At 46.9% G+C, this 288,358-nt stretch overlaps 4 protein-coding genes across 12 annotated transcripts; 1 reads left to right on the forward strand and 3 right to left on the reverse strand.

Moving 5' to 3' along the window:
• Nucleotides 1-47,721: 47,721 nt before the first annotated feature.
• Nucleotides 47,722-115,186, reverse strand: LOC148501671 (estrogen-related receptor gamma-like). 3 transcript variants are annotated; one of them, XM_088450144.1, is made up of 7 exons: nt 112,197-115,186; nt 81,717-82,090; nt 69,108-69,224; nt 67,721-67,840; nt 67,444-67,605; nt 61,935-62,204; nt 47,722-48,786 (listed from the first exon to the last, which is right to left on the reverse strand). In XM_088450144.1, the coding sequence occupies exons 1-7, from the start codon at nt 112,238-112,240 to the stop codon at nt 48,542-48,544; spliced, it is 1,332 nt and encodes a 443-aa protein (XP_088306270.1). In that variant the 5' UTR covers nt 112,241-115,186; the 3' UTR covers nt 47,722-48,541. The 3 variants fall into 3 exon arrangements, with proteins under 3 accessions (XP_088306270.1, XP_088306271.1, XP_088306272.1); XM_088450145.1 differs by lacking the exon at nt 112,197-115,186 and adding an exon at nt 82,733-82,755; XM_088450146.1 differs by lacking the exon at nt 112,197-115,186 and adding an exon at nt 82,235-82,368.
• A 95-nt stretch (nt 115,187-115,281) lies between these two features.
• On the reverse strand, nt 115,282-129,398 carry CUNH19orf47 (chromosome unknown C19orf47 homolog). 2 transcript variants are annotated; one of them, XM_088450148.1, is made up of 9 exons: nt 129,269-129,398; nt 126,766-126,808; nt 126,569-126,656; nt 119,476-119,590; nt 119,060-119,135; nt 117,910-118,041; nt 117,631-117,777; nt 117,457-117,527; nt 115,282-116,068 (listed from the first exon to the last, which is right to left on the reverse strand). In XM_088450148.1, the coding sequence occupies exons 2-9, from the start codon at nt 126,782-126,784 to the stop codon at nt 115,529-115,531; spliced, it is 1,188 nt and encodes a 395-aa protein (XP_088306274.1). In that variant the 5' UTR covers nt 126,785-126,808; nt 129,269-129,398; the 3' UTR covers nt 115,282-115,528. The 2 variants fall into 2 exon arrangements, with proteins under 2 accessions (XP_088306274.1, XP_088306273.1); XM_088450147.1 differs by having other exon boundaries at nt 117,910-118,044; nt 129,269-129,395.
• Nucleotides 129,399-129,473: 75 nt separating this feature from the next.
• PLD3 (phospholipase D family member 3) lies at nt 129,474-180,705 on the forward strand. 6 transcript variants are annotated; one of them, XM_088450138.1, is made up of 13 exons: nt 129,474-129,669; nt 142,439-142,563; nt 162,888-162,951; nt 163,457-163,525; nt 165,437-165,591; nt 167,508-167,691; nt 168,759-168,879; nt 175,034-175,161; nt 176,095-176,295; nt 177,392-177,531; nt 178,168-178,333; nt 178,484-178,583; nt 179,143-180,705. In XM_088450138.1, exons 3-13 carry the CDS (start codon nt 162,925-162,927, stop codon nt 179,334-179,336), a joined length of 1,485 nt encoding a protein of 494 aa, XP_088306264.1. In that variant the 5' UTR covers nt 129,474-129,669; nt 142,439-142,563; nt 162,888-162,924; the 3' UTR covers nt 179,337-180,705. The 6 variants fall into 6 exon arrangements, with proteins under 6 accessions (XP_088306264.1, XP_088306265.1, XP_088306267.1 ...); XM_088450139.1 differs by having other exon boundaries at nt 129,474-129,604; XM_088450141.1 differs by lacking the exon at nt 142,439-142,563 and having other exon boundaries at nt 162,847-162,951.
• A 28,458-nt stretch (nt 180,706-209,163) lies between these two features.
• Nucleotides 209,164-210,645, reverse strand: HIPK4 (homeodomain interacting protein kinase 4). Its single transcript, XM_088450172.1, has one exon. It carries the CDS (start codon nt 210,643-210,645, stop codon nt 209,164-209,166), a length of 1,482 nt encoding a protein of 493 aa, XP_088306298.1.
• Between the last annotated feature and the right edge of the window lie 77,713 nt (nt 210,646-288,358).

Consider the following 288,358-nt stretch of genomic DNA (forward strand, 5'->3'; position numbering starts at 1 on the left):
CCAGAGTATTGTGTCCCTCCTGGAGAGGGTCATGTTGGGAGGTATGCATAGTGTCTGCCCAGCATAAGTAATGCGAATTGATGACCTAATCATAGCTGAGATGCTAATGATTAAGGGGTCTATTTACTATGCCTTGGATGGAGATAAAGTGAACGGAGATAAAGTACCAGCCAATCAGCTCCTACCTGCCATGTCAAAGGCCATGTTTGAAAAATGCCAGTTAGGAGCTGGTTGGCTGGTACTTTATCTCCATCCAAGGCTTAGTACAATAGACGCCTAAAGCTCTATCAGCTGGAGAGCTTAGTATACAATCAGCCAATCAGAAGTGACCAGCTGCTGCTGGTTGTCACCAGCATTGTGTATGGTTGCACCAGCACTCCAGCGATCACAGGAGATACATCTCCAGGCAGGTGTACAGTATTTGCCTTCAGGTCTGCTTCAGTCATAGTAATGAGAACACACCCCCTGTCCTTCCCTTCCTCATGCCACTGCTCCAAGTCCTAAGAAATCGTAAGTGTAGGAGGCACCAATATTTGAATATGGAGGTATATGCACTTTTTATGGTATGTAGATGCAGTATGAAAATGCAATCGATGTATGTCCAACAATACATGAGCCTCCCTCTGTATATGTTTCCACTGATGCATAGTATGGACCTGAATGTATCACAGACACACACAGTGCACAGATAATACCCATCACTGCTGTTTATAATGATTACATTCTGCTCATCCCAATTAGGTGTTTTTATTTACTGACATGTAGTCATCACATTGTATTTACTATTAACCCCCAATGCCCTGCCTGAGATACATAGCAGTGCCCCCTGCCAGGGCACCTAGTGATGTCATAGTGGCAGCTGATGATGTCACTATTGGAGGTGTGATGGGTATAACAAGGCAGCTGGATGCTTCCTGTGTTATATCTGATATTGCTGGACTAGTGACAGTACAGATATTTTTCTTCTCATTTCTGAGTGGATACAATGATTTTGCGATGAAGAAGACAGGAAATAACCATCCTAAAGACCATCACATGACTGTAAGTATCTCTTGTAGAGCCATAAACTCACTGTATTACTGATGGGTAATGATAATAGGTCACTGTTATATGATTTCATATAAGTTCAGGGTAGAGTTAGATACATTAGTTTTAAATACTCCCATTTCTCTGTATTTATACTATTTACTATGGCTTATTTGTGTTTTGCGTAATAGCTTTCCAGACTTCCTAATAATTATGTTGAGGTTGTGAAAATATTTAAAATAACAGGCAAAAATATTGTGAAATGCTGTTATACAAGGGGAAGTGCATCTATATCTCTGTTTAGTTTGCTTTATATTAGTGGGTTTTGTTTTTGCCACTATAGTGAGGCTTCAATTAGAATTTGAGTGTTAAAAAAAAATCGGCCAATTCAATATACAGGCTATAAGGGACATTACAGGGTGATGAGCCGGTTAAGTTAATACACATGAACGTTTTATCGCCTGTAATTGGTTCCCCCTATGACTTTATTCCTGCAGCCAGTTATCCTTCCTGCTAATTTTCCAATGCTGCCATATTCCTGAGATACTAACTCATCTCGCTGACTGGGATTTTACAACTGGCTCCAACTGTAAAATAGTCCTTTATTTATTACACATAACCAAGTCAGACCAAGACAATTGTCCTTTCTCTCGGCACAGAATAGGCCAGGTTGGGAGATTACCTTGGCATTAAAAATCCTTCATTGTTGTTATGTCTGTTTCATTATTTCACAGGTCGCTCTGCGCATCCGTCCATTTAATAGGACAGAAGCTAAGAGCAGCGCCCGATGCATTATACACCAGCTCGGGCAGCAGGTAAGAAAATGCTAATAACATTATTTTAGTTTAAATAATTGAATTAGTTTAATATTTAACACAGTTCATTTTAAAATAGTTTTTTTTATCAATACACTATTATTAGATTTATTTGTTGTTTAAAGGACATTATTTTATGTTACAGGCAGCACATTTGCTTTGATTTTTCACATTGTATATACAGTATATTTGTGTTTATAAATAAATATGATAAAAACTAAATATTTTGCTTTGTGTATCAGAGGTGGATCGCTATCCAAGGTCCCCATATACCCATAAGCAAATTAGAGTAATGACCTGCTGCTCAGATAGTGCCAGGTTTTGTCTCTCTGTGCACAAGAAATGGGGAAATCATGGACCATTGCTGGACTATGCAAATGTTGGGCCTGCAGCAAAACACCATTGCAGGGCTCCTAAGCTGCTCCTCCCTCTTACTAACCATCTGATTATATTGTCAGAGAGGGGTGTGACCTCCCAGACCAGTAGGAATTGGTGAGCTCTCTGCTTGTGGCTTCCTATTGGTCTGCATGATCACACACCCCTAGGCTGCACATGCAGCACTATACCAGCTATTGCTATATCCTATAAAGATAGTGATAGGAGATGTATCTATGTTTATACTGCAGAGAAGCCGGACAACATCTGCCCAATCCAGGGCTCTCGGTTCAGTAGGGATAAAAGATGTCAAGCACATATTTTATGGACAGTAACATATGGCATTTCCCTCTAATAAGGAGGGTATGCTGAGACTTGTAGTTCCACAATAGGTAGCAAAACACTTGAGCCACAATCCAATAAATTATTATAATATGTCTCACTTACAATTGGACGGACCCCCAGGTTTATGAGGTAGACCATCCTGTGTCTTAAGGGCCTAAGAACCAGTGACTAATAGAGCTTTTATAGATATCAGCAAAATGTTTCTGGAAGCTGTGCTGAAATGCTGACAAATATCACTTTCTACTCCCAGATTACGTTCCTATGTGTGACTTCGCCGTCATCCATTAATATAAACTAGACTTAAGATGTTCTGCTCCAGCCGCAGTGGTGCTTGTAGGACCTGGTGACATCTACTGAACATGTGTCTTCTCTTTCCTTACAGACAGTACTACTGCAGGACCCTGGCGAGGATCCCGATGACGTCCTGCGTTGCTGCAGGACCAGAGAGAGAACGTTTACCTTTAATGAGGTATTTGATCAAGCAGCTACCCAGGTAATAATAATCCTAAGATCAGTGTCATCACAAGGGGGGTGTGGTCTGCACCCAGTTGTAACCCGCTGAGAGGTAACACCAAGGTGCAGACTCCACCTCACTGTCAGGAGCCGGGTGCTGCACTGTAGCATTAAGTGCAGCAATCAGCTCCTAACACTGAAGGAGCAGGCCAGCACTGCACACAGGTACCTCCTACACCCCCCACTCCCCCCCAAGTAATAGGCATGGGGGTTCGGGCTGCTAGGCCATGCCCCCTGTCCACATGGCCACACCCTCTGCCAACGAGGCAATGCTTCTGTCTGTATGGCCACGCCCCCTTTTTGGCAGCACGCGCACATCATCCCTCTCCGCCCTGGGTGACATCATGGGGAGGGATGCCACTGTCTGAGATATTTACAATGAATAATAAAAGTTAATAGTATATATAATACAGTACTCAGGGACATCTTATGAGAGGAGGGTTCTGTGTGCAGTCTCTGAAAGGGTCCCCTACAAACCATTGTATGCGAGGTGTAGTCTCTGGTACTGTGCCAGAGCCTATTGCATGCTTATATCTCCAGGAAAATGGTGCCACAAGGTAGATTTCTTTTGAGGCGACTGCATGGTAAGTACATGTAATGGGTGTATGGAGTGCGGTGTGGGCCTCCCTGGACTCAGCTGCTCATGCTGCATCTTGTAAGGGAGTAAAATAGCGCATGAAAACAATTTATCATCACATGTGACTGTAGCATCAGACATTAATTCCTGTACAGCTGTCATTACTCCTTATTCAGTATAGAGCATGTTTTAAAAAATGTTTCCATGATTGCTTATGTAACATCAATAAACGTCTCATTTCAGGAGCATGTTTATCAGTCCACAATGAAGAACCTAGTGGATGGTATCATTTCGGGGTACAATGCTGCCATATTTGCGTACGGCCCAACAGGTAAACTTAATGTTATTAAATCATAAGTATAATTATTTATATTGTATATGTAAAAGTAGTGAGCTGGTGAAATGAGTGGTGGTAATAACATGTGGACCATCTGTATTGTTAGTAATTGTGAGCTAGTAGTTTCCTTACGGGCTGTGCAATTATCCATGTGGTTCCAGATAGTGAGGCGTTAGGTGCATGGCAGCTTGTGAATGGCACTGCTTCTAACTCTCACTGACCAGGGAATAGGTGCACCCAACACCAAACGTGATAGGCAGCATTTTATGGACAGAACAAATATACAATAGTGCACAGCCTATCCATTCACTAACAAGCGGTGACATCCCTGAGAGTGAACTGATGAGCAGCATCCTGATGAATATTGGTTTAGTCACATGATGTCTGTCACTGTTCATTACTGACATGATACATGGTATAATTACATATCTGCCATTCTTCTTGTAACGTCAGTGAGTATATGCTTAATACCTTTGCATTTATCACAGGCACCGGGAAGACCTTTACCATGATGGGCAATGGTCATGAGCCCGGAGTGATATTTCGCACTTTGAAAGATCTATATAACACCATCGAGGTGCAGAGAGGGCAGAATAAATTATCTGTTTCATTGTCCTATGCTGAGGTAAATATGTGAGGAATATGTGCTTGGTTTATATTCTATATGTCTTATTTGGAGTTGGATGGAACTCTGGGGTTTCTGCATAAGATATGTATTTACATACTGCACAGGCACAGGCAGCGGCAAACATGCGGAGGCCAAGTATATTGCAGCACAATTAGACATGATGCATAGGTAGACTTTGTGATGTGTATCTATTGCCGGTGCTGTAGGGCCGGATGCAACTACACATGATGTAAATGACCCCTCTACATGTGCAATCAGGGGCATAACTAGCATTCACCAGGCCCCCTAGCAAAGTTTGAGGGGGACCCCTACTCTGCTTTTTTGAGAATTCATGGGGACTGGTGCAGAACTGAAAGCTCAGATGGGACGTACTGGCCCCGAAAACCTTGATATACAGCATCTGGAGAACCACAAGTAACCCAAGTCCTTTCTAGAGAGTATGGGCCAAATGTAATAGGGTGAGAGTTTAGAAAAGTGAGAGTTTCTGACACTTTTTAAACTTTGCCAATGTAATAAAGTCCAACAACAAAGTAACAGAGCAAACTTGCATGTTTTTTTAGACTTAGAAAACTGTCACGATTCAAAATCTCATTCAGATGTTTTCCCATTTTGAAGATAAAACTCAACCAATGTGAGAGTTTACTGCTAAACTCTCACATTTCATAAACTCTCACCCTATTACATTTGGCCCTAAATGTGGATTACACTCTTGTCGTGCTTGTATTGCAGAGAGTGATTATTCCTTCATTACATTTTCAGGTCTACAATGAAACCATTCGGGATCTGCTAAGACCGTCCTCTGGACATTTGACCCTCAGAGAGGATCCCTACGGCAACACCAGGATAGAAGGGATCGCTGAGTTCTTCCCCAGCAGCCCTGAAGAGGTGACTATCATTAGTCTGTGCTACCCTTATGCAGCGTCCATGCTCCACCACTAGTCATCCCTGTCTATATTATTATTATCACCTTTTATTTATAAGGCACCCTAAGGGTACTGCAGCACTGAACAAGGGGGGTACAAATAACACTGTTATATAAGTACAGACTAATACAAACAGGTTTGCTGTCTGCAAATAACCTATTAATGTGTGAATTAATAAGAGGGCCCATGATTATGTGATCGCTGGTGTAGTGACCCCATTGTAGCTATAACACATGGGTGTAACATTATGAGTTGTTTTGTATAACCACAAGAGTGTTGGTGCATCTATATTACTTTCTTTTTCAGGCCATCGCATTACTGATGAAAGGGAATAAGCGCCGCTCTAAGGCAGCCACAGCTGCCAATAAGAACTCATCCCGCTCCCATGCTGTGTTACAAGTCACCGTAAAGCAGACGAGCAATGATGGAGTGTGCACCAGCAAGCTTTACATGGTAGACCTGGCAGGATCAGAGCGAGCATGCCAGGTATCACTTGTGATTTACATATTATCATTTCTTTGTATTTCCCCTTGCAATGCCAAAGAGGTAGGGGCATTTTAAGAAAGGAAGGGGCCCATGTACAGCCTCCGTTTGGGCCCCCTCCTCTCTACTGTGCATGCGTGGGTCTCCGGGAAAATGGCACCCGTGCCTTATTCCGAGGGACAGCTTTTCTGCACATTCACGAGTCACCAGGAAAATGATCACCGCCATTTTCCCTGTGAGTTTTGCAGTACTCTAAAGACTGTGGAAAGGTGAGCATTAACTAAATATTTGTGCAGGGTGTGCGGTGTGGGCCCCCCTGGACTCAGGGGCCTGTGTGCACCGCACACCTTGCATCCGTTATAAATACGGCCCTGCAAATAGGTGAATATCATTAGTTTTCTGTCCTGTTGCAGTGATCATGCTTTACCACTAGCCGTCACTGTCTACTCTACAGAAAGAATATTTGTCATTCACATCGGTTCCTGGCCCATTGCAGCTTACTGTCAAAATTCTCTAGCACGCATACACACACTCCCATACAGGGGGCCATTTTTTGGTCAGCTGCCAGTTCACCTGCCAATATGATTTTGGAGGAAATCAGAGCACCCATAGAGAACCCATGGAATCACAGAGAGGAACATGCAATGTATTTTCAGGAATATAGAAGGTTACTAAAACTGCACTATGCTAAATACTTTGGTTTTGGACCAGTGAGCACAGATAGTCCACCCAGGGCATGTCTGGGTGTGTGCCTGGTATCTGCTCTAAGGGAACGCCTCTGCAAACTAGAGAACAATCTCCAGATGTGCACTGTGCAAGATTTTGTCCCAGTTCTGCTCTGTATGACAAGGAGCTGTGATGTGCCAACACCATACATATTAGGCTAGGCAGCTAGGGACACCTTCACTCCTCCTAACTCCTCCCCTTTGCCTTTATATTCTTCTGCTCCTCCGCAGATGCAGCGACCTTGCTTGGTAAAGTTAAACCCTGATGAAATTCTAGGTGCACTTTCACACAAAGACATAACAGGGCATAATTGCACCTTGTCCCAGCCCCTGTCCCCTGAGCGCACCATGTCATGATGTTGAACAAATAAGATAACTGCGCTAATATACAGACATAATGAATAGTTTATTAAATAGAATATATAAAAAATAAAATATAGAACACCAAGGGTAAATATATAGTTGTCAAAAAATTATACCTATATGGAAATGGATGGTGGATGGACTTGGTGAACCACTAAAATTAACCACAAGAGTATCTGAGAATTATAATGAATAAATATCAACAGTATTACAAAACACATATAAAGATGGCATATATTGAACAATAAAGCACGTAATGCACAATGAGTGTATCTATATTAAATAGATTCACTAATAATTATAAATGATGCAAATTTTACTGTATTGAAAGTTATGGAGCAACAACCATTGTGTAAAAAAAAGTTCAGTAGTATCAGAAAAAGGTGTTTAACTTGATTGTTGATAACTTATTGTTGCACACTGTAACCGCAAGCCTGCAATAAGGGTATCCTTTTTAGGTGTCCACAATAATACGCTGTCTGTGATTTAGAACGTAGAGAGGTGGTTGGTGAATAGTAAAAGTCAAGATGTCACCCCGTCGGGCGCATAATATAAAAATAAACTTTGAACACTGACCAACCTCAAAGTCACAGATGACAGCCAGAATCAAAGGCCATTGGGTGGTACTAGTGGCCCATAGCTACCTACGGCCCTGCTCGCACAAAGTGAGGAGGCCAATGCTGCTCTTGCATGGTGCAACATAAATTATATTCATTATGTGTATAATTATCAGAGAGCTAAGTGGTCCTAGGGTAGTTCTTGTTCTGTATTCTGAGGTGGCATGAAAAAGTACTATAAGCTCTTTTCTTTGATTAAAGCTCTTGTGAACATTGTAGTTTGTTTTTGAATCTTTTTGTAGTGAAATTAGCTCCTTTTTGGTGGGTTATACCAGTGCCATTCATGTTTATAACCCTATTTTCTTGTGTTTGTAGTCCTCCCTAAGTGAAGTCTTTCTTCCTATAGAGCAGTGATTCCCAATCTGTTACAGGCCACCGCCCCCTTGGTTACATTCATTTATTTCAGTGCCCCCCACCCACTTACTCATAGCAAATTCTATTAAATTTTTATTCAAGTTATTCTTTTCATTAATAACATAAACCAATATCAAATCAGTGATGATAATGCAAATATATATTTTTTTAGCAGCTTGGGGTAAATTACATGCAGTAAGAAAAACATTTTGGCCAATATCACATAACAAAAAAAAAAAAAAAGTGAATGGGATTCACTGTCTTGGGACACAATTGAAGTAAATAGTTTAATCATAGTTTATGGGGCAGATTCAATTAGCTGCAGGGTTCTTCCTGTGACTAATTGCCATCCAAAATCCCTGCAGCACGGGGAAAAGCTATTCAATTAAATAACCTTTTTCCTGCACCATAAAATCGGGACTCACGCATAAACACATTGATTACGTGTAAACTGTGGAATCAATGTGTTTTTTCCCCGCACGCGAGGCCGATTTGGTTGTTTTAACGTGGATTTTACCTCGTACCTCCATGAGTTGCGAGGTAAAGTCTGACTGCGGGGACTCGCGTGCGGGGCTCAGGAGGAATCCCCGGCAATTGAATTGGTCCAGCGCGGCAATTAGCCGTAGGGAAAACCCAGCGGCTAATTGAATCTGCCCTTATGTGTTTGTACTACCTCCACACTGAGACTGAAACCAGATGTGTTCTCATACTCTTTTCTGTTTCTATATTAGACCAAGAACACTGGCCAAACCCTGAAAGAAAGTGGCTATATAAACCGCTCCCTGCTGGCCCTAAGGAATTGCATCACGGCGCTACGCAAGAGACCAGGCAGCCATATCAACTATCGGGACAGCAAATTGACCTGGCTGCTAAGGGTATGTTATTACTATGAGATTTCCTACACACATATGATGTCAGGGACAGTGATAAGAGAGAAGGGCCCCTTGTGCAGTTTCCATGCAAGCCTACCCCTTCTCCTGCAGGCACATGTGCTAATTAGGCTCTGGCACTGCACCCATGTCCATATTCCCAGGGACTACATTGGTGATTACAGCAGCATTGACAGTGTGTTACATATAGGTTATTGGTGCAGGGTGTATGGTGTGAGACCACTGGACATGTGCACCACATACCCTGCACCCATTATAGAGACGGGATATAGTTAAAATGCTGGCGGACGGGATGCGGGCCACCGATATACCGATGCCGGAATCCCGACCGACGGCAAAATGCAGAACGTCCAGACAGAGGTAAGTAACACACTGTCCCCGGAGATGAAGGGGTTAGGTTTAGGCACCCCTGGGGGGAGATTAGGGTTAGGAACCCCCCAGGCAGGTTAGGCTTAGGCTGCGGAGAGGGGGGTTAGGGTTAGGCACTACTGGGGGGAGGTTAGGGTTTGGCACCCCCCTCAGGAGGCTTAGAATGTGGGAAGGGGAGGTTAGAGTTAGGCACTAGGGGGGAGGTTAGGGTTAGGCACCACTAAGGGAGGGTTAGGGGGGGAGAGGGTTAGGAATAGGAGACTTACCACCTTTGTCGGATCTTGACTGTGCAGGGTTCTGGCATCGGGATTTGAACCGTGGGCTATTGAGCCATCTGTACTTTATAATCATCCCATAGATACACCCAGGACTGATGAATAAGTAGCATTAGTCACTTAGATTTTTGGGATACAAGCATTTAGGATTGTGAATGGGAGTTTTCAAACAGGGCCATTAAGAGACTTTGGGCCTGATTCAGACCCACTCGCGAGCGGCTGTCCGCTCGCAAGTGGGTCGATGTTATGGACTGAGCATGCGCACGACGGAGGGAGCTCCGTCGTGCGCATGCGCCAGACGCGACGAGCGAAGGAAAGTCCTTCGCTCGTTGTGTCCGATCAAAGGGGGCGTGCTGTCAATGTTGATTGACAGCACGCCCCCTTTGGTAGGCATTCCGGGGGCGTGCCTCCCTGACGGGGGCGTTCCCACGGGAACGCCTCCCGTCAAAAGCCGGCCCACTGACATCACTAGTGGGAGTGATGTCACTAGTGATGTCAGTGGGAGTGATTTTGGCTCTGATAGAGCCAAAATCACTCCAGAGCGTGCGGTTGAAAACCTCAACCGCAGGCTCCGGCTCGCAATTTCGATGGTCGCGATGGTCACGACCATCGCGGCCATCAAAATGCACGCTCGTATAGCCTGTGGGTGGTGACCCACAGCTATACGAGCGTCCAGGAGGACGCTCCATTTTCATGGAGCCCGGCCCTCATTCAGAGCATGCGCTCTGCTCAGAGCGTACGGCTCTGAATGAGGGCCATTATGCCCTGGTACTAAAGGGGTGTGTGGTCCCCTTTGAAAATGCTAAGGCCCTGGGTAAAAGGAAAGTGGCTATAGCATCCATGCCAGAACCTCAGTCATCAGGAATATTGCTCCTAACACATTGTTGTGGTGTTTTTTCTCACACAATGGCTGCAATCAATCATGATATTGTACAATTAGTGCAATCATTTGTTTCTCACAGTATAAAATAATAGTAGATCTTTAAACTGCTCATTACACTGTGTAAGGATTCCTCAGTGATCTCCCCTCTAACCAGAGCTTTATCTATCACAGGGTGCACTGAGTGGCAGGAGCAGAATGGTGATGATCACACACATCAGCCCTGCGGATGCTGCCTATGAAGACTCTCGCAGCACACTCACCTACGGGAGCAAGGCCAAGCACATCAAAACACTGGTGAGCAGCCCCCAAGGGGTAACGGCATATTTATCTATGTTACTGGGTATAACTATGGTGAAACAAGGGATTTATTATTAAATATAATAAACTATTAGGAACATTCAAAATCAGTTTTATTAGAAGATTGGTTGGGATGTGATCTTTTACCTTCTATTAGAAATTCAGCTGCCAATTAAAATATGTTAAAAAGATATACTACAGGCTCAATCAGTGATAAAAGCTACATCTGTGGTATTACATGTCTGTGTGAGGACACGTAGGTTACCCATCCATAATCTCTTGTCTCCCTGCTTTCTTTGAGTATGCCAGTGCCCAGTAACTAACTCTCTACTGTTTACCCTTCCTCCTGCAGGTGGAGAGGAACCGTGTTTGTGACCCCAACAAAATCCCTGAGGCTGCAAGAAAAGACAAAGTGCAGCTGGAAGACCCTCGTCCTCCAGGTATTCTTGTTTTTTTAATGAAAAGATTGAGGGTTCTGTTTATCATTTAATGAAAAGATCGAGGGGTCTATTTATCATAGTTGTGCTCTAACAATCTGCATCACCTCTTATCTCAGCAATACAAATTGTAGTTGTGCCACAATTTACAGTGCTGGGATGGTTGGGAGATATGTACATATGCTGGTCTTTACAGTTACAGATTAGGCAAAGGAAGCGACTGACTCAGTTTCAATAGGAACAAATAGGGGTTTACACTTCTAAACTATAATCCATTGACTAACTGAAGCAAAACATATACCAGACATAGTTGTAACTGTACTATTTCTGTATTCGTTTCCATAGAGCCAGCCCATAAGGACCATAAGGACAAAGCCTCCAGCTCCAGTAACACTGGTCCTAAGAGACGCTCTGTGTACGTACTTTATGCAGATATTACATGAACAATATGTAACAATGTGATTTATGGATATAAATGTAAAATAATGAAATTTAATGTCATTTATAGATAAGAATAGATTATTATGAAGTATTTTTTTAGCTATCATTATTCAAATGTTAACCATATTACACACCATAATGTCTAGCGATGGGTACATTATTATATTGTATTAACCTTATCTATTGTTACATTCTCATGGAGTCCTTTAGGTGCAAATGTGTCTGTTTTCTCTTTTTAGGGCTTCGCTGCATAAATTGTCCCCCGTGGTCCCTATGCCAAGAGTACACCTGGCAGTACCTGAGGTTGTGGTCCCTATGCCAAGAGAATACCTGGCAGTCCTGGAGGATGTGGTCCCTATGCCAAGAGAACACCTGGCAGTACCGGAGGTCATGGTCCCTATGCCAAGAGAACACCTGGTAGTACCTGAGGTCATGGTCCCTATGCCAAGAGAACACCTGGCAGTACCGGAGGTCATGGTCTCTATGCCAATAAAACACCTGGCAGTACCTGAGGCCGTGGTCCAGATGCAAAGAAAACACCTGGCAGTACCTGAGGCCAAGGTCCCTATGACAAGAAAACACCTGGCAGTACCTGAGGCCAAGGTCCCTATGACAAGAAAACACCTGGAAGTACCTGAGGCCGTGGTCTCTATGCCAAGAAAACACCTGGCAGTACCTGAGGCCGTGGTCCCTATGCCAATAAAAAACCTGGCAGTACCTGAGGCCGTGGTCCATAAGCCAAGAAAGCACCTGGCAGTACCTGAGGTAAGTGCTTTCAGTGTTATTGTGGCTACTTACACTTTCCTTATGTCCTAGTATTTATAGATCTCTTTGTCATACAATGTAATGCTTATTACACTGACATTTGCATCTTATATTACTCCTCAAGTGTCACAATTTCTACACAATATGGAGAAAGGAAAATAGGTTTCTTGTAGTACAAATGGCCTTGCAGAAACATAGTCCATTATAATTGTAAATGAAATAAAGATAATTGGTAGGGGACAGGTCCATAAGACAAGCTGCATATATATATAACTAAGAAATGTGAACAAAGGCATGAAAAAACCTCCAGATAAAACTAGTAAAACAGATATATTTCAATTATATATATATATATATATATATATATATATATCATATCTAGTCATTTACTGTAGTATTTTAGAATAAAGCTATTCTTGTAATAAAATATCACCATTTATTTATTTTTAATCTATACTGCCCTTGAGGATATGAGAGTAGTTACCCTTCCCACCTTCTCCCCATATTCTTACCATCTTCATGCCAGACATACAGTAGGGGGAGATGTATCAAACCTTGGAGACATAATTAGGAGAGAGATAAAGTACCAACCAATCTAAAAATTGCAAACATAACCTGTAACATGACAGTTAGAAGCTCATTGGTTGGTACTTTATCTCTCTCCGAGGCTTGATACCTCCCTTCTTAAACATTCTCAGCATATACATTTTAATAACATTTCCAAGAAAAATATTTGTACTAGGGATTGGGGAGTTTTTTTTAAATAAAAAATAAATTTATATATATAATATTATGGTTTTACATAAATAAATATAAAAATTTGATTGTGTAAGCTTTATCATTATATACTCTTTGCTCCACCTCTTTGGGGAATACTCCACCATTGTTGTATCCTGGTCACTCTTGTTACTACTCAATATTCTCTGGTCTCTCTGAGTACTCTAAGGGTGCCAGTGTCAGTGACTCTATGCTGTCCACCCTTCTTCCTGCAGGTGATGGCGCACCATGTGAGTCTGGCCCACAAGATCCCTGAGGACACCAGGAAAATCAATGTTCAGCTGAGTCTCCTGGCAGTACCTGAGGTTGTGGTCCCTAAGCCAAGAATACACCTGGCAGTACCCGAGGCCATGGTTCCTATGCCTAGAAAACACCAGGCAGTACATGAGGTAAGTGCTTTCAGAATGGGCTTTTTTAGAGAGAAGGGGGCCTGTGTGTAATCTCTGTCTGGGCCCCCTCCTCGCTCTCCAGTGGCCAGCAGTGTTGAGTGCTGCATCTGTAGACCCTGGGCACTAGAGTGTGCACAGGTCACCAGAAAAACATTGTGCCCGCCATTTTCTCATTGATTCCCCTAGTGCGTATATGTAAAATGCCAGAAAAATAGCCATTGTGACCATTTTTCCGGTGTTTTGTCCAGAACTACAGCCTGATGCGAGACTTTGGAGGGATAAGTATTAAAGCATATGGGTGCAGGGTGTGAAACTGTGATTATTTATCATTATATACTCTTTGTTCCATCTTTTTGGGGAATACTCCACCACTGTATCCTGGTCATTCTTGTTACTATTATTTTTAATATTATTATTATTATTATCCTTTATTTATATGGTGCCACAAGTGTTCTGCAGCGCCTTACATAGTACATAAAACTAATAAGTGAACAAAAAAAAAAAAAACAAGTAAATTACAGTACAGTGAAGGACATTATATACATTGCTGCAATAGTGATTAAAATACAATAAGCAGCAGGGAGTTGGCAGAGACGTGTTAGGTGCCCTTATGAGGAGTAAGGAGTAGAAGAAAGTGTAAGGAGAAGCACATGAGGGAAGAGGTCCCTGCTCATGAGAGCTTACATTCTAAAGGGGAGGGGCAGACAGACAGGCATGACACAGAAGGGGAAGATAATGAGGAGAGAGTATTATGTTGGTTAGGATGAGAGCTGGAAGGCCTTGATGAAGTAGTGGGTCTTGAGAGCCCATTTGAAGATATGCAGTGAGGTGGAGAGTCTGATAGGGAGAGGGAGAGAGTTCCAAAGGTAGGGAGCAGCACTACTGTGTAGTCTCTTGTCTCCCTGTGTGCCAGTGTCAGTGACTCTCTGCTGTCCACCCTTCTTCCTGCAGGTGAAGGCGCACCATCTGAGTCTGGCCCACAAGATCCCTGAGGGCGCCAGAAAAATCAATGTTCAGCTGAGACTCCTGGCAGTTCCTGAGGTTGTGGTCCCTAAGCCAAGAAAACACCTGGCAGTACCTGAGACCGTGGTTCCTATGCCAAGAAAACACCTGGTAGTACCTGAGGCCGTGGCTCCTATGCCTAGAAAATACCTGGCAGTACCTGAGGCCGTGGTTCCTATGCCTAGAAAACACCTGGCAGTACCTGAGGTAAGTGCTTTCAGCAGGGGCATTGCTAGAGAGGAGGGGGCCCATGTGTGGTCTCTGTCCGGGCCCCCTCCTCTCTCTCCGGCGGCCAGCAGCACTCAGTGCTCCACCTGCCTACTCCGGGCACTAGAATGTGCGCAGGCCACCGGTAAAATTTTGCGTCCGTGATTCCCCTAATGTGCATGCATAAAATACCAGAGAGAGAGAGGAGGGGGTGTTTTGTCCAGCACTACAGCCTGACGTGGGACTTAGGAGGGGTAAGTATTAAAGCATATGGGTGCAGGGTGTGAAACTGTGATTGCTTAAACTTTATCATTATATACTCTTTGTTCCACCTCTGGGGAATACTCCACCATTGTATCCTGGTCATTCTTGTTACCACTCCATATTCTCCTATCTCCCTGTGTACTCTGAGTGTGCCAGTGTCAGTGACTCTCTGCTGTCCACCCTTCCTCCTGCAGGTGATGGCGCACCATCTGAGTCTGGCCCACAAGATCCCTGGGGGCGGAAGAAAAATCAATGCTCAGCTGAGACTCGTCCTCCAGGTATTCTTGCACCATGCAATTAAAAGTTAGAGGGTTCTGTTTATCATAGTCGTGGACTAACAATCTGCAACACGGCTTATCGCAGCCATACAAATTGTAGTTGCGCCAAAAGTTACCATGCTTGGATGGTTGGGAGGTGTGTATATATGCTGGTTTTTACAGTTGTCCAATATTTTATCTATGGTACATTTTATGACCATAAAAATAAAAACCTTCAGTGGTTAAGTGGTTAATAGAAAATATATTTTCAAAAAAGTAAAAAAAAAAAAAGTCTGCCTTGGGGTATGCTGTAATGGAATAGTGTCTGTTGCACAGGACTAGATTGCAGATTAGGCAAAGGAAGTGACTGACCTGGGAACAAAAGGAACTAATAGTAGTTTATATTTAAAAACTATAATCCATTCAATAATTGAAGCAAAACATATACCAGACACAATAATAACTATACTATTTCTGTATTCTTTTCCATAGGACCGGACTGGAAGGACAACAGGCTTAGTTCCAGGGACATTGTGCTTATGAGATGCATGTACGTACTTTGTGCAGATATCACATGAACAATATGTAACAATGTGATTTCTGGATAGAAATTTAACATAATGACAAATAGTGTAATTTATAGATATGAATAGAATATTTTAGCTACTGCTATTTAAATGTTAATCATATACCATTATATATAGTTATGGATCCCATTCATATACTAATCTTACCTATTTTTGCATCTCAGTAACATATAGCATATTAAATTTTACTTAAAATGTCACTGTCGTATTTTTTTTTCTGTATAATAATATAGAATAACTGATGAGTATAAAATGATAAGGACAATGTACCACTGAAGTGAATCAGCCTAGGAAGGTTATATAATTGATGTTCTCATGGAGTCATTTAGGTACAATGGTGTCTGTTTTCTCTTTTTAGGGGTGCGCTGTATAAATTGCCCCCCGTGGTCCCTATGCCAAGAGAACACCTGGCAGTACCTGAGGTAAGTGCTTTCAGTGTTATTGTGGCTACTTATTTTTTCCTAATGTCCTAGTATTTATATATCCCTTTGCCATAACAATGTCATTTATTTTTTTTTAATTGTAGTCTTTATTGGTTTTTCAGAAAAAAGAACATGGGTATAAAAAAAGGGGAAAAGGTAAACAATAAGGGTGGGGGGTACAGGCACAAGATAGAATGATATAAACAACAAGTGCCATTAGTCACAACCAGCATAAAAATAAATAATTGAAAAAAAAAAGACGGCTTGGCATTATTACCATACAGGGCAATCAAAAGGCGAGGAATTAAGGACAGGGGAGCTCGACAGCTCTAACATCCTTGAGGTCAGGAACCCTCTATAGAACACACAATTTGGAGAAAGGAAAAAAGTTTCTTGTAATGGAAATGACCTTGCAGGAACATAGGGCCTGATTCAGAGGCTCACGCTATTTGCGTGCACTCGCTCTGAATCAGGGCGTCCATATTTTTTAACATTCCAGCCTCCAGGCCGCTCGCACAGCTCGTGCAAACGGCCTGGCGATGGTCGCGATTATTGCGACCATCGGCATTGCGAAGAGACCCTTGTGGTAGGGTCTCAGCACTCGCAATGCCAAGTGGACTTCCAGCTCTAATAGAGCCGGAAGTTCACTACTGACATCATGAGTGATGTCAGTAGGGCCACCCACAAACGGCAGGCGTTCCTTCGGGAATGGAATGCCTCCGTTTGTTCAGCCACCCCCCCCCACCTGCCTACAAAACGGGGCGATCAACATCGACAGCCGCCCCGTTATGCTGCCGCGCATGCGCACTGGGCCACCATCGACCCACTTGCGAGCGCTATGCGCTCGCGAGAGGGTCTGAATCAGGCCCATAGTTCATTATAATTGTAAATTAAATAAAAATAATAAAACTAAGAAATGTGAACATAAGCATAAAGATCCTCCAGATAAATCTGTAAAAATGGATACATTCCAATAATATATAATATATCTAGTCATTCAGAATTAAGCCATCCTTGTAGTAAAATATGCTAATTTATTTCTATATAATTAATACTGCCCTTGTTACCCTTCCTACCTACTCCCTATATACTTACCCTCCTTCATGTCACCTCCTTGTGCCACCACTTAAATTTTTCCTTTTTGAATATAAGCTTTCACGAGCAGGACCCTCTTTCTTTTTGACTAATTTACTAAAAATAATTAATTCTGGTGAATACTAGGCAGGATGGAATCCTTTCTGGTAAAAGAAAAAAAACAGACCTACGATATAAAAAAAGTAAAATAAATATAGATTTCAGGTCCACTCCCAAACAGTTAAGTCTCCCACATGCCTCACTGATAAAACTCTCTGCAGCGAGAGTTGAAGGGAGGCCCCACGCCCCTCACAGCTCTCACTGGCTGCATGATGCCCAGACACGGCCCTTTAATTTAAAAAATTTCAGTCACATATATATATATTTCGGATCTTAACTTCTCCATAACTCTAACTACATTAGCATGTGTATTGCATATATATATATAATTTCCTCATTGCCCGCACTCACTTAAAGATACCCATCCTGCTGGGGTGCTACACAAGACATTGGTGTAGGAAAAAAATCCATATTCCAAAGCTGTATAGTAAAATGTAGGGGTGCACTCACCAGGCTTTCAATCAAGGAAGTTTCAAAGGTTATTTATTCCATCACATCAAAAATATGTTCACCGACATTTTTGTACTCACAGGACCTTTGTCAAGATACCTTGACAAAGGTCCTGTGAGGACCGAAACGTCGGTGAACATATTTTTGATGTGATGGAATAAATAACCCTTGATACTTCCTTGATTGAAAGCCTGGTGAGTGCACCCCTACATTTTAATAATAAAATATGTGTGTGTGTATATAAATAGGAGTATATACATACAGTATATATTTGTGTGTATATATATATATATATATATATATATAAATAAAGGGAGATCTTAGTGTATGAATAAAAATTCTTCAGTACATGCAGGTGTAGTTATATATTATGTAAATGAGTATCCACATTGGGGTTTAAGAGACAGTTTTATAGAGCAAGGTCTATTAGGGATAGTGGACCTCATTCAGAGTCGGTCATGGCGGCCGCTCGGTCGTAAGGGAAAAGGGGCCAGATATGAAAATGAAGCGCTCGCAAGTTGCGTCGTTAAGATGGGATCATTAGCTGGACGAGCAAGGGGAGGATGCGGCCATAAGACTAAAAACACGCCCCCTTCTCGTTCGCAATACACGTCATCTCTGGGCATATAAGGATTAATCGAGACCATCGGGAACCATCGGAGCTGGTCGTAGAGCTTACGGTTGACCATACTCTTAAGCACTACAATCAAGTCAGTGTAAAAACCTCCTATGTCACATGTGCCATGACACTACTTAGTTAATTATGCACTCCCATAAAACGCCGTTTGCATAGTCAGGCACGCCTGTGTTCGGATATCCATTCCCCCGTTCACAAGCACCTTCCACTGTTACCACCCACAAACGGCTCAATCTGTCACTCAAACTAACGACCTGGCTGTGTTCAAGGAGAGAGCAATTTCTGATCGTAACAGCTAGTTTGCGCATGCACATTGCGAATTTTACGCATGCGCAGTTTAGCGAACATCAGTTGCGTACGACCGAGCGGCCGCAACGACAGACTCTGAATGAGGTCCAGTGTCCCAAACACTCATGAGAATCTGCAGATGTAGTGTTGAGCTCACTAGTCCTCAGTCCTGTTCTCTTGTCATCTCAGCAAAGCAAAAAATATGTTCTCAATTTGGAAAAAAAAATCCTGTGTTCAAACAAGTTATCCCAAGGTGGAGATGATCTGCAGGTATAAGGAATACAATCTGGTGACCTATATACTAAGCAACCCCAATCTGTTGGCTAGCATATATAAAGCAGATACATAATTGAGTATCTGTTGTACAAAGCAGTTCCATAATCTGATGGCTAGTGTGTAGCCATCATTAGTGTATAGTGGCTAGTGTATAGCCATCATTTGTGTCTAGTGGCTAGTGTAGGATTGGATGACAAATTAAAAAAATATTTTCCTGTGGATTCCTTATACTGTATAACACCATCCCATTGGATTACAATTTAAGAGTTGGGGTTAAAAAACAACAACAAATAAAACACTTTTTTTTACTAAGCAGTGTTAAGGGGGGTATCCACTAGACGATAAAGTTGAACGATTGAACGATAATTATAAAATCATTCGATAATCGTTCAAACATCGTTCGAACATCGTTTGCAAATCGTGCAGTAATTGTTTCTAACGATGTACGATGCGCGCTCCCGCTGGTCGTTTGATCGTCTCCTCCATCGACTGAACGTGCAGGTCAATTTCACTTGATTGCTTACAAATCGTTTACACATCGTTTACACATCGTTTTCACATCGTTCATGCTGAACGATCAAGCGATGAACCACTGTCTGCCCACTATAGCTGAAAGCTCTCAATCACAGATTAAAACAACATAGTTTATTGTTAGATCTTTTGCAAATCTTTTGCAAATCCTTTGCAAATTGTTCAGAGTGGAAGATCATATTTCAAGGGAAACTTCAAGGGAAAATCGTTAAGAGGTTGGACAGGGATAAAATCGTCTAGTGGATAGACCCCATTAGGAGACAGAGTGAAAAGTGATAAATCAGCTCCCAACTGCCATCTCACAGGCTGTTTGAAAAATGACAGTTGGGAGCTGATTGGCTGGCACCTTATCACAGACATCACTTTTCACTCTGTCTCCTAACACTGCTTAGTAAATAGACCCCTATAACTCTGATTGCTTAAAGTTTGTAATTCAATTTTTTTTCCCGTAAGAATCTTTGGGGAATTGTGTTCTGGGTACAATTTCCCTGTCATTGCTGTTATTTTTAGCGTATTCTCACTATTGTTAAAACATAAATGATTAATTCTTCCTATGAATTGATGATCTGAAACTTTAATTGAACTCCCTTTAGATCAAGACTACAGCTCGTTGTAGCGCACGTTCTGTCGTCCATCTGGAATGTGCCCCTAGAAGGTGATGAAAAGATCCGCTTGGGCCGAGGCTGTCACCTTGCTGCATTGTCCGCTAACATCATCGGCCACCTATTAAATAAACATCTTACCAATTACATAAACATCATCTGTGATTTTACTGGTTTCAATTCATTACATTTCACAATTGAATTTTAGTATATCCTTATTTTACTGTGTTCTTTTCATAAGGTTTATGTTAGGTCAGCACAAGTAGAGAGATGACAAGACCTTTGGAACTTGAGGTCTTCACCCTTAGCAAGATGCCTTTCCCTTAAGCAAGACGTGCTTAAGCCCTGGGGATCGTACGGTCTACATTTCCCACCCAACAAACACACTAATATATAGTAGGTTTTTGGACTGTGGGAGGAAGACGAGGCACCTGGAGGAAACTACACAAACATACGGAGAACATATAAACCACACACACATACACATATAGAGCCCGCTGTGAGGCAGTAGAGCTAACTACTGTGTATTCATGAGAAGACAGTTAATTTACCAGTAACAAGTAACATCAAAGAGGTACTGTTTCCTGGTAACTACTAGGGATGTGCGCCGGACCATTTTTGCCGGATTTGGATTTGGTTCTAATTCGTCGTCCAATTTTGGATTTGGATTTGCCAAACTGCGGTGACTGGCTTTGGATTTGGATTTTTTTACAAAAATTGACAAAAAAAGCTAAAATCACTTAAATTGGTCTTTTTTTTCTTCCTATTAACCTCAATAACATTAATTTCCAGTCAATTTAGACCATATCACAGCTTATAATATTGTTTTCAACATTATTGGCCAAAGGTTGCAGTGAGCTGACTGGTTACTAAGGGCTCTATTTACTACAATCCGCATATTGAATGCAGATTGTAGTGTGATATTACCGAGTGAATTCGCATTGCGAATTCAGGCAATATCACAGGGATTTACTATAAATCCCTTGCAGGGACAGAGCTTGCGATAAAGCTCTTTCCCTGCGGATCCCATCCGCACTCTGGTCGCGGTACTTTTGGAAAAAATACCGCGACTAAGAGCCCGCGCATGCGCCGACCGACCACCGCTACTACCCCCCCACCGACGCTAAGCCCTGCCCCCCAGCACTAAGCCCCGCCCCCGTGATCGCGGACCCCCGCGACCCCCCCTCCCCCCCCTGTGACCCCCCCTCCCTTCATTACACTTGCCTGCACCTCCTGGCCTCCGGTGATCTTCTCCGGGCTTCCCGATCAGGTGATCTCCCATACTGCACTAGGGCCTGATCACCTGATGACCGGGCCCCAGTGTACTATGGGAGACCAGCTGACCGGATAGGAGCCATCACCGGAGGCCCGATCACCGGTCCCTGGATTCAGGTAAGTAAAAAAAAAATGTTTAATTTTTTTTTTCTTTTTTTTACAGCAATCAGCTTGCGGTCTGCTTAGACCACATAGCTGATTACTGGTACCGGCTCCCGGCTCTGCTCTCCCCGTTAGAGCAGAGTGGGAGACCGGTAACCGGGGGAGACCCTGAATAACGCCACCTCCAGGTGGCGTTATTATCACAGGGCTTCCCCCGGTATTTTTTTACAATTTATTTTTAGTAACTCTGGTCGGATCACATTTCCCATTACAATTATGAGAAATGCGATCTGCTTTACTAAAAATAAGTGATACTAGGGGTTGGAGTAGAATTTTACTAATTATACTCCAATTGCCCTGTAATAACTACAGGTGATACTAAAATAATGTGAAAAGGGTGTGAAAACACCCTTTTTCACTTTATTTTAGTAAAAATAATGTTAATAAATAGAGCCCTAAGCGACAAAGCAGCGGCACAACGACACAGACACCACAGTATAAAGCACATCTATGACACATTGCCACACAGCAGTGGCAGAAATGAAAAGTAGTGCACCCACCCAGTGGGTAGGCCAGCAGAGTCACAGTACTTGTTTACATAGTGGGCTACGGCCCAAGGAGTCACAGTGCACTGCACATAGGGCCTGATTCACATTACACCATACAGTAGTGTCTCTTATTTATGTTACGACACACAGTAGTGCCCCTTTTACACAATGCCCACAGTAGTGCCCCTTTTACACAATGCCCACAGTAGCGGTGTCCCTTACACAATGCCCCCAGCAGTGGTGCCCCCTATGCAGTCCCCTTAGTAGTAGGGTCCCCTATGCAGTGCCCCCAGTAGAATGCCCCCAAGTAGTATGCCCCCCATTAGCAGGCCCCCCCAGTAGTATTCCCCCCATTAGCATGCCACCCAGTAGTATGCCCCCAATTAGCAGGCCCCCCCAGTAGCATGCCACCCAGTAGTATGCCCCCCATTAGCAGGCCCCCCCAGTAGTATGCCCCCCAGTAGTATGGCCCCCCCAGTAGTAGGCTGCCCCAGTAGCAGGCCCCCCCCAGTAGTAGGCTGTCCCAGTATTAGCCCCCCCTGTAGTATGGCCCCCCATGTAGTAGTAAGCCCCCCCCAGTAGTATGCCACCCACAGTAGTAGTAAGCACCCCCAGTAGTATGCCCCCCCAATATGGCCCCCCCAGTAGTATGGCCCCTCAGTAGTATGGCCCCCCAGTAGCAGACCCCCCCAGTAGCAGACCACCCCCCAGTAGTAAGCCCCCCCAGTAGTATAGCCCCCCAGTAGTATAGCCCCTCAGTAGTATGGACCCATAGTAGCAGACCCCCCTAGTAGCAGACCCCCCCAGTAGTCTACCCCCTGCCAGAACCCCCAGTAGTATAGCCCCCCCCATTAGCTGGCCCCCCCAGTAGTATGGACCCCCAGTAGCAGACCCCCCCCAGTAGCAGACCCCCCCCCCAGTAGCACCCCCGGCCCTTGCACAAGTAAAAGAAAAACTTCCCTGTATCCCCGCTCGCGCGCCGTCCGCTCTGCTGTCACACGCTGAGGAGTGAGCCGGAAGACGGAGCTCATGTGTGAGCTCCAGCCGGCTCCCTCCGTGCAGCAGCCAATGAGAGTCTGTGTGACTCTCATTGGCTGCTGTAACAAACACACAGCTGCCGCCCTACACAATAGGAGCCCTGATGTCGGATTCTCTAGTGAGAATCCGACATCAGGCGGCCGCCGTTCTGCCCCGAACGAGGATCAGAGTCAGGCGGGGAACACCCGAACAGGGTTCGGGTGGACTCGGATCCCCAATGTTCGGAGCGGTTCGGATTCCACAGAATCCGAACCGCTCATCTCTAGTAACTACACAGACTGAATTAGCATTAATATGGACGATGTACAGGGCCAGCACTACCATTAGGCAGCTGCCTAGGGCGCCAGCACCTGAGGGGGTGGCACTAAGGCTACCAGCACAATAATAAGGATGTCACTGTTGTCTTTATTTTACTGAACACTGGTGGCAGCCACAGTTTGCATAAGCCATGGCCAACACCCCTGTACTTGTCACCGGTCCCCTTTCCTCAGTCTCGGCATGATGGCTGCTTCCTCCCCTGGAACCAACATCCATCGATATACTGTTATCTTTTTCTCCCTTCTCCTTCCCCTCTTAAGGCTTTGCCCCCTCCCTCTAAGACTCTACCCAGTTCAGCTCCTGTGCCTCGCTGATTACTCCACAGGGGGGTGCCGTGGGGGTGTCAGAGCAAATCCCGGTGATTTTTCCTTAAATCATCGATTTTAGGAAAAATCACGCTTGCTCAGGAGGTGCGTGAAAAAAAACCTCCCAGCGTGTGTTTTTTAAAAAACCACGCACCTAATAGAATAGCAAAAAACCCGCACCTGCAGGAAAAACCTTGCAGGTATGGTTTTTTTGCTATTCTCGCACACAATTGAATATGCCCCGAAGACTCCATGAAAGCATTGGAAGCTGGCACACCATGCACCATGCAGAAGGCACAGTGGTTAGTCCTAGATGGACCCATGTGCACCCATGACCGATACGCCACTTGAGGTCCCCCTGTTTTAAGTGTCTTAACCCAGCTCTGGTCAGCCCCATGTGTGGGTTGTAGCCACTCCACTGATAGGGCGTAGATACAATAGTTTGTTATGGGCAACAGAACAACCCTCTTCTCTATGCATGGAATAAACTCTTTAGTATCTGTTCTCAAATTATGTTTGAGCTTTTGGCCACTCCCCAGTTTATTAATTACATGAGGGATATAGTTCGCCTTTTGTGGATTTTCCAAGGATAAACCTGTTTATTTAGATTTAGATCATCTGTTAAAGTGACTCTGGGCCTGATTTAGCAGTCACGCTAAATGCAGATTCGCGATTATCTGGAATTTGCACGTGCGCAGAACCCATTCTGCAAGTTTTCATAATGGATCCTGCTAAGATGCACGTAAGCCCTTGACTGCCTCTGCCTGATTGACAGGCAGAGGCATTTAAGGGGCGGTGCGGGAGCAGAAATGGGGCTTGTCTGCCCCATTTTCCGGGAGTGGTCAGCCCAGGGACTGCGTGAACATACACAGTCTGCTGGGCTCGCAAGCTGGCAAGCCTGAGTAAGCTGAGGCTTACTCAGCTGGCCGTCCACCCGGCACCGTCCACCATCGGGGCCAGTCTGCAACCTCCGTCACAGTCCTGGGATCGCAATGCAGCAGCGGGTGTCAAACACCTCCAGTTGCATTTGCATAATAGCAAGGATCACAATTGCAAAGCTGCCTGCGTGTGTATATGATATATCTATAGCCTGCGTGTAGGTTTGCAATTGCGATTCTTGCTGAATCAGGCCCTCTATCGGCTCTATTTTTTTTTTACTAAAATAATGTGAAATAAGGTGTTTTCACACCCTTTTGACATTATTTAGTTTAATTGAACTGTATTAAAGAGCAATTAGAGTAGCTTTTGTTAAAAACTATTCCAAGTCCTTTCTTTCTTGTTTATTTAGCAAGCAAATCGCATTCCCCATACTTGCAATGGGAAATGCAATCTACCTGAAAATTTACTAAGAGGGAATTGTGAAAAAATACCGGGTTGGAGATCTGCTATAACATTGCCATCTGGCGTTAAGCTGGGTTCCCCCTGGTTCCCTCTGACAGGCACAAACAGAGCCGGGGGCCGGCCCCCTGTGATCAGCTTTCTGGTATAAATAGACCACAAGCTGATTACTGTTAAAAATAATAGTGTTGAAAAAAATACCTCAGACACTTACCTGCAGCCGGGGGTCCTCTGATCTATGAGCTCTCTCCTCTGGTCAGCTGGTCACCGGGGCTCCTGCACTGTGACCTGGTCAGCTGTGCTATAAACCGGCATCTTAGTTTACAGCACAGCTGACCAGGGTCACAGACTAGGAGCCCAGGTGACCAGCTGACTGGAGGAGAGAGCTCACTGATCACCCAGGTAAGTGTCAGTTGGAGGAGAGGGGGGGGTGGCCAAGTTGGGTCTCGGGGGTGGCACCCACTTGGTTTGAGGAGGGGCGGGCACAGTTTGTAGCATGCGCAGAGGCACTGTCACTATATTTTGTGTGAAAACAACAGTGAACAGTGGGCCTGATTCAGCAAGCAATGCAATGCTGCGTTCACACGCACTCGGCCGATGTTTGCGCTCTGCGCATGCATATAAGACAGTGCATGTGCGCGAACCAGGTTCTTCGAAAGGCAATGCGAGCACAGACAGGCTGTTGACCTATCACCCAGTGATTGACAGGTAGTACTATTTGTGGGTGGTGACGGGGTGTGGTCGTGCGAACGCAGGTGTGTCAGTGCATTTCAACGCCGTTGAAGAGACATGCATAAATTAGGCATTGAGAAACTCTATGCAGCCTGAGCTGTCACTGCGTGCAGGAGATGTAACAAAGTCTGCGGGAGGGTTAGGTCAACCAATATTGTGCATCTGATTTTGATGGTTGTCGATGCATACACACAATTAAGTAGCAGGTGCATTGCATTGAGTGATTGCACAGTCCAGTATAAATGTGTATATATTCGCTCAATGCAATTTTGTTTCTGAGGCATGAATGCAATGACATTTAACTGTAGTGTAAAGTGTTTCATAGGGCCCTATTTACTACAATACGCATTTAAAATGCGGTTGTAGTGTGATATTACCCACAGAATTCGCATTGCGAATTCAGGCAATATCTCAGGGATTTATTCAAAATCCCTTGCAGCAGCTGATCGGGTCACAGTGCAGGATGGGAGACCAGCTGACCGGGTCACAGTGCAGGATGGGAGACCAGCTGACCGGGTCACAGTGCAGGATGGGAGACCAGCTGACCGGGGCACAGTGCAGGATGGGAGACCAGCTGACCGGGTCACAGTGCAGGATGGGAGACCAGCTGACCGGGTCACAGTGCAGGATGGGAGACCAGCTGACCCGGTCACAGTGCAGGATGGGAGACCAGCTGACTGGGTCACAGTGCAGGATGGGAGACCAGCTTACCGGGTCACAGTGCAGGATGGGAGACCAGCTGACCGGGTCACAGTGCAGGATGGGAGACCAGCTGACCGGAGCCCAGGAGGACATCACCGGAGCTACGCTCTCCGGTCCCTGGAGAACAGGCAGAGCAGAGCAGCAGTCTGGTAACCCTGGATAACGACACCTCTAGGTGGCGTTATTATCACAGAGCCTCATCCGGTATTTTTTCACAATATATTTTTAGTAAATCCCAGGCAGATCACTTTTCCCATTACAATTATATGGGAAATGCGACCTGATTACTAAAAATATCTGATAATTAGGGTTTGGAGTATAATTTTACGAATTCTACTGCAATTACCCTTTAGTAAATATAGGTGATACTAAAATAATGTGAAAAGGGTGTCAAAACACCCTTTTTCACTTTATTTTAGTAAAAATAATGTTAATAAATAGAGCCCACAATGTGATGTGTTTACATTTTGCCAATAAATATCAGTGCCCTAAAAGTTTACATCATGTTCCTTGTATAAAAACAACACAATTGGGCAATAGAAGAGTGTAACTGAAAACTCAGGAATAGTTGTATGAAACAAATGTGTTTGTCTTATTGTGCTCCCCTCCTGCTGCTGTGGAACTGCACATCCCAGCATGCTGTTACACAGTAATTACATCCCTTAATAGCAATACTGTGGCAGGCCATGCTTGGATGTGTAGTTCCACAGCAGTTGTAGGGCCAGTCTTAATAAATACACTATTCAATTTGTCAAAATTGTTAGTAAAGCATATTTGTTTTTTTTTGTTTGTTTGTTTGTTTGTTTTTTTGGGGGGGGTTAAAATAACAATCACAGATATATCATTTTTTTCTTAAGTTAGGAACTATTTCTTATCACTAAGAACCAAAAATAATATAAACAAATTAAGAGTTCACAAACAAACGCAATAAATGATAATGATAATACAGGAGAAAAAAAAGGGACAATTTCAGATACACGATATTTTGGAATGGGTGCACACTTGCAGATCTGTGACAACTGTGGCACCGCCCAATGTCCTTACATCACTTCCTCCATAAACAAAATCACCTCCAAATGTGTCTGCCACAACTTAAACACACAAATCATATAATGGCAAGTTCTAAGTATTAGCAGGAAGAATATGCATTGCAGAGACAATAACCAGATTTAATAAGTCACCCATTGTTTGAATCTTACATTATGCTAATTAACTCACTTAGGGGCCTATTCATTAAACCTAAAAATTCTCTAGAGATAATTAGGTGTAGAACTCTCATGGAGTTCTACCTAATTATAGGTGGAATTCATCGTTCCACCTCTCCATAAGTATCTATTCCGAAAAGCTGTAATTTTTGCAATGACAGCTTTTCGGGAAATAGATACTTTTCCCTGCCTACACTACCTTATCGCGTCTGGAAACAGTGCTGCCCATGCGCTGTTACATCTGTAAAACCAGCGCATGCGCAGCACTGCCTACAGATGCGTTGAGTTTGTGTACCCCCCCGACCCCCCCCTCCCGACTTACCTGTCCGCGCAGCAGCCTCCGGCTCCGTCCTGCTGGTCTGTCATGTGGTTTCCCAGCAGACCACATGACAGATTAGAAAAAAAAACCTTTTTTTTTTCTAAACTTTCTTGTGCTCTGCTGGGGAGCACACATGTCCGACCAGCCTTCGGAGCCTGAGGACGGAGCAGAGCACCGGAGGGACTCGTCGGGGGACCTGCACACGCGGATACAGGTAAGTCGATTCTGCTATTCGCCACCTCACAGTGGCGAATAGTAACTGCATCAAATTCCGAAAATTCATAATTTTTGGAATTTGATGAATACCACAATTTCCACATCCCCATACTAATGTATGGGGAGTGTGGAAATTAACGCAGGGGAACTTAGCAAGGAGATATCTGTGATATCTCCTGTGCTAAGTCTGTTCACGAATACCAAAATAACGTTATTTAAGGAAAATGTCCTTAAAAATGTTATTTTAGTGTTGATGAATAGGCCCCTTAAACTACTAACTAGAAATAACCACAGTGAAACCTATGTGGAATTAAAAGAGGACACAGCCAATATTTATTAATCAATTTGAAATTAGAAAGATTGTGGCAGTAAAATAACAGTGCTCCAAGGCCACAGCCCGAGAAATATATTTACTAAATAAGAAGAGGCGGATCCTCGCCCGGCGCAAACTGGCCTGAGGCAGGACCATTCTCCCTTAATTGGCACAGCCATGACCCCTCCCTAAGATGATGGCCCGGTCCACCCCTAAGGAGAATGACCAACTTGCCACTATCAAAAGGAAAATACTACCCAGGCACTCTTATGCTATAATAGGCCGCCCAGGAGCACTGCCTCCCACCACAGATCAGCTCCAAGAGCCGAATGCCATCACCCATCAGGAGATAAATCGCACTTCAAAGAAGACTGCAAAGATTCAAATAGAACTCTCCAGACCTGCGCCCATGAGGTGTACCCCACTTGGCCTATAACAACTCCTTTTCTTGTAATGCAATCGAAGGTGCCATATAACACGTCCGCCCATTAGTGACCCGACTGGATATTACCGCCAGACTACCCAACTGCTGGCCATCTGTAGTAGACTATTTGCAGGTCCCTCCTAATAGCAAGTTAAAGTTCAATGCATTCGCAAGTACCCAGATCATTGCCCCCCAAATGTACGACCAATCAGGGTCCCTAATCTGGCTTCTGCTGTCCATAAAACATCTAATAAAGGCCACCCCAGCGCATGCCCCTAAAATCGAACCACTAATCTTATTAGTACCTAATAAACACGGGGCCTGAAATGCTAAAGGATGCTTATTAGCCCAATAGATAAATGAGTGTCCCACGAACCACACCCAACAATTAGCATTCCTGTAATCCTGCAAAAAGGGGTTAATCACGTCCGGATAGGCTTTACAATTTATTGAAAAACAGCCTAGCCAAGGGAAGGAAAACAATAGTTGGGTGACCCATCTCAAGGTGAAAAACAGAAAACCTCTGTGAGGGCAAAACTGAAAAGCCCCTCAAACTCCAAAATAGCAGTAGGCATAAGGCCCCTGGGTTTCCCAACAAACTCGCAAGAAGCGCTGCTAACTACGCAACTATCCCCCACAACTACATTCTTGCAGGCTGATGACTTCCATCGACCTAAATGTTTTAAGGCGTCAACGGAAGCACCTGCAGCTTCCATGCAGATTGCTGCCCCTGAATATGTGTACCAATTGTTCTAGCGGCAAATGTAAAGCAATCAAATAGTGGTGAAAAACCCTTGTAAAGTGAAACCTGGATAATCGTGTCTGAGTGGCATGGAGGAGCCAACATGCGGTGCCTGGGGGCCATAACCTATTAAACATACGGCAAAGCCACTGGATCGATGAAAGTGTGTGCGTGAGCTGGGATAGAGGTCCATCGCCCTTTATCAAGCTGATCAGATTTTAATCTATGTACACAACATAATTACAGGTTATACTGAAAAAAAAATGTATTCTCAAACAACAACCATTTATGTCGAACTCATTATTTTAGGATAACTCGCCAATTATAGAAGTCCCTAAATAAGCTAACTAAAATGGTAAAATAAAGAGTTGTGCGTCTTAATTATCCGATGTGATCCCCGAATTGATAGATCAATAGGTCTTTGCGGAATCACCCATAATGAGGTGCTACACCCCTAAACTCTCATTACTGTAGCTAATAAAACCATTCGGTCATGACCGACATACCAGGAAACTTTAAAAAATAAGAAATGCTAGACAGCTGCTGACATGGCCACTTTGGAAAGACTTCGATCACGCCATTTCCAAACTATTCTAATCTATAGGCATGGAAAGGTGTACCCCCTTGTAAGCTAAGAAACCTTGCGAATCATCACAAGCCATTGAATGAATCCTCAGCGTATGTGGCGCCAACAACATTAATACAAACTGCTCAAATGCCGGCTCGACAATCAGTCGATATGTACAGGACAGGTTAAGCCGTGTGTATCAGCAAAAGAGGGAGGCCAGAACCCAAAACCTATCCCATTGACAACAAGACAAGGACATCTGTTATCCCATTCACCACGCCCGGAATGTGACGAGTCCTAAGATCTATGCTCCTGCGCAAACACACAAACGGGTGAAGAACGCCTCAACAACTGCAAAGCCGAAAGGGACTCGGTACCGGAAAGCATGAACTATGCCCAAAAATTCTCGGCAGATCACCATCCCCCTGTCGTTGAGTTTGTTAGCCCAGATCTTGACTGTAACCATGATTGGAAACAACTTAAAAAAACAGCACACTGGCAAGTAGATCTTGCCGCCTCCAAGAATCTTCTTCGCACAATTCGCCCTCCAAGAACGCCCTGAAATCTACGTAACTAGACACGTCCTTAAACAACTGAAGTTCATAATTGTCCACCGGAGCTGGTAGCCAATTCTAAAACCCATTGAACTCCAAAAAAATTACCCAACCAAATGTGCAGGTCCTCCCACGAATCCTGAGAGAAGCGAAAACATTCTGAGACTTTGTGATCCTTGCTGTGATGTGTCCCAAACGGCTACAAAATTTCCTACCCATGGGTAATACTCTACAATCAAACTTCAAAAGGCCTAGAAACGATTTAAATTGCTTTTAGTGACACCTCCCCAAATATTTTCTACAATTCACTAACTTTACACAAAAGCAATCGTCAAAGACCTAGCAAAGTGTCTATATCTATCCCCATATAGGACAAACACGTAAAAGCGGGGCCCCTGGTCCTGCCGCCCCCCCAAAAAATGGTATACCTAGAAATCTATAAAAGCGGCTGTAATGAAAAGCAAATCCCCGCACGAAAAAACGCTGACTGGCCTCAGTAACAATTAAATCATCCCAATAGTGAACCACCCCCCCTTGGCATGTACAGTAAACACAACAACCCATTGGAAAGCACTTATCTACAGAATAAGCCTCAGCAACTGTACATCCCATATACAGGAAAGATACGGGGAAAATGGCATTAATCGGAAAGTGGATCAGATATCCACTTTAGCATGGGGTGCTTGCCCGCCAAAACTTGTACCCTCCCCAATGCTTGCTCGAAGGATTGATAAACCTCTCAAGCAAACTGCCAGATCGAACGCATCGCTGACAGATCAGCCTTCTGGGTAGGAAAGATGCTGGACCAATCTAAATTCGCTTGTAACTCTCTTATGTACAAAACCCAAATACAAGATGCATAACCCCCTCAAAGGAAAGAAAAGAAAGGGCAACACATGCACCCCAATCTAACCTCCGCTATCAATCCACAATGAACGACTTCCGGGTGATCGCGTATGGACTGAAGATTCCGTTCTATTACGTCATATACAGTATATTGTGAGTTTAAAGCAAGCACCAACCCAAATAAAAACCCTCCAACAAAACAGACCACTTCCTCCAAAGGGGATAGCGATCAAACACTCACACGGTTCACTCGCATTAATAGGCAGGGTGCCTGATTTAATGCCCCCTTGCTGCTCATTTTGTTATCCCCTCGACATGCTTCTGCACGCCCAAAAATGTCTACATTGCTGGCTGATGGCCGTTACCACACCGCATGTAATTACTCCTGTACTTACGCCCGACTCCCTGTTGTATTGGGCATTATTGAAACTCAGGTAGGGGAAAACTGGGGCCAAGGCATATTGCAGAGGTGTGATGGCAAAAGGAGAGGGGTAGGGGGATTATGGAACTCTTGCAAAGTTTAATACATTATAATTAATTAATTAATTTTTATTTTTTAAATATGGAATGGCAAGTGCCAATTCCTACTCTTTCATGAGCCAACTGAAAACTTTTCTTGGCAGATGAGACTGCTGTGGAAATTTTAAAACACACTTTTTTTTAATGTTGCTTGTACATTGGTGTACAAGGTGGCTGCTGCTGGGTGGGGCTAAAATGGGTGCCGGGATATCGGGGGCAGGGCCCGCCATTGGAGAGGAACGCGGTGATGCCTGGGTAGGGGGGTGTGAGTGTGCAGGCAGGTGGGAGGTCCTGTGAGCTTGCGGAGACCCCCGTGATGTAGGTGGCGAGTGGGGAGAGGACAGAGGGTTGGCGCTGGGAGCGTTGTTGATTAGAATTCTTACCTTTTCCGCAGGTATGTTGTTGTATAATCCTGGAAGTGCTCAGAATTTATTTTGTTGCAAATTTCAAGCCAGATCTGTCAATGAGCTATAAGTGGAACATTGGTCCCACTATAAAATCTGGTAATTGCCTCTTATATAAACATATTAGTTACCATACCACTAACACTTAGATCTTGTATCTTGTCATCTGATGATGCTGAATCATCATCTGACATTGTGGCAGACCTATTTGGAGGTGATGTGTTTGGAGGAGGTGGAGGAGGAACATCTGATGTAGCCACAGCCACAGTATCTCCAAGTGTGTCCACAAGCAGATTTTCATCTGACACTTCCCCTCCAAAAATTGTGTATCACTGAATAGCAGTCATCCATAGAGTAACACTCTCCCTCCATGACTGGCAAGTTCTAAAACAAGCTAAGGCTATTTATTGGCATAAGCAAATGCATGGAAGAGCACCTGCTTACATACACAATCAATATGCGTATATCCGAAATTAACATATGCCTATAAAACCATCCTTCCAAGTTATACCCACTTTCCATCGGATCTCCATTATGCCGCACATGCGTATGACTGCTCTGGCACTGGGTACGACATCTTCTGTGTGGTGATTGTAATTACATTTGGAGTTATCTGTAACTAGAATAAAACAATAACTACTGTCTTGTCAGGCACTGGGTAAGACACCTGCTGTGTGGTGATTGTAATTACTTATGGAGTTATCTGTAAAATGGTATGTAGTTATGTGACCGGCGGCCATGCCGGCGGCCATGCCGACGGCAGAATGCCGGCTAGGGATACATGATAGGTGTCGAGATACCATCGCCTATCATAATCCTGACACCGGAATCCAGGATGAAATGGGCCTGAACTAGGTAAGTCCTGGCCGTCCATCCTCTTAGCCATCGGTGGGAGGGTTAGGTTTATTGCACCCCAGGGGGACTTAGGGTTGGGAACCCCCCAAGGAGGTTTAGGGTTAGGCTAGGGGAAGGGGGGGTAAGGCGCCACAGGGTGGAGGTTAGGCACCCCCTCGGGAGGGTTAGGTTTAGGGTGCAGGGAGGGGGGGTAGATTTAGGCCCCCCTGAGGGGAGGTTAGGTTTATGTACCCCTAAGGGAGGGTTAGGGGGGGAGAGGGGAGGGTTAGGTTATTTATCTGCTGCTGTCGGGATTTCCTCCCTTTGGCCAGACACTGTCGGGTTTTGAAACAGCCGTCGGCATTTAAATCCCATTCCGAATAAAACAATAACTGCTGTCTTGTCATAAGCAGCCATTTTTATGGGGACAGCCAATCAGATATCACCAGAGTTTATGTAACGTATGCACACTGTATTATTTGCCTTTGCCATCATGAGAGCTGCAAGCTTCAGCCGCAGGGAGCTGTGTATTCTAGTGCAGGTCATGGACCGGTAGTAGAGGAAACTAGAAAACTGTAAGACAGTACACCGTCATTGTATGCAAAAATAGGTTTTCATAGCAATATATTTTTTAAAAAATTAGAACAATCCAATATGTCGCAAAAATAGATCCGTTCACATAACGTGCAGAAGCAGCAGTGGCTCCTATCCTCTTAGATGAGGGGGGCTGCTGCTGCCACCGATAGAGGGTACAGCATAAGAAAAAATACTCACCCGACATGGCCGGTTCCCAGCACCTGCGCAATCAATCTGACAGGCGATGGGACCAGCGCATGTGCACTAACGGCGGGGATCGGCGCTAGTGCGCATGCGCCGGCTACCAAAGGGTTGCATTGTCTGCAGCCCCTAGGAGTCAGTTAGAGCTGGTGGTAAGCAGAGTAGTGGCTTCCTCCTGGAAACCGCTCTCTGCTAATAGCAGCCTGGACTGGCAGTCCCAAGGGGGAGACACCTTCCCCTGAGACTACCTGTTGTTTATGTGACTGGCAGGTGGTGCTTCCAATAGGAAGCCACTTCCAGTCACAGTGTAGCCACTGCAGTCAAGTCCGTTTTTTCACTCTTTGGCACCAGTACTTGGTCGGCTGTGGCTGCGGCCTGGGTAGCTAAGGCTTTCAGAGGATGGACGGATGCATTAGAGGATAGCATGCCATCAGATGCAAATAACCTACATCTCATCTTATTTGGGAGAAGAGGCGTTGGATACAGGATACATTGTTTCAAAGGTGTCGGCAACCTTGGCTAGTCACCCGACATGTCCTTTGGCTATGATCCTGGAAAGTGGACTCGGAATCAAATCCTTGCCTTTCGCTGGAAACAGATTGCAGATTTGGCAGCGCTCTCCTGTCGCTCCCCCTTCTTGATCTTTCATCCGGACAGAGCTGTGCTACAGACCCAGGCTGGATAACTCCCTAGTGGTAACCTGGTTCCATTTGAATAGAGAGATTGTGGTTCCGGCCTTCAAGTCCTCGGACCTTTCTGCCGATAAAGCCTCCCTGCTCTGCGGATCTACATGGATCGTACCAAATCCATTAGGAAATCGGATTCTCTCTTTGTGTTGTACGGCTTTCACAAGTGAGGCTGGCCCGCTAACAGACTTTGGCTCTGCATGACAATATCTCAGGCTACATGCAAGCTGATCTTCCTGTTCGGTATGTGGGACCTTCATGGGTGGTTCGTAGTGGCACTTTTACTGAACAATTATGCAAATTGGCCATGTGGTCTTCAGTCCACACCTTCCTCAGATTCTACGCCTCTACGCCTTCCATACCTTTGCCTCTCAGTATGCTCCCTTTCGGGTGCCGGATTCTACTTTCTGCTCAGGAGCATCTCCACCCTTAGGGGAAACTGCTTTACGACATCCCCCTGGTATCCCTGTGGATCCCTATGGACACTGAAGAAGAAAAAAAGAGTTATGGTAGACTTATGTTTATTAACTCTTTTTCTTCAAAGTCCATAGGGTCCACACGGCGTCCACCATGACACACCTTGCTTCAAGAGGTATTTTCCTCTTGGTCACTAATTCCCTCATCTGTTGTGAGAGTGTTTCTGGTGTCTATTAATCATCATTCTCCTCTCTCCCTGTTCAAGCCTTGGACTTGTTCACACAATTGTGTGCCTGTGCCTGTGCCTGGAGGTGGGGTATATGTGGATGAGGACCACTGCATCCTGGGAGCTAAAGCTTTGTTTTATTCGGTGCGCAGTCGACTCCAACCACCTATACCCCATGGTATCCCTGTGAACCCTATGGACTTTCAAGAAAAAGAGTTAACAAAGGTAAGTCTACCATAACTCTTATTTTTGCATATGATGATGTCGTACATAGTGTATATATACTATACATACATACGCTGAAGTAAACAATTACACATAACATGGCAGATGGGGGAGCTGCTAATGGCGCCGACTACAGCTTGCCTAAGGCCCACCCCCCAGCAACAAGCCGCAAAACTGAAACGTTGAAAAGATTAAGCAGGTCTTGGGCCCTCTGTATTAGATGTGATATTATGTCGGAGTGCCACTTCCCGGTTAATTGTCCAGAATAGAGTGATAATTAGCCAGAAAAAAATATCCCTGTGATGGTCAAGATATGCCCTAAATATCCAGCTACCACTAACCTTCTAGATGCATTACAGTAAACTGTTGGGTGTACTGATTTACACTAGATTACCATCACAATAAGCCCCCATACTCCTTTTAGCTGCTTAAAAACATACTAAATACAAAACGTGATTAAGAGAAACTGTAGAATTGTGAAGTGATGAACATAGATATACTGGTCGAAGACTGTTGCTTGGACCAGTAGCATCATCCATCCTTTCTTTCACAGGAGTGAAGAATGGGGGTTCTCCCCCATCATGGTATAATCTATAATACTGGTTGTCTGTAAACACATTTTAAAATGACAGCAGTTTAGAATATGAAAACATAAAATACAAATGTTCATTTTGATGCAAATACTACATAACAGGCAATTAGACTGACCTCCTGTAATCTCTAAAATGAGCTACTTGCCAACATAAAACTAATTTTAGAGAAAAGAAATACTCATATTATAGTAAGATATTTCTTCCTACCCAGCTGTAGATGTGTTGTATATCAGATAAGACTCATGGACTCAGGAGTGCAACATAACACGTTTTACTAGAACAATATCAGTAACTGAACTGAGAACTAACAGGAACTCCCTCCCAGCATGCATAGCCCCATGGAAAGTCTCATCCTGCTGGGTACATATCTACATCCCTCCCTTCATAAAGATGATAGAGTAGAGGTAACACAATAAATAGGGAATAACGAAAGGAGAGAGAATGGGTGTGGCAGGTTATGTGACATAATCCCGGAATCGGGAATTGGGCCTGCATACGCGTCCTGACTTGGCGGGATGGGAGCCTGGTCATTGCAAGGGATATCTGTTGGTGCTGTTGAGTCAGATGACTGGTCATTATCAATTGAGGAAGCCACAGGTTCTGACAACCTCGGGCTTGGTGTGATGTGAGAGGAGTTTGTGCCATCCACTGTTACATTGGGCGCAGTAATAGTCTCTTCAAGTACACTCAGGAGTTGGTGACGATTACGCCAGGCTTGCCTACCCTCCCGTTTTGGTCGGGAACCTCCTGAATATCGGGTGCCGCTCCCAACCCCCAGGAAATGCAGGAAACCCTCCCTGCTGCTGTCTGACCCCCCCCAGCTACTACAAGAAACCACTACAGTGGGGGGCCCAATGACGTGATTCATGCTGAATCGCGTCATCGTGGCTCTGCCCCCTGTTTCACGGTGCCAATATTTTCATCGTGGGGGCGGAGCCACGATGATGCAATCGCGTGGCTCCGCCCCTAAAACTGCGTCATCACCCGGCCATGCCCCCCGCTGTGCACAGACATACAGCTCCCTCCCGAAAGGAGGGAGCTGAATGTCGGCATGTATGGATTACGCTCATACACAGCTCCATCTGCTTGAACAACCTAGCTGTTGTGCCAGGCGGCTTCCTATAGAACAGTAGCAAGTTTTGTCATACGGTATCTTCGAGCGGTCTGTAGTCGGACAGCTTGTCCTGGGACTAACTGAGGGAGAGCGTGTGCTCTATGGTCATAATTCCTTTTATTAGACATGCGCTTAGGAGCCAGCACTGCCTGCACTGTAATTGAGGCTGTAATTGCTGTTTGGTAATTGGGATTTGGGTTCTGGTGTGACGTGGTAACAACTGTTGGGCAGGGGATGGTAATCCATCTTGCGGTATGTTACGTAAGTTAAGGAGTGCCAGATAAACATTGGTCTGGTCTCTTGCACATTTCTCTAACAGATGCTTGGCAGAACGAACAGCTCTTTCTGCGAGTCCATTGGATTGGGGATATAGTGAACTGCTGGTGATCTGTGTGAAATCCCAAGTACAAACGAACAGCTTGAACTCATTGCTCGTGAACTGTGTGGCAGTCTGTAATGAGTTTCTGAGGTATTCCATGAGTGGCAAAGTGCTGTTTGAGCCTGGTGGTGCTGGTAACAGTGGTTAATTGATCAATTTCAAATCATCCTGAGTAAGAGTCTACGAGAACCAGGTACTCCTTACCCCTCCATACAAAAACATTAGCAGCAGTGACAGACCAGGGAAGATCTGGTATGTCATGCGGATGCAGTGGCTCTTTAGGTTGGTGTACATGAAGGGCCGCAAACAGAGACCTCCTTCTCTAGATCATGAAACATGGTAGACCAATAGAGCAGTTCCCTGTCCCTGCACTTCGTGGCCTCCAGACCAGGGTGGCCTTGGTGCAGTTGCTTGGTGTAGTACTTTTGCAATGTATAGGGTATAACAAATCTCTGACCTCGCAAAACAATCCCATATGATAGTGATAACTCATCTCGCATGGCAAAGAATGGGCGTAAAACTTGGGGTAGCTCCCTGGAAGACTGTGGCCAGCCTCGCAGGATAACCTGAGAGAGGCATTGACATAACTCATCCGCCAAAGATTCTGTACGCAGCTCCTCCATTCGGGCAGAGGACAGGAATTGCACAGTCATTACATCATAGTCATCATCAACCTGCAGCGGAGCAGAATGAGGTAGGAATGCTCTGGAGAGGGCATCAGCCACGAACATTTCTTTGCCACGCTTATAGACGCCATCTAAATGGTACCTCTGTAATTTGAGCATGATCCTTTGAATACTGGAAGATGCATTGTGCAGGGGCTTTTGCAGGATGGTAATGAGCGGTTGGTGGCCTGTTTTGACGGTGACCGGCCGCCCGTAGATGAAATCATGGAATTTGTGGCAAGCAAACACCAATGCCAACAGCTCAAATTGCACCCAACCCGTGCTGTGAGGCGTCAGCTGACATCACAACCGGTATGTGTAGATTGAAGTATTGCAGAATAGGAGGGCTGGTGAGTATGCATGTAAGTTTTGAAACCGCGGCCTGGTGCTGTTCCAACACCACTCCGTATCTTGGTGCAGAAGATGCCGTAGTTGTGCAGTTATCTCACTGTAAGTGGGGATGAATTTTGACAAGTAGTTACTAGTTAGTCATCCCTAATAAGCATTGGAGGCTAAGTTTGTCCACAGGCAAAGGCATGTCCTGGATGGCTGCCAATTTGTCAGGGTTGGGTTTAACACCATGATTAGTGAGGAGGTGACCCACATATGGGACTTCAGCCACTCTGAATCTGCACTTATCTGGGTTGAGCTTTAAGTTGATAGCACATATTCTGTCCAATACCTGGCGTAGATGCTTGTCATACTTTTGCATAGTACGGTCCCAGACGAGGATGTCGTCGACTATAATCTCACAGAGGTATATATGGCATGCGTAGAAAGGCATATCTCCCAGCTGGTGTCATACAAGCAGTGATGAGTGACGATTCTTTGTCTAATGGGATTTGCCAAAACCCACATTTCGCATCTAACGTGCTGAAGACCTTGGCTTCTGACATGTCAGCAATGACTTGTTCTACTGTCCTCAATGGGTGACGGGGTCTTAGCAGCACTTTATTGAGGTGTATGTATGTAAATCCTGACAGTCCCATCTTTTTTTATAACAGCAACCATTGCAGATAGCCACTGGGTCTCTTCTTCAATAGGCAGTCATGTGGTCTAACTCAGCTAGGACCTTATCCTTCATGGTGATTGGAACCCTCCGGGGTGCACACACTGTAGGGATTACAGATTAATCTAAACGCATGTGGTATATGACGGGTAGTTTGCCGATGGTGTTGCATGTGAATACATCCTTGAAGTCGCGGAACTCTGGGGTGTCTTGTTGTATCATGTGTACTTCAGGCCCCAAATGTATCAACTCAAGGTACATGTTGTCAGGCAGTCCAACCAATGGCCTAATGTCACTATCTACTATGTGGAATAGCAGCAGTGAACATGTATATTTGATGGTGGTGGTGCCCACAGTCTTGATGATATGACCCTCATATGCCACTAAGTTTACAGTGTCTGTGTGATCTATTGTTGCTTGCGGGCTGGTTGTATGCAGCAGAGTCTTGGACATCACGTTGCATTTGGCACCAGTGTCAATTTTAATCTTCAATGTATTACCACTCTTTTTATCACATAAGTTAGTGAAAATCTCTCCTTGGTTTGCAATTAGATCAACACTTTCACAATATACTGTCTCATCGGTGTGCGCTGTTGACTCCGTGCCAACTGGTTGATTTTATGCATCTGTCTGTCTACCTGTGTTACTTGTGGTTCACTGTGTCACGGTTTGTCTGGATATGCAATACTTTGCAAAGTGGTTAAGCTTATTGCAGCAGTTCCAGCGTTTGTTAAAGGCAGGACACATCTCCCACGCAAATGCATGGCGTCCTGCACAGTTGTAACATGGCCTGTATTGCGTTCGTGTGCGCTGTACACTGCAGATTTCAGTCTCCCTCCATAACTCTTTAGTGCCCTGTTCTGATTTCTCGTGCAGATGTGAATGGCGGAGTTTAAGGTTAGATCCTTTTCTCATAGTAAGTGTGCACGTACTGTGTCACTACGGGTACCACATATGATACGTTCTCTGATCAGCTCGTCAGTTATTGCTCCAGTTACATTTGTTTGCCAATAGTTTCAGGGTGGACACGTATGACTGTATATTTTCCCCAGTGTTCTGGTTTGTGGAGTTGAATGTCTGTCTGTCCATTATGACATTTTTTACAGGCATACAAATCTCATCAAACTTTGTGATTAATACATCAGGGTCTTCTTTGTTTTCCCCCACTGCATATGTGAATGTGTCTGCTTTAGTGACTGCCCCTGCACCAGGCAGATTAAGCAATGTGTATGCTTGTACCTGCTTTGATTTTTCGGACAGTCCAGCCATGCGGTACACAACCCATTCTCTCCTGAACTGCACCCAGCTGTCAGCGATAGTTTCATCAAACACGAGGGGGCCGATGTGGCGGAGTCCTTGAGCCATGGTATCCTGCTTCTGTCACCATGTAGATGTGTTGTGTATCAGATAAGACTCAGGAGTGCAACATAAAATGTTTACTTAGAGCAACATCAGTAACTGAACTGAGCACAAACAGGAACCAACTCCCTCCCAGCATGCATAGACCCATGGAAAGTCTCATCCTGCTGGGTCCTAGCAGGATACATATCTACACCAGCCAAGTTCTGTCTGTGTTCCCTTACTGAATAAAACAGGCTATGTAGGGACATTTTACACACAGTGCTTAAAGTTTCTTGTGGGGACCATTTTGTCTACATTTTCACACACAATTTGTTCTCAACCACTGACTGAAGATATTTTGTGGGGACGCCGTATCAGTCTATTCTGCACACTCATGATGTCCCCACAAAATACCTTCAGTCAGTGTTTGAGAACAATTGTGTGTGAAAATGTAGGCAAAATTGGTCCCCACAAGGAACTGTAACCACTTGTGTGAATTGTCCCCACAAAGCCTGTTTTGTTCAATGTGTGAACACAGGCAGACATCGTGACTCACGTCGTGAGTGACCAGAATAGAGGGATACAACGTCCCCACAAAACACCTTCTGTCAGTGTTTGAGAATAAATTGTGTATGAAAATGTAGACATAATTGGTCCCCACAAGGAGTCTCCTCCCTCTGGGACTGCCTGTCCGGTCTGCGATTAGCAGAGAGCGGCTTTCAGTGGATGCGGCTGCTCTGCCTTTCGGGCAGCCCTATAGGACTACTCAGGGCTGCAACCAATGTAGCCCCGAGAAGCTGGTATTATGCGCATACACAGTGCCAAAGCCACTCATGTGCAGGCGCTGTTCCTGACGCCTGCCAGATTAATTGAGCAACCACTGGGACCCAGGCCAGCAGCAGCGGCACCTCCTCAGGTAAGAGGGCAAGAGCCGCTGCTGGATGCATGTCATTTGTCATTAGTAACACACTTGTTGCAAGGTCCCCACTAATCAAAGGGGAATTGTGGTGAGCTATGGAAATTAAATGTAAATGAGGTCCCCATCAGCCATGTTCACTTGAGTTTTCACAGGTCCCCATTTAGCGTGGTCAGAACATTACTTCATCAGTTCAGATAATTGAAGTTGTGGATAAGCTAACAAAGCTATGGTTAGAGCAGGGGCTGGCTGACAACTTTTAGCCTGGGGGGCAAATGCATGCAGGCGGTCCTGGCAGAGGGGTAGCGTGTAGCCAGGGTGCCCGAAGAACATGCGTGCTACGGCGCCCACCCCCCTCAAGTGTTCCAGGAAGGAGGCGGGTCCATATGGGATTAATGTAAAGTAAAAATAAAGATTAGGAACAGCCCCATCATGGTGCCCATATGCAGTGCCCCCCTGTGCCCCAGGAGAGGATCCCCTTATGCAGGCCTCCAGTTGTGCCCCCAGTAGTGATCCCCCCTATGCAGTGCCCCTTATACAGTGCCCCCAGTAGTGGTCCCCCCTGTGCAGTGTTCCTTGTGCCCCCAGTAGTTAGCCTCTTATATAGTGCCCCCATTAGTGGTACCTCCTATGCAGTGCTCCTTATATAGTGCCCCCAGTAGCAGTCCACACCCCATGCAGTGCCCCCAATAGTGGTAACTCTTATGCAGTGCCCCTTAAATAATGGCCCCAGTTGTAGTCTCCCCCCTATGCAGTACCAGTATTGCCCTTTTTATAGAGCCCCCAGCAGTGGTCCCTCGATGCAGTGCCCCCAGTGGTAGTCCCCTCCCCCCTATGTAGTGCCCCTAGTAGTAGTCCCCTCCCCCCTATGCAGTGCCCCTAGTAGTTGTCCCCTCCCCTTGTAGTGCTCCTAGTAGTAGTAGTAGTCCCCCCTTGTAATAGTAGTCTCCCCCTTGTAGAGCCCCCAGTAGTAGTCCCCCCCCTTGAAGTGCCCCCAGTTATAATCCCCAGTAGTGCTCCCTCCTCTGTAGTGCCCCCAGTAGTGATCTCCAGTGGCGGGCTGGGCCGGGGGGCAGGGTGCCATGTGCCCCCCGGGCCGCAGCATCATGCGGGCCGCGGTGCAGACTGTGTCACTGTGACACAGCTGCACCGCGCGTGTAACGCTGACCGGACGGAGTTCGGTCAGCGCTACACAAGTGACAAACACACAGCCGCCGGCTCCGGCAGCTGTGTGTTTGTTGTAAGCAGCAGCCAATGAGAGTCTGTCAGACTCTCATTAGCTGCTGCTGCGCCCACTGTAGGAGCCGCTCCATCTTCCGGCTCCCGCAGTGGGTAATGGGAGAGGCGTCATAACGTCATATGACATCTCTCCCATAATGCCCGGGAAGGACAGACGGAGGAGCGGATGGCGATGGCGGGAGCGGGGATTCAGGTAAGTGTTTTTGTTTTTTTTACTACGTGTGTCTACTGGGGGGGAGGCTGGCACTACAAGGGGGAGACCACTACTGGGGGCACCACAAGGGGGGAACCACTGCAAGGGGGGACTACTACTAATGGGGGCAATACAAGGGGGGGACTACTACTACTGGTGGCACTACAAAGGGGGAACCACTACTGGACTGGGGGCACTACAAGAGGGAGGGACTACTACTGGGGGCACTACAAGAGGGAGACCACTACTGGGGGTACTACAAGGGGGAGATCACTACTGGGGGCACTACAGAGGGGGACCACTACTGGGAATTATAACTGGGAGCACTTCAAGGGGGGGACTACAACTGGGGGGACTACTACTGGGGGCACTACAAGGGGGGGGACTACTATTACAAGGGGGGACTACAACTACTAGGAGCACTACAAGGGGAGGGGACAACTACTAGGGGCACTGCATAGGGAGGAGGGGACTACTACTAGGGGCACTGCATAGGGGGAGGGGACTACTACTAGGGGCACTGTATCGAGGGACCACTGCTGGGGGCTCTATAAAAAGGGCAATACTGGGGGTACTGCATAGGGGGGAGACTACAACTGGGGCCACTATTTAAGGGGCACTGTATAAGAGTTACCACTATTGGGGGCACTGCATGGGGTGTGGACTGCTACTGGGGGCACTATATAAGGAGCACTGCATAGGGGGTACCACGAATGGGGGCACTATATAAGGGGCTTACTACTGGGGGCACAAGGAACACTGCACAGGGGGGACCACTACTGGGGGCATTGTATAAGGGGCACTGCATAGGGGGATCACTACTGGAGGCCTGCATAAGGGGATCCTCTCCTGGGGCACAGGGGGGCACTGCATATGGGCACCACGACAGGGCTGTTCCTAATCTTTATTTTTACTTTACATTAATCCCATATGGACCCGCCTCCTCCCTGGAACACTTGAGGGGGGCGGGCGCCATAGCACGCATGTTCTTCGGGCACCCTGGCTACACGCTATCCCTCTGCCAGGGCCGCCTGCATACATTTGCCCCCCAGGCTAAAAGTTGCCAGCCAGCCCCTGGTGATCTCCCCCTTGTAGTACCCCCAGTAGTGGTCTCCCTCTTGTAGTGCTCCCAGTCCAGTAGTGGTTCCCCCTTTGTAGTGCCACCAGTAGTCCCCCCCCCCTTGTAGTGCCCCCAGTAGTAGTAGTCCCCCCCTTGCAGTGGTTCCCCCCCTTGTGGTGCCCCCAGTAGTGGTCTCCCCCTTGTAGTGCCAGCCTCCCCCCCAGTAGACACACATAGTAAAAAACAAACAAAAACAAAACACTTACCTGAATCCCCGCTCCCGCCGTCGCCATCCGCTCCTCCGTCTGTCCTTCCCGGGTATATGACGTTATGACGCCTCTCCCATTACCCACTGCGGGAGCCGGAAGATGGAGCGGCTCCTGCAGTGGGCGCAGCAGCAGCAGCTAATGAGAGTCTGACAGACTCTCATTGGCTGCTGCTTACAACAAACACACAGCTGCCGGAGCCAGCGGCTGTGTGTTTGTCACTTGTGTAGCACTGACCGAACTCCATCTGGTCAGCGCTACACACGCGGTGCAGCTGTGTCACAGTGACACAGTCTGCACCGCGGCCCGCATGACGCTGCGGCCCGGGGGGCACATGGGACCCTGCCCCCCGGCCCAGCCCGCCCCCGGGTTAGAGTGCCTGTTTTTTTTCATACCACTAGAACCTTTAGAAGGGGCGGTCCCGGCAGGTGATGATCAGAAAGTTGTCCCAATCCAACATGGAAACCAGTATGTGGGTCTGTCTGTCTGGATTAGAGGGGGCGGATCTCCCTGGCTTAAGTGCCCGGGCCCCCCACAGGCTTAACCCATCCCTGTGTGTGACTCTTGGTGTGAGGGTTGTATAGATAGTGGCTGTTGAATATCACTAAGGTTTAATCAGCATTCAGATGTATTCAGTAACTCTCAGCCCCTCTGCTGCTCTATAATGGAAAATACACTTTTATTATGCACCTCCACTCACGCCAAAGAACCCGATGCTTGCCAGATCCAGTAATGATTAGCGCCAGGCACTAACGATCTCTACTAATTAACAAACACATCATCTTAATTTGGGGGCTTCGATTTTCTATCAGTTTTCACACTGATTCTTAACCGTTTGCTGCTCTCCCTGAGTTACAGTTTTCGTATACAGTGCACTCAGAAAAAAAGGATTAATAAACATATATATATATATAAGGTTATTTTTAAAATAGGCTTTCCAATAAAATGTCAATACAATTGATCGTATCCTCAGAGAGAAAATAATTGTTATACTTTAATATTGGTATTATTTTTTTTTCCACTCTGTAAAGAAGCTCTGACACGAGGAGCAGTCTTGAATGTACATTAAAGTAATCTATTTTTGCTATAGAAATAAAATGGTATTAATAAACATGAAAATGTGTGTCACTTCATCATTACTTTCTGTATAGTGTAGGGATTTTTTACCGCCATTTTGGATAATGTTTTTCAGCCGGTGAAGTCAGGTCAGGTGAGGGCAGTCCAGTCTAGTACCTGTGACAACTGTGAGATAAGGTGCCCATACACTGTGCGATATAGCAGCCGATCCGACGGATTGGTAAGATATTGCTGCTATATTGTACCGTGTATGGGCATGATATCGGACAGAGGACCTCATTCAGAGCCGCTCGCAATATGTGAGCGCTCGCTCTGAATGAGGGCGGCCGCATCTAAAAAATGATCCAGCCTCCTGGCCGCTCGCTAGGCTGTGGGTTACCACCCACAGCTTTAACGAGCGGCCAGGATGATGGTCGCGATGATGGTCAAGACCATCGCGACCATCGGGGCTTGCGACGAGACCCTTGTGGTAGGGTCTCATCTGCTGCAAGCCTCAGAGAGCTTTCGGCTCTAACATCTACGTGCGTGGTCCCTTTTCCTTGGCCATGCACGTAGATGTGCTCCTTCTCTAGCACGTAGGACGTAGATGTGCTCCTTCTCTAGGTACAGTGCCCTACCCGACGCCGGACCTAGAGTGAACACTACCATCTGATATTCTGCAGGACGCGGTGCTGTTACATAAAGCATGTAATGATACAACATGCCATCGTATGCCGGATCATACAGTGTGTACGGCGCGCACAATGTATCATTACAATGCTTTGCACCATCGCTGGGTCCACACATCCAGGGGCGTAACTAGAACTTTTTGGGCCCCATAGCCCCCCTAAGGTCTTACACAATGCCCACAGTAGTTCCCCATAAACATTAAATGCCCACTGTAATGGTGCCCCTTACGCAGTGCCTCCAGTAGTAATAATGCCCCTAAAAGTAATTCCCCCTGTAGTAGTGGTCCCAGTAGTAATGCCCTCTGCAGTGCCACCAGTAGTAAGGGCCCTTGTAGTGCCCCCAGTAGTAATACTTCCTGCAGCACCCCAGTAGTAATGCCGCTTGAAGTGCCCCCAGTAGTAAGGGCCCCTGTAGTGCCCCCAGTTGTAATGCTCCCAATAGTGGCCCCTGCAGAGCCCCCATATGATGCCCCCAGTAGTAAGGCCTCTGTAGTCCCCACATGATGCCTCCAGTAGTAAGGCCCCTGTAGTGCTCCCAAATATGCCCCCAGTAGTAAGGCAGGCCCCTGTAATGCCCCCATATTATGCCCCCAGTGGAATAATCCGGACAGCGGCAGAGCGACAGAGGAGGAAATCCTGATCGTTCTTAAGGTGAGTATAAACTAACCTAATTCTACTCCCTAACCTTAACCCTCACCTCCCCCCCAAGTGCCTAACCCTAACCCCCCTCTAAGTGCCTAAACCTAACCCCCCCCCGTTCCACGCAGCCTAACCCTAAGTCCCCCCCTAACCTAAACCCCCCCCTGCGGCTGTCCGCGCCAGGTGTCGGGCTCCCAGCATAGGTCTAATGTCATTTGTACCTTGCCGGGATTAAGCAGTTGGGAAGCCAGCGGTCAGCATTGCGACTTCCCGACTGCTTCCCTTCCCCAGTAGTAAGGCAGCTCCCTGTAATGCCCCCCCGCTGCACACACACAAAAAAAAAACAATACTTACCTTAAACCCTGCTCCAGTGCCTGCTGCCATCCGTCCCCGGCGCCTGCTCCTCGTAACTATGGGAGTGACGTCATGACACAATTTCAGCGGGCGCCCGGCCAATGGAGGGTGCAGGGGGTGCGATCGCTGGGCCGGCGGGCTCCATTAGTGGCCGGACCCTATAGCAACCGCACCCCCTGCACCCTCTGTAGTTACGCTATTGCACACAACGTATAATGTGTACTCAGCAATACTTTCAAATATTCCAATTGTATCAAATTACTCTTAACTGCCGATATCCTAGGGACAGAGTGACAGTATATTAACAAATCACTCCTGCATTTTACCTCAGGGCCATCTTTACCTTTTTTTTCAAGTCATTGAATGTTATTTATTTGTTCCATGATCCACTCCATGTATAACACTGTGTAATAATATTGCGCGTTATAAATAATAATAATGGTTGCAGGCTTGCTACTGGCCCTCTTCCCACCCTTATCTGAGGAATAGCTGAAGCCCCTAATTCATGTACTGTATTTTGTAGTACAGTTTTAAACAAAAACCTCTGCCCACACCTGAGAGACATGCCCTGGGCTTCTACAAGGACAAAACATTTTCTAGATAAGTTGTATGAACTGTTATTTGTTATTGCTTTCACAAACAATGAGCAATATCTACAAGTGCAGACACAAACAATGGCAGTTTTCTTGATTGTTATATTTGGGTGGTACCACCTGAAATCCATCCGTCCTAAGACCAGAGCCGTTTTCTGAAGGTTGACAGCGCTAGTGTTTGTACCCTACACTTCAAATCTATACATAGATGAAAGGAACTGTTTGTGAAATTCTGTCCTTCTGCGCAATATCCAATCCTCCAATGTGCCAGCCAGTCGAGCGTACAGTCTGACTACAGTTAAAAGTTAAACCCAAATGGCCATTTTAGTCTACCCATAGTTTGCAAATATTGAGCGACAACATCTGTGTGATTTATGTTTTTTAAACTGATTTAGTTTAAATGGAAGCTGCTGTGGGAAGTCCATTCATCCAAGGTCATGGCTCAATCCAATGTGGCTACTTCCTCGTGGTAGCGGAATAGTCACATCTTGGCCTCCAGCATTTCCAGAAAGAGTTTGTGCATTGGGATTCTCCCTTCCAGCCGAATCTGGCAGAAGGTACGGACAGCTTCGTTTGCTGTCTGGCGGAGCAGGGGCAAGGTCATGAGAAGTTTGCCGGAGCGGTGGGGGTCTTCATCGTGGTGCTCCCTCTCATAGTCCTGCAGGCCCTCGTGAAGACGGTCTTGGAGGCTCAGAATAGACTCTGCATTCTCAATGCTACCGGAGTCTGTGACAGAGAAGCAAGATAGATTAGAAATCAGCCTGGACAAAACGTTTCACATTATGTTTCCTATTATATTGGAACGGTCCTCTTCAGCTGGTTACACACTTACCCGATGAAGCGGCCGATTTAGCAAGCTATGCACACTTACCAATCGGCCACTCGATATGTCTGGCCAGATATCACAACTCGGCGGGTACTTTTGCCCACCCAGTTGGGATGCCAGTGTCGCCCGTACACACAGCCAGACGTACCGATATATCTTCAAGATATATCTGCATCAGCTCTACTGCAGGGCTGACCTGATATGCCTGTGAACGATGTGTATACATATTGGGTGTATACACATGTTGATCCGCTACCAGTATATCTAGTAGTATGTAACCAGCGCATTAGTCAGTGTTTTCCAAACTTGGTCCCTATTGCCCACTCACAGTCCAGGGACTGAGAATATCCATACATGAGCACAGGTGGCTTTAATTATTACCGCAGTCAGTCTGATTTACCCACCTGTGCTGAAGCAGGGACATCTATAATGTCTGGACTTTGGGCCTGATTCATTAAGTATTGCAACTGCAACAACGTACCGCACATGTGTCTGCATCGCAGTGCACGAAGGAGCCGTTGTGATCGTACAGCGATCACACAGACCACGTAGAGCCATCGCAGAGTGATTGACAGGCAGTGCGCATTTCGGGTGGTCTGCGAAACGCAGGTGTGTCTGTCCGTTTGAGCGCCATTGCATGGGCGTGCATAAATTGTCATTGCACGCGCAGCTTGAGTACTTACTGCGTGCAAGGTTAGCAATTTCTAAGTAAGGCCAGGGCTGCTGTAATTCTGCGTGAGGTGCCGATGGTACTCTATGTTACCGATTTTTATGTAGGTTTACAAGGTATTAGTATGTAGCGGTAGTGGGAGGCAGTGGGTGTCTCTATGCTGGCAGAGCAACGGCATTGTGATTGCAATCGTTAGCATATTTTCACAGCAGACCTGCATGCGATTACAGATCTGCGATTGCAATAGCGATTCTTAATGAATCAGGGCCTAATTCAGACCCGCTCGCGAGCGCTGAGCGCTCGCAAGCGGGTCGATGGTGCCGTAATGCGCACGACGGAGGGAGCTCCATGGTGTGCATGCGCGAGACCCGCATAGCGACAGCCAAGCTGTCGCTATGGGTCTCGCACCAAAGGGGGCGTGCTGTCGATGGTTGCTGCCCAGACGGAGGCGTTCCCATGGGAACGCCTACCATCTGGGTCCGGCCCCACTGACATCACTAGTGATGTCAGTGGGAGTGCTTTTGGCTCTGATAGAGCCAAAAGCACTCCTGGGCTTGCGGCAGCGAGACCCTACCGCAGGGTCTCGTCGCAAGCCCGATGGTCGCGATGGTCTTGACCATCGCGACCATCTTTTTGGCCGCTCGCTATAGCTGTGGGTGGTCACCCACAGCTATGCGAGCGGCCAGGAGGCCGCTCCAAATTTAGGTAGGAGGGCCCTGATTCAGAGCGAGCGCTCTGGTCAGAGCGTCCGGCTCTGAATCAGGCCCTGTAAGTGGACCGTGTGTGGTAAACACTGCTCTTAGAGATAGAGGCCCTTATTCAGAGCCAGACGCTCTGACAGAGCGCTCGCTCTGAATCAGGGCCGTCCCTCCTCCTTTTTGGAGCGGCCTCCTGGCCGCTCGCATAGCTATGGGTGACCACCCACAGCTATAGCGAACGGCCAAAATGATGGTCGCGATGGTCAAGACCATCGGGCTTGCGACGAGACCCTTGCGGTAGGGTCTCACTTCCGCAAGCCCTGGAGTGCTTTTGGCTCTATCAGAGCCAAAAGCACTCCCACTGACATTACTAGTGATGTCAGTGGGGCCGGCCCCAGACGGTAGGCGTTCCCATGGGAACGCCTCCGTCTGGGCACCCACGCCCCCGGCAGGCCCACCAAAGAGGGCGTGCAGTCAATCACCATCGACAGCACGCCCCCTGTGGTGCGAGTCCCTCTCGCGCATGCGCATATCCCTGTTATTTGTTTTATTCCACTGCTATTAATCTTATGTTTTTTATAAATACGGAAATTGTACAAATCAGCTTTCAAATAAGACACATTCTCCTGTCCCTACATTAGCCACAGGGATCGCAAATCTGTAATGTCTGATAAAGGCTCTACAGCATACTGTATGAAGTAATAAGAGAATTAAAGACCATTGTAGGACATCTTGGATTAAAGGTTCTTTTTATAGACACCTCTTGTTTAATTATCAGTATTTTCTTCAAAATGAATCATCAGTAAATGATAGATCTTAAGATGTGCACACACTGTCGATATATCGTTCGTACAGTCGACAAACAATATATTATCCCGACCGTCAGCCGGTGTGTACACACAACATATCTGTGAATGACGTTGTTCACAGTTATATAGCGTCGGCCGTGCAACAAGAAAGATATATCATTCACATTGCCTGTATGTGCAGGCAACCGGCCGAACGCCCCATATGCTGGCCGCAGGGACAAGTGACAATGATGTAACAACTGGTTCTTGTAACACGACTGGCTGATTATTAAGTCTGTATGCACAGTCGCATACTTACCAAATCGGCCGGTCGGTCGGCCAGCCGGGACGATCTGTCGGCAAAGTGTGTACCCCAGATTGAACAAAATATAATGCATTGTCCATCCTACAGAGGGGGTCATTCAGACCCGCTCGCGAGCAAAGGACGCTCGCAAGCGGGTCGATGTTGTGCGCATGCGCGAGACCCGGCGACCGACGAGGAATACGTCGCTCGGGGTCTCGCACCAAAGGGGGCGTGCTGTCGATGGTGAGTGACAGCACGCCCCCTTTGGTGGGTGTGCCTGCCAGACGGAGGCGTCCCCATGGGAACGCCTACCATCTGAAGCCGGCCCCAATGACATCAGTAATGATGTCAGTGGGAGTGATTTTGGCTCTGATAGAGCCAAAATCACTCCTGGGCTTGCGGCAGCGAGACCCTACCGCAGGGTCTCGTCGCAAGCCCGATGGTCGCGATGGTCTTGACCATCGCGACCATCTTTTTGGCCGCTCGCATATGCTGTGGGTGGTCACCTACAGCTATGCGAGCGGCCAGGAGGCCGCTCCATTTTCAGGGAGGAGGGCACTGATTCAGAGTGAGCGCTCTGGTCAGAGCGTTCGGCTCTGAATCAGGCCCTGAATCTCCATATGAAACTACTGTTCAGTGTAACCCTGCCTAATGGATAACATAATAAATTCCAGTTTCTCTTATCTCACTTCCAGCATTAACCAATTAAACAAAAACATATTTATACTTTTTAAATATTGTACTTCTCCGTCCTTCCCACTGTGACATCAGTTAATCCCGGATAATGTTAAAACCATATATCTAATGCTTTTCATCTAATTTTTTACTCTGACTTCTAGCATGTAGGAGGGGGCTGATTTAAATAGCAACCAATTAGGAATTCACTAATCAATACAACTGATGGGATATTTAATTATAAAATGATCAGCCTTGTGCTTGTAGTCTCAGTAATCACTTCTGCAGTGAGACACAATCTCAACATAGGAAATGACCACAAAGCTCTCCCCATGTTTCCTAACAACCATACAGCCCAAGAAGATATTATTGTGTCATTTATATTTATAAATTAAAACTGCAGAGAGCTACCAGTATGCTAGATTGTCAATATAACGGTCTATAATTATATTCCAATGTGATAAACTTGGATATAGTGAGTGCTTATACCACCTAAATTCCATCTAGTAAGTGGATGCCATTTTTGGTCTTATCCCTTGCACCTAGTATAGGGTAAGTGTAAGGATTGATACTAGTGATGACAGCTACACTCGCAGACAGAGGGCTGTACAATAGCAGAGATACGGGCACGGACAGATAATCACAGTAGATTGCGACTCCACTGCATGCGATCCAGAATCGAGCGCATGATGTCAGGGAGGATACTACATTATTTGTTAAGGTGCTTACACACGTAACGATTTTTTGAACGATTTAACTATAATGACGTCGTTATCGTTCAATCGTTGAAAAGATCGTTCAGTTTCTGAGTTATAACTATGAACGATTGTCGTTGATGCGCGTTCCCGTTTGTAGTTTATTCTGACTGGCCAACTGAACGATTTTCATTAAGGGAAGTTACAAAAATAGTTTGTAGTTCAAAAAATCGTTCATTACACTTTAAAAAAACTGGCAGATAATCGTTCAGAAAATCGTTGGTAACAAAATCGTTGTGTGTGTATGCAGCCTTAGTGATTTTTGGCTGCGTGTAATATCACTTTAAGCAATCCAGGTTTATGCTTCAGTGTTGTGCTAGTTGGCAAAATATGCGCTCACTGTGACGATAATATTGCTTTTTTAGATTTAGGTTTTTTTTATTAAGTAGTTTTTATTACATTTTCAAATAACACATTTTTTTTTTGTTAAACAATACGCAATGTACAGGCATGTCGCTAAGTGGTGAGAATATGAACATGAGATACAATGATATACAGTGACAATCTCTGGACTGATTATACAGAACCAGCATCACAAACAGAAAATACTTCATGGTTTCAAAGAAAGGGAAAATAGATAAATACAATGGGATATGTAAATTAAACAGGTAATACTGTAACAACACAGTTCCATGTACAGTATATCTACACGCAGCGAGCGAAAGTACTATAGGCCAGGCCCAGGCTTTTTTTTTAGATTTTTACATGAAAAAGGATTAGATCACTTGTATATTCCAATAGTCAAAGAGAGGGATACAGTGCTTATGTATTTATAAAAGGTTTTTTATTACAAACTGAAAATCAAAAGTTACAAGGAAAGTGTTTGTGGCCAAATAAAGCACTGACACAAATCTAAATTAAGCAAATCCATTTGGTGAATGGATCGCTCGAGGCTTCAAAGCATTTGCTTACTCCGCGAGGATAGCACTCCCCCCCTCCCACCCCTCTCCCTTTCTCTTTTGTTCCGATACATCCCACACAAAAAAAAAACACCTCAGGACATTATTGATCGGCCAATGCCAGACTCCAAGAGACGGCCATCAATAACACACGACCGTCTATTTGTAAAGCCTGTGACAGCTGTCAGTGGGAACATCTCATGGCTCAAACCTCACAGGAGCAAAAAGGGATTGGATTGTGAAGACTAAAGTAGTAAAGGAACTAGGAAGCCATATTAGTGGGCGGGGGACCTCTTCAGAGGCCAATCTACCAATCATTGCACCCACCAACGAAGGACGATTTATAACTACCTTATAAGTTCTTAGCCATGCACACTAATGGAGGAATCATATGGGACAATATTTTTATAGATGGTCCTGAAGGCACACGTGTATCCATAGCTAGATCATCTATTATCAACTAATGCTCCGGCAGTGAGCCCAGTGTGCACTCAGAGACCCAGATTATTTTTGTTTTTTATGTTTTGTTCTTTTTGACAAAAGGAGAGGGGTCCAAACAGGGATGGTCTGGGGCTAAAACTGGAATCGGTATTATGATATGCCGGCGGCTATTCAGCTGAATATCCGACAGTGGAAGGCCGCATGGTACAGAATGCTGACAGCGGTAGGTAAGTACTCTAACCTACCCCTTCTCCCCCTTAACCCTCCCTTAGGGGTGCCTAACCCTAATCTCCCCCATAGTGCCTTATCCTAACCTCCCCCCGGGGTGCCTAATCCTAACCCCCCTCCCCGCACCCTAAACCTAACCCTCCCAGGGGGTGCCTAACCCTAACCTCCCCCCTAGTGCCTTATCCTAACCTCCCCCCCGGGGTGCCTAATCCTAACCCCCCTTCCCCTAGACTAAGCCTCCCCGGGGGGTGCCTAACCCTAATCTCTCCCCGGGGTGGCTAAACCTATCCCCCCCTCCCCGGGGAAACAGCCGTTACTTTCCCGTCCGGATGATCGGGATTGCAGCGCTTCGAGATGCTGACGTCTGTATCCTGTTCACTTTCAGGATATCGGCGTTGGCATATTGGCGAGCAGCAGTATTTCAACACCCGGCATTCTGTCCGCCAGCAATATGACTGCATCCCCTAAAAATCGGGCACGGCATCTACTCTGCACGCGGCTTCTAATCTCGGGAGTGTGGCCTCACATTACACCCACCTTTCAGTGGCTACCCTAGAATGCCCCTGCGCAACGTGACACCATGATGTCACAGCGTGCTTGTGAATTAGAGAAAGTGTGCCGGTCAAGCAGTGTCGAGAAGCAGAACTCCAGATGGCCTGACTGGCATATCAGGCCGTCAGCCCTTCTGGCATTTGCCAGAATTGCCAGGTGGCCAAATTCGGCTCTTGGTCCAAATTGGTATGTTGCCTAGGCCCCATGGAGTTTTAATGTGACTCCATACAGTGTATATTTTGCACTGCAAATAATTACTGCTATTTATCTCACAGAATTATCCGTAAAAATCACCATCCAGTTACATGGAACAAACACAAAATTAAAATGTGCTATGTAAAACAGATATTGAGTCCTGAAAATCTTTTCAGATGGCTTAGTAATGAATCTATATTTGGCATATTTGTTTTCTTTGAATTACTCAGCAGACTTGTTTAATGTAAGGTTTGTAAGATGCGGTCATGTATCTTGTTTAAGACATGATTAGTAGGGGTGTGCACCGGCCACTTTTCGTGTTTTGTGTTTTGGTTTTGGATCTGGATCTTTCTTCGTGTTTTGGATCTGGATTGGTTTTGCCAAAACCACCCTTCCGTGTTTTGGGTTCTGGGTTTTGTGTTTTGGATCTGTATTTTTTTGAAAAAAAGCATAAAAACAGCTAAAATCACAGAATTTGTAGGTTTTTCTGCTCCTATGCTATTATTAACCTCAATAACCTTAATTTCCACTCATTTCCAGTCTATTCTGAACACCTCACACCTCACAATAGTGTTTTTATGTCCAAAAGGTTGCACCGAGGTAGCTGGATGACTATGCTAAGCGACACGAGTGGGCGGCACAAACACGTGACCCATCTAGGCGTGATACTGCAGTGGCAGACAGGATGGCAGTTTGAAAAACTAGGCCCCAAACTGTACATAATGCAAAGAAAAAAAAGAGGTGCAAGATGGAATTGTCCTTGGGCCCTCCCACCCACCCTTATGTTGTATAAACAGGACATGCACACTTTAACAAACCAATCATTTCAGCGCCAGGGTCTGCCACACAACTGTGGCTGAAATGATTGGTTCGTTTGGGCCCCACAAAACAAGCTGGCAATTAATCTGTCCCTGCACAAACTGGCTCTACGGAGGCAAGATGTCATCCTCATCCTCCTCATCCACCGATTCCTCACCCTCTTCAGTGTGTACATCCTCATCCTCACAGAGTATTAATTCGTCCCTGCTGGAACCACAGGTCCCTCTGTACGTTCTGGAGGCTGGTCTCCCTGGAAGAGTTGATAATTCATTTTATGAACATCATCTTCTCCACATTTTGTGGAAGCAACCTCCTACGCCTTTCGCTGACAAGGTTCCCGGCTGCACTAAACACTCTTTCGGAGTACACACTGGAGGGGGGGCAACTCAGGTAAAATAGAGCCAGTTTGTACAGGGACCTCCAAATTGCTTCTTTTTCCTGCCAGTACAGGTACGGACTGTCTGACATGCCTACTTGGATGCTGTCACCGATGTAATCCTTTAACAGATAGACGCACGCTTGTCGCTGCTGCTTTAAGGATGCAGGTGCAGCTACAGCCCTCGCAATTCACAAAGACAGAAAAAAGAAGAATATTTTTATTGTTTGTGTAGCACACTTTGAGGGTGTCACCACCCTTTAACAGACAGACGCACGCTTGTCGCTGCTGCTTTGAGGATGCAAGTGCGGCTACATGGCACACAAGTCACAAACACATTAAAAAAAATTTTTTATTTTTTGGAGCACTTTGAGAGTTACAACACCCTTTAACAGACAGACGCACGCTTGTCGCTACTGCTTTGAGGATGCAAGTGCGGCTACAGCCCACACAATTCACAAAGACAGAAAAAAAAAGAACAATATTTTAATTGTTTGTGTAGCACACTTTGAGGGTGTCACCACCCTTTAACAGACAGACGCACGCTTGTCGCTGCTGCTTTAAGGATGCAGGTGCGGCTACAGCCCACACATTTCACAAAGACAGAAAAAAAAAGAACAATATTTTAATTGTTTGTGTAGCACACTTTGAGGGTGTCACCACCCTTTAACAGACAGACGCACGCTTGTCGCTGCTGCTTTGAGGATGCTGGTGGAATCTAGACGGGATTTGGAACCGAGGACACACTACCTCCATCAATTGTCTAAATCCCACTGCACTAATGGCGGATACCGGACGCACGTCTAACACCAACATAGCAGTCAAGGCCTCAGTTATACGTTTTGCTTCAGGATGACTGCTGTCGTACTTCATCCTCATCGCTAGGGACTGTTGGAGGGTCAATTGTTTAGTAAAAGTAGTGATGTTCCTACTTCCTCTCTGGGATGATGAACAACTCCCAGCAGCAGCAACAGCACTAGGAGGAAGTGGTTCTTGATCTTTCCCTATTTTATTTTTATCGGAGAAAGTTTGGTCCTCCATTTATGTTATATTAATATATACGTGCGGCTAAAGCGCACACAAACACAGAAAATATTTTTTTATTTTTGCTGGAGAGTAGTGCACTTTGTGGGTTACACCACCCTTTAAGAAATGAGCCAGCCGGCTCTTTACTTATGGGACACAGGCACACGCTTGGCGCAGCTCCTTTGTTGATGCACGTGCAGCCACAGTGCACACAAGTCACAAACACAGAAAATATATATTTTTTTGTTTTGGAGTGTACTTTGGGGGTTACAGCACCCTTTAACGGTCAAGCCAGCCGACCCTTTACTTATGACACAGGCGCACGCTTGGCACTACTTTGTTGATGCACGTGCAGCTACTGCGCACACAATTCACAAACACAGAAAATAATTTTTTTTTTGGTTTGGACTGGAGTGTACTTTCGGGGGTTACAGCACCCTTTAACGGTCAAGCCAGCCGGCCCTTTACTTATGACACAGGCGCACGCTTGGCACTACTTTGTTGATGCACGTGCGGCTACTGCGCACACAATTCACAAACACAGAAAATAATTTTTTTTTTGGTTTGGACTGGAGTGTACTTTGGGGGTTACAGCACCCTTTAACGGTCAAGCCAGCCGGCCCTTTACTTATGACACAGACGCACGCTTGGCACTACTTTGTTGATGCACGTGCGGCTACTGCGCACACAATTCACAAACACAGAAAATAATTTTTTTTTTGGTTTGGACTGGAGTGTACTTTTGGGGGTTAAAGCACCCTTAACGGTCAAGCCAGCCGGCCCTTTACTTATGACACAGGCGCACGCTTGGCACTACTTTGTTGATGCACGTGCGGCTACTGCGCACACAATTCACAAACACAGAAAATAATTTTTTTTTTGGTTTGGACTGGAGTGTACTTTCGGGGGTTACAGCACCCTTAACGGTCAAGCCAGCCGGCCCTTTACTTATGACACAGGCGCACGCTTGGCACTACTTTGTTGATGCACGTGCGGCTACTGCGCACACAATTCACAAACACAGAAAATATATAATTTTTTTAGCACTTGGGGGGAGCACCCCTGATGGACAGAGCACCCCCTGGACAACACTACAGCACCCCTTTAGGACTGGGACACTGCACAGGACTTTGGAGTGGACACAGCCCCTATGGAGAACTGACTGCACAACACAGTCCAACCAGCCCCTATGGACTTTGAAGTAGTGGACACAGCCCCTATTAACAACAGCAGCACAGCACAACACAGCCAGCCCCTATGGACTTTGAAGTAGTGGACAACAGCAGCACTACACTACACTACACTACACTACACAGCCCTAACTCCCACCCTCCCTCTTCACTGTCCACAGCCGAGTGAGAAAATGGCGCCGACGCGGGTACCTTATATAGGATCCAAAACCCGCGAGACTCGGAAGGCGGGATGATGACGTTTTGCCTCGATTTCAGATCCGAGTCAGGCGGGAAAAGTCGAGCCTGACTCGGATCGGACTCGGATCGGGGGGCTCGGGGGGGTTCGGATTTCAGAAATCCGAACCCGCTCACCCCTAATGATTAGAGACAAACACACGTTATATATTTAGATGTAATTTGCAGGAGAGTTTAGGAAGGATCATAGATGGCGGTCTCTGTATGATTCAGATCGAGCTCAGGGTGGCAGAATTGAATGCACAGCACTATTCTCACTTTACAATTTAGTTTATTATTGTATTCATTCATAAGTACTTATTATATTAATATGTAGCAGTTGATTCTGATAAGGCTGAGTTATTTTCATGTAATTAAGTTATACAGATAGGAAGCAATAGAGGGTGGAACTCTTTATTTCTACAGAAATAGAAGCAGCAAGGAGAAGCACAGGAAAAGTGGCCTGCATGGTACAACATTTGAACAGGCAATTGCTATGTCCTCTTTTGGTGGACTGTCGTGATTTATTTACTGTAAAATTTTATCTGTATTATGTGGCAGTCACAATAATGCTCTCTGAATTGTATGACAGACATTAAGATGCTCTCTGTATTGTATAATGGTCACTAGGATGCTCTCTGTATTGTATGGGTGTTATATGGATGTTCTCTCCATTGTATAACAGTCACTAGGAAGCTCTCTGTATTGTGTGGAGGTTACTAGGATGCACTCTGCATTGTATGACAGGCACTAAGATGCTCTCTATTGTATTTAGTCACTAGGATTCACTCTGTATTGTGTAGAGGTTACTAGGATACTATCTATTTTATATTGGGGTAATTACAATGCTTTATGTATTGCGTGACATAATGTGTGGTGATGGGAGAATTTACACAGTACACAGTACTTTCTAATAACGTTGCCAAGTTTATTGGTAGGGGCCCCCACAATTGAGTTGCCCTGTGGTCCCCACAAACCTTAATCTGACTGTAACCCTCTATGAAGTCGACCAAATGGCAGACATTTAATTAAATCCTATAAAGTCATTTATGTAAATCCTACAGCTCGGCAACAATACTTCTGGATACTGGTAATTGACACAAAATCCAGATACCAATATACAGTCTAATAATAGAGCTTTGGGCCACCACGCACAGCCTGTCTGAATGTGACTGAGGTGCCTTTTCATCATAAGTAAAAATTCTCTGGAGGTAATTAGGTTTAGAACTGGCATGGAGTTCTACCTAATTACCGGAGGAAATCATCATTCCTCCTCTCCATAAGTATCTATTCCGAAAAGCTGTCATTTTTGCGATGACAGCTTTTCGGGAAATAGATACTTTTCCCTATCTGCTCTAACTTACCGCAGCTGTAATCAGTGCTGCGCATGCGCCGTTACATCCGTAAAAGCAGCGCATGCGCAGCACTGCCTACAGCTGCGGTAATTGTGTCCCCCCCCAACCCTTCCTTCCTCCCCCCTCTACTCACCTCCCCCCTGTCCCCCACTTACCTGGCCGCTGCAGCCGCCTCAGGCTCCGTCTGCTGTGCTGACACTGTGTTCTCCCGGCAGAACACAGTAAAGTTTAGAAAACAGTGTCAGCAAAGCAGACGGAGCCTGGGAAGCGACCAGAGTGACGAAGAGAGCCGGCGGAGGACCTGCCCAGCTGACAGCAGGTAAGTGTAACCCGCTATACGCCACTTGACAGTGGCGTATGGTAACACCATCAAATTCCGAAAATACATAATTTTCGGAATTTGATGAATAGCATAATTTCCATATCCCCATACTAATGCATGGGGAGTGTGGAAATTAACGCAGGCGGACTTAACCAGAAGATATAAGTGATATCTCCTTTGTTAAGTGTCTTCATGAATACTAAAATAACGGTAATTAAGGAAAATGTCCTTAAAACCGTTATTTTAGTGTTGATGAATAGGCCCCACAGTCTGCCTAAGTGTGGAATTGCACATCAGGAATGCAGCAGCAGTCTTCTCCAAGAAAGTTACTAAATTGACTCCTGGTTAATGATGATGGAACACATTGTGTCTGGCATAAACACTCCATTGGGTTCAGATCTGGTGACCCTGAAGTCCTAAGTATCATGCTCTTTTGTTAACGGGCTAGCAATGTTCACATGTTGTGGATGTGAACATTGTCATTTTGGAAGATACAGTCCTGTCTTAAAATAAATGCTGCAACATAGGGTGAAGATGATCATTCAGCACCGGAATATCTGCACCCAACCCTGGCAGGGATATGTGCCCTGCAACAGTATGTAACCATTTTTTTATTTTTGTTTCACTGGTTGAAATTTGCAGTCATATCAACTTCATGAATGGATATCATAATCCAGGAGTGTGTGCTCCACCATTTGTTGTCATTTGCTGGTGATATTTACTTCCAGGCTGATGTCCACTTAGACTCAATTAGTTAGACATCATCAAGTTGAGCTGTCATGGTCCCTGAAACTCCTGCAAAAAGTGCTCCAGCAGTCACCCACCTTCATAGTCGCTAAGGTCTCTTCTTGCAACCATGACATCCATAATTAGTCAATCACCACCATTTTTATACATAACCCTAATTAAACTGGGATATTATGTGCTTAATGAACGCATGAGTGTGTGTAAGGCCTGGCTTTCAATATGCTTAGCGTCCCTTATTGAACCATGTGTTTCCAATTTTTCACCCACTCCCTCAAATTATAATATTACAGAGTACAAAAAGCTCCTTATGAGATAATCCTTGTACATGTAGATCTCAGGTCCTGCACTAAGGGTCATAGTAAAAGAAATTGCAGAACCGTCCTTGCTACTCTAATAGTGGAATGATAAAATAAGTCATACTTAATCAGTCAGGCCGGCACTACGGGGGCGTAGAGCAGCTGAAGTGGGTGGTGCCATGTTTATCGGCATTGTAATGCGGGGGCGGGGCCAAGATGACGCCATTCACAGGCAATCTCGTCATTGGCTGCCTGTACCGCCCACTTCACTTGCGAAGTGGGTTTCCATGGCCGGGGTAGCAGCCGGCACCGGGAGACTTGGCTTTTTTCTCGGGCAGCTGGGAGCTCCACCCGACTTTCGGGAGCCTCTCGCCCGTGCCGGCAGATTAGGCATGTATAAGATAAGTGGACAACTAGAATGTGAATTCAATTAATGTTATTATTAAAACAATGTTTCTGTTGGGTAAGAGGCAGAACCAGAAGTGATGCCCAGTACCTGAGTTGGCGAGAGCCATGGCTTTCAGAGTGACAAATTCCTCTTTGTCCAACTTTGTCTTTCGATATTTCCTGACCAGCTGTAGGAGGACAGAATGAAGGTTCAGGAGGCCAGAGCTGCGGCACTGCTCCCTGCCCAAGAGGAAGTTTTCTGCCACTGCCAGCTCATCGTTCATCTGTAAGGAACGATAGACGATGCCCAGGACCAAGACTTCCATCCATGCGCTTTGCAGAAGAGCCATCTGGTCCACCAGTGACAGGACGGAGAAACCTAATTAAGAGGCACATGAAGAAGACAACTTAGATATTTGTCCCCTGAAGAACATAAACAGGGAGGTGTTTTATAGAGTAATAGAAGGCGCTACTGGGAAATATTTAATAGTAGGAGGATTTTAGGAAGTGGTTAAATAGAATAATAGGAAGAAGTTATAACGGGAAATAGTACAGAGTTATAAGAAAGTATTGTATTGAGTAATAGGTAGTTATAGGTAGGAGATATACAATAATAATAATAATATATAGGAAGTGTAATAGGAAGATTATACGAAGAGATTATATGAAGTTATAAAAGGGAGGGGTTAAGTACAGTAATATTATAATAGAATAATAGGAAACGTTCTAGTGTTGTTCTTTTATTGAGTGATAGTAGGAGATATAGGTGCTAATTCTAAATTGGAAACGAGGCAAAAAAAAACAACAACAACATTGCACCTTGGTAAAACCATGCTGTACTGCAGGTGGAGCAGATTGTGACATGTGCGGGTAGATTTACAGTTGAGAGAGACGTGTACAAACTCAAATAGAAATAGCAGTGTAAAAAAATATAATAAAGCCGTCCAGTATTTGTGGGCTACATGCAAAAGCAGCCGTAACGGATCCAAGAGGGGGGCGATCCTAACCAAGGACGATCTTTTTCTTCCACACGGCCGACTAAAGAGACTGAAAAGCAGTCAGTATTTACCCTGCATACATAGAAAATATATAATGTACTGTATTTGCATTGTAACATAGGACCTGATTCAGACCCTCTCACTAAGGCACGTTTGCTCGCTGCCGGGCGATTTTTGCTCAGTGCGCATGCGTATAATTCGCAGTGTGCGTGCACAACCCAGTCTTTGCAATCTGTTTTTGGTTGCTCGTAAGCCACTATCAGGTCGCTACTTTGAGTGACAGATAGTGCCGTTTGTGGGTGGTAACTGGGGAAGGTGTTTGTAAACGGGGGAGTGGTGTTGCGGACGCAGGCATGTCAGGCCGCCAAAACGCTGTTTAAAGGGCGTGCATAATTAGCAAAGTAGCATCGTTGTACACGTCACCTGCATGTATTTCAGGCAGCACTGATCGCTGTGCTTGCAGCAGGTTAAGGCAACCTCAAGGGCTGCGAGAAGCTCCGATGGCTCTCGATGGTCCAGATTAATCCTACATTTTCTGGAGATGACATGTGTTGCAAGTGGCAAGGGGGCAGCTATATACACTTGCGAGCGCACTTTGCCATACCTCGCTAAAACATAGTTGGTGTCCTTACGTGACGCACGGCGAACACTTAATTTAAATATCCGGCCCCTTTTTGCCAGAGAGCAGCCGCAATTTGCAAGCGGGTCTGAATGAGCTCCATAGTTTGTTCCAGATAAAAAGTTACTTGTTTTTTTGCTTTGCTCCCAACCCAGGCTCAGCCCCACAAGGAGAGGTTATATATAATAGGATTAGCTATAGAGAGGAGTGATGTAGGAGGACGTTATAAAGTATTATATGGAGTAAAAGGAGGTGTTATAGGAATGGGATACTTATATGAACTTATAATAGTGGATATAGAAAGAGATTTTTATAGCTGTATGTTAAGTTATAGGGATGTCCAGTTGAACATGCACCAGTTTGCGGATTGTAAAATAACTCGTCTGTAATAGGTAGTTTCGCATAGGCAAAATTCAATGAGGACGTGTCATCGGAACTGCGGGCTATGCAGAGTTGAATGTATGTGTAGATACTACTGTTTGGAGGTGTCTTTTGCATCTAGTGTTGGGCTGTTGCACATGTGCACTTTGTAGGTGTGTCTTTTGCAAGTAGTATTGGGTTGGTGCACGTGTGCACTTTGGAGGCATCTTTTGTTTTAAAATTGGGCTAGTACACATTTGCATGTCTTTTGCATCCAGTGTTGGGCTGGTGCAAGTGTGTGCTTTGGAGATGTGTCTTTTGCATTCAGTGTTGGGTTGGTGCACATTTGCACTTTGTAGGTGTGTCTTTTGCACCTAGTATTGGGTTGGTGCACATTTGCACTTTGGAGGAATCTAATTATGAGCTGGTGCAAGTGCACACTGATGATGATGATGATGATGGCTAGTATCACACAAAGGTCACACATCGGGGGCGTCAGCACTGCAATATATGTACAGCTCTGCATTTGGCGAATATGCGCATTGTTTACATGTACTCACATATGGCTATAATTTCAGTCCCACGCCGCATCATGTCCATAGTGTGGGCAGGGGCGTTTTAAGAGAGGAGGAAGCCTGTGTGCATTCTCCGTGCAGGGCGCCCTCCTCTCTGCCCGGCGTCCGGCAGCCGACTGACGCAGCTGGCTGGCCACCGCAGAAGCAGTAGACTCTACTAGATTGTGCCCGGAGTCAACTGCGCATACGCAGAACGCCGGGAAAATGACAGCGGCGGCCATTTTCCGGTGTTTTGTGCAGCGCTGACACCCGACGTGGGACCACGGACAGGTGAGTTTTAAATTATATGGGTGCAGGGTGTGCGGTGTGGGGCCCATGTGCCCCGCACACCCTGCACCCATTATAGATACGCCCCTGAGTGTGGGGTTAAGTAGTGTAATAGGAGGAATTACAAGGTGTTATAATGAGTAATAGGAGTTAATGTCAAAGTTTACATAGAATATTATGAGCTGTCATAGGGAGATGTTATATGGCATAATAAAAGGAGTTATAAATATCATTATGGAGATATTAGAAACAGGTAGTATACAGGCGGAATAATAGGAATACTAAAGGAAGAAACTATGAGGTATATTTACTATAGTGCAGGTTTTTAAAATTGGAGATGTTGCTCATAGCAACCAATCAGATTTTAGCTATTATCTTCTAGAAGGTGCGAGATAAATGTTAAGTAGAATCTGTTTGGTTACTATGGGCAACATCTCCACTTCTAAAAACCTGCACTTTAGTAAATATACCCCTATGTGTAGTTATGTAATGGGAATAATTAAAACAAGGAATTAAACACAAAATAAGAGTTTTATGAGGTAATACGAGGAGGACTAACACAAAGGTATAAGAAGAAGATGTATAAATTATAACAACAAGCCACATAATGAAATATTTGCAGAAACATATTATACTATTTATATTTAATGAACATACTTAGTGTATAGTTAGGTAGATATCTCTGATCAGCGGCAAATTCCACCTTCATCAGTAACCTTCACTGCAATCTGGGCGAGTGTTGTTGTGAATGTCAGCATGAACCGGGTGCCCTGTCACGTACCTCCATTTCTTTCAATTAGCTCCTCTTTGTGGTGTCAGCCTCCATTACCTGTCTCTCTCACACCAGGGCCGTACAATTGTTTCTTTATATATTGAGTGCTCCATTTAATTGGGAAATATTGGAGATTGCTATCACAGGAGGAGGGGACTGTGTGGTGTCACAAATGGTGAAGGGACCCTGAATACTATTCATTTGGAGATGATAATCTGTGTCCTTCTTGAAGCCACTCAACAGATGTGAGAGTTGATAGTACAGATGCCGACTCGGAGGGGAATCAGCGGCCACCGCAAGATGTCTTGTTAACGCGACGCTCGGAAAGATTCATCACAGGGAATTATTCATCCCACCCTGCAGTATTACTGCCCAAACAGAGTTTTTTTTTTTTTAACTTTAATTCAGGAACCAGCAAAAATCTGGAATTTTATCACTGTATAAATGTTTTATTTTTTTGCAATCTCCCATTGACCGGGATGTACTAAAGGAAAAATGCGGTAAAAACCCCGTTTTCTGGGGTTTTACCGCATTTCCATATGTACTAAGACCCGGCCGCACTTTTTTCGGTGCAGAGGGTAACGCCAGAAAAACCTGGCGTCACCCTATAGAAGCCTATGGGCTTCTTACCGCACCCAGCTCCCGACGATTCGCTGCCACCCCGCCGTCGCCCAGCGCTGGCCCCCACTCACCTGCTGTCCATGGTCACCGTCCCGCGCTCCTCCTGGGTCCTCCGTCTCCTCCTCCTAATCTTCCGGGTGCAGGGAGGATGAGGAGGAGCCCGGGATTTCCTGCACAGGTGACCAGCAGGAAACTCCCGGGGCTCCGAGTCCCACGGAGACCCCGTCACCTGGCGTCGGCTGCTTTGCAAAGGGCAGCTCTTATTGCAAGAGCTGTCCTTTGCGATACTAATCTCATATGTTAGTACATATGCGATTAGTAAGGTTGCGGTGACTGGCGGAATGGTCACCGCAACCTTAGTACATCCCGGCCATTGTCACATCTTTCATATCTGTCTTTTCATTTCTGACACCTTCATTTCCCTTTTCTCCTTCTAGGACTCAGTGGTCTATTCATCATTGCATAATTATCAATAGTCAGAATTGTTTTAAACTCACTACAAATTTAAGCAACCTCTCGGAGGCATTCGTCATGCCTCATTGCCTAAAGTATCACTTTCGAAAAGCTGTTTTTTTTAGAATTGTGATACTTTTCCCCTGCATCTGGGGTGACCATAAGGACTTCCTCACACTGCGCATGTGTCTTTAAAATTTATTACACCGCCGGCGTCTCCCCCTATGCTGACACCGGCGCTGTATGTAACCACAAACCCCTGTTCACAATTGCGAACTCCTGCGTACCCCATTGGTAAACAACAGAATGTATACGTAGTACGTCTCTAATGCCATTAGCAGAGGGCTGTGTCCCCCCTGGTCAATACATTTGTACATGCACCCCTTACATTTTTGGGAACTGCCTAGGGATAGGGATGGCCATTGAATGGTTAACCATCAATAGAGCCATCAGTGCTTTGTTTCAGGGGGGAAACACCATTAGTGGTCAACACTGCTTGGGGACCAGGAGGGTGGCGGGATAATCAGGGAAGATGGGGCAGTGAATAAGTGCCACGTTGTGGGGGGGGGGGCAGACCTATGCTTAGTTCCCACTGGTCTAGAGGTACAAATAAACCCTTTGCCACACTCCCCAGGAAAATCGCCACTTCCCCCATAACACCTCTCTACTGCTCGACACCACTGTTGGTTGCTAGCTATCAATGGTTGATGACCATCCTTAGAAATGCCCAGTAACAATGCATGACCATGAGCGGGAGGCCCACAAAGATGTAGTCACAGGGTCAAAAAATAAAAAAACTTACAGTATATCAAATTCAACCATCTATCACTTTAATGGGCATTGATTTTGCTAGAAAAGTATTTTATGTTTAAAAAGATATTTAGAATTTTGCTTCATACAGGTTTAATCAGATGACTAATGTATGACATTTATAGGAAGTATAAGGGCTGTACCTGGGACGTGTTTGGCCCAGCCAATGGTGACGAGCAGCTCGCGGTTCATGAGCTCACACAGAGTGGTCAATGTGCATAGGTTGCTATCTGGAAGATCAAGTTCAGGGCTGGCAAATACCTCCCCAGGCTCAACCAATATCAAATGCGACACCACTTTGTTTGCTGTAAGAGACCAAAAAGAATAGCGGGGCAACAGTGAGCATCTCCTGCCCTTGTGTATGTCACATTGTTCTACTGCGTCAACAGACTAATCTCTCTTATGTCCCCCAAAACCTACTTGTCTTCTTCCCGGGGAACGAATGATGGGCTGTGAGATAAGAGCAGGGATCTGGAGCCTCGACCTCCAGTGGACGTCTATACTTCTGTCTCCCACCTCGCACCCGATCCAGTCTTACACCTAGGAACAGGAGATATAAGTATGTCAACATAAACCATCTAAAGTGGCGACACTTCATGTTCAATGCTTTTAGGTTAAACGGCATAATGGGATTTGGGGCACTACGATGTGGCATACTATGAACTGTGGGCACTGTGTGATTTAGGACAGGATGTATCAATTTTCACATGAAAATCCTGATACATCCCATCCCCTGTGGTTGTGGGTATGCATGTCCACTTACCTGCCAGGACAGCTCTTCCATATGAGCTGTCCCATAGAAGAAAATACTTTAGCGTTTATGACCCGGGAGTCCTATTGCACATGTGCGGCCATCTGCTTGTGCATGCACAATCATGGGGCCTTTTTGTGTAAGGAAGTTTTGCTTTCCGGGGCTTGCTGCATACTGCCACGTCGCAGCCTCCTATAATTCTATGGGGCTTACTGCGCTGCAGGTCCGCAGCGGATATCTCCGATTTCTGCTGTGGATCCTTTTTAATACATATGGTGAGCATTTTTAACTTTGATACATCCCAGGTGAGGTGGGCGCACTTCAGTGTAGCTTAATATTAACTGGGTGTACTATGTGACATAATTTAAAACTAGGGCACTGCTACGGGGCATAAAATAAAATAGGTGTACTACTATGGGGCATAAAATGAAGTAGGGCACTACTATGGGGCATACAATGAATTAGGGCACTGCTATGGCGGATAAAATTAGGGTACAACTATGGGGCATAAAAATGAATTAGGGCACTGCTATGGGGCATAAAATGAAGTAGGCACTGCTATGGGGCATAAAATGAATTCAAACACTATTATAGGGCATAAAATAAATTAGGACACTGCTATGGGGCATACCATGGACAACTGCTGTGGAGAGAGGTGTCTCTACAAGCACTGGGGCCCCTTCAAAATGATGCCATGGGGCCCACAAAGTTATAACTACGCCCATGCCCCAAGGGCATGTCAGGTATAGTTCACCCATAATAATACAGAAATGGCACGTTTGCTGAAACCTCACTTGATATCCCCATCTGCATTAATTCCAGGTACATGAAAAGCCAATCCCAAGTCAGATATCTTTTCACTTAACCTGCAACAGCCTTTCAGAATTTGGATGCCTTTTAAAATCCAACGTACTCATTGTGATAGCAATCAATGCAGTCAATACTGCTGAAAAGTGTTTCAATAGGGTAAAGAATCAGGGGAATTGTCAGCATTAGAACCTATCCCCTTAAACCATTCCAAAGTGATATAATTGTACATGGCTCCCGAGCACGTACCTTCCTTCATCATCCCAACTTTCAGGCACTTATGGAAGCGACAGGCTTGGCAGGACTTCCTTCGCCTTTTAGTGATTTCACAGTCATTCACCACAGGACAGCTGTACTCGATGTTACCTGAGAAACAGACAGGTACAAAGCTAAAGGAGGGGTCACATGTAGTAATAGCAGGAATTATGGGAAGGTATATAGGATTAACCACATTTTCTGTCTGTGTTACCTGCATTGTACTGAATGTTGGTCCCACTGTATCAGTAGATTAGAAGTAGCGTGGAAGGTTCCCTTCACCCTCCATGGCTCCTTCATCATAATCTGATATAAGAGGAGGCAAGGAATGACCTAGTCAGTCACTGACCTGTAACTGACCACCTTGTGCATCTCATGCTCACAGGGTGTGATAGCCAACTGGGAGTAGGCTGTGAGCGAACGGGAGAGCTGATTACAGGCTGAGTAACATGGATGCACTGCATGTACCTCTGAAACAGGCCCAAAGTGTGGAAGGCCATTGACCATCGATGGTTTTGCCATTGATGGTGGGCATTAGATGGTTCTCCGCCGATGGTTAAACAGCAAGGTTACCAACGATGGTGACCATTTATGGTTAACCCACCAATGGGCATCGCTAATATAAAGGGGTTGCCACCTCCCTGTCCTAGGTGCTTATCCAAAGTAGAGAAGGCCATCGACCATAGATGATTACCAACCATCGATGTGTAACCACCGATGGTCGATGGTTCAGAGCCCTGCAATGTTTTTCTTTTCTTCCCTGGTTCTAGGACACGAATCATAGCTCTGCCCGCGGCGCGACCCACAAAGCCTTGCCCCCAAATCTGAGTGTCCAACTGAACAGCAGGCTATACTAGAGCAGGGTGGACCATCGGTGGGCAAAACCATTAATGGTTTCCTGCCGATGGTGACACACCATCGAGGTTAACCACTAATGGTACCATTGATGGTGACCATCGATGACTAACCCACCAATGGCCATCCCTAGTCCAAAGACAGTTAATTCTACTAGTATTACGTTTTCTATTAGCTCCCAAATTCCTATTCTTTTCTAGATAGTTGAATAACATTTTGCTCTAGTTTTGACACATATTATATTATGAAACTAAGGAATCTACGTATTAGTGTTATTGGGAGGTGGCTGGCAACAAGCCTAGGAGTCCTCCATGTTTAATGTGTACTGCTTATGCCAGAAGGTATTCACATAGCTCATTTATAATATCCAATTCTGCTTTGGTAGAAGAGATGGCTGCAGCATTGGCCGGACATGCAGCACTGACTACAAGTAGAAGTGTTATATCTTACTCATCTTCACCCAAACCTAAATTATAATAGAATACTTTCAAACACAGCTGCGATCGATGGTGTGTGAAATGTATTGGAAATGTGCTGGGCGATGACTGGGAGGGGACTATTTAGACGCACAGAGATGCACCATCTCATGGGCATGTTATGGGCGTGTGGTGTGGTGGGCACGACGCTGAACTGGATGCAAACTGAGCGCCTGATTCAGGGACGGACGCTAACGCCATCTCCGATACATCTGTGTACGCAAGGGATGCAGAAGAACATGCAAATGTCGCAAAAGCCTAGATTTGTATTGCGTCTGAGTACAAAGACGCAGCACCGGTCGCAGATCCTTTTTGACAATCGGCTCTCTGAGCAACCATATGGTCGTGCAGAGTGGCCGTGGGAACTGAGATGATAGAGCCATGTTTTCTGCGTACGGGGTCGCAGTCGACGAAACACACACCAATAACGGTAGCGACACGCCTGCAGTTTTGCCACCACTCACCGTTTACCTCCCCCAAATGCTCCCTTACTGTCAATCAAACTGCAAGAAAATAATCACTGCGACCGCCGACGGTAATGCAACTTGCATCCGCAGCACAACTCAGATGCATGTTGCGTCCATCTCTGAATCAGGCCCTAAAACTCTTCATCGCTCACAATGGAGGCCATGCTGTGATGGAGATTCTGCACCTACAGTAGCATGGGGCAAGTACAAGTTTCGATGGCGCGACCGATGCTTGCATCCAAAATTGCACCAAGCAGGATGTCGGACACACAAAATGGGCGCCCCAGTCCTTGCATCGTCAGTCGCACACTTGTGCACCAGGGGAAGGGCTGATACTAGCATTAGCATACGTAATTATGGCAAAAGACCCTATAGCATTTGCAGCAGCATGCAACTGTATCAGCCCCATCATTTCCCACAGGGACTATTGCAATTCCTTTCTTACTGGTCTTCTCTTAACCAGACTGTCTGTCACCCTTACAGTCTATTGTGATAGCTGCCGATTTTCCTCGTCAAATGTTCCTCTCCTACTGCTGCTCCGCTCTACCAGTCCCTACAGTGATTCATGTACTTTTATAAATCCAATATTTTATTTATTTATTACCAGTTATTTATATAGCGCACACATATTCCGCAGCGCTTTACAGAGAATAGTTGGCCATTCACATCAGTCCCTGCCCCAGTGGAGCTTACAATCTATGGACCTCATTCAGAGTCAGTCGTTGCGGCCACACGGTCGTACGCCACCGATGTTCGCTATACTGCGCATGCGTAAAGTTCGCAATGCGCGTGCGCAAACTAGCCGCTACGATCAGAAATTTCTCTCTCCTTGAACACAGCCAGGTCGGTAGTTTGAGTGACAGATGGAGGCGTTTGTGGGTGGTAACAGGGGAAGGTGCTTGAAAACGGGGGAGTGGAGATCCGAACGCAGGCGTGCCTGATTATGCGAATGGCGTTTTATGGGAGTGCATAATTAACAAAGTAGCGTCATGGCACATGTGACAAGGGAGGTTTTTACACTGACATGATCGTAGAGCTTAAGAGAGGGTATGGTCAACCTTAAACTCTACGACCAGTTCCGATGGTTCCCGATGGTCTCGATTAATCCTTATATGCCCGGAGATGACGTGCAATGCGTACGAGAAGGGGGCGTATTTATTTGTCATCCGACCGCTTCCTCCCCTTGGTCGGCCAACTACCGATCCGAACTTAGAGACGCAACTTGCGAGGGAATCATTTGCATATCCAGCCCCTTTTTCCGTACGACCGTGCAGCCGCTTCGATCGACTCTGAATGAGGTCCTATGTTCCCTATCACATGCTCACACACATACACATTAGGGTTAATTTTTATGTTTTGGAGCCAATTAACCTAGCAGTATATTTTTGGAATGTGGGAGGAAACCGGAGTACCCGGAGGAAACCCACGCAAGCACAGGGAGAATATACAAACTCCACACAGTTAGGGCCGTGGTGGGAATCGAACCCATGACCTCAGTGCTGTGAGGCAGTAACGCTAACAATTACACCATCTGTGCTGCCCTATATAAATTTCTTCTACTGCGATACAAAGTCATTACCAAAGCTGTACCAGCATCTCTTCCCTTAACCACTTAACTGATGGACATTTTTACATTTCATTAAGTTAAAAACATATTTAAATTTTTAGTGGAAAAAAAAAAAATATTACCTGTTGGTGTCCACCCCCCCACCACTGTCAATATGTCCCCATTGTTGTAACACTAATTCCCACTCAGTGGCATTACCACCTACCTACACCTGGTAATGGATCTCCCCATCCCATGCAACTGCACCAGATATGTGGTTAAAATTCAAAATATCTCCCAACTCATTCCCTTTGCTCTACCCAATATCTGTACCTCTAATCCACAACCTTTACCATTTACAGAACTTAATTTTACTTTGTTAAAAACATTAATAAAAAATCTTGTTATAATATAAAATCGTAGGTGCAGAAGTATACAAAAAAACGCAGAGAGAATCAATAAAAGTATTAAAAATGGTGCATTATTAATTTTAATAAACATAAAAAAAACTAGTGATACAACCAGTGTTATGGAGAACATATAGCTCATATAAAATGAGTATACCCATAAATTGACATATAAAATACACATTGCTTCATTGATGGTAATAGACAGATTTGTGGGGTCCGTGTTACTTCCTGGATTCCTGAGTTCTGGGATTCAGTTATTTAATAATGCACAAAGCACCCTGACCCCTCTCACCACTGGCTGGGTCACACTATGTGCAAAAACTCAATGTATAGGCGTAAAGGGCCCCAACGGGGAGATTCATAATGCTGTATACACACATATCTTCCATAGTGACAGTAAGAGGAAGACAGATGTAAACATGATATTGATGCTCATCTCCCCCCAAACCCCCCTTCCTCGTTCCTTTGGGGTATCTGCAGCTTATTTAATTACAAATGAGAATAAACAGAGAGAGAAAGTGGAGGAGAGGCAGCGCCTTGTGTATAACAGCGGCGTTTTCCCCCAAGGGGGCCGTGTTGGGATGTGGAGGGCCGCTCTGCCACTCAAAGGCTACACACACTAATGAATATTGACTGCTCTCTTTTGCCTGACGGATTCCTCTCCGGGCCCATGTATGAGGATGGAGGGGAGACCATCCCTGTGGAAACTTGCCCTAACCTCCCATCAATACTTCAATTAGCAGTTGTAGCCTCAATGGCAGCGCGAAAATTAAGGAGTTAAGCCCCAAATTATTCTTAATGAATGAAGTCGGGCCACGGTTGTTATTGCTAAGAAATAGGATGCATGACGGGTCAGGTGCAAAAGTAGAGATGCGCAATTCCATGGGATTTTTTAGGACAACATGCGCAAATGCACCTGCTCTTATGGGGGATGTAGTCAAAAGGTCGACAGTAACAATATCGATACCACAATGTCGATAGTTATGATGACATTGTTAAAAATATCAACAGGCAACTGGTCGGCATTCTCAGGATATTTAGGGATAGTGGAGAAATACTTACCTGCACGCCGGAGGATCTGAGGCCCTGATTCAGAGCCGGACGCTCTGACCAGAGCGCTCGCTCTGAATCAGGGCCGTCCTATTTAAATTTGGAGCGGCCTTTTGGACGCTCGCATAGCTGTGGGTTACCACCCACAGCTTATGCGAGCGTCCATGATGATGGTCGCGATGGTCAAGACCATCGCGACCATCGGGCTTGCGACGAGACCCTGCGGTAGGGTCACGCTGCCGCAAGCCCTGGAGTGATTTTGGCTCTATCAGTGATGTCAGTGGGGCCGGACCCAGACGGTAGGCGTTCCCATGGGAACGCCTCCGTCTGGCAGCCACGCACCTGGCACGCCCACCAAAGGGGGCGTGCTGTCAGTCATCATCAACAGCACGCCCCTTTTGGTGCGAGACCCAGAGTGACAGCTTGGCTGTCGCTATCCGGGTCTCGCGCATGCGCACGACGGAGCTCCCTCCATCGTGCGCATGCGCATTGGGGTAACATCGACCCGCTTGCGAGCGTACTGCGCTCGCGAGCGGGTCTGAATGAGACCCTGAGTTCTGACCCAGAGGTGACAGTCACATGACTGCCAGGACACAGAGACGCTGCTGCAGCTGCCAGGAGAGGGTAAGTCACTGCTGAACTACCAGGACGAAATGTCGACATTCTAACATGTCATCTACGAGGGGAAGGTTAGAGTTAGGCACAAGAGGGAGGGTTATGGCAAGAGATTAGGGGAGAAATATTCACAGGAACATCGGCGTTCTCAGTCACATGACCGCCGGGACCCAGAAGACGATATGTTGACACTCTAATATGTCGACATTTAGTACCTCATTCAGAGTTGGTCGTTGCGGCCGCACGGTCCTACGCCACCGATGTTCGCTAAACTGCGCATGCGTAAAATTCGCAATGCAGCTGCGCAAACTAGCTATTACGATCAGAAATTTCTCTCTCCTTCAACTTGGCCAGGTCGTTCGTTTGAGTGACAGGATGAAGCGTTTGTGGGTGGTAACAGGGGAAGGTGCTTGTGAACGGGGGAGTGGAGATCCGAACGCAGGCGTGCCTGACTATGCAAACGGCGTTTTATGGAAGTGCATAATTAACTAAGTAGTGTCATGGCACATGTGACATGGGAGGTTTTTACACTGACTTGATCGTAGTGCTTAAGAGAGGGTATGGTCAACCTTAAGCTCTACGACCAGCTCCGATGGTCTCGATTATTCCTTATATGCCCGGAGATGACGTGTAATGCGAATGAGAAGGGGGCGTATTTTTAGTCTTACGGCCGCATCCTCCCCTCGCTCGTCCAGCTAACGATCTCATCTTAACGACGCAACTTGCGGGCACTTCATTTGCATATCCGGCCCCTTTTACCTTACGACCGTGCGGCTGCAACGACCGACTCTGAATGAGGTCCTTAATCTCTATCTGAAAATGTCGACATTCTCACGTCGACATATCATAACCAACCTGATTTTACTGGGGTGTTTCCAAATACAATAAAGTGGGATGCTAATGCACTAAGCGGACAGCAAAACATCCTTGTGCACATGAAGGAGTATTACAGGTCAGCACTTTTTGCAGTTTAAAAATGAGCCAAATTTTTGTTTTACATTTTTAACCTTTTATTTATTATTGCATTTTCCCTTCATGTTATTGTTTCAGTAATAGTTGATATATTTAAAGGAGGATTCCAATGTGGACAACACTCCAGCATCCAGATCTTTTACTTGCAGCAGGAATCTCAGACAATCCGAAATGCAGCCCTTCAGCAAGCGCAGTGTTCTGTTTTAAACTGTTAACTAACCAACCTTAGAAAGCTCTCTCAGCTGAATGTATGAAGTCACTCTCTGACACAGCTGTTGGCTGATCCACATCACTTACTGAGCCTGAATGCATATATTTCATATACATCTCCCTGAAGATTAGTGTACCTCTGTGGCAGAGTCTTAACACATATATATATATAATTAATACCTCTTAAGAACAAAATATTTACTGACCAATTAACTTGATCTTCTCCCCAGTCATCCGCAAGATTCTATCACCAAAAATGTTCACAGTATTTCACTGGTTAACCACTGATTGACAAGATGACACAGAAGCCGTCTAATGCCTTTTTACTTTCACTAGCCATATTGAGCTTTCACACGCAGATCAATGAGATTATTCGACCAATTTAAGGCCTTGGCTGACTCACAATATAAAGATCCATAACCTTCTAAGGGGGAAAAAAGTGAAAATTGGACAGTTTCCAATATGTGATTAGAGAATACATTGTGTGTCCACCTATATCTATCACCTACATATCTAATCATCCACTGTATCTATCACATCAGCCTCACACCAGCCTTTTCTACCTGCATCTATCACCTTACACCAGTCTTCTCCACCTGTATCTATTACCTTCCACCAGACTATTGTACCTGTATTTATCATTTCACACAGACTCTTCCACCTGTATCTATTACCTCACACCAGTCTCCTCCACCTGTATCTATCAACTCACACCAGTCTCCTCCACCTGTATCTATCACCTCACACCAGACTCTTCCACCTGTATCTATCACCTCACACCAGTCTCCTCCACCTGTACCTAGCACCTCACACCAGTCTCCTCCACCTGTATCTATCACCTCACACCAGACTCTTCCATCTGTATCTATCACCTCACACCAGTCTCCTCCACCTGTATCTAACAACTCACACCAGTCTCCTCCACCTGTATCTATTACCTCACACCAGTCTCCTCCACCTGTATCTATCAACTCACACCAGTCTCCTCCACTTGTATCTATCACCTCACACCAGACTCTTCCATCTGTATCTATCACCTCACACCAGTCTCCTCCACCTGTATCTATCACCTCACACCAGACTCTTCCATCTGCATCTATCACCTCACACAAGACTCTCTTACACCTGTGTCTATCACCTCTCACAGACTCTTCCAGCTGTATCTATCACCTCTCACCGGTGCGTAACAGGGCTTTAATGCGCCTTGTACTGCCCCCTTTGCGCATGATGTGATGATGTCACACATAGGGGGCTGGGTCAGCCAGCCCCCGGAAGTTCTGCAGTGCACGGAGCGTCTAGAAGAGCTCTGTGCAACTGTATACACAGCAGAGTGTCTGTCTGTAGCCTCCAAAGGATGCTATGGGCGGCACTGTCGCAGCATTACTGGATACAGCGTGCTAGCCAGAAGCAAGGGCCATGGGGCAGCAATGGTGCCACCCACAGAGCCCTCTCTCTGTGTGTCGGCACTGGTCGCACACACCTAGTTACTGACCTGCCTCTTACAGATTCTTCCATCATCACATCTCTCCTCATACCTCTTACTCTCCATCGCTCAGACATACACCCAACCTGTCCTATTGTATATCGCTCTCCTACATCTTCCACCTCTTTCTTCTCTCAGTAGTCTATTACACATGGTTCTCGCTGTCCCCCCCAAATTCCTGTGACCGGATACCCATATCCCCCTCTATCTTCTCCGCCAGTAGTGACAGGGTTAATGCTGGGACTCCTGACAGTGGTGTGATCAAGGGATTTCTCTTCACCTATTTAGTTATGAGATTAATCAATAAAGATTTAATTATGTTGTTATAACCTCTGGCCTCGTCCATCAGGGAGATGTCAAATAGTATTGTGTCTGTCTAGATGTGGAGAGGGCAAAATGGCAGCAGGATCAGTGTAGAGTTACCGCTATAGACAGGCTGCCATGTTATTCAATGCAGTATTAATATTCATGACAATTCCCCATACACTTACTCTCAGCATCAAAAGTGTATTCGATATGACCAACATCTACTGATGAGAGGGTCTTATGTATTTTGGGCCTGATTAGGCTTGGATCGTAGTCTCCAATACGCATGCAATCGGGTGATTGCTGCATTCTGTGCATGCGTACGCATTGCCGTGCGTGAGATGGCCACCGCGATCGGCACTGCAATCGCAGCGACTACGCAGACCCATCGCAGAGTGATTGACAGTAAGTGCCATTTTTGCATGGTGACAGGGGGGGGGGGGTGGTCGGCCGAACGCAGGTATGCCACAGCGTTCACATGTCGTATCAAGGTCGTGCATAAATTAGCCACTGTAAAGCCATACGCAGCGTGAGGTCTCATAGCGTGCGTGGTCGTTAGCAATTTCTGAGTAAGGTCAGGGCTTGTGCAAGTGTGCGTATGGGTCCAATGGTACTCGATTGTACCGATGGTTTCGCTATTCTGCTAAACATTACGGATGTGCGTATGGTAAAGTGGTAGCCCTTATGAGGTGCAGAGTTTGCACTGCGATCGAAGTGGTTTGGCTTGCTATTGCAGTTTAACTGCGTGCGTACGCCATATTGCGATCCGTAGTGGACCAGGCCTGGGTCAGTACCTACTGGGACCATTTGGTCTAATAAAGAGATGAACGGTACAGCAGCAGTCGCTGTGTCTTCGTATGCAGTATCTGTGCTGAAATATGCAAAAGCCGGTTACTTAGGATGTCTGGCAAAATCACACTGCCGAGACCAGTGAAACTGTATCCAAGGACGCAGCCACTGGTTTTGTGACGCCAGGAAACAAGGCCGTCGTGCCTGTTTTCTGGAACACTCCCCATCGCCACCCCAAATGCCAGCAGCATGTCAATCATGCTGCAGCTTTTAGGGCACTGCAACCGAGATTGCAGAACCTGATTGGCACATGCGCAGATTAAAAAAAAAAAACATTGGAGATTTACGGAAATATCAAATTTGGGCCACTCCATGAAATGTCCCGTACGTGACACTGTAACGAAAAAGATATATAGCTGTGTATCTTTTCAGTTTGCGACATAGGTTGAAAAGTAAAATTATTGCTATTTCTCATAGGTTTTCTTAAAAATAATAACATAGGCTTCTAATATAAACAAAGAGTTGAGCTGAATTATCAAGTAAGTCCTTCCTAGTACCACAGTGTTGTAATGACAGAAACATGCTTAATGGGTCAGTCCTTCCTAGGACCATGGTGTATTAATGACAGAAACCTGCTTAATGATGGGTCAGTACTTCCTAGGACCACAGTATATTAATGACAGAAACCTGCTTAATGGGTCAGTACTTCCTAGGACCACAATATATTAATGACAGAAACCTACTTAATGGGTCAGTCCTTCCTAGGACCATGGTGTATTAATGACAGAAACCTGCTTAATGATGGGTCAGTCCTTCCTAGGACCACAGTATATTAATGACAGAAACCTGCTTAATGGGTCAGTACTTCCTAGGACCACAGTATATTAATGACAACCATGCCATAAGCCAGTGGTTCCAAAACATTCTTGAATCACAGCGCCCTAGAATATCAACATTTTTTTTAATAGCAGCCCAAGGCCAAAAGTTTCCTATTGAGAAGTTCTGCAATGAGTAATACATTAAGTAAATTGCGCCTACCTGCCATCCTTAGGGGCAGTTATGAGGGGGTGGTGGACAGGGATGTGCCTCTGTTTGTCCACATATTTTACGATTGGCTGCCAGCAGCACTGATTTGTCTACCACATTGACCATAAATAATTTGATTTGGTACTGGACCACCAATGGGTGGAACCGTAGCAAGTGCCCTGCAGCACCCCAAGGTGCCATAGCACCCTGTTTGGGAACCACTGTGATAATGTAATAATAATACTGACATGTTAAATGGACAGAGTATTATAATGGGAGTAATATGTTTAATGAGTGTGTAATTTCTAAGAGCAGATAGTAACACAGTGAAGCACATATGCAGTCAGGTGCATAAATATTGGGACATTGACAGAATTTTCATATTTTGGCCTCTATTCACCACCACAATGGCTTTGAAATGAAACAAACAAGATGTGCTTTACCTGCAGACTTTCAGATTTAATTTGAGGGTAATTACATCCAAATCAGGTGAACAGTGTAGGAATTACAACGGTTTCTATATGTGTCTCCCGCTTTTTAAGGGGCCAAAAGTAATGGGACAAACTAAACAATCCTAAATCTAACTTTCACTTTTTAATACTTTGTAGCAAATCCTTTGCAGGCAATTACAGCCCGAAGTCTGGAACGCATAGACATCACCAGACGCTGGGTTTCATCCCTGGTGATGCTCGGCCAGGCCTCTACTGCAAATGTCTTCAGTTCCTGCTTGTTCTTGGGGCATTTTCCCTTCAGTTTTGTCTTCATCAAGTGAAATGCATGCTCAGTCGGATTCAGGTCAGGGGATTGACTTGGCCATTGCATAACATTCCACTTTTTAGCCTTAAAAAAACTCTTTGGTTGCTTTTGCAGTATGCTTTGGGTCATTGTCCATTTTCACTGTGAAGCGCCGTCCAATGAGTTCTGAAGCATTTGACTGAATATGAGCATATAGTATTGCCCGAAACACTTCAGAATTCATTCTGCTGCTTTTGTCAGCAGTCACATCATCAATAAATACAAGGGAACCAGTTCCATTGGCAGTCATACATGCCCACGCCATGACACTACCACCACCATGCTTCACTGATGAGGTGGTATGTTTTGGATCATGAGCAGTTCCTTTCCTTCTCCATACTCTCCTCTTCCCATCACTCTGGTACAAGTTGATCTTTGTCTCGTCTGTCCATAGGATGTTGTTCCAGAACTGTAATGGCTTTTTTAGATGTTGTTTGGCAAACTCTAATCTGGTCTTCCTGTTTTTGTGGCTCACCAATGGTTTACATCTTGTGGTGAACCCTCTATATTCACTCTTGTGAAGTCTTCTCTTGATTGTTGACTTTGACACATATACACCTACCTACCTTCATGATTTGGCCAACTGTTGTGAAGGGATTTTTCTTCACGAGGGAAATAATTCTTCTGTCATCCACCACAGTTGTTTTCCGTGGTCTTCCGGGTCTTTTGGTGTTGCTGAGCTCTCCAGTGCGTTCTTTCTTTTTAAGAATGTTCCAAACAGTTGATTTGGCCACACCTAATGTTTTTGCTATCTCTCTGATGGGTTTGTTTTGATTTTTCAGCCTAATGATGGCTTGCTTCACTGATAGTGACAGCTCTTTGGATCTCATATTGAGAGTCGACAGCAACTGATTCCAAATGCAAATGTCACACCTAGAATCAACTCCAGACCTTTTACCTGCTTAATTGATAATCAAATAACGAGGGAATAGCCCACACCTGTCCATGAAATAGCTTTTGAGTTGATAGTCCCATTACTTTTGGCCCCTTAAAAAGTGGGAGGCACATATAGAAACCGTTGTAATTCCTACACCGTTCACCTGATTTGGATGTAATTACCCTCAAATTAAATCTGAAAGTCTGCAGTTAAAGCACATCTTGTTTGTTTCATTTCAAAGCCATTGAGGTGGTGAATAGAGGCCAAAATATGAAAATTCTGTCAATGTCCCGATATTTATGCACCTGACTGTATGTTATGTATAAGTGCTGCACTAGCATAAACCTCAAGCTATATAGTACAATAAATCTGTATTTGAATTGAGGGGATCTGCATAATGTATTTATACTTTCTGAGCCTGTACTGTCTGTACGTACAATAGTGCTTGCTCAGGGGGATTCCAGACACCTGTAATGCTCCTAATCATACACCTGCTAGTGACACTACATTCTTAATGGATGTTTTCCAGGATTCCTTTCATACATGATGTTGCATACAGTACATTACAGAATAATGAATATATTGTTATTTATTTTTCTGTTTGTCATTTACTAAACATGCTATCTGTATAAAAGCATGCACTCTATGGAGGAAAACCACAAACAGACATGTTGAATGATTAATATTATAAACTGTCACTATAGACCTTTGTCACCCGAATCTTACCTTGTATTGTCCGTTTAAAAAATGCTTTACAAGCCTCACAAGATGCAACTCCATAATGATATCCCGAAGCTGTGTCCCCGCATACCAGGCACAGTCGCTTGGGGACAGACCGTAGAACACACTGGATGGTGGAGTCATCTTCAAGTGATGGGGGACTATCTGCAAACAGCTTCTCCCCATTATCAGAAAATGCAAGCAATGCAGTAGGAGAGTCCAGACCCTGAGACTGTCCACCAACAGATAGGCCGTAACTACTGCTAGTGTCAGACATTCCTCCTGGGCTAAAATACCCTCCTGTGTCCATCTGTAACCTGGGGCTGGTCGGCTCTGCTTTGACCTGAAGGTTCAGATTGTGCGATATTCCACACAGAAACCTAAAAGACAAACCATAAAGATGTAAGGAAATGTTTAGGCCCTTACAGCCAACTATGGGCTTAATTCAGAGCTATACGATATTCTGAGGTTTAGCGATTATCAGTAAACTGTGCATGTGTCTTAAGTCGCAAAGCATCCATTACCGTAGTTGTGGGCAGCAACTATTTACTCTCAGTCAAGAAGCGTTTGGGTGAGGTAACAGGGAGTGACGGCACAGAACGCAGGCATGTCGTGACCATTTCGGGGGTGCGTCACACTCTGCGACTGCGAGCCCATATGCAAGGAAAATGGCGCCGTTGTCTCAATGCATCTCCTGGTGGCTACACATTTGCATATTTTCGCATAACAGCGGCGCACAAATTTGCAGCTGGAACGGCATTAGCGTACAACTCTGAATCGGGTCCTATGGTCATTTACAAACAGTGCATTTAGATACCAAATTTCATTTGAACCACAACAACCAATCAGCAATTCACTTTTATCTGTCTAATGCAAGATAGACAATGAAAGTAAATATCCGATTGGTCGGTATGGTTCAATGCAAATTTTTCTCTAAAGCAATGTTAAGTGAGCTCTATGTGTACAAAACAAAATCCTGCGGTTTATACAGAGCACAAGTTCTCAAACTTGGTCCTCAGGACCTCAAACAGTGCATGTTTTCCAGGTATCCTCACAGAATCGCAAGTGAAATAATTAGCTCCACCTGTGGATCTTTTAAAATGTGTCAGTGAGTAATGAATACACCTGTGCACCTGCTGGGTCACCTGAAAATGTGAACTGTGTGGGGTCCTGAGGACCAAGTTTGAGAACCACTGATATAGAGAATTACTGATATACTATTATATTATACATCGCTGGTTATATTAGGGCTTCATTTATCAACGAGTTTTATCATTCACAACTAGTGATTAAACTCGTTGAGTATGATAAGGGAGCTCCAGCCAATCAGTTCCCAACTGTCATCTGTTTGAAAAATGTTGTGAATGATAAAACTTGCTGATAAATGAGGCCCTTAGTATAAAACTCCATGCAAGTAGCAGCAGTGGATACTAAAAATCCACAGCAATTCAACATTTCTCTGATGCGGAGACAGCTGATCCGAAAATCAGCTGTGACCGCGATTTTTTAATCACTGCTACTTCCGTTGTTTGACTCGGAAGTGTTAGTGAGCATGTGTGAACTGGGGTTCATGTATGCGCACAAAGCTCCGATGCCCTGCGGAAGGAGCTGAACAGGGTCAGAGGGACCTGAAAGGATCCAATTCACAGCCTGGACCTCCTTCCAATAGGAAAGAGTGGGGGTCTGTGAATCAATACCATCTGCAGTTGGCGCAGGTCCCCAGTGTTGGAGCTTGATGAATTTAGTTCCCCATATATTAGTGCAATGCTAATCCCGTCATCAGGGCCCGCTCCCCTATTCCGCAGTGCAGAGAATCGCAGCACTGTGCTGATGGTGTGGTTCATGATTATCAATTTGCAGAGAATCACATCTTCTCACCCCTGCTGACCAAGCTGACCAGCTTTTCTTTGAGTATTCCAGATATTCTGGAAGAATAATTATGTATGCATAAGGGTCTTAATAAATAGACCTGAAAATAATATTTTCTATCGCTGCTTATCGCGTGAGACCCGGAAAGCGTCGGGCAATCCGTCGCTCCGGGTCTCGCACCAAAGGGGGCGTGCTGTCGATGTTGAGTGACAGCACGCCCCCTTTGGTGGGCGGGCCAGGGGGATGGCTGCCCAGAAGGAGGCGTTCCCATGAGAACGCCTACCGTCTGGGGGCGGCCCCACTGACATCACAAGTGTCGTGATGTCAGTGGGAAAGCTTTCGGCTCTGTTTGAGCCGGAAGCTCTCTGGAGCTTGCGGCCACGAGAGCCTACCACAAGGGTCTCGTCGCAAGCCCAATGGTCGCGATGGTCTTGACCATTGCGACCATCAACCTGGCCGCTCGCTATAGCTGTGGGTGGTCACCCACAGCTATGCGAGCGGCCAGGAGGCCGCTAAAAAAAAACCCAACAAAAAACGCCCTGATTCAGAGCGAGCGCTCATTCAGAGCGTCCGGCTCTGAATCAGGGCCATAGTGTATTGTTCTAATCTACACCATAGATTTCCTGACCCAGAGGTGATGTACTTATACATAGCAAGTATGGTGGCATACATGTGCTTTATGAGAACATATTGTATAGCCCTGGGAGATAGGTGCGTACACTGCATCCTATATAGGGTGAGACACACATAGTGCAGGGACGTGTCTAGTTCATTCATTAAAGCACTAATAGACCCAGAACTGGGAGTTTATAGTACATGCCGTATTAATGCAGACTGGTGGATGTACTGTAATATCATTTACTATATCACATATCCTGTTAAAGAATCATGTACATGACAATCACCTCTCTACACATATCGCTCCATTCCCAATAAGAGTATCTGAGACCCAAAAAAACCTCCTGATTGTCTGTACTGAGCAGACCCCACTCTAATGAGACCCTGCATGGAGAGGGAGTGAGGATCATACTGATAGGAGAGAGAGAAGTCAGACCCTATTATAAAAACTGACTTGAAAGAAGAACCTGTCTCAAGCCTTCTTCCCCTGACATTCTGATCAATACGCTCGATGGCCTTTGAAAGAGATGCTTAACATAGATTCTGTCCATTTGGACGTCACCCCCTGGAGAATTTGGTAGGCAGGGGCAGGAACCTCCTAGTCTTTCAGAACATCACATCCCCTATTTTATTTATTTTAGCATGCTATCGTTTCTCAGCCGCACTGACATGCACTCAGGAGCAGAAGGGAGTGGACCTCAGTGTCCCAACACCACAGGGATTCTGCATGTATTCTGCCACTGTGGTTCATGTGCCCCCTCCAACTCACAATGAGCACTCCTCACCTTATATGTCCATCATCTCCTAGGAAACTTTCAGAGGGATTCTGGTGGCTTCATCTTGTTACTTTCTATGCTTGTGTATAGGACAAATGACTCAGGTGCCTTCCACATTTAATGCTCTCTACAGATATCCACTCTGCTATGTAATCACATCTAGAGAGCCACTCTACAGTCAACTTCACTTTTACACTACAATTAGCATGCATATGTCCTCTATACACTAGCTTTCTCTGTATTCACCACTGCAATCACTGCACCCCTCAGATGCCCCCCACATTCTATCAGTGCACAGACAATGCTCCCCTCTGCATTCACTGCACCCATCAGATATATCCCACATGCTATCAGTGCACAGACAATGCTCCACTCTGCATTCACTGCACCTCTCAGATATATCCCGCATGCTATCAGTGCACAGACAATGCTCCTCTCTGCATTTAGCCATTTACTCCACCCCTCAGATGTCTCCTACATGCTATCAGTGCACAGACAATGCTCCCCTCTGCATTCACTGCACCTCTCAGATGCCCCCAAATCCTATCAGTGCACAGACAATGCTCCTCTCTGCATTCACTGCACCCCTCAGATATATCCCACATCCTATCAGTGCACAGACAATGCTCCACTCTGCATTCACTGCACCTCTCAGATATATCCCACATGCTATCAGTGCACAGACAATGCTCCCCTCTGCATTCACTGCACCCCTGAGATGCCCCCACCTGCTATTAGTGCACAGACAATGCTCCCCTCTGCATTCACTGCACCTCTCAGATGCCCCTCACATCCTATCAGTGCACAGACAATGCTCCCCTCTGCATTCACTGCACCCCTCAGATATATCCCACATGCTATGAGTGCACAGACAATGCTGCCCAGTGCACAGACAATGCAATCATGGCACCCCTCATATGCTCCCGCATGCTATCAGTGCACAGACAATGCTCCCCTCTGCAATCATTGCACCCCTCAGATGCCCCCAAATCCTATCAGTGCACAGACAATGCTCCTCTCTGCATTCACTGCACCCATCAGATATATCCCACATGCTATCAGTGCACAGACAATGCTCCACTCTGCATTCATTGTACCCCTGAGATGCCCCCACCTGCTATTAGTGCACAGACAATGCTCCCCTCTGCATTCACTGCACCTCTCAGATGCCGCCCATATCCTATCAGTGCACAGACAATGCTCCCCTCTGCAATCACTGCACCCCTCAGATATATCCCACATGCTATCAGTGCACAGACAATGCTCCACTCTGCAATCACTGCACCCCTCAGATATATCCCACATGCTATCAGTGCACAGACAATGCTCCCCTCTGTAGTCACTGCACCCCTCACATACTCCCACATTCTGTCAGTGCACAGATGATGCTCCCCACAGTGGGGACAATGCTCCCCACTGCAATAACTGCACCCCTCAGATGCCCCTTCATCCTATCAGTGCACAGACAATCTGCAATCATTGGTCCCCTAAGATGCCGCACATATGCTATCAGCGCACAGACAATACTCCCATTGCATTCACTGTACTCCTCAGATGCCCCACATACTATCAGTGCACAGACAATGCTTCCCTCTGCATTCGCTGCACCCCTCAAATGTCCCCAAATGCTCTCAGTGTACAGACATTGCTCCTCTCTGCATCCGCTGCACCCCTCAGATGCTCCCCTCTGCAATCACTGCACCCCTCAGATGCTCCCACATGCTATCAGTGTACAGACAATACTACCATTGCATTCACTGTACCCCTAAAATGCCCCCCCCCCACATGCTATCAGTGCACAGACAATGATCCCCTCTGCAATCATTGGTCCCCCAAAATGCTGCACACATGCTATCAGTGCACAGACAATGCTTCCCTCTGCATTCGCTGCACCCCTCAAATGTCCCCAAATGCTCTCAGTGTACAGACATTGCTCCTCTCTGCATCCGCTGCACCCCTCAGATGCTCCCCTCTGCAATCACTGCACCCCTCAGATGCTCGCACATGCTATCAGTGTACAGACAATACTACCATTGCATTCACTGTACCCCTAAAATGCCCCCCCCCACATGCTATCAGTGCACAGACAATGATCCCCTCTACAATCACTGCACCTCTCAGATGCCCTACATGCTATCAGTGCACACACAATGCTCCCCTCTGCAGTCATTCGTCCCCTAAGATGCTGCACACATGCTATCAGTGCACACACAATGCTCCCCTCTGCAGTCATTCGTCCCCTAAGATGCTGCACACATGCTATCAGGGCACAGACAATGCTCCCCACTGCATTCACTGCACCCTTGAAATGCCTCCAATTTGCATGTGTCATAAGTGGACCCCCTCATATTTAATGTCTCTGCAGACACTTGGCAGATGTCTTACCCCCTGCAATCAGTGCTCTAGCTCCGATGGCGCCTCTGAAATTAGTGCACCGTGCGTACACCCTGCGATTAGATGCTTTAATGTCTTTACAAAATAGTAAATGTTTACATTTTAAAACGTGATATGATCTCTCCATACAGAACTAAGGGCCATGCTGAGCACAACGGGGTCCACAGAAGCCAGAATTTAACAGGTCTGGCAGAGATGCCAATGTAGAGTTTATTAGATAAACGCTGCCTATTTCTGCATCACACTTCGGGGTATATTTTTTAAAGTGCAGGTTTTTAGAAGTGCCCATAGCAACCAATTAGATTCTACTTATAATTTTCTAGCCCCTTCTACCCACTACCGACATTCTGGCAAATATGACATACAAAGTCTGTACCTAAACACAGATCATATGTCCTACTATACCAGTGTCTTACAGAGTATCCTCCACCAACTCATAGTGGTGCCATTATTTATTTATAAGACCGAAGCCTATCAATTCACTGGGAATTAGTGGCAGCACTGATACATGCTTCATGCTTGAGTGACTGCTGAATAGAGAGTCTGAATATTGTTTTTCAACCCAATAAATGGCCGCCAATCCTGTGTGTAAGCGACTAACACAATTTAAGCCAGAGGTTCCCAAACGCGGTCCTCAACGCACCCCAACAGTTTAGGTTTTAGAGATATCCATGGTTGAGCACAGGTGGTAAAAATCAAATTGACAGAAGTACTGATTAATTCACCTGTGGTCAAGCATGGATATCCTTAAAACCTGGACTGTTACAGTGCCTTGAGGACTGAAAAACACCCATTTTTGGAAGGTACCTGCAGTTTCTACGGAGGATATCACCGCTATATGCTGCGGTCCCCCTTTGTCGATAGCAAAATTAGCCCCCATAGAAACCTTTGGAGGCTGCTTAATTTCTGAATGTGCAGCATACCGGAGCATGGTTGTGGTAGCGGCATTAGCCATTGTAGCCTATGGGCTACTTACTGTAAAAGGTTCTAGAGAGGGATCCGTGAGATCCCTCCCTAGCACTCTCCACTCGCACTTTTGGTCAGCAGAACGTGCATACATAGGACAGCTCCCAAAAGAGGAGGAGCGTGTTCGCATTAGTGATGACTTAACTTCTAACACACTGTAGGGACGGGATACTTTCAGAGCTGCTATCACTGCGAGTGCTTTTTAATGCATTCACACAATACCTCATTTCGGGTGTAGTAGGTATTACCGCCGGATGCATGTCCGGCGGTTCAAATCCCAATAGCGGCAGCCCGGCAAGGGTGAAAATCCCAATCATCCCTAAGGTAAGTATCGCTACCCTAATTCCCACCCTAACCCTCCCTTAGGGGTGCCTAACCTAACCTCCCCCCAAGTGCCTAACCCTAATCCCACATCTAAGTGCCTAAACCTAACCCCCCTTCCCCGCCGCCTAAACCTAAGTCCCCCGGGGGGGTGCCTAACCCTAACCTCCCCTTCTCCTAGCCTAAGCCTAACCTCCTTGGGGGGTGCCTAACCCTAAATCCCCCCCGGGAGCCCTAAACCTAACCTTCCCCCCCCCCCCCCGCGGCTGTCCGCGCCCGGCATCACTTCGATCGGGATGCCGGGCGTCGGTCTTCCGGCATCTGGTTAATGACAGGTGTCTAGATTTAGACGCCTGTCATTAGTACCACGCCAGGATTAGAACGTCTGGAAGCCAGCGGTCGGGATTTAGACCGTCGGCTTCCAAACTACATCCCCTCATTTCTTATTGTGGTGAATAGCAGCAATAAGAAATTATAATTTTTGGGACTAGAAGAACCCAATAATTAATAAATATATTGCCATTAGTATGACAATAGCCACAAAAATTGGGTGCCACAGTCTTAGATTCAGCTTTTTCCTCTAGAGTATTACCTCTTCTGCCCAAAAATGTGAATACATTTAAGTCCCAGACAAACTAAGTAATGAATGTTTGTTTTACATTGTTGCCCTGTGCATCTATGAACATTTATGTACATGTATAAATGTACAGTATATCGTCACTGCATATGATAAGACAAGGAAAACAGGCAATGTCATAACTGGATGATCAGAAGATGTAATACGTACTGAAGGAATGTTGCCCTATTGAGTTTGTCAGCAAGGTCCATGCACCCTCACTGTTCTCTGTCACAGTTACATCTTCACTCATTTGATCCTGTTTCACTAAACTTTACTATTTTTACTTTTAATTATTGGTCTATGGGGAGACCCCCCAGAAAACACTCTCAGGTTTTATTCGGGCTATACATAAGTGGGATCTCAATACAATACTGGCACGGTCCAATTTCTGACATGGTCCATCCCCACACAAATTATAATATGTTTATAGAAAGGTATTGAAAACATATTGGTCATTTAAAATATTAGTGCAAGCTCCAGCTATTGATATAGTTATATTTCCAACATCATAGTTTCTAAACATAATCTACGTATTTACAATCAATTAATAACATGTACTGGAAGTCCATTTTATGAGCGTACTTTCCTTACAATATAAAATATTTAATTCTATGTTATTATTAAGAGAAATGATACAGGTTTGTCAGACAAAAAATATAATTGTACGGTACTACTAGACAAGCTGTATAAACCTGTGGCTCGCCAGCATTTGTGGAACTACAAGTCCCAGCGTGTCCTGTCGGAATACTGGTACATCTCTCTTTCCACAACAGCTGGAGCACCACAGGTTGCCTAGGCCTGCATTAGACTAAAAATTACAGTATGTGTCTCTCATTTAACCGGTAACTATACTCAAATAACATCATTTACAGACAAACCCACATTTACACAGCAATATCCTCACACCTCATTCCTAACAGAACAGTATTATGTCAAGTCAGTAGCTGTAGCTGTTTGTAATGACCTCAGTATATTATTTTACCAATCATTTTAATATGCAAAACTCACTTCTCTCAGAACATGAGCATATTTGCCCCCAAATAAACTGACTTGAAGTAAAGAAAAATTTGATTAATTCAGCCATATATTTTTTTTTCTTGCAAAGAGTGGGGGATCCCCAGCACAGCCTCCCTGCAGAGGTGGTAATATACAGAACAGGCCAGTTTACTTACGAAGGCGACGGATACTTCTCTTGCTGGCTCACTGGCATATCGAGCCAGGATAATTCTAAGTAATCCATGTGAAGGGGAGCTGCAGAATCCTTTCTGGACAGACAAGACCCCAAGCTGTGAAGTGTCTCCTGCACACTGAGATGGGAGAGCCGGACCACTCACACCCCCTCCCTTCTCTCTGGATTTGCATAGAGAGAATGCTGTAAATGGGAGATGGGACACATAATTGCAGACACACACACACAAGTCTATAGGGATATATTAACCTGTTTAATAGTAATAATAATTAGAGTGTACAAATTAGCATGGTGGATCCATCCCCCAGCGTACACGCTGTATGAATTGTTTATTTCAGAATTTACTGTCACTTAGAATCTCATCATTTACACTCAGCAAGGGAAGACACTGGTGGGCTATACACTGCAATATCATGGGCATTAGGAAGGGGACAGGCACAGTTAGGGGTATACAACTGGCATAATTTGCCACTATGGACCGAGGGGTAAATTTACTAAGAATCTTATTTGACTTCTAAAAGAAATCGCTGGACATCGACAGCAGTTTAGAAAGTGTAAATCCCTGATTTACTAAGCATCGTTATTGAGTGTCTATTGAATTTTGATGGTGAAACTGAAACCCATCGGTTTCTTCCGTCTAAAACCATGTCGGATTGCCCCCTTTTCAATATCCTCAGCTGTCAAATGGAAGTATGAATCCGCTGTCAATGTGTGACAGATTCAAAGCACTGCACAGTATAATCAGTGCAGGCTTTGTTGTGTTAATCCAGTGGTTCCCAAACTGGGTGCCGTGACACCATGGGGTGCTGCAGGGCACTTGCAGAGGTGCCATAGGTTAGTAGTCCAGGACCAAATCAAATTATTTATAGTCAATGTGATAGATAAAACCAGTGCTAATGGCTGCCAATTATAAAATATATGACAAAAAAGTAGCACAACCCTGTCCATCACCACATAACTGAGCCTAAGGATGACAGGTAGGCACAATTTACTTAATTTAATATTTTTCTGAACCATTCAATAAGAAACTTTTTTTCGGCTAGGGGTGCCATGAAAAAAAATGCTGATATCCTAGGGCGCTGTGATTCAAGAAAGTTTGGGAATTACTGTGTTAAAAAGTAATTATTAATGTAAAAAAAAAATATGTGGGGTCCTTCCTCCCAAAACCATAACCAGCCCCGGACTTCTCAGCCAAGTCTGGTTCTAGAAAAATCAGGATAAAAAACCTGCATGGGGTCCCACGATATTCCAATGACCAGCACTGAGCTGAACCAGTCGGGGCGCTTACGCTATTGCAAGAGACAAACTGCGATAAGTCCCCCTGCTATAATATCATACCAGCCGGAATCTGGTCAGCCCAGGGCTGGAAATCCTCAGAAAGTCAGGGACCCCAAAAATAAGATGGGGTACTCCATCTCGAGGATCAAGCACACCCCTGGTAACGGTGGATGCGGGGTTAACGGTGTAAATAATAGATAAAAATTATTGTTCTATACAATGGGACTACAGGTTCCAGCAAGCCTGCCCCAGCATGCCGACACTTGTGGAACAAGTGCCAGCAAGCCCGGGTATTAAGTTCCCACAGTCACCTGTACATCTCACGTAAAGATAATATGAAAGTAGTTCCGTATTCGGTGTTCGCGTCGTGTCACTATTGGTTTTAACTAAAGATGAGTGAATCGGTTTTGCTGAAAATCGAACAAACCTGAACTTTCGGGTTCCAGGTCGAGCTGTGGGCCTGATTCAGAGGCGCTCCCTATTTGCGAGCGCTCGCTCTGAATCAGGGCGGATTTAAAAAAATAAATAAAATCCACCTCCTGGCTGCTCGCATAGCTATGGGTGACCACCCACAGCTTTTGCGAGCGGCCTGGCGATGGTCGCGGTTATCGCAACCATCGGGTTTGCGGCGAGACCCTTGTGGTAGGGTCTCGGTTCCCGCTAGCCTGAGTCAACTTCCTGCTCTAATATAGCATGAAGTTCACTACTGACAAATGATGTCAGTAGGGCCGCCCACAAACGGCAGGCGTTCCTTCGTTTGGCCAGCCACCCCCCTCTCCCCGCTTACAAAACGGGGCGAGATGTTGATCAACATCGACAGCCGCCCCGTTTTGTAGCGACTACGATCGCAATGACTACACAAACCCATTGCAGAGTGAATGACAGGAAGTGCCATTTGTGGGTTGTAATGGAGAAGGTGGGTGGTCGGGCAGACGCAGGCGTATATCAATGGTCTCCACAGGTAGTACCTCCAATTATATACAGTCAGGTCCATAAATATTGGGACATTGACAGAATTTTCAGATTTTGGCCTCTATTCACCACCACAATGGCTTTGAAATGAAACAAACAAGATGTGCTTGAACTGCAGACTTTCAGATTTAATTTGAGGGTAATTACATCCAAATCGGGTGAACGGTGTAGGAATTACGACAGTTTCAATATGTGCCTCCCACTTGTTAAGGGGCCAAAAGTAATGGGACTATCAATTCAAAAGCTATTTCATGGACAGGTGTGGGCTATTCCCTCGTTATTTCATTATCAATTAAGCAGGTAAAAGGTCTGGAGTTGATTCTAGGTGTGACATTTGCATTTGGAATCAGTTGCTGTCAACTCTCAATATGAGATCCAAAGAGCTGTCACTATCAGTGAAGCAAGCCATCATTAGGCTGAAACATCAAAACAAACCCATCAGAGAGATAGTAAAAACATTAGGTGTGGCCAAATCAACTGTTTGGAACATTCCTAAAAAGAAAGAATGCACCAGAGAGCTCAGCAACACAAAATGACCCGGAAGACCACGGAATACAACTGTGGTGGATGACAGAAGAATTCTTTCCCTGGTGAAGAAAAACCCCTTCACAACAGTTGGCCAAATCAAGAACACTCTCCAGGAGGTAGATGTATATGTGTCAAAGTCAACAATCAAGAGAAGACTTCACAAGAGTGAATATAGAGGGTTCACCACAAGATGCAAACCATTGGTGAGCCACAAAAACAGGAAGACCAGATTAGAGTTTGCCAAACAACATCTAAAAAAGCAATTTAAAGTTCTGGAACAACATCCTATGGACAGATGAGACAAAGATCAACTTGTACCAGAGTGATGGGAAGAGAAGAGTATGGAGAAGGAAAGGAACTGCTCATGATCCAAAACATACCACCTCATCAGTGAAGCATGGTGGTGGTAGTGTCATGGCGTGGGCATGTATGGCTGCCAATGGAACTGGTTCCCTTGTATTTATTGATGATGTGACTGCTGACAAAAGCAGCAGAATGAATTCTGAAGTGTTTCGGGCAATATTATATGCTCATATTCAGTCAAATGCTTCAGAACTCATTGGACGGCGCTTCACAGTGCAATGGACAATGACCTGAAGCATACTGCAAAAGCAACCAAAGAGTTTTTTAAGGCTAAAAAGTGGAATGTTATGCAATGGCCAAGTCAATCCCCTGACCTGAATCCGATTGAGCATGCATTTCACTTGATGACGACAAAACTGAAGGGAAAATGCCCTAAGAACAAGCAGGAACTGAAGACATTTGCAGTAGAGGCCTGGCAGAGCATCACCAGGGATGAAACCCAGCGTCTGGTGATGTCTATGCGTTCCAGACTTCAGGCTGTAATTGCCTGCAAAGGATTTGCAACAAAGTATTAAAAAGTGAAAGTTAGATTTAGGGTTGTTTAGTTTGTCCCATTACTTGTGGCCCCTTAAAAAGTGGGAAGCACATATAGAAACCGTTGTAATTCCTGTACTGTTCACCTGATTTGGATGTAATTACCTTCAAATTAAATCTGAAAGTCTGCAGTTAAATCACATCTTGTTTGTTTCATTTCAAAGCCATTGTGGTGGTGAATAGAGGCCAAAATATAAAAATTCTGTCATTGCCCCAATATTTATGGACCTGACTGTATATATATTTTCAGGGTGTGCAGTCTGAGACCCAATTTCTATGACATCTATAAATTATCCACTGCGATGGCCTACGCAGCCTGAGGCCTGATAGCGTGTGTGGAAGTTAGCAATTTCTGAGTAAGGTCAAGGCTTGTGCAGTGTGAGGCTGCGATGGTCAGTGGTGTAACTAGGGTATTTGGAGCATAGGGCAAGATGAAAAATTGGGCCCCCCATGTGAATGCGCCAGGAAAGTGGGCATGGCCACATGGCACAAGGGGCGTGGCTACTGGAAAATGGGGGCGTGTGAACGTGATACACCACTGTTTCTCGCCACTCTGGGAACATTCCTTTCCATACCATATGCACCTTAATGCCCCCAGTAGTAGTGCCCTTATGCAATGCCCCCAGTAGTAGTGCTCCTTATGCATTGTCCCCAGTAGCCATCCCCTTTAGGCAATGCTCCCCTGTAGTTAGTGCTCCTTAGGCAGTGCCCCAGTAGTAATGCCCCTTATGCATTGACCTCTGTTGTAGTGCACATTATGCAGTGCCCCCAGTAGTAGTGTCACTTATGCAATTCCCCCCTGTTGTTGTGCCCCCATTAATGCCCCTTAAGCAGTGCCCCTTATATAATGCCCAATATATAGTGTCCCCAGCAGTGCCCCTTATACAGTGCCCAATATACATTGCCCCTTATGCAGAGCCCCCAGTAGTGCCCAATATACAGTGCCTTTTACACATAAGACACACACAACACATAATTTACTTACCGGAATCCCCGATCCTGCACCCGTCGCCGCTATCTGCTGCTCCCATCCCACACGGTACTGTGCCATGACGTCTCTCCCTTCACCCAGTGCGGGAGCAGGAAGGTGGAGCTCATGAGTGAGATCCTGCCCGGCTACGGCCCTGGGTGCAGCAGCCAATAAGAGTCTGTCTGACTCTTATTGGCTGCAGTGCTAAAATCAACACACCCTCGCTGGCGTGTTTGTTCTAATGTGTAGTGCCGTGGACTGCACGTGCACTGGACTGCAGCCCTGCTCGACCCCCCTGACGTTACGCCACTGGCGATGGTACTTGATTGTACCGACAGTCTTGCTTAACATTATGGATGTGTGGTAAGTATAGTGGGCGTCTTTATGTTATTCTGTGAAGACATTGAAATTGCAATGGATTAGCATACTATCGCAGTTGAACTGCGTGTGTAATCGCTATTGCATTCGCAGTTGTGTACAGTAGTGAATCAGGGCCCCGATTCAGTCCCGCTCGCTAGATGCGCTCGCATGCACCCAGCAAGGCAAACGATCGCACAGCAAGGCATTAGCACGCCCACTATGTCTTGGCGTGCGATCGCTTTGTGTATGCAGATGCCCACTAGCCAGTCCAAAGATGCTCAGTTGCGCACGTCATCTCCAGGAAGTGTATGCAACCATCGAGTTCCGTCGGATACATACGCACCGCTTGTGGATGGCCATACCCTACCACAAGCACTGCGGGCACTTCAGTGTACAGTAAATTTCAACCAAGTGACGTGTACTATGGCACTGCCTGTTAATTATTCACGCCTCTGAAACAGTGTTAAGACGCTTAGGCACGCTTGCGTTCGCACCTCCATTCCCATTTCTAGCGGCCAGTCCCTGTCACAACCCACAAACGGCTTCTCCTGTCACTCACTCTGCTGGGCAGTCTATGCGCAGCGAGTATACACTTCACAATCGCTCAGACTAGTTTGCGCATGCGCACCGCTATGCGTACGCAAGCGCACAATGCAAACATCGGCAGTCAGTGCAAGAAGGCTTCCTAGCGAACGGGTCTGAATCGGGCACCAGGTCCAGAGTCCTGACTCTGGTCTTCTCGTCAGGTTCACAACGCAGAACTAAAAACCGGATCTTGCGTAATTTGGATTGCATTTAAGTCCCTTCCTTGTGATTTCAGGTGCTGTGAGGTGGTCAAAATTGACTGGAAATGAATGTTATTGATGTATATAATACTATAGGAACACAAACAGGTCCAAGTTACATGGTGTTAGCTGTTTTTATCATTTTTTTTTTAAATAAAATCCAAAAAAAACCCGATGATTTAGAATTAGAACCAAAACCATAACATGAGGGTCTGTGCACATCTCCAGTTTTAACAACACGAATCTTAGTAAATGCAGAATCTCTATTGCCATCTATGAAAAGGATTCAATGTTTGACCTAATTAAGTGTATTGCCATCTAAAGTCAGAATATTAAGCCCAGTCGGTTGTGTCTTTAGTAAATCTCCTATTTGCAAAATCAAGGGGGGGGATATCACAGAAAAACACCAAAACGACCAACATAGACCCTTAGAAAATGTAGCCCCAAGGCTACTACACGGTGCACAGTATTCCCACGGTATACCTGTAGGCGTAGGACAGCGACTGAGAATAATGATAACTTCATTGACCAAGGTCTGAAATGATCACAAGTCACAGGGTTGCCAAAATATTATAAGTAAGAATATGTAACCATGACACAGCCCTGTGTTAGACAATGCGAGTCATTTATGACAGATCCGCCTTTAAGGCAATATCCAATCTTTGAAAATTCGACTTTATTCGTGTGAGAATGTTAGATGTACAGAGGCTGCGGCAGTAAGATAGAATAAGAAGAACAGGACGAGGTGTGATGGCGCAAGTTTGGTCATGAAGTGGATGTGGTAATTGTATCATGAAAGACAAAAATGGGTAATAACTCTTAATGTATGGCTTCAAAATTCATTCATCCTTGTGTTACCTAATTTACTCCTATTAGCTTCTATAGTGTTTGTAGATACATTTTGATGAAATTTACAAGTCCAGGACTAAGGTATCACAATTTGTGAGTGTGATGTAATGAGTCAATTACTCCCCACCTTCCTCTCCTCCCACTCTCTTACTTGATTCACTCCAATATGGTTTCCAACCTCACCATTCAACCGAAACTGCCCTCACCAAAGTCACCAACCAACTTTCTGCCAAATACAAGGGTCACTTCTCTACATTGATCCTTCTCAACTTCATGGCAGGTTTTGACACCCTTTACCTTCTTTTACCTCTACAAATCTTTCACTCCATTGGACTTTAGGACACAGCATTCTCATGATTCTCCTGCTACTTATCCAATATCTCCTTCTCAGTCTCCACCGCTACTCCACCTCCCACTGAAATGCTCTTCCATGCCCTCATCTCTTGCATAGACTACTTTAAGTTTTGGTTCCCTTCAGTCTGTCCCCAGAGTGTTGTCCACCTCATTTTCCACTCCAGTTGCAGTACCTCTGCAGACCCCTTCTGTCAGTTGTCCCACTGGCTCCCTGTGGCACTCAGAATCAAGTTAAAACTTCTCTCTTTCACTTACAGAACCATCAATCACTGTTATGTTCCCTATATCACTAGCATCATTGGCAGAGAAGAGATGGTGATGTCCAAGTAGGATTGTTCCTGAAGGGTTCTAATAAGGTGTAGTTCGTTGTCTACCATTTTGACATTCTTGCCAGTTGTTGAAGTGTCTCCTGTTGTCTGGGGTTGTTGCGGTCTCTGGTGTATCTCCTTTGTCTCCCTTCTCTCTCACCTGATGTGTCAACTCTCTGCTCTTTGTTTTAGTTCTGGGTTACTAACTCTCTACTTGTCTCTTTCGACATCTATGTTGAATCTCTCAAATTCCTCCCTCATGGTCCCTTACTGTATCTGCCCTATCAGCTCACACTAAGGGGCTCAACAAATTTTAACATACGCAATGAGTTTTAAAACTTGTTGCATACGATACTGGTGCTCCAGTCAATCAGCTGCTCCTAATTGTCATCTGTTTGAAAAATAACAGTTGGGAGCTGATTGGCTGGAGCACCATTTATCATACGCAACAAGTTCTAAAACTTGTTGCGTATGATAAAAACAGGTTGGTAAATGGGCCTCTAACTTTCCTCTTTAGACGTTTTCCCACCTGTTTTCCCTCCCTTATCCCTATCTCTTCTCTTTTCACTGCATTCACTTTCCTGTATGTTACTCACTGTTACCTTTGTCTTTACCTACTTCTATTTATGGCTTTATCAATTCCACTTGGCCTGTCTTAGGTTTTCCGCAGCTGGTTCCCACTCTGACCAGTCTCTATTTTATGTATAGTCTGGGGCTATTTGGAAGCAAAGCAAAACAATAGGAGCAAATTTGCACCTTGGCCAAACCATGTTGCACTTCAAGTGGGACAGATTTACAATGTGCAGAAAGCACTGGGGTATCTTTAATGGGTGCAGGGTGCAAATACTTACTTGTCTCTGCTGCTGTAGAAATCACAGTGAAAATGTAGATGGCAGCATTTTTCAGGAGATATATGCAATAGAGAAATCACCACAAAAATGGTGGCAGCGCCATTATCACATAGAGATGTACATGCGCAGTAGACTCTGGCACAAAGGGAAGATCTGCATGGAGATCGCACACAGGCCCTCCGCATACAAAATGCCTCCAGCAGAAACATTTAAGGTGCTCAGTAAAATTGCCCAGTGTGTATGCACCTTTAGAAATGGGAGGCGCATGCCGTAGCTGAAGTCTATATTGTGGAATAAAAATAAAGCTGTCCAGCATTTGTGGACTAGATGCAAAAGCAGCCAGTAATTATCCTGCATACAAATAAATAAATGTACATGTATCTCTTTAATTGCAACATGGTTTGTTCAGGTGCAAAGTTGCCCCCTATTATTTTTTGCTTTGCTCCCAATCTGAATTAGCCCTTTGGGTCTTTGTTTTTTGTCTTTCAATAGTCTCTCCACCTCAAACAGCTTCCCTTCTATTGGTAGACTTACCCTCTTTTCTCAGTCTCACACCCTCTAACTGCTCCACTTTGCTCCTGCCAGTCTCACCCTCCTCCCCTCTAAGCTCTCCTCTTAGTTCTTCTGTCAGTCCTGCTCCTTCTCATCTAAATGTTCCTTTTACTATTCCTGCCAATCTCACTCTCCTCGTCTAACTGATGATGATCATCTTACTTTTCTTGTCAGTCGTGCTCTCCTCTAACTCATGTAAGTCTTGCTCTTCTCCACTCTGTCTGCTTCTCTTACTTCTACTGTCAGTCTCACTCTCCTAACAGCTCCGCTTACTTCTTCTGTTAGTGTCGCCTTCCTCCTCTTTTACTTCTCCGGTCAGTCTCACTCTCCTCCTCTAACAGCTCCTCTTACTTCTCCTGTCAGTCTCACTCTCCTCCTCTAACAGCTCCTCTTACTTCTCCTGTCAGTCTCACTCTCCTCCTCTAACAGCTCCTCTTACTTCTCCTGTCAGTCTAATGGTGCATACACACGATCAGATTTTTCCTTCAGATATGAACGATAACGATTTAAAAATCGTTCAGTCGTTCATATCTAATGAAAAATCGTTCATATCTGACATGCCTGAACGATGGACGATCAACGATGCGCGTTCCCGTTTGTCAGATAACGATATCTGACATCTGATGGGTTTGCAGTCAGACTTGGACGATTCCATTCATTTTAATGCAGGTAAAAATCGTTCAATCGTTCAAATCGTTCAAAACTTTGGTCAAATCGTCCAAATCGTTTAATCGTTCATCTGACAAATCTGACAAGTCTGACAAATCTGACCGTGTGTACGCTCCATTACTCTCCTCCTCTAACAGCTCCTCTTACTTCTCCTGTCAGTCTTACTCTCCTCCTCTAACACTCCTCTCACTTCTTCTGTTAGTCTCACTCTCTTCCTCTAACAGCTCCTCTTACTTCTCCTGTCAGTCTTACTCTCCTCCTCTCTCTGACTGCTTCTTACTTCTCCTGTCAGTCTCACTCTACTCTTCTAACAGCTCCTCTTATTTCTCCTGTCCATCTCACTCTCCTCAGCTTACTTCTCTTGAAATCCTCTCTACTCCTCTAACTTCTCCTATTAGTTTTGTGGTCCTCGTCTAACAGCTCCTCTTATTTCTCCTATCAGTCCAAATCTCCTCCTCTCTGTAACTGTTCCATGTACTTATCCTGTCAGTCTCCCGCCTCTCGCTTACTGTTCCACTTATTTCTACTGTCTGAAATAACACGCACTTTACTTTATTTAAACCACATAAAAGTTCTGAGTACAGATCGAGTAAATGCTCTTTATATAAAAATATAAGTGAACTTGTTGTGGAATCATAACAAGTGCTTTCAATAAGACTGGTCATTCAAACGATAAAGCATGCAGCCCTGCTAGGGAATCCCCAAATTGGATGCAGAGCTCTAGTCAAGAGTACCAGTCAGGCTATAGTTTAGTGTGAGGGAGCCCATTTCACCCATCCCTGACCTCAGGAAGAATTAAAAGCCCACAGGTGGCCTAATCTGGCAGATTAGGGTCAATCACAAATGATCAGCTTTTCTCTCCAGGTGATGGCATGACAGGTTATCTATTGTCCACGCTTGCACAATTTGGGAGCCAGTCTCTTGCATAGAACCCCTATTTCTGGTCTTATATCAATTGGAAATGAGGTCATTGTTGAGGTGGAACCATTGTTAATCCCCACTTCAGACTATGCAATTTAACAGGTAATAACCATAGGGGTAAGCCTTGCTTGAAGGATAATTTATTTATAAAGCACCAATCATATTATAGAACATTATACAGAGACTATGGGACATATTCAGTTAGGTGTGAAAAGTTGCGAGGTTTTCATCATCACTGGTTTTCCGTGCGGAAAAGTATCGCGCGCGTCCCCACTTATCCCCGCATTCAATTAGAAATCACCAAAAACGGCACCCGGCAAATTCTGACATGATGAAAAGTACTGTCAACAGTCTGTACCCCCTGAATAGCTGCACTAACATAGTGGGATCACTATAGGTGTTCTAGTACCCCTAATAAAGCTAATCTGGGTTATTGTTTTTTTTTTTTTTCTCGAAAAGCTTGCCATTAGCGTCTTTGAAGATGTGGTGAAGAATGGCATTAGGCAATATTTTTTCTGCAAAATAACTAGTCCCAGCAAATTTTTGGTACATGAAAATGGGTGCTAGCATATTTTAAAGTTGATAAAGTGAAGGTCTTAAAACATTAAAAATTCACCTGCCGAAAACAGGACCAGGAGCAGCCTGCTCCTGTCTATGAGTGCTAGCGGTGGGCTGCTGCTGCTGTTCTAAACCTTCAGCTGCTGAATCAGGTATTTGTCCTATCCAAGAAGCAGCCATAGTGTTTTTCAACATTTAACATCAAGTATCAGGACCAGGAGGATCCCACCTCTGTGAATTGGAGACTTTGGTAACAAGTACCTGACTTTACATGAAAATAACATCATTTTGATGTCTAACAAGGGGAGCGCTTTTCCTGAACTTTCACCTTTCCATCACATCTTCAGGGCCAGCAATCACAGTAGGGCCAGTCCGTCTGTGCTGGGCATGCACAGTAGGGACAATCGGTCCCTTATACTGTATGTTGTGGCCACAGCTCTTGTAAAATCGTAGTATATACTATTCATATGGTGGTCATGATCTGAGCCCCTGGGAAAGGAGGGTTTCCTATGCTGCTATAGTGCTACGAGGATGTAGCTATGAGACCGGCTGCCGCCGGTCTCAATACCGACGTCGGAAACCTGGAAAGGGATTTAAGATAGGCGTTGATATACAAATCAACAAATCTGAATCCCCATGCTGGAACGCCGAAGGACACCAGCCTGACAGCCTGAACGAGGTAAGTCCGGGGCTCCCTTAGCGTTCGCCGCAGGGGTGGTTGGGGGGGTGAGGGTTAGGGAGCGTAGCGGGGTTAGTCAACCCCAGGGGGGGTAGGTTTAGGCACCCCTTTCCCCGGGAGGGTTAGGTTTAGGATGCTAATCTTTCTCCATTTTATTTCTCTCCAAGGCTTAGCAAATATACCCCATGATAAGAGATGTTACAGTGTGTAATGCCTCAATGCCACTAAGAGGGGTATTCAATATGGGAGCGATAACATTGTTTTTGCGTTAATATCGCACTTATGACATCATTATCGCAGGTTTTAGTTTTACACCGTATTCAATTTCAAAGACTTTTCGCAGGTTAGAAAAGTCTTTGATAAAAAACGGGGATAACTTTTCACCATTGAATAGGTGTCGAAAAAAAGTGCAGAATTGGGGTTTAGGGGTGCAGGCTTAAAAAAAAATAGCCTGCACCCCTGTGAATGACATTTAAAAAAGAACTGTGTCAAAAAAAGTTTAAAAAAAAATAGGGACACCCCAAAAAATTAATTTAATAATTGGGGTGAAAAAAAAAAAAAGGGAAAAAATTTATTAAAAATAGGGAAATAGATTCAGGGCTATTCTGCAAGTATGCGGCAGGTGTTTTCTAGAATAGATTTATAGCGGCAGGTGCACAAATGCAAAATTTTTAAAAACTTACTTTAGGGACTTAAAAATATGCTAGTACCCATTTTCATGTACCCCAAATTTGATAGGACCACTTAAAAAAACCCGAAAAAAATAACCTAAGTGCTCTTCTGCATCACTTCTTCAATGTCGGGAAAAAAAAACACCTGCCGTAGTTATTTAAATCCCTGACTTTCAATTAAAGGCTAAAACGGGGATACTAGTGTTCCCGCAAGGCTGTTTTAGCGGGGCGCGGCGCCCTGCCCTCCTTCTGGAGGGCAAAAAGCACCCTGCCCTCCAGGAGGAGGGCAAAAAGCGCCCTGCCCTAACAGCCTGCGGGAGCCGTTCTCACCCGCGGGACGCAGCGTCCTGCGGGTGGACAAACATGCGAGGATCCGGTCACCGCCGGAGAATAGACGCCGGGCGCATGCGCCCGGCATCTATTCTCCCTTTCTGCAGCACTTGGGGGCTGCCCGGCATGTCCGTAAGCGCCGGGCACGCCCCCAAGTATGACGAAAAGGGGACGTGTCTTATAGACACGCCCCCTTTTCATAACCACGCCCCTTTTTGGGCACACGCACAAGATTGCCCTCTCTAGCTTCGGCGCCCTGCCTGCCGCCGGAGCTAGAGGGAACATTAGGATACCCATAGTGTTCCCCCATGTTTTTACAACTTTAGGGAGGGTCTTACAATTATTTTAAGGAAAAATTCGTAAGTTTACGCAAATCCAACTTCGGAGGCTCCCGTTTTCGTTCATTTCATATTGAATACGGGGATAAGCGGGCGCGCGCCCGATACTTTTACGCAGGTAAAAACTCCGATATGAAACGTAAACTTCGACAGTGAAGTTTACGTTTCATATTGAATACCCCTCTTAATGAACAAAACAGTCAGTGGGAACAATTGCCAGATAAATCTGCGGCCTGCTTGTCATCTTATACTAATGCAAATAACCACCCGTCTGTGTTGAATATCTGTCAGTCTTCATATGGACTGACGGCCATCCACTGCTTTTCTGTATGTAGCCGCCATCATTAATATCGCCGCTTACACCCACTCCCTGCTGGTTGCAAAAGACACATGTGAAACAGTGTCTGTCCGCACTGTCTGAACCAGCATGGAAACGGGCTACACGCCCACTGCACTCCCGCCAAACGGATTAGTTCCGTGCGTACATTTCATGGATAGTCATCTGTCAGCGGGCACCTCAGTCCATCTGCACTTTCAATCTCCGTCCGTGGGCGCATGCGGTCAGTCAGGAATTGCTTTCTATGGTACATGAGCAGTCTGTAGATATATGCGAGCTGTGTTTGCATCTGGCCTGTGTCCCACTCAGAACCAGGCCCTTTGTCTGTATATATTGGCATAAAGATGTCTGAAGACCAGACCATAATGACAAAAGGTTTCTTCCTCAGATAAGGACCGAGGCTGGGTAAACACGCTGCAATGTTGAAGCCCCTATGGTCCAACAACTACTCCCATGAGTTGATCGGATCATTTTCGTACTTATTGGTATATTCAGTCAAAAGATGGCAGGATACTAATACAGGAATATATCTGGATGCCGGCCATTCGTCACCAGCAGTCAGATCTCATACAATGACGCCAGAATTTGGATCCAAACAGGCAAATTTATGAAATGTGTATGGTTAATAAATTCAAAACACATCTGCAGCAGACATAGCGGTAGCATCATTGATGACCTGTGGGTGACGTCCCAGCGATTTATAAAATTTTAGAAAAGTGCTAAATTAAAGACATCTGTCCCAGGGATTGAGCAAAATAAGTAATCTGGCAAATTTCACTAATTCTTCACTGGAGAAAAAAAAAAGATCAAATGATGTGACAGAGTGCAAGATGTCCCCCATTCGCACTGCTGGGATGGTAGAGCTTATTTCCCCTTCATGCTAGGAACCTGGAAGTGACATGAGTGAGGGCGGAAGTGTAGTTGAATGCCCATTAAGGCCACCTAAAGAAGAAAGTTGTCCGCTCGCCACAAGCTTATATTCCCCCTCTATGCCCACTTGGATGGTAGGGAATGACGCCTGGACACTGGCTTATGAAGTCAGGGTCCTCTCCGTGTAGGGGATTTAGACATTACCCTGCTGGGATATCTGCAAACTTGTGAACATTTCCCTCTAGACGTACTGTACATGAATAGTATGACCACGGCAAACACATACTGTATACAGTGTTACTAATGTGCCCTCTAGTGGTTAAAAGCAATATTTACATGCACATAATCCTGACATTATTATAGATCACTCTAGACTCTACAAATACTGTACGCAAAGTCACAAAACACTTTCTCTGTGGCATTAATCTGTACAGTACCATATGTACCTAGCGCAACTTTGCCTCCACCCGATCACAATCCTAAATTATTTAATGTCACAACTTTGTTGGAAGACTTTCACAGGGAGCCAAAATGATACAAGGGAATCATTTATGTGCAAATGCTTCTGCTGCTTAAGGTTTATGCAATCTCTCTCAGGCTTGTGCTGTGCTAGCAGAGTGCTAGAATGCTGGACCAATGCATTGGGAGAGTTTTGAATTAAAAGTTCCAATTATTGCAAGATATTGTAGAAAAAACCCTGTGAAACAATGCTCCTATAATTCGTGAGATTAGTACCCTCATTGGAAGGGGTACAAAGTGTTACTATTTATCACTTTTCAAGGCTTAGTACATATCCCCAATAGGTGAGATTGTTACTGGCCTGAGGGGTTGGGAAGTGGGTATTGGTGTTGGTGGGGGGGGCAGTAGGCTGCAGTTTACATTGCTGAGAAACCTTACACCAGGCAGAGAGAGCCCCTTTGCAGGAGAGTGTGTGCCAAGCAGTTTTTAGCCCACTGAGTTGAACAGAGACAACGTCTGCCAGTTTGTCCAGTGCTGGGGTTGCAGCAAGAAGCAGGATCTACACTGGGGCAGCAGTCAGAGAGAGACAGACTCCCTAGTTAATAGGCGATTAGGAAAGGCAACGTAATGTGCCTCTGTCATCTTCTCTATTAAATACTGCCCATTTAAACCTTATTGCTGTCTAAAGTATCTTGTGAGTGTAAGGGTTCATGTTTGTAGTGGGTAATGTTCAGAGCTAGCCAAGATGATAGCTACGGGCGGTCATGCCCACTTTGGTAGCGCAAGGTGGAAATCCCCCTATAGAAGTCCTGCGTTATTAGGCACACTAAAGTACTAGATAGAACCTGTTCCATGGAAAGCTGTGGCTAAATAACATTTGCTATGGACTTTATTGTTTATAGGGGAATAAAAATTAGGTGAAAAACATTCCTTTGATAACTTAATTTACAGTATAATGTATTGAAAAATAGATTTAGAAGTTCATCCACTCCTCAATTACAGATACAGATCAAGGGAAATCAAGCAGGAAGTCCCAACACAGTTGGCATAGTGGTTAGCATTTCTACCTCCCAGCACTGAGCTCATGGATTTGATTCCCACCATGGCTCTGTGTGGAGTTTGTGTTTTCTCCCCGTGCGTGGATTTCTTCCCATGTCAAAAATATACTGGTAGGTTAATTGTCCCTGTCAAATTAATGAACCCTAGTGTGTCCATGTGGCAGGGAATATTGGATTGTAAGCTCCACTGTAGCAGAATGTGTGCGCACTACATAAATGATATAGACTGAAGCTGGCCACATGCCACAGCCTATTTGTGATTCATTTAAATAAAATCAAATGACACCATGTTTGGGACAACTGATCCAATGCAATAAAATATAGATGGACAAATCAATGATGATAGATCACACACATTGTGCAGCAATTTACAGAGACTATTTGGTCACTCATACCAGCCCCTGCCCCAGTGGATCTTGCAATCTATGTTCCATATCACAAGGACACGCGCATAAGGTAACTTTTCATCAGAAGCCAATTAACTTACCTGTATGTTTTTGGACTGTGGGAGGAAACTGAAGCAGCAGGAGAAAACCTGGGGAGAACATAAAAACTCCACTCACATAAGGCCTTTATGGCAATCAAGGACCTCAGTGTTGTGAGGCAGTAATGCTAATCTCTGTGCCAACCTGTGCATACTGTAGGCAAGTAGCATTTGCAACAAAAGAACCTACAATACGGTATGAAAAGAGATTTCCCTGAATCACACCCCACACTTATATATGCCCCAGATTACACTGACGCTGTAGGCTGTGCGTATACAATGTCGTTAAACACAAGTTAAGCAGATGTAAACAACGGTGTATAAAAATGTGCAGTTGAAAGATTACAATTGTCTCAACATTGTAAATGGAATGAAAATCAGTGAAACCGCTTTTCCACATTTGTTTGACTTGAACAAGATCTAAAAGCCATAAAACACCAAACAAACAAAGCAACAAAACCCTCTTTTGTCAGACACCTATAAAAATAAAACACAGATCAAACTCCCTCAAACACAATGCTGTCTATAGGGACCTATCCACTAGACGACTTTTTGAACGATCCAACCGAAACCAGGTGGTTTTGGTCAGAACGTTCAGAAAGTCGTCTAATGGATAGCTGGCAAGGACCAGTGATGACCTTGCACACTGGATCCTTGCCGACTATCTGTGGAACATGCTTGTCAACCTGACGACGAGTGTCAGGTTCCACACGTTCCTAGATAGGTCGGTCTCTTGCACTGAATGACGTTCAGTGAACGCCGTTCAGTGCGGGCACCGCACCTAGGAGACCTGAAGGACTGAACGCTAGACGTTCCGTTTTTCAGGTCGCCAAATAGGATAGGCCCCTTTTTTCTACCCTCTCAGCACATTACAATAACACAACACAGGCTGATACACATCCCCAGATGTCATTGGTAAATGCATCCTAAATATCACTTCAAGCAGCCCAGTGCATTATATGGCACCCCTACCAAATCCCCAAGGGTCTGGGTGGTTTTTGGGTAGGAAATAACTACAAAGTCCATATCCTCCTCCCTCTGGATGCACTGTCCAGCAGAGGTCCTGAGATCAAGCTTCATCCAAGCACAGTATTTGCTGGTAATATATAGGATGGGTCCATCTGTACATTTATCCTACTGCATCCATGTGCATCTCACTTCGATTCAGCAAAACCTGACTTTTCCTCCAGGATTAGATCATAAAGCATTCTGTCCTGGGTTACACAAGGGCTTCTCTTCCTTACACAGACATTGCTCCCTTCCAGGGCTTTCCCTCCATTGCAGATATCAGAGATACATAGATATACTGAGGCTGATTCTGAGTTGGAAGCAAAAAAAAAAAAAAAAAAAAGTAACTTTACATTTGGAACAATCCATGATGCAATACAAGGGGTGCAAATACATTTATTGTTTTTGCATGCGTGGTAAATACTGGCTGCTTTTGCATTAGTCCACAAATGCTGGACAGCTTTATTTTTACACTGCAATGTAGATTTGAGCTAGGCCACGCCCCTCCCACATCTATAATTCTCTGCATATCAACTTCACCTGCAGCGCAACATGGCCCTGCTCTTTTTTACTTCGCTCCCAGCTCAGAATCAACCTCAAATTCAGGCCGATTTCAATACCATCAGCTTCCTATCTTTTATATACGTTGTAGTAGTCAAACCTCCTGTTAGCTTTCAGCCCTTGACTCCTACTTCTAGACACTATTGCAGGGGTGGGCAACCAGTCGGAGGCAAAGAGCCAAATAATATATGTAGTCAATCGAAAGAGCCTATAGCATGCGCGCGGGCAAAGGGGCGTGGCCTGTCACAAGGTCGCACCCCATTTTTGTGCGCACGCCTGTGGTATGACATTTGCAGGAGTATGACCTTGTGTCACACCCCCGTTTCTAGTCACGCTGGGGGTGAGCCCAGGACATTAAAAATAAACATTTTACATAATCTTCCCAATATACTTATTTCACTGTTGAAGTGAAAGAGCCAGAGCAACATAGAAATAGACACGTTCACATAAAATACATATTGAAATCCAGAACCACATAAAATACATTAAGAATGCAGTGCCCATTATGATTATGCTGTGCCTCCTGTAGTTGTGCCCCATATGCAATGCCCTCTGTAGCTGTGCCCATTATGCAATGCCCCCTGTAGCTGTGTCCCTTCTGCAATGCCCCTGTAGCTGTGCCAATTATGCAATTCCCTCTGCAGTTGTGGCCCTTATGCAATGCCCCCCTTTAGCTGTGCCCATTAAGCAATGCCCCATTAGTTGTGGCCCTTATGCAATGCCCCCCTGTAGCTGTGCCCATTAAGCAATGCCCCATAAGTTGTGGCCCTTATGCAATGCCACCCTGTAGCTGTGCCCATTAAGCATTGCCTCCCAATAGTTGTTCCCCTTCTGCACTGGCCCCAGTAGCTGTGCCCATTAAGCAATGCCCCCTGTAGCAGTTCTCCTCCTGCAATGCTCCCTGTAGTCGTGCCCCCAGCACTAGCTCCCCCCCCCCCTCCTTATGAAGAAACTTACCTTTATGCTGGCATCACTCCACGACGTCAGGGCTCCCGAGTCCCGCCGCGCCGTCGCTGCTTCTTCTGGCGCGCCGTCACTGCTGCTTCTTCTGCCGCCTGCTGGATCTAACTGGATCCAGCAGACGCGCGGGCTCCTCACATCGCGGGTGACGTCATGACGTCACCCGCGCACTGCATTACTGGGAACGCTGGCCTCTGAAGCGATCAGAGGCTTCTTTAGCCTCTGATGGCTTTAGAGACCAGCGTTCCCAGTAACAATGGGGGTCGTCCAAGCCGCATTAGAAGCTCAGAAGAGCCTCATGCGGCTCGAGAGCAGCGGGTTGGCCACCGCTGCACTATTGTCTTCTCAACAGGAACCCAACCAAGTGTCACACAAAATATCAAAGAGTGGGACATGTGGAGCACCCTTCACAAATGGTCGTACATACAGTACAGTAAGTACTAACGGGTTGGGTATGAGATCCCGGCATTCGGGATGCCGCTGGTCAGAATACAGACAGTCAGGATTCCGACAACCATAAGGAAACAAGGTAAGACTAAGCCTTACCCCCACGAGATGCCCAACCCTAACCTCCCCCTCCCCGAACCCTAAACCTATCACTCCCTCCCCGATGCTTAAACCTAACCTCCTCCCCTAGTGCCTAAACCTAACCTACCCATCCCCTCACCCTAAACCTCCCTCTAATCCCGCACCCTAACACCTGATACTTACCTTTGGGATGCCAGCGGTCGGGATTCTGGTACCGTCCTTCGGCATTCCCACACACCAGGATGCTGACTACATCCCGTACGAACATCACTGCAGCCTCTACCTGTGCCTGGATTACAGAAAATGCTCTAAGATTTTCATACGTTGATAAAACTTTTTCCAAGTTTGCTGAATCTGTGCCAGAGACATCGCAGACACTCTCCCACTTTTTCCTGTCACACCATAACTAACCTACATTAAGGAAGGAACGCCTGCCGTTTGGGGGCGGCCCCACTGACATCACGAGTGATGTCAGTGGGTCAGCTTCCGGCTCTATTAGAGCCGAAAGCTCACTGGGGCTTGGGGGAACGAGACCCTACCCCTGGCCGCTCGCTAAAGCGATGTGAGGGAGTGTATGGACAGTTATGGAATGGAACACACTATATATCCAACATTTCCCATCCTGTTTAAATTCTTGCTCGTTTGATCACCCTGGCTAAACTTTCACAGGCCCCTCATCATTGGAGCTATACATTTAGGACCCAGAGGCTGGGTACATAGTTCCTCCCTACTTTGATTTTGATCCGACTCCCTTTCTCTAAAGCTGGGTACACTCCTCATCTCTGCACCAACCCAGCGACGCGATGTATCAATATATCGCATTGCTGTAAACACTAAACAGTCCGCCATACGGCTCGGCAATATATTGTTACATGCCTTATATAACTACACGCTGTCGTCCACCGCGTTGTCCCACCTGATGTGCAGGTCATCAGACTGGGAGAAGCGACCACACAATTCACCAAACAATTAATTGGGGGTACACACTATACGATGATCGTAGGGATCAAAGATTGACCAACATATTGTACAACATGTACCCAGCTTTAGGCTCTTACCTAGGATTGTTTTGTATTGCATCTTGTATTATAGGTCTTTTTTTTTTTTTAAAGAAGTTTTTCTTTATTGAAGCATGAAAAGTACAAATATAAAGTACATTGTAAACAAGTGGTATATCATATAATACAAATAAAGAACAAAAAAGGAGCATAATTATCTGTATCAGGGCTAAAACAGTTGAAAGAGGAGGCAGACCTGAATCCAAAACCAAGGTATGAACCTGAACCACAGCCCCTATGAACCACGTCCAATGAGGTCGTCCAATCACTGACAATCTGAAGTACATGCAATGGGAGGAATCGGTATGATTTACCGCCGGACCCATGCCCGGCGGTTGGCATCTCGGCAGAGGAGGAAATCCTGATCATCCCCAGGTAAGTATATATTAACCTATTTCTACCCCCTAACCCTCCCTTAGGGGTGCCTAACCCTAACCTTCTCCCCCAGTGCCTAACCCTAATCCCCCCTCTAAGTGCCTAAATCTAACGCCCCCTTCCCCACCGCCTAAGTCCCCCCCCGGGGGTGCCTAACCCTAAGTCCCCCCCCCTAGCCTAAACCTAACCTCCCGGGGGGGGGGTGACTAACCCTAAGTCCCCCCCGGGAACCATAAACCTAACCCTCCCGCGGCTATCCGCGCCCCTTTGATCGGGATGTCGACGCCTGTCTTTAGACCCTTGCCGGGATATGACAGTCGGGAAGCCGGCTGTCGGGATTAGGTCCGCCGGCTTCCCTACTGAATTCCCAATGGGGGGGGGGGTCTTGAGCACATACAAGGGTCTCATACCAAAGCGTACCCCGGAAACCTTTCCAGAGCTGTTCCCCAAGTAAGGGAGAAAGAGCGTCAATGTAGCTCTCCCAAGTCTCAAAGAAACATTCAGTGAATTTCTCTTTTTGCAGGGAGGCCGCCAACCAATTCATTCTGAAGACATAAAAAAGCTTTTCTAAAAATAGTGAGAATGGCGGAGGGGTGGGTTGTAGTATTATAGGACTGACTGCGCTGTATTTCTGTCCCTGCCCTGGCTCACTTTTTTTCTCTTCTGTATTCCTCTTTCCCTTCGTATACAAAAGTAAATAAAAATCATAAAACACAAAAAATAAAAATGTATAAATGGAAAAAAAAAAAAAAAAAACACCCTCTCAGCAGATTACACCTTGTTGTTTAATAGATTTATTTCTAAAGGGGATGGGGAGTTTAACAACTATTTGATTAAATAGAAAATAAAACAGTTAACGTTTATAATAGTGATACCTTCTGGAGATTTATTTCCAGAATACCTGAATGTGTCACCGAGTCAAAATATTACACAAAAAAACAAAACTATAATAGATCAACTAGAGATCCTGAGCTATTGTGTCCTTACAATGTAACAGGACTAGCAGCAGTGTCATTTTAAAAATAAATATAGACACATGCAACAAACAGGCTCTGCATTATACAACTGACAAAAATAAAATTCTGTAACGTCTCCCAATTGACAGCGGTATAAAATACTTGCCTTGGTTACAAGTGAACATTGTCCTGCTAACTAAGTGCACTTACATGGTTGTCGCCGAGATGACCAACACCAAGGTAACCAGCTGCATCCACCGAATGCTCTCAGCACCACAGCAATGGGGCAGGCTGCACACAAGAAGACAGCAAGGTGCTAATCCAATTACATCAATCCACTCGCATGACAGAGTAAAGCTGCCGTTTGGTACACTTCCTACTGGGACGTCAAAATGTCAGATCCAATTTCATCATCAGCCTCCCATGTCCATCACTGGACAATACAGTATCTGCGGAGGCTTCCATCGCCTCTATTGGGCATCAGTGAGTCTTACAGGACAGTAAACCAGCTCCGATGAGATTCACGTTCAGTTGTACAGATGTGTCCCTCCTACATCTAGCCTCAAGATGCCACGCATCGCCACTTGCCTGAGCCACCAGGGCTCGTGCTACCCTGCTAGCGTCAGGCGTCTTTTTTCACCGAAAATGCGCAATGCGATGCGACTAGGACACACCTGCAGTCTGTGCTGATGAATCGGATATGCAACACTTGTATATCTGTGTGCATCGGGGTGTGTACATGAACCACAACGGAACTTGGAATGAAAAAAGCTGTGACCGCTACAATGTATCTGTATAAGAAGTGCTACAGAGACTCAGTCGCACACAGATATACAAGTGTCGCAGGATGTAGTCACTATCCCGGAGAGTGGGATGCCTACGCTCAGAATCCTGGCGGGGGGTCAGGCTGCCGGCAGGAAGGGGGGGTTTGGGAGGGTTAGGCTGCAGGAAAGGTGGGTTAGGACAGTTACCTAATCGGTTCGGGATTCTATCCGCCGGCATACCGATCACCGGGATTCCGTACACAACCCAATATCATATCAAATTAATCAGCACAGTCTGCTGGTGCATCCTAGTCGCATTGTATTGCTACTTAGACACACTTTAAGCTAAAAAAAAAAAAAAAAGAAAAAATGACCCCCGGTGCCTCAAGGGTCCAGGTGCGCCGAGGGGCTTTTTAGCACACCTGCAGAAAAGATGTGTAAGGACACATCTGTAATTGACATGTGCACATGTACAGTAGGATGTGAACAGATCTGCACTAGTTCCAACATGGCTACTCTGCAGCAGGTCAGTGGGGTAGGTGGGATGCAGGAAAAGATAATCCTGAGGGTTATTTCCCCTGCCTACCCTGTACCTATTACAGGTAATATCCTGCACAGTCATAAGAAACATCTAACACTGATATAATGGAAAGTAAAGCGAAAAACTTCTATGGATTTCAAAACGTTAAGATTTAGCCTTTATTCTTCCTGTTGGTTTAAGAAATAGAAGCATTAGTAGAAGCAGAGAGTAGCATTAAAGTGCCACCGGAATTGGTATGAATTAACGCCGGACGCAAATCCCGACAGCGGCTGCCCGACATGGGTGAAAATCCCAATCGTCCCCAGGTAAGTATTTACTAACCTAACCTCCCCCACGCCTAACCCTCCTTAAGGGTGCCCAGATTTAGACGCCTGTCATTTAACCCTCGCCGGGATAAAGCAGTCGGGAAGCTGGCCGTCGGCGGGATTACGTCCGCCGGCTTCCCAACTGCATACCAGTGCCACCACCTAACTTCATTACTCTGGTGGGCTGTCAGAAACAGGCTGAAGGTGCCACTGCTGCCCCCTTCTCACCATGGCAGCAGTCCAGCAGATTACCAGCTCGTTTGCAGAGCAGCATATGGAGTACAGAAAATCCCTTCTATCTTGTTAAAGGATGTACCTGTGTGACAGGCATCTGTCCGAGAGCCGTTTACATCACTCATATCCTGCCCTAGTGGCCTATTTCTTAGACATTTATCCCCCTGACTCCATTACCGCCACATCCGGGAACTGTGCGAGTGCCCAACATCAGCATTCCAGGGGTGACGCTGCTACTGAAACTGTAATTATTCTAAAGCAATGTTTGTCAGCCCTTGATCAACAATAGGAGATGTAGTTTATATCCCGGCAGTCGGAATGCCAGAGCCAGAATCCAGACACCAGTCAGAATCCCGGGGTCAGCACCCCGATGGTAAGCATTGGGGTTAGGGGGAAGGGGGGGAGAAGGTTAGGCTGCGGGGAGGGGGGGGGAGAAGGTTAGGCTGCGGGGAGGGAGGGTTAGGATACTTACCGACAGCCAGGATTCTGATTGTTGGGATCATGAGCGCCGGCATCCTGTACCCAACCCGACTAGAACACATGGGTGTGTGAGAAACACTGTTCAGAGAGTATTACAGCAAGTTCTGCAATTGTCCTGTCAAAATTCCACATCACTTCCGGAATTCCATAAGTCGTCCATGAAAACAGTATGGCAGCGGTCGCTCAGGTTTAAGGCATTTTCCACGTACTGAATACTTGAGTTTATTATGCAACTTTTACTAAATGTATTTCTATGCAACTTTTTCCAAGTAGCTTCTATGCTTTTCAGCCATGACTTGATATCACCAGGTAGAAGTTGTTGAACCTCGGTGCAATGAAACTCTCTGCATGCAGTAATGTCATATCGATATACTTAGCAAAAGTTGCATGAGTGCACATAGAAGACAATTAACAAAATTTACCCGAAAATAGAAACAGCCCTCTAAAAAAAAAAAAGTGAGAACTTGTAGAAAGAAGAGGACTGGATTGGATTCATTCCCTGCCTGCACCTTTTACAGAAGAAAAAAATAGTAAATAGTTCATATTTTTGCTTAGAAACGGGCACAGGAGCTGGAGAGAGGCATAACTCTGATCCGTAATATACTCTGACTGCAGCACTGGCTATATCTCTGTATACAGAGCACCACATGGGGTATGAGTGTTACTCTGTAAAAGGGGGAGCAGAAAGGGTGGTCCCAGGACCTGTATAGTCCAGGGTCAAAGTGATGAGTGCGGGATCCCGCATCTTTTCTCATTTCATCCTAATATATCCCAACCCGTCAGAATATGCAGCACACACAAGGTGGGGAGGCTGAGATGAGGAAGAGATTATACCAGGATCAGTTTAACAAGATGCAAAGGATCAGCAGAGTTTAAAATTAGGTGATCCGTATCTAGGCCGGGTTTCCCCACTCTCTCCCTGTATACCAAAAGGAATTCCTCAGCGACCAAAAACGCCAACATACGCACTCTGTGTTCTAATAAAATATTTAATCATAAAAAAACACCACTGCTACTATTACCTTAGTAATAAATATGGTGGTGGCAGCAGTGAGACCACCCTGCTTGCACTCTCTTCCTTCACTGCAGTGTTACACGAGTCCAGCCAGCCAATAGGGATTACTGCAAGGTCTGCTGCGCTAGCTACAGAATGGCTGAACCAGGGTGGCGCTGTGTACGTTTCATTCTAACCCAAACAAAACAGCAGTTATATGTATTTTATACAGTCTTCCTTCCCAGCCGCTTAAAGACGCTCACACTCCCAGTGTTGTCCATCTGAGCGCTGCTATTGTCGCTGGTACTGCTCACACGAGTGTTTCCCAAAGTCCTCTTGATGGTGACTCTGAATGGTGCTAGAGGTGGCTTAGAGCTGGTGACCTTGCTGTCCTGAGCGACTGCTTGCTGCGTTCCAAGACGCCGCGCCAGGGCAGCTGATGGCACCTTTCTTTTTCTTTCCTCTTCAGGATGTCCTTGCTGGACGGTGCCCAGCCTTTGTGCCAGGCTGATTTTTGGTGCAGAAAGCTTGGCAGGGGCACTAGCCGGAGGCTTTGTGGCCACTTTCTTGATTGTGGAAATGGGGGGCGGTTTCTTCTCAGAGCTAGTGGCCTTGGCCTTGATAGTGATCCCGGGGGTCAGTCTCTCTCTAGAAACGGGAGTGGACTTTCTTTTTAAAACACCAGCATACTGCAGAACGCTGTTATCGTCATCACTTTCTGATCGCTCGTTGGTATCCCCTAAGCGACTAAATACTCCGGTGGGCTGCAGAAAGAAAATACATTGGTATATAATGGGCATAAAACCTTAATTGTAGTGAAAAAAAATAAATATTAAGGCGCCTATATCAATTTGAGAGAAAAATGACAGATAATGCACGCCAATTAGCAAAGAACAACAAAAAAAACCCAAAACTAAATATTATAGCAATGTATCAATGCTGTGGAAGTGGGACTAGCTGTCCTGGCGATGTATTTATCTGGCTCAGATGAGCTGAGATCAGTCTTGCAAGTGCCCACTGAATGCATATATGGATGTCGGATTTATAATAATATAATAGTAATAGTATGATAAAAATAATATAATTATAATATAAATAATAATGTTATGTCATAGCAGCCCACAAAGCTGCTACTGTGAAAGGTATTATATTCACTTTCCAAATGTAGAAAAAAATTATGATGATCCTGATTTCACATGAAGTTGTGGTGTGTTTCTTGTAGGTGCACTGCAAGGTTTAGGTCTCGAGTATGAGCACTGTCAGGGATCCCCATGCATCGATGGTTAACAATCATTGATTGTTTTGCCATCAGTGGTTCTCCATGATTTATGGCATAGATAGAGACACACAATGTTATTTTTTTTCTCGAAGTGCAAGCCCCACCCCCACCTTCTGATTGGCCCACTGTCCAGCAAGTATTAGAGGAGGTATGAACATTGGTGGTTGAAACCAAAGACAGTTCTCAGCCAATGGTTTCATACTAGCTTTGTCAACCACCAATCGTACCATTATTAACCCACCGATGGCTATCCCTACAGTCAGGTGCAACTCAAGAGAGTGGGAGGCAGGATAAGAGCAGCTGCAAACACACAGAGGACAGATCTCTATCCTGTAGTCTCCACTAAAGTGCCTGCTAGTGCCATCTGAAGACAACGTCTGCTATGGACTTCAAGCTCCGGAAAAAAACCTTTTGAGTACATTGTTCTTTCTATACAAACAGGGGGAACATTTGTGTTGTCACAAAAAGGTCCAGGTATCTCCTGCTACATACAAAGTGCAGAAACCATCCTTGATAAGTGTACCCCATACACTTTATCATCATCCTTTATTTTTATGGCGCCACAAGGGTTCCGCAGAGCCTAACAAAGTACATAAACAGTTAAGCAGAACAAGAGAACAGTGACGCACAGTACACGACAATGCAGGACAAGTACATGGTTTATAAACATTGCTGCAACAGTGGTCATAGCACTCAAATAAGTGACAGGGACAAAAAGTTAGGGGTCGTTGTAAGGAGTATAGAGAAGAAGATAGTAAGGGAAGGAAAAGCACATGGGGGCCCTGCTCGTGAGAGCTTACATTCTAAAAGGGGAGGGCAGAAAGACAGGGCTGACACAGATAGAGTAGACATTGCTTTTAACACTTTACTCACCTTTGCTCCTGCAGCGGTATCAGATTTGTTTTCTGACCCCAGTCTGTCAAAGACGGACATTCTGGTTACGCCTGTAGTGTGTTCAAAGCAAAAGTGATCAGAAATGATGTATTTCTAATAAACAAACAAAAAAGTTGTCTGACCAGTTCCAGCTGCTCAGAATCATTAACCCACCTTTTGACGCTTGCTCCTCTAGGATCTTCTTAGTCCGCGGTGTGGTCCCTTTTGGCATATTAACAATGTATTTCCCCTCCATTTCAGCTGTCACCCTGCGATGTTTCAGTGCAACCTCACCAGTGTCATCTGCTGGAGCAGACAAGGCTATAACCAGAGAAAACTCATGAGAGACAGGCAATCGATTACACACCCTCATATTTAAGAGCTGAACAGAAAAGGAAGGGTAGATGGGAAGAAAACAGCAGCCCATCTGATTTCCCCGGTGGGGGGTGCTACCTGCTTGAGCGTTCTTTAGAGCCACTTTATTGGAGACAGTCACAGAGATCTTGGATGTGCTTGGTTCAGGCCTGCGGACAGGTGTGGATGGTGGGGAATCGCGACTCAGACTATTGGCAATCATTCTTGTAGCTGCTGGGATGAAGGTAGGAAGCATGTTAATATTCGGCTGGGCCGCAACCAGTGAGGTCCCCAGACACCATAAATCAAACCCTGAATTTTCCCAAACTACACACCCCAACATAGATCATCAACGATAGCAAATAAAAGTAGAAGAAAACTGTTATAAAAGATAGGGATCAGCATGAAAAACGTAATAAGAGCCACTAGTCCCAGTCACCAAAACAAAGGATGTTAAAGAAAAAGGAGACTCCAGAGTGGGAAATCATGAAGAAGTGGGGGACGTCCTCCCTTACACAGCTGCCCGATGCCACCCTCCATACATAAGTATAGCAGTATATAAAAACCCCACACCCATCCAGTTCACCTGCAATCACAGCATAAAGCACAGGGCCTGATTCAGACTCGGTCGCAAGCACTGAGCGCTCGCAACTGGGTCGATGGTGGCCCACAGCGCATGTGCACGACGGAGCCGGCTCCGTCGTGCGCATGCGCGAGACCCGGTTAGCGACGGGCAAATCCGTCGCTCCGGGGTCTCGCACCAAAGGGGGTGAGCTGTCGATGCTGAGTGACAGCTCGCCCCTTTTGGTGGGCGGGCAGCTGCCCAAACGGAGGCGTTCCCGAGGGAACGCTTGCCGTTTGGGGACGGCCCCACTGACATCAAGAGTCATGTCAGTGGAGAGCTTCCGGCTGTTAGAGCCTAAAGCTCTCTGGGGCTTGCGATGAACGAGACCCTACCATAAGGGTCTCGTCGCAAGCCCGATGGTCTTGACCATCATCCTGGCCGCTCGCATAGCTGTGGGTGGTCACCCACAGCTATGCGAGCGGCCAAGAGGCCGCTCCAAAAAAAAAAAAAAAAAAAAAAAAGCCCGGCCATGATTCAGAGCGAGCGCTTTGTCAGAACGACCGGGTCTGAATCAGGCCCACAGTCCTAATACTATGGCGAGACAGATGCTCTTCTAGAGATCTGATACAGCTTTGTAGTACATTGCTCTGCGTCATGCAGTTGATGTGGTGTACGGCTACTTACGGCTGTTGGCGCTCCGGCGTAGCTCTGTCTGTATGCTGGTCTGGCTGGTGGGCTCTGTCAAAGCTTTACATATATCCTAATGGAGAGAGGAATACGATCACCACTGACTGACACCTATCATTAGCATACACACCATTGTTTATCTGATAACACTTATACTGGGAATCCACTACACCCTCTACCAGCAGATCGATGACTTCTGTCAGCTATTCAATGGCCAGAGGACAGGGGAATGGTGGTTTGACAAAATAAATCCCCCTTGGCATCCAGAGCCAGAAGAACATTGCACATGTTCTGGCTCACGGAGGTGGTGGTAAGAAATTCAAATGATAAACAAGGGGTAGGATCACAGGCAGCCGGTACTCAGCAATAGGTAGATAAGCCAAACCCAGATGCCCATGTATGATCATACACACCTGTCTGTGGACCACCTTGGCGTGTTTTAGAATGGCAATAACATCGCCCACTGCGGTTATCCCCATCTCATTCATGATTTCCTTATTCAGATCCATCAGCATTGTTTTATGGATCCTGTAAGAACAAGAATTTGCAACTCTTATAACAGCCTAAAAACCTGCCATCAGCACAATAACACTGTTCTACTTAACGTCCATGAAACCAGACTCAGGTGTACATGCGACTGCCTGCAAGAAGCAGTCACTGGTGCAATTTCAAATCTATGTAGCCCATAGATTTAAAGCAGCAATCATTTAAAAGGCAAAAATCAACCTGGTTTCGCCTTTTAAATTATTGCTGCTTTAAATCTATGAGCTAAATGGCTAAAAATCACACCAGTGACTGCAACTTGCAGGCACCAGATCCCACTGGATCCCATTGACTACAAGTTGAAAGTAAACAATTGTTTTTATTAGCGATATCTGGCCTGATTCAGAGTTGTACGCAAACCGGTTTGCGCACAAGTCCAATTATTGGAAATCTGCGCATGTGCAAGTCTCATTCTGCGACTAAGTTTGCAGCGCCCCTAAGCCGCAGCATGTCAATCAGTTTAGGGGCAGGAAAACAAGAGATATGGTAAGAACTTACCTTTGTTATCTCTGTTTCTACGAAGTCCATAGGGTCCACAGGGTTGACCTTGGGGATATAGCTGGATCAGGATCCATGGGCACCACACAGTTAAGCTTTTAGCTCCCAGGATGCACTTGGGTTCTCCTCTATACCCCGCCCCCGAGCCACAGGCACCTCAGTTGGTAAGCAGCCCAGGCCGGAGGAGAATATGGAACAGAGAGAAGGAAGACTGGAACACACAAGAAACCATACTCACAGAAAAGGGAGACAGAAACACCGGTGACCAGCAACACAGCCCATTTGAAGCCAGGTGCGTCAGGGCGGGCGCCCTGTGGACCCTATGGACTTCGTAGAAACAGAGATAACAAAGGTAAGTTCTTACCATATCTCTTGTTTTCTACTTCAGGGTCCATAGGGGGTCCACAGGGTTGACCTTGGGGATGTCCCAAAGCAGTTCAACTAAGGGCGGGGACGCTCCTGTGCAGAAAGGAGAATCCTGCGCCCAAAGGATGCATCCTGAGAGGCAAAGGTGTCAAACGCATAAAATCTTAGAAACGTCTGAACCGAAGACCAAGTGGCTGCCTTACACAGCTGAACAGCTGAGGCACCACGTATAGCAGCCCAAGAAGGGCCCACAGAACGAGTGGAATGAGCCTTAACAGAGGCTGGAACAGGTAAATGCTCTCGTATCTAAGCCTCCCTAATAACAGAACAAAGCCAACGGGCCAAAGTCTGTTTGTTGGCAGGCCAACCCCTCTTATGAAAACCAAAGAGGACAAACAAGGAGTCGGACTTTCGAACAGAAGCAGTCCGATCAACATAAACTCTGAGAGCACGGACAACGTCCAACGAAGTCTCCCCTGCTGTAAGATCAGCGGACTGAAAGGCTGGGACCACCAGTTCCTGATTGATATGGAACTTAGAGACAACCTTAGGTAAAAACTCAGGACAAGTGCGAAGCACTGCTCTGTCCTGGAGAAAATAATTAAGAAATGGGGACTACATGAAAGTGCCCCCAACTCGGAAACCCTCCTTGCTGAAGCAATAGCCACAGTTTTAAGCGTTAACCATTTGAGGTCAACTGACTCAAGAGGCTCAAAGGGAGGTCCTTGCAGAACTCGAAGAACCACCGCCAAATCCCAAAGGTGCCACTGGAGGCACAAAGGGTGGCTGAATCCTGAGAACACCCTGGAAAAAAGTCTGTACGTCCGGTAACATAGCAATTCTACGTTGGTACCAAACCGATAAAGCAGACACGTGCACCTTCAGAGAGGAAAGGCGTAAACCTAAGTCCAAACCCGACTGAAGAAAAGCCAGAATCCTTGAAACTCTGAATACCTGAGGATCATAGTTTCTGGACTCACACCACTGAAAGTACGTGTGCCACACTCTATGGTAAATCCTTGCAGAAGCAGGCTTGCGTGCCCTCAGCATGGTAGAAATAACGGAACTAGAAAAGCCCCGGGGCCTTAAGACGGCCGTCTCAAGAGCCACGCCGTCAAAGACGGACAACCCAGATCCGGGTAAAGGCAGGGCCCCTGAGACAACAAGTCCTGCCGCTGAGGAAGAAGGTACGGAACGCCGATGGACAGACTCTGTAGGTTGGAGTACCACGGACGTCTTGGCCACGCTGGGGCCACCAGTACCAGAGTGCCTCCGTCCTGCTTGAACTTGCGCAGGACCCAAGGCAGAAGGGATATCGGAGGAAACAGATATGCCAGCTGAAACGTCCATCTCACCGACAGAGCGTCCACCAGACTGGCGCCGTCGTCCCTTGTCCTTGACCCGTACACGGGCAACTTGTGATTGTGACGAGAGGCCATCAAGTCCACCTCCGGCAGTCCCTACTTGTCCACGAGTAGTTGGAACACCTCTGGATGAAGCGACCATTCCCCTGGATGCACGTCGTAACGGCTGAGGAAGTCTGCCTCCCAATTGAGGATTCCGGGAATGAAGACTGCCGAGATCGCTGGAAGGTGGCACTCCGCCCAAGTTAGGATGTGAGACACTTCTGCCATCGCAGCCCGGCTGCGAGTTCCTCCTTGGTGATTGATGTACGCCACCGTGGTGGCGTTGTCTGACTGCACTTGCACTGCCCTTCCGTGAAGAGTGGTGCCGGCCGACTGCAGAGCCCTGTACACGGCTCTTAGTTCCAGAACATTGATGGGGAGAGCCGCTTCCTCCACTGTCCAACGACCCTGAAGTGACAAGGAGCCTGTCACTGCCCCCCAACCCCGAAGACTGGCGTCTGTCGTGAGCAGAACCCAGTCCGGCATCCAAAAGGGGCGACCCTCGAGGAGGTGAGCTGTTTGAAGCCACCAATTCAGGGACTGTCGTACATCCGGAGATAGCACCAGCGTCTGGGACCGGATCCGGTGAGGCAACCCGTTCCAGTTTGCTAGAATCAGCCTCCGCAGAGGCCTGGAGTGAAACTGGGCAAATTCCACCATGTCGAATGCCGACACCATGGACCCCAGCACTCTCATTGCCGAGTGTACCGAAAGACTGGCACAATCCAGGCAACTGCGTATCCGCAACTGTAGGGAAGATACCTTTTCTGGAGTTAGAAAGATCCGCTGCTGACGAGAGTCTAGGAGGGCCCCCAGATGGACCATCTGCTGAGATGGGATCAGGGATGACTTCCTCCAATTTATTAACCACCTGTGCGTCTGCAGACAAGCCACCGTCAGTTGGAGATGTTGCAGCAGAACCTCCGGAGAGCTTGCCAGCAATAGGAGGTCGTCCAGATACGGTAACAACCGTACCCCCTGGTTCCGAAGGTGGGCAGCCATAACTGCCATCATCTTGGTGAACACCCTCGGCGCCGTGGAGAGCCCGGAACTGGTAGTGATGGTGCAACAGAGCGAACCGCAGATACCCCTGATGTGACGTTGCTATCGGCACATGGAGGTAAGCGTCCTGGATATCCAGGGAGACCATGTAATCCCAGAATTATGGAACGCAAGGTTTCCATTCTGAACTTGGGAATCCTGAGAAACCTGTTCAGAGACTTTAAATTTAGAATGGGTCGATGGGAGCCATTGGGTTTCTGTATCAGAAACAGCAGAATAGTACCCCATCTCACGCTGAGATTGTGGAACAGGTACAATTACCCCTGCAGTCAGCAAGGAGTCTATAGCTTCCCTGATCAGCATAGCCTTGGCTATGTCCTGAGAAGGACTCATGCAGAAAAACTGGTGAGGCGGTCTGCGCCGAAAAGACAGGGCGTACCCCTGGGAGACCACTTCTCGCACCCAGGCATCGGTGGTGGTATTGAACCAGCTCTGGGCGAATTGAAGAAGTCGGCCTCCCACTCTGGGATCCCCCAGAGGGAGGCCCGTCCCATCAGGCGGAAGGCACTTGTTTCTTGGACCTGGAGGCAGACTTAACTGCTGCTTGCCTCGGGAAAGACTGACCTCTTGCCTTACTCTGAACCCGAAAAGCCGAACTCCGGACCTTGGCAGATGCTGCAGCTGAAGGAAGGAAGGCCGACTTGGACTTAGCCAGTCTATCCACGATCCTATCCAAGTCTGGACCATAAAGTAATTCCCCATTAAAAGGTAAGGCCTCCAGGCCCTTCTTTGAATCAGCGTCTGCTCTCCAGGACCTCAGCCATAAGGAGCGGCGGGCATGCACAGCCGCAGCAGACACCCTAGAGGTTAGCAGACTAGCGTCCAAGGAAGCTTCTCCAATATAAGAAGCCGCATCTCTCATCTGTCCTAGTAATGCCCTCTGGACTTCCTGAGTATCCTCAGGAAAAGTGTCCTCTAAGGCATTGGCCCAACCCTCAATGGCCTTAGCCACCCAGGAAATGGCCATGGACGGGCGAGCAATTGCTCCCGAGAGGGAATAAATAGACAAGGCAAGCCTCAACCTTTCTGTCCGTGGGATCCTTTAACGAGGAAACAGACGGTATTGGCAGCGTAGCACTCCTAATAAGGCGTGTGACGTGGGATTCCACCGCCGGTGGAGCTTCCCACTTCCTACAATGCGCCTCCGGGAATGGATAATTGGAAGTCAACCTCTTTTGAGGCACAAATCTCTTACTGGGTGTCTGCCAAGCCACCGCCATATGATCCGTTAATTGATCAGACTGGGGGAACACCGCCGAAGTCACCTTAGTCTTTTTAAAAACTAGGGAATTTCGACTTAGGAGCAGGTGCCTCATCCTCTATTAGGAGAATGGCACGCACCGCCCTAACCAGAGCTCGTACATTAATAGACGACCGAGATTCCACCTCCTGAGCCGAGGTGTACGAATCGGAGTCGTCCTGGACCTCGCCCTCATCTGAGGACCCCTCAGTGTCCAAAATCTGCGCCGCATGCAACTTATGTGCACGCTTAGACGCCCCTGCAGACCTGTCATTCTGCAGCATCGACTGAAAAGTCGAAGATGCAGCTGCCAGACTCTGGACTGAACTGGAGAGCACGTCCACCCATGGTGGAGGAGCTGCCACATTGGCCTGGAAAGGCACCACAGACTGTTGTGTAGCAGGAGTGGCCTGAAAATAGATATTCAGGATTGCCTAAGGGTCCACAGTCTGTGACCCAGAGGAACTCTGCAATAATTGCGGGGTACCCTGGTAATGGGAAATGGTAGGCTGGGACAGAGTCCTCGTAGGGACAGCAGACGGAGCCGCAAGGCGGTCCGCCAGAGACACCAGCACCTGTGAAAACATAGCCCATGGTGGCTCCTGTGTCATAGGGGGTCTGGATTGACCAGGAGTCAACTGACACCACTCACAAAGGCCATCCAGAGATGCCTCTTCCCTATGTAATCCCGCAGAGCAGCGCCTGCAGGAAAACAACACTGGAGTCCCGGAGTGCTCAACTTCACCCTCAGACATGACCAAATATAATGTACAGACAAAATATATATGGCAATAGAGGAAAAAAGAATTGCACTTCCCTGTGTGCTGAACAACAGTCCTGAATATGGCACTGTGTAGCACACAACTGTATGTGACAGACCTCACAAATACTTGATTTATATATGTGAGGTTAGCAGAAAAGCCCCTCCTCCACACCTGTAGGGCTAAGGAAGAAGGAAAGAGATAGATATAAGCTGACAGTAATAAGAGAAAAATACAGACAGCAGCACTAGCAAAGGTCACATACCATGCAGGAAGAAATACTTACTGCACCTTTACACTACACTCAACCGCCCAGATTCAGTGTCTGGGAGGGCTATAGCGCTGTGTACGCTGTCCTAACAGGGGAGAGGTACACAGGGGGACCGGTCCGCGTGCTCCCTGAGGGATCTGCGCTGCCACATGTAGAAAAAAAATGGCCGAGTGAACTGCAGCTCAGGGACGCTAGACATGCAGGCTGAAAAGCGCGCTGAGCTGAGGGGAGGAGCCGCTGAACAGGGAAGGTTTCCTCCCCTGGCTGGCCATTAAGCCCAGGGATGCTGGCTTCCCGCTTGCCGGTTATCCCTGGTGGTCTAGTGGTCCCACGGGTTATGGGGGGGCCCGCCGCCACTGCCAGCAGCCTCCGGTCTGTCCCCAGGACCGGAGGCTAAAGGACTGCATTTTAAGGCATTCTGCGCGCCGCCGCTAGCCAGCGACGCGCGGCTTACCTGAATCCCCGGCGACTCCGGCAGCAGTCCTGGGAGGTAGACAGAGTCCGGCTAGTACGGACTCTGGCCTCCCGCCGCGATCCCCAGATCAGTACTGGCGTCGCAGCGCCAGTCGGGGATCAGAGCGGCAGCGTGGGCGTCTGTACAGACAGCCCTTCGCTGCCGTCTGTAGTAAAAAGAGAAACTAAAATAAATAAAATCTATTAGAAAATAAAAAGCTTCTGGGGGCTGCTCCTGCAGCCCCCCTGCGCGGTGACCGACTCCGGCCGGGCACCAACTTACACTGAGGTGCCTGTGGCTCGGGGACGGGGTATAGCGGAGAACCCAAGTGCATCCTGGGAGCTAAAAGCTTAACTGTGTGGTGCCCATGGATCCTGATCCAGCTATATCCCCAAGGTCAACCCTGTGGACTGCCTATGGACCCTGAAGTAGAAATGGGTGGCGATGGCTAGCGTTCCCTAAAATTGGGGCGTGTCACCGCCATTTTCTGGGAGTGCCGAGGCCAGTGTCTGCATCTTCCGACGCAAATTTAGCGGCCTCGGCTATAGAGCTGCGACGGTAATTCTGAGTAACCTTAGGCTCACTCATCTGGCCAATGCCTCGGGCAGCGATGGTAAACCGATGCGTCTTAGGACGCAGCACTTGGATTTGCAATGCTACCAGTGGGGCGTCTTTTATACTCAGACGCCTCCTGCGGCATTACAATATGTTAGCACCGTTGCTGCGAAGAAAAAGGCAACAGCAATGCTAGTAGCGTACAACTTCGAATCAGGCCCCTAGTCATAAACTTTCTACCAGCAGAGATACAGTATTCATACAGGTAAAGCAATCAGAGCTGACACTTCCCTATGTCCCTAGTCATCGTTGTCATGTCATGGCTTTTACACAGAGTGCCGTCTTCTCACCTGTTGTCCACAAACATCACGGCATAGTTGACAGCGGGCCCTGCAGGAATCCCGGCCTCTTTAAAGAAGCCGATCCATTCAGACGTGGCTGGAAAGGAACAAACAGCTGTAAATGTGCCCTTATTCAATGCAGGAGATATTGCTGCTCTTTATCAACTAATCAAAGGACATTCAGACATAATTGATGTTAATCTTACCCAATGTTACTGATGCCATGGTGAGACCAGCAGAGATGGATAACTGGAAGGAAATCACACATCATTCATTAGTCAATACGTGGCATAGTAGTGGGTATATACAGTGGCCACAGAGTAAAAATAGTATAAACTATTGGTGTACTCGCAAAAAGGTTTAGACAATCAGATAAACACAGTACGATCTGCTAGAGAAGAAAGGAACAGACACGGCGGCTGGGACATGTGGATCTCCCTACACCACACACGCAGGGCAGCAGCTGGGAGCCCGAAATAGCTCCTGACTGCACACAAACTCTGTGCTCTATTTATGGCCAGGACTGGGATAAGGCTGAGATATGTGCATTCACTGCTCACCGCCTCCTCATAAGCTGGTGGTGGGTTCAAGTCGGAGAATGCCGGTTCTTGCGCCTTAACTAGGGTGTTTAGTTGCAAGAACCGACATTCTCTGACTAAAGTGCCAACCGCGAGGCTATTAGCGCAGCGCTAAGCTGATAAAACAGCCGGACGCCCGGCACTTTAGCCGGATTTCTCCTCGCACCCTCAGGAGGGCGTGAGAAGAAATCATTAGTCCGACAAAACAGCACGCTGAATTGAATAGCACTGGGAACTCCCTCCCGGCGCTATTCAATTCACGCTGAATTCGCCCCCTAAACGTCAATTACTTCCAGAAGTCTGAAAGGAAACCTGTACCCAAAAGGTACTAACTTGGGGGTCCAATATTCAGGCTCTCCGCTTGCTGCCCCCCCTAATAACTTGCTCACCAGCCGCTGCATCCCCCCACTCCTGCAGGCTGTCTGAAAACAAAGCAGAGTACACACTAAATGACGTGTGTACCCAGCAATGCGACACACGACCCCCCGCCGATGGGCCAACATATCGGACAGTCTGTACACACTGGGCAATCCGTGGCCCGACTGCCCGATATGCCAGCCCCCGCCACATAGCTCTGCATGGGATCGTCAGCCGCATCGCATGATTTGACTGCATGTACAAAAGATCAGGCAATGCGGCAGACGACCCCACGGGAGCGCCCAATGCACGATATAGTGCATACACACTGGACGATTTTAACAATTTGTTGTTCCGATGCGTTGGAATCGGCCAAATCCTCAACAAAACGGCTAATGTGTAGGGGCCTTAAAGGAGCAGTGTCGCACATGCTAAGGAACTCCATAAGTAGCCTTTGTGATCTGGATCTTACATACGGCAACCAAGCTTGTTTTCAAAATTGGCGTTTTGGATGGTGCTATCATTTAGCTGACATTATCTAACGTTACAATACTAGGCATGTGTCAGACACAGAAGTGTACTCATGTTTTGTTCAACAAAATTAGCAAGATAAAATACACAAGGGCTGATACAAAGTAGTGCACAAGTCAACCACAATGAGTGCTCGGAAATAAATGCGCAACTTCGCCTGTATTCAAAGTGGGTCACACCTCCCTAAACATCCACTTGTGAAAATAGCCATCACCACCCATTTACAGCAGCCCTACCCTTACTGCAATCTATCTCAAATCAGACGGTTCTCTGCGCATACAGGCCTCTAGCCCGCAATTCCATCTACACATCAACGACACACAAACACACAACACTTATAGCCTATGTGGGAATGCCCAGCTGCATGTGCAACAGAGTTGCGCAGACTGAATCGCCCATAGTTGCTGAAAATTGTGATTGCTCCGCCGGCTGCACCATGCGAAAGATCACAAGACCCATCCTCATAAATAAGTTTTGTGCTACTCACAAATCAGCCCCACATTGTTTTGTAATTGCTCCTGGCTGTATGGACGCATGTCTTTTATTGGTTGTATGTATGTATGTATGTATGTATGTATGAGGTAATTGCATTTTTATCATTTATTTTTTAAGGTGCCTACACACTTGGCGATGTGCTCACGATCCGACATTGTGTCTGAATTCCCCTTGAACTCTCCCCAGCAGTCGTGGGCATGTCCAATGTTACAAACAGTCTATCGTGCCTCCTAACTATTCCAGTGCATCGTGTCCCTGATTGGCAAATCTGCCCTACAGCACGGCAGATCTGAAGATGCGATGTGCGACCTGCGGGTATGCGCATCGGCATGATGAGTGGAAACTACGATTTGGGCATATTTTACACAATTTGTCATCACGATTCGCCAGAATCGGGCAAATCGTAAAAAAAAAACGCCAAGTGTGTAGGCACCTTTAGGCGCCATAAGGTGTAAGCAGAGCTGTAGAAGAGGGAGACGTAAAAGCAAAGCAAGCACACAATGCACATCATACATGTACATAGATTTATTATTAATTGTTCCTAGTGGTAGGTATGTATATGAAGTTACTGCTCCTGGCTGTCTGCATGTATGTACAATAACATATGTGCACTGAGTAATTGCTCCTGTATGCATGTACAATAATGCACATGCACACTGAGTAAATGCTGCTGTAAGGACGTATGTGAGTAAATATATGGAACAGTATAACGAGAGCTGTTACATTACAGGAATAGCAACAATCTCACCTCCTCACTCCCCAACCGATCCGCCGCCCGGGCTCCTCTTCCTGTGTGCTTTCTCTCCCGGACCCTACGTCATCCACTTCTGGCCAATCAGCTAACGCTCTCATCCTACCCGTCCTGCTGTTTGGTTAGAGTCCACTCGTCACGCCTCTCTGTGCCGCAGGGTGTGCCGGGAGTTGTAGTTCCCGCCTCTCTCTGACCGCTCCCGCCGAGTGACGTCATGTAGAGCACAGGAGCCAGAGAGAGGGGATCCCTGTGATGTGCCGGGACGTAAACACGCCGCCATCTTCTTCTTCCTCCTCCACAGCTCTTCCTGTCCTTCTCTCCGGGTGTGCTCAGGTCAGCCTCCTCCTGGCCTGGTGTGTTCTCTCCCGCTCTCTCACTGGGATGTACATACATAACGTGTACGTATATTCTCCACGGCAGGGCATGCTGAGACTTGTAGTTCCACCAGAACTGGAACATTTGATCCCACCTGCTTTTATCTGTTATGCTTCGCACATCTTTAGAGCGCATGTCCTGGCGGTCAGGTGTCACTCTGCCTTTGTGTATGCTTCTGCACAAACAGATGTTACAGCAGATATATGATATTGTACATTATAGGGATATTGGAAGACCCCCAAGGGCGATCACTAGCACTATGAAGGCACAAGGCTGCTAGGGGTGGGCAATAAGCGGCCCCCCAGCTGCTATTTGGCCATGCTAAAACTGTTGCACGGCTTGCTGGGATTTGTAGGTCACCAACAGCTGGAGGGCTGCTTATTGCCCACCCCTGCGTGTAGGCCGTGTCTGGGGAGACTTCTAATATCCGCACTAATGTACATTATGGGGAAATACAGTTAGCCGCTGGGTAATTATTGCCTGCACTGGGAGATCTAGTTAGCAGGGTTCTCACGTTAATCCATAGAGGAGGAGGTGGACTTTTCCACACAGCTTCAGGAGCTGGGAGAAGAGACCCATGGAGAAAACCCATTGATTCTGCAGGTTACTTGGGTTACCGCCCCCCCTGAACATGCTATTTAATTGAATAGCAATTCCATGTGCAGCGCGGGTAATTAGCTGCAGGGTAAAACCTTGTGGCTAATTGGATTCCCCCCTAGGGTTAACATTGTTCCTTATAATACAGGTTGAGTCTCCCATATACAAATATTCCAAAATACGGAATTATTTTGGCATGACTGAGATAATAAAACCTTTGATTTTTGATGGTTCAATGTACACAAACTTTGTCTAAGGCACAAATTATTAAAAATATGGTATAAAATTACCTTCAGGCTGTGTGTATAGGGTGTAAATGAAACATAAATTTATTTCATGTATGTACACAAACTTTGCTTGAGCCACAAAATTATTGAAAATATTGTATAAAATGAGCTGCAGGCTGTGTGTATAAGGTGCATATAACACATATATGCATTCTGTGTGTATATTGGGGTCCCATTCCCAAGATATTTCATTATGATATGCAAATATTCCCAAATATGGAATATTCCGTTATCCAAAATATCCCTGGTCCCAAGCATTTTGGATATGGGAGACTCGACCTGTACACCTGTTCCTAATGATAAATATTATCCTTTATTTTTCCTTCATCCACTAGTGGACACTGGAGCATATACAGTGGGGTATACAAGGGTGTGAGAGTGGAGCCTGGCACTTCAGATTTTTTCAGAAGTAGTTGCCTCCTCCCCCTCTATACCCCACCCAACCTAAGTGTATTTAGTGCAAATTGTATTTTATTAAATTCAACAAAATATAGATAATACACACATTTAAAAAACAGTGACAAATCTATCACTAAGTAAAAAAAAAAAGGGGGAGAAACAACGTCAGAGCCACTGGAAAAAACATCTAACATATTACTTTTCTACTTCAGGGTCCATAGGGTATCCACAGGATACCTTGGGGTATAGGTGTGACGTTAGTCATCGGGCACCATAGAGTTAAGCTTTCAGCCTCCCAGGATGCACTAGGGTCCCCCTCCTATACCCTGCCCCCGAGCCAAGGCACCCCAGTTTAATTTGGTGCCCGGCCGGAGTCGGGTGCACCTGTTGGAGTGGGGGCTAGAAGAGCCCCTGAAGCTTTTTCTTCATGCAGCTGTGGCTGCACATCTGGATGGACAGTCAGTCCTGACGTCCATGCTGTCTTCCCTACACCCCCGCCGGTACCAGAACGCCGGTACTGATCCGGGGATGCTGGTGAGCATCTGGGGTCACAGCTAGCGGTGACCCCAGATGTCCCGGACCATGGCCGGATTCAATGGGGACAGCAAGGTAAGCAGCGGGGTCCCATGGTGGGTCCCCGCTGTTACATGGTCCAGAGTCCCCAGGCAGGGGGCTCCCTGGGGACTGGCTGCAGCGTGGAGCCAGGTATGAACCTGCGCTTCCACTACCCCCTGGGACAGCGGACCGCAGCAGAGCGGTAGCGCTGCAGCGTCCCGGGGGTTAAATGCATGCCAGGGGAGCGCGCCTTCCCTGTCTCACAGCCGGCGCCTCCCCCGTTGCACACAGCCCTCTCTGCACACTGCCGACTGGTCCTGTAGCAGCGCTCCTCCCCCAGGCCAGCCTCCTCTCTGCTCCTCGGCGGCCATCTTTCCAATGCATGGTGAACGCTGCTGGAAGCACTGGACGGAAGCATCGTGGTCTGGGTCCCCCCGCATACCTCTCCTCCGATTTGGGTCAGGTCTGTGTATGCTGCGCTGTGTCCTACCAGGCCCTGTGTCTGCGTAGTTGAGTGATCAGCGCTGTTAGTGCAGGAATTGATTTTTCTTTGCATTGTATGTGACTGTGCTAGCGCTGCTGCCTGTAACTTTTCTTCTAACTGTCAGCTTTATTACTGTCCCTGTTCTTTCTGCTAAGCCCTTGCGGTGCGGTGCTGCAGGGTGGTCTCTCGCCTATTTAATATATAATTGGTGAGAGGGGTCACATACTTGGTGCCATCATGTCTGAAAGTGATTTTCCTCTCCGGCTACAGTGTGCTACGTGTAAAGTACCGTTAGCGGAGGGGGAGGGTAGTGCGGAGGGCCTCTGCCGGCAGTGTTTGTCTATGGCGCGGCCTATTACGGTTACAGCACCGGTACAGGAGCCGCCCTGGGCTTGTTTCGCTCAGGCGCTTACAACCTTAGTGGGCCAGTTAGCTCCACAGCCTGCGTTTGCGCCGATGGGTTTGTCCCAGCAGTCAGTGGTGTCGTCACCCATGCAGGGTTTCCCACGACAATTGGTGGTACCCCACAGTCTCCCTATTTCCCCGCTCCCGGTTTATCAGGAGCCGGCGTGGGTTAACTCCCTGACGAGTTCTGTACAGCACTTGTCGGATGTGTTGCAAGGGGAGTCTGTGATGCTGCCACATAAACGGCCGGTGGCGTCTCTGTCGGCTCCTTATGAGGATGACGAGGGGACGTCTGATGATGGGGAGATTCTGGATCCTTACGATCAGGAACCTTTCCATACTAAGGACGCTGACGCTAAGTCCAAGGTATATATTCCTGGACTTATCCGGGCAGTCCGCACAGCCTTGGTGATTGAGGACGAAGTTCCCCCAGCGGCTAAATCCAAGTATGCCTTTTTTAAAGATGTGAAGGGCGATGCCACAGTCTTTCCTCTTTCGGGTCAGTTAGTGGACCATTTAGAGGAGGCGTGGAAACAGCCTGGCAAAAGATACCAGCCGCAGAGGCGCCTGGCAGTGGCTTATCCGTTCGCGGATAATTATTTTGCAAAGTGGGAATCCCCTCCACAGGTGGATTCTCACGTGACCCGTCTTGTCCGTAGTGCCACATTGGCGATGCCATCCATGTCCTCCCTTAAGGATGCTAAGGACCGCAAGGTGGTGATCTGCCTGAAGTCCGCTTATTCCCTTGCGGGGGGGGGCAGCACGGCCGGCTATGGCCATTTGCTGGGTTGTCAGAGCGATGGAGTGCTGGGCGGATTCATTAGAGGCGTCTTTTGATTCCGACTCTCCGGCCGAACAGGCGGAGTTGATTGGTAATCTCTGTGATTCGGCCACTTATATCAACGAGCGGCCTTAGACATTAGTGCTCTGGTGTCTAGAATTTCTTCAGCAGCGGTGGCTGCTCGTCGCACCTTGTGGCTGCGATCCTGGAAGGCGGACGCAGATTCCAAAAAGGGTTTGGAGGCGTTGCCATTTACCGGAGAAGTTCTCTTCGGTCTGGATCTGGACAAGATTGTGGCCACGCTGGCGGCAGCCAAATCGTCTTGTCTCCCGTCAGCCGCTGCTCCTTCTGGTTCTGGACCATCGTCCTTTCGGTCTTATAGGGCCCAGTGCAGGCCCAAACCACAGTATTTTCCTCGACAGGCTGGCCCTAAGAAATCGGCCAAGCCCCGGAAGCAGGCATGGAGTACCAGACGTCCGGCCCCTAAGCCAGATGACAAGCCTGCGGCCTGACGGTCCGGGCCTCCCTTTGGGGGATCCCAAAGTGGGAGGCCGCCTGCTGCAGTTCGCCCAGTGTTGGTCGGTCACTACAACACACTCCAGGCTGGAGTTATAGTCCCTGTTCCATTCTCCCAGAGGGGCCAGGGTTTCTATTCAAATCTTTTTTTGGTACAGAAACCCAATGGGTCGTATCGTCCGATTCTCAACCTCAAAGCTCTCAACAAGTCTTTGCGGGTACCGAAGTTTCGGATGGAGACCCTACGGTCCATCATTCTGGTGCTGGAACCTGGGGACTACATGGTGTCATTGGACATACAGGACGCTTACCTGCTTGTCCCTATTCTTTTGCGCCATCAACAGTTCCTCAGGTTTGCAATCCGCAGCGACCACTTCCAGTTTCGGGCGTTACCTTTTGGCCTGGCGACAGCACCACGTGTGTTCACCAAGGTGATGGCGGTCATGGCGGCTTCTCTGCGGCTGCAGGGAGTCCGCATGTTGCCGTACTTGGACGACCTTTTATTGGTGGCAGGATCTCCAGAGCTCCTTCTACGCCACTTGGACCTGACCATTGCGCTACTGCAACGGCACGGCTGGCTAATCAACTGGCAGAAGTCCACTCTAATCCCGTCTCGGCGGATTCTGCACCTCAGAGCCTTATTGGACTCGGAACAGCAAAGGATCTTCGTGACGGGGGAAAAGATCTCTGCTTTACAGTCGAGGGTGCGCAGTTGTCTGCACAGCCGCCGGGTGTCTCTACACTCGGCGATGAGGTTACTGGGCTCCATGGTGTCGGTGTTCGACATGGTGGAATATGCCCAGTTTCACTCCAGACCTCTGCAGCACCTGATCCTGTCCAAGTGGAACGGGCTGCCTCAGTCTCTAAAGTCCCAGACGATAGTGCTCACCCCGGAGGTTCGCCTGTCCCTTGCCTGGTGGTTACAGACGACCCATCTCAGCAAGGGACGTCCGTTCTGGGTTCCAAATTGGGTCCTGTTGACAACGGACGCCAGTCTTTTGGGGCTGGGGAGCAGTTTCGGGTCCACACTTGTTCCAGGGTAGGTGGACGCCGACAGAAGCGGAGCTTCCAATCAATATCTTGGAACTCCGTGCGGTCTTCAATGCTCTCCAGCAGGCACATCGGGTTCTCCAGGGTCGTCCGGTACAATTTCAGTCGGACAACGCTACCACCGTGGCCTACATAAACAGGCAAGGAGGAACCCGAAGTCGGGCGGCTCTCGTGGAGGTCTCTCGGATCCTGGTATGGGCGGAGCGCAATCTTCCGGCCATATCAGCGGTCTTCATCCCGGGAGTGCTAAATTGGGAGGCGGACTTTCTAAGTCGCCAGGACGTTCATCCGGGGGAATGGTCCCTGCACCCGGACGTTTTTCAACTGCTGGTGGACAGATGGGGTCTTCCAGAGATCGACCTCATGGCGTCCCGGCACAACAACAAGTTGCCGGTGTACGGGTCTCGCACAAGAGACGAAGGGGCGTCTTTGGTGGATGCTCTGTCCGTCCGGTGGACGTTCCGGTTCGCATACCTGTTCCCTCCGGTCTCCCTTCCACGGGTAATCCGGAAATTCAAACAGGAAGGAGGGACGCTCCTGTTGATGGCTCCCGCGTCGCCCAGACGGCACTGGTTCTTAGACCTTCAGGGTCTGTCCGTGGACAGTCCTCTGCGGTTGCCGCTACGACCGGACCTTCTGTCGCAGGGTCCTTGTCTTCACCCGGACCTGACTCTGCTATCTTTGACGGCGTGGCTGTTGAGACAGCCATGTTGAGGTCCAGGGGGTTTTCCAGCTCTGTAGTGCGTACCATGTTACGAGCTCGGAAACCGTCTTCCGCGAGGATATACCATCGCGTGTGGCATACGTTCTTCCAGTGGTGTCGACCGAGAGGTTATGCACCGCGGGAGTTTCGTCTGTCTCGGATTCTTGCCTTCCTGCAAGCGGGACTAGATCATGGGCTTCGCCTTGGTTCTTTGAAGGTACAGGTTTCGGCCCTATCTGTCTGGTTTCACCGTAGGATTGCTACAATCCCGGATGTGCGCACCTTTATGCAAGGTGTTTTCCGCATTCAGCCGCCCTTTGTTCCACCTGTGGCGCCTTGGGATTTGGCTATGGTCCTGAGGGCTCTCCAGGGACCGCCGTTTGAACCACTGGGCTCAGTGGATCTTAAATGGCTAACAGCTAAGACTGTTCTCCTTCTGGCTATTGCTTCGGCCAGACGTGTTTCTGATTTAGGGGCTCTTTCTTGTAGACCCCCTTTCTTGGTTTTTCATGGGAACAGGGCAGTGCTCCGCACTCGGCCCGAGTTTCTTCCCAAAGTTGTTTCCCAGTTTCATGTTAACGAGGAAGTCGTTGTTCCGGCCTTTAATTCACCTGGTCTTTCCGTGGGTGAGGCCTCTTTGGATGTTGTGCGGGCCTTAAGGACATATGTTGACAGCACTTCTTCGTTTAGGAAGTCGGACGCCTTGTTTGTCCTCTATGGCTTCCGTAAAAAGGGTTGGCCTGCTTCAAAGCAAACTTTGGCAGCCTGGATCCGTATGGCTATTTCTGAAGCTTATCTTCATGAAGGCATGCCGGTTCCTCCTTCTGTGAAGGCTCATTCCACTAGGTCTGTGGGTCCTTCGTGGGCAGCTCGACGTGGTGCCTCTGCAGTCCAGATCTGCAAGGCTGCTACGTGGTCCTCTGTCCATACCTTCGTGAGGTATTACAGGTTTGACACCTTCGCCTCTCAGGATGCTTCCTTCGGGCGGCGGATTCTCCTTTCTGCACAGGAGCGTCCCCACCCTTAAAGGATACTGCTTTGGGACATCCCCAAGGTATCCTGTGGCTACCCTATGGACCCTGATGTAGAAAATATGAGATATGGTAAGAACTTACCCTTGTTATCTCTATTTCTACGAAGTCCATAGGGTTCCACAGGACTCCCACCCTGTCGCACCTGTGCTGCAGATGGGCTTTGCTCTGGTCACCGGTTTTTCCGTCTCCCTCTGGTGAGAATGTGATTCTTGTGTGTGTCTAGATCTTTTTTCTCTCTCTTCCTTCTCCTCCTCTGGCCTATGGCTTGGTAACTAACTGAGGTGCCTTGGCTCGGGGGCGGGGTATAGGAGGGGGACCCTAGTGCATCCTGGGAGGCTGAAAGCTTAACTCTATGGTGCCCGATGACTGACGTCACACCTATACCCCAAGGTATCCTGTGGAACCCTATGGACTTCGTAGAAATAGAGATAACAAGGGTTATTATTATCAATAAGTAATAAATCACAAAAAACTTACATACAAAAATAATAGCACTTTCCAACACATTATGAAAATAAAAACAAAAAAGACATCAGGACAAAGGGAAGAAACAGAGGGGGAAAAGTAATCACTTTCGATCCAAAGGTGTAAATTCATATTTACATAAACCTATTAAACCTAAAATAGATATAGAGTGAAGTTACAGAACAGCCAAAATAGCAGCTAACAAAGGCCGCAGTCCGACACTCTGAAAAAAAATATATATCCGTAAAATCTAGGAGGGAGAGCAGGAAAAAATAGCCTTAAAGGTAACAGAATCCTTAAAATCTAACCAACGACACCAGGTGTCTCTAAAGGACTCATAATCCCCGTCCACAGACGTCATTATGTCTTCCATATAAAAATCTATCCTGTTGAACCAATCCATCACCGTTGGAGGAGAAGAGGAACGCCATCTCACTGGGATAACTGCTTTAGCTGCATTATTCAAATGACACAGCAGGGATTTCTTATATTTTGAGAGGGGTCTGGACGATAAATGGAACAACCAAAACAAGGGGTCTGTAGGTACTGCCTCTCCTAATATTTTTGCAGAGAGAGTAAGATCTTCCTTCCAAAAAGGTTGGAGGGTGGGGCATTGCCACCAAATATGGAGAGGGTTGCCCGGGGCATTGGAGCACCTCCAACAGATATTAGGCACCCCTATTCCCATTTTAGAGAGAGTGTCCGGACATCTGTACAACAGGAAAGAAGCTTGTATTGGATCTCTACGATGCTAACATTGGAAGAACATGCATGGGCTAATTTAAATATTTTTTCCCATTTAGCTTCGCCTAGATCTCCAATTTCACGGTCCCAGACTTTTGTGAAATTAGGTAAGGGTAGACTAGTGTCTGCTGACAGAAAATTATATATTAGAGAAATAAGTATGTGTTGGGGGGCTGAACCAGTACAAAGTTGTTCAAAAGGAGTAAGAGGTAGGCGAAAAACTGAAAAAGGAGCAAGCGAGCCTATAAAATGGCGCACCTGAAGATAGCGCCAATGTTCCAGCAATGGGAGGTTCCATTTCTCCCGTATTTCATCAAAGGGAATAAAACTCCCATCCCTCATCAGCTGTCCGAATCTAAAGAGTCCTACCACAAACCAGGAATGAAAAGCTTTGCCATCAATGCGCGGGGGGGAATTGTTCGTTAAAAAGAAATGACATGAATGAAGAATGAGATGATGAAATCGAGGGAGAACATCTCAGAGTTTTCCAGCAATTTAAAGTGGGACCAATAGTAGGAGGAGAAAAACTGGGGAGGGAGGGAAGCCATGGAGCTATTGATATAGGAATCCCTAGTGCCTGGTTTTCAATTTGCATCCATTGTTTAGTGCAGTCTGTCCTGGACCACTCTAAAATTCTATGGAGAAGACAGGCCCGTAAGTAACCTCTAATATTGGGGAGACGTAACCCTCCTCTGTCTTTATGACGGAACAGGATATCTAACTTCAAACGAGGCCTACTACTTCCCCAATCAAATTGCCTAATCAGCATTTGGACCTCTATAAACCACCTAGATGGTAGCCTAATAGGTAGGGTCTGCAACAGGTACAGAATCCTGGGGAGAGAGTTCATTTTTAGAACCCCTAACCTCCCGAACCACGAGAAGGGCCTGGACCCCCACGAATGTAGATCAGAGCGTATTTTATTTAAAAGGGGAGAGAAATTGGTCTCAAATAAGCGAGAAAGGTCCCTAGTAATGATGACACCCAGATATTTCAATTGGGAAGTATGCCAGGCAAATGGAAATGCCGCTTTAAGGCCCGCTACCATCTGAGGCGGTGCCGTAATATTCAAGGCAACCGACTTAGAGTAGTTGACCTTATAATTAGAGGTCTCCAAAAATCTTAAATTCATCAGCTAAGTTTGGAAGCGAGATAACGGGATTCGTAATCGTGGCCAGTAAGTCATCGGCGAAAAGAGCTAGTTTATTTTTCCCCATTACTTAGTCGAAAACCTGATATATCTGTAATGAATGAATATTAGGGGAGAAAGAGGACAGCCCTGTCTAGTCCCGTTATTAATAGAAAAAGAATCAGAAAGGGAGCCATTGACTCTAACCCGAGCAGATGGGAAGTGGTAGAGGGCAAGAATGCGTTGAAAGCAGACAGGACCCAGTCCCAGATGACCCAACACCCCTGACATGAAGCTCCAGTCTATTCTGTCAAATCAATAAAGATAACCAAGAGGTAGGGTACAGGTGCTGAGAAGGGCTGTCAACTCCAAGCTGCTACTGAGTAGGGCTAGTCAGGCCCATAAAAGCATATATACAAAGTGGGTAGTAGCGCTTTTGATATACGTTTAATTACATAATCAATTGATAGTATTTTAGCTTGCTGATCTACAGCTCATTTTATTGTGTTTGTTATCAATAGCTTTTTATACTACATTTGTTTTTAATAAATATTATCAATTGATTATGCAATTAGACGCATATCAATTCATTTATATCATCAAAAGCGCTACTACCCACTTTGTGCTCCTATTCTATTATAGGCAACAAAATAGCTGGGGCATCCGTATTTGAGACATGGTGAATTACCGCTATAATTTTGGAGGTATTGTCCCTAGCTTCACGTCCAGGAACAAATCCTACTTGGTCATGATGAATATCGACGTTAAGCAGGGAGATTGGGCGGTAGCTGGGGCATAGGGAGGGGTCCTTGTCGTCTTTGGGGATAACCGTTATGTGAGCCTCTAAGGATTGGCGAGAAAAGGAGGTCTTGGACGAGACAGTATTGAAGGCCTGCAGAAGTATAGGAGCTATTTTATCTCTGAAGGCCTTATAATAATTGATAGTAAAGCCATCTTTGCCCAGGCTTTTCCCCTATGGGGTGGATTTAATTTTCCCCTCCAATTCAAGTAGAGTGAAAGGCTTTTCTAGTTCTTCCCTGGCAAGGTCAACAAGTTTAGGGAACCCGATTCTAGAAAGGTACTCCTCGATGGCTCGTTGCTTCCCAATAATGTCAGGGTAGGTCAAGGGAGGTGGGAGATTATACAATGAGGAGTAATAAGAGCAGAAAGCTCCTGCAATCTGACCAGTATCGTGGAAGACCCGACCCCTCTCGTCCTTAATAGAGGAGTAAAAAGAACGAGCTCTTTGAGTCCTCAGGGCTCTAGCCAGCATTTTAGCGGGTTTGTTACCCCACCTATAGTACTTACTACGGCACTTCCTAAATGAGTATTTAACTTTGTCCAAAAGGAGCTTATTTAGAGCCGTTCGAGTTTTGACTAGATCAGCGTAGACAGCAGATGAGAGGGAAGATTTATGTGCTATCTCCAAAGCCTGTATCTGCTGCAGTAGCCCCTCTACCTGGCTCACCCTTTGTTTTTTTTAAATAAGAGCCCCATTGAATGCATTTGCCCCTTATAACGCATTTATGGGCTTCCCAAACAGTAAGGCTCGAGACGTCAGGAGTAATATTACAGTCTAGGTAAACATCAAGATTTTCCGCCACCTGAGATTTACAGTAAGGGTCGGATAACAAGGACTCATTAAAACGCCATGTTCTATAGGTAGGATCAGAAGGCCCAAGTGACAGGTCTATACTAACAGGCGCATGATCTGACCAAGTTGTTATTCTTATAGAAGATGCCTGGACTAGGTGTAGGTGTCTATGTCCTAGCAATAAATAGTCTATTCTGCAGTGTGACTTATGGGGACTAGAGTAATAGGTAAGGTCTCTCTCGGTGGAGTGAAATATACGCCAAACATCAGACAGCTGATGAGTATGAAGCAAACATCTCACCGGTCTTGATGTGCGGCCAGGAGTCGTTGAAGAACCTGAGGAAGTATCCTGGAGGTGGTCCAAGGTCCAGTTAAAATCCCCACCTACTACCAAGGTTCCCTGTTGAAGCAGATCGGCCTTGTCCAGAACCCTCTAAAAAAAAACTGGTTGACCTTGATTAGGGGCATATATATTAACAATTGTGAAAAGATGGTTAAAAATGGAGCATTTAATAAGCAAACATCTCCCCTCCTCCAAACTGTGGATCTCAGGGTTCAAAACAGACAAACGTTTAGCAAATAAAATCACAACACCCTTGGATTTCGATTGGGAAAAATTACTATAGTAAATGGTGGGATAGAATTGGTTACTTAATCGTGGTGCAGAGACAGAGTGACGAAAATGGGTCTCTTGAACTAAAACAATATCCACCCCATCAGCATGAAAAGAGCGGAGAGCCTGAGCCCTTCTCTCGGGGACGTTCAACCCTCTAGCATTGATAGACACTATATGGAGTGAATTGGCCATAAATAAAAGGAATAGACAGAGCAACATAACAATTTACACCAAAACTGGAGGAGCAGTAGACAAAGTGAGAACAGATAATGGAGGGAGAAAGAAAAAGGGAAAGGAAAAAACAAGCGGAGAGGGGGGCAAGACAAAAAAAAAGAAAAAACTGTAATATAATAAAACAGTATTATACAAAGTGGAATACCGCTACCGGACAAAGAGGGAACTGCCAGGGAACCCTTGTCACGGGAAAAATTAAGCGGTGGGGGGCACACAGGGGGGTAGTAATCCCGCCATCCAAAAATTATAATAGAACATCAAAAGACAAGTAACATTTCAAATAATAGTAATAGTACCATATAGCTCCTAAATCAAGAGTAAGTATATCTTTAATACCTGTATAAGCAAAACATATACATATTTATTCCTGCAAATATGCTTAGATAGCTGTAAAGAACTAAAATCTCAACTGCAAAAGATTCAACAGAATAATAACATGACTACAATGATTTGTAGTAATCAGCAACGATAAGAGAAGGCCAAGAGTAGGACCGTCATGAATCAAGTAGGATCCGATGTTTGTGGAGAGGCATCTCCTCTAGGTTTCTTTCTGTTATGTTGTACTTGATGCCACTGGTCTCTCCTTGGGCGACCAGGAGGAGCAACAATTGGAAGCGAGAAGGCCTGCCAGTCGCGTAGGGTAACATTCTCCAGACCTAAAGCAGAGCAGAAGTCTGGTAAGTCCGCGGGAGACTGAAGAGACAGATGTTCGCCAGCATGAGTGACCTGTCGAGAGAGCTGGAAGCCCCATCTATATTTAAGGTCATGTTAGCGCAAGGAATCTGTCAAGGGTTTTAGCAATCGTCGCTGCTGGAGAGTCCGCCATGAGAGGTCTTGGAAGATCTGCAACCTGGTTCCATTGCATTCCACTCCTTCTAAATTGCATACTTTTCGGACTATCTCCTCTTTATGTGAGAAATAGTGCATCCGACAAATTACATCTCTTGGACGGTCAGTTGCTAGGCCCTTTTGCGGAGAGCTCTATGTGCACGGTCAAACACGATAGTGTCATTAGGGTCTAGATCTAAGATTTCCCCAAAAATTTTATTGAGAGCATTGATCAACTCGGATGGAGAGACATCTTCTGGAAGCCCCGGATCATTATGTTGTTCCGGCGACCCCCTATTGTCTAGGTCGTCCAATCTGGTTTGCATGGCCCTCATATCTGAAGATTGTTGAGAGTCTCTTTCTTCTTCTAGAGTGACAATACGGGAGCCCAAATGTTTAACATCGGTTTGGACTAAAGAAATCTGGGTCTGGAGAGAGTCCTGAATCCGTGATTCGAGAGCATGCATGTCTTGTTTAGAAGGGAGCGACCTAACGTGTAAGTATTTCTGTGATTTCACCTCTTAGTTGGGTCATTTGGGTATGGGTATCCCCTGTCAAAGGAGAGAGGGCCATGGCAGATGGAGTCGCTGAAATATTCTCAGATACAGTCACAGGAGAATTCGCAGAATGTGAGATAGAGAGGTAGGAACGCAGATTCGGTTGAGAGACAGAGACTTTTGGCGTCCGAGAGTCCTTCTTCTGTGTATCTTTCTTGCTTTTGCCCATCAGAAACGCATGCGGATAAGAGCTACATAAGTAGATAAGTATAATAGGTAGATGAGTGGATGGTGGAGGTCACATTCCCCTGTTAGTGGGACGGCATGCTTAGCATAGAGCGCCTACATAGAGCAACCTGATTTGGCAACCTTGGTTTTACATATTAATTTGAGTTAGACCAGGGATAGGAACTTGGTGTCACCTTTACAGAAGTGTAATCATAGCAGGTTGCCAAAGGGGGGAGCAAGATCCATATATGTGTGGCAGCAGGCTAAGCAAGTGAACAGGGAGAAATGTCAGCAGCTCACCCCCTCCAATCTGGATGACAAGGGAAAGGGAAGCAGGAATCTCACCACTTGGTCCCAGGATGGCTGCAGCAGCGATGGTACAGGCAGAGGGCTTCAAGAGCTGGTCAGCTGACGTTCACAGCGCCACAGGGATGCAGAGCGGGCGGCCCCAGCACCACGCAGGAGGAGAAACCGGGTCTCCGTCGACCACCTAAGACACAGGTTGCTATGGTCAGCAGAGGGATCAGGTAAGGCTCCGGAGGTACAGGTAGGTTAAGCAGGTATAGGAGGGGCGGAGGCGCCACGCCGGGAGCATATTTCAAGATGGCGGCCGGGTGTATTCACCAGACTGGGGCTCCGTCCCCCGGCCTCACTGTGTCACCTTCCCCGTCCCCCAAGGGCACCTGGAGGCAGCGGCGCCGGTATTACCCGGTGGGGAGCAGGCCACAGCAGTAGCGGCTCAGCAGCAGCCGCTGGATGTATGCCCGGCCGAATCCACTAATTGAGACCGCGGCTTCTTGTCAGAGGTAGGCCGCACCTTGTAGGAAGATGTTGGAGCTTCCAGGAGCCCGTGGGTAGACGCTGAATGGGGGAGCCGTCGATAATGAGCCCCTGTGCAGGGAGTGAGTGTGGGGAACCCCCGAGAAATGCCCCCAATAGAGAGAGCCTACAGGAGCTGAGGTGAAGCACGTCCTATCAGCTTGCCGGACAGGACGCCCCCCGAAAACGTGACGTAAGTGTATTTAATCGTACCCTGTTGATCCTTGCTGGTGGGTCCAATTATTCTGCACCCTCTTTTAGAGGTCTGTGGCACAGGCCACATTAATTTTTTATCATGGTTCCACGTCTGACCTGGCTCTATGGGTTTTTAATCCTCGCAGGTGACCCATCGCTGTTGTTGCGATGATTGGTGTGTTCGTTTGCGTAGTTCACTCTTATTACCTACCAGACATGGGCTGATGTCGGTGATGTGCCTCCATCACATGGAAGTCTGCTTCCGCTCGGTCTTACACACCATGGTTCTTCTATTTTTTTTTCTGCTGTTCTGTCTTATCTTCCTTAGGCCACCAGTGGTTACTGTTTTTTTGCCTAGACTTGTGCAGGGTGCAGACGGTTACCTTTTCGGTAGTTTTGGTATCTGTTGCCCTGCTACCTCTTTTGCTACCATCCTGCAGGGAGTTCTCCAGTCTCCTTAGTGCTTCCTGCTTCTGGATTCTCAACCTCATGGTGATAACCCGCTGGTTCCTCCAATTGACTGGATTTGAGCTACAAGAAGTGGACCTTCTTCATGGTCTTAGTCAACAGTTGGTTTTTGTCTTAGTTACATATTGTCAGAGCTTGGATCTTTGTTCAATTCCTTTTTTGTTTCATCTTTTCTTCTGATCGCTATGAGTTCTGCACATTGTTGAACTCTTATTTGGTAGGCTGCATCCTCAATGTCTCTCTATGTGGTTCAGGTTCTTATGTCTTTTTCTCTTATTCTTTTCCAGGCTTTAACAAATTTTATGTTGTTGGTCTCTGTTACTTTCTGCGTTTTGAGGTACCAGAGGTGGTCCCGGACAGTACTTGTCAGTTTGACATGTGACTTTATGGGACGTTGTTCATACAGGCTCATGCTTATCCGTTGTTCTTTAGCCCCTTTTTCATGTTGGTCTCAGGCTTCCGGGTAAGCTGTACCAACCTCAGAAACGTTTGGCCTTTGCATAAGGGGGGGCATCCAGACCGGCAATGGCCGTGTGCTGGGTAGCCAGAGCTATGGAACGCTGGGCTGATAGCTTGGAGATGTCTCTAGACGCTGACTCGTCACCTGAGCAGGTGGAGTTAGTGGGTAACCTCAGAGACTTGGCTACGTACATTAACGAGGCAGCCTTAGATATAGGGCTCCTCACTTCCAGAATCTCCTCAGCAGCAGTGGCGGCTCGCCGCACCTTATGGTTGCGCTCTTGGAAAGCGGACGCAGATTCCAAAAAGGGATTGGAATGCTTGCCCTTTAATGGACAGGTCCTGTTTGGCCCTGATCTGGACAAAATTGTGGCCACTCTGGCAGTAGCTAAGTCTGCGTGCCTGCCATCGGCAACAGTTCCATCAGGGTCTGGTACTTTGTCCTTTCGGCCCTATAGGGCCCACGGTAAGTCCAAAGTGCAGTCCTTTCCTAGGCAGGCAGGGGCCAAGAAATCTGCCAAGCCAAAGAAGCAGGCCTGGAGTACAAGACGTCCTACTCCCAAGTCGGACGATAAGCTTTCAGCCTGACGGGACGGGCCTCCCCTTGGGGAGGCTGACTTCTTCAGTTCTTTCAGTGCTGGTGTCTCACAACAGTGCACCCTTGGGTAAGAGAAGTCTCTCAGGGGTACGCCCTTTCATTCCGGCGGAGGCCTCCCAGCCGGTTTTTCACAATGGGCCTTCAGTCAGACCAAGACAAGGCCCGGGAATTCCGGAAGGTACTCCACTCTATGTTCCAGGCTGGAGTTATAGTCTCCATATTTATAATCTGACACTCTTCTGGCCATTGCCTCGGCCAGAAGAGTGTCAGATTTGGGGGCTCTTTCATGTCGCCCCCCCATTCCTAATTTTTCATAGGGACAGGGCAGTGCTACGCATTCGCCCTGGGTTCCTACCTAAGGTGGTATCTAGTTTCCACATCAATGAGGAAATTATAGTACCGGCCTTTAATTCCCCAGACCTATCTGCTGGTGAGGCCTCCTTGGATGTAGTACGGGTCTTAGGATTTATGTTGACCTTACTAGTTCATTTAGGAAATCGGACTCTCTGTTTGTTCTCTATGGTTTCCATAAGAAGGGTTGGCCTGCCACTAAGCAAACCTTGGCAGGTTGGATTCGCATGGCGATTTCTGAGGCTTACATTCATGAGGGCCTGTCTGTACCATCCTCTCTTAAAGCTCACTCTACTCGGTCTGTGGGTCCTTCATGGGCAGCTCGTCGAGGTGCCTCTGCAGTTCAGCTGTGCAAGGCTGCCACGTGGTCTTCTGTCCATACCTTTGTGAGGTATTATGCATTTGATACCTTCGCCTCTCAGGATGCTTCCTTCGGGCAGCGGATTCTCCTTCCAGCACAGGAGCGTCCCCACCCTTAAAGGATGCTGCTTTGGGATATCCCCAAGGTATCCTGTGGATACCCTATGGACCCTGATGTAGAAAATAAGAGATATGGTAAGAACTTACCCATGTTATCTCTATTTCTACGAAGTCCATAGGGTTCCACAGGACTACCACCCTGTCGCACCTGTAGTGCGGATGGGCTTTGATCTTGTCACCGTTTTTTCCGTCTCCTTCTGGTGAGAATGTGATTCTTGTGTGAAACTGATTGCCTTGGCTAGGAGGCGGGGTATAGGAGAGGGACCCCAGTGCATCCTGGGAGGCTGAAAATTAACTGTGGTGCCCGATGCCTGACGTCATCACCAATACCCCAGGGTATCCTGTGGAACCCTATGGGCTTCGTAGAAATAGAGTTAACAAGGGTAAGTTCTTACCACATCTCTTATTATTTTCCATTAGCAAAAAAAAATTGATCTGATTTATGTAGTTGATGTTAAGAAATGCCTTTGACACTAATGAAATAATTCAGCCTAGGCTAGTTAATTAAAAAAAATACATATGCAAATGAGTAACTTTGTCAGAGATTAGTGTGATACAGGCATGTTACACTGGCCTGTATAAACATTTTTAACCCAAGCAGAGTGTCCCCTCCTACTCGCTGAAGACTGACTCCCCCTTCCTTTGTGTGTACACATACACAGCTCAGTCAGCTGCTCCTATTCTGCAGATGGTGGAGTACAGGAGCACTTCCTTGTGTCTGCTGGGTATGTAAACCTCCGATATAGCATAACATCTTATACTCTATAGCATTCTTGTATCACTGCACCGTTCTGTTACTGTCTTTTGGCTTAAATACACTAGTTCTTTGAAATTATGTGAATTGCTGTCAGAGTGTACACAAAGATCAGCTTTATAAAATGTGTAAAACAGAGTTATCCAGACTCCACCATTACAGTCCAGGCTATAAGGTTATCCGTGCTTGAGCACAGGTCACTTAATTAGTACCTCAGTCAATTATTGTAGCTTCAACCATCTGGACTCAAGCATGGTTATCCTTAAAACCTGGACTGTAATGGCAGAGTTTGGGAAACTCTGGTGTAAAATAATGCATCCCAGCTTGCATGTACACTATATAGTCTCCAATACTTATTTTCTGCTTCTTCTGCAAGTTTTTGGTTAGTTTCGTCTTATGCAGTTTGCTGGTTCTGATTGTCCCGGATTTCCAACCCTCATTCTTTTATTTTCATAGCTATGTTTCTGAGTGATACTGTTTGTTTAGGACTCATTTCTCGTGATCTGTATGTGCAGGTAGAAACCTGTTGGTAAATGTTAGTGATATCACCTGTTGGTATTGGCAAGGGAGAGATTAAATGAATGTTTTATGCGCTCTGAACCAGAATAGTGTGGACAGACAGCAGAGGCAGCCATGTTGTTGACTAGGTCAGCTTTGAGTGGTGTCACACAGGCTCTTTAAATGCCACCTGTAAAGGGGTTGGGTACGGGATGCCGACGGTTGGAATACCGTCAGAGGCCTGACAGATTTGTGTAATCATTGTAATCTTAACCCTGCATACACACTGGGCGATCAGGAAAGACAGTACAATTACGATATCGTAATCGTACCGTCGTTCCTGATCACCTGTAGTGTCTGCACTGAACAATCAGTCGTTCAGTGTAGGCACACTCCATCATTCCTGAACATGCCAATCTGTCATTATCGGCAGATTGTGCTGCATGTTCAGACGATGGACAATGTCGGAAACGATCAGCAGGAGCGCGCATCGCTGGTCGTTTCAGACATAATAGTGCACGATTTGTGCACGATTACTGAGCGATTGCACAATTACGATGTCATAATCGTGCAATCGATCAGTAATATCGCCCAGTGTGTACGCACCTTAAGACTCTCCCTGACCCTAATACTTCCGAAATCTGTCAGGATTCTGACAGTCAGGATGCCGCAGTCTGTATTGTGACTGTCAGTATGCCGACTACATCCCCTGTAAAGTGCAGTATCCGATCACTCCAGCCTGGAATCCAATGTTTAACCAAGGAATGAGGATGTCATACAAATGCTTTAGTCAGGTGTGACTCCTAAAACTGACAGCAGTGCTAAAGATGCACTCCAAATCCAATATATTTCAGCAGACGCTGTCACACATTTTAATCATTACAAGCTGTGGCCTGTAAAGAGACTGTGCTTTTCCATCTGCGATAACACAGAGAAATGAGGCCTAAGAGCATCTGAAGCTGGGAAAGTACCCATGTGCCTTTATCACATATATGTGTACTTGGTACATATACAAAAGGAGACATTCAGTTCTGTACAATCTGCGCATATTGCAGTGCACCTGTTGGCCATTTATGTTAGTGCCAACATCACAAGTTTTCCCTCGAACCTCTATGGGTGCAAGGGAAAACCTGCAAGTCTGTCTGCTGCGATATGCCATTCTAAATCATTATACAGTGCATCCGGAAAGTATTCACATCGCTTCACTTTTTCCACATTTTGTTATGTTACAGCCTTATTCCAAAATGGAATAAATAAATTTTTGTCCTCAAAATTGTACACACAATACCCCATAATGACAACGTGTAAAAAAATGTTTTTGAGATTTTTGCAAATTTAATAAAAAGAAAAAAACGAAGAAATCACATATTCTGGTGGAAAAAGTGAAGCACTTCCAGATGCACTGCATCTAATTATTATTATTTTGTTCAAATTGATGCTTGTATAAATATGTCCTATAAATAATAACTTTTGAGGAAGAAATTAGCAACCGCAGTGTCCCAACTTCCCTGGTAACGGAGGTCTGTCCCTATATGCTGCAATGTCACTGCTCTGTTGCATAACCGTACACACATTCATCATTCATCTTGTGCCTTTCTTGGACAGACATTATCATATGATTGTTATATTGTTTTTATTATTATTATTATTATTATTATTATTATTGCTTTGGATTGTGGTAGCCCAATTTCTGAACTGTCATTTTCAGGACTAATTGCCAAGTATGGAAATATGCAGTACTTTGGATTGTCAGGATAATTGTCCCAGTTACACCTATATCCATATAAATTACACCCTGAAAGTATTCATTCAGTCACCTTAGATAATCCCATTGATGTGTAAATATGACAGACGCAGGCCTAACCTGTTGTGAGTAATATAAATCTTTATTGTAAGGAGAACAGAGGGAAGATAGGCAGACTAACATTTAAAGGGAAGCTACACCATATTTGTCTGCTCAGTAAAACATATAGATGAGTATCCTGTAAATGAAAAACACATTTTGTCATTATAGTAGCATATTGCATGCAGTCGAGATAAATGTTATCACTGTATTTAATGGGGACCATTCAATTGAATGTGATGTTGAATAGCGCCAGGACAGAGTTCCCGTAGCTATTCAATTGTCCCCATCGCGCCTTGCACTTAAGTCGGGAGATGCAGGTTAAGGCACCTACAGCCGGATGTTTAGTCACGAAAAACCTGCATTGTCTGACTTAGGTGCTGGCCTCGATGCTGTTAGGGCACGCGCTAAGCCCGAAACCAGCGTCCTAATTTAGTCGGGTTTACAGCGCGGCCATCTGAATAGCTTCGGGAAATCATTAATGGCGCTATTCAATATTGCGTGCAATTGAATCGCCCCCAATGGCCGCCATTCTTCAGAAGGTTCCTCTGAGGAACCGTAACAGCAATATGGTAATGGGTTGTGACTGTATGTATAGCGCAACAGCCCTGTATTCTTCCAACCAACTTATTTAATTAATGTCAACGTCTTATTTACAGCATAAGACTCTATATTAAATATGCTGGAAACTTGTTGCCTCGCTACTCTTCCACTAAAGCAGAACTTTCTAACATGTACTTATGAACTGCGTTGAATTATTATCCTTTATTTCAAAAGTGCCAGCATAGTATATAGCACTTGCGTAGAAACAGGTAATTGAATCGGCCCCTAAGGGTGGGTACACACCTAAACGACTGGCAATCGTGCCGATGTTCAGGGCGTTTTGCCTTCACCCTGGACATCGCATGATTGTCGGTACACATTTAAAAGATTTAATGAACGACATAAGGATCACTGTTTCGTCCTTCATTACTATGTACAGCCTCGCATACGACATTGTGTGATTGGCTGTGCAGCCTGGCCAATCACAGGATATCGCATGCGACCACGGGAGCCGGCCTAAGAGTTGTGGGGAACTATTGATGGGATAGATAGCGGAATATCAATTGTAGCCGGCGATGGGGTAAGTGTGTGCGGCTACTGGAAATGAGTAGCGACACCAGAGCAATGAAAGGCCACAGGTGCCATCTATTGCTTCATTTCCAGGGATAGCAGCACCAGAAATATCATGTATGCCTGTCGCGCTAATGCTGCTTCGTGATGCCTCCCCCACCATTTGCATGACGGCTCCACTTTTTATATTATGTATTCTTGGTGTATGTAATTGGTAGTTGCGTGGAGACATTTCTACTCAGTAGGTTATGGCGCTTATGATCTGTTGATTAAATTTAAATGAATATAGAAAGTCTCTCTTCTACTATCTGTGGGCCTGGTTCAGAGGTGTACGCTACCTCGACGTTTGCTCAGTTGAGCAATAATCACCAATCTGCGTATAAGTCGCACGTCGCATGCGTCAAGGTACATTACAGTAGTCGCTCGCAGTGTGATTGACAGAGCGTTTGTGAGAGGTAACTGGGAGTAGCGGCAAGGAACACAGGCGTGTTGCGACCATTATCGCTCCGGCATCTCAGTACATGCACCTATTCTACGTTACCATAGGGCTACTTAGAACTCCGATTATCAAAGGAACTTTGGTCGATGCTCCGTCTTTGCACGCAGATGCTTGGATTTTCAATGTAGCAAATGGGTGTCACAATACAATCCTAAGCGACTGCGACCTTTGCACACTTTCGCACAGCAGCTACGTACGGGATCGCCGTTGCAATGACATTAGCTTACATCGCTGAATCAAGCCCTGTGTCGGTACTGAGCACTCAGGGTAAGGTTACAGTAGGTGCCTGCTCCTTTTCTGGGTACATCTGGCCTTGTTAGTGCTCATCCTTTTTGCAAATATTTGAGATATATTTTCATGGATACTTTGCTGTTTGGCAGGTGAATCTAATTGGGGGAACATTTCTAAACATTGGACACCACAAATCCCTTACATGGATGCGATACTACAATTGTATTGTACGCTACATAGAGTGGATAATAAAGTTCTATTACACTTTATACAGACATAGGACACTACCCCTCCCAACATGACCTGACCGCTGTATATGATCATAGTACACTTCTATTACACTGTATGCAGACATAGGACACTACCCCTCCCAACATGACCTGACCACTGCATATGATCATAGTACACTTCTATTACACTGTATGCAGACATAGGACACTACCCCTCCCAACATGACCTGACCACTGCATATGATCATAGTACACTTCTATTACACTGTATGCAGACATAGGACACTACCCCTCCCAACATGACCTAACCACTGCATATGATCATAGTACACTTCTATTACACTGTATACAGACATAGGACACTACACCTCCCAACATCACCTGACCACTGCATATGATCATAATACACTTCTATTACACTGTATACAGACATAGGACACTACACCTCCCAACATCACCTGACCGCTGTATATGATCATAGTACACTTCTATTACAATGTATACAGACATAGGACACTACACCTCCCAACATCACCTGACCGCTGTATATGATCATAGTACACTTCTATTACAATGTATACAGACATAGGACACTACACCTCCCAACATCACCTGACCACTGCATATGATCATAGTACACTTCTATTACACTGTATACAGACATAGGACACTACACCCCCCAACATCACCTGACCACTGTATATGATCATAGTACACTTCTATTACACTGTATACAGACATAGGACACTACTCCTCCCAACATCACCTGACCACTGTATATGATCATAGTACACTTCTATTACACTGTATACAGACATAGGACACTACACCTCCCAACATCACCTGACCACTGTATATGATCATAGTACACTTCTATTACACTGTATACAGACATAGGACACTACACCCCCAACATCACCTGACCACCGCATATGATCATAGTACACTTCTATTACACTGTATACAGACATAGGACACTACACCTCCCAACATCACCTGACCACCGCATATGATCATAGTACACTTCTATTACACTGTATTCAGACATAGGACACTACACCTCCCAACATCACCTGACCACCGCATATGATCATAGTACACTTCTATTACACTGTATACAGACATAGGACACTACACCTCCCAACATCACCTGACCGTTGTATATGATCATAGTACACTTCTATTACACTGTATACAGACATAGGACACTACACCTCCCAACATGACCTGACCGCTGCATATGATCATAATACACTTCTATTACACTGTATACAGATATAGGACACTACACCTCCCAACATCACCTGACCGCTGCATATGATCATAATACACTTCTATTACACTGTATACAGATATAGGACACTACACCTCCCAACATCACCTGACCGCTGCATATGATCATAATACACTTCTATTACACTGTATACAGATATAGGACACTACACCTCCCAACATCACCTGACCGCTGTATATGATCATAGTACACTTCTATCACACTGTATACAGATATAGGACACTACACCTCCCAACATCACCTGACCGCTGTATATGATCATAGTACACTTCTATCACACTGTATACAGACATAGGACACTACACCCCCAACATCACCTGACCACTGTATATGATCATAGTACACTTCTATTACACTGTATACAGACATAGGACACTACACCCCCCAACATCACCTGACCACTGTATATGATCATAGTACACTTCTATTACACTGTATACAGACATAGGACACTACACCCCCCAACATCACCTGACCACTGTATATGATCATAGTACACTTCTATTACACTGTATACAGACATAGGACACTACACCTCCCAACATCACCTGACCACTGTATATGATCATAGTACACTTCTATTACACTGTATACAGACATAGGACACTACACCTCCCAACATCACCTGACCACTGTATATGATCATAGTACACTTCTATTACACTGTATACAGACATAGGACACTACACCCCCAACATCACCTGACCACCGCATATGATCATAGTACACTTCTATTACACTGTATACAGACATAGGACACTACACCTCCCAACATCACCTGACCACCGCATATGATCATAGTACACTTCTATTACACTGTATTCAGACATAGGACACTACATCTCCCAACATCACCTGACCACCGCATATGATCATAGTACACTTCTATCACACTGTATACAGACATAGGACACTACACCCCCAACATCACCTGACCACCGTATATGATCATAGTACACTTCTATCACACTGTATACAGACATAGGACACTACACCCCCCAACATCACCTGACCACCGTATATGATCATAATACACTTCTATTACACTGTATACAGACATAGGACACTACACCTCCCAACATCACCTGACCACTGTATATGATCATAGTACACTTCTATTACACTGTATACAGACATAGGACATTACACCCCCAACATCACCTGACCACTGCATATGATCATAGTACACTTCTATTACACTGTATACAGACATAGGACACTACACCTCCCAACCTCACCTGACCACTGTATATGATCATAGTACACTTCTATTACACTGTATACAGACATAGGACACTACACCCCCAACATCACCTGACCACTGAACACGATCATAATTCATGGATTAAAGGGTGGTGAACCGCGCTCACTGGTATGACTGTGGGGGTGGATTGGGGCAGGGGGGAGAAAAAGGGGGGGGGGTTGTTAGGTGGGGAGAGGGGTTGGGGAGGGAATGTGCGTGTTTCTGGAAGGTATGGGGGTTGGAAGTGTAAGAGTGCTGCGCCTATGGTAGGAGTACCTGTTCCTACCTTGTTTAGAGACTGGTAGATACTGGGTAAGGCGCGCTCTCTATATGATGGGGCGGTGTATAATGTGCTTGGGTCAGAATGGACTGTATGACAGAGAGACGTAGACGGCGGTGTTGGGTCAAGGTTTTTATTAAGTAGGCACAATGCTGCTTGAGGGCAACTGATCCAGGGGCAGTGGGGGGTAGAACTGGATGGGTGCACGGGGGGGAAGGTGGGTGGACCCTTTTAGGGGGCTCCTTTTCCGTGCAGTTCTGGACCAGCACGTTGTCCCTGCTGGACCTTTAGTCGACAGTCTTATCGCCCGGCACAGTGTTGGTGGAAGTCTGATAGGGGTGGATACTGTGGCGATGTCCCGCAAATTTTGCAACTTACCTACCGGTAGGTGCCTGTGTAGGCGTTGCGATGTGGGGGTGGTGATCGGCAGTCTTTGATGGTGTGCAGCGGCAGGTCAGATTGCCGTTCTTGGTGTGCTGTGGCTCCTGGTGCGGCTGTGCCCCGTGTTGGTGGCATAATTCAGTTTTATTACACTGTATACAGACCTAGGACTCTACAGCCCCCAACATCAGCTGACCACTGCATATGATCATAGTACACTTCTATTACACTGTATACAGACATAGGACACTACACCCCCAACATCACCTGACGTCTGTACATGATCATAATTCAGTTTTATTACACTATATACAGACATAAGAAGCTGTGCCTCCCAACATGACCTGACCACTGAACATGATCATAATACAGTTCAATTACACTCATTCAGGTGCACTGCTGAACGCATGCGCAGGACCCACTGTGCGCATGTGCAGAATGGGTCCTGCATGATTGCACGAAGAGCGACAGCAGACTGTCTGTGATTGACAGACTGCTACTGTTTGGGGCGGCGACGGCCTCCGCTTCCCAAAACAGAGGCATGTCGCCGCCATTCGGGGGGCGGGAAGAGGCCAGGATCTCCATCAGCTGCCGGATATTTGCTGGCTTATTTTCCCCCCATCTGCGATGGCCGGCCTGCGTGACCCCATGGTCACTCAGCCGGCCAAGGATCTGGATCATTATGCATGCAGGAGGTGTGACGCCTTTTGCTGCATTAACATAATTGCAAGGATGGAATTGCAAAGCTGCTTGCGTGCAGCTTTGCAATTCCGTCCACTACTGAATCAGGCCCTCTGTACAGACATTCAGTAGGACACTACACCTCTCAACATGAACTGGCCACGATCATAATATACCTCTATTACACTGTATACAGACACAAGACATTACCCCCAACATCACCTGACCTTTGCCCATGATAATAATACAATATAATGGGATTTATCTGTGCGGCAAGCAGCTGCCAGAACAGTTTCCAGTGGTTTTACTGGTATTTTTTTAGCAGATTTTCTGCTCCTAGGTGGAGGTTATAGCAGAAATCAGCTGCTGTAATCTGCTGATATGTGCTTATATCTGCCTTTTTGTAAGAGAAGGGAATGAAGTTTTGCCTAAGCACTGTTGCCTGAATCAGCGCTCCAAATTTGAAACTTTAATATGGCAGAAAATGTTTAGAGTGTAACGTTTGTTCCCTTTGGAACTGATTCGTCAATCTTTATAGAATAGCCTGTAATTACATTGTATAGATCACTGCACCCCAACCTGCGCATGGCAGGAGCACTGACCATATGTGCTGCCCACTGTAGGGAAGGTTTACCTACAGACATTCATGTAGAGCTAACCTCTGTGTACGTGAATTCATTAGATGTCTATTCTGCTGACCTACACCTTGTATTGCAGTACAACACATTTGAGTATTGGGAAACCTTAGTGTGACAGAAGAACCAGTATGACAAGTGCTGAAGTCAGCTGAGGACCGTATGACCACAGAGCAGCCACTGCTTCCGTATAGCAAGATAGCACTGTACAATCCAGGCATCGTATACAGTGGCCAGCAAACCCATACCAAAGGCTGTGGCAGTCTCTGCTGTGTATAGACTGGGGCTAGGAAAGGCTAAATTGTTGCCTTTCCGCAACTTCCAACCTCAAATTAAATCCTCACCCCAATCATTTTTTCTACTTCAGGGTCCATAGGGTATCCACAGGATACCTTGGGGTATAGGTGTGACGTCAGTCGCAGGGCACCAAAGAGTTAAGCTTTCAGCCTCCCAGGATGCACTAGGTCCCCCTCCTATACCCCGCCCCCGGGCCAAGGCACCTCAGTTTAGTTTGGTGCCCGGCCGGAGTTGGGTGCACCTGTTGGAGTGGGGGCTAGAAGAGCCCCTGAAGCTTTTTCTTCATGCAGCTGTGGCTGCACATCTGGATGAACAGCATGGACTGTCAGTCCTGACGTCCATGCTGTCTTCCCTACACCCCGCCGGTACCAGAACGCCGGTACTGATCCGGGGATGCTGGTGGGCGTCTGGGGTCACAGCTAGCGGTGACCCCAGATGCTCCGGACCATGGCCGGATTCAAGGGGGACAGAGGTAAGCAGCGGGGTCCCGCGGTGGGTCCCCGCTGATCACATGGTCCTAAGTCCCCAGGCAGGGGGCTCCCTGGGGACTGGCTGCAGCGTGGAGCCAGGCGACCAACCTGCGCTTCCACTACCCCCTGGGACAGCGGACCGCAGCAGAGCGGTAGCGCTGCGGCGTCCCAGGGGTTAAATGCATGCCAGGGGAGCGCGCCTTCCCTGTCTCACAGCCGGCGCCTCCCCCGCTGCACACAGCCCTCTCTGCATGCTGCCGACTGGTCCTGTGGCAGCGCTCCTCCCCCAGGCCAGCCTCCTCTCTGCTCCTCGGCGGCCATCTTCTCCAGAACGCATGGTGAACGCTGCTGGAAGCGCTGGACGGAAGCATCGTGGTCTGGGTCCCCCCGCATACCTCTCCTCCGCTGTGGCTCAGGTCTGTGTATGCAGCGCTGTGTCCTACCAGGCCCTGTGTCTGTGTAGTTGAGTAATCAGCGCTGTTAGTGCAGGAATTGTTATTTCTCTGCATTGTATGTGACTGTGCTAGCGCTGCCTGTAACTTTTCTTCTCTAAACTGTCAGCTTTATTACTGTCCCTGTTCTTCTGCTAAAGCCCTTGCGGTGCGGTGCTGCAGGGTGGTCTCTCGCCTATTTAATACTTAATTGGTGAGAGAGGTCACATACGTGGTGCCATCATGTCTGAAAGTGATTTTCCCCTCCGGCTACAGTGTACCACGTGCAAAGTACCGTTAGCGGAGGGGGAGGGTAGCGCGGAGGGCCTTTGCCGGCAGTGTTTGTCCATGGCGCGGCCTATTACGGTTACAGCACCGGTACAGGAGCCGCCCTGGGCTTGTTTTGCTTTAGTGGGCCAGTTAGCTCCGCAGCCCGCGTTTACTCCGATGGGTTTGTCCCAGCAGTCTGTGGTGTCGTCACCCATGCAGGGGTTCCCACGACAATTGGTGGTACCCCACAGTCTCCCTATTTCCCCGCTCCCGGGTTCTCAGGAGCCAGCGTGGGTTAACTCCCTGACGAGTTCTGTACAGCACTTGTCGGATGTGTTGCAAGGGGAGTCTGTGATGCGGCCTCATAAAAGGCCGGTGGCGTCTCTGTCCGCTCCTTATGAGGATGACGAAGGGACGTCTGATGATGGGGAGATTCTGGATCCTTACGATCAGGAACCTCTCCATACTAAGGACGCTGATGCTAAGTCCAAAGTATATATTCCTGGACTTATTCGGGCGGTCCGCACAGCCTTGGTGATTGAGGACGAAGTTCCCCCAGCGGCTAAATCTAAGTATGCCTTTTTCAAAGATGTGAAGGGCGATGCCACAGTCTTTCCTCTTTCGGGTCAGTTGGTGGACCATTTAGAGGAGGCGTGGAAACAACCTGGCAAAAGATACCAGCCGCAGAGACGCCTGGCGGTGGCTTATCCGTTCGCGGATAATTATTTTGCTAAGTGGGAATCCCCTCCACAGGTGGATTCTCACGTGACCCGTCTTGTCCGTAGTGCCACATTGGCGATGCCATCCATGTCCTCCCTTAAGGATGCTACGGACCGCAAGGTAGAAATCTGCCTGAAGTCCGCTTATTCCCTTGCAGGGGGGGCTGCACGGCCGGCTATGGCCATTTGCTGGGTTGCCAGAGCGATGGAGCGCTGGGCGGATTGATTAGAGGCTTCTTTTGAATCCGACTGTCCGGCCGAACAGGCGGAGTTGATTGGCAATCTCCGTGATTCGGCCACCTACATCAACGAGGCGGCTCTAGACATTAGTACTCTGGTGTCTAGAATTTCTTCAGCAGCGGTGGCTGCTCGTCGCACCTTGTGGCTGCGATCCTGGAAGGCGGATGCAGATTCCAAGAAAGGTCTGGAAGCGTTGCCGTTTACCGGAGAAGTTCTCTTCGGTCCGGATCTGGATAAGATTGTGGCCACGCTGGCGGCAGCCAAATCTGCTTGTCTCCCGTCGGCCGCTGCTCCTTCTGGTTCGGGACCATCGTCCTTTCGGTCATCTAGGGCCCAGGGCAGGCCCAAACCACAGTCGTTTCCTCGACAGGCTGGCCCTAAGAAATCGGTCAAGCCCCGGAAGCAGGCATGGAGTACCAGACGTCCGGCCCCCAAGCCAGATGACAAGCCTGCGGCCTGACGGTCCGGGCCTCCCTTTGGGGGATCCCAGGGTGGGAGGCCGCCTGCTACAGTTCGCCCAGTGTTGGTCGACCACTACGACAGACACTTGGGTTCTGGAGGTGGTTTCCCACGGATACGCCCTCTCCTTCCGGCACAGACCCCCGGCTCGCTTCTTCACCACGGGTCTCCCATCAGACCGGAACAAGGCTACGGAGCTGCGGAAGGTATTGCACACTATGCTCCAGGCTGGAGTTATAGTGGCTGTTCCATTCTCCCAGAGGGGCCAGGGTTTCTATTCAAATCTATTTTTGGTACAGAAACCCAATGGGTCGTATCGTCCGATTCTCAACCTCAAAGCACTCAACAAGTCTTTGCGGGTCCCGAAGTTTCGGATGGAGACCCTACGGTCCATCATTCTGGCGCTGGAACCTGGGGACTACTTGGTGTCATTGGACATACAGGACGCTTACCTGCATGTCCCTATTCTTTTGCGCCATCAACAGTTCCTCTGGTTTGCAATCCGCAGCGACCACTTTCAGTTTCGGGTGTTACCTTTTGGCCTGGCGACAGCACCACGTGTTTTCACAAAGGTGATGGCGGTCATGGCGGCTTCTCTGCGGCTGCAGGGAGTCCGCATGTTGCCGTATTTGGACGACCTGTTATTGGTGGCAGGATCTCCAGAGCTCCTGTTGCGCCACTTGGACCTGACCATTGCACTGCTGCAACGGCACGGCTGGCTAATCAACTGGCAGAAGTCCACTCTAATCCCGTCTCGGAGGATTCTGCATCTTGGAGCCTTATTGGACTCGGGACAGCAAAGGATCTTCGTGACGGAGGACAAGATCTCTGCTTTACAGTCAAGGGTGCGCAGTTGCCTGCACAGCCGCCGGGTGTCCTTACACTCGGCGATGAGGTTACTGGGCTCCATGGTGTCGGTGTTCGACATGGTGGAATACGCCCAGTTTCACTCCAGACCTCTGCAGCACCTGATCCTGTCCAAGTGGAACGGGCTGACTCAGTCTCTGAAGTCCCAGACGATTGTGCTCACCCAGGAGGTTCGCCTGTCCCTTCGTGGTGGTTACAGACGACCCACCTCAACAAGGGACGTCCGTTCTGGGTTCCAAATTGGGTCCTGTTGACAACGGACGCCAGTCTTCGGGGCTGGGGAGCAGTTTCGGGTCCACACTTGTTCCAGGGCAGGTGGACGCCGACAGAAGCGGAGCTTCCAATCAATATCTTGGAACTCCGTGCGGTCTTCAATGCTCTCCAGCAGGCACAGCGGTTTCTCCAGGGTCGCCCGGTGCAGGTCCAGTCGGACAACGCTACCACCGTGGCCTACATAAACAGGCAAGGAGGAACTCGCAGTCGGGCGGCTCTCGTAGAGGTCTCTCGGATCCTGGTTTGCAATCTTCCGGCCATATCAGCGGTCTTCATCCCGGGAGTGCTAAATTGGGAGGCGGACTTTCTAAGTCGCCAGGACGTTCATCCGGGGGAATGGTCCCTGCACCCGGACGTTTTTCAACTACTGGTGGACAGGTGGGGTCTTCCAGAAATCGACCTCATGGCGTCCCGGCACAACAACAAGTTGCCGGTGTACGGGTCTCGCACAAGAGACGAAGGGGCGTCTCTGGTGGATGCTCTGTCCGTCCGGTGGACGTTCCGGTTCGCATACCTGTTCCCTCCGGTCTCCCTTCTTCCACGGGTAATCCGGAAATTCAAACAGGAAGGAGGGACGCTCCTGTTGATAGCTCCCGCGTGGCCCAGACGGCACTGGTTCTCAGACCTTCAGGGTCTGTCCGTGGACAGTCCTCTGCGGTTGCCGCTACGACCGGACCTTCTGTCTCAGGGTCCTTGCCTTCACCCGGACCTGACTCGGCTGTCTTTGACGGCGTGGCTGTTGAGACGGCCATGCTGAGGTCCCGGGGGTTTTCCAGCTCTGTGGTGCGTACCATGTTACGAGCTCGGAAACCGTCTTCCGCGAGGATATACCATCGCGTGTGGCATACGTTCTTCCAGTGGTGTCGACCGAGAGGTTATGCACCGCGGGAGTTTCGTCTGTCTCGGATTCTCGCCTTCCTGCAAGCGGGACTAGATCATGGGCTTCGCCTTGCTTCTTTGAAGGTACAGGTTTCGGCCCTATCTGTCTGGTTTCACCGTAGGATTGCTACAATCCCGGATGTGCGCACCTTTATGCAGGGTGTTCTCCGCATTCAGCCGCCCTTTGTTCCACCTGTGGCGCCTTGGGATTTGGCTGTGGTCCTGAGGGCTCTCCAAGGACCGCCGTTTGAACCACTGGGCTCAGTGGACCTTAAATGGCTAACAGCTAAGACTGTTTTCCTTCTGGCCATTGCTTCGGCCAGACGTGTTTCTGAGTTACGGGCTCTTTCTTGTAGACCCCCTTTCTTGGTTTTTTATGGGAACATGGCAGTGCTCCGCACTCGGCCCGAGTTTCTTCCCAAAGTTGTTTCCCAGTTTCATGTTAACGAGGAAATAGTTGTTCCGGCCTTTAACTCACCGGGTCTTTCCGTGGGTGAGGCCTCTTTGGATGTTGTGCGGGCCTTAAGGACTTATGTTGACCGCACTTCTTCGTTTAGGAAGTCGGACGCTTTGTTTGTCCTCTATGGCTTCCGTAAAAAGGGTTGGCCTGCTTCAAAGCAAACTTTGGCAGCCTGAATCCGTATGGCTATTTCTGAAGCTTATCTTCATGAAGGCCTACCGGTCCCTCCTTCTCTGAAGGCTCATTCCACTAGGTCTGTGGGTCCTTCGTGGGCAGCTCGACGTGGTGCCTCGGCAGTTCAGATCTGCAAGGCTGCTACGTGGTCTTCTGTCCATACCTTCGTGAGGTATTACAGGTTTGACACCTTCGCCTCTCAGGATGCTTCCTTCGGGCAGCGGATTCTCCTTTCTGCACAGGAGCGTCCCCACCCTTAAAGGATACTGCTTTGGGACATCCCCAAGGTATCCTGTGGATACCCTATGGACCCTGAAGTAGAAAATATGAGATATGGTAAGAACTTACCCTTGTTATCTCTATTTCTACGAAGTCCATAGGGTTCCACAGGACTCCCGCCCTGTCGCACCTGTGCTGCAGATGGGCTTTGCTCTGGTCACCGGTTTTCCGTCTCCCTCTGGTGAGAATGTGATTCTTGTATGTGTCCAGATCTTTGTTCTCTCTCTTCCTTCTCCTCCTCCGGCCTATGGCTTGGTAACTAACTGAGGTGCCTTGGCCCGGGGGCGGGGTATAGGAGGGGGACCTAGTGCATCCTGGGAGGCTGAAAGCTTAACTCTTTGGTGCCCTGCGACTGACGTCACACCTATACCCCAAGGTATCCTGTGGAACCCTATGGACTTCGTAGAAATAGAGATAACAAGGGTAAGTTCTTACCATATCTCATATTATTTAAAATTGATGATAATTACAAAAAAATATTTAAAAACGATTGACCGTTCTACTCAGGAGCATAATACTCCTATCTCTTAGGCATTCCCAGTGTATATAATTTCCCTATATTACACTTTGCCATACCAAATATACTGTAAAATGTTGCAGCTGTAGATTACAAAACCTCTTATGCCATTTCTTGGTGATCTGTTCCCTAAACACGTCAGTGTCACATGTATTATATTGAGCAGCTTGGCATATTTTACTGGTTGCCGTTGCAGGTTGAGAGTAATACAAACCAATTGTGGTCAGTATGCTCCAGTCACATGCAGAGCTTCTTCTATGAAAGCGATTACACAGCCTGACCGCCTGGAAGTTCTGCAGTGCTGCCGTTTGCTTTTCTCTTCAGTTCAAACCACAATTATGCCTTGAGACCTGCAGTGCCAGCCTTTCTTGGAGAGCACAGGCTATATAATGGTGTGCACGTGATTGGCACAGCAATATAAGGAAGGATAACTTGACAATCTAATGAATGTAACTTTTTCCATAAAACACCCTATGTACATAACAGCATACAGTATAGCTAAAAGAACACGGTAGTAAAGTACAGATGTCACTGCTGTAATATTTGTATGAAAATGAGATGGAGGCTTCTTAAATTTCATGTAATGTCCTATCATTCATCATAACTGCCAGGCTGTAAATACACAGATATATCATATATGTTTTCTGAACCAGACTCTGCACTTTAGTAACTCCAAAAAATGACGATATATATCCTGTGTGCCGGCAGAACTGTGACTCGGTGAGCTGACCGATCTGGTGACGTGATGAAGCTGAAAGTGGTGTACAAGCCGGTGAGTGTTTACCAGCTTTCATTTCATGTTTCCTTCCTGTAGAGCGTGTGCTTACTCAAGGCTGTGTTTTTACATCCTCGCTTCCTGCTTTCCTTTACGTGCTGACCATCTACATGCCTTAGTCTAGAACTCTAGCGAACTCTACATTTGTACACGTCCTGGGTAACATGTTTACTATACACAAGAGATTCATATATGCATTGAAATCTGATGTAATTATATCTACCAGATACAGATAGTGGTCATTAGGGAAACCTAACATCCATACGCTATCCCTTGTAATACCCAGAAGTCACCTCAGATCTCCATGATATATATAAAAGTTCTCCTGCCCCGTGTGTGTGTGTTCTGAAGGAACTCCCTGGAGACTTATACTATCCTCATTTGCAGTAGGGAACTATATCGTATAACATAAGATATTATTTATTCAATATTTACCCTTTCCCCAGCAGCCTCCTTTCATCCAATCAGATAACTACATACAATGACTTCCTTATCACTGTAGATTTCTTCCCCGGAGCAGCCAGAAGATCATGTCATTGGTTTGGGCCGTCTGCAGGACAATGCTCTTAGGGTAAGAACACGGACCCTATATATATATATATATATATATATATATATATATATATCTACTTACACTGTATAATTGACCTACTGATGGGTTTGTTGTATAAGGCTGGGTACACATCAGAATGGTGTACAAACAACGCGATGGTCGGTCTGATTTCCTTTCATCCCAGACCAAACGCTATAGTACGTACACACTATGCAGTCTTCCAAACGATGGCACAATCTATTGTGTCAGAGCATAGTATCAAATTAATCTTTTTTTTTCCTGTACACACTATGCCATCATTGTGTACAGATGTGTCCACATAGATCTTACTTCCTTGCATGTTAAACAGCCCTTCTAGTCGCCCCATGCCGTGGCCTGACTCGGTAGATCAGAGAGTAACTTTTTACCTTCAAATGCGCTTAATTCACACATTGATGCGAATAGAACACACAAGCAGCTTCTGCTGACTAAAATGATATGTTCTGTGTGCGACTGCGGGTGTATCTGCATGCGAAACGCTATGTTAGTGTCAGCGGCTGTGACACTGTAAAGTAGCGTTTCCCATGCAGTTTCGCAGTCGTACATAGGCATGACGCATATCATTTTAAACAGCAGAAGCTGCTTATGAGTTCTATTCGCATCACTGTGTGAATATGACTCATTTAAAGGTAAAAGGTCACACCAAAAGAGTGGCTCTACCGAGTCACACCGCGATCACGCCTTATGCGTAACACGACTTATAGTGCGCCGAGGACAGATGTATGTGGACACAGATGTCTTCAGAGAAAAGATTGGACCAATATATCTTATGGTCATCCGGTTGAACATACACACTGCACAATTTGCTCAACATCATTAAGGTGCCCATACACTGTGCGATAAAGCAGCCGATCTGACGGATTGGTACGATATAGCTGCTATATTGTACCGTGTATGTGCATGTCATCTGGGGTCATACATCGTATCTCCAGATCTTACCTCATGTTCACATGATCTTGGGTTGCTATGTGCGATCCCATGCAGAGCTATGCGGGTGGGGGAGGGGGTGCTGGCATATCGGGTGGTCGGCCACCCGATCGCACCGTGTGTGGGGACCGCCCGATATGTGAGCCATTGGATCCCCCGTCGTGTCGCAAGGTGCAAATCGCACCGTATATGGCCAGCTTTAGAGAGATCTTCTCATCTGACATGCAGCACACCACATGGGAAGATGCGTTGAATGATGCATGTGGATGCGCGATTGTGAGTACACACTAGATGATATGGAAGATATGTCGTTCCAATTCACCTCAAACAACAAATTGTCCAATATATCGACTAAAGCTGGGTACACACTGAAGCGATGTCAGGCTGATTTACCGTTTCGTAACGACAAATCGCCTACAGATACAACTATCCTCCGTGCGCTCTAAGTCGTGTTACACATAATGTGTGAGAGCCAGAAACTGCTTGTGCATTTAAAGCTAAAATCCCACGATAAGACGCTTGGCGCTTCCGAGTCACGCCACGGCCTGGTGCAACTAGAAGGGCTGTTTAACGCGCAAGGAGGCTAGATGTACGAGGACACATCTGTACATTGTTCAGTGTGTATGGGGAATTGCGGGCTCCCGCGGTCGCAAGGTTTGATGTGCTGCACATCAAACCTATCAGTATCACTAACAACCTGTAGTATGTTAATGAATGACGGAACAGTGATTGTTCCGTTGTTCATTAACTTGTTCAAGTATGTACGGGCAATCCCCGTTCCAAGGGCATTCGTTCTGATGTTGGAACAAAATGCCGTCGCTCCAGTGTGTACCCAGCTTAATGTGTACCCCACCTAAGACTCTGTTCTGTTTCCGAAAGAAGAGGACATTCTCCTGAACGTAGTCACTGAACGCTACAGACCATGATGGTGTATGGGTAGTAATAATACTCCTTCTCTTGCAGTACTACCGCTGTGCTCTTGTCATCGCCGTCCTGGTCACTGTGCTGTTTTTTCTCCTGGCCGCTCAGCTTCTCCTCTTTCCCCTGTTGTGCACCGGCTCCACAGTAAGGACCGAGACTGTACTCAGCCAGGACAACACATGCAGTGACCCGTGCACGTAAGTGATCTCATCGGAGGTTTGTACTAAAGAGCTTGCAGTCTAGATGTGCTAGAATGGTTTTGTAACTGAGCCCTACCTGTGCAAGTTGTGGGGTTTATTTGTGGATGTGGGTAGGAGGAAGGAGGACAGAGAAAAAACTTGACGCTCCAGTATAAAGGGGTGTTTCCTCTACTTGGTATTCAGTTTTCTTTGATCCTGCTATGAGAAGGTTAGACCATCTGCTACACTGAAGTTCAAGCCTGGCCAGCCTGTGGCTCTCCAGCTGTTGAGAAACTACAAGTCCCAGCATACCCTCGCACTGATCAGCTGGTAAAACTTCCTGGGACTTGTAGTTTCACAACAGTTGGAGAGCCACAGGTTGGCCAGGCCTGCTGTAGTTCATTGACTTTCTACCCGGCGTGAGGTGTAACTTTTATAATCCAATACAGAGCAGGTTTTCCACACTCTGACCAATCAGAGCAAATCGTGCTTTATTAAACACTAGATGACCCTCTGCCCATTGTGTAAATTGGAGTTGGGAAGAGCTTTAGTGCTTCAGCGTGGAACTGAGGTGGGGGGGGGTAATTTTCTATCCCCCTTTTTCCTTTCCTTCTTTCTCTGTCCCACTTCTCTCACCCCCCCCCCCTGTCGATTTGAGCCCTGACCGAGCAGACTGGACTGGTTAACATGACAGGAGGACCCCATGCTGTGAGTTTCCATGTTATATTGATCTTTCAAAAAATATTGGAGATCAATGCCTGTTCCTACTGAAAACAGAAAGGGATCACTGATATAAGGTGGCATACCTTATATGTTACTGGCACATTTAGGGAGTTTCTAGTGGTAGTTCCTTATTCTGTGGGTTTCTCATACTGTGAGAAGCTTCTCTCCAAACAGCTGGTGTATAACTGTACTGTTCATTGTCCCACAGAACCAGGCCTAATTGGGGATATGTTCATACAATATATATATCGTCTTTATTTACCAGAGAATGGTTAATGAGATAACAAATGATTATTTAATCCATTTAATCTTATTCTATGTTCACATAATGTGGCTACACACACTGACTGTGAGATAACTGATCTTCCTTCCAGTGGTAGGACTCCCCAGTTGCCATGCTCTGCTCTTTTCAGAGTTCCCCCTACTCATAGGTGCATCTGCAGCCTGCCCACATGCCAATTGCGCCTACTGAGAGCAGGCCCTTTCTCTGCTCTCTCCAGATCAGATAGGGTGGGCTGAGAGGCCACAATGGCAGGACCCCTACCCAGGTACCTAGGTTTTGCTGTGGGGGACAGCGAAGCACTGTTCCACATCTGTTTTTGCTGCTGTTTTTGCAACCTGTGAATTTGTTTCGTAACCAGTGGCTGGTATTTACTGGAGATACCTATCATACCTACAATACCATTTCTCATATATGCCTTTCTCAGTTCCCTGTGTGTTGTTCCATGTACATTTCTGCCTGACTCAGTGATCCCCGTAATGAGGGGAGAGATTCAACTGAGTGCAAACAAAAACAAGTGAGACTTCCTTCCCAAATAACCTGCATTATAGTGGCAGCACAGACAGTGTAATGGTTAGCACTGAGGTTGTGGGTTCAATTCCCGCTACGGTCCTAACTCTGCAGAGTTTGTATATCCTCCCTGTGCTTGCGTGGGATATAAGTGCACAAATACATCTTCATTTTAGTACACTTGTATAATCTATAAATGTGATGAATTTAAAAATGCTACTCTGGAAAGCTTATGATCTAAATCAGGTTCACAGTGTTGTATTCTGAAATACAGGACCCTCTGTATTACCACTGGGACACAGCTGGGAGAATCTGGAAGCAGAGTAACCAGTGACTGATCAGTAACCAGATCTCTCCGCTGTTATGACGGCCATGACTCCATTCTAGTGCTGATATGTATATCTGTTCTCCTTGTTACTAGGATGGTTCTGGTGGAGAGTATACCTGAAGGACTTGTGTACCCTGCAAACGCCACAACTAATCCTTCCATATACCAGTCTTGGCTGGACCTTCTAAGTCAGGCCAGGAACAGCGTGGACATTGCATCTTTCTACTGGACACTAACCAACAATGACACCCACACCAAGCATCCCTCAGCCTATCAGGTAACACACCCAATGCTGTTTCCAGTGGTCACTTATAAATGGCTGGCTCTGGCGCAGTAGAAACAGACTTTTGTGTTTAAGGAAATACATTTGCACTATTTCTATAAGGAGACAATAAATAGGAAATGTTTCCCCACCCTCTATTGAATACCCTACCAGCTCTCCAGCATTGTTACAGGGGGATGTAGTTCCGCCGTTCTCAATCCCGACAATGAATTTAAGATAGGCGTCGAAATACTGACGCCTATCTTAATCCCAACGCCGGAATCCAGGAGGACGCCTGCCCAAACGAAGGTAAGCCGGGCCGCACTTAGTGTTAGCTGCGGGGGGGGGGGGAGGGGGGGGAGGGGGGGGGAGTGGGGGGTTAGGTTTACTTAAGTTAGCAGGGTTAGCTTTAGTTTTTTGGGGGGGAGGTTAGGGTTAGGCACCCCTAGGGGGGATGGTTAGGGTGAGGCACTAAGGGGGAGGGTTAGGTTTAGGCACTAACGGGGAGTATTAGGGTTAGGGTGCGGGGTGGGTTAGGGGTAGGCTACAAGAAGGGAGGGTTAGGGGAAGGAGGGGGAAGGGGAAGTATACTTACCCGTCCCCTGTTGGGATACCAACCATCGGGATGCCGCTGTTGGTATTGGGACAGGAGGCATCCCTACAGTCGGCATTACATTCCCATTCCGTTAAAGATGAGTCGTTGTAAACAATTGTTGATCCATGCAAACTTTAGGCAAGTGCACTGTATCTCTCATATGGAGATGTTGCATAGTAAAGGCAAGGCTATGCAATATGGGGGAGGGGGGCACAGAAAATGCTTTGTGTCTGGTGGGGCACCGGCCGGTGCGGCTACATCAGCACTGGCCAAATGAACAAGGTAAAGAGAACAGGACTTGGTATGAAGGGAAACTGGGGTGCACTTTTACCATCCTCAGGGATCGTGGGCACAACATATAGTGAGCTATGGAGCAATAAACAGTCTGATTTATTATGGGGGTTTCTCATATTCTTATTGTCATTCTTAAGGCTCTGTTCTTTCTATTAGTAAATAAAACATGTGAAATCATGGTTTTCTGTAACAGGGGGAATCAATCCTAAAAGAAATGTTGAAGCTAAAGCAGCGTGGCGTCACCCTGAGAATAGCTGTGAACCTCGCGGCGTCTCCCAAGAGGGATGACGACATCATTGCTCTCAGAGACAGCGGTAAGAACTGTAACTTTACCTGTACTATATGATTGGGAGCTGCCATGACTTTAGTCACATACCTGAATGTAACCATAGATTGTCCTTCTGCATTGGTTTATAACCATAAATAAGAGCACTTGCATGGTATTACTAATCAATAACTTTAGGACTAACCTTCTCTAGGGTCTATTATACTAAAGACTAGAAATTATAATTATTAAATTTCAATATAATCCTCTGAAGCTGGGCCGCTAAAGAAAATATAATACAAAACAGATGGTAAATACATTTCTACCACTAGTTTCAAAGATGTATCCGTATGTTTATTTCTTCTTCAGGGTCCATAGGGCTCCACAGGGGAGACAATGGGGTGTAGGTGTGACCTGGAGGACTGGACACCAACAGCAAAGCTTTTCAATCCCAGGATGCTCTGGTCTTTCCCCCTACCCACCCACAGTCTGAGTGCAACTCAGTTTCGTTGGTGTCCGGCAGGAGCTGGATCACCGGTTTAACAGTGGGGCTGCTATTAAGCAGTCCAACTCCAAGCTTATTTTTATGATTTTATTTTATTTTCATTTATTTACTGCTGAGCAGCAGCACGAGACAGTCCTTTGGACGCCTGCACTGCTGCTCCATCACCTCTCCGCGGCGCCGTGACACAAGCCCTCGGCTACGTACTCCCGGCGGGGCACTGAGCGGGACCTACCTAGCAAGGCTCCCTGGACCCCAGACTGCAGCCGGGATTAAAGGGGACAGGTAAGCGGGTCCCCGCGTCTAATGTGCCGTCTTGCCTCTGTCTTGGGAGACAAACCGGAGGCGCTGATGTGGACACCGGTTCGACCGGGACTCCATTAGACCACCAGGCCAATACAAACACTGGCGCAGGGCACGATTTAAGGCCAGGGACCCGGTGATTAATGTCAGCGTAGGAGAGGGCTATCATATACTATATATTGCTGTTTCGCACTACACTGTGCTGTATTGCATATACATCTGAGTTGCTCACTTGCTGACTGCACTGTGTCAGATTGTGTGTTACATTATTCTTGCAGCCATGTCTGGCAGAGGCAAGAATAACAAGCAGCCTGCTCCCCCCAATCTGGTGTCTTGTAAGTCCTGCTCAGAAGGCTTAGCTTCAGAGGACCTCATTCAGGATGGTCTGTGTGCATCTTGTTATACTGTCCCGGGCCCATCAGCCCCAGTGTCTTCTCCTCAGGACCCACTCTGGGCTACCTTTTCACAGGTGCTGTTAAAAATTGCAGACCATCTAACGGTCCCTGTGGTAGCTCCCCCTATGGGATGGCTACAGCAGGCACTTCCTGCAACTCCTTTTCCTCCCCCATGGGTAGACGTACTTTCTACCTCAGTGCAGAGTCTGGCGGATACTTCTACAGCCTTTCAACAAATGCTGCAAAAGGAGAGATCCTTACCTAGTAAGCCTACTAAGCGTGCTGTGTTATCTTCCCAGTCCACCCAGCTATCGGATTCTGAATTATCATCTGGGGAGGCAGAAGACGCAGACCTATCTCACTCTGACTCCCCTTCAGGAGACGAGGAACCCCCCTCTAAATTGAATATACCTGCACTTGTGAGAGCTGTAAAATCTATTCTTCAAATAGAAGAAACAGAACTTGCTCCTAAGGCAAAAAAGCCACTATTTATGTGACGAAGGGTAGTTTTACCAGAGTTTCCTCACTCTGATCAGCTATCTGATCATATGAGTGAGGCATGGAATATGCCCAGTAAAAGATTTCAGCTTCCTAAATGTTTAAGTTCCTTCTTCCGGCTACTAATTGCACTAAATGGGAAGTTCCCCCAGCAGTGGATTCCCACGTGACACGTCTGGTCAAGAATGCTACCTTACCTATCCATAGCCTTCAGCCTGATGGGGCGGGCCTCTCCCTGGGGGCTCCCAGTGTGAGAGACCGACTTATTCAATTCGCCCAGTTCTGGCATCAGACGCCTGGGTAAGATAAGAAGTCTCCCACGGATATAACCTCTCCTTCATGAGGCGACTCCCCCCACCCCCGCCACAAAGCGAGGAAAGGGCTATTATTCTACCCTTTTCTTGGTTCAGAAGCCCAACGGGTTTCATCGGCCTATCCTCAAACAAGTTTCTGAACAAGTTTATCAGGGTGCCCAGGTTTCGTAGGGACATTCAGGACACTTACCTACATGTACCTATAGCAGCTTCTCATCAACAATATCTTCGGTTTGCTATACTACAGCAACATTACCAATTTCAGACTCTGCCTTTTGACCTTTCAAAGACTCCTTGGGTCTTTACCAAGATCATGGCAGTTATGGCGGCCTATCTTCGTCGTCAAGGGATCAGACTGCTCCCATACTTAGAAGATCTCTTGCTGTTGGCCAGCTCCCCAGAAATTCTTCACCGCCAGATAACCATTGCCTTTCTACAAACGCACGGTTGGCTGATCAACTGGAAAAAGTCTTCCTTGACACCTTCTCAGGGAATGGTACATCTCCTGGACTCTCAGATTCAGAGAATCTTCATAACAGCAGCCAAAATCTCAGTATTACAACACCGGGTACGCAGACTACTACACAGTCACCGAGTGTCAATTCACTCTGCAATGCAGACCCTGGGATCCATGGTATCCACCTTCGACATGGTGGAGTTAGCTCAGTCTCACTCCAGGTCCATACAACACCTGATCCTCTCTAGGTGGAACGGGCTGCTCCACCTGCTCAGATTCCAGACGATGGGCCTCTCCTCGGAGGTTCGCCTGTCCCTAGCCTGGTGACTACAGACGTCCCACTTAGACAAGGGATGCCCCTTTTGGATTCCACACTGGACATTCCTCACCACGGACGCAAGCCTCCCTGGTTGGGGAACAGTGACCGGCCAGCGCTCCTTCCAAGGCCGCCGGACTCCAGCCGAGGCGGTCTTACCAATCAACGTCCTGGAACTCCGAGCCATCTACAGAGCTCTCACTCTGGCTCAGGATATTCTTCAGGGCAGGCCAGTACAAGTACAGTCCCAACAACGCCACGGCAGTGGCCTACCTCAATCACCAAGGAGCCACTCGAAGTCGGATAGCAATGGCAAAAGTGTCCTGCATTCTCACATGGGCCGAACGCCATCTACTTGCCATCTCTGCAGTGTCATCCCAGGAATTCTCAATTGGGAAGCAGATTTAATCAGCCGTCACGACGTGCATACAGGAGAGTGGTCTCTACATTCAGAAGTCTTTCAGCTCCTGGTGGACAAATGGGGTCTACCGGAAGTAGACCTCATGGCCTCAAGACACGGCCACAAACTTCCAGTGTATGGAGCCAGGACAAGGGATCCCAATGGCTTTCGTGGGTGCATTATCTGCGAGGTGGACCTTCCATTTGGCGAATCTCTTCCCTCCAATATCCCTTCCTCCTCGGGTTCTTCGGAAGTTCAAACAGGAAGGGGGCACAGTCCTGTTGGTAGCTCCAGCTTGCCACAGACGCCATTGGTACTCAGATCTTCAAAGTCTCTCCATAGACGCTCCTCTTCAATTTCAGGCCATTACTCACTTCTAATTCTTCTAGATCTCTCTGCTGCTTTTGACACTGTTGACCACTCTCTTCTCGTACAAACATTACAATCCCTAGGTCTTAAGGACACAGCCCTTTCTTGGTTCTCTTCCTACCTATCTGATCGCTCTTTTTCTGTTCGTTTTTCTGATTCTGCCTCCTCTTCGCTACCTCTATCAGTTGGAGTACCGCAAGGCTCTGTCTTAGGTCCTTTGCTATTCTCAATCTATACCACCTCTCTTGGCAAACTAATCCGCTCTTTTGGATTTCAGTACCATCTGTATGCGGATGATACTCAAATCTACCTATCCTCTCCAGATTTATCACCATCTGTATTGGTCCGTGTCACTGAATGTATTTCTGCCATTTCATCTTGGATGTCATCTCGCTACCTGAAACTTAATATTTCTAAAACAGAATTAATTATATTTCCACCGGCCAATAACAGTTACCAATCTGATCTCTTTATCACTGTTGATAACTCAACAATCCACCCCACCCCACAAGCTCGCTGCCTTGGTGTCATCCTTGATTCTGAATTGTCCTTTGTTCCCCACATTCAATCTGTCTCAAAATCATGTTACATACATCTAAAAAACATATACAAAATTCGACCATATCTCACACAAGACACTGCAAAAACTCTAATCCATGCACTCATTATTTCCCGCATTGACTATTGCAATAGTCTCCTTACTGGTCTTCCCAAAAACAGGCTATCGCCATTACAATCCATTATGAATGCAGCTGCGAGGCTTATCTTCCTTGCCAAACGTTCATCATCTGCTGCCCCGCTCTGTCAGTCCCTCCATTGGTTGCCGGTTTTCTACCGTATTCAATACAAAATACTGTTACTTACACATAAGGCCATTAACCGAATTACACCAACATACATCTCTTCACTCATCTCAAAATATCTCCCAACCCGACCTCTCCGCTCAGCACAAGAACTGCGTCTCTCATCCCCACGCATTACTTGCTCCCATTTACGGTTACAGGACTTTCTTCGGGCTGCACCTACTCTATGGAATGCCTTACCACACACAATAAGACTTACCTCTACTCTTCAATCCTTCAAGCGTTCCCTGAAAACTCACCTCTTCAGACAAGCTTATCAGATTCCAGAACCGACCACATAACCTTCATAGCTTCCATGTCTTATCACATCCCCTCTCACAGTCCATACATAACCTCACATATTGTCTTTCTTTCACATACTCCTGACATTTTGCCGACATTCCTATGTGACTGGATCAAGCAGCCCACCAAGAAACTCTGCATTCTGGCCAGACCAAATTGCAATATATATAGCACCTATCCTTGTGTATCAATGCCTGTTTCCCTATAGATTGTAAGCTTGCAAGCAGGGCCCTCTTACCTCTATGTCTGTCTGTTATTACCCTGTTTTGTTCTATCAATGTTTCCAATTGTAAAGCGCAACGGAATATGCTGCGCTATATAAGAAACTGTTAATAAATAAATAAATAAATAAATTTCAGCTAACAGACTCTGGCCAGATGGCTTCGCATGACTATCTCATAGGCTTATACGCAGACGGGCCTTCCTGTGCCGACTACAGTATCTGCTCATTCTACTCGCTCTATGGGTCCCTCGTGGGCAGCCCGGAGTGGCACCTCTGCTGAACAGCTAAGCAAGGTCTTCTGTCCACACCTTTCTTAGGTTTTATGCCTTTGATACATTTGCCTCTCAGGATGTTTCTTTCGGGCGCCGTGTACTCCTCTCAGCTCAGGAGTGTCCCCGCCCTTGAACAACTGCTTTGGGACATCCCCATTGTCTCCCCTGTGGACCCTGAAGATGAAAGGGAGAGTTATGGTAAAACTTACACTTGTTGACTCTTTTTTCGAAGTCCTTAGGGTCCAAAGGGCACCCGCCCTGACGCTCCTAGCTTCTATGGGTTTCTTCTCCTGGTCACTTGTTTACTTCTCTGTGTGAGAGTCTGATACCTCAGTGTACCAGTCTGTCTTCTATCCTGCTCCTGCCTTTGGCTTGTTAACATAACTGAGTTGCCCTTCGGCTGTGGGCGGGGTATAGGGGGAAGGACTGGAGCATCCTGGGATTGAAAAGCTTTGCTGTTGGTGTCCGGTCCTCCGGGTCCCACCTACACACCATTGTCTCCCATGTGGACCCTATGGACTTCGAAGAAAGAGAGTTAACTAGGGTAAGTTTTACCGTAACTCTCCTTTTTTTAACATTTGTTCTGAAAATGTGACAAATAACTGGAGAGATGACGGACAAAGCTATAGGGGGATCTCATAAAACATTGCCATATGCTTTCCCATATGTTTTCCTATCTCGCATACAATAATAAAAATAGTTTTGGAGATTAGCGTATTTGATTTGTATACAGTTGCTGTATTCTGACGTAACTTCCTATACAGACTAAAGCAACCTAAAGGCTCGACAGCTATTGTGGAACTTGGTTCCAGCGTCCTCTGAGAACCTGTGATTACCAGGTGCAGTGAAACGCGCTGGTCTTGTAATTCTGATACAGGTTGCTCAGTAGGCTTTTCTTATCTGAATACTTCATTATTCCCTCTAATTAGGCTTCCACCATTATTTATTTATTAATTAAATTGCATCTCCGATGACCGGCCACCATTCTGTGTTCTTCCTCTCGTTCCAGGAGCCGAGGTTAGGGATGTAGACATGCTGCAGCTCACTAACGGTGTTCTGCACACTAAATTTTGGGTAGTGGATGGCAAGCACACATATATTGGTAGCGCAAACATGGACTGGAGATCATTAACACAGGTACTGTATTTATTACACTGAAGCTTGTCTGCCCACAATGCGGCTGAAGCTGCTTTGCGAACGGATCTTATATTTTTCCGCACTGCGCAGGCCCCAGAGCTGAGCGTATGCATCTACGGGAGTTTCAGAGTCGTATGCTACTTTGCCGCATCGCCACTCGCAGTTGAAGGGGCATAGCTGGGTGGTAGCAGGATATTGGCACATAGGCTACGGGTAGTCGGCAGGCTATGCAGCATTGTGTGTACGCAGGGATCCTTCTTTCTTCATTCTGACCTCTTGCACCAATGATAAGGATGGTGCAGGGACGCGCAGATAATGATGACGGCTATGTCACCATGCGTATGGAAAAGGGCAGCGCGGTCGCAGAGTTGTGTACGGAGGCGTATTTACAGGATTGTGCATGCAGTGTGGGTGTAGATACGGCTGACTTGCATTAAACTCTGAATCGCCCCAATTTGTGAGTCTATATGTATGTAAGCTTGGTAATAAGTTTTTGTGTATTCGCACATACTTGCATAGAATTTGGGGCTTTGCTTGGACCAAATTAGTACAACATTACTCCTTACCTTATATATACTTATCTTCCCCTTCTCATTCCTTTGGGGGAACTTTCTTTCCTTTGCTTCCTCCTAATCTCTGATTATTAATTTCATGCTCACTTTCCATGCGCAAACTGGTGGTTTGTGTTTACACACATTTTCTTATTGAGGGTCTTTACGCAGTGATACATTGTAATAATCTGCAAAGCACTAGTGTGTGTGTGTGTGTGCGTGCACGCATTCATCGGCAGCTACATTGAGCCCTGCCTCATCCTGTCACGTGGTCCACATAGTAGGCTGTATCCATTTGGTGGGTGTCTGTCTGTAGCGAATTCTTTTCCTTCATGATGCAAATTGAAGTTGACTTATGTCTGTATATAAATGTCACTGACAGGTTAAAGAGCTGGGATCCACAGTCTATAACTGCAGTTGCCTCGCTCAAGACTTAGGGAAAGTTTTTGAGGCTTACTGGGCACTGGGCGAACCCAATGCCACCATTCCCTCTCCATGGCCGGACAAGTTCTCCACCGTCTACAACAAGGAGACTCCCATGGAAGTGACTCTGAACAACACACCATCGCACGTCTATCTCTCTGTAAGTGTTTTTGACAGTCGTCCCCTACACACACACGGACGGTAGTTTAAATCCTGACTTATTTTAGTCCTATTCCTACAGCTTTCATTGGTTGGAATATATTGTGTGGTCCTGTTTCTAGTAGTCTTGCATATCAGCCAGGTCTCATTTGGGACAACACAGTGGCACAGTGATGAGCATTGCTGCCTCACACCTCTGGAGTCTTGTGTTCAATTCCCTCCAAGGCCCTGAGATGGAGATGTATGACCAGGTGGTTAATGATCAGTAAATGTCTGGACCTGCTTTGCCCATTATCGTGTTGAAGCAGGTCCAGACACCGCTTGCATGTATTATAATTTGTTTTGCTGAAGAGGGAGAGTGTTACTTTACCTGTCTGGCAAATTGCGCTCTCCCTCTTTCGGCTGTGTGGCAACGCTTGCAAACATTCTGCGCATGCGTCGGTCATTTTCCACCAGCAGCTTTAATGGGAAAAAAATTGTATTGCGTTTTTTTTCGTTTGCCCAATCCCTGGCTATTGGAACCAACAGCCAGGGACAGCCAGCTGTGGTGAGGCAACAACAGCTGCAGGTGTCAAACTCGATAGCTGCAGCTGAAGGATCGGTCAGTGCACAGCGCCTCCATCATTCTGATCACTTCCCTGCATTACTACATGCAGGGAAGCGGTAATTGCAGCACATAATATGCACAGTTATCGATTTGACAGCTATCACCCCTTCATACAGCCTCCCCCTATATGTGTAGAGTTTGGATGTTGTCCCCATGTTTGTAGGGGTTTTTTGCTAGGTCCTTTAGTTTCCAACCACAAATTCCCAAAATATCCTGGCAGATTAATTGGCGTCTGGCTAAAAATGAAAGTCTAATGTGTTTGTGGCTATACATGCCTAGAATTTAGAAGGAACAAGCCAAGGAGATAGTCATAGGAGCAATATTTGAATATCTGTCGGCTCTGCCCTATACAAACATGTAGTCATGTATAGATTGTATCTGTATTAAATAACTGTACTCCCCCTACATCTCTTATACATGCATATAAATGTGCATGTGACGCTTTTATTGATTTGTTATATGGTTTATCCTTTTTTCCACCTTTTGTCAGAGTTCCCCTCCACCCCTCTCTGCTAAGGGGAGAACAGATGACATTGAGTCCATCCTGAGTGTTATAGACGATGCCAAGAAGTTTGTTTATATCTCAGTCATGGATTATACTCCCACTGAGGAATTCTCTGTGCCACGGAGGTAATGTCATGGTCAGAGCTATACAAGAACTTCTGTGTAATCTGAAATATGCTAATTCATATCTGTTCTCTTTATGGGGGAGATGTGACAAACCTTAGCAACCAATCACTTTCTATCTAGCATTTATCTAGTACATTCTGTGGAACTACACATCCCAGCATGCCCTGTCACACTTTTGCTGTTAAGTCCTGCTGGGATGTGTAGTTACACAGCAGCTGGAGTGCCGCAGGTTGCCTACTCTTGTTTTGTAAAAGGATAGGTAAAATCTGATTGCTTGATATAGGCAACATCTCCATTTGTTCACCTAACACATCTCCCCCAATGGTCGTACGACTCAAGACTCCTCTACATATTACTTTGCTATTGATCACCTGTCTTGTTATAGGATTGTGAATGTACTTTGTTCATGTTCTCCTGCAGTGGTTTGTTGTTGTGTACTGACTCCATCAACAGGTGCACTGTCATTCGGAGAACTTGCAGAAGACTTTTTTTTAGACTTTGGCATTTGCTACAGTTAATTAATAATAAGACATTTTTTTCAATGCAAATCGATGTCCTATTTTACTTTATGCACTAACTTTTATTTACCTGTAAACTTATTTATTTTTATTTTTTTTAACATGTAATGTATATTAGGTACTGGCCAGAAATTGACAATCGCCTGAGGAAAGCTGTTTACGAGAGACATGTGACTGTCCGTTTGCTGATCAGCTGCTGGGCGAACTCTAAACCGGACATGTTCCCCTTCCTGAGCTCCCTCGCAGCCCTGCACAGTAACAAGACCCACTACAACATAGACGTGGTAGGACTGCACAACTCCTTGCTTATTGCATCAGTTTCATTAGGTTTTCCGAGTTCCTTGTTTGTCACTGCCTGTTGTGCATCCCGGAATTTCTAGGACAGTCTCGGATTATCCTTTCTTACTCCAGTTATTTCTCCTTTGATCTTACAGAAAATGTTCGTGGTACCTGTGTCTCCCGAGCAGAAACATATCCCGTTTTCCCGAGTGAATCACAACAAGTACATGGTGACAGACAGAGTGGCATATATAGGTATATCCATCAGTGTGGGTGTATCACTGCTCATATCAAACCAATGTACAAAGAGCTGGGCTTTGGGTTCAGTGCTCCACTATTACCTCCCTCATATTTATTTATGTAGAGTTATTGTCTGCACAGCGCTATACAGGAAACATTATAAGGAGATTTAATGGCCGAATAGAAAAGGGAAGACCAGAGAGCTTACATTCTAAGGGGGAGGGATTCATTGTGCCACTGCGATGCCCGGCTATGCACATATCTGCCTTATATGGTAGTGCCAACATCGCAAGTTTTTCCTCGCACCTTTATGGGTTGTGACAGAAAACTTGTTATGCTATGGGGCACAGTGTGCCGTTCTGGTACAGCCCATCGCGCCCATCACTTTGAACTGAATTCCCCCTTAAGTGTAGGCTGGAATACATAGAAAGTCAGACGTTGGAGGAGTAAGAGCGGTAATTGGCTTTCCTGGGCCACAGTAGTTGCAGTGTATGACTGATCCTGACTATGCCCGCTGTATTATCTCGTCCCTTTATTACATGCATTTACTGATGGCAGCTGTTTGTCCACCCAGGGACTTCCAACTGGTCTGGAGACTATTTTATCCGTACAGCAGGAGCTGCACTGGTGGTGAATCAGACCTGCGCAGTCAACGCCACAAACACTCTGCAGGAGCAGCTACAGGCCGTGTTTATGAGAGACTGGAGTTCTAACTACAGCCACACGATGCACTCGCTGACTTCCTTTAAGGAGAAGTGCATCTTCTAGGGAGTTCCGTACAGCATGACCACAGTGAGCTCAGTGGGGCCACCCTACAGCGATGACTGTTATATCCCTGTCATTAACTCTGGGGATTACACTGGAATACTGACTGGTAATGAAGTGCTTGCAGGCTAATTGAACATAATGAGAGCACAGTAAATACTATAGTATTCTAAAGAGGTGAGCATATATGGCTCCTATTTCGAGTCACAGATCGGGCTTCTGTTTGTCTGAGTTTAGGTCAAAACAGCACAGCACTTTATAATGAGTTTTCAATACCTCCAGCCAATCAAGTGTGGTTCTTCCTGTGCACTCTATAATAGCCTAGAACAAATCTGCCCTCGCACAGACCGTCTATTCTGGTTATACCCCCTCACAATAAACATTACACGTAACAGTATTTTGTGTGTTGATCGCAATTTTGGCTCGGTTACGAGCTTTGCTGTGGACCATCGTTTTAACCACTTGTAGATTACATGGGAAATGAAGAAGAAATAGGGGATGGTGTTGGGAGTGCATATGTTGTGCATTTAGGAAGTTACTTCTGTAGGATCTCTTTGTAAAATAAGGGCTGTCTGCACACAACTCATCACACCTTGTGAAGTTGTGGATAGGACTGTTGGGGTGTTTTTAATCCAGTAGAATAAAATGACAGCTGCTATGATGTATCGGACCCAGATACTCGCGCCAGGAGTCCGTATGGTTAAATCCCATGATACAGTAGCGAGAGTTGGCCTGCATCACATATTTTATTTCTTTTATGATTTTATATATTCTCCAAGACTTCTATTGAAAGCTACGTGACCAAAGACAGTGACACAGACTTGTTGCAGGTAACCTATAAGTAGGCCACTGGTAGATCATACTGGAAGCTGTATGAGCCTCTATGTAGGCCACTAGTTGATCATAGTGGGTACTGAGAGCTGTATAAGCCTGTATGTAGGCCACTTGTAGATCATAGTGGGTACTGGAAGCTGTATGAGCCTCTATGTAGGCCACTAGTTGATCATAGTGGGTACTGAGAGCTGTATAAGCCTGTATGTAGGCCACTTGTAGATAATAGTGGGTACTGAGAGCTGTATATGCCTGTATGTAGGCCACTAGTTGATCATAGTGGGTACTGAGAGCTGTATGAGATGTAGGCCACTAGTTGATCATAGTGGGTACTGAGAGCTGTATAAGCCTGTATTTAGGCCACTTGTAGATCATAGTGGGTACTGGAAGCTGTATAAGCCTGTATGGCCACTAGTTGATCATAGTGGGTACTGAAACCTGTTTTAAGTCGTTATGTAATATTTTAATATGCTGTTCTCCAAATTTGTGAAGTAATTTGGTTTTTCAAAGTCTGATCCTAATAAATCAGGATGTGACACAAGTTTCTGTCTCTTGGGTTGTTCTTGCTGCATGTGTGTAATGCTGTCTGTGATGGGATGTGTTTGGAATTAAAACATTCTTAGTTTTGTATTAAATCTTTTATGTAGGAAGAATACGGTTATAAACAGATAGCAAATAAAGAGATACAAAGGTATCTCAAATAATAATTTATAACAAAAAGTACAAAGATATAAGATGGTAAAATAGTAACAAAAGGGTATGTTGGGCTGTCAGACAGACATGGTAAATAAAATATATGGAAAAGATTTGGAAAAGATTTCTGGACTGCACAACCTGACTATATATACAATGGGAGGTGCTACCTGATGATTGCAGGCACAGAAACAGACAAAATCTCAGGTGCACAACTCCAAATCATCAATAATATATATATATATATATAAATGCAATAAAATTTTGCAATCAATAGAGGTTTTTAGCATAATCATGGCCAAGCTTTATGGGCCTACCCACCATATCCAGGTAATCTCTTTCGGGTAGTTCCCTAACATACTAAGGTTCAAATCCAGAGCGCAGGACCCCCCAAAACCGGCCAGGCTAAGCCGCCCCAGGGCACCACCATAGTAAGAAAAGTGCAGTGTAAAGAGATAGTTAGGTGCAGCTGCTGCATATAAAGAATGAAAATAAAAAAGTGAAGTACATATATATTAGACACACAGTGAAGAGTTAAAATGTGTTATAAAGGAAAATGTGTTATAATGCGGTGCCCTGAGACAGACCAACCAACGCAATCCAGGGGGACCCACGCCCCAAAAATGTACCAAAATTGCACTACAGTATATAACTTGTAGGACTTACCTAGAATTGTGCCTAATACAGTGTGCATATACATTACCATACTCCATGCTTTTAAACCAATAAGGAAGGGTGCCAGTCCAGAATGAGGGCGTCTCCTTTCCCTTAGATGTGCAACAAAGCACATTAAATGGAGTATATGGAAAAGATTTCTAGACTGCACAACCTGACTATATATACAATGGGAGGTGCTACCTGATGAGACTAATTGCAGGCACAGAAACAGACAAAATCTCAGGTGCTAAAAACCTCTATTGATTGCAAAATTTTATTGCATTTATATATATTATTGATGATTTGGAGTTGTGCACCTGAGATTTTGTCTGTTTCTGTGCCTGCAATTAGTCTCATCAGGTAGCACCTCCCATTGTATATATAGTCAGGTTGTGCAGTCCAGAAATCTTTTCCATATACTCCATTTAATGTGCTTTGTTGCACATCTGAGGGAAAGGAGACGCCCCCATTCTGGACTAGCACCCTTCCTTACTGGTTTAAAAGCATGGAGTATGGTAATGTATATGCACACTGTATTAGGCACAATTCTAGGTAAGTCCTACAAGTTATATACTGTAGTGCAATTTTGGTTCATTTTTGGGGCGTGGGTCCCCCTGGATTGTGTTGGCTGATCTGTCTCAGGGCACTGCATTATAACACATTTTCCTTTATAACACATTTTAACCCTTCACTGTGTGTCTAATATATATGTACTTCACTTTTTTATTTTCATTCTTTATATGCAGAAGCAGCTGCTCCTAACTATCTCTTTACACTGCACTTTTCTTACTATGGTGGTGCCCTGGGGCGGCTTAGCCTGGCCGGTTTTGGGGGTCCTGCGCTCTGGATTTGAACCTTAGTATGTTAGGGACCTACCCGAAAGAGGTTACCTGGATATGGTGGGTAGGCCCATAAGCTTGGCCATGATTATGCTAAAAACCTCTATTGATTGCAAAATTTTATTGCATTTATATATATTATTGATGATTTGGAGTTGTGCACCTGAGATTTTGTCTGTTTCTGTGCATGGTAAATAAAATGTTATGTTTTGTGAGGGGGTTGGAAGGGTAGAGAGGGTGTTGGGGGGGATTTGTCCAGCACAAATGGGTCATGTGTGGGAGGTATAAGAGTCAATGATAGAGAAAGGGGCTTAGCTTGTTGATAGTGGGGACAGAGTATGTGACGTTGTAGGAGAATTATGATAAGGGGTTGTAGAGTCAACTCTAAATAAAGCAATGACTTTGTGGAGAATTCGCTCTTTCTGCTGCAGGGTCCATAGGGTATCCACAGGATACCTTGGGGTATAGGCGATGGCAGTTGTCATCGGGCACCGCATAGTTAAAACTTCAGTCCCAGGATGCACCGGGGCCCCCTCCTATACCCCGCCCCTTCAGTTTCATAAGTGCCCGGCCGGAGTCACTTCATGGAGGGGCTGTTAGAACAGCCCCAGAAGATCTTCAGTGCGGACAGTCCAACGGACGTCCGTGCTGCTGCTCTGACACCCCACTGGCGCCGAGAAGGCGGTACCGATCCGGGGATCTCGGCAGGCGTCTTGGGGTTTCCGCTACCAGGGGTCTGGGACTGTGGCCCGGCTGCACGGGGATCATCAAGGTAAGCAGCGGGCTTCTGCGGTAAGCGCCCGCTGGTGCACAGTCATCTATTGTCCCCAGGGTTGGGGGCTCACTGGGGACGGCAGCGTGTGGAGCCAGGCACTGAGCCTGCGCTACCACTAGACCACCAGGGATATCGGGCTGCAGCGGTGCGGAATACGCTCCAGCATCCCAGGGGTTAACAGCATGCCAGGGGAGGGCGCCTTCCCTGTACAGCACAGCCGGCTCCTCCCCCGCTGCACACAGCGCCTTTCCACTGAGGTCTGGTGGACTGTGTCAGCGCTCATCCTCCGGGCCCGCCTCCTCTGAGCTCTCCGGCGGCCATTTTATGAGCACACCGCTGGTCTCATCGAGCGGTGCAGAGCCTGGGTCCCCCTGCATACCTCTTTTCCAGAAGGGGAACATATGTAGCACTATTCCTACCAGACTTTAGGTCTGTGTAGTTGATTGTAGTGCCATTAGGGCAGGTAGTCATTCTGAATTGTTGGTGACTTATGCTAGTGCTATTTGACTGTATTTCTTTTTGTGATCCATCTTTGCTATCCATATAGCTTTCCTCCTCTCAGCCCTCGCGGTGCCAGTACTGTCAGGGTGGAAATTTACCTCACAGTTAAAGGTGTTTTCTACTTCAGGGTCCATAGGGGGTCCACAGGGTTGACCTTGGGGTATAGGTTGGGAACCAAATCCGGGCACCACGCAGTTAAAGCTTTTAGCTCCCAGGATGCACTTGGGTCCACTCTCCCTATAACCCCGCCCCCCAGCCAGAGGCACCTCAGTTTAAGTTGGTGCCCGGCCGGAGTCGGGTCACCGTTACTGCAGGGGGGCTGCTTAGCAGCCTCTAAGCTTAAAAGAGTTTTGTTTTATTATTTTTTTACTACTCTTCAGAGCGGCAGCATCAGACTGTCCAATGGACGTCTGAGCTGCCGCTCCTACACCCCGCCGGCGCTGCGACGCCAGTACAGATCTGGGGATCGCAGCGGGACCCCAGAGTCTGTACTAGCCGGGCTCTGGAGGAATCCCTGGGCTGCTGCCGGATCGACGGGGACAGGTAAGTCGCGTGGTCACCGCTTGCGGTGACCCGCGTGTACATGCAGCCTTATGCCTCCGGTCTCTGGGGACAGACCGGAGGCGCTAGCGGTGGCGGCGGGCTCCCCCTCCATGGAGGCATACCCCGCGTGTCCACAGCCCACCAGGGATTATAGCGGCAGCGGGAGCCGGCATCCCGGGGGGTTAATTGCTAGCCAGGGGAGGAAGCCTTCCCTGTCTAGCGGCTCCTCCCCTCAGCTCAGCGCGCCTTTCAATAATACAGTCTGGCGTCGCTGAGCTGCTTCCTCCGCGGGCCACGCTTCTTCTGAGGTCTCCAGCGGCCATTTTCTCTCTGTGGTGCTGCAGAACTCTTAGGATGTCAGTGAGCCCAGTCCCCCTGCGTACCTGGCCATTTTGGGTGAGTGTACACAGCGCTATAGCCTTCCCAGACACTGAATCTGGGCAGTTGAATGTAGCGACATTGTGCAGTATATTATATGTCATGCTTATGTATGTATATATATTTTTCTGCATTGTATGTGACTTATGCTAGTGCTGACTGTCTGCTTTTTCTCTCACCTGTCAGTGTATATCTATCCCTTTTCTTTATCTGCCCTAATACAGGTGTACCTGGGGTGGTTCTGAGACCTCACATATATATATTTGTTAATATCTGTGAGGTTTGTCACATACTGTTGCGTGCTGCACGTTGCCATATTTTAGATGGAACTGTGAGTTGCGTACGCTGATAATGGGTTCCTGCAGCTAATCTTAGCGTCAGTCAGGACCGGTATGGCGCTGCTTAATATTTCCGTCAAGATAGTCAGATATATCTGACCAGGAGATTGCACACGATACTGCACCCATTATTGCTATCCTGCAAGTCATAGCCTGCAGGAATTAGTGCGGAGGATTTTAACTCAGAAAGGTTTACGTATGCGGCACCATCTGGTGCCGGGCCCCTTGCACGACCCCCTTAAAGGGCGTTATTTCTCAGGATCCTCTCCTTTGAGGATCGCCGGGCGGGCCCCATTGTCGTCACTCGCTTGGAGTTACTTCACCATACTGCCCTTTTGAACTCGGGGTATCTCGCAATTTCTTGCAATTTACCCCTGTGTCACAGACTATCGCTCCCTGCCGGGGTTTTTCACAGTACATGAATTACCTCCGATACCACATCGGTCTGTCATTCCCCTTGCAGGGATTACCACAACGGCCACCCTGGTGGATGTCGTTTTATACGAAATACTAATTGGCGTGATATACGCCCTGTGGTTACTGACCAGTGGCTCTGCCGTGAACTGGATGGTATATTCGGCTCTTTCCCTCTCACATGGGGGGGAGCCGATCTCAAGTATTATTATCCCTGCTTTGGGGCTGGTAGCCAGGCTCATTCTGGATATAGAGAATGTCGATCCTGCACCTGTATCATACATCTCCCGTTTTCTGCCCAGCGGGTGGATCTCATAGCGGGAGTCTGGCTGTCCCCAGATACGAGGAGTCACAAAGGCCTCCTGTTTCCCATTCCCTGAGGGTCCTCACAAGTAATGGAAATCCCCTTCTGGGATGGATTTGTATGTTAATCATCGGGTTACAGGCATTAATACGCCTCCCATCCCGGCCTGGACGGATTTTACGGATCCGTAGGTGGTAACTTTGCCTGAAATCAATGTACTCGTTTTCAGGGCCTGTTGCCCGTCCTACCATGGCCATCGCATGGTGATGCTTTTGTGACGTTTTTCCCCTCCAACACGTCTGAGGTTCAAATATCTTTTTGCCGCTCACAAAATATGCAGTGGTCATATGTGGGATTACCTCATGGGATGCCGGTCTTCTAACTTTCAGGGTTTCGGCGGCATCTGTATCCGCCGCAGTACCCTATGGCTGCGTTATGGGAAAGCAGAGGTGCACACTCCTTCCAGGGGGAAGTTCTTGTTTGGTCCCGACCTTGACAAGATCGTTGCATCATTGGCAGTATCACTAATGGGGAGATACCGTCTTTAGCTACTCCCACTACATTCGGACTAACTCTGTTAAGTCTTTTTGTCCTCAGGGTCAGCCTAAAGGCCTGTTTTTTCCTAGGCTGTCGGCCTCCACGGGGGCCACCATATCCAGTACCGAGCAGTCCTGGACTTCCGGACGACCCTGTTTCTACACCTGAGGATATACCCTCAGCCTGACGGGACAGGTCTACATCTGGGGAATTTCCAGAGTGAGGTACTGATTCTCAACGGCCTCTCATTGCTCATGCAGCCTCCTCACAGGCATTGGTACACGGGCCCTTCTTCAGAACTGATCAGGGCCTTACAATCCCAGAAAGCTATACAGTCTTTGTGGTAAGCAGAGCTATTTCGGCCAACCTCACTATCTCAGTGAGGGACTGGTTGTTCTACTTTCATTTTGGGGCGGTGACCGACTGGTCCTCCTTTGCCTATACTCTGTCTCAAATCCCTGAATCAGATTCCAACGGTGCCTTGACTCAGGTGGAATCGTCCATGCTCCATCATCCGATGTTTGGAACCTGGGGATTTTATGGTATATCCGAGTATTCAGGATACGTACCTACGGGTACATACAGAGCCCTCTCATCAGCATGGGTTCAGGTTTGCTGTGCCACAGCAACACTTGTAAGTTTCGGGCTCTGCCTTTTGGGGCTGTCCTCAACTCCACCGGGGTTTACCAGCTTTATGGATTTTCTGACAGTTCACCTGTTCAGTGTATCCGAATGCTCCTTTCTCTGGACGGTCTCCTACTTTTAGCAGGATCACCAAGGTACTTTACCGCCAGGTCAGGATAACCGGGGCTTCTTCTCGTCACAGAAAAGTCCTCCCTGCATCCCTCACAGGGTTTTCTTCATCTGGGAGCACTGCTGGATTCTCAGAATCTGAGAATTTTTCTGGCGTAAGACAAGATCTCCACTCTTCAACTTCGAGGGTGCGGATATCTACGCAGTCGACATATGTCATTACTCTTTGTGATGCGCGGTCTACCAGAGTGTCTACCTTTTGGTAGGGTGGAATGTGCTCAGTTCCATTCCAGGCCTTGCCATAATTGACTCCCCTCCAGATGGATCGAGTTTTTTCCATCGGATCACTGTTCGAACGATGATACTTTCTACGGAGGCGAGTTGGTCTCTGTCCGGGTGGCTATGGCCATCTCGTCCAGGGTGTTCTTTGCTAAAGACAGTGTCTGGTCCGCATTCATTTCGGGGCAGTTGGACGTCTGTCGCTTCTGCCCTGCCACTTACCTTGTTGATACTTTAAGCTGTCTTGGACTTTCACTCTGGCCTAACCCATTTGTCACGGTTAACCTGAATAGGTTCAGTCCGACAGTGTCACAACAGTGGCTTCCATCTAGGCAACACTGGTAGTTGGGTGGCAATGTTAGGAATGTCACCCATTCTGACATAGTCCAAGGGTCTTCTCCTGGCCAACTCTGCGGTGTTTATTCCCGGAGCTCTCCATTGGGAAGCGGGCTTCCTCAGCCGTCACGGCGTGCATCCCGGGGACTAGTCTCTTCTCCAAGAGAGGTTTCAACTCCTGGTGAGCAGAGGGGGCCTCCCTGAGGGGATTGATCCCCATGGCCTTCTGACTCGATCACACATTACCGGTGTTACAGTCCAGCTCTAGGAGTACTGAAGCTACCTTCAGTGACTCTTTGTCAGTGAAGTGGTCCTTCCACTTTGTGTACCTGTGTCCTCCGGTCTCCCTTCTTCCTCGAGGTCTTCGGAAGTTTAATTCGAGACGGAGGGGCTTTCCTTCTGGGGGCTCCAGGTCGTCCCAGACATCACTGGTACTAAGATTTTCGGAGTCTCCTCCTCGATGCTCCGTTCCTACTGCTTCACTATCTGGACCTGTTGTCTCAGGGTCCTTGTTTTTCCCTGGATCTGGATCGCTTGTCTTTAACTGCGCCCCTACTGTGGTCCTCGGGCTTCCCTGGCTCTGTCTTCATTGAGATGTTTAGAGCAGATAGGCCAGACTTTGCTGGGATCTGCCACGGACTGTGGCATACATAATTCTTATGGTATCGTACCTGTCGATACGATCCTCCGGTGTCCAGGATTTCCAGATATTCTGGCATTCCTTCCAGCTGGCTTGGGTTTCACCCTTGGCCTGGCCTTCCTGACAGTGCGGATCTCTACACTGTCGGTATGGTTAAGATATGGAATTGCTCCGCTCTGGTATCCAGTTCATCCTTTGGAGTGTTTTCTGGATTATGTCTCCACTTATCCTCCCTAGGGACTCCTGGGGAGTTAGTAGTGGTTCTTTGTTCCCTCCGGGGACAGTCCATGGAACCGCTGGTTGTGATAGCCATTACATGGTCTATTGTTTAAGCTCTCTCTCTCTCTCTCTCTCAGGGTGTTTAAATCAACCAGGAGAGTGTCTGAATGGGGAGCGTTCTCATGTGGCTCCCTCTTCTGGAGGGCATCATGTCAGGGTGTGAGTTGCTCTCGCCCTGTGTTTCTTCTTAAAGTGGTTTTTAGGTTCCATATTATTCTGGAACTTATGGTATGGCCATTCAGTTCCCAGTCCTCTCGGCTGTTGTGGCCTCATGGACTGTGGTCCGGCCTCTTTGGCTTTATGTGATCCGTTCAAGTTCCTTATGGTAAGCGGACTCCTTATTGGTGGTCTGCGGTTTCTGGTTTTAACAGGAAACGATGGCCGGCCTATAATGAAATGTTGACTGGATGGCCTCGTATGTCTTCCTCAGGGGCCTACCCATGGGTGGGCATTTCTGTCGTTGAGGCTTGTTTTTTTCTCGGGCCGTGTAACCCTCGTGGGCGGCTCGTCGTGGCGCCTCGGCTGTTTTGCCTTACTAGGTGTCCACGTGGTCTTCTGTCCATACCTTTTTAAGGTTCTAGGCATTGGTTTCCTTTGCCTCTCAGGATGCTTCCTTTTTGGCGACGGATTCTCCTCTCAGCACAGGAGCGTCCCCACCCTTGGTTGAACTGCTTTGGGACATCCCCAAGGTCAACCCTGTGGACCCCCTATGGACCCTGAAGTAGAAAACAAGAGATATGGTAAGAACTTACCTTTGTTATCTCTGTTTCTACGAAGTCCATAGGGTCCACAGGGCGCCCGCCCTGACGCACCTGGCTTCATATGGGCTGTGTTACTGGTCACCGGCTTCCCGTCTCCTTTTCTGTGAGTATGGTTCTAGAGTGTTCCAGTTTTCTCTCTCTTTTTCTCTCCTCCTCCGGCCTTTGGCTACTTACAATCTGAGGTGCCTCTGGCTGGGGGGCGGGGTTATAGGGAGAGTGGACCCAAGTGCATCCTGGGAGCTAAAAGCTTTAACTGCGTGGTGCCCGGATTTGGTTCCCAACCTATACCCCAAGGTCAACCCTGTGGACCCTATGGACTTCGTAGAAACAGAGATAACAAAGGTAAGTTCTTACCATATCTCTTGTTTTTTTCTATGTGGTGGGTCACATACAGCAACTATGTCTGGGAGTGACTAATCTGTGCAGAATAGGGCCCCTCTCCTGCTTTCCTGCTCCAGATGTAAAGCAGGTATTGGGGAGGGAGATGTACTTAAGGGGGCTTATGTACAACATGTTCTCTCCTTTTATCTACACCTGCTGTTCCTAACTCTGCGCAGGAGCCTCCCTGGGCTCGTTTTGCACAGGCTTTAAATGCCCTCATGGGACGGTTGGCAGCTCCAATCGCGTTCCCCCAACTGGGGTTCACGCAGCAAGCGGTAGTCCAATCTCCCGTACAGGGGGTCCCCTGGCAGATGATGGTGGTGCAGTGCCTCCCTCCACAGCCAGCACCTTCTCAGGTGTCTCCAGAGCCTATGTGGGTTAACTCCTTCTCTACCATGGTTCAGAACCTGACAGATGTTACAGGGTGAATCCCTGCTTAGACCTGCTAGGAAACGACTGATGTTGTCTCAGTCAACACACTATGATGAGGACGACTTGTTGTCAGACGACGGAGAGATGCATGACCTGTTTGACTCTGAGCCCCCACAGCGGGATGCTGAGCCTAAGTCCCATATTTCTGTCCACGGTCTCATACATGCGGTCCGTGTGGTCATGGAGATTTGGGACGAGGAGCCTCCGGCAGCTAAGTCCAAACGTGCCTTTTTCAAGGATGTTAAAAGTACTGCTGATCAGCTGGTGGACCATTTAGAGGAGGCTTGGAAATCGCCAGGAAAGCGTTTCCAACTTCAAAGACGTTTGGCTTACACTTATCCTTTTGAGGAAATTATTTCTCTAAATGGTAGACTCCCCCTCAGGTGGATTCTCATGTGACACGCCTGGTTAAGAGTGCGACTCTGCCCATGCCGTCCATGTCCTCTTTGAAAGACGTTACGGACAGGAAGGTGGAGGTGTGTTTAAAGTCTACTCACTTTCAGGAGGGGCTTCCAGGCCAGCTATGGCCATCTGCTGGGTGGCAAGGGCCATGGAACGCTGGGCGAACTCTCTGGAGGCGCCTTTTCCCTTAGATGCTACCAGTGAACAAATAGAACTGGTATGTTATCTCAGGGATTCAGCTACATATATTAATGAGGCGGCTTTAGATGTTAGCCTCTTGACGTCCAGGATTTCAACTGCGGCCATTTCGGCACGTCGCTCCCTGTGGTTAAGCTCTTGGAGAGCAGATGCTTATTCCAAGAAGGGGTTGGAGTGTTTACCCTTCAATGGAAGGTTTTGTTTGGTCCGGACTTGGACAAGATCGTGGACACTGTGGCAGCTGCATCGGGACCTGGAACCTCATCCTGTCGGAACTATCGTCCTCAGGGAAAACTTAAGGTTCAGTCCTTTCCTAGGCCGTCAGGAGCTAAGACGGTTACCAAGCCCAAGAAACCGGCTTGGAGCACCAGATGTCCAGCGGCCAAGTCTGACGATAAATCCTCAGCCTGACGGGACGGGCCTCACTTTGGGGGACCCCGAGGTGGGGGGTCGACTTCTTCAATTCGCCCAGTGCTGGTGTCAGACCACCACAGGTACACGGGGTTAAGGGAAGTGGTCTCTCACGGGTATGCCCTCTCCGCAGAAGGCCTCCTCATCAGTTCTTCACCACGTCAAATCAGGACAGAGCCTTGGAGATCCAGAAAGTAATACGCTCTATGCTTCAAGCAGGAGTTATAGTACCGGTACCGTTACCTCAGAAGGGAACGGGTTACTATTCCAACTTCTTTCTGGTTCCGAAACCAAACGGTTCATATCGGCCTATCCTAAACCTAAAGTCCCTGAACAAATTTCTCTGAGTTCCTTGGTTCAAGATGGAAACCCTGCGGTCTATTATACTGGCTATGGAACCTGGGGATTTTATGGTGTCTCTGGATATTCAGGATGCCTACCTGCATATCCCAATTGCTTCGGCCCACCAGAGGTTCCTCGGGTTCGCTGTCCTACAACCTGCACCGAGGGTATTTACCAAAATTATGGCAGTTATGGCAGCCCATCTGCGGATGCAGGGGGTCCGCCTGTTGCCATACCTGGACGACCTTCTGCTGCTTGCAGAGTCTCCAGAGGTACTTCACCACCACCTGTAGCTAACAATCTCTTTGCTGCAGACTCACGGTTGGCTGATCAACTGGAAGAAGTCCTCCCTGACTCCTTCCCAGAGGATGCTCCATCTCGGGGGACTGTTGGACTTTCAACAGCAGGGGATCTTCCTGACCAAGGACAAGATTCTATTTTGCAGACACGAGTACGCATCAATTCACTTGGCGATGCTGTTACTGGGCTCCATGGTGTCGACATTCGACATGGTAGAGTATGCCCAGTTTAATTCCCGGCCTCTGCAGACATTGATCCTCTCCAGGTGGGACGGATCTTCTCATCGGTTACAGGCACAGACTATGGTGCTCTCTCCGGAGGTGCGTCTGTCCCTGACTTGGTGGCTTCAGACGGATCACCTCACCAAGGGGCGACCCTTTTGGATTCTGGACTGGGTCCTCCTGCTGACAGACGCCTGTCTCCGGGGTTGGGGCGCAGTGACTGGTCCACAGTTCTTTCAGGGAAGGTGGACAGAAGAGGAGTCTGCCCTACCAATAAACATATTGGAACTTTGGGTGGTATTCAGGGCCTTACAGAAAGCCAGACTCGTACCATACTTCACGGAAAGCCTGTGCAGGTTTAGTCAGACAACGCCACGACGGTGGCTTACATCAATCGTCAAGGAGGAACTCTGAGTCAGGCAGCTCTGACAGAAGTGTCCCGCATTCTGATGTGGGCAGAAGGAAATCTTCCTGCCATAGTGGCAGTGTTCATACCAGGAGTACTCAACTTGGAAGCGGACTTACTCAGCCGTCACGACGTGCATCCAGGGTAATGGTCTCTTCACCAGGATGTGTTTCAGCTCCTAGTGGACAAGTGGGGTTATCCGGAGATGGACCTCATGGCATCTCGACACAATCGCAAGCTGCTGGTGTTCGGGTCCAGAACAAGAGATGCCGAGGCTCTTCTTGTGGACGCTCTGTCGGTCAAATGGACCTTCCAGTTTGCATAACTGTTTCCTCCATTCTCCCTTCTTCCTCGGGTGCTTTGGAAGTTCAAAGAAGGAGGAGGCATGATCCTGCTGGTGGCTCCAGCGTGGCCCAGACGTCACTGGTACTTTGATCTGCAGAGTCTTTCCATCAACACTCCGTTTCTGTTGCCTCAACGTCCGGACCTGTTGTCTCAGGGTCCTTGCCTTTACCCAGATCTGGGTAATCTGTCTTTGACAGCGTGACTCTTGAGACGTCCCTCCTGAGGTCTAAAGGTTTTTCTACCTCTGTGGTTAACACCATGCTCAGAGCACGAAAACCTGCCTCTGCCAGGATTTACCACAGGGTGTGGCATACCTACTTTGAATGGTGCCGTCCCAGAGGATACGACCCGCAAGTGTTTCGGATATCCAGGGTTTTGTCTTTCCTACAGGCGGGTTTGGATTTTGGTCTTCGCCTTGCTTCACTGAAGGTGCATGTCTCTGCCCTTTCAGTGTGGTTGCAGCGATGGATTGCTCCCCTTCCTGATATCCGCACTTTCCTTCAGGGGGTCCTTCGTATTCAGCCTCCCTTTGTCCCTCCTGTGGCTCCTTGGGATTTGGCTGTGGAACTTAGGACTCTCCAGGGCCCTCCATTTGAACCCCTGGGCTCAGTGGACCTCAAATGGCTTACAGCTAAGACAGTGTCAGATTTGGGGCCTCTTTCTTGTTGCTCTCCATTTCTGATTTTTCACCAGGACAGGGCTGTGCTTCGGACCCGTCCTGGTTTCCTTCCTAAGGTGGTCTCTAGTTTCCACATTAATGAGGAAATTATAGTACCGGCCTTCAACTCTCCAGACCTCTCGGCAGGTGAGGCCTCTTTGGATGTGGTAGGTGCTCTCCGGATATATGTGGACCGTACCAGTTCCCTTCGGAAGTCGGACCCTTTGTTTGTCCTCTATGGTTTCCACAAGAAGTGTTGGCCTGCCAATAAGCAGACTTTGGCTAGGTGGATTCGCATGGTGATCTCAGAGGCTTACACTCATGAGGGCCTTCCAATTCCGCCCTCTTTTACTGCTCATTCTACTCGCTGTGGGTCCTTCGTGGGCAGCTCGCCGTGGTGCCTTCAACTTTGTAAGGCGGCCACGTGGTCTTCTGTCCATACATTTTGTGAGGTATTATGCTTTCGATACCTTCGCCTCTCAGGGTGCTTCCTTTGGGCGGTGGATTCTCCTTCCTGTACAGGAGCGTCCCCACCTTTAAAGGGACTGGTTTGGGACACCCCCAAGGTATCCTGTGGACCCTGCAGTAGAAAATAAGAGGTATGGTAAGAACTTACCTTTGTTATCTCTATTTCTACGAAGTCCATAGGGTCCACAGGACTCCCACCCTGTTGCACCTGTGCGTCAGATGGGCTTTGTTCTGGTCACCGATTTTTCTCTCTCCTTCTGTGTGATTGTGTGTTCCAGACTTCCTTCTCTCATTTGTTCTCCTCCTCCGGCCTATGGATTGTTACGTAACTGAAGGTGCCATGGCCTGGGGGCGGGGTATAGGAGAGGGGGCCCCGGTGCATCCTGGGACTATTTAACTATGCGGTGCCCGATGACAACTGCCATCGCCTATACCCCAAGGTATCCTGTGGACCCTATGGACTTCGTAGAAATAGATAACAAACGAAGGTAAGTTCTTACCATATCTCTTATTTTTATATCAGGCATATTCTGTGTTCTTATAGTTGTTGGTGGCTAAAGTAAAGGCTGTACTAAAATCTTCCCACCTCCAGGTTCATAGTAGGCAGCCTCACTTCATGTGCAGGGAACAAAAGCGTTGTTTAACTATACCTAATTTCCATCGACTGTCCCAGGGTCTAAAGGTTAGTCCCTAAACATCTTATTTCTACTTCAGGGTCCATAGGGGCTCCACAGGGTTGACCTTGGGGTATAGGTTGGGAACCAAATCCGGGCACCACGCAGTTAAAGCTTTTAGCTCCCAGGATGCACTGGGTCCACTCTCCCTATAACCCCACCCCCAAGCCAGAGGCACCTCAGTTTAAGTTGTGCCCGGCCGGAGTCGGGTCACCGTTTAGTGCAGTGGGGAGCTGATTAGCAGCCCCTAAGCTTTATTTTTTCTAAGTACAGAGTTTTTTTTATTTTTACTTTGGACTTTCAGAGCGGCAGCGTTGGACTGTCCATAGGACGTCTAAGCTGCCGCTCCGTCACCCCGCCGGCGCTGAGACGCCAGTACAGATCTGGGGATCTCAGCGGGACCCCAGAGTCTGTACTAGCCGGACTCTGCGGGCGCCCAGGACTGCTGCCGGATCCACGGGGAGCAGGTAAGGTCGCGGATCACCACTTGCGGTGATCCGCGCATTTAATATGCAGTCCTGTGCCTCCGGTCTCCGGGGACAGACCGGAGGCGCCGGCAGTGGCGGCGGGCCCCCCATACCCCGTGTGTCCACTAGACCAACAGGGACTTACTGATCGGCGCTGGGAGCCGGCGTCCCGGGAGGTTAATAGCCGGCCAGGGGAGGAAGCTTTCCCTGTTACAGCGGCTCCTCCCCTCAGCTCAGCGCGCCTTTCAGTATGTATAGTCTGGCGTCGCTGAGCTGCTTCCTCCGCGGGCGACGCTTCTTCTGAGGTCTCCAGCGGCCATTTTCTTGTGGTGCAGCGGCAGAGCTCCGGAGATGGCAGTGAGTCCAGTCCCCCTGCGTACCTCACCATCAGGTCAGTGTACACAGCGCTGTAGCCTTCCCAGACACTGAATCTGGGTAAGTTGAATGCAGTGTAATAGTGCAGTATATTATATGACATGTTTATGTATATATGTATATATCTGCATGGTATGTGACTTATGCTAGTGCTGACTGTCTGTATTTAATTCTCTCACCTGTCAGTGTATATCTATCCCTTTTCCTTATCTGCCCTAATACAGCTGTACTTGGGGTGGTTCTGAGACCTCACATTTATATACTTGTTAATATTTGTGAGGTTTGTCACATACTGTTGCGTGCTGCACGTTGCCATATTTTAGATGGAACTGTGTGTTGCATACGCTGAAAATGGGTCCCTGCAGCTAATTTTTGGCATCAGTCAGGACCAGTATAGCGCTGCTTAATATTTCCGCCAAGAGGGTTGGTCAGATATGTCTGACCAGGAGATAGAGCATTATACTACACCCATTTTTCCTATCCTGCAAGCCATGTGCTGCAGGTGTTAGTGCGGAGGATTTGACTCATAAAGGGTTCTGTATGTGGCGTCATCTGGTGCCGGCCCCTTTCACGACCCCCTTGGGCGGTTTGTTTTCTCGGGATCCTCTCAATTGCGGATCGCCGGGTGGGCCCCATTGTTGTACCTCACTTGGGGTTACTCCACCATACTGCCCTTTTCATCTCAGGGTATCTCGCAGTTTCTTGCACTCTTCCCCTGTGACACAGACTATCGCTCCCTGCAGGGGTTTTTCGCAGTATATGAATTCCCCCTGGTGCCACAATAGTCTGTCATGCCCCTTGCAGGGATTACCACAACAGGCGCCCTGGGTGGTGTCGTTTTCTACGAAACGCAAATTGGCGTGGTTGACGCCCTGTGGTTACTTCCCAGTTGGCTCTGCATGTACTGGATACTGTTTTGGGCTCTTTCCCTCTTACGGGTGGAAGCCTATTTCAGGTATTATTATCCCTGCTTTAGGGCTGGTAGCAGGTCCATTCTGGTTAGAGTGAATGTTGACCTGCACCTGTATCATACACCCTCAGTCTTACATGCCTTCGGGTTCCCTGTTGCTGACTAGCGGGTGGATCGCATAGCGGGACTCTGGCTGTTGCCAGATAGGAGGTGTTACAACAGTGTTTGGCCTCCTGTCCCAAATTCCCTGAGGGTCATCACGAGCCCCCTCCTGGGGTGGATGGGCGTGTTACTCGTCTGATTACAGACGTTACTACGCCTCCCATTCCTGCGTGGTCCGTAGGTGGTAACTCTGCCTGAAATCGGTATACTTGCTTTCAGGGGTTGTTACCCATCCTACCATGGCTATAGCATGGTTGGTTAATACTATTGCAGATTGGGCTGATGCATTTGTAACATTTTTTCCCCTTCAACACGTCGGGGGTTCAAATGTATTTGGTCGCTCTCGTAATATATGCAGTTGTCATAGGTGGAAATGCCTATATTGGATACCAGTCTCCTAACTTTCAGAGTTCCGGCTGCGACTGTATCCTCCGTAATACCCTATGGCTGCGCTCTGGGAATGCAGAGGTGCAGATACCATCTTTAGGGTTGATCTTGGTTGGTCCTGACCTTGACAAGATTGTAGTAACATTGGCAGTATTACTAACGACAAGTTTACCGCTTTCAGCTATGCCCTCTACAAGGCCTCAGACTAAGTCTGTAAAGTCTTTTTGTCCTCTGGGTCAGCCTAAAGGTCTGTTTCTTCGTAGACTGTCGGCATCTACAAGGGCCGACATATCCAGTACCGAGCAGGCCTGGACTGCCAGCCGATCCTGCTTCTGAACCTACGAATATCTCTTCAGCCTGACGGGACAGGCCTACAACTGGGAGATACCGATTTTCTCAGTTCGCCCGGTACTAGTGTCAAGTTGCCGTGGCTACGTGGGTAGGAGGGTACGCCCTCTCTTTGCTCAGGCGGCCTCTTTACAAGGGCCTTACAGATCCAGAAAGCTATGCAGTTGTTGCGGTAAGCGGAGCTAATTAGGCCATCCCCACTATCTCAGTGAGGGACTGGTTGTTCTGCTTTCTTTCTGGTGCGGTGGCTGAATGGTCCTCTTTGGCCTATTCTCTGTCTCAATTCCCTGAGCCAGTTCCTAAAGCTACCTGGGCTCAGGAGGAAATCCCTATGCTCCATCATACGATGTTTGGAACCTGGGGACTTTATGGTATCATATACAGGACGCGTGCCTACGGGTACTTACAGAGACCTTTCCTCAGCATGGGCTGAGGTTTGCTGTATCACAGCAACACTTACAATTTTTCGGGCTCTGCCTGTTGGGACTGTCCTCAGCCCCACAGGGGTTTACCAGTGTTTTGGATTTTCTGACAGTTCTCCTGTTCAGTATATCCCAATGCTCCTGTACCTGGACGGCCTCCTGCTCTTAGCGGGATCACCGGGGTACTTTACAGCCAGGTCAGGATGACTGTGGCTTCAGGGTGCAGACGTTTAATCAACGGGGAAAAAGTCCTCCATGCATCCCTCTCTGGGTATTCTTCATCTTGGATCCCTGCTGGATTCTCAGAATCTGAGAATTCTTCTGGCGTAAGACGGAATCTCCACTCTTCCATTAGGAGTACGTGGTTGTCTGCGCAATCGACATATGTCTTTACACTCTGGGATGCATGGTGGAATGGGCTCAGTTCCATTCCAGACCTTTCCATAATTGGCTCATCTCCAGATGGAACGAGTTTTTTCTGTCGGATCACTGTTCAAACGATGATGCTCTCTCCGGAGGCAAGTCGGTCCCTGTCCGGGTGGCTATGGCCATCTCGTCCAGGGTATTCTTTGCTATGGACAGTGTCTGGTTCGCATCCTTTTCAGTGCAGTTGGACATCTGTCGATTCCACCCTTGTCAATTAACTTACTCTGGCATAACTCTTGTTTCCCGGTGAACCTGAAAAGGTTCAGTCCGACAGGGTCAGGACAGTGGATTCCTTTTTAGCAACACTGTTCGTTGGGTGGCAATGACAGGTATGTTACATATTCGGACATAGTCCGAGGGTCTCCTCCCGACCATCTCGGCAGCGTTCATTTCAGGAGCTCTCCATTGGGAAGTGGGAGTCCTCAGCCGTCACGACGTGCATCCCGGGGACTAGTCTCTTCCCCAAGAGAGGTTTCATCTCCTAGTGAGCAGGGGGGGCCCCCCTGAGGTGACCCTCAGGGCCTTCTGACTTTATCACACTATGGTGTTACAGTCCAGCTCTGGGGATTCTGAAGCAACCTTCAGCGACTCTTTGTCGATGAAGTGGTCTTTTCACTTTGTGTACCTCTGTTCTCCGGTCTCCCTTCTTCCTCGAGGTCTTTGGAAGTGTTTCAATTGAGACGGAGATGCTTTCCTGCTGGTGGCTCCTGATTGCCCCAGATGTCAGGGGTACTTGGATTTTCAGGAGTCTCTCCATCGATACTCCATTCCTGATGCTTCGCTGCCCGGACCTGTTGTCTCAGGGTCCTTGGTTTTGCCTTGGACCTGGGTCGTTTGTCTTTGACTGTGTCCCTACAGTGGTCTTACGGCTTCCCTGGCTTTGTCATCGTTGGAATGATTAGAGCACATGGATCAGCTTTTGCTGGGACCTACCACAAACTGTGGCAACCATAAATCTTATGGTATTGTACCTGTCGATACAATCCTCCGGTGTCCAGGATTTCCAGATATTCTGGCATTCCTTCCGGCTGGCTTGGGTTTCACACTTGGCCTGGTCTTCCTGACAGTGCGGATCTCTACACTGTCAGTATGGTTAAGATATGGAATTGCTCCACTCTGGTATCCAGTTCATCCTTTGGAGTGTTTTCTGGATTATGCTTCCATTTGTCCTCCCTAGGGACTCCTTGGGAGTTAGTAGTGGTTCTTCGTTCCCTCCGGGGACAGTCAATGGAACCGCTGGTTGTGATAGCCATTACATGGTCTATTGCTTAGGCTCTCTCTTTCTCTCAGGGTGTTTATATCAACCAGGAGAGTGTCTGAATTGGGAGCGTTCTCATGTGGCTCCCTCTACTGGAGGGCATCATGTCAGGGTGTGAGTTGCTCTCGCCCTGTGTTTCTTCTTAGTGGTTTTCAGGTTCCATATTATTCTGGAACTTATGGTACGGCCATTCTGTCCCCAGTCCTCTCGGCTGGTGTGGCCTCATTGACTGTGGTCCGGCCTCTTTGGATTTATGTGATCCGTTCAGGTTCCTTATGGAAATCGGACTCCTTATTGGTGGTCTGAGATTTCTGGTTTTCACAGGAAAGGATGGCCGGCCTATAACCAAATGTTGGTGGATGGTCTCGTAGGTCTTCCTCAGGGGCCTACCCATGGGTAGGCCTTTCTGTTGTTGATGCTTGTTTTTTCTCGGGCCATGTAACCCTCGTGGGCGGCTCGCTGTGGCGCCTCGGCTGTTTTGCCTTACTAGGTGGCCACGTGGTCTTCTATCCACACCTTTTTAAGGTTCTAGGCATTGGTTTCCTTTGCCTCTCAGGATGCTTCCTTTTTGGCGACGGATTCTCCTCTCAGCACAGGAGCGTCCCCACCCTTGGTTGAACTGCTTTGGGACATCCCCAAGGTCAACCCTGTGGACCCCCTATGGACCCTGAAGTAGAAAACAAGAGATATGGTAAGAACTTACCTTTGTTATCTCTGTTTCTACGAAGTCCATAGGGTCCACAGGGCGCCCGCCCTGACGCACCTGGCTTCATATGGGCTGTGTGGCTGGTCACCGGTTTTCCGTCTCCCATTTCTGTGAGTATGGTTATTGAGTGTTCCAGTTTTCTCTCTCTTTTTCTCTCCTCCTCCGGCCTTTGGCTACTTACAAACTGAGGTGCCTCTGGCTTGGGGGTGGGGTTATAGGGAGAGTGGACCCAGTGCATCCTGGGAGCTAAAAGCTTTAACTGCGTGGTGCCCGGATTTGGTTCCCAACCTATACCCCAAGGTCAACCCTGTGGACCCTATGGACTTCGTAGAAACAGAGATAACAAAGGTAAGTTCTTACCATATCTCTTGTTTTTCTGGTCTTTATAGGTACAGGTTGAGTCTCCGATATTTAAAATGCTTGGGACCAGGGGATTTAATTTATAACGGAATATTCCGTATTTTGGAATATTTGCATATCATAATGAAATATCTTGGGAATGGGACCCAAATATACACATAGAATGTATTTATGTTTTATATACACCTTATACACACAGCCTGAAGGTAATATTATACAATATTTTCAATCATTTTGTGGCTCAAACAAAGTTTGTGTACATACATGAAATTCAGTTATGTTTCATATACACCTTATACACACAGCCTGAAGGTAATTTTATATAATATTTGTAATAATTTGGGCCTTAGACAAAGTTTGTGTACATTGAACCATCAAAAATCAAAGGTTTAATTTTCTCAGTCATGCCAAAAAAATTCCGTATTTCGGAATATTCCGTATTTCGGAATATTTAGATATGGGAGACTCAACCTGTAATTGTATTACAAAGCCGCATTACCACCTAAAAGATCTTTGCTGCGCTGTAAACCTGTGTCTAGACAATTTCTGCTTACACAACCGCCTGAGATACGAGCAGCAATCCAACTGAACTAGTGCCATAATGCTAGTTGCTGGCTTACCATTTGCGCTAACAGCATCACGCCCTGCACTTCCCCGCACGATTCAATTATTCAGCCGGCAGCTATTTTTTTTCTTTAGGCGTCCGACGGAATAATTCAAGTGTTGCTCCGTCTGAGCACGATAGCCGCCGACTCCGGCATTTCTGCTCGCACCCTCAGGAGGGTGCGAGCAAATATGTGCGATAAACCCGTGGTTAGGGCGTCCTAACCAGGACGGGTTTAGCCGTTTTACACTGATAAACATGGTCTGATAGGGCGTGAAGAGGACGATAATGAGTGCCCAGAACAATTGAATTGCAAAACTGGGCACTGGGATTATCGCTGTCCACGCAACAATTGAATTGCCCCCAAAGAATGCTGTTTACTGCGACTAAACCCCTGGCATTCAGCGCTGCAAACTGCATCCCCCGCCTTACAGTAAGTTTGGGGTGCGATACGTACGATTGAATAGCTCTTTTTTACTGTTACATTATACCTCCACCCAGTGGTTACATTTAGTAATTGTCAGTTTTAAAGTGCATGCATACTTTCAGCATCCGTCTCCCTGAAACTTTGGGAATTTTCAGATGTATACAAATGACTCCATGACAACATTAGGGACCTCATTCAGACCCACTAACAAGCGCTATGTGCTCGCAAGTGGGTCGATGGTTGTGCATTGCTCACGCGAGCCCCGGAGTGGGTGAGAAATTAATTTGCTCCGGGGCTCGATACAAACGGGGCGGCTGTTGATGTTGATCGACAGCTCGCCCCGTCTTGTAAGCGGGGGGGGGGTGGGGGGGCTTGCACAAACGGAGGCGTTCCTGAAGGAACGCCTGCCGTTTGGGGGCAGCACCACTGACATCACCAGTGATGTCAGTAGTGAGCTTCCGGCTCTATTAGAGACGGAAGCTCACTGGGACTTGCGGCAGACGAGACCCTACCACAAGGGTCTTGTCGCAAATCCGATGGTCGCGACCATCACCTGGTCGCTCGCAAAAGCTGTGGGTGGTCACCCACAGCTTAGCGAGCGGCCAGGAGGCCGGCTTTTAAAAAACAAGACGCCGCCCTCATTCGGAGCGAGCGGCTCTGAATGAGGGCCTAGGTTTGCACTGATGTACCCAGCCAAACTCGGAGTCCAGGATAGTGCACAATGATTTATGCTAACCCTACTGGCATGTCACTCACATGCTTAGTCAGTATAGGTCTCCTAACCGCTAATTCTTTTTCATTCCTGCCTAATTTCCTGCTAGATTACCCTTTGATGGCTATGTACTTATTTTGGAGCTACTCACCTTTGACTGCTGTACTTTTATTTAATGCTGCACTACTTTTTGTGCACACCATTGTTTTATATGGTGCTCGTCTGATTTTTGGTTCATTTCGGAAAATTTAGAGAGCAATGTGGCTTTTTTTTTTTTTAACTTAATTATCCCTGCTCGCTGAGGACGGGGAGATGGTGGACGATGTGTTTATTTTGTCTTTCCATAATCACCCTCGCTCAGGCATAAGTTGTCATGGGTGTAATACCCATTTATAATCTACCCTTTCTTTTGACCCAACTAAACACGACCACTCTGACCCTGTGGGAATCCCTTCGTCAAGACGTTACACTTTCAGAAATCATTGCAGCCATTTCCAAGCTTCACCTCCCTGGGACCTGATGGCGCCTCCAACGAATGTTCTGAAATCTTGCAGTCCCATGTTGCCCCTGCTTCATTGGAACAATTTAATGATCTTCTGCAGCATCGCACCCCTTTTCCACATTTTAACTCAGCCCACACCATTCTACTTCCTAAGTCCCTACGCAACACACAACTAGTAGAGTCTAATGCTGGATACACACCATGATACACAATGCTGGATACACAACAATGATCGGCCGGCTGCCTGATGGACGATTTGGTATGTGATATGCACAATGATTTGGTAAGTGATATGCAGAAACGATATTGTGCATACACACTTACCAATACGCCGCCCAACATGTCTGGCTACAGGAACCAGTAGTGACGTCATTGTTGGCTGCTCCTGGGCCAGCATATGGGTGGTCGGCTGTATAGACAGCCAGATGTACACATGTCCACATACATCTATCCTCCGTGCGTTAAACGCGTGAGAGCAGTGTGACTCGCTAGCACCGATCGTCTTTTCTGCTACTTCTTACCTTCCAGTGCGTCTTATTCGCATCGCTATTTGCATCAAAAAGACGCTCAGTGCTACCGAGTCTCGCCACGGCATGGCGCGACTAGAAGGGCTGTTTAACGCACAAGGAGGCTAGATGTATGAGGACACATCTGATATATCGGCATCCGCTGTGCTGCAGGGCCGACGCAATGTGTCTGAACAACATCATTCACAGACCTATCGGCAGTATACACAAACAGATGCACTATGCGATATGTCATTCGTCAGTTGATTGAATAACACCCTCTCATAGTGTGTACCCAGTTTTACACACCTATTACATTGTTTAATACAGACATTAAATAGATGGCTAAAATCATGGCTGACCAGACTTCCCCAAGTTCTTACTAATCACCAACTTGGTTCTGTACACAACAAACACTCTGCTAAGGGGGTATAGGCTCGGATGCTGCATACACGTAACATACTGCTAAGCTTAGACACCACCAAAGTCTTCAACACTGCTTTGGCCACATCGGTTTTCTGTGTTACAGCATCGGAATTTCCATCCCGCTATTATTGATTTTGTTCGCTATCTATATGCTCCCCCTTCCACTTCTCTCCTACTTAACGGCTTTTCTGATGGTCCTTTGACTGTGTACCGCGGCACCCGTCAGGGCTGTCCCCTCTCCCCACTTTTGTTTAATTTGGCTACTGACCGCCTTTTAACCCTTATTGGAAAATAATACACAGTTTCAGGGCATTAAAGTAAACACTAAAGAAATAGTGGGGGCAACATTCTATTCTACATTTCCAACCCCTCTGAATTCCAAACTCATATTTTTGAAACACTGCAGTTGTTCGGTGAAGTTTCAGGGTTCACTATGAACTTGACCAAGTCTATTGCATTCTGTCTAGGCCTTGGGGGGATCTTGTAGTATTAGGGTGGGTGCTGTTCTTATAACTTGGAAGTTGGACTTCTTTACGTATCTGGGGGCTAAAATTCCAAGGTACCCAGGGCTGCTTTATCATCTCAAATTTACGAACATCCTATGTGACCTTTCTGTTGAACTGGAAATCCCTTCCCTTGTAGTATATTGGTAGGGCCAATCTTATGAAAATAGTGACGTTCCCCCACCTAACATACTTAATTCAGGTTGTGGCTGTCTTGTTATCCCCTAAGGATGTTCAATATGTTAATTTAGTCTTCCAACACTTCATTTGGCAGGGTAAGAAAGCACATATTGGCTTGCTAAGTGCAGCAACACAGAGCCAATGGGCGGCATTAACGTCCCAGTGTCCGGTGGCATTCTCATGCAGCTCACCTTATCTATCTTAAAGACTGGTTGCATGGCCTGGAAACTTACGCTAATTCCTCTCTGGAGAGGGCGTTCCTAGAGGAAGGGGAGCTGGTCGCCTTCACCTCCATGATCAGGAGCTTCCGATCCACATTCGGAATAACCCGCTCCTTTTGCCCACCGGAAAACTGTGGCATGTAATGCACCACAAACATGATTTAAACGCACATAAATCCCTATGTCTCCCCTTTATTCCAACCCCATTTTTTAAGAAGGACAAGCCTTGTATCCCTTTAATATGTGGTGGTGGTGGTGGGGGAGGTCAATATTGGATGCTTGGTCAATAAGCTGGCCAATTGGTCTCTCTCATTCCAGGAAGCTACTGAAAAATTCACTGTATTAGCCGCATACCCCATAACGTTTCTCATAGCCCAGCATTACGCTAGTTCTCTCCTGGGGGTACATTACGAAGAATCATATTTTGTGGATTTGGGCTTTTTCTGCATTTTTTCCCCCTGATTTTGTAAATCGGAGATTCACTAAAAGCTAACTGGAATTGAAAGTGCATATGAAACACGATTTTAGATAGCAATAGACTTCATTAGGTCACCGGAACAAACATTGAATAGTTTACGCAAATTTGTTGTCAAATACAATCAGAATCTTACCAAAATCGCAACACAATAGACAAAATAAATATACCTGCGTGTGAGCGGTATATTGACAGTCTGATCTGTGCAGGCTTTTGTGTATGAAAGTGTAAATAAAGGGTTCATTTGAAGGGGAAAAAAAAAGCGTAGGGTCTCCCCCCAAAAGCATTGCCAGAACTGGACCTCAGAGCCCGGTCTGGTACTGGAAAATAACACACCAAATTCTGCACAGATCATACGGATCTGTGCAGTGCTTTGAATCTGTTGCCGACTGTCAGCAGATTCATAATTCTATTTGGCTGTGGAGTCTATCGCAAAGGTGGCAACCTGACTGAAATTGCATACGGAAGAAACTGATGAGTATCACCATTGGATCTAATTAGACCGCTAAATACACTGCTTAGTAAATTTATGATATCGACCTTCTAAACTACTGGCCAGCAATTTGGTTTAGAATTCTAACACAATTCTTAATACATTTTGACCCTAAGTATCAGAACCCAGTGGACATATTGCTCCAACATCTGCCAGTGGGAAAGGTGGCGATTTCACTGGCATGTAAACACAAATTTCCCTAGACTATTCCAACTCTCAGGGGCCTTGTGGTCTGGTCTTCACAGCTGCCGGACCTGCAAGTAGCTGAATTGCTGCAGGCACATAAGAAATCATGTCTGCTGCTTTCGTCCACCATGTATATGAGATGTTTCTCAATGTACTGCATAGAACTTATCTGTCCCCACATAGGAGGGTCCTTACCGGTATCTCTACTACTAATACATGCTATTAATTTGGTGAACCTCAGGCAGACATATTTAATTGTTTATGGCTCTCTCCACTATTTCGTAGATCTTGGCTGCAAATCCATGACTACGCTTAAATTATCTGCCCCTGACACCAGAATGGGCGCTCATTGGGCATTTAGTCTCCAGGGGCAGCGTACTGGTTATTACTAGCAGTTAGGGGCAGTGGCTCGTAAATCTATTCTACAGGTATGGATTCACCCCGATCCCCTCACTATTTCCCTTTTATAAAGCAAAATTTTTTATTTCTATCTTTTCCGTATGAATGGGTTGAGGTTACATTGGAGAGGGAGAAGAAAACCAAAAAGCTCTTCGAAATGTGGGAAAGGTACAACATAGTAACTCTGGGTCTGATTCAGCAAGGAATGCAGTTGCTCATACGCACGCCATCGGTGTATGCATCACAGTGCGCGAACCATTGATTGCGATCGGGACTACGCAGACAGGTGGTGATGGGGTGGTTGGCTGAACGCAGGCGTGCCAGTGCGTTTGAACGCCGTTGCAGGGGCGTGCATAAATTATCCACTGCGATACTACGCAGCCTGAGGCCTCATAGCGTGCACTGAAGCAATTCCTGAGTCTGACCTGCCGTAACTATGCGTATGGGTCTGATGGTACTCGATTGTACCGATGTATTCACAGTCTTGCTAACCATTACGTATGTGCGTGTAAAGTGGGTGTCCTTATGTAGTGCTGCGGCGGCATTGCGATCGCTATGGATTAGCATACTATCGCACTGAACTGCATGCGTACGCTATATTGTGTACCGCATTGAATCGGGCCCTTGTCTGCACCTGTACGATCATAGGTCTTTGTAATACTTTTTGGTATTTGTTGTGAAAGGCTGCGTGTGACCCTCCTATTATATTGTAGTCCTGAGGTTGAGCAAGTTTACTTTGATTGTTCTTTATATGTTTATGTATATCTTTTCTTGTTAATTGTTATTCTGTAACTACAGTATTTTTGGCCCGACATTGCCTCTTTCTTGCAATGCTTCCCGGCTAATACCATATATTCTTCATCTGTGTCATCTCTGTGTTCTGGTTGCGCTAATGACTGTTAGTGTTAATGTATTACTCTGCCTAATTATTACTTATGGACACTATTTCTGTTTATTGTGCATTAGTAACTGTTATATTTTTTACAATGTATGGTTGGGCTATCATTAAGTTGTATCTCTCCTTTCCTTGTACATATCTTCTTCTATGTTATAACTGGCATTGTTTCTCTTGACTAATGTATCACACATTTCTTCAATTAAAATACTGACATAAATAAAGGCACAGATTATAATATTTACTAGCAAATAGGAGATATCAGCAGTGACGGGATGACAACAGGATAAAAGTCCTGCATATATAGTAATCTGCCACTGCTACATTGTAGCAACGGACTCAGTATGATTTACAGCCGGCCGCATTGGACGGCGGTTCAAATCCCGACAGCGGCAGCCCGACAAGGATGAAAATCACGATCGTCCTAGGTAAGTATTTGCTAACCTAATTTTACCCCCTAACCCTCCCTTAGGGGTGCCTAACCCTAACCTCTCCCCAAGTGCCTAACCCTAATCCCCCCTCTAAGTGCCTAAACCTATCTCCCCCTTCCCCGCCACCTAGACCTAAGTCCCCCGGGGGGTGCCTAACCCTAACCTCCCCCCAAGTGCCTAACCCTAATCCACCCTCTAAGTGCCTAAACCTAAGTCCCCAGAGGGGGTGCCTAACCCTAACCTTCCCCCGGGGGTGCCTAACACTAACCCCCCCTTCCCCTAGCCTAAACCTAACCTCCCGAGGGGGTGCCTAACCCTAAGTCCCCCCCCCCGGGAACTCTAAACCTATCCCACCCCACCCCCCCGCGCGGCTGTCCGCGCCCATCGCCCGGCTTACCTTCGATCGGTAAGCTGGGTGTCGGCCTACCGTTGTAGGGAAAATGACAGGCGTCGGGATTTCAACGTCTGTCATTTAACCCTTGCCGGGATTGTACAGTCGAGAAGCCGGCGGTCGGCATTCCGTCCATCGGCTTCCCGACTGTTTCCCATCGGGTTTCCCGACTGTAGCAACATCAGTTCAGGTGTCCCTACAGCATTACCAACCATGGTTGTACATAGCACTTGTACTCCTGCAGTTACATTGTAGCAATTACAATTAGCAAATCACAGTTGCTAATATTAAATTATTATTTTGATATTTTATCATTTACTAATATAAGGGTACATAGTGAAATCAACACGGATAGAAAATGTAGAGTGCAATTAATCTGTTTCCCACAATGTAAAATATAAAGAGATAATATAAAACTTACTAGGGCATTGGGAAAAAAAAACCAGTATCTGACGATATGGAGGGTGCTGAAGGGTTAAGATATATTAATCACTTCTTACTAATTAAATTTTTTCGCAAGCTTTTTTTATTTTAATTTCCACTTTGATCTTGCAGAAAAAAAGGACAATGTGTTTTTAAGGGGAAATAATAAAGTTTAATGATCTTAATTGTTAATTTCATGAGCGCAATGCCACATCCTCGTTCGTTCTTTTCTTCTTGAGGACCAGAACACTCCATCTTTTTTTCACTGTTTTATTGATATCCAATGTGTGCGGCTGCACAGATACAAAAAAAAAAAAACCATGTTATAAATACTGTGCATTTAGAGAGACATTTCTGATTTAGTGAAACACTTTACTGGCTAATAGTTTTTCCAAAAACTGCTCAGAAATAGTTTTTATATTTTTTATATGACTGAATTAGGTCAAGAACATCTATTTATAACTTACCCAACACAATGTTATTAAATATATATATATATATATATATAATAAAAAAAAAAAAATAATATTGATTTTTAAATATCGGTCAACAATATATTAGACCATCGCACTGGGGGAAGGGGCTGAGAGCTGGTTCAGTTACATTTCCCTAGCAGCTGCTCCTCTCTGCAGCCATCGGGTGGAGGTCCTGCCGTGCTGCCCGATCAGCAGTGATCGGCAGCACAGCAGGACCTCCAACCGGCGGGGGATGCAGGGGGGCCTGGAGTCCCTCTGCCAATCTAGGCTGCTGGAAGATCCGCCCAGTGTGCATTTCTGACTGGTTGCATTGTTTGTGACCATGTCAGGTAACGCACAGCCTGACGTGGTCGCAAACGACGTGACCACACCAGGCAACTGGTTAAGTGACTGTAGCCCCCCACATGATTATTTTTCTGTACACTCACCTGTGCTCACTATGCACACAACCCCCTGACCCCAGACCAGCATTGCTGTATGACTGGACCACCAAGCATTTTTTACCCTTGCAATCTGACTGGATCAATATGCAGTATGTAGCACTTATCCTCATGTATGAAATTCCTGATTTGGATGCTCACCCATCGGTGGCACTCACCTCTGCTGTAAAACACGATGGTCTCTTATAAATGATATTGCACAGTCCTCTCCTATGTTGCACTTTTATGAAGACAGACAGTGAGCGTTGATAGTTCTGCTCTCCTTGTCCCCCCATTTTTCTGACTTTGAAAGATGAGGGACCTTTGGTTGATTCAAGGTGCAGTTATTATCAATTTGAGTTGCCACAGGATGTCTTGTTTGCTGGTGATGGAGACACTTGGTCTGATCTTGGTTGCCAGGTGTGTCCAGATGGTAGGTGCCCTCACTCCTCACCTTCAAGTTCTCTTCTTTAGCAGATTCTACAATATGGAGGTCATACATCTGCTTAATGGTCCTTTGAATTTCACCGATATCTTGAAGATCTTTCACCACTTGACCACCATTACCATAATACTCGGGTGAACGAAAACTATTATAACTTTCTGATGGCATTTTGTCCTGTTTCTTTATGGCATTGTTGTGGCACTGTTGTGCCAGTTGGTAGTACCTTGCATGCTTGTAGTTCATTCTCAGTTGCTGTAGGGAAATAAAAGGATGTTTCAAGGCTGCATTAGGTGTTATCCTCTCATGAGAGTCCCAGGTCAACATTCTCTTGGTTAGCTCCATCATGGCCTTCAGGTCACTGCATTCAGCCAGTACCTCTATATCTGGGCAGTATAACATAGGTGCATTCACTGATGCTATCTGGTCCAGTGATTTAAAAAATGTCCTTTTCGTGAGAGGTTTCACTTTTCTTTCCAACTGATATTCTTCCACAGTTTTGACTTTCCACTGGGTTTTGGTATCTACGTTATACTTAAAGAATAAGTTGGATTTAGTGGCTGCATTCAGCAAATGGTTCTCCGGCATGCCTTGCGTCTCACATATAAACCTGACTTGGTCATACTCGTTGTTACCAGGGTAGAGAGGCCAGCCAAGATGGAGCTCTGCAATAATGCAGCCAAGAGACCACATGTCCACCTTCTCACAAAACGGCAGTCCGAGAAGAATCTCAGGAGCTCTGTAGAACCGAGTCTGGATATAAGGTTCTTTTACGTATCTGACATCACTGAAAATACTAGCAGAGCCAAAATCGATAATTTTAATCTTAAAAGGGTACTTAACTTGGTCAATGAACATTATATTCTCTGGCTTCAGGTCTGCATGGATAATGGAGAGCTCTTTTAACTTGGAAAGGGCTTCCAAAACCTGAGCCGTGATTGTCCGTATGTGTCTGGCAGGAATTGGAGCAAATCCAATCTTCTTCTGGTATTCAAATAAGCTCTGATGCAGAAGCTCAAAGACCATATAGACTTTAGCCTCATCGTAGAAATATTCAATGAATTTTACAATATGATGTTCATCTGGGTCAACGTCCTTAATTGCCTTCAGCAACTTGATTTCATTTTGTATTGTGTGACTTCTAAAGGAATCATTATTGAGCATTTTGATGGCCACCAGTTGTCTGCTTCCTCTCTTCCACGCATTCATTACTTCGCCAAATGTCCCTTTACCCATGAACTGAATAACTTCATAGATGTCATTCTGTGACTGCAGAAGGGCCATGTCTGATCTCACCTAGCCGGCACACCCTGAAAGAGACACCAGCTGAGCCCTACATCCAGCTGCAACCTCTGGTTATGATCACTGGCCACGTGAACATGTGTAGAACACTGTAGAACTCCTCTATGTCATAATTGGTATGGTTCCGTGGTTGCTAGGAAGCCTGTATTCTGTTGTGGGGATAAGTAAGGGTTCATCACCACAAATCTTTGACCTAAAGCCTAGACAATGTCTTGAACAACCTACAAATACTGAGAACATCTAGAGGGAGTTTTATCAAACCTAAAAATGAAAACATACAACCAAACTTCCTCCCAATACCGAGTCACATCTGAGGACTATAGCTGGCTCATGTTTTGACATTTCTCAAATATACATGTACATATTAAAATATATAATTTACAGTGTGGGTGTGTGTGTATGTGTATACTGTGTGTGTGTATATATTGTGTGTGTTGTGGAGGAAGCAGTTTCGCATGTAAAAGGAGTAATTTGTTTGAACATTGTGCAGACACCCCTTAACTTACACCCCTGAAGAAGTGGCTGATACGATGTAATGCATTGGATGATACGTGTGACTGATTCATGCACACAGCCGAAAGTTCCAAAGGTAATGCGCATCTCAAAAGGGTTCCCAGTGGACTTATAACATTTCGTTGCACAAGTTCAGTATTGTGCTAAAACATTTTATGTAAGATCATATAAGCTTGTTTTAAGAATTGCAGTGGGCCTTGTTTCTTGGGATCAAATCTGTAAAAAGACTGTCTACCATAGGAAAGATATTCAGATAAGCAATAACTTCAAGTTACAAAAATGTATGCATAATACTTATTTAAACATCATTAATGTTTTATTTAAGTTACTACTAATATATATATATATATATATATATATATATATATATAATATGAATGTGTGTGTGATAGATAGATAGATCTATCTAACTTCAAGAATCCTGAACTCACGTCTCACATACTTCAACTTAGCAGTGCAACCTCCCAAAACCACCAGAGAGGTCCTACTGTAATTCCAATATGGTTTCTACAAGTGAGAGAAACAGAGGGCACTCACCAAAAGCAGTATGCTTTAATCTTTTATTGTCGGCATAATTCAGATACGGTTGTAGTCTCCATTAACGTTTCAATCCCGAAGGACCTTTGTCAAGATTCCAGTACAACAACCCTTTTCATATGCATATCCACCAAATAGTGTAGGCAACACCTGCAATTCAACCAAACATGTCTGCCAAATGCAATATTTATACCATCTTACCTCAATATCACACCAAATCGGAGGCTCGGCGAGGAGCAAAACCGGAAGTGACGCGCACACTGCGTCATCTTAAAATCCATTACATCGCTAGCAATCTTCAGGTAACCGCCTAGTAGTCAGCACCCCGTTGCTAGGTTACCAATTGTCAGTCTATCCGTTTCCGTTACATCAACGTCACCAGTGTGGCACCCGCAGTCGCATCACCAACGTCACCAGTAAAGTGCCGGTTGTCGAGTGACAACACAAACATACAATTAATATCACTCAATGTAGTGCATCCAGCAATAAACTACTGTAGCTGTTCATAACCCAGTGTCAACTCGATCTCCTAATGCCCGCTCCAAAGGCTCATCACTATAGTTAGGTATATCAACCCCAAACTGGATATAAAAGTATAAATACCGGCATTTGACATCCATGATATACAGTATACACATAAAGATCTAGCATAATATAACAAAACATGTTTTTGAAATAGATATACATTTGACTTGGGGTGCTTGTCACCTTGACATATGGTGGGTCCTCGTGGTTTATTGTTTTGTGCCACCAAGTGCAGTAAAGAAGCACCACCTGTGATATCACTCAAAAAAAGTGTAATGGCCCCAAACATATAGGCTTATCTGAGTCACCAAATCACAGTTACAAATTAGCCAGTAAAAAGACACACTCAACGCATTGTGACAGATATGCTGTGTAGGCAATCCTATGACCTCACAATTCAGCGGTACTCAGAGGAGGGAGTACAGCCTCATCTGTGACCCGCCTACAACAAAAACACATGCTAGCCAGTCATAATATACCTAAATAATAAAACATTGTTGTGCCTGTGCGGTGAATTCCCAAATCCAGCAATACTTCTAATCTCTCTAGTTTTCATGCCCAATACTTAGCCCTTATTGAGGTATGGGGAAAAAACTGGCATGCCTGTCCTTTGCAGTGGCATAACTAGGGTATTTGGAGCCCAGGGCAAATGTAAAAGTGGAGCCCCAACCCCCACATGTGCGCACGTGCGGGGCAAAAAATGGGTATGGTCAAAAGGGTCGTGGCCACTTAAAAATGGGGCGTGTCAACATGACACACATACCCCTTTCTCGTCACTATGAACATTCCTTTCCATTCCATATGCACCTTAACCCAGCAGTGCCCCTTACACTGTCCCCCCTACGCAGTGCCCCTTATACAGCACCCCCAGTATGCAATGTCCCCAGTAGTGGTGCCTCTTATGCAGGCCCCCAGTAGTGCCCCTTATACAGTACCCCCAGTATGCAATGTCCCCAGTAGTGGTCCCTCTTATGCAGGCCCCCAGTAGTACCTCTTGTACAGTACCCCCAGTAGTGGTCCCCCTTATGCAGGCCCCCAGTAGTGCCCCTTATACAGTACCCCCACTATGCAATGTCCCCAGTAGTGGTCCCTCTTATGCAGGCCCCCAGTAGTGCTTCTTGTACAGTACCCCCAGTAGTGGTCCCCCTTATGCAGGCCCCCAGTAGTGCCCCTTATGCAGTGCCTCAGTACTAATCCCCCTTATGCAGTGTCCCATGTAGTGGTCCACCCTATGTAGTGCCCCCATTAGGGCCCCTTATACAGTGCCCCCAGTAGTGGTCCCCCTTATACAGTGCCCCCAGTAGTGGTTCCCCTTATGCAGGCCCCCAGTAGTGGTCCCCCCTATCCAATGCCCCCTGTAGTGGTCCTCCCTATTCAGTGCCCCCACTGCAGTGTCCCTTGTGCCTCCAGTAGTAGACCCCCCTATGCAGTACCCCTTATATAGTGCTCCCAGTAACAGCCCCCCCCGTTTCAGTGCCCCTCAGTAGTAGCCCCCCCTATGCAGTGCCCCCAGTAGTAGTCCCCCCCATTAGAGGTTCCCCCATTAGTGCCCCCAGTAGAAGTTCCCCCCATTAGTATCCCCAGTAGAGGTCCCCTCCATTAGTGCCAGCAGTATAGGTCCCCTCCATTAGTGCCCCCAGTATAAGTGCCCCAGTATAGGTCCCCCCCATTAGTGCCAGCAGTATAGGTCCCCTCCATTAGTGCCACCAGTATAGGTCCCCCCCATTAGTGCCACCAGTATAAGTGCTCCCAGTATAGGTCCCCTCCATTAGTGCCCCCATTAGTGTCCCCAGTATAAGTTCCCCAATATTACCCCCAGTATAGAAAACCCCCCCTTCCCGACAAATATGCACTGAAAATAAAACAATAAATAAAATAAAAATACTTACCTGAATCCACGCTCTGGCTCCCGCCGCCGTCCACACGTCAGTCCTCCCGGGCTGGCGTGCTCTGCATTATGGGAGAGACGCAATTACGTATTTCCCATTACCCACTGCAGGAGCCGGAAGGGATCCGGCTCTTGCAGTGGGCGCTGCAGCAGTCAATGAGAGTCTATCTGACTCTCATTGTCTGCTGTTTAACACACACATCGCCGCCAGCGGTGGCGGCGATGCGTGTGAAGCAGCCATTGGCTGCTGATTAACACACACATTGCCGCCAGCGCTGGCGGCGATGTGTGTGTTATGCACAGCATGAGCCTGCCTGCCACCCTCCTCCTGGCGCTATTGAGCAAGCGCTCAGGGGGAGGGAAGGGGCTCGGCTGTGCAGCACAGGACTGGCGCTGGGAAGCCTAGCACCGGTCCTGTGTGAATGTGTAGTGCTGACTGCACTCACTGCGGTCAGCACTACACTGGCTAACTAGGGCAGCCGGAAGGAGAAATTCACACTGACAAACATTTTCTCCTTGTTCTATATTAACTAATGGTTCAATATTTTAAAAATGTAAACTATGTAAGTACTGTATTTGGTACTGTTAATAGCTTTAAGAAAAAACATAAATTCACATTATTAGTATTACCAGTAGAGGGTGCTATTTAATCACAATGCAATGGTATAACCAAAGCTACAGCAAATTGCCTAGGTGTAGTAAGGATGGGCATCTTTGCACTTAAGGCCTAATGCCATCGCAGCTATGATCCCCTACGCAGCTGCTGTGTGAAAAATATTCAAATGTCACAACCAGCGGGATATGTATTGAGACGCCCACCAACATCTTTGCAAATCCGAGCATTTGCGTTCAAAGGGGGTGATTCAGTAGGGAACGGGATCTGCTATCGCAGCTGCTAACATGATAGCAGCTGTGATACACTAATATGGTAATGCAGCAGTAGGCGTCACGCCTCCTGCATACATTACTGATCCAGGCTGCGTCCTTAGTAGTATCACATCATCTGTGATTTCATCGGCTGGCTGAGTGACCACGGGGTCACGCGAAGCAGCCGCTGCAGATGAGTAAAAGAGGCCAGGAAATCTCTGTCAGCCGAAGAAGATCCTGGCCTCTCCAGTCCCCTCCCCAGTGGAGGGGACATGCCTCCGTTTTGGGAAGTGGAGGCCGTCGCCGCCCCCTCCCTGCCCAGAAACAGTAACAGACTGTCAATCACTGATGACTCTATGGTATGGGCGCGGGAACTGAGATGCTGGAATCGCAGACACAGGGTGTGACACGCACCTGAAACGGTTGCGATACGCTTGTGTTTTTAGCCGACATTTCTCGTTACCCCTCCAAATACCCCTCTGACTGTCAATCATACTACGAATAAATACTCGCTGCGAGCAACTACGGTAATGTGCCTTGACGCACTTGCTGTGCGACTCAGACACATGAACGGTAACAATAAAGACGCTTGGGACATCAATGCCACCATTGTGACCTCTGGATTGCTGGAACGATCCCATTGATTTACACCGTGTCTCCAGGACCAATACATAAAAAAAAAAAATTCTCACACACGATCTATCGGACATGGAGATCAATGTTTCCGCAAGGTAGGTCTTCGATGTCCAGTTCGCAAAAGCAAGTTAGGCTACCTCCAACCTAGAGCAGTAGCCCATGGCCTCCCAAACTGCATATTTTGTGGTTCATCACATCAGTTATGTAATGCATATCCACTTCATACCATTTTACCATAATATTCAAGGACTGCCTTTTCTATATTCACTAGGTAAAACAGGGATCTGCTCACCACAAAGTCCAATGACTGGGGGGGAGGTAACCGTTCATATAATCCTCCACTTAACTTTCAGAATTAAAACTGTCCATCCTGACCGGTTGGAAGCATCCCTGCAAAAAGAAAAACATACCCTGTTTGTTTTTGACACTTGAAACAGTTTTATTGACCCCTTGATTAATCCCCATTACATGACAGATCATCCATCCAGCAGACTCTTTGGCACAAAACCCGTCTCTTTTTTACAGAGGGCCTGATTCAGAGCCGGACGCTATTTGCGGTCGTTCGTTCTGAAAAAAGGGGTGGCTATTCAAATGAACCGTTCACTCTTTGCGGTCTGTTCACGCCTCTATGTCTGAACGAGCGAACAAAACTTGCGGTCATTTTTTTGGAAACTACGCCCCCTGGCCGCTCGCATCCTACGTCATGTCCGCTATTTATTAGATTAATCGAGTACATCGACCAGCGTATGAACTGCTCGCTATTCTTGTGGTTGGTTTTTCCTACCACAATCTTGCGAGCAGTTCTGACTATAAAATAACCCGTTGACGTGGTCAATGACGCTGCTGTATTAATTATGCACACCCTTAAAACGCCCGTTTCGACCTTTAAGCACGCCTGCGTTCTGATCTCCACTCCCAGTTTTCAAGCACCTTCCCCTGTTACCACCCACATACGCCTCCTCCTGTCACTCAAAATAGCAGGCATTCGCTATTTAGCGAACAAACGATTTTCGGCCGCACTGACTGGTTCGCGCATGCGTATTACGATCCGTACGCATGCGCAGTTGGGCAAACATCGCTCGGAACGAACGAGCGGCCGCGAATCAGGCCCAGAGTCCTCAAATTATTACTTGGAGATGTTCTTCTTGGTGGTATATTTACTAAAGTCCAGGTTTTTAAAAGTGGAGATGTTGCCCATAGCAACCAATCAAATTATAGTTAACACTTATCTAGCACATTTTAGAAGATAATAAGCTATAATCTGATTGGTTGCTATGGGCAACATCTCCACTTCTAAAAACCCGCACCTTAGTAAATATACCCCTTGTTGTGTCCTAATTTATATAAAGCCTTTGATGTTGGTTGGTTTTGGTGGTAATGCTCCTCTCTGGGCTCTCTCACATACAATGTGGGGCTTCGCATTTACATATTGGGGGAGATGTATTATAGCTGAAGTGGTATCAACGCACGTTATGTGCACTGATGCCGCTTCTCCCCCATGTATTAATGAGTGGCTCGGCGGTAATTGACCGGAGCGCTATGAGCCCCCTGTCAATATCGGCGCCGATGGGCAGGGCAATGTATGAACATTCAGTTTGCCTGACCACTCCGCCAGCTGTAGCTATCTATATCGATGGCTGCAGCTTGGTGTTGCCCTATACCCACAGCAGGGACAGCGCTGTACCTACTCCGGTGGCTGCCGGCCCTGGGGGCTGCACACGGGATCTTGCAATGTTTGCGAGATCCCGCGCATGCTCAGTGGAGCCGAGTGTGACTGTGATCTGGGTCAAGTTTCTTTATTAATGGTGGTCACAGCGAGGATTTGGCCGCAGTGTGACTGACAGTCAGGGAGCATTTGTGGGAGGTAAAGGGGGAGTTACGACAAAAACACATACATTTTGCGACCGTTTTGAGGCGTGTAGCCGACTGTGATCTTGTACGCAGTTGCAAATGCTTCGGCGTCTCTCAGCTCCGGCGGCCTTTCTAAGTAACTGTACGGTTACTCAGAACTTTGATAATCAGCTGATTTGCGTCCAATGCTGCATCTTTGTATGCAATCGCTTGGTTTTGCAAAGTCTCCGGTGAGTGTCTCAATACAAATCCCGGCGGCTGCGACACATGCAGCCGCTACATACAAATTTGCAGCAGCAGCGGCGGCATTAGTGTCCATCTCTGAATCAGTCCCTATGCTTCAAAGACCGTTACACAATTTTTCCAATGTATGTACATATAGCACAGTAGTATTATAAACAGTGAGTTCTGGTGTCACCACCTATAAATAGTGAGTTCCAATGCCATCACTTGTACACAGTGAACTCTGGTGCTGTTGGGCCTGATTCAGCACGGATCGCAGCTGCGTAATAACACGCAATGAAGCTGTGAAAATACGCTATTGTTCGTCACCGCTCAGCCAGCATAGAGACGCCCACTGCCACTTTCTCACATCGGTAACATCAAAGCACATCGGCCCGTCATGCACAATTACAGCAGGTCTGACCCGTCGCAGAAATTGCAAGTCTCGTCACACGCAGTGAGTACTCCAGCTGGTAGGCAATCGCAGTGGCTAATTCATGCACGCCCATGCAACGCGTTCCAACGGACAGGCACGTCTGCGTTTCTCCAACCACTCCTGCTACCACCCCAAAACGCTTGCGGCTTGTCACTCACCCTGCAATGGATTCCTGTCTGCGTGCATAATCACCAGCCACGTGCGCTGCATGTGCAGTACGCAACAATCGGCTGATCTGCGTACGCGGTTGCAGTTGCGATCCATGCTGAATCAGGCCCATTGTTTGTAAACGGTGAGCTCTGATGTCCTCTCTTCTAAACCGTGAATTCCGATATCATCACTTATCAACAGTAAGTTCCAAAGTCATCTCTAATGTAGTAGTTTGGAAAACATCATATCAGTGTTGGAAAACTTGTGTATTATAAGGAATAAGTAACTCCTTACTGAAAACGATTATGCAAGTGAGAAGTTTGCATCTTATTCACATGGATAAAACGACTAAAAGGAACACCGATCAGTTTGATGTGTGACATTTGTACATCTATGTGCGAATGAGACTGACACTGTATACAAAATGCTACGATGCAGCGGACGCACCTTTTTCTCATACCAAGTTCCGTTGTGTTTTTTCTGCGACTTTCTAAGTTTTTAAATTCCTGTGCGGGTAAAGTGGCAGCTCAGTGTCTCTAGTACACTTTGGGCTTTCGCTGCCTCTGCATGCAAATAAGACACAGAATTTAAAGAAAAAACTGTACGCTACACCTCTTGGATCGGTTCAGTCACGCCGGACATCTCGCACCACATGGCGTATAGACCCTACGTGTATGAGGACACATCTATAAGTCACTTGTGCTCATGCATGGATTTCCTTAAAACCTGGACTGTAAAGCTGGGTACACACTAGACAATATCTTGAACGATTTAGTCGATTCCGGCGCATTGAACTGACAAATCGTTCATATAGTCCAGGGTGTATGCACGATGCGCACTCCCGTGGGTCATCCGTCGCATCCCCAGATCTTTTGTACATGCAGAAAGATCTGAGGATGTCGCTTTCAATACCATGCTGCCGAATGCAGCATGGCTCCCGTTACCCCCCCCCCGTTGCTGCCGATGCCGACACCCCCGCCAACATTCTCTATCCCCCTCATCAGGGGTGTATCTACCGCTTCGCCAGAATGGACCTCGCCAGGGGTGCCGGCCGAGGCACCATCCGCAGTGCCACCAGCAGCCAGGGGGTAGAATCAAGTTGGGACTTCCAGGACTGGAGTCCGGGTATGCCCCTGGCTCCTAGATGTCCAGGGCCGGCCAGCCGTTGGCAGCTGCCCGGTACATAGAATGAATAAAGTTTTTTTGTCATGACATCACATGTGCCGAATCGCTGAAGTGAAGAGCCAGCTGCAGCGCAGCCAGAAGATACAGATGGTAAGTATCCTGGGCTGCGGGGGCTGGAGAGACAGATGGGGCTATGGCTGGAGAGACAGAAGGGGGATGGCTTGGGAGACAGAAGGGAAATGGCTGGGGAGAGAGAAGGGATGGCTGGGGAGACAGGAGCAGGATGGCTGGGGAGAGAGAGATGAGGGATGGCTGGGGAGACAGAAGGGGGCTGCCTGATGAAACAGAAGGAGGTGCTGGCTGATTAAACATGCAGGCTAGCTGGGGAGACAGAACAGGGGTGGCTAAGGGGAAACATGAGGGTGATGGCTGGGGAGACAGAAGGGGGATGGCTGGGGAGACAAAAGGGGTGGCTGCCTGATGAAACATGGGGGCTAGCTGAGGAGACAGAAGGGGGGTGGCTGGGGGAGATAGGAGGTGGATGGCTGGGGAGACAGAAGGGGGATGGCTGGGGAGACAGAAGGGGGATGGCTGGGAAGACAGAAGGAGTTGCTGGCTGATGAAACATGGGGGCTGGCTGGGGTGACGTTATTAGTACAGGGTGTAATTATTCAGAAACTATGGGGGGAGGGGGCGCCAGACCATTACTTTGCCAGGGGCGCTCAGAACCCTAGATACACCACTGCCCCTCGGACAAGCTGGGCCCAGCTTTTCTCAGTGGGGACTTTCATGTACCTTACGATGTTTGGATGCGGACAGCTGAAATACACTATTTATTCAACTTGGCACAAGTGTCGCTGAGCACAGGCTAGAGATGTAGGTGGGTGACCAAGCTTGAAAGTCAGCGGGTTTGTTCCACATTACAGAACTGATGAAAGGGCAAATGTACACTTGGAAATGTATGGATGTGTATTTAGAGGAAATCCCTTTATAGGAAGAATAAAGGATTTGCTCTATTAGTTCTGGGGTGTGTGATTTATATACTTTCAGTAACAAACTTTATACTGTAACTGCAGAAAATAGACATTTTTCAACTGAGGATAAACCGAGATAGATAAAACTAAATGATACGAAAAACTAACCTTGCAAAGACCTCTCCATCATATAAACAGTCATCACAGAGTAGTCATTTCTCTACAACACTAATTAATATTTAGAAGAATAAGATGACACCCCAATCAAGAGTTTTGCATGTTCATAAAATAGCCTTTAATAAGTATAGTGTCAGTTATGCCTATTTCTTCATCCGTGTTTATGGCGAAGTGCGTGGACTTGCGTGCCAAGGCTGCAGCATCTGTGAAGGCGCAAAATGTAGCATCTGAGAGTGAGAGGAGGTTGTTGAATGTGAACTATGGGCCTGATTCACCACGGATCGCAACAGTGTACGCAGATCGGTTGATGGTGCGTACTGCGCGTGCATCGTAGTGCGCATTAGTGGGTTAGCATTGAGATCGCTCTGCGATCACACACGCAGATAGAAAGCCATCACAGAGTGAGTGACGGGAGATCAGTGTTCGGGGGTGTTGACGTGGGAATGGTCAGAGAAAAGCAGATGAGCCTGTTCGTATGAACGCCGTTGCATAGGTGTGCATAAATTAGCCACTGTGACTGCATACGCAGCTTCTGTACTCACTGCGCGCGACGCGGTTAGCAATTCCTGAGTAAGCCTGGACCTGATGTAAAAGTGCTTGAGGGACCGATGTTACCGATGTATGTGCAGGACTGCAAGCAGGGGCGTATTTATAGTGGGTGCAGGGTGTGCGGGGCCCACGGGGATAGTTGCAAATACAGATACTAGAGTGATGATGGCTGTGCTAGCAGATGGAGGGCTGTGGCTGTCCCAGTCACAGGTGGCCATGCTGGAACAGATAATTGCACTAGACTTCCGATCAGGGGAGTGTTAAGAGAGGAAGGGGCCCGTGTACCGTCTCTGTCAAGGCCCCCTTCTCTCTAACCGGTAGTACATTAGTGAGCACTAGTAGACTTTGGCGCTGTGCCAGAGTCTACAGTGCATGTATAGGTCTCCGGGGAAATGGTGTGGCGGCCATTTTCCTGTCGATTGTTTTTCTACTGCGCATGCATCTATTAAGTGGCTGGTGCAAAGGGGTTTACTGGCTCCCACACCATACATGGTCACCCAGGGGTATAAGTATTTATACTGCCTATTCCAGCATTAACCACCAGTTTTACTGCCAAAAGCCAGCCCAGTATAGGATATTCCCAGCTGCCTGTACAACCTGTGTAGTGACTGCATAGCACCACTGGTTACAAGTAGGTTTTGTGTGTGCGTGAGTGACATGCATTAAGCCTTGATAGTCCTCACATCTATCTCTTTTCAGAGCCAAGTTGTCCAGCAGTGTGTTACAGGACCACCTACAACATCTTCAGCAGCCTGAAGGTGAGAGCTAATGGAGCCAGGTAAGTCTTCGACTACATCTGCGACACCTACACCTCTACTGATCTCACATTTGGCATAGTCGGCAGGATCAGGACAATGAACAAGATTTGTGGGAGATCTCTAAGATGACCCCCATGATGACAGCAGCCCCAAAACAGATCCATCCCCCGGGTATGTGAGGACAAAAGCAACTGGATAGCAGTGTTCAACAAATAATGTTGTAGCAGGCAATCCAATGCAACAAGGAGGAATGCCAGGAGAGGGGTAGCAAGAAAGCCAAAGAAGGAGTCAGAGAAATGGAACCGAAGAGCCTACTGGATGACAGATCACAAGGACCCGTTTTGTTTGGGCAGGGATCCCAAAGGAGAAGTCCCTGTCTGCAGAAAGAAGCCGAAGTACTCCTGGTCTAAATCACACATTTACTAACACCTAAAAACCAAATAAAAAATTGTCTGTTAGCAAATGTGTGATTTAGCTCCAGTATCATAACATCAATGTTGATGCACTTTCATCAATTTTAAATAGATCAAAATTTATTAAAATCGACCTTCAGCAAATATACCCCATTGCATTCAAGCCAACAGATAAGTTACAGATTGGAGAAGTCAGAGCCTGTTCCTAAAACAAATAGACTGTGTCATACATTGCAAACAAAGAAAAATGCTACAAGAGCTGCATTTGGTGAGATGATATTGCAAACATATTAGAACTCAGTCCAGCCATTGTGAAAACTGTGCAATAGGTAGATAATATGGGATGACGGTCAGGATGCCGGTGGTCACAATACTGACAGCTTCCAACAGTAGGTATTAGGGTTAAGGTATAGGGTTAGGCTGCGGGAGGGGTGGGTGAGGGGGAGGGTTAAGATTTTGGGATGCCGCTGTCGGCATTCTGGCCATCTGCATCCTGACCGTCAGGATGACGTGCTCAACCCGATTATATACAGTATATTGCAAAATGCAGATGGACAGCTGAGCCTGCAGCAGGCACATGTTGTCAGCCATTGCAGAATTACATTAAAGAACCCAGCACTTGGCTCTGCAGAAACAGACACTATTAGGATTGAACAGGAGAAAGTTACTCAACTTTAATTACATGAAGAGTGTGACCAAGAACAGAGAGAGAGAGAGACGGAATCCACAGTCAGGCACTCACTATTGGCTGTAGCCGGGACATTTATCACAGAGAAAAGGTGGATAAAAAGTCACTAGAGCACACAGTAACTGCAAATGAGTTCCCTCTCCTTGCCCTTTCAACCCCTAGTAACCCCACACATCCCCTCTGATTTCTCCAGAGATCTTCATAAAAAGGAAGACGAGTCAGGTTGTTTTTAATAACACAGGCTCGGCCAGGCAATTTATCTTCCAAGGCCCTCTGAGATATCCAGAGATGAAAAGCTACTAAAAAGGCCGTAAAGCCAAAGTCCAGGCTCTGCTACTAATTTCTTTCAGAACTTGGTTCTGGCTAAATTTCAGTGTAAATCTTAAGGCGTGCATTTCAGACCATGGCTTAGTCTGTGCTGGACAGGGACCCAGCTTCAGCATTTCTTAAGGTCCTCAAGTCTTCAATGTTTCAAGATCATCAGTGTTTCAAGATCATCAGCTTCAGTAGCTCAAAGAAGAGATTAGAAATCAAGATCTTTACATTCTCTATAATTACAATTCCGATCATCACAAAAAGTCTGCATTCTTCTTTTACGTCCTTTATCCACAACTTGAAAAAGAATATCGCTCTGCAAGGCGGGGAAAGTTGAAGTTGTGTGTACTGTTTTAGAGCATACAAGTACTTTCCTACTCTCCCGGAAGTTGCGGGAGGCTCCCGAGTAGCCGGATCTCCCGCATCCCGTCCATTTTCTAATGAAGTGGGCGGAATGGGAGAGATAAATACAACAATTGCGGACCATATTGAGGGGGCAGAGCTACAATGATGCAAAACTGGATCATTCGAGCCCCGTCCCATTTTACGGACCCGTAAATCACGGGCAAGGCCTAATGACGTGAGAGACCAGCCCCTCCCCCGAAGTAGCCAGCTGCATCTTCTCTCCAGGCTTGTCCCAGAGAGGAGCTATATACAAGTATACTGTATAGTTGGGAGCGGCATGCGCTGTAGCTCAGCTTTCAGGACGAGGCACCATCTCATCTTTCACTGGCATATCGGCACAGATGTCCATGAAAGATGTAGTTTTGCCTCCATCTGAGATCTGAACTTGGCGGGAAGATCCAAACCAAACCAAAGCGCTCATCTCTAAATAGCATTCACTCTTGCACCCTTTATTTGCTTTATTTCTAACGCTAAGGGGCATATTTAATACTTATTACTTATCGCGTTCTAGACCCGATATTTATAACTTCTTATCCCTGCTTATGTTAGAAGTGAACTGATTGCTAATGTGATCGCTTCACTTCTTTGTGACCCCTTCACGCTACTGCCAACCATCTATGTTCTTCCAGGTCCGGCGACGGCTGTGATAAATACATAACATTCCAGGCTACTACAGAACCTCTCGGCTCATTAAATCGCCCACCAACATAATCTGGATTGTGCTGCCAAAATGCTCGTTCATTTTAATGACTGATATTTTCATTGTTTACTTGTACATATTTACTCCAATATTGCTGTTTTGCAATATGAAAATAAAAACACAAATGCTATATTCACCTGTGTGGGTAACTTCTATTCAAATTCCATGGCTTCCCAAATGCGGTTAATACATTGGGACAATATGGAACTTCCCCATGTGTCCTGTGCCACTATCATTTTAAGATCTTTACTAAAATCCTCGCAAATACACTCAAGCCCATCCTTCTATGGCTGATCCATACTGACTAAGTAATCTTTTATCCCACCAGACAAGCACCTTATAACACGTTGCACTGTGGATGTCACACACCATCAATGCTCATAACATTCCCTCCCTGGCACTTGCTCTGGATGTGGAGAAGGCCTTTGACCGAGTGTCCTGACCATTCATTATCAAAACACTCCTGTAATTTGGCTTCCCTGGCAATCAGGAACACTATCATAATCTCTCTTCAATGGTTATCGCAAGGGGTCTGATCTTTGACTCTTTCACAGTAACTAATCGCATCGGACGGGGCTGTCCGCTCACGCCCCTCATTTTTGCACTATTTATAGAGCCATTAGTCTGTAAAATAAGATCAAACCACTATATCTCTGTCATTTCTATTGGCAAGTCCCAATACAAGGTTCCCTGTTCGCTGATGACGCCCTTCTCACCCTGACCAGACCACTTATGTCCCTGCACAATTTATTCAAGTAACACTTTGGCCCGGGCTCGGGTTATAACATTATTAATAGTAAATCTGAGGCACATCCTTTTCATCTCCCACCCCTTCCAATGGCAAAGACACTCTCTACATTACCTTGGAATTACTATTACTAAATCACGTGCACCTTTGTATGCCTCCAGTAACCTTCCTTTGCTCAAAATAATCGAAAACGACTTCATCCATTGGTGCAAGCATTTAAAGCAGTAAAATAATGAACAAATTGCCACTTTCTTCCACATATGGTGGGAGTGCCCGAAAACCGTACCATTCTGGAGTATGATGAACCCTATTACATCAGCTGTTCTAGCTCCTGGTCTTTGTGGTCCAGTTTGCCCGGTTTCTAAAGCTGCAAACAAGCTGATCTTACACATCTCTTGCACAGCGAAACACCAATTGGCCCATATATGAAAATAATCTGCACTCCCTACATATCAAGAACTTACCAATCGTATCTGGTTCATTGGCTAAATGGAATAGATTACTAGCCTCTCACATAGTACAATGGCCACACTATCTAGGGATCATCGTATCATGGGCATAATCACCACAGGTGCAGGGGTGCAGCTACTGTGGGGCCCAGAGCTGACGGGCCCCATCTTCCTTGTCAAATTTACATGTGTTATATACATTTCTCACCATTGGGCGGTACATAGGGGCCGTTACAAACTTTTACTATGGGGCCGTCAAATACCTAGTTATGCCCCTGCATGGTATTCTTACAGGTTCTGTGTAAACTATTACCCTCTATACAGATGATACTTTCCCGACGTGCAGTCCCTCGACTCGCTTTTCCCCTCTTGTTCCTCTAAACCCCACCACCACACTATCTATCTCATCTACCTATTTCTACCCTACCCTTCCCTCCCCCCCCAGCAAAATCAGCAATGGTTCATTTCCTTACCACATCTTGCTGCAGTCTGGCCTGTACTGAAACCCCTCTCTCCACTCCACATTGCCCATCACCCGTATTTATTTATAAATTATGTTAACCTCCCTTGAAGCCAATGTTCTCACCCTTGATTGTTCTTTTCCACATAAATACACAGCCAGCTGCAAATAGTTACTGCATATCTTATGCATTGCTTGAATGGAAATACAATGATTGACATTACTATTATTTGGGTTCTATGATTTATCTCTAGACTTCAACACAAGAGAATAGTTTTTCTGTTACGCCCCAAATTCCCCGGGTGGGGGAGTCTCCTCTTATGTTGGAGGAGTATGATGTGATTAAATGTCTACGTCGGGTTGATTTGTGTAAATCAGCCGGCCCGGATGGGATTAGCGGTAAAGTCCTCAAGGGGTGTGCAGACCAGTTAAGTTGGATATTAACGGTCTTATTTAATTTGTCCCTTTTTAATTGTGTAGTGCCGAGATGTTTTAAGAAGGCAAATATTGTTCCAGTTCCAAAAAAGGGGGTAGTAAAATGCCTTAATGATTATCGCCCAATTGCACTAACTTCATTGATAATGAAATGCTTTGAAAGGCTGGTATTAGGACATATTCAATCTTTTTTCCCAGTAGATTTTGATCCTTTTCAGTTTGCATATAGGAAAAATCGTTGCACTGATGATGCGGTACTTACAGCACTTCACTCTATTTTAGCTCATTTGGAAGTGAGGGATTCTTATGTTCGGATACTCTTTGTTGATTTTAGTTCTGCTTTTAATACGGTTATTCCCATCTCACTAACATCTAAGTTGTTTGACTTGGGGTTAAGTGGGTCTATTTGTAACTGGGTTTTAAACTTTTTAACTGATAGACCACAAGTAGTTAGAATTGGAGGTGCTGTGTCGGGGGAAGTGTTGATTAAGACTGGTGTTCCCCAGGGTTGTGTTCTCAGCCCCCTATTATACTCGCTATTTACCCACGACTGCATGTCGACTTCTGATTCTGTGAAAATCATCAAATTTGCTGATGATATTGCAGTCGTTGGGTTAATTAGCAGGAATGATGAGTCCCATTATAGGAAAGAGATCAAAAATTTGGTTTCTTGGAGTGGTGATAATCACTTGCTCCTAAATGGTGACAAGACAAAAGAACTGGTAATTGATTTTCGTAGGAGATGTTTAGAGCAGAAATTGCCAGTGTCTATTAACAACCAGGATGTTGATATAGTTGAGTCTTTTAAATTTCTGGGTATCCAGGTTGCGGCAGATTTGACATGGTCTTTAAATACACTGTCCCTAATTAAAAAGGCGCAACAGCGTTTGTTTTTCCTAAGACGTTTGAGGGCCTCGGGAGTTAGCAAAGTAACTATGCTAAACTTTTACAGATGCTCAATTGAGAGCATTCTGACGTTTGGTATCATTATCTGGTATGGCAACTGCACAGCGAGTGAAAGAAGTGCACTGGAACGGGTTGTTAGGACCGCCAGCAAAATCATTGGCGTGCAGTTGCCAACTATTCATGATGTTTATGGGCTTAGGGTTCTAAAGAGAACCAAAGGTATCATATCGGATCCAAGCCATCCATTTCATGAATTTTTTGATAAGCTCCCATCTTTAAAGCGGTTTAGAGTACTTCGGGCACGTACGAGTCGCTTGAGGGTTAGTTTTCTTCCATCTGCTGTGCGCATGTTGAATGCTATGATTGTATCTCTTTAGTTAATTTTAATTTTATTATTTTTGTGAAATTGTTTGTGATAACCTTTACCATGGATTGCTATTCACTGTTTTAAAAAAGTGCAATGTAATTTCGTCTGTCAAACTTGTTTTGCTGATGACAACAATAAATACAATACAATACAATACAATACATGTCAGGGACAGTTGTTACTCCAATCCATTCATTTAACTACATATATATTCATCTCCTGGGTATCAGACTTGGGTTAAGATGGGAGCTGCAACAGAGGTTTCTTGAGCACTCCCATAATAAGATGACCCTAAAATGTGATCCACCTACATTTATTAGCACATAGGCAAGTAAGTGGTATTACAGGTGCCTGGAATGCCCCCATTATCCTGGCAATACTGTTTAGCATATGGACAATGTTTACACTTTGTCCAGGCTTGTGATTTGTCGACTCTTCATGATCAAGAGGTATATACTGTATATGGACTTAATGCTAATGAATTAATTTGAATGCGACTATACCACTGTATTCTGAGTAATATGCACCTATGCAATAGCATTAACCCCAGCCCTCCAGACGGCGAAAGTAGCCGTCATCACTATCAACGGCACTTACACTTACCAAAGTCTTAGGGGTCTATTTACTAAGCATTGTTAGGAGACGGAGTGAAAAGTGATAAGGTGCCAGCCAATCAGCTCCTGTCATCTCACAGGCTGTGTTTTAAAAATTACAGTTAGGAGCTGATTGGCTGGCACCTTATCACATTTCACTCTGTCTCCTAATACTGCTTAGTAAATAGACTCCTTAGTGATGCTTAGACAGCCCAGCAATGCACGCGTAGAAGAATATGAATCTTTGTGGGAACATATCACTGAATTCCCTTCACCCTCCCCGTTATAATTCCTATCATTGCCCCTATGGTAGCGTACTGCACATGCACAAGCATTATTGCTATTGGCCTGTGCTCTTATATTGCCATTTTACTTTCTTCCCACAGTTAAACTCTTGACCTAACTGAACTTACGACCTTTTAAAATATTCATACACCAATTATTTAATTTTCTATCCAGTCACTATTCTGTCCGCCCAATTACTGCTATAATAATGTAGATTTTAGTATAATATATTGTAAATCCACTGTGATCCTGGCAGAAATAAGCCGTATATGGGAATAATAAATCTGCCTGGGTCCTGGGCCATGATTCCACAACTAACTCAGGTCTACAGGAATCCGGACAGGATGCAAAGTTCTATGTAGCTTTTCCTACTGGGATAACCTCATTAAAAAGGAGAACAAGAGCAGTATCGATCAGTAGCTATGAAAAAAAAGCCTTTGCTATAAGGTGAAGCAATGCATCGCTAATTGATTTTCAGAAGGAAAAACAGTGGGGACTATTAATCACATCCTTATTACCTTGTCTCTGGACATATTAGGGAGGAGTCAGCCTCCGTGTATTGGTATATTACTGACATGCAATTTATATTACAGGATAACAGCACACAGCTTAGTCAGGACAGACACACTGGGTTCCATGTAATATATCCGTGTAACCCTAATGATTAATGTTTAGTTATATTATCAGTTTATTTCTTGTGGAAACAAGTGCCCGGCTTTATATCCAGTTAGGTGTCCGTGAGTATTAAGTGTTCGCATGGAACATTTTCAATCCCTTGAAAGAGGGAGCTCACATATGTACTACACAAGCATTTCACTAGTACATGTATGTATGCATGTGTGTTGTGTGCTGATGGTATTTGCACGTTTTGAGGCCTAGTTGAAATTCAGAGATTTGTTCCCAGGAGGTGGTTGCTAAGCAACAAGGTCCCCTCATCACATCCCAGCCAGATGCAATAAGCTGACATGGATGGGGGGGAGGGAACACTGTATAGGGCTAGGGGGTGTCCAGCAGGGTAAGGAAATCCCTGTGTCTTCTATGCTCTTGCAAGTTAGCATTGTACACCCCACATGGACACCCCCATCATTATTGTCCATTCCTGTGTCATTAACCCATGATAAATTGGCTCCTGTAAAAGCAGCATAACCCTTTAATTGCCACAGTTTTATTTTTGTATTTTCTTTTGGATGCAGCACAACTACATGTATTCATGTTTGTTTACCGTAGCGTAATCTTTATTTATTGCTATTAAGAAAAAGATTTACCAGTAGCACATGAAATAAAGCAACCTCTGTTATCTCTGATGGCAGGATCGGTGCACTATCTACCCCTGTCATCTACTGCTTTCCTTTCAGGGATGAATGCACAGTCATGTTATGAAGGAATGGCATCTAAGCTTAAATCATTATAGATTTATTTTAGTTATTTCTTTTCAGCTATTTATATAACGCACACACACTACACAGCACTCTAGAGAGAATATTAGTCATTCACATCAATCCCTGACCTAGTGGAGCTCACAATCTATATTCCCTATCACACGGACACATACACACTTAGGTTAATTTTTTTCAGAAGCCAATTAACCTACCATTGTGTGGGAGGAGATCGGAGCATCTGGAGAAAACCAACACAAACAGTGAGAACATGCAAACTCCACACAGAAAGTTCCTTGGTCAGGAAATAAACGTACAGATGTGGCGTCCATATGGCATGAGATGCATGGCAGGACTTAGACCCTCCGTCCTGGGTAGCGGTTCCAGGACTTTCAGATTTTTTTTTTTTTTTTCTAATGTAACGTCTTAGTCACACTGTAGCCGCATAGAAAGTTGATTATTGTGTACTAGGTTTAATGTTTTTGTTGCAAACAAATTGGAATAAAGCCGCAGATTAAGCACTGCGATGTGTGGCGTGGAGCATATTGTCTCACTCATATCAGACTTCTGTCTTTTGCCTTTTTACCCAGGTTAGCGTCTAAATCACACACAGCAGCCACACGTAATGCCACTGTCCAGGGTACTGGTGAGCATTTTGTTGAGATAGAGGTGCGACTAAGAGGTATATTTTGTGCAAAAGTCTGCAGCGAGTCGCACTGCGCTGATTAGTCTCAAAGTCTGTAGTGTATGTGGCCACATCTGTATGGCCTGTATGTGGCCACATCTGTATGGCCTCAGGACTGTGAGTCAGCAATGCTAACCACTATGCCAATTGTTCCCAAAATTTTTGGATTACGGTGCCCTAGAGCAGGGGTTGGGTACCTTTTTTCTGCCGAGGGCCATTTAGCTATATATATATATAACAGTATTTGCGGGCCCGGTGCAGGCCACGCTCCCTCCGTGTGACATCACATGGGGCGTGGCCACAATCGCTGAGATTCCGGGGAGTTGTAAGGGCAGCAGTGTGACCATCTGAAGCGTCCTGTGGACGCTCCAGGGGGGCACTGCTGCATAGATTCTGGCTGCAGGGTGCCATTCTAGGCACCCTCCTAGCAGGATGAGGCTAGCCGGAAAAAGCTCCAAGGGCCAGACCAAATGATTCCACGGGGCCTTATACGGCCCCCGGGCCTGAGGTTTCCCATCCCTGCCCTAGAGTATCAAATTATTTTCACGGCAACCCTAGGCCAAAAGTTTCTTATTGAGAAATTCAGCAAAAATTATTACTTTAATTAAATTGTAATTAATTGTCATCCTTAGGGTTAGTTTTGTGGTGGTAGATGGTGGTAGTCACGTTGCGCTTCTGTTTATCCACATATTTTATGGTGGGCAGCTGCCAGCTCTGGTTTTGCCTATCACTTTGACTGTAAAATTTTTTATTTAGTTCCGGACCACGATCTGTGGCACCCCTGCAAGTGCCCAGCGGCACCCAGTATGGGAACCACTGCACTGCACCAACCTTGCTGAACAGGGGCGTTTCTAGAGAGGAGGGGGCCCGTGTGCAGTCTTCAACACAGGCCCCCTCCTTTCTGTCCGGCGGCCGGCAGCGCACTGAGCTGTGCTCGGCCAGCGCCGGAGTTAAAGACTCTGGGCACTAGAGTGCGCCCAGAGTCTATAGAGGATGCGCTAGTCACCGGGAAAATGGCCGCAGCAGCCATTTTCCAGTCGTTTTTACAGCGTCGGACTCCCGCGCCGACGTGGGACTCCGGAAAGGTAAGTAATTCTATGTGTTGAGGGTGTGCGGTGCGGGGCCCCCCTGGACCCAGGGGCCCATGTTCCCCGCACACCCTGCACCCATTATAGATACGCCCCTGTTGCTGAAATCAAATATGATTTGGCAAGGCTACATTTAAGCTGGGTGGTTGACGTCGGTTTCTGTCCACTGTAACAGAGTGGTATGAAAGAGTTTGGTGAAAGTCGGAACATAAACAGCATTAAATGGTGTCAGGAGTGAGCAAAGAGAAAATAAAACGCCACAGTATGGAGGCGATTTAATTAGCCGCAAGAGAGAGAAAAAAGAGAAAATAAAATGCTATAGTATGGAGACGATTTAATTAACCGCAAGTAGCCTTGCGGTTAAAGTTTCCACATGATGTTTTTGTTAAAGATTTTTTACATTTTTACCTTAGACTCAAAGAGGTGCGAGCAAAAATGATCAATATTTTCTTTACCATATTTGACGTTCTCTGCGAATAAACATAATGTGAGGCTACTAGGGAACTTGCGTCTCATTGCCTCATATGGTATATCAAATAATTCAACTGCACTAGTTCAGTAACAATACAGAAAGTCTATTTTTGTAATGGCTGCATGGTGGCTCAAGTGATATACAATATGGTGGCTCACTTTCTTTACCAGCCAGTGTAACTTATATAGATGTGTGCCATGTGAGGTTCTCTTTACTTTCTTTACCAGCCAGTGTAACTTATATAGATGTGTGCCATGTGAGGTTCTCTTTACTTCTGACCATAGATAGATCCTCGCATAACTAAGAACCAGGGGGGTCTGTCTTTAGAGAGCTATGTACGTCTTGTTTTAGCAGTCAGGAGAGATAGAGCTGTATCTGTTCAGACAAAGGAGCTTAAAGTGCAATGCACAGATAGTAGTGGAGTTTAGTACATTATATTATGGGAAGTATGTGTAGGAAGAAGGGCAGAGAGGTGGGTGGAAAGACATAGGAGGAGAAGAGGGGAGGATGGATATTGAGGAGGAGGGGAGAGGAGGAGAGTCTCACTATACAGGTTGGGGAAGACGGAAAAAGGTGCAACATAGAAGAGGATGAAAAGGAGAAAGAGGAGAATTGGGAACAGGGAGAGAGGGGAGGATAGCATGTAAGCAGACAGGAGAAATTGGCTGAGGAACGGGGGAAGATATTGGAGAAAGAGAGGAGGGAGGGAGTGCATTTATAGAAGAAGAGGGGAAGAAGAAGGGAGCATGGATAGTAACAGCACAAGATACGCTCTGTTGAATGAATGGTAGAGACAGCAGAGATGAGATGGATGGAGATCAGTGAAAGGAATCATAAATCACCTCTGCTCCCCATCCACACAGGTGGGAAGAGCCGTTACTGCAGACGATTGGGATCCGACCACCTGTGCCACCGAGGAGCTTGGAGCTGTCCTAGGTACCTTGCTCTTCACTGTGAGAGCTGGATTCTCACACCTATTCTCCATTCAGTGCATCCTATTTATCTCCATCCTTTGGTGGAGCCCTGAGAACAAACAAACAAAACAAATGTGAAATAATCAGGTGGGAGTGCATTTGCAATATCCCCAATTTGTGCACGCAGAAATCCCTGTCTTGGCAGAAGGTTGTTTGGACTAAGGTGGAAGGAGGGATGTGGGAAAGCAGGTAAGCTGAATCATACATGGATTTCCCTGACACATTGGGCGAGCTCGCATCATCCGTGCAAGGATTCCAGTGAGAGCTTTGTGTGCAGGCAGCAGCCAGACCTGGCCTATCAGTGCCACCCAAACCAGTCACTTTCACTTTATGTTGCCCGGAGATTGTTTTGTTTCTCTCTGTGTCCCTCACGTGTGCATGCGGATCCTGGCACCGTGTGTGTACAAGACTTCCATAACTTGCAGTGTGTGCAGAGGGGGGGTATGACCTGTCTTGTATGCGTAATAAGAATCTCTGATTACCTTTGGAGGTAAAGGACACTTGTCACCTTCTATCAAGAAGAGTATTTAATTTAATGCCATTTGCAACTTTTTGAAAAGGCCAATTTAAATTATAACACTTAAGCCAAGAGTTCGTCTGACATTTTTTTTCCCCCAATTGACTAAGCATTGATGCACTGGTCACAGTTACTTTTACTGGAATATAAAGCTGTACTGACATTTCTATGTGGTTTATAAGAGATTAGTGTTACATTCTTCACCTTTACAAGTGATTAGCAGTTTTACAACCAATTCTATCACCAGTCATTAAATCTATTTTTGTGTGTGTGTGTGTTGCTATATACAGTTGTTATCACCAGAGATGGTAAAAGCCTGTGGATTTGAAGCTGAGCCATCTACCGCAGCACATCTGGAGGAGATGATATGGAAGACACAGTTGTCGTAATGTAAGGACCCTAACAATGGATGTACCTAGCACAGAGCTCCATCCCCCTCTCCAGATGTTATGGTATCTGGATCAGTATTAGGAGATTATCTTTGCCTTCTGTAAAGAGTTGCGAAACAAAAGAAGACGATTGTGGAAGTTCTCCTGGCCAGATCTGGTTGGAGAGGGAGGAGAGGAGAGACCAGCTGCTCCAGTGCAATCTGCTCCCAGCATGGTAGGTAGTCATTGCTAACACAAGACATGAGCAGCACTTGTTTATATGACCCAGATTGGGATCACAGTGTGTATATATATATATATATATATATATATACACACACACAGTGGGTAGCGGCATTCAGGATTCAGAGAAAAGTACACAATTGTCTCAGTGGTCAACGTTTCAATGTTTGCACATTTTCATCAGGATTTATATATATAATAATACAGGTTGCACTCCAACAGTGTAGTAAGTTAAAAGGGTTTGCCCACCTTAACACATGACTGCATTGTACCGGCTTTCCTGTGCTTTTTAGCCACGCATTTGTATTATCAGGCAGAACTGTTTCTGTTCCTTACCTCTGGATAATAAAATCTCTCCCTGTGCACTGGATACAGCTGTATACACTAAGCAGCTATGTGTCTTATAGCGTGCCAAAAAAAGAAGAAATAACGCTGATAATATAAAGACAATCCAAAGCATGAGATGAACATGTTAAGAAAGAGTAGTGTATGTAAAATTTGCAGGAATGCATGTAGTACTAGTAACACACCTGAGGGTCTGTTTAAGAACAGGACACAAGCCAAAACTGGAGAACGACTCTTTCTCTTCTTCTCTCAATTGTAAAAGAGGTTATTCCTGGAGAAATCACAGATTTTGGCTTTGCTTACATAAATCATTTTATCAAGCGTAATTTTTCATCACCAGCAAACACCATCTCAGGATTAGTTTCACCCGCTATTGGTGACCAGCGAATACGGAAAGGTCAAAGAACTATAAGGACGTTAGACACGTATATCAATTTAACCCTTCGCTGGCAACATTTGGCTGCAGCTGGGGCCCCCAGAGCAACACGATAAATAACAGCTGTACCACATTCTTTATTGCTATGATAAGCAATACATGCAGAATGTTAATTACCGCAGCTCTTAACCATCTGAAGGTGGAAATGGATCTTTTATTTTTTCCTCACAGTAAAATTAGAAGTATACAGCAATCATACCGAAGGCCGCTCTGTTTAAAGGTGTTGGTATAGTTAGGCCTGGCACTGTTATAGGAGTAATTACATGGTACAGCAGTCCAAGCACATATAGTAGGGGACCTGCTGGGTTCCCAGGTAACGTCCTCAGCGGTAATGTTATCATAGAAGGAGCGATTTATGTAGTCTTAAGCTGAAGAATGGCTGCTGAGGGGCTAAAATGTAGGTACTTTTCCCTTACGGACTCATTGCAGAGAGAACACAAGTGTCCCTACACTCATTATTATTATCAATCATGGTAAGGTCTAAATCCCCTTCACGGAGAGGACTTTGACGTCAACAGCCAGTGTCCAGCGTCATTCCCAGTGTCCAGCGTCATTCCCTACCATCCAAATGGGCATAGAGGGGGAATATAACCTTCTGGCGAGCGTAAACTAGCAAGGCGAGCGCAGCGAGTCTGTGAGGGGACAACTTTCGGTAATTGTGTACGTAAAGTACACAAGTACCATTTAAAACATTCATTGGGTTCTCTCTAGGATGAGTCCGTAAAGTACACAAGTGTCTCTGCAATGAGTCCGTAAAGTACACAAGTACCAAAATGTATATAGATGTACATGCATTGATGACATGATTCGTTTTGCATTATGAGGATATGTATATGCTATCAGTGTTCATGTACTGCCACTGTATGGTGACCACATGCAGGAACGGAGCGGATCATATAGATCATTCCGGATCAAATGCCTTTTTGTTTCATGTACTAGAAGGACTAAACACTACAGACAGCATTCTGCTCTGAGCAGCACATGAAGCACATTGTCAGTAGTAAGTGGTACCACATAGTTCATTATAGATCATTGAACTTTATAATCAACTCCGTCCACATTGCGGCCACCACATGGAATACTCTACACTACAACAACCTGCTGGATAGGAGCCACAGAAACTCCTATAGAGGCCACACGTACCACACCATGGACCCCCTCAGGTCAGAACTTCCCCCACCTAATTTCCAGTGTGGCATCTCCCAACGTTCAGTTGTGTGCACCAGCTGCAAGTGCCATGCTCAGTGCCACAATGTCGCCTTATTCCTGTCACTGCTGGGACAACATAGCTGTTGGTTTGTGTGCACAAGCCTATTGCCCTGCAATATGACTACATACCATGGATACATATGTTATTTTGACAGTCAACCAGGGCTGTAACTAGGGATGTGCGATTGATGCCACACAGAAGGCTGCTCTGTCCTGCCCCATGGCACCTGCAATTAGTTGCAGGGTGACAGTAGAGCTATTGCAGAGCTGCCTGGAGCGTCCTTTGGATGGTACGGGCACACACCCTGCAATCAGTAGAACCATGCGGATCGTCCTAATGATGCTCCGGGCAGTGCTTCTCTGTCTGGTGCCGGTGGCCCCGTCCCCTCAGAGTGACATCAAGGCGCCATGTTTTGTCCCTTCTCTCGTGCTGATGTCGACAGTGAATATGTTGACACGAGAATGCCGGCACCAGTATTCCAACACAGTTATAATGCCACTTAAAGCATTTTAATTGTGTGGTCATAATAACATTAAACATGCCACTTTATTAGTATGTTTAAAGTTACAATGCCTCCATGGTTAAAATGTTGTAAGCACCATTACAACCGTGTTGTGATACTGGCACCGACATTCTCATGTCGACATAGTCACTGCTGACATAATGACTACAAACCACAGAGCTTACCTGTTCCGGGTTGGTAACATCCTGGGTCCTGCAAATGCCATCAGGGCAGCCACACTGGTACACAATGCCTATCATTCACTACTGGCATTGCTACCATAGGAAACAAACAATCAGTTAGCACTTCACAGGTGAAAGTCTCGGGTCACACTAATGATATATGTTTAAAAGATATGTGCTACGCGCTAATGATATATGGGTGACAGTGGGCACAATGTCAGTAAGTGTCATTCATGAACTGCAAAAATTGGGAACCTGGAACAGAGCTGGGCACAGGGCACTTAAGACTGGGGGGCACGAGGATTGGGTTCTCGTATGCAAGCCTTTGGCACATATATAAAAAAGGAGCATGGCCACACATCAAGCCCAATTTCATGCCACACATATTCGCATACATATATACAGTGTCACATATATAAATATATATAATATATATACACACATACATAGTTACACACATGCAGTATATACAGTCTAGGGGTGTGCACCGGCCACTTTTCGTGTTTTGTGTTTTGGATCTGGATCTTTCTTCGTGTTTTGGATCTGGATTGGTTTTGCCAAAACCACCCTTCCGTGTTTTGGGTTCTGGGTTTTGTGTTTTGGATCTGTATTTTTTTTTTAAAAAGCATAAAAACAGCTAAAATCACAGAATTTGTGGGTTTTTCTGCTCCTATGCTATTATTAACCTCAATAACCTTCATTTCCACTAATTTCCAGTCTATTCTGAACACCTCACACCTCACAATATTGTTTTTATGGCCAAAAGGTTGCACCGAGGTAGCTGGATGACTATGCTAAGCGACACGAGTGGGCGGCACAAACACGTGGCCCATCTAGGAGTGACACTGCAGTGGCAGACAGGATGGCAGTTTGAAAAACTAGGCCCCAAACAGTACATACTGCAAAGAAAAAAAAGAGGTGCAAGATGGAATTGTCCTTGGGCCCTCCCACCCACCCTTATGTTGTACAAATAGGACATGCACACTTAACAAACCAATCATTTCAGCGCCAGGGTCTGCCACATGACTGTGGCTGAAATGATTGGTTCGTTTGGGCCCCCACAAACAAGCTGGCAATTAATGTGTCCCTGCACAAACTGGTTCTACGGAGGCAAGATGTCGTCCTCATCCTCCTCATCCACCGATTCCTTGGATAAAACAGGAAAAAGGGATTTAGGTGACCCTGGACTGCTTACGGTCTGAGCCAAAGTTTCTGAACTTGACAGTAACTTTTTATGAACGCGCTGCAGGTGCCGTATAAGGGAGGATGTTCCTAGGTGGTTAACGTCCCTACCCCTACTTATTTCACCTTTACATATGGTACATATGGCAAGACAGTTGTTGTCCGGATTTGGATAGAAATATTGCCAGACCAAAGAGGTGGAATGTTTGGTCTTCTGCCCAGGCATGACCGTGATGGGCTTTTTCATCCCACGGACAACAACTGTCTCCCCCGGAGCCTGATTTAAACAAACCACATCACCATCAGAATCCTCCTCGCCAACTTCCTCCTCAGTGCCAGCTACACCAGTATCCTCATCCTGTTGTACTTCAACAGTGACATCTTCAATTTGCATATCAGCAAGTGGACTGTGGGTGCTCCTTTCAGCACTTGCAGGGGGCGTGCAAATGGTGGAAAGAGCCACCTCTTCCCGTCCAGTGCTGGGAAGGTCAGGCATCGCAACCGCCACCACACTTGGACTCTCCTTGGGGATTTGTGATATCTTCTTAGAACGCACAGTTCTTCGCTGTGCTTTTGCCAGCTTAACTCATTGATTTTTTTTAGCGGGAGGAGGGCTTCCATCGTCATGTGAAGCTGAACCACTAGTCATGAACATAGGGAAAAACCTTAGCCGTTCCTTGCCACTCCGTGTCGTAAATGGCTTATTGGCAAGTTTACGTTTCTCTTCAGATGAGTTAAATGTTTTTTTCAAGGTCATTTTCCTGAACTTTGTCATTTGGGATTGTATGTGCCCTCTACTATGACATTGGGTATCGGCCTTGGCAGACGACGTTGATGGCATGTTATCGTCTATGTCATGACTAGTGGCAGCAGCTTCAGCACTAGGAGGAAGTGGTTCTTGATCTTTCCCTATTTTATTTTTATCGGAGAAAGTTTGGTCCTCCATTTATGTTATATTGATATATACGTGCGGCTAAGGCGCACACAAACACAGAAAATAATTTTTTATTTTTGTTGGAGACTAGTGCACTTTGTGGGTTACACCACCCTTTAAGAAATGAGCCAGCCGGCCCTTTACTTATGGGACACAGGCGCATGCTTGGCACTACTTTGTTGATGCACGTGCGGCTACTGCGCACACAATTCACAAACACAGAAAATATTTTTTTATTTGGTTTGGACTGGAGTGTACTTTGGGGGTTACAGCACCCTTTAACGGTCAAGCCAGCCGGCCCTTTACTTATGACACAGGCGCACGCTTGGCACTACTTTGATGATGCACGTGCGGCTACTGCGCACACAATTCACAAACACAGAAAATATTTTTTTATTTGGTTTGGACTGGAGTGTACTTTGGGGGTTACAGCACCCTTTAACGGTCAAGCCAGGCGGCCCTTTACTTATGACACAGGCGCACGCTTGGCACTACTTTGTTGATGCACGTGCGGCTACTGCGCACACAATTCACAAACACAGAAAAAAAAAAATTATTTGGTTTGGAGTGTACTTTGGGGGTTATAGCACCCTTTAACGGTCAAGCCAGCCGGCCCTTTACTTATGACACAGGCGCACGCTTGGCACTACTTTGTTGATGCACATGCGGCTACTGCGCACACAATTCACAAACACAGAAAATTTTTTTTTATTTGGTTTGGAGTGTACTTTGGGGGTTACAGCACCCTTTAACGGTCAAGCCAGCCGGCCCTTTACTTATGACACAGGCGCACGCTTGGCACTACTTTGTTGATGCACGTGCGGCTACTGCGCACACAATTCACAAACACAGAAAAAAAATTTTTATTTGGTTTGGAGTGTACTTTGGGGGTTACAGCACCCTTTAACGGTCAAGCCAGCCGGCCCTTTACTTATGACACAGGCGCACGCTTGGCACTACTTTGTTGATGCACGAGCGGCTACTGCGCACACAATTCACAAACACAGAAAAAATATTTTGTTTTTAGCACTTGGGGGGGCACCCCTGATGGACAGAGCACCCCCTGGACAACACTACAGCACCCCTTTAGGACTGGGACACTGCACAGGACTTTGGAGTGGACACAGCCCCTATGGACAACTGACTGCACAACACAGTCCAGCCAGCCCCTATGGACTTTGAAGTAGTGGACACAGCCCCTATTAACAACAGCAGCACAGCACAACACAGGCAGCCCCTATGGACTTTGAAGTAGTGGACACAGCCCCTATGGACAACAGCAGCACAGCGCAGCACAGCACAACACTACTCTGCACTACACTACACTACACTACACTACACAGCCCAGCCAGCCCTAACTCCCACCCTCCCTCTTCACTGTCCACAGCCGAGTGAGAAAATGGCGCCAACGCGGGTACCTTATATAGGATCCAAAACCCGCGAGACTCGGAAGGCGGGAAGATGACGTTTTGCCTCGATTTCAGAATCCGAGTCAGGCGGGAAAAGTCGAGCCTGACTCGGATCGGACTCGGATCGGGGGGGTTCGGATTTCAGAAATCCGAACCCGCTCACCCCTAATACAGTCACACACTAATACACACATATATCAACCTAAACTACTATATGTATTTCATAATTCCCCGATTTTCCTTCCCCAGAAACTTTTTTGTCAAATAAATGATTTCCTCTCTGGTCTAGGTGGATCGCCGAGCTCGCATTCAACTGGATGTGCTTATTAGGCCTCGTGCACAAGGGGGTCTGGCACTGCCCCATTTTCGCATGTATTATTTTGCGTCTCAATTAGCACATTTGTGGCACTGGATCAATGATTCTGATCCTCAGACCCTGCATGCTCTTAAGATTTCGCAGGTTGCCCTGGGTCATACTCCTCTGCAGGCATTACTTAGCAGTTAAATCTCCAATAATATATTACCTTTACTTAATAAAGCTGTCCGAATATGGGAATCTGTTTCAAAACTTCTTAAGACACAGGGCATAGATCCGGCTACTGCCTTATGGTGTTCTCGAGCCTTGCATGAGCTTTCAATGCTGCAGACTAGGGAGATTTGGGGCCGTTGGGGAGTGGTCTCCTTGGGCCAGCTGTACACTGCAGGTGTGCTTAAATCCTTTAGTCAGTTACAACTTGAATTTGGCCTCCCACAGTCACATTTCTTCATATATTTGCAGCTCAGACATGCATTAGCGACCCAATTCCCTGAAGCTCCCCCGAATATTCAGGATTCCCCTGTTAAAAAATTTATATCTATAAGCGGATCTCGCTGTTTTGTTTCTTGTGCTTATTCATTTGTAATGCAAGCTCACCACCACGATGATATGCCAGCTCTCAGAGCTAAATGGGAGGTTAACTTGGGTGTAATACAGGAGGAATCATGGCAGGATGCACTGGGATGTACGTGATTGGCTACCACCTCAATTCGCTTCCAACAAATCCAGTTATTTCTGTTGCATCGAGTTTATTTAACCTCTGATCGCCTGGTCAAGTTTGGGGGACGTTCAGATTCCAATTGTCCTAAATGCAATGCCCCTTTGGCCAACTTTTGGCATTTGCTCTGGGAATGCCCTAGAATTATGTAATTTTGGGAAAAAATACAGGAGTCCCACAGGCTGTTCTTACTCCTATTGTTTGCACGCTTGGAATTATAGACGAACACTTGCTTGATAGATACACTCGTCAATATGTACTGAATGTCTGTATGCTGGCCAAAGTTTGTATTGCCCGCTCCTGGATGGCATCTACGGGGCCGGAGTATTATGATTGGTTGTCCCTAGTTTCCACCACAATTGCACATGAGAAATATACTTACATGGCTAGAAATGCTGAATCTAATTTTGACCGCATATGGGCCAAATGGCTTAACTCCACCTATGCTCAAACCTCACATGAGCTGCAATCTGTCAATAATTCTACATCTAGGTCTGATATGTAGTATAATGACGTGTTCTCAATGTATATGTATGATTATTGTTATATATAATGGTTATATGCTAGCCATTTTTGTCCACTGTAATATGACAACAGATATGTTATTCGTATATTTTTTTATTTCTTAATTCAAATACACACATATATACAGTCACACACTTATACACATACCAGTAAATGACCGGAATGAGCACTGACACCTCCCCTCCCCATTTTTCAAATAGGGATATGACACACGTCTGAAAAAGGGTCACGGCCTCATGGGGAAGGGCCATGACAATCTGATTTGTCCAGTACGATGATGAAGGGGTACCAATCTCCAATCTCGTTGTACCACTGTTATCCAGGTGTCACTTCCAAATACAGTGTGACTCCAAAGGCGACACACTATAATTATACAGTATAACTCACCAGCTCTAGATGTAGGAGAGCACTGGTGAAGCTGCAACAGAAATATTGAGGCCTGGCACACTCATGTTTTTGAGGCCCCCCATCACCTTTCACTACTGCAGTACATGCAGGTTGGCCACCCAGCCCGTGCCTCACAGCCCCAGCCCCTGTGTCTAACAGATCCAGCCTCACAGCCCCAGCACCTGTCTCACAGTCCCAGTGTCTGTGTCTCACAGTCCCAGCCCCAGCCGGTGTCTCACAGGCCCAGCCCTGTGCTTTCCTCTCCATCCGGCCTGCCAATTCATCTCCCACTGCCCGTACCGTGTCTCCCCAGCCCCCACAACCACCGCTTGAGCACCATTTACCTGCAGCCTGCTCCCTGGCAGCTCAGACCTGGCTCCTCTCTGACCCAGTGACGTGATGTCATGATGTCGCGTGTGCTGCGCCAGGTCAAAGCAAAGCTTTATTGTTCCAGGATGCCGGCAGCCAGGCTTCTTCTCCTCTGTCTCTGTGCCCTGCTGAATACAACAGAAGCAAGAGGGACACATAAACTGGACTCCTGAGATTCCTAGGGGGCCGGAGCCCCTCGCAATCTCGGGGCCCGGTACATGTGTCCCCTTTGTATCCCCCTGTCGCTGGGCCTGCCTGCAGCAGGATTTGTCCATCAGAAAAGCCATGCACAAGACTGAAGCCAGCAGTGTAGATTACCAACTAATGGTATAGAAAGAATGCTACTTGTAGTGTATATTCAGTAAATATAAGCGACGGGGAGATTCAGCTGTGTACCTGCACCGGCACTTGAACTCAGCGGCAGGGGTACTCGAGATGTGCTGGTAACAACTGGGTCGGGAATCAGTGGCCGTATTCAGGACAGCAATCAGAAATTGTGGGGCAGATAGCTTCTTGTGTAAGGTGTTTGACTGCAATGTAAGAGGTGTTTGAGTCCCGGGTATTGCAATATTTTGAAATGTGTGTGTTAAATCAAAGAGAATGTAGCTGGACGTGCTTTGGGAGGTGGCCAGATGGAGGTGGAGTGATTATAAATAGAAAATTGACAGGTCTGAACAGCGCCCCCTGCCCTGCGGTGCCCTGTGCCATGGCACGTCAATCCACCCTAGTTACGGCCCGTACACACATACAGTCGCACACTAATACACACACACATATATAGTCACACACTTTTACACACATACACATACCTCCCAACATCTGTGCTGTATACATTGGGGCCACTTGCCTGCCTTTGACGAGCACATACAAAAGGGGGTGTGGTCTCGTGGGGAGGGTCTTGTGACATGCCCCAGCTTTCATCTTTCTGGGGGCATGCCCAGCAATCCCGAGATGCCCCCAGGCTCTCCCCGCAATGTGTAGATGCTGTGCGTAAGCCCATGGCATCTATTCACCCGCTGCTCTGCTATGCAGAGCAGAGGTGTGTGCTCCCACCAACTTTCCACAATACCCACAGGACACTGCAGTCCGTGGATGGGACAGCAAGACAGTCCCCGGAAAGCAAGACTGTTCTGCCCAAAGTGGGACAGTTGGACGGTATGCATACATACAGTCACACACATATATACAGTCACACACTTATTCACTTCATACTTGCCTACTCTCCAGGAAGGTGCGGGAGTCTCCCGATTTTTTGGGTAACCCCCACATCCCCATAAAACAAAGTGGCAGAATCTCCCACATCCCGCACACATCCTAGTGAAGTGGGCAGATTGGGGAGATAATTGACGGAAGTTCCAGGTCCATAGGGAGGGGCTAAAATTGCACATATCGCATCATTTTAGCTCTGCCACCTCCCCACGTACCCGTGATTTGCAACATTTTGCTGTGACAGAGCGGGGCCTAATGATGTGAGATTCTGGCCCTGCCCCCTTAAGTGGTCAGCTGCATCTCCTCTTCGGGTTCCTCCCAGACAGGAGAAACCAAAAGAAGGCAAGTACAATACTCATACATACATACAATCACACACATACAGACAGACAATATAGTACCCCAATCCCCCCCAACCCCACTCCTCTTATTTTACAGGCTGGAAAGTCCTCATTCCTCCTGACACACTGTCTGTGGCATCTCCTCCCCTCCTCTCTCCCATGCTGCTCTGGCACTGACTGTACAGTGACATGTAGCCCCGCCCCCTGCTTCACCCACCTTTCTTTCAGTCTCCTTTTCTGCAGCTTGAAGCCTTGCCGTGCACTACAGCAGTAATCATTGGTCGGAGGAAGGGGGGGGGTCCTGAGAGAGGTGGGCCCGGGGCACATGACTCCTGTGCCCTGACCCCCTTTATCCCGATCTGACCTGCAATGCTCTATCCAGGGGCATTTTATGGTGCACTCCCACACTTCATGGTCCTTGGATTAAATTTATGGGTTTGCAGATACACATGAAAATGCATATGGTGGAAAGAGTTAAATACCACTTAAAGGTCCTACCTATAAAAAAAATGCTTGGCATGTTAGGGCACAGCCACAATGACAGCATGTGGGAGTACAATGAGGGGTTTGGGTACGGAATGCCGGTGCTCGGGATCCTGGTGGCCAGAATCCCGATGCTGACATCCCGACAGGGTTAGGTTACCAACACCTGACATGTAAATATCCTAACCTTACCCCTAAACCTAACCCTCCCTTCCCGCACCCTAAACCTAACCTCTCTCCCTAGTGCCTAACTCTAACCCTCCCCCCTAGTGCCTAACTCTAAACCCCCTCCCTCATGTCTATTCCTAACCCTCCCCCTAACCCCACTACTTACCGTCGGGATGCCGGGACGGGATTCTCACTGGTGCCGGGATTCCGACTCCGGCATTCTGAGCACCGGCATCCCGCACACATGTGCATGTGTTGGCATAGTCTGGTAGGTAAAATAGCAGAGCCTCTGATTTGTGGCTTCTAGCTTTTCCAGGTTTTCTCCTAAAATACTGCTTGGCCTGTCCTCATGCATGCCGCACACATGCCATAAATGAATCATAAAGGTAAGATGACATCAGGGAGTATAGTTACTAATCAGCTGTTCTGGACACAGGATTATAAAGGGCAATAATATTAGATGCAAAACACTCATTTTATTGCATTTAATATTACCATTGACCTTTTAAATCCAAGCGGTGTCTTTGAAAAGCCACCACTTAGGAGATATAGCCTAATGCTTTATTTTACATGGGACAAAGCCTAGAAATAAATTGTTTCACCGTAGAGCAAATGCATCCCATTATAAGCATTGGACAAACCGACCTCAGCCGGCAATGACAATGAAGTCCCTAAATGAAGTGTAAATGCTGAGCTCCCCTCCACACAACATGCAGCAACCCTCATATTACACCATCTCTATTCTGTCACATTATTTGGGCTCTGCAAAAGAAAACCTCATCTTTATACTGCTCCACCAAACTACACTCATCAGAAGTGGTTGTTTCTCCCCCCAGTGGGGCCTATCTTATCCTGATTTACATGTATAAGCAGTAGCACATTACTTATATGTTGTCTGTCAAAATATCTGTGTATTACAGCTCGATGATTCTATATTCACATTTTTTTTTCATAACTCACAACTTTTAGTAAATTGCAATAGCAGCAGGATGAATTAGAAAGTGAACGAGAAGGGGGCGTGGGCGCGCTACAGGGAGGCCGGATCACATCGCGGGACATGCCGTGTTCACCCAAGGGGTTCCACCCTTTAATGCCTGGCGCTGGTACACATTACATTTGAGGGGCATCTGTTGTGGGACAAAAAGCCTGATGGGCAAGATGGTCCCCACAGGCCGGGACTATTCCGCCTAAATCAGGACAGTCGGGAGCTATGCCATGTTACACTTCTGCAGGAAGTTAGCCATCTTAGGAGCTATGAATTTTCACAGGTATTAATGAGTGTGGGTACAGCCCATCAAGATGCCACCTATCAGTACATCATACCCCCCTGAGAAACATATGCGCACCCCAACAGCTGATTCATCTAAGGCAATGGGAAACAGGGGCCCATTTATTAATGATGGCATTTGCAATGTGATCTGGGCATGGTAATATTGCCCATGATCGTATTGCAATATGCGATCATAGCGCTGCAATGTATCATCCAGCACATGCAGGGACAGGGGCTCTGAAAGGAGCCCGTCCCTGCGATGCTTCCGGAGTCCTGTCGGGGCTACTGAGCATGTGCAGTCCCAGTGAACCGCACATGCATGGCCCCCAGTGAGTTTTGCGATGTGTAGCCCATTGGCTACAATTATCTAACACCATCTTCAGATAGCATTACCTGCAGGGGCCAATATCCGGAATATATGGCATTCCAGATGTTGGTAAATCTGGCAGGGGATGGACTCTGGGGGATGCGGCTGCCTGAGATATCTGCTGCAGTCCCTCCTTGATTCATGGGGGTGATACTAAATATTTGAGGTTACCCCCCCTGAAAACACCCGAATAAGCTGCAAATATTTTATGATAAATGGGCCCCACAGTGAGGGAAAGCCACAAATTTATAACTAATGTTTCACAAAGGTGATATGGATGCTACAGCCGTAACATGATGATTTGACTCCCCCATCATGTTGACACTGAAAAAATGTCAACATGCAATTGTAAGGCTAACCCTAACTGTAAAATTTATATTGTCCACACTTTCACTGTGCCGACATTTTAACCATGCCGACATTATGAATTTCCACATTCTGGAATTCGACTATAGACATTGTAATTGTCGACTTGCTGACTACATCCCCTTGAATGGACCCCATCTGCACTCAGCTGCCTACCCAGTGTATTACCCATACTCACTCATGCACAGCACTGCCTGCACTCAGTTGTCTCTTTGGAGCAGACACCACGACCTCCATACCTCTTCTTCCCCCGACTTTTAATGATTGTCCAAGTAAAGACCTATTGCCCTATTGTGGAGTTCTTTCATCTTGACAGCCAATGGTACTGGAAATAATTCCAACAAAGGGGGGTTCCTGGTTGGTCCAAATGTTCCCAATCTGTCCTTGCACTTTTTTTTCCAACTGAGGTAATGCTCAAACTCCACCAAATCTTCTGCATCTGTCACTCCATTGAAACTTTCGTAGATGGTCTCAAACTATCAAGTCTTCTCTTCTCTACACTCTTATCCTGATCTTATGATTCCTCCTCACTGCACCCCTGAGCTGCAAGACCTTTCCCATAGGGAGCACCTACCAGGAGTTCTGTATATGGTGACTTAGGTTATCTGTTAGAGAGAACGCTTGCTATTGAAATATACAATTGCTGTAATCTGGTTTATTTTTCTCCTGTCCAGGGAGTGGCTGCATCACAGAGGGAACAGGTCTGAGTGAAGATGATTCCAGGGGGACGACGAGAAGGAATGAATCCTGGGTGCCCAGATGAGTCTAAGGACGACCGTGAAGAACGTATTTTAGCCATGCTGGGTATTATTGGAACCATCTTAAACCTGCTGGTTATTATCTTTGTTTATATATACACAACCATATAGAACCTTCTGATGTATTCATTTATTTACTGGGCTTATACAGCCTGTGAGAAGAGGACACCCCACTAGTTGTCTTATTGTGGTCATGATGACCTCTGTTGGCTGATAGTGTCCCTCGGATGATACTGATTTATAAAAGTACTCATTCTGTGGAATGGAGTTACGGGAGAGCGCACCCTGTCTCCCAGCATTACTGCTACAGGTATTTAACATTAGCAACTTGGAGGAAGATCCTGCCGAACATCTCAACTACCCTTCTTTTTCTATGGTGCAAAACATTGTCATGCAAAATGTCCTCAGTCTGCTTTTGTATGCATCTAAAGTCCCAGCAATAGCGTCACACTCACGCCAAGCCAATACCATCCCATGTCCTTCAACCATCATTCTAAAGGCAGGCAAATCACAGCGATACCAAGGACAACCTCATTACATGAAAGCTGTGCATATAAAATAGGGCTCTGTCACGTGTGATAACCGAAGTTTCTCCATGTGGATTGCCTACAAGAGGGCACAGCAGGGCATTGCTGGTTTTCTTTCATGCTCACAGCATTGTAAACAGAATAATTATCATCAAACAGAAAGAGATGTCAGTTGTGCTGGGTAATAATTTGACAACATTTTCAATATGCGCATTCTGGGACCCAATATTATCAACTTAAGCTACAGACACAAATCTAAATCCAGTTTCATATTTGTGGGGTAACAGACTCTGAATATCCAGTATCCAAAGCATAAATGTTGTCTAAGAAATTTTTTTAATTGCGATGAAGGTAGTAAGGCCTCTCACCCGCTGGCGTTGTGTTAAAAACGTGATCGTTTGATATGTGGCGGTACCAAAGTGCTTGCGATGAAGGCGGGTCAATGAAGAACACTGCTTTGGCCCCCATGCATTCACTTATAGTTAACACAAGTAAATTTGACATGCAGTATCCGAAAACGGTGCCACAACGCAAACATTCCCAACTACAAGCACAAATGCTAGTGGGTTTTGGGTTATTGGAACCAGTGGATCATACTCCTATTACATGCTTTAAGAAGCATAAACATTTTTTAATAAAAGCATGTATTTTGATACCAGCGGGTAAAGCCAAATTAGAAATTAAGACTTAATAGTTAACATTATGCCAAATGCCACTATTCTTCCCAGGATCCTTCATGATTGTGATTATTTGGTCCTTGGGTATCAATCTTGCCTAGCGTATTGTCCAGGGCTCAGGGACTGGATAATTTGTTGAGATACAACTGTTAAACAACCTGCATTAGAAAGTATTTAGTTGATATTGGGTTAGGTGCAACTTAGCACTTGGGAGTTTTTTTTTATCCATTCATTTTCCATTTGATTTCTACTAAGTACGTCTCATTAAATAAACTTGTACTTTCAAATATTTAAAATGAGCTTTCTAACACATTCTGACCTGTATAAAATAAAGCCATGATGTAACAGAAGGATCAGTGAGAAAACAAAATACACAATTGTGATAGGACGCAGCGATTGCATCACAAAGGTGCACTCTCCTGTATCTGTTTCCTTACAGGAGATCGGTCATGCAATAAGTGCAAGTGTAAGGTTAAGGAGAGTGACACAAACACACGTGACAGGTTTATGTATGTGTGGCATTTATATAAGAATATTTAATGCAACATTTTTTCTTGTGGCATTTATATAAGAAAATATTCAACGTAGCCTTTTTTTTTCGGCATTTATATAAGAAAATATTCAATGCTGCTTTTTTCTGCCATTAGTATAAAAAATATTCAATGCAGCATTTTTTTTTGTGGCATTTATATAAGAAAATATTCAATGCAGCATTTTTTTTTTGTGGCATTTATATAACAAAATATTCAATGCAGCATTTTCTTTTGTGGCATTTATATAAGAAAATATTCAATGCAGCATTTTTTTTGTGGCATTTTATTCAATGCAGCATTTTTTTTGTGGCATTTATATAAGAAAATATTCAATGCAGCATTTTTTTTGTGGCATTTATATAAGAAAATATTCAATGCAGCATTTTTTTTGTGGCATTTATATAAGAAAATATTCAATGCAGCATTTTTTGTGCCATTACTATAAAAAATATTCAATGCAGCATTTTTTTCATCGCTTCTTTTGTCTTTTCTTTCTCATTTAACCTGTAAACTGACGGCATTTATCTGGGCCATGGTCTAGTCACGAGACCCCTCCAGGCAGCCCACCCCTGTGTTATGTGACTCACAGTTCCAAGCACTGAGCAGTGGTCGCGCCGTTTTACTTGTAAATGCTAAGCATTTAATGCCAGCCTCAGTCCCCTGTAGTTTTACGTCCCTGACAGCACAACCTCCTGGGTAGTAGCAGATTTCCAGTCTTAACCAGCTTACACTAACTACAGGGTTATTTTTACATAAGGCAGTTTAAATCAGAATTGGATTTGACAAGTGCTGTTAATAATCAGATTTATAGGCCTATCTGTTATTCACTTTTCCCCTGTAAATCATGCTGGGGCGACGTTTCTACATGATTTATAGGTAAATATCCCTGCTATTTACTAAGATATCTCCTGCATGCAGCTAAGTAAAGCAGGAAACCACAGTCTCCATTTTCTCTCTTGGACAATTTACCAAGCTCCGAAAAGCTTAGCTACTCAAAACTTTGCCCTGATAGATTAGCAGTTGTAACCTATATGCTATTGTCATACTTGCTTACTATCCCGGAGTGTCTGGAAGGCTCCCAAAAATTGGGAGGCACCCGGTAAAGGGGACAAGTCACCCGGAGGCTGAGGCCACCCGGCCGCGGCTGCCCACTTCTCCAGGCGGCTGAGGAGGCAATTTGTGCTGAATTGTGTCATCGTGGCTCGGCCCCCCCGCTTCACAATGCTGGTAATCATGACATTGATTGCATAGTGCGGGCTACGATAACACAATCACATTATCACGCCCACAAACCAGCCCACCTCCGGCAAGCCCCACCCCCTGCAGTGTGACCTGACTTCCCCCCTCCCAGTGGAACCAGCCAATAGGTTGGCAAGTATGGCTATAGTTTCAATCTACAGTTCCCTCCTCTGCAGCCATACTGTGCGCATGGGTGGCCCAGTGCAAACACCTCCTTCCCAGCTACAATAACCACGGAAGTGAAGGAGCTGTTTAATCAAACTTCACTTCATTGACTGCATCCCTTAATACTGTACCAAAAGGAAATATACTGGGCCTGATTCAAAGATCCCGCACACAATCGGCCGATGTATTCAGTCTGTGCTTATGCCCGGACCGCACCAATTTCGACGGCCATGTTCAGACGATCATTTTGTGCCTCCATAGGGCTGCTGCAATGTTTTATGATGTGACTTATTATGCAATGCGGTAGATTGGCACCATAGCTGGTGGGTGCATCTGTATGAATCCCATTGACTGCGGCATTAGCATAAAGCCCGCAGTAACGCTCAGGGGCGTCTTTAGAGAGGAGGAGGCCCGTGTACATCCCCCCGACATGGGCCCTCTCCTCTCACTTCGGTGGCCGGCAGCCGACTGACGCTGCTGGCCAGCCACCGCAGAATCAATAGACTCTGGGCACTAGAGTGCGCCCAGGGTCTATTGCGCATGCGCAGATCGCCGGGGAAATGGCGCAGCCGCCATTTTCCTGGCAATCTCCTCACAGTGCATGCACAAAACACGGGAAAAATGGCCGCAGCGGACATTTTCCGGCATTTGAACAGCGCTTGGAGATCCGACGTGGGACTTCGTAGAGGTAAGTAATACAAAGTATGGGTGCAGGGTGTGCAGTGCTGGCTCCCCCTGGACCCGGGGGCCCGTGTGCACCGCACACCCTGCACCCATTATAGATACGACAATGGTAACGCTGCAGAAAAGTCGCAGTTGCGGCTGCATTAGCGAGCACCTCTGAATCAGGCACACTATGTAAAACTGGCACAGGCTGTATAACCAGTGTATTACTGTATTTCATATTGAGCAATACTTCACAGTGGACAATGTCTCTGCATAAGAAGAGAATGATGTGTCTATATTGTATTCTATGTCAGACCGATGTACCGTTGTGATGAGAGGGTGACATTATGCAGCATTCAGAGAAGAAAAGTCAGTGTTTCAGGTAGAGAAAGGGTCTAGCATCTTATTTCCCAATGCCTCATGATTTATCTTGTCCATTGTTGTATCAGGTTTATTAACCTAACAGGTTTATCGGTATCCTTATAAGCTAAAGACCACTTTAAAATGCTAATATTGGCCGCAGGGCAAAAAGCTGGACTCTCGCGTGGATGGGCGAATACCATACAAGAACGCCACATTACCATATACATGGATGGAATATACGAGGCTATAGGGGTTTGCATATAGGGGCTCATTTAGAGTTAAACACATTTACACGTCAATCTTACCTAAAAAAAGATGCACGCAAATAAAAACGTATTTACGTATATATATATATATATATATATATATTTGCTTATATCTTCCCGCCAAGTTTGGATCTCAGAAGAAGGTGAAATGTCATCTTTCAAGGACATCTGTGCCGACATGTCCGTGATAGATGAAATTTTGCCTCCTTGTGAGATCTGAACTTGGCGGGAAGATCCGAGCCAAACCAGACCACTTATCTCTGGTATTTACATAAGACGTATTTCAGGCTTATCATTACACTCAAACTCTGATAGTGTAGAGATGTGGCTTGCCAGTATTATTTGTATATACTAAGGTCACAATGCCCTAAACACTATAGTAATGTAATGAAGTGTAATTTACACATGAGAGACTAATGTTTTGCGTTTTAATAAATGTGAATGTCACTTTGTTCATTATACCTTAAAAATCAATTGCAATTTTCTTAATGTCAAATAGATAATATAAGTAGACAACTGTGACTTGATATAATATAGCCTTTCCAGACGCAGGTCAACGATATGCAAAAATCTATATACGCACATGTGTATACGGGTTATTTCTGCAGCACACAAATGCATACTGTCTGTATGCTACGCAAAAAATAAACTTTAATAAGCCCAACTCTAAATGAGCCCCAAAATGGGAAGCTGAAAATACAATGGCCAATTCAATGGCAATTGCACGTAATATATGTTCTATCCGAGGATTGGCAAAAGGTTATACCTCCAAGTGTCCCTTTTTGAGGGCACCGTCCCAACCCAGGACAGCTTTACCCTATGAGCCAGTATTTTGTTCTGCAATGAGCGAGTCTGTAGGGAGGAGGGACAGCCTAGTGTTTTTAGAAGCATCCCTAGGGGGTGTGCCCATGTCCCCATTGTGACGTGAACATGTCCTCTCCGGTTTCTGTCCCTTTGCACAGGTGCATACTAGTAATCTATCCTAATCCGCCTATAGTACAACAGCTGTTGTGGGTTACTTGTCTTTCCCCAATCTTCCCAGGCAGTAGTTCTGGGCTAGAGGGGATTCCAGACTCCGAGAATGCCTCTGTAGGGTCATTTGTCTTTCTTCTAATGCTGTAGATGCAAGGACCTACTGAGAGGTTGCTACTGTCTCCTGTGAAGACAATGACCTCTGGTATGGTATTAATCTGAGATTGTGTTTCATAAACATGAGGTCCTGGGGATGTAGATCAGGGTGAATGACCTGTTACCTAAGGGACCATAGTTTACATCAGTGAAGGATGCTGGAAAGTTCAAGTCACATGATCATCCCTCGTGATATATACTGTATGCTCAGGATTTTTGAAAGTACATGAGGACAAATCACAGAGAAGAGATAATTCTCACTGTGTCCACTCTGTGACATTGTCGTGTAAGTGCTAAAACCACTTCTTCTGTGTATATCTGATTGAGTAAGTTATAATATCCAATGTTGGTCTTCCACAGAACTTTTTACTCCAATAGAGGTGGATGAGATACTTTGCTTATCTAGAAGGGTGACCTCTGATGAAATGTGTTTTCTATGTATTTATTGATATTTAAAAAAAAAAAATTAAAAATTAAAAAAAATGGAAATTTGATTTTCTTTGAGTTGATTTTCTACCGACCAATGGGCGGCGATCTTCTATCATTAGCTGTCACAGCCACAGACGCAGCAATGACCAACCATCAAAGTTCTGCCTTTGATTCTAGAAACAAAATCTAGAGCCACAAAATGTTAATGATGATCTGCATAAGGATTACATGTTTTCTGCATAAATAAAATGGTGGTTTTAGGCACATAGAAGTGAGTCATTTAGAAAAAGTACACCCATGTTTTCACTCATGTCAGATAGCCGAAAGCAGTGACTGTGCAAAATTAGTGTATGTTTTAGCATCATAATACACAAATGGAGGACATCTATTATATCCCATGCAAAGTGCAATGGCATATGCTGGCCTTATATAAGTAAACGTTAATAAATAATGTGCTAAATCGTCTGCCCTGGAGATGCGCAGTGAGAACCACAGGCTGCTGACCCTTGTCCCTTGTCCAGATTAAGTCCATTTGCAATTCTGTACCATGGATATACAGTGCTGGGAGGGTGCAGGTGTGGAAGTGGCAGGCAGAATTGTCATGCGGCCAGGACTGGGAACACACAAGGTGCTACTATAGGTCACTCAGGAGGGCACTGGAATCCATGGTACACAAACTACACAGAGCACAGAGAGGGAGAGAGAGAGAGACAGGCAATGATAGTATGGTGATAGAGACATGGGAGCCTGGGAGGGAAACACGAGGGAGAGAGACAAACAGAATAAGGCAGGAGAGAGTCAGGGAGGTAAGAGGGGGAGAGAGATGGGAAGTGTGGGGAAGAGAGGGTAAAAAAAAATCTGCCAACACTGGGCATAACCGCTTACAATGACTGGTTCATAATAGTGTATCAACTCATGTAAATAATATCTGTATAAACAGATTTGTGATCATTTATAATCAATGAGTTCTGATGTCATAATTTCAGTATTGAAGAACAACTTGTGTTTTATAAGACAAATGTAGCCTCTATTGTAAATTATTCTGTATATTACGCAGACAGTGGAATGTATTGTATATGGATATCAGAGGTAGCCTCAGATTTGTGTGGAGTTATTGCCCTGATATCACAGCTCTAAGATAGCCGTGATGCCCTACAGTAATCCATCCTAAATACATCTGATAATTATTGGTCATGTAGGTAAATGAGGATGGGAGCTGACCACAGATACCAGTTATCAGCCTGTGCAGGTGCGGTCTTCACCAGGCAATCAGGGGTTCTAGTAATGCCAAATGTGACCTGGTCACTGGACCACAGGGTCAGCTCTCATCCAATTTGGCCAACTACCTGTGTGACTGAACTGGAATCTGATCCTGTTGCTCAACACTTATGGGGCAGCCACAGTGCCACCCCCATTACCAGCCATACACTCCACAGTGCCACCCCCATTACCAGCCATACACTCCACAGTGTCACTCCCATTACCAGCCATACACTCCACAGTGCCACACCCATTACCAGCCATACACTCCACAATGTCACCCCCATTACCAGCCATACACTCCACAGTGTCACCCCATTACCAGCCATACACTCCACAGTGTCACCTCCATTACCAGCTATACACTACACAATGTCACCTCCATTACCAGCCATACACTCCACACTGTCACGCCCATTACCAGCCATACACGCCACAGAGTCACCCCCATTACCAGCCATACACTCCACAGTGTCACCCCCATTACCAGCCATACACTCCACAGTGTCACCCCCATTACCAGCCATACACTCCACAGTGTCACCCCCATTACCAGCTATACACTCCACAATGTCACCTCCATTACCAGCTATACACTCCACAATGTCACCTCCATTACCACAGTGTCACCTTCATTACCAGCTATACACTCCACAGTGTCACCCCATTACCAGTCATACACTCCACAGTGTCACCCCCATTACCAGCCATACACTCCACAGTGTCACCCCCATTACCAGCCATACACTCCATAGTGTCACCCCCATTACCAGCCATACACTCCACAGTGTCATCTCCATTACCACAGTGTCACCCCATTACCAGCCATACACTCCACAGTGTCACCCCCATTACCAGCCATACACTCCACAGTGCACCCCCATTACCAGCCATACACTCCACAGTGTCACCTCCATTACCAGCCATACACTCCACAGTGTCATATCCATTACCACAGTCACCCCATTACCAGCCATACACTCCACAGTGTCACCCCAATTACCAGCCATACACTCCACAGTGTCACCCCAATTACCAGCCATACACTGCACAGTGTCATCTCCATTACCACAGTGTCACCCCCATTACCAGCCATACACTCCACAGTGTCACCCCAAGTACCAGCTATACACTCCACAGTGTCACCCCCATTACCAGCCATACACTCCACAATGTCACCTCCATTACCAGCTATACACTCCACAATGTCACCTCCATTACCATCCATACACTCTACAGTGTCACCTCCATTACCAGCCTTACACTCCACAGTGTCACCCCCATTACCAGTCATACACTCCACAGTGTCACCCCCATTACCATCCATACACTCCACAGTGTCACCCCCTTTACCAGTCACACACTCCACAGTGTCACCCCCATTACCAGCCATACACTCCACAGTGTCACCCCTATTACCAGCCATGCACTCCACAGTGTCACCCCCATTACCAGCCATATACTCCACAGTGTCACACCCATTACCAGCCATACACTCCACAGTGTCACCCCCATTACCAGGCATACACTCCACAGTGTCATCTCCATAACCACATTGTCACCTCCATTACCAGCCATACACTCCACAGTGCCACACCCATTGCCAGCCATACACTCCACAGTGTCATCTCCATTACCAGCCATACACTCCACAGTGTCATCTCCATTACCAGCCATACAGTCCACAGTGTCACCCCCATTACCATCCATACACTCCACAGTGTCACCCCCATTACCATCCATACACTCCACAGTGTCATCTCCATTACCAGCCATACACTCCACAGTGTCATCTCCATTACCATCCATACACTCCACAGTTTCACCCCCATTACCAGGCATACACTCCACAGTGTCACACCCATTACCATCCATACACTCCACAGTGTCACCCCCATTACCATCCATACACTCCACAGTGTCACCGTCATTACCAGCCATACACTCCACAGTGTCAACCCCATTACCAGCCATACACTCCACAGTGTCACCCCCATTTCCAGCCATACACTCCACAGTCTCACCCCCATTACCAGCCATACACTCCACAGTCTAAGCCCCATTACCATCCATACACTCTACAGTGTCAACTCAATTACCAGCCATACACTCCACAGTGTCAAGCCCATTGCCAGCCATACACTCCACAGTGTCACCCCCATTACCAGTCATACACTCCCCAGTGTCATCCCCATTACCAGTCAAACACTCCACAGTGTCACCCCCATTACCAGCCATACACTCCACAGTGTCACCCCCATTACCAGCCATGCACTCCACAGTGTCACCCCCATTACCAGTCATACACTCCACAGTTTCACCCCCATTACCAGTCATACACTCCACAGTGTCACACCCATTGCCAGCTATACACTCCACAGTGTTACCCCCATTACCAGCCATACACTCCACAGTGTCACCCCAATTACCAGCTATACACTCCACAGTGTCACCCCATTACCAGTCATACACTCCACAGTGTCACCCCATTACCAGCCATACACTCCACAGTGTCACCCCCATTACCAGTCATACATTCCACAGTGTCACACCCATTACCATCCATACACTCCACAGTGTCACCCCCATTACCAGTCATACACTCCACAGTGTCACACCCATTACCATCCATACACTCCACAGTGTCACCCCCATTACCATCCATACACTCTACAGTGTCACTCCCATTACCAGCCATACACTCCACAGTGTCACCCCCATTACCATCCATACACTCTACAGTGTCACCTCCATTACCAGCCATACACTCCACAGTGTCACCCCCATTACCAGCCATACACTCCACAGTGTCACCCCCATTACCAGTCATACACTCCCCAGTGTCATCCCCATTACCAGTCATACACTCCACAGTGTCACCCCCATTACCAGCCATACACTCCACAGTGTCACCCCCATTACCAGCCATGCACTCCACAGTGTCACCCCCATTACCAGTCATACACTCCACAGTTTCACCCCCATTACCAGTCATACACTCCACAGTGTCACTCCCATTACCAGCCATACACTCCACAGTGTCACCCCCATTACCATCCATACACTCTACAGTGTCACCTCCATTACCAGCCATACACTCCACAGTGTCACCCCCATTACCAGCCATACACTCCACAGTGTCACCCCCATTACCAGTCATACACTCCACAGTGTCACCCCCATTGCCAGCCATACACTCCACAGTGTTACCCCCATTACCAGCCATACACTCCACAGTGTCACCCCAATTACCAGCTATACACTCCACAGTGTCACCCCATTACCAGCCATACACTCTACAGTGTCACCCCATTACCAGCCATACACTCCACAGTGTCATCTCCATTACCATCCATACACTCCACAGTGTCACCCCCATTACCAGGCATACACTCCACAGTGTCACACCCATTACCATCCATACACTCCACAGTGTCACCCCCATTACCATCCATACACTCTACAGTGTCACCCCCATTACCAGCCATACACTCCACAGTGTCACCCCCATTACCAGGCATACACTCCACAGTGTCACCCCCATTACCATCCATACACTCCACAGTGTCACCCCCATTACCATCCATACACTCTACAGTGTCATCTCCATTACCAGCCATACACTGCACAGTGTCAGCCCATTACCAGCAATACACTCCACAGTGTCACCCCCATTACCAGCCATACACTCCACAGTGTCATCTCCATTACCAGCCATACACTCCACAGTGTCATCTCCATTACCAGCCATACACTCCACAGTGTCACCCCCATTACCAGCCATACACTCCACAGTGTCACCCCCATTACCAGCCATACACTCCACAGTCTCACCCCCATTACCATCCATGCACTCCACAGTGTCACCCCCATTACCAGTCATACACTCCACAGTGTCACACCCATTACCATCCATACACTCCACAGTGTCACCCCCATTTCCAGTCATACACTCCACAGTGTCACACCCATTACCATCCATACACTCCACAGTGTCACCCCCATTACCATCCATACACTCTACAGTGTCACTCCCATTACCAGCCATACACTCCACAGTGTCACCCCCATTACCATCCATACACTCTACAGTGTCACCTCCATTACCAGCCATACACTCCACAGTGTCACCCCCATTACCAGTCATACACTCCACGGTGTCACCCCCATTATCAGTCATACACTCCACGGTGTCACCCCCATTACCAGTCATACACTCCACAGTGTCACCCCCATTACCAGCCACACACTCCACAGTGTCACCCCCATTACCAGCCATACACTCCACAGTGTCACCTCCATTACCAGCCATACACTCCACAGTGTCACCCCCATTACCATCCATACACTCCACAGTGTTACCCCCATTACCCGCCATACACTCCACAGTGTCACCCCCATTACCAGCCATACACTCCACAGTGTCACACCCATTACCAGCCATACACTCCACAGTGCCACACCCATTGCCAGCCATACACTCCACAGTGTCACCCCCATTACCAGCCATACACTCCACAGTGTCACCCCCATTACCAGCCATACACTCCACAGTGTCACCCCCAATACCAGCTACACACTCCACAGTGTCACCCCCATTACCAGCCATACACTCCACAGTGTCACCTCCATTACCAGCCATACACTCCACTGTGCGACCCACTGAATTCAGATTTGACTTATGAAAATTTGATAACAATTTTACATATGTTCCGGCCATTTGCAGTAATGCTTAGAGGGGTAGTCAGATAGGAAAGGCTAATCAGAGTAATCATCAATGTGAGATCTACATAAGTCATTGCTGTATGGAAATATGTCTTTGCAGCCAGTGTTGCGCTGATCCAAAGCTTCAGCAGAAAAGCAAGGGTGACAAATCCAGGTTGTGTTTTCACTTACATGTAATATATATGAACTTCTCCTTGCAAGAAGAGCCTTTACACATCTACTATGTTTCCACACTTTACAGATGTGAGTCTTGTCAGCCGCCAGGGTTCCAGACCCAATTAGGTATCCCTGCTTTTACATTTGTAAAGTAGCAGAATATATTTTTAAATAAGGGTTGTTCCACCTGCACCCTTCCTTGCTGAGGCTTTTCTCACCCCTGTGCTGAGCCAACTTTACCACATTCCATCATCGATTTCAGTAATTATTTATGTAGCACCCACACAAACCTTAAGCCGATGTGGAGGCGTACCTACACACATTATAACAAGCTCTTTTTATTTGATGTATTCAGCTTTTGGAACCTCCCCCTCGTCCTGCCCTTGTAACGGTTATCACACTATCTTCCTACCTTTCACTGTGCTACAAATCATAGTATTGCTATTTTTACTATACACCTGATAGTGTTGTATATGGGTCATAGAGTCTGCACTAGGGGCCTGATTCAACAAGGATTGCAACTGCTATTGGCCGATTGTTGCGTTTTGCGCATGTGTATGCATCGCGGTGAGCGTGCGCGAACACTCCACTGTGGTGGCTAAGCAGACCCATCGCAGAGTGATCGACAGGAAGTGCGGTTTGGGGGTGGAGACGGGGGAGAGGGGGTCGGTGAAACGCAGGAGCGCCAGTGCAATTGAACGCCGTTGCAGGGGCGTGCATAAATTAGCCACTGCAATGCCATATGCAGCTTGTGTACTCACTGCGTGCGATGAGGTTAGCAATTCCTGAGTAAGGTCAGAGCAAGTGTGCGTAAATCTGCTATTGTACTCGATGTTATCGATGGTTTTGCAGTTTTGGTAAGTATTACGGATGTGTGGATGGTAAGGTGGGCGTCCTCATGTTGTGCTGCGATGGCATAGTGATCACAGAGGATTATCATATCTTCGCAGTGAGACTGCGGTCTCATCTTGGATCCATCTGGTTGCATGGATCCACCCTGGAGCTGTGGCTGTGGGAGATCTGTGTGTAATGGTCTGCTGATGATGTGGCAGGATTAGAGCACCAGGCAGCAACACTGTGCAGCCAACCTGCACCACCCAGGTAAAAGGCCAGGATTGGTGTCTGCCAATCACGGCTCTAAGAAATGAAGTGGGTGGAAATTTAGGAGTATCCTGGACATTCTGGAAGAGTTGGTAAGTATACCATGGCAACCACTGTCACATGGCACATGATGTAGTGAGCAGACAGGTTTTGAAATGACTCTTCTGAGCGCTGTTTTCACCATGACTTTTTCCCTCTCCTCCCATCTGCCGTCAGATGACATGCCTACAATCTGGGAGCCTGTGGTCCTTATTTCTTACACAGATTTTCTATATTGTTACTTATCGTAGCAATAGAAAATCTGTTCTCAATGCAATTTACGCTAGGTACACACCGGACAGATTTGCCAGTGACTAGGTAAATTTTGACAAGCAAAATGATCCCGATAACACCAGATGTGGAGCGTACACACTACACAATAATTACTTCATTTCAAACAATCACCTGGACTTCAAATCATTGAGGTGATGTTTTTATATGCAGGATCGGGCCGATTTCTGTACACACAACAAATTCCCAACAATGCCTTTCCGACGGGACCGACATACTGTAGCGTGTACAGCACAACCTTCTCAGGAGCTGATCCATAGGGTTCTAGGCAGACCATCGGGCCCTAGTGCTGCATACACACTACACAATCATCAGCCCTATCTGACAGCTAGAGCCATGTAGGGCTTTGTGAGCAGTCAGTAGGCCAGTCTCTGTGGGGAATCGGTATTTAATGCCGACAGCGGCAGCCGGATGGGTCGGAATCCCGACAGCATCAGGTAAGTAGTCTATCCCTCCCTGCTCCCCCCCTAACCGTCCCTTAGGGTGCCTATCCCTAACCTCCCCCCGTTACTGCATAAACCTAACCCCCCTCCCTGCACTCTAAACCTAACCCTCCTGGCAGGGGGGGGGTGCCTAACCCTAACCCTCCCGGGGGGGTGCCTAACCCTAAAGGTGCCCACTTACATAGCGATATTTTACACGATCTGGCCGATTCCGACACATTGGAACGACAGATCGTGTAAAATATGTCCAAATCGTGAGGAAATCGTGAGTCCCCACTCACGATCACGATGCGCGTCCCCGCTGGTCGCACATCGCATCTTCAGATCTGCCGTGCAGTAGGGCAGATCTGACAATCTAGGACCCGATGCACTGTAAAAAGTCTGACTGCAGGAGAGATCGTTTGAAGATTGGACACCAAATCGTGTGCATATCGTGTGCAGAGCTGCCGGGGAGAGTTTCAAGGGAAATCGTACACAAATCGTACACATCGGCTGATCGTGGGCAGATCGGTATGTGTGTGGGCACCTTTAGTCCCCTTGGGGGTCCCTAACGCTAACCCACCCCACACTCCTGTGGCTACACGTTAAAGCTGGCCACACATCTAAAGATTATCTGTCCAACCAGCCAACTAGTTGATTTGTTGGAATGAAAAAAAATTCTCCTAAATGGCAGAAAACAGATGAAAATGGTCGTCAGACAAGTTTATTAAATGTTTGATCTAAACAATTTGTTCAAACAACAGTTTTTGTCCATTTTCCGGAGTTTGGGAGCAAATTGCTGATTGCCTTTTGTTTTCATACCTTACCAAATTTTCATTCCAACCAATCAACTAGTTGGCTGGTTGGACAGATAATCTTAAGGTCCCCATACATCAGCAATTGATTGCAGCAATCGTGCAATTTGCAATCGATTGTGTATAAAAATCTTTCCCTTTTTCAATCGATTGCAGATTGCAGAGATGCCACAATCGATTGAAAAAGGGAAAGATTTTTATACACAATCGATTGCAAATTGCACGATTGCTGCAATCAATTGCTGATGTATGGGGGCCTTTAGATGTGTATGCAGCTTTAGACACGCGGCTTACCTTCGTTCGGTAAGCTGGGTGTCGGGATTTAGTAGTGGGGCTAATGATAGGCGTCTGGATTTCGACGCCTACCTTTAGTCCCATGTCGGGATGTGGCTGTCGGGATATTGGCGGATATCTGTGGATCTATGCTTGCATGTCCTGGCTTGCGCAGTGGAATGGAAAGCCCTAACATGTTCTTCCAGTTTCACTTGTAAAATAAATAAATATAAATAAAAATGAAATGTTTACAAATGTTTCTGTCAATTAAAAATCCTATTTTAATTTTTGTTTTCTTTTAATCTACACTGCTATTGCCATCAAAGATGGGTAAAAGGCGGATTGGAGCAGACCTTATACTGCTTTGATCCTTGTTAAATAGGCTTCCCCAAGCTCTGCATAGGGGATCATTCACTGGAGAAACCCAGCTCTGCATAGGGGATCATTCACTAGAAATCCAGCAAATCTCTTTGCGGCAGAAACTATCAATGGTGTAAGTATGGTGGTCGCCTTAGGAGCCTCATCTCAGTAGAAAACACCCGTGTTCCTCGGAAATAGGGCTTATCTTATTTAATAAGTAGAACTCTATGGGGCCTATTCATCAACACTAAAATAACGTTTTTAAGGACATTTTCCTTAAATAACGTTATTTTGGTATTCATGAACAGACTTAACACAGGAGATATCACAGATATCTCCTTGCTAAGTTCCCCTGCGTTAATTTCCACACTCCCCATATATTAGTACATTAGTATGGGGATGTGGACATTGTGGTATTCACCAAATTCCGAAAATTATGAATTTTCAGAATTTGATGCAGTTACTATTCGCCACTGTGAGGTGGCGAATAGCAGAATCCACTAACCTGTATCAGCGTGTCCCTCCGGCGCTCTGCTCCGTCCTCAGGCTCCGGAGGCTGGTCTGTCATGTGTGCTCCCCAGCAGAGCACAAGAAAGTTTAGAAAAAGAAAAAAAACATTTTTTTTTTCTAATCTGTCATGTGGTCTGCTGGGAAACCACATGACAGACCAGCAGGACGGAGCCGGAGGCTGCTGCGCGGACAGGTAAGTCGGGGGGGTACGAAACGCATCGGTAGGCAGTGCTGCGCATGCGCTGGTTTTACAGATGTAACAGCGCATGCGCAGCACTGTTTCCAGACGCGATAAGGTAGTGTAGAGAGGGAAAAGTATCTATTTCCCGAAAAGCTGTCATCGCAAAAATGACAGCTTTTCGGAATAGATACTTATGGAGAGGTGGAATGATGAATTCCACCTATAATTAGCTAGAACTCTATGAGAATTCTAAAGCTAATTATCTCCATTGAATTTTTACGTTTAATGAATAGGCCCCTTTGTATGTTACTGGCAGGTCCCTCCAGAGTGATTTTGAAAAGGAGATAATGATTTGTAGTAGAAAATCAAATGCATGTTTTAAAAGAAGAAAAAAGACCTATGTGGGATTTCTGCTAAACTTCCATGTCCTGCACTGGGCAGCCCTGGCCGGAGAATCCACCTCAGTCCATGTATCTGATTACACATGAAACAAAAGGATTATCCCAGGCAATTAACCTCCTATTTCTAGCAGGCTACAGCTGGCTGAGTAATTTAATTGCTAGGTCTTTGGTAACCTCCCACCCATTAAAACGAACTGATACACCTTTTCTTAGAGAAATCGATGAAGCCCAATCAAGCATTGTCTTGTTACAGCTCTCTGTACACAGAGGGACCCCCTTAAATCAGACAGACAGGTTTGAAGCTGCGTTTCCCTTGTCACCATAACTCATACGTGTCAGCAAGATTCATCAAATTCCTCCCGGTGATTACTCACTTCAGAGAAAGCAGCAAGAATTGATTTTTGCTGGAAGAAGAAAACCGCAGCTGGTCAATACGCAGAACTGGTCCCACTGCATGTGTATAATGTTTTATAGTAGGGCATCCATCCTTCCCCCACTCACATTACCCCCTTACCCTATTATTATAGTATAAACCTGTTAGAAATTAGATATCTGGATAATTGTCACATTTCTCTCGCCCAGAAATAGCCGTCCACTTTCTGGTTTAATATCTAAAGCAGGGGTGGGCAATAAGCTGCCCTCCAGCTGCTGTTGAACTACACGTCTCAGAATGCCTTGCAACAGTTTTAGCATGATCAGATAGCAAAACTGTGACAGTGCATGCTTGGATATGTAGTTCTGCAACAGCTGTGGGTGGATGGGGGGATAATGACCTGCAGACTTGGTAGTAAGGGAGCAAACAGAACAAATGTACTCGGAAGTACAGTCACCTTTGCTCAGCTTGGAGCTTATATTGTGTTATGTTAAGTATGTGTTTTCTACCTCAGTACTCCTGATGGAGCCTCATAATTAACATACCTCCCAGTCAGTGGCGTATCTATAATGGGTGCAATGTGTGCGGGGCACACGGGCCCCCGGATCCAGACGGGCCCCGCACCGCACACACTGCACCCATTTATTTTTTTAACTTACCTGTCCGATATCCCTCGTCGAAGGACACTGATGCTTAGAACACTAGAAAAATGGCCACCGCGCCCATTTTTCCAGTATTCTGCGCATGCGCAGTAGACTCTGGGCATACTGTAATGCCCGGAGTCTTCTAGTGCTCCGGTGGCTGGCCAGCCGCGTCAGTCAGCTGCCAGCCACCAGGGAGAGAGGAGGGGGCCCCGCACGAGGAGTGCACACGGGCCTCCTCCGCTCTTAAAACACCCCTGCTCCCAGTCATATTACTCTTGGGCCAAAATCCCCAGCCTACTTTCTTTGTTGCCCCATCTATGTGTTTCACAAATAAATGTTTATGCTCAAATGAATCCTATAAACAGGCTTGCCTACCCTCCCGATTTGGCCGGGATCCTCCCGAATATTGGGTGCCGCTCCCGGCCCCCCGGAAAGGCAGGCAAGCCTCCCAACATTCCCGAACACTCCCGACCTCCACCCAGATTACACTAGAAATCCCCGCAGCGGGGGGTCGGATACACGATTCGCAATTGAATCGCGTCATCGTGGCCCCGCCCCCTGCTTCACAGTGACGAAAATAACGGCATTGTGAAGAGGACGATGCCGCGATCGCCAAGATCATGGATGCTACGGAGAGCGGCGCCAGGATGGAGGTGAGTATAGGATCTTTTTTGCAGTTACATCCAAATGGATTTCTACATGGGACAATTGACGCGAACATCTGGCAGCAGGCAAGTAGTTTGGAATTGGATAGGTGTATGTAATAAACTTTTACTGTATACGGTGTGTGTACTGTCTTTATTTATTTTACAGTGGAGGTACGGGTGCCGGCCGCCTGCTGGCACTTGTAGTTCCACAAGTGCCAAAGGGCAGGCATGCTGGTACCTGTAGTTCCACTATAAAATACAATAGTTTAATACTATTTAACACTTTATTACCCACCACTCCAGAGGTACAGGGAAGAGCCTTGGGCTTCAGACCAAGCCTGGGGTTTCAGGAGAGGGGGGACCCCTTTTTTGTGGGGGACACACCTCCCCTGAGATCCCCGGCTTGGCCTGACCGGCTTGGGGTGAGAATGCCATGGCCATGGAGACCCGGTAATAGGGTCTCCTGGCTGTGGCATTACATCCCGGTCGGTTTGGGTCTGGTGCTGGTTTTAAATATAGGGGGACCCCTATGCAATTTTTCCAGGTGCTGGTTCCTAAATTACGATGGAACCCTACTCGTTTTGTTCCTCGTAATTTTTGGAACCAGGACTGGCTGACCAGTCCGGGGCTGGTGATGCTTTTGGGGGGGGATCCTACGTCATTTTTAATAAAAATTAACCCTTCCTTTACAGGTCTAACACACAAGCAGCCTTCACATATCTCACTAATATGTGCAGGCTGCTAGCTAGGGAGAGGTTTGCAGAGAGAAAACACTGCAATATCGGGTGAGTAATCTCATCTAAACTTGAAACTCGGGGGAGATATCTCGATCTGCATCACCATCAGAAAACTCACTTTCAGCTACACTCATTTCATAGTAAATTTGCGAGATGAAAAACGAGGAAATCACCCGAGATTCGGCGATGCAAACTGAGATTAAAAAAACAAAACTCGACCAATCTCGAATTTTAGTAAATTTACCCCTGAAACTCCTGGCCGCCATGGCGAAGGCCTGGTACTATGTACAGTGCAACACCTTAATTTGCCTTATTACAGCTCAGTACATTATGCTCCAGTTTGATGAGCAAGGCATATACTTGGAGGGTTTAGGTATGCAATAGGGGTGGGGCTATATAGGTAGAAATGGCACTGCAGGCAGAGGATGAAAGAGAGAGGACTGCGGGAGAAAGTGAGAAACAGCCGTAGATTATATTTTACTCAACTTTTAGTGCAAGCAGTGAAGAAAGTCACTAGCTGGCTAAAACAATGAAATGATTGAATACCCGAGCTACATATACTGTAGTTTCAATAAATGGATAGGAATGGTGGCCGATATACCGTAAAGCCTGGGTTTTCCACCTGTGCTACATATAGACACAACAATCCTCGTGAACAGACCAGCATGTGCAATCCAGCCCCAGGACAGGAGCAAGGTGTGTGGGAGGACCAGACAGAGGGCCTGATTTAGAGATGTACGCAGCACCGATGTTTACACAGGTGAGCCTTTATCGGTGTCCTGTGCATGCGTCTGAGTCACATTGCGCAGGGCCGTAACTAGGGTAGTGCGAGCAGTGCCATATCACAGGGCACCGCAGGGCAGGGGGCAATGTTTGCAGGGCCGGCACCAGGGGTCCGAGCATCCTGTGCAAGCTCTTAACAGAGTGCCCTTACATCACGTGCGGCTTCGCCGTGTGCACCCGAAAAGCGGGGCGTGGTCTAATTACCATAGGCCATGTCCCCATGTGACGTTATTTGTAGGCGTCCCCACGTGGCAGGCCTCCAAATAACATCAGGTTGGGGGGAGCCACACTAGTTGGGCTTCTCTCAGCCCTCTCCCGTCACTGAATGGATGCCGCACGCATGCGAGCAGCATCCATTCAGGCTCCGGGATCCGGCACCGCTGCACAGCTGTGGCGGTGATGGTCCCCAACCTCTTGATTTGACCACCCGCGAGCCACTTCGGCCCCATGGGTGGAACAGCGGGACATTACTGTCCTGCTGAAATCGGGATGTTGGGGAGGGGTGCGCCCTCTATGGGTGTCACCTCTGTGCGACCGCACTGGTCGAACACCCCTAGAGCCGGCCCTGGCTGTTTGGGCCTGTCAATTTTCCTGTTTATTATCATTCTCACTTCCTCTTCTTTTATCCCCAGCATCTCCTGACTGCCCCTATCTTTCCTGGCCCTTCCCCATGAGGCCATGCCCCTTTTTCGGGTGCTTTATGTCCCTGTTTGAAAAATCGGGGGGGCGCCAATGCTCTTTCTGGCACAGGGCACCAAAAAGTCTAGTTACGGCTCCGACATTGCGCATGTGTCAAGTTTCATTACCATTGTCGCTCGCAGTGAGGATTTATTTGCAAAGTGATCGACAGGAAGGGACTGTTTGTGGACGGCAACGGGGGGAGGTGACAAAAATGCAGGCACAACTCACTGCCTGCGACTGCGATCATGTGATGTTTCACTTCCCGCGGCCATTCTGCGTAACGATAGGATTACTCAGAGGTCCAATAATTGACTGATCTGTGACCAAGCGGCTCCTATGTACGCAGTCGGTTGGATATGTGGTTGGATAGGGCCCAGAGGGCGTCTCAACACAAATCCCGGCGACAGCGACACTTTCATATTTTTACACAGCCGCTATGAACATATTCGCACATCACTGAACCAGGCCCAGAGTCGGCAACCAGCCAAACAGGTCTCAAGTCTCCGCAGTTCCTTCTTTATGCACCATTACAAGCTTGGAAGTCAGGATGTCTGTTTTTTTTATCACTGCTTATCACAATGGTAAAATGACCACTTATTGGTGGTAGTAATGAAAAAAATTCTGCTGAGCGATACAGGTTGGGAGCTGTAACAGCTAATTTAGCTCTTTCCCTGGCCAGTCTTTGCAGGAGTGCACATGCATGATTCCGGCAGGTAATGGTACCCCATGGTAATTTAAAATTCCTTGCTTGACAATAAAAGTATAACATATTTTGTCGTTACAATTGCATTAAACTAGTTGAGCTAATCTGACACCTAGTGGTAGAATCGGTGTATGATACATGGTGCAAAAGAATTAATGTCACTATCATTCTGTGGAGCCGGAGACTATTCATCAACTGAGCCCCGCCCCCCGATCACAGTGCTTGCTATCATAAGCTGGCGATAACAGCACAGGTATTGCGGAGATACTAGTACAACTTGGATACAGGTTAATTCCCCATGCAAAATTAAATATTTATATGGATGAAGCATTAAAGCTTATAATAATTGAAGTCATACTTGCCCACTCTCCTGGAATGGAAAGGAGGCTCTCGGACCCACCACGCACAAACCACTGCAGCCGCGACATTGAGCGGTCCGAGGGGGGATAATGATGCGAATCACGCTAAATCGTATCATCGCAGACCCGCCCCCTGCTTTACAATGACGAGGTGAGCCTTTATCTGTGGCCTGTGCATGCGTCTGAGTCACATTGCGCATGGCCGTAACTAGGGTAGTGCAACCAGTGCCATGGCACAGGGCACCGCAGGGCAGCGGGCGCTGTTTGGGCCTGTCAATTTTCCTGTTTATTATAATTCGAACAGGGTTCGACCCGGGATTGACCAGTGTTCAAATTCGGACCCGGGATTTTGGTGTAAATGGGGTACAAGGGGAACTACAGACAGTGTGTGGCATAAATCTGATAGGCAGAGGGGAGTGTGTGTGTGAGTGGGGTTGTCACTGACAGGCAGAGGGGAGTGTGTGTGTGTGTGTGTGTGGGGGGTGTCACTGACAGGCAGAGGGGAGTGTGTGTGTGTGTGGGGGGGTCACTGATAGGCAGAGGGGAGTGTGTGTGTGTGGGGGGGGGTCACTGACAGGCAGAGGGGAGTGTGTGTGTGTGGGGGTCACTGACAGGCAGAGGGAAGTGTGTGTGTGTGAGTGGGGGGGGTGACTGATAGGCAGATGGGAGTGTGTGTATGTGTGGGGGGTCACTGATAGGCAGGGAGTGTGTGTGTGGGGGGGGGTCACTGACAAGCAAAGGGGAGTGTGTGTGTGTTTATGTGTGTGAGTGGGGGGGTCACTGATAGGCAGAGGGGAGTGTGTGTGTGTGTGGGGTCAGTGATAGGCAGAGGGGAGTGTGTGTGCTGGGGGTCACTGATAGGCAGAGGGGAGTGTGTGTGTGCGGGGGGGTCACTGACAGGCAGAGTGGAGTGTGTGTGTGTGGGGGGGGGGGGGTCACTGATAGGCAGAAGGGAGTGTGTGTGTGTGGGGTGGTCACTGATAGGCAGAGGGGAGTATGTGTGCGTGTGTGTGGGGGGTCACTGATAGGCAGAGGGGAGTGTGTGTGTGTGTGTGTGGGGGGGGTCACTGATAGGCAGAGGGGAGTGTGTGTGTGTGTGTGGGGGGGGTCACTGACAGGCAGAGGGGAGTGTGTGTGTGTGGGGGGTCACTGATAGGCAGAGGGGAGTGTATGTGTGTGTGTGTGGGGTCACTGACAGGCAGAGGGGAGTGTGTGTGTGTGTGTGGGGGGGGGGGTCACTGACAGGCAGAGGGGAGTGTGTGTGTGTGGGGGGGTCACTGACAGGCAGAGGGGAGTGTGTGTGTGTGGGGGGGTCACTGATAGGCAGAGGGGAGTGTGTGTGTGTGTGTGTGGAGGGGGTCACTGACAGGCAGAGGGGAGTGTGTGTGTTTGTGGGGGGGGGGTCACTGATAGGCAGAGGGGAGTGTATGTGTGCGTGCGTGTGGGGTCACTGACAGGCAGAGGGGAGTGTGTGTGTGTGTGGGGGGTCACTGACAGGCAGAGGGGAGTGTGTGTGTGGGGGGGGTCACTGATAGGCAGAGGGGAGTGTGTATGTGAGTGGGGTTGTCACTGACAGGCAGAGGGGAGTGTGTGTGTGTGGGGGGGGGTCACTGAGGCAGAAGGGAGTGTGTGTGTGTGGGGGTCACTGACAGGCAGAGGGGAGAGTGTGTGTGTGAGTGGGGGGGGGTTACTGATAGGCAGAGGGGAGTGTGTGTGTGTGTGGGGGGGTCACTGACAAGCAGAGAGGAGTGTGTGTGTGTGTGTGGGGGGGTTACTGATAGGCAGAGGGGAGTGTGTGTGTGTGTGGGGGGGTCACTGACAAGCAGAGAGGAGTGTGTGTGTGAGTGGTGTTGTCACTGACAGGCAGAGGGGAGTGTGTGTGAGTGTGTGTGTGTGGAGGGGGTTCACTGACAGGCAGAGGGGAGTGTGTGTATGTCTGTGGCGGGGGGTCACTGACAGGCAGAGAGGAGTGTGTGTGGGGGGGTCACTGACAGGCAGAAGGGAGTGTGTGTGTGTGTGTGGGGGGGGTCAGTGATAGGCAGACGGGAGTGTGTGTGCGGGGGGGTCACTGATAGGCAGAGGGGAGTGTGTGTGTGTGTGTGTGTGTGTGCGGGGGGGTCACTGACAGGCAGAGTGGAGTGTGTGTGTGTGGGGGGGTCACTGATAGGCAGAAGGGAGTGTGTGTGTGTGGGGGTCACTGATAGGCAGAGGGGAGTATGTGTGCGTGTGTGTGGGGGGTCACTGATAGGCAGAGGGGAGTGTGTGTGTGTGTGTGTGTGGGGGGGGGGGTCACTGATAGGCAGAGGGGAGTGTGTGTGTGTGTGTGGGGGGGTCACTGACAGGCAGAGGGGAGTGTGTGTGTGTGGGGGGGGGGTTACTGATAGGCAGAGGGGAGTGTGTGTGTGTGTGGGGGGGTCACTGACAAGCAGAGAGGAGTGTGTGTGTGAGTGGTGTTGTCACTGACAGGCAGAGGGGAGTGTGTGTGTGAGTGTGTGTGGAGGGGGTTCACTGACAGGCAGAGGGGAGTGTGTGTATGTCTGTGGCGGGGGGTCACTGACAGGCAGAGAGGAGTGTGTGTGGGGGGGTCACTGACAGGCAGAGGGGAGTGTGTGTGTGTGTGTGGGGGGGTCACTGACAGGCAGAGGGGAGTATGTGTGGGGGGGGGGTCACTGACAGGCAGAGGGGAGTGTGTATGTGTGGGTCACTGACAGGCAGAGGGGAGTGTGTGTGTGTGTGTGGGGGGATCACTGACAGGCAGAGGGGAGTGTGTGTGTATGTGGGGGTCACTGACAGGCAGAGGGGAGTGTGTGTGTGTGTGTGGGGGGGGGGGGTCACTGATAGGCAGAGGGGATTGTGTGTGTGTGGGGGGGTCACTGACAGGCAGAGTGGAGTGTGTGTGTGTGGGGGGGTCGCTGACAGGCTGAGGGGAGTGTGTGTGTGTGTTTGTGTGTGGGGGGTCACTGACAGGCAGAGGGGAGTGTGTGTGTGAGTGGGGTTGTCACTGACAGGCAGAGGGGAGTGTGTGTGTGTGTGTGTGGGGGGGGTGTCACTGATAGGCAGAGGGGAGTGTGTGTGTGTGTGGGGGGGTCACTGATAGGCAGAGGGGAGTGTCTGTGTGTGGGAGGTCACTGACAGGCAGAGGGGAGTGTGTGTGTGTGTGGGGGGCATCACTGACAGGCAGAGGGGTGTGTGTGTGTGTGTGGGGGGGGTCACTGATAGGCAGAGGGGAGTGTGTGTGTGTGTGGGGGGGGTCACTGATAGGCAGAGGGGTGAGTGTGTGTGTGGGGGGGGTCACTGATAGGCAGAGAGGAGTGTGTGTGTGTGAGTGGGGGGTCACTGACAGGCAGAGGGGAGTGTGTGTGTGTTGGGGGGGTCACTGATAGGCAGAGGGGAGTGTGTGTGTGTGGGGTGGGGTCACTGACAGGTAGAGAAGAGTGTGTGTGTTGGGGGGCGGTCACTGACAGGCAGAAGGGAGTGTGTGTGTGTGTGTGTGGGGGGTCACTGATAGGCAGAGGGGAGTGTGTGTGTGTGTGTGGGGGTGTCACTGATAGGCAGAGGGGAGTGTGTGTGTGTGGGGGGGGTCACTGATAGGCAGAGGGGAGTGTGTGTGTGTTTGTGTGGGGGGGTCACTGACAGGCAGAGGGGAGTGTGTGTGTGTGGGGGGGTCACTGATAGGCAGTGGGGAGTGTATGTGTGTGGGGGTGTCACTGACAGTCAGAGGGGAGTGTGTGTGTGTGTGTGTGGGGGGGGGGGTAACTGACAGGCAGAGGGGAGTGTGTGTGTGTGTGGGGGGGGTCAGTGACAGGCAGAGGGGAGTGTGTGTGTGGTGGGGTCACTGATAGGCAGAGGGGAGTGTGTGTGTGAGTGGGGTTGTCACTGACAGGCAGAGGGGAGTGTGTGTGGGGGGGTCACTGAGGCAAAGGGGAGTGTGTGTGTGGGGGGATCATTGACAGGCAGAGGGGAGTGTGTGTGTGTGAGTGGGGGGGTCACTGATAGGCAGAGGGGAGTGTGTGTGTGTGTGTGTGTGTGTGTGTGCGTGTGCGGGGGGGTCACTGACAGGCAGAGGGGAGTGTGTGTGTGTGTGTGGGGGGGGTCACTGATAGACAGAGGGGAGTGTGTGTGTGGGGGGGGTCACTGACAGGCAGAGGGGAGTGTGTGTGTGTGTGGGGGGGGGTCACTGACAGGCAGAGCGGAGTGTGTGTGTGTGTGTGTGTGTGTGTGTGTGGGGGGGGTCACTGATAGGCAGAGAGGAGTGTGTGTGTGGGTGGGGTTGTCACTGACAGGCAGAGGGGAGTGTGTGTGTGTGTGGAGGGGGTTCACTGACAGGCAGAGGGGAGTGTGTGTATGTGTGTGGCGGGGGGTCACTGACAGGCAGAGAGGAGTGTGTGTGTGTGTGTGTGTGGGGGTCACTGACAGGCAGAGGGGAGTTTGTGTGTGTGGGGGGGTGGTCACTGACAGGCAGAGTGGAGTGTGTGTGTGTGTGTGTGGGTCACTGAAAGGCAGAGGGGAGTGTGTGTGTGTGGGTCACTGACAGGCAGAGGGGAGTGTGTGTGTGTGGGGGTCACTGACAGGCAGAGGGGAGTGTGTGTGTGTGTGTGTGGGGGGGGGTCACTGACAGGCAGAGGGGAGTGTGTGTGTGTGGGGGGGGTCACTTACAGGCAAAGTGGAGTGTGTGTGTTGGGGGGGTCACTGACAGGCAGAGGGGAGTGTGTGTGTGTGGGGGGGTCACTGACAGGCAGAGGGGAGTGTGTGTGTGAGTGGGGTTGTCACTGACAGGCAGACGGGAGTGTGTGTGTGTGTGTGGTCACTGACACGCAGAGTGGAGTGTGTGTGTGTGTGGGGGGATCACTAATAGGCAGAGGTGAGTGTGTGTGTGTGTGGTGGGGGTCACTGATAGGCAGAGGGGAGTGTGTGTGTGTGTGTGGGGGGGTCACTGACAGGCAGAGGGGAGTGTGTGTGTGTGTTGGGGTCACTGATAGGCAGAGGGGAGTGTGTGTGTGGGGGGTCACTGATAGGCAGAGGGGAGAGTGTGTATGTGTGGGGGGTCACTGATAGGCAGAGAGGAGTGTGTGTGTGTGTGAGTGGGGGGGTCACTGACAGGCAGAGGGGAGTGTGTGTGTGTGTTGGGGTCACTGATAGGCAGAGGGGAGTGTGTGTGTGTGTGGGGGGTCACTGATAGGCAGAGGGGAGAGTGTGTGTGTGTGGGGGGTCACTGATAGGCAGAGGGGAGTGTGTGTGTGTGTGTGTGGGGGGGGGTCACTGACAGGCAGAGTGGAGTGTGTGTGTGTGTGTGTGTGAGGGGTCGCTGACAGGCTGAGGGGAGTGTGTGTTTGTGTGTGGGGGGTCACTGACAGGCAGAGGGGAGTCTGTGTGTGAGTGGGGTTGTCACTGACAGGCAGAGGGGAGTGTGTGTGTGTGTGTGTGTGGGGGGTGTCACTGATAGGCAGAGGGGAGTGTGTGTGTGTGGGGGGGGTCACTGATAGGCAGAGGGGAGTGTCTGTGTGTGGGGGGTCACTGACAGGTAGAGGGGAGTGTGTGTGTGTGTGGGGGGCGTCACTGACAGGCAGAGGGGTGTGTGTGTGTGTGTGTGGGGGGGGGTCACTGATAGGCAGAGGGGAGTGTGTGTGTGTGTGTGGGGGGTCACTGACAGGCAGAGGGGAGAGTGTGTGTGTGGGGGGGTCACTGATAGGCAGAGAGGAGTGTGTGTGTGTGAGCGGGGGGTCACTGACAGGCAGAGGGGAGTGTGTGTGTGTTGGGGGGGGTCACTGATAGGCAGAGGGGAGTGTGTGTGTGTGTGGGGTGGGGTCACTGACAGGCAGAGAAGAGTGTGTGTGTTGGGGGGCGGTCACTGACAGGCAGAAGGGTGTGTGTGTGTGTGGGGGGGGTCACTGATAGGCAGAGGGGTGTGTGTGGGGGGGTCACTGATAGGCAGAGGGGAGTGTGTGTGTGTGGGGGGGTCACTGATAGGCAGAGGGGAGTGTGTGTGTGCGGGGGAGTCACTGACAGGCAGAGGGGTGTGTGTGTGTGTGGGGGGGTCACTGATAGGCAGAGGGGAGTGTGTGTGTGTGTGTGTGTGTGTGTGGGGGTGTCACTGATAGGCAGAGGGGAGTGTGTGTGTGTGTGTGTGGGGGTTCACTGATAGGCAGAGGGGAGTGTGTGTGTGTTTGTGTGGGGGGGTCACTGACAGGCAGAGGGGAGTGTGTGTGTGTGGGGGGGTCACTGATAGGCAGTGGGGAGAGTATGTGTGTCGGGGGGTCACTGACAGGCAGAGGGGAGTGTGTGTGTGTGTGGGGGGGGGGTAACTGATAGGCAGAGGGGAGTGTGTGTGTGTGTGGGGGGGGTCAGTGACAGGCAGAGGGGAGTGTGTGTGTGGTGGGGTCACTGATAGGCAGAGGGGAGTGTGTGTGTGAGTGGGGGGGTCACTGATAGGCAGAGGGGAGTGTGTGTGTGTGTGTGTGTGTGGGGGGTGTCACTGATAGGCAGAGGGGAGCGTGTGTGTGTGTGTGTGTGTGCGGGGGGGTCACTGACAGGCAGAGGGGAGTGTGTGTGTGTGTGTGTGGGGGTCACTGATAGACAGAGGGGAGTGTGTGTGTGTGTGGGGGGGGGTCACTGACAGGCAGTGGGGAGTGTGTGTGTGTGTGTGGAGGGTCACTTATAGGCAGAGGGGAGTGTGTGTGTGTGTGTGGGGGGTCACTGATAGGCAGAGAGGAGTGTGTGTGTGGGTGGGGTTGTCACTGACAGGCAGAGGGGAGTGTGTGTGTGTGTGTGTGTGGAGGGGGTTCACTGACAGGCAGAGGGGAGTGTGTGTATGTGTGTGGCGTGGGGTCACTGACAGGCAGAGAGGAGTGTGTGTGTGGGGGGGGTCACTGACAGGCAGAGGGGAGTTTGTGTGTGTGGGGGGGTGGTCACTGACAGGCAGAGTGGAGTGTGTGTGTGTGTGTGGGTCACTGAAAGGCAGAGGGGAGTGTGTGTGTGTGGGTCACTGACAGGCAGAGGGGAGTGTGTGTGTGTGGGGGGGGTCACTGACAGGCAGAGGGGAGTGTGTGTGTGTGGGGGTCACTGACAGGCAGAGGGGAGTGTGTGTGTGTGTGTGTGTGTGGGGGGGGTCACTGACAGGCAGAGGGGAGTGTGTGTGTGTGGGGGGGGTCACTTACAGGCAGAGTGGAGTGTGTGTGTTGGGGGGGGTCACTGACAGGCAGAGGGGAGTGTGTGTGTGTGTGTGTGTGTGTGTGTGTGTGGGGGGTCACTGACAGGCAGAGGGGAGTGTGTGTGTGAGTGGGGTTGTCACTGACAGGCAGACGGGAGTGGGTGTGTGTGTGGTCACTGACAGGCAGAGGGAAGTGTGTGTGTGTGTGGGGGGATCACTAATAGGCAGAGGTGAGTGTGTGTGTGTGTGTGGTGGTGGTCACTGATAGGCAGAGGGGAGTGTGTGTGCGTGTGGCGGGGGGGTCACTGATAGGCAGAGGGGAGAGTGTGTATGTGTGGGGGGTCACTGATAGGCAGAGAGGAGTGTGTGTGTGTGTGAGTGGGGGGGTCACTGACAGGTAGAGGGGAGTGTGTGTGTGTGTTGGTGTCACTGATAGGCAGAGGGGAGTGTGTGTGTGTGGGGGGGGTCACTGATAGGCAGAGGGGAGAGTGTGTGTGTGTGGGGGGTCACTGATAGGCAGAGAGGAGTGTGTGTATGTGTGAGTGGGGGGGTCATTGACAGGCAGAGGGGATTGTGTGTGTGTGGGGGAGGTCACTGACAGGCAGAGGGGAGTGTGTGTGTGTGTGTGTGGGGGGGTCACTGACAGGCAGAGAGGAGTGTGTGTGTGTGTGGGGGGGTCAATGACAGGCAGAGGGGAGTGTGTGTGTGTGGGGTGGGTCACTGATAGGCAGAGAGGAGTGTGTGTGTATGTGTGTGTGGGGGAGTCACTGACAGGCAGAGGGGAGTGTGTGTGTGTGTGTGTGTGGGGGGGGTCGCTGACAGGCAGAGGGGAGTGTGTGTGTGTGTGTGTGTGTGTGTGTGGGTCACTGATAGGCAGAGGGGAGTGTGTGTGTGTGGGGGGGGGTCACTGACAGGCAGAGGGGAGTGTGTGTGTGTGTGGGGGGGTGGAGGTCACTGACAGGCAGAGAGGAGTGTGTGTGAGTGGGGTTGTCACTGACAGGCAGTAGTGTCTAGATCCCCTTCACGGAGAGGACCCTGACGTCATCAGCTACATTCCAACGTCATTCCCTACCATCCACATGGACATAGAAGGGGAATATAATCCTGTGGTGAGAAAGGCGAATGTGGGGGGAAATCGCTAAGAGAGAGGGCATTATGTACATCACCACCACTGACAGGAACCAGCCACAGTGTGAAGAGGAGCAGCCAAAAGACATAGGAGAAGGTAAGTGACTGTGGGCTGTAAGGGCTGAATGCAGGGGCTGTCAGGAGAGACAGACGGGGTGCTGTATGGAGAGACACTGTGGGGTTGGAGTTGCAGAAACACGAGGGGGCTGCCTATTTTGTCAGTCCCGGTGCCCACAATTTCTGATGGCAGCCCTGCAGCCACATAGCTGGCAACAATTACCAATACAGTAGGTGAAACAACGACAGAACCGGTGCTGCTCATAGTTGGACGAAAGAGTCTACATTTCTTCTTCGGGGTCCATAGGGTCCACAGGAATTACTTTGGGATATGTGGTTGGAGTGATCCAGGCACCAAACAGTTACAAGCTTTAGCTCCCAGAATGCACTGTGTCCTCCTCCATATATACCCGGCCCTGGCTAGAGGCATTTAGTTTTATTGTTTGGTGCACCTGGTGAACAGGGGACTGCTTCAGCAGTCCCAAGCAAGTTTTTTTTTCTTTCCTATGAGTAAGCAGCAATAGGCGAATGGACTCCCGTGCTGCTGCTCTGTCTACACCCACCGGCACCACAACACCAGTGAGGGAACTGGTGATTTCGGCAGGCGTCAGCGGAGTGAGCGCTGAGCCCAGGACTGCAGCCAGAGACATCGGTGATGCCGGTAAGGTGGCTCCCCGCGGGCAGCTGACAGTGGGGAACCACGTGGCAGTTTGCACCTCCGGCGGTGGTGACCTGCCAGAGGCCGTTGTCGTAAGGAACCAGGTAAACTGCTTTCCCAACTAACAATAAATATACCATATCAAACGTTCAGTTATCGGAATTTGCTGAATATCAGGTGGTCCTATTCGGGCCCCTGATGATGAATGGCCCATTAACCTAAATATGTGGAAACTAGCGTTTCCACGTGGTTAACGGGTCATTTATCGTTTGATGACTAGGCCCTTTAGTCACAAGACAACGATGTTGATCGATTTTCATTTTAAATCGATCAAAATCGACCTTTAGTGAATATAACCCTTACAGAGGTTATTATACAGCTACTTATACTGTTTAACTTCTTCATTACTCCCAAGTGTTTATGTGGCTCCTGAATATAACAGAATCAATCTGTGTATCCATTAATCTTAATCATATTACCCAGTGGTGTACAGAGAGTAACTGTCATTCACATAAGTCCATACTTGCCGACTCTCCTGCAATGGCCGGGAGGCTGACGAAAATCGGGTGGTGCTCCCAGCAGCCCGCAAGAGAGGGCAAGTATCCCAATCCGGCTACCACCTGCGCAAAATCCCTCCCACCCTCCTCGCAGCCGCCCACCTTCCTCGCAGCCGCCCACTTGACGTGTTTGCAATGCCAGTAATCTCTGCACTGTATAGCAGGGGGCGGGACCGCGCCGACGCAATCGCACCACCACGTCCCTGCCCTGCCCACCATTGCCACTGTATGCCCCTGCCACACCCCCTGCAGCGCCGACCTGGCTACCCCTCCCGGGGAAAGTTGGTAAGTATGCATCACTTCCTGTCCCATTGGAGTTTACAGTGTAAATTCCCTACCACGCACAGGGTCCATTTAGTCAGAGGCCAATTAACCTTTTAGAATGTTTAACAAACCGTGGGGTCTATTTACTAAGCATTGAATGGAGATAAAGTGAATGGAGATAAAGTACCAGCCAATCAGTTCATAACTGCCATGTCACAGACTGTAGCCCGTATTCGGAAACGTTTCGCCTGTCCGACTTTCCGCCTCCTTCGCCTGTTTCAGAGGCAGAACCTTTACGTGTGCATCCCCGCTTTTCTCTCTATTCATTTCCTAAACAGTTGAAAACGGAAAGCGGCGAATGCGGAACAGGCGGAAAGTACTGTCAGGATTGGGGAAATCAGTCTGTACCCCAAAAAAGGATGTACTAACATAGGGAATCAATGCAGATGTGTCCTAATAGCCCTAATAAAAGTGTTTGGGGTACTTAAGTAGTTTAAATTGCTTCTTATTAGCGTCTTTGCAAAAGTGGTGAAGAATGGCATAAAGCTGTATTTTTTGGTGAAAATAATTAGTCCAGTCAAATTTGGGGTATTTGAAAATGGGTGCAAGCATACTTTAATGTTTCTAAAGTGAACTTTTAAAAAACATCAAAAACGCACCTGCAATCCTAAAAACACCTGACCCATCCTTGCAGACCCCCAAGAAGTCTATTTCGGCAGTTTTTATGCTTGTTTTTACTTTTTCACCCCCAAAAAGGAAAGTACTTTTTTTGGGGTGTTCTGAGGTAATTTTTTGTTGTTGTTGTTGATTTGTTCTTAGGGGGCCTGTCCCAAGGGTTCTGAGTCTTTTTCTCACGTTTGCACCCCAAAATAAAGATTTTGCACTTTTTTTCACCTGCTATGCATAGGAGATACTTTTCCACCTATTACAATGCATTGAGTTTCCACTTAGGCAAAATCGTCCTGGAATTGAATATGGAGATACTTTGAAAACAGGCGGAAAGTCTGAGTCCGCGGAAACTTCAAAACGGCACTTTTCGTCTCTAATTGAATCCGGCCCTGTGTTTGAAAAATGACAGTTAGGAGCTGGTTGGTTGGTTCTTTATCTCTGTCCACTTTATCTCCATCCAAGGCTTAGTAAATTGACCCCTAGGTGTTAGAATCTTTGGGTTTTCTGGACTTGGAGCAGGATCTGAGGTATGTATATGGCTGGAGGCCGTATGTAGGAAACTCTGAGGTTTCATGAGATTTCGCCTCATATGAGAAGTGGAACTTGTTTATTGATACTGGCAGATGTAGGTAGAGATCTGATTAGGCACCGTAATACAGTCACTGATTACCAGGTGGGTCTGGCTAATAGATCTGCGCCCAGAGCAGACCTAGCATGGAGAGTCTCTGAAAATAATTGACGATAGGACAGCTAATAGCCGCAACTCAGGAAACAATGGAGATTCTGAGGACATTCTTGTATGAAGGATTTATACAGCAGCATGTAATATACTGGAACTGTGAAGCGTGGCAAACAATAATGGCTGATGCTGAGAGTATCGCAGGAGCACACTGGAATCTGCGGAGAACGCCCAGTAGTAGTGACTAGCGCTGAGAATATTACAGGAGCACACTGGAATCTGTGGAGAACGCCCAGTAGTAGTGACTAGCACTGAGAATATCACAGGAGCACACTGGAATCTGTGGAGAACACCCAGTAGTAGTGACTAGCGCTGAGAATATCACAGGAGCACACTGGAATCTGCGGAGAACGCCCAGTAGTAGTGACTAGCGCTGAGAATATCACAGGAGCACACTGGAATCTGCGGAGAACGCCCAGTAGTAGTGACTAGCGCTGAGAATATCACAGGAGCACACTGGAATCTGTGGAGAACGCCCAGTAGTAGTGACTAGCGCTGAGAATATCACAGGAGCACCCTGGTATCTGTGGAGAACACCCAGTAGTAGTGACTAGCGCTGAGAATATCACAGGAGCACACTGGAATCTGCGGAGAACGCCCAGTAGTAGTGACTAGCGCTGAGAATATCACAGGAGCACACTGGAATCTGTGGAGAGCGCCCAGTAGTAGTGACTAGCGCTGAGAATATTACAGGCGCACACTGGAATCTGTGGAGAGCGCCCAGTAGTAGTGACTAGCGCTGAGAATATCACAGGAGCACACTGGAATCTGTGGAGAGCGCCCAGTAGTAGTGACTAGCGCTGAGAATATTACAGGCGCACACTGGAATCTGTGGAGAACGCCCAGTAGTAGTGACTAGCGCTGAGAATATCACAGGAGCACACTGGAATCTGCGGAGAACGCCCAGTAGTAGTGACTAGCGCTGAGAATATCACAGGCGCACACTGGAATCTGTGGAGAACGCCCAGTAGTAGTGACTAGCGCTGAGAATATCACAGGAGCACACTGGAATCTGTGGAGAGCACCCAGTAGTAGTGACTAGCGCTGAGAATATCACAGGAGCACACTGGAATCTGTGGAGAACGCCCAGTAGTTGTGACGCGCTGAGAATATCACAGGAGCACACTGGAATCTGTGGAGATCGCCCAGTAGTAGTGACTAGCACTGAGAATATCACAGGAGCACACTGGAATCTGTGGAGAACGCCCAGTAGTAGTGACTAGCGCTGAGAATATCACAGGAGCACACTGGAATCTGCGGAGAACGCCCAGTAGTAGTGACTAGCGCTGAGAATATTACAGGAGCACACTGGAATCTGTGGAGAGCGCCCAGTAGTAGTGACTAGCGCTGAGAATATCACAGGAGCACACTGGAATCTGTGGAGAACGCCAGTAGTAGTGACTAGCACTGAGAATATTACAGGAGCACACTGGAATCTGTGGAGAATGCCCAGTAGTAGTGACTAGCACTGAGAATATTACAGGCGCACACTGGAATCTGTGGAGAGCGCCCAGTAGTAGTGACTAGCGCTGAGAATATTACAGGCGCACACTGGAATCTGTGGAGAACGCCCAGTAGTAGTGACTAGCACTGAGAATATCACAGGAGCACACTGGAATCTGTGGAGAACGCCCAGTAGTAGTGACTAGCACTGAGAATATCACAGGAGCACACTGGAATCTGTGGAGAACGCCCAGTAGTAGTGACTAGCACTGAGAATATTACAGGAGCACACTGGAATCTGTGGAGAACGCCCAGTAGTAGTGACTAGCACTGAGAATATCACAGGAGCACACTGGAATCTGTGGAGAACGCCCAGTAGTAGTGACTAGCACTGAGAATATTACAGGAGCACACTGGAATCTGTGGAGAACGCCCAGTAGTAGTGACTAGCACTGAGAATATCACAGGCGCACACTGGAATCTGTGGAGAACGCCCAGTAGTAGTGACTAGCACTGAGAATATCACAGGAGCACACTGGAATCTGTGGAGAACGCCCAGTAGTAGTGACTAGCACTGAGAATATCACAGGAGCACACTGGAATCTGTGGAGAATGCCCAGTAGTAGTGACTAGCGCTGAGAATATCACAGGAGCACACTGGAATCTGTGGAGAACGCCCAGTAGTAGTGACTAGCACTGAGAATATCACAGGAGCACACTGGAATCTGTGGAGAGCGCCCAGTAGTAGTGACTAGCGCTGAGAATATCACAGGAGCACCCTGGAATCTGTGGAGAACGCCCAGTAGTAGTGACTAGCGCTGAGAATATCACAGGAGCACACTGGAATCTGTGGAGAGCGCCCAGTAGTAGTGACTAGCGCTGAGAATATTACAGGAGCACACTGGAATCTGTGGAGAACGCCCAGTAGTAGTGACTAGCGCTGAGAATATCACAGGCGCACACTGGAATCTGTGGAGATCGCCCAGTAGTAGTGACTAGCACTGAGAATATCACAGGAGCACACTGGAATCTGTGGAGAGCGCCCAGTAGTAGTGACTAGCGCTGAGAATATTACAGGCGCACACTGGAATCTGTGGAGAGCGCCCAGTAGTAGTGACTAGCGCTGAGAATATCACAGGAGCACACTGGAATCTGTGGAGAGCGCCCAGTAGTAGTGACTAGCGCTGAGAATATTACAGGCGCACACTGGAATCTGTGGAGAGCGCCCAGTAGTAGTGATTAGCGCTGAGAATATCACAGGAGCACACTGGAATCTGTGGAGAGCGCCCAGTAGTAGTGACTAGCGCTGAGAATATTACAGGCGCACACTGGAATCTGTGGAGAACGCCCAGTAGTAGTGACTAGCGCTGAGAATATCACAGGAGCACACTGGAATCTGCGGAGAACGCCCAGTAGTAGTGACTAGCGCTGAGAATATCACAGGCGCACACTGGAATCTGTGGAGAACGCCCAGTAGTAGTGACTAGCGCTGAGAATATCACAGGAGCACACTGGAATCTGTGGAGAGCACCCAGTAGTAGTGACTAGCACTGAGAATATCACAGGAGCACACTGGAATCTGTGGAGAACGCCCAGTAGTAGTGACTAGCGCTGAGAATATCACAGGAGCACACTGGAATCTGTGGAGAACGCCCAGTAGTTGTGACTAGCGCTGAGAATATCACAGGAGCACACTGGAATCTGTGGAGAACGCCCAGTAGTAGTGACTAGCGCTGAGAATATCACAGGAGCACACTGGAATCTGCGGAGAACGCCCAGTAGTAGTGACTAGCGCTGAGAATATTACAGGAGCACACTGGAATCTGTGGAGAGCGCCCAGTAGTAGTGACTAGCGCTGAGAATATCACAGGAGCACACTGGAATCTGTGGAGAACGCCAGTAGTAGTGACTAGCACTGAGAATATTACAGGAGCACACTGGAATCTGTGGAGAATGCCCAGTAGTAGTGACTAGCACTGAGAATATTACAGGCGCACACTGGAATCTGTGGAGAGCGCCCAGTAGTAGTGACTAGCGCTGAGAATATTACAGGCGCACACTGGAATCTGTGGAGAACGCCCAGTAGTAGTGACTAGCACTGAGAATATCACAGGAGCACACTGGAATCTGTGGAGAACGCCCAGTAGTAGTGACTAGCACTGAGAATATCACAGGAGCACACTGGAATCTGTGGAGAACGCCCAGTAGTAGTGACTAGCACTGAGAATATTACAGGAGCACACTGGAATCTGTGGAGAACGCCCAGTAGTAGTGACTAGCACTGAGAATATTACAGGAGCACACTGGAATCTGTGGAGAACGCCCAGTAGTAGTGACTAGCACTGAGAATATCACAGGAGCACACTGGAATCTGTGGAGAACGCCCAGTAGTAGTGACTAGCACTGAGAATATTACAGGAGCACACTGGAATCTGTGGAGAACGCCCAGTAGTAGTGACTAGCACTGAGAATATCACAGGCGCACACTGGAATCTGTGGAGAACGCCCAGTAGTAGTGACTAGCACTGAGAATATCACAGGAGCACACTGGAATCTGTGGAGAACGCCCAGTAGTAGTGACTAGCACTGAGAATATCACAGGAGCACACTGGAATCTGTGGAGAATGCCCAGTAGTAGTGACTAGCACTGAGAATATCACAGGAGCACACTGGAATCTGTGGAGAACGCCCAGTAGTAGTGACTAGCACTGAGAATATCACAGGAGCACACTGTAATCTGCGGAGAACGCCCAGTAGTAGTGACTAGCGCTGAGAATATCACAGGAGCACACTGGAATCTGTGGAGAACGCCCAGTAGTAGTGACTAGCGCTGAGAATATCACAGGAGCACACTGGAATCTGTGGAGAACGCCCAGTAGTAGTTACTAGCGCTGAGAATATCACAGGAGCACACTGGAATCTGTGGAGAACGCCCAGTAGTAGTGACTAGTGCTGAGAATATCACAGGAGCACAATGGAATCTGCGGAGAACGCCCAGTAGTAGTGACTAGCGCTGAGAATATTACAGGAGCACACTGGAATCTGTGGAGAACGCCCAGTAGTAGTGACTAGCACTGAGAATATTACAGGAGCACACTGGAATCTGTGGAGAACGCCCAGTAGTAGTGACTAGCACTGAGAATATTACAGGCGCACACTGGAATCTGTGGAGAGCGCCCAGTAGTAGTGACTAGCGCTGAGAATATTACAGGCGCACACTGGAATCTGTGGAGAACGCCCAGTAGTAGTGACTAGCGCTGAGAATATCACAGGAGCACACTGGAATCTGTGGAGAACGCCCAGTAGTAGTGACTAGCACTGAGAATATTACAGGAGCACACTGGAATCTGTGGAGAACGCCCAGTAGTAGTGACTAGCACTGAGAATATTACAGGCGCACACTGGAATCTGTGGAGAACGCCCAGTAGTAGTGACTAGCGCTGAGAATATCACAGGAGCACACTGGAATCTGTGGAGAACGCCCAGTAGTAGTGACTAGCGCTGAGAATATCACAGGAGCACACTGGAATCTGCGGAGAACGCCCAGTAGTAGTGACTAGCGCTGAGAATATCACAGGAGCACACTGGAATCTGTGGAGAACGCCCAGTAGTAGTGACTAGCGCTGAGAATATCACAGGAGCACACTGGAATCTGTGGAGAGCGCCCAGTAGTAGTGACTAGCGCTGAGAATATCACAGGAGCACACTGGAATCTGTGGAGAACGCCCAGTAGGTAGTGCCTAGCACTGAGAATATCACATGAGCCGCTAGTCTGGCGTGTGACAGTATCCCCCTTTTCATAGTGTTCATTCTAGGTCCAGCACTGGAAAAGTGGGGGAGTGGCCTCAAGAAAAGGACATGCCCCCTTTTCATCACTCTTGGGGGCATGCTCGGTACTTATGGACATGCCGGGCTGCCCCCAAGTTCTCCTGTATTAGTGGCATCTATAGAGTGCCAGACATCTATTCACAGGCGGTGACCGCTGTACTGCTACTTTTCCCACCCACAGGGCACTGCGGCCGTGGGTGAGGATGGCACCAGCTAGGTTGCTTTAGTGGGGTGCCGCCAAATGGGCAGGGCACACTCCGCCCTTTTGAAATCAGGCAGGGTGCGGCGCCCCAATAAAACAGCCTAGCGGGAAAGCTATTATAGGGTGGCCACTGGACGCCACTGTTATTGCAATCGTTCATGAGAATACAAGAATTAATCTCTTTTACTTCATATTCCACTCAACGTTCAGTCAAAACTGTAGGAGATTTAGGAAGCCTGGAATGAAAGCAATTAGGGATTAATGGTTTCAGCAACAAAATGTGAAAGGTACCCGCAAATAAGATGGCAGCTGTAATTTGTAAGCCACTGGGTTTATTACTTGAGAAATATAAAAAGGTCCATTAAAAACGAATAGGCCCCATAGAGGGTACTCTTAGGGGCCTATTCATTATGATGATGAATTATTCACCTCGCCATGGGAGATACTTAAGTATTCACCTTGCCACGGGGGATTCACCTCGCCGCAGGGACAGCTGCTCCGAAAAGCATCTGTCCCCATGATTAGTTACACTGCTACAGAAGAAGCAGCGTTACTTACAGCCCCCTGTGGCCGGCTTTTGCGCATGTGTGACCTGAGATCACACATGCACAAAGCCACCAGGGAGGCAGTGAGGAGGCGGCGGAAGATTCTGCTCGGATCCCTCTTCACATCACTGTAACTCCTTCCCATAGGAAGGAGCAGGGCTCCGAGAACAAGTGCCATCTGAACATGGCAAATTAACGCACTGAGGTACGGACTCAGGGCCTGATTCAGACCCAGTCGCAAGTGCTGAGCGCTCGCAACCAGGTTGATGGTGGCCCACAGCGCATGCGCACGACGGAGCCGGCTCCGTCGTGCGCATGCACAAGACCCGGCTAGCGACGGGCAATCCGTCGCTCCGGGTCTCGCACCAAAGGGGGCGAGTTGTCGATGTTGAGTGACAGCTCGCCCTCTTTGGTGGGCGGGCCGTGGCTGCCCAAATGGAGGCGAACATGAGAACGCCTGCCGTTTGGGGGCGGCACCACTGACATCACGAGTGATGTCAGTGGAGAGATTCCCGCTCTGTTAGAGCCTAAATCTCTCTGGGGCTTGCGGCCACGAGACCCTACCACAAGGGTCTCGTCGCAAGCCCGATGGCCGCAATGGTCTTGACCATCGCGACCATCATCATGGCCGCTCGCAATAGCTGTGGGTGGTCACCCACAGCTATGCAAGCGGCCAAGAGGCCGATCCAAAAAAAAAAAAGCCCGGCCCTCATTCAGAGCGAGCGCTCTGTCAGAGCGAGCGGCTCTGAATCAGGGCCTCAGTACAGGTTAAACTAGTCCTGTTTATAACGATCTCTGGAATCCGGTTACTTTATAACCAAAGGAGCAGGTAAGAGAAATTCATCTTTATACGGAACTACTGCTTGGTACTAAGTTACAGAGATCATCGCTGGTCAGATTTATATACAATACCAGCCGTGTTGATTTGGACACAGTATTTCCTTAAAACTACAAAGGACATTACTATTTACACAAATATATGATCTTAATTAGACTATATTACAGCAATGAATATTTGTATTTTAAGCCTTTTTATGAATTTGTGGTATATTGTTTATATGTGAAACTGTGAATGATTTGTTTGTTCCATTAAATAGAGATTATATTATTTTGTACTTTATACCAGTGCAGTTTATCCCTCTTTTTTTATGTTTCTTATGTGGGTTTGTAATTTCCCCCTTTTGTTAAACTGCTACAGGTTTGTTTTGCACATACAGATGTAATTTGAGCTCTAAGGTTCTAAGCTAAAATACTGTTTGTTCTCGCAGGCAAACTCCGAAAACTTTAAGTTTTCGGAGTTTGCTGAATATCTGGTGGTCCTATCGGTGCCCTGATGATGAATGGCTGTTACCTTAAATATGTGGAAACTAGTATTTCCCCATCTGTAATAACGGGCCATTTATGTAATGATGAACAGGCCCCTTAGTCTGAGATTTCGAGTTGATAACCAAACCCTATCTCTTCGTTTGAGACTGGGGCTGGCTCTATATTTATGGTCTGCAAATAACTTGTATAGAGATGAGGCTTGTAAAAGAGAGAGCTGGATCTGTCTCCAATGTTTTGCAAATTGACGCAGACTTTTATCAGCAGCAGGAACAGATGAGTGAAGTTCTGAGGTAAGTTCCCGAACCCATAAACTAAAAAATAATGGAGTGGATTTGAAGGAGGTATAATAATGGTTACTATGTGCAAACTCTGCCCAGGGTAAAAGTTCTGACCAGCCATCTTGTGAAGAAGATACATTTAACATAATAATGTCTCTAGATCTTGACTGATCCTCTCTGTTTGACCGTTTAATTGTGGATGGAAGGCAGAAGAAAATGTCAACTTTA

This window comes from Taudactylus pleione, unplaced genomic scaffold, assembly GCF_031769625.1.
Source record: "Taudactylus pleione unplaced genomic scaffold, aTauple2 ptg000507l, whole genome shotgun sequence".
NCBI classification, from domain to species: domain Eukaryota; kingdom Metazoa; phylum Chordata; class Amphibia; order Anura; family Myobatrachidae; genus Taudactylus; species Taudactylus pleione.

What these genes read in the sequence shown, in the direction of transcription:
- LOC148501671 (XM_088450144.1), bottom strand. Translation starts at nt 112,240, where the DNA reads ATGCAGCTGGTTACCTTGGTGTTGGTCATCTCGGCGACAACCAT. An exon ending in GTCATCTCGGCGACAACCAT is followed by an intron (nt 82,091 to 112,196) that starts GTAAGTGCACTT and finishes TTTGTCTTTTAG; the next exon opens with GTTTCTGTGTGGAATATCGC. An exon ending in GTTCCCCGGGAAGAAGACAA is followed by an intron (nt 67,606 to 67,720) that starts GTAGGTTTTGGG and finishes GGTCTCTTACAG; the next exon opens with CAAACAAAGTGGTGTCGCAT.
- CUNH19orf47 (XM_088450147.1), bottom strand. An exon ending in ACGCCGGAGCGCCAACAGCC is followed by an intron (nt 118,045 to 119,059) that starts GTAAGTAGCCGT and finishes CCTTCATCCCAG; the next exon opens with CAGCTACAAGAATGATTGCC. An exon ending in TCTAAAGAACGCTCAAGCAG is followed by an intron (nt 117,778 to 117,909) that starts GTAGCACCCCCC and finishes CTCTGGTTATAG; the next exon opens with CCTTGTCTGCTCCAGCAGAT.
- PLD3 (XM_088450138.1), top strand. Translation starts at nt 162,925, where the DNA reads ATGAAGCTGAAAGTGGTGTACAAGCCG. An exon ending in TGCAGGACAATGCTCTTAGG is followed by an intron (nt 163,526 to 165,436) that starts GTAAGAACACGG and finishes CTTCTCTTGCAG; the next exon opens with TACTACCGCTGTGCTCTTGT. An exon ending in AGCATCCCTCAGCCTATCAG is followed by an intron (nt 167,692 to 168,758) that starts GTAACACACCCA and finishes TTTCTGTAACAG; the next exon opens with GGGGAATCAATCCTAAAAGA.
- HIPK4 (XM_088450172.1), bottom strand. Translation starts at nt 210,645, where the DNA reads ATGGCCCTTCTGCAGTCACAGAATGACATCTATGAAGTTATTCAGTTC.